At 33.6% G+C, this 288,358-nt stretch overlaps 1 protein-coding gene across 1 annotated transcript; it reads left to right on the top strand.

Moving 5' to 3' along the window:
* The first annotated feature begins 100,108 nt into the window (after positions 1 to 100,108).
* LOC118182621 (patched domain-containing protein 3-like) lies at positions 100,109 to 284,327 on the top strand. The gene is made up of 3 exons (XM_085813276.1): positions 100,109 to 101,451; positions 262,734 to 263,066; positions 281,289 to 284,327. Exons 1-3 carry the CDS (start codon positions 100,449 to 100,451, stop codon positions 283,319 to 283,321), a joined length of 3,369 nt encoding a protein of 1,122 aa, XP_085669402.1. The 5' UTR covers positions 100,109 to 100,448; the 3' UTR covers positions 283,322 to 284,327.
* The last annotated feature ends 4,031 nt before the right edge of the window (positions 284,328 to 288,358 follow it).

Here is a 288,358-nt window from a genome sequence, read left to right as displayed (position 1 = left end):
TAAGTTAAAAACTTCTATAAAATTTTTTTTCTTTTGTTCCAAAATGTTATGCGTAAATACGAAGTTCTATGTTTTGACGAAAGTCAATGTGTCTCGGTTGAGACTTAGTTTTGTTTTACTTATTTAGCTAAGGCAAAAGTATTATTTTCTTTCAGTATAAAATCTAAGAACAAGCAGTTTCTGTTGGTCGAAAGACTAATTCTGTTATGTTAAAGCCAAAATTTGGCCGAAGATAAAAATAACTTCGTATTCTTGTATTAATAAGAATTTTAGTTTCAGTGCCGCCAGCTTGGCGAAGAATGAGTAAAGTAAAAATTTATTTTTCTCTTATTCATTTTATGGTAAATTGTAAAAAATCATATGTATTAGAATTTTGTAAATATACGTAAATACTTGAAAGTTATGTAAAAGTAGAATTTAGTCTAGAAGCATAAAATTTTAGATGCTAAAAGTAAATGCTCAAAAGCAATGAATTCAAATTTAAGTATTAAACTGTAGATAAAATCATGCTTTAGAGCGAAAGCCTGCATGTCTAAAGATGAATGAGGGGGAAATTTGAATTAATGTGTTTTGTAGGGTTCTCCACCTACACTTGAATTTTAAGAATGTTAAAGTAGCTCATCGAGTTATAGAATGTCGAGTAAGGTGTGTCTATTTGGTCGTTGAATTCTAACAAATCATGGTGGTTAGGGGAAGTGTTGTAATTTTAAGACACGAATATTCCCGTTTGACACCACGCATGGTGGAGAGCCAGGGTAAAGTTAAATTAATGTTTGAATACTTGAATGAATGTGAATTAAGCAGTAACTAAGGAAAATAAATCGTTTAAAAACAAAAATGTATTCAGTGTCAAGAAAGTGTAAATTATAATGTATTTAGAAAGATACTGATACTTATTCCTTCCAGATGCTGGAAGGAAAAGAACAAGATTGATTGCTGAAGTCCAGGAAAAGTTGCTGTAAGAAGAGAGATTTAAATAAGTATTTACAGAAATTTAGTACACCTTTTGTGAGATAAGATTTTTTATGTAAACGAGGCTCTTAAAAGTTAGTTTAGAATTGTAGAAACTTTAAAACAGGTCGTTTGTATGACCTGCTTCCAAGTTTTCCAAATTCTGGCAGCGGCAAATGTAGGGTTTATGTTTATTTTAACTAACATTTATTTTAAGTTTAAACTAGCTTTCCTGTCAAGCCTTACTTTCCCCTGGAACTGCCAATGCCAGAGTATGTAAATTTTTAGTAGAACGCGCAAGGATTCAAATTATCAGCGGAAGTATTCTGAGTTAAATAGAAAGGAAACGAGTTCGAAGTGTGTTTTTCTTACTTCACGAGCGCGGAGGTAGTTAGTCAGAAATTGAAGAACCACGCGTTTTGGCCTGTGTGCTTGCCTAGGCAAATTGTTAATCTTTCAATGTAATATTCAGTTTGCTGAAGTATCAGCGGTATTGTAAAACGCGGTTAGGTTAGTTACGTTTAGAGAGCCTCGTAGTTAGTGACTTGTTAGTATCTCTTTTAGTTTCTTATTTTTATTTTACCGCCGGGTCGGCGTAGTTTGTGAGCGTCAAGAGCACGCATTTGTAATTTCTAAAGTTGAATAAAAAGGGACTTAAACCCTTCTCAAGACTCTGTCTAATTCCCAGTTTCAGCAGTCACCACTTTGTTGCGTGCAGGTTGGAGGCGCGCAACTCTACAGTGCAAAAAAGTTTAAGGCATTATCAATTGCTTTTGTAATTTGGCCACTGAAACAGCTCGAGATTTATTAAATGAAAATATATATTTTTTTGCCCCAGACTTTCCCAGGAATTTTCTCCATCGAGATTTTTAATTCTTGAAACTAAGCTAGATTACTTAACACTCATGAAAGCGATGAACTTAGTATTCTTGAAAAATTTAGTACTATTTACGCACGCTATTCTAACACTGCAGCTTGATTTCCTTTATGAATATTACGCAATCTGCAATGAACTTCACTTAAATTTTGGACTTCGGTTCGATCGCGGTCTAATAACAGAAAGAATATTTCTTTTAGCCATGTTTTTTTCATGCTACAAAATGAAGAATAAGCGAAACTATTACAAAGAAAGGCCTTACTAAAAGAATATATATTGCACGTCTTAAGAAATCTCATGATTAAATCTTTTAACAAATTCTAGCAAATCTACCCAAACGATGACCGACAGCTTTTATTATTATCTGATCTCAACTTTCTATTGCTAAAATATTGTTTGCTTACGAAATAGAATTACTTCCGATTCTTTAAAGCAAATTGTGATTGGTGCTTTGCTGATGATCCTGTTACGAAATAGTAACCCTCTGTTTGAGTTGGTGAAAGTTCACCATGGCCACGCGCATTTTGGCTTCAGATAGCTTGAGTTGAGGTCATAATCGTGACCGTTTTCGATTGGAAAGGGCAATTCACAAGGAACTTGATTCTGAGGTATAGAACTCCATATTTTATAAAAACATGCTGAAAAGACATTTTAGGAGAATTCAACGCGTTAGATCTCAAAAGGCGAACAACCAAGTAACTGATTTCTGCTGCATAGCACTATATGCTATTTCACAAATCTATTCCCATCAAGCTATTTCTAGCAAAAAAAGTCACAGTTCTCAACCACCCCCTTATTTACCACTCTGGGCACCTGCAGACTACTTTCTGTTCCCTCAAGTGACGTTTCGCGTCATTATTCAAAGCTTTGTCATTAATTAATTAATTAAGTTTATTCAAAGTTCAAAGCTTTGAAATCAAAGATTTAAACAGTATTATCAGTAGAAACCAAAGATTTAAACAGTATTGTAAGATATAAATTTTACAAAGGCGTCAAGCAATTGTAAGAACGTGCTAAGTCTGTATAGATTTATAAGGACTGTAAACTGAAAGGCTAGCGATAAGAATATTGTACTCGTCAACTTTCGATATTATGCGAGTTTAGTCCTAGAACTCTGTAGATGTACTGTGTACATAAGCTTGGTGGTATGTAATATATGCTCACATATATCTGATGTGACGCCTCTCAGACGGTACAGTGGATAGCGGAACCTACTGCGATACCGAAAGATCCAGGTTAGAAGACCGGAGAAGGCATGGCTGTAATTGTCCGTTCTTTCATATCAGATAACAGTGGCCCACTTATTAGGTGCTTCCACAATAAAGTGGCTCCCTCTTCTGGCGGTAGTATTGGCCAAGCCTAAGTCGTCTAACTGTCCGTCAATGGAAAAAAAAAGTATCTGGCGTAAGTCCTCAGCTATGTATTTTAAAACTACAAAATAGAGTGACCACCATAACATGCACTCTTTACAACATGTAATTATGAAGGTTGCAACAATTATAAAAATAAGTTAAATGTTAGATACTAGTGAATTTACAACTAAATTATAAATAAAATTGCATTTGAATAAACATGCAATTATACTTTTTATGAACATAAAAACCACGTTACTTGTACGTTTATTACTGAATTGTAGACCATATGTATAAAAAATGCAGTTGCATTTGTGATATAATTAAAACTGTCATTCTTAAAGAATAAAATATTTACAGGTGCAGATAAAAAAGCTTATGCATGCAATTAAAATTCCTTCATTATTTAGTGTATGAGTTACAGAACTGATTGATCTAGGCTGTTTATATGAAATAAAAAAAAAAAAAACTAAACTCAGTGGCGCAACAGACCTAGTGGGCCACGGCCTGCATTGCCTCGAAATCTGCTTTCTTGACCGTGAGCCCCGGAGTGCATTAGCACATGCCCTGGGAAAGTGGTCAGCTTGTCGCAGGTCCCCCGATGTTTAGTCTCCAAGCGAACTTTGTACTCATTTTTATCGATGCATTCAAAGGATGAAAGTCAACCTTGCCCAGCCCGGAGATCGAATCCCGGACCTGTGGTGCAGCTGTGCGAAGCGCTAGCCACTTAGCCACCGGGCGGTCGTTTATATGAAATAGTGAGCATTAGTTACATATGAATGTACTATATATGTGCATCACTGTCTTCCGAGTGAGGAAGTATTTTTGATTCAGGAGGGAATGAATAAAGCCTCTTCAGTTTTACCCAATGCATACTTATTACTGAAAGCCTTTTTGAACCTTTATGCTTTTTGCGTATTTTAGATTCGTCTGACACTGGCTTAACTAAAGCTCTAACTGCTCATTTCGCAGACATGGTTTGAGTAACGACTAAGTGATGGACATCAGCAATGATACGGAACTCAATTTAAATAATTCTCTTACTTCATTATTATGTTTCTGTCTAACTCATTCTAACTAATTTCCACTAAAGAATAAGTAAGGCCTTTTGTGTATGTGCTACATCAATAACATTGGACAAGATATTGGGAGAGACTGGCCATTGATTTCAGTACAGTTTAAATTGAATATTTCATGTCTAGAACCCTAAAGACTGAAAATGCTTTCAGAATAAATACCATACGAAATATTAGAAACGCATCAAGTATTGGCTTTAAAATTATTAGTTTTAAATTTAAATGTGAAATTATTTTTATGAGAAATCACAAACTTCAAAGTTAGCAAAGGTCCACTCAGATTTATGTAATTCTGTCTTAATAAAATGTTTCCATTTAATATAGAAAAGGTTTCAACTCCACTTGCTTACCAGAGTCAAACTCTCTGCAGTAACCAAAAACTGTAGTTGTGGGAGTATTATGTTAATCAAACAACTCTTTTATAATCACCGCCATTACTATTGCTTCTCCTTTTCCTATTCCTCACCTGAGCGCAAGTAAGTAGCGAGTATTTAAACAGACGTTTTGGATTTGAAACAAAGATGGTTTCTGACATCGTGTGTGTGCACGCTATGTGGTTACTTTCCTGCCAGCTTTAACAGTTGTAATTATTCGGTATGCGGTTTCTCCCTGCTGAAAGTTTAATTCTGTCGCTTCGGTAGATTTATTGAGCCAGCTTCTGGTAGTATTTAACTGTGTAATCTTTGAATTCAATTCAACGTTTGATTTAAATTGGACTACTCAATATATTTGCATCACCACGATTTGTAGTCATTGTAGCACAAAATCGTATACTTATGTTCTAAATTCTGTTTAAATACAAAGACCATTTTAAACTTTACAAGACTTTGCCATTGTTCTCAGACATAGCGATAATTTGCTTCACGTCTGTTAAGGTTATAGGACTAAAACAGCATTACCAGATCAAGTGTAATCCTATATAATAAAAAGGAATAAATACAAAAGAAAAAATATAATTACAAAGCACCGATGCGTAGCAGTGACCTTAGATGGAAAAAAGGAAGAGAAAGAACGAATTTATTGAAAATGGCACATGAAGAGTAGAACTCAAATTATACTGTGGCATGGATGGAGTGATTAAAAAATGAGCAGCCTGTAGTGGTTTTTTATGTCTCAGAGATTACTTGCAGACAATTATTTGGTCCAAATTTCAAAACCCAGTCAAAGCTCTCATTACAATGTAATTGCGCTGATGTTTATTCGGCGTCCTTGAACAAACCGGCACGGAGTAGGGGAAGCAATAGCTCATGGACCTCTCATCTGTGGTGACTTGTATGACATTTTGTCTAGTCTTTTGACAACTTTGAATAACAGCAGTCCAGGAATCTGAGTTCTGTTACCACTTTTATCTTACTATAGGCCTTTCGAGAAAACTTCCATACAGTGAGACTTTAAGTATCCATATCCCGCATAGACACTTCACTCGCAAACATCTGTAACGTACAGAGGATCTGAAAATAAATACCAGATTGTTAGTAGTCTTAACTGATAATCTTACAAGCAAAGTGTATACAAAGTATTTATATGAAAATTAATTAAATCAAATCCTTGTACACAAACGCCTAGATTCATAGTTTATATCCAGTTATATTATCACTAAAGCATTTCGCATTTCTTTAAATACACTCATGTCCATAAATTAAGGATAATGCAAAATCAAGCAAAGAAAGTGTTAGAAGCAAAACAAATTTGACTTATTTGTAAAGCTTATTTATTAAACAAAAGGTAAAGAGCAAAAAAAGATGCTATATGTTTGATATTATTAAAAAAATAGCGATTTTTTCTCCCTGGAGCGAATTAAGAAAAACATCTATTTACAAAAAACCAATATTACATGGTTGGTATGATTGTTAATACATTGTATGTCTCCCAGACGATGCAATATACAGTCCGTACGACGCCTAGGCATGCTGAGTATCAAATTATCGATCTGATCTTGGGGAATATTACACCACTCAAAAAGCAATGCTCTTCGAAGTTCCGGTAGACATGTAGGAGGAGGATGATGGGCTGCAACTCGTCGGCCAAACATGTCCACACGTGCTCTACTGGATTCAAGTCTGGTGAGAATACTGGCCAGTCCATATGAGTGATATTCTCCGATTGAAGGCATTCGCTTATGATGTTTGCACGGTGAGGACGGGAGTTGTCATCCATAAACACAAATTGTGCGCCCATGGAACCCCGAAACAAACGTACATGTTGTTCCAGAATGACGTCCCGATAGATTTGGCTTGTCATGGTTCTAGTTTGAACATGCAGGTCAGTTCTGGAACCCAGAATAATTCCACCCCAAACGAGCACTCCTGCATCACCGTAACAGTGTCGTTCAATGATGTTTTCTTGGTGGTAACGGGTATCTGGAGCTCTCCATATGAAAGTCCGGCGAGAATCAGACTGCAAGCTAAACCTGGACTCGTCGGAAAACATCACACAAGTCCACAATGCATGCTCTCTACTCCAGGCTAACCGCAGGCGACAGTGAGTTGCAGTAAGTGGAACGCATCTGACAGGTCTACGAGCATATAGACCAATCTGTCCTAAGCGTCTGTACACGGTCTGCCTTCAAATTGTCGTACCAGTGGCTGAAGAGAGCTGGCGAGACAGGTCTGAGGCTGTGCTCCGCCTGTTTCTTTTGGCAGTAACTGCCAAATACCGGTCCTCATTCGGGGTTGTAACTCTGGGGCGACCTGTGCTGTAACGTCTACTCACATTACCATCATATTGGAATCGTTGCCAAAGCCTGGAGATGACACTCTGGGCAATTCCAAGTTCGTCTGATACTTCCAGTTGGGTACGCCCACATTCTAGACGGCTGATAATTCTACCACGTAAAAAATCATCCAAATGCGTCCTTTGTGTCATAACTATTCGGTTATTGCACTGCAATGCTTATAAAGCGCCTGCGAACAATTTTACTTCTTTGCCTGTATTCCTTATATATCATCACTCTCTTACACTCTCGTCATTGTGACGTACCATCGGTGTCATCTGGTTACTTCCTGAAATTTGCATATGATTCTTGAAGATGTGTGTAGTGATTTTACAGGTGATATATTTATTTTAGAGTACGATTTCCGCGTGACTCCGAATTATCCTTAATTTATGGACATGTGTGTAAATAATAAATGGTAATAAATACTATTCATAATAACTTCACTCCAATTTAAGTTATATATTTAGAAAAATTCGGCTTATTTTGGTGTTAATTTCAAATTTAAAAACTGACTCCATTTTAAAAGACAAAAGGTAAGACTTCTGTCCTTTAGGGATAAATTATATAGCTTTTGAGATTAAATAAAAGTTGAATGTTATCAATTATTAAATACGTAATTTAACTTGTAATCAAGTTTAGATGAGATTATTTAAAGTACAAAGGAAAGTGCAATGCCCTTAACATATTACTTTCGACTGCGTGAATTTGATTGTACTTTAAAAGGTATTTTTTCAGTCTTCTTAGCATGACTTCGTGGTGTAATGGTCAGCACTCTTTGCGCGTATACGAGAGGTCCGTGGTTTGAGTCTCAGCGAGGGCATAGCTCGTTTTTCATGTCACCTGCTTCTGAATGACCTAATGTCTCTATAGTGGCTCCCGAACTAAAAAATGATTGTGGATGATGATTCTCCACCACCAGGATTCGGCGATTGGGTCCCCTAATCCCCAGTCGCCCTTTAAAAGGGGGTGTATGTAAGTTATTCCTGCTGCCTTCTTAGCATGCCTTCGTGGTGTAGTGGTCAGCACACTGGGCGAGTATTCGAGAGGTCCGAGGTTCGAGTCCCGGCAATGGCATTGCTCATTTTTCATCTCTCCTGCTTCCAAATAACCTAATGTCTCTACAGCTTTATTGCGTATTTACATAACTGTATTCTATTGTATGTTACTATATTCTTTTGTTTATCAGTATGTATATAACCTTAGTATCATTCAGTGCAAGTACTCAATAATGGAGATGTCTGAACCCGACGTTCTTCCACTCATGCTGAACCTTATGCAATCCAAGTAGATATTCACCATCTTATATGAGAATAATAAGCAAACCACCAAGTCTAAAATGTAGTCAAAGTTTGCTTGAAAAATTATATATTATTATTTGAAAAATTATAAATTCTATATTACTCCATTTAGATAAAATCGTTAGTTCAGCATTCCAAGACAGCAAATGTTCACGAGATCAAAGCTAAAAACTAACTGCATCGAAAATTAGGAGAAGTAAGTGGAGACGTTACAGTAATAAATACCGTAAATTAAATGCTCGGTATGCTAGACAGAACTTCTTAAAAATTAATTTCAAAACCTTTATACACCCCCGGAGTACATATCTGGCTATGTTAACCTTTTCTATCCTGTTTTACAAACATTGTCATAATTTTTGCGTCATGTAATATGAATCCAAATATTAATTAGAAGTGCTGTTATAGAACAATGTACTGATTGTGTTATAACTGTACTTCTAAAATTTTTATTTTTATTTTCTCCAGTTTCAAAAGAAACATCGTATTATTACTTTTTATTTAGGAACAGGAATAGTGGTGAACTGTAAACAGTAAGAATTTCAAGCGGAAACATGAGTACGCAGAATCGATTCAATAGGTATTGCGCATTGTGTGTTAACACAATATCCGTGCCATATGATAGTCAAACAAACGCTTTCATCTCTCCTTCCCAATAGGAGGTACTGTCATCTACGTCCTGTTGTATTTCCTATGAAACGTCGGCGGTAAGTTTAACCTCAAAAGTGACAGTATATGCTTAACACAATAAGGAAGACAGGTGCTGATAGATTGTTATGTAACATTAGGAAGGAAAATGCGTTGTGCAAAAAGAGAAAGTAACAGCCCTATTTTTGCGCTGATAATTTATTTCAGTTGCGCCGGATGCTTGACAGGTAATCATTTGGAAACGGAGAGGCCATTAAACTAAAGACACGAAGCAATTTTCCTTGAAAATTTGATATTTTTATGACGTTGAATCATGACTTTCATTTGTTTAATGGTTCTCAAGGAAATATTTGGAATTCTTTCTTGTATATATGTTGAGAATGAAGCAACGACCGACTCTCGATTAACTAGGTAATACAAAGAACGCCAAGATGATTTAACCCAAAACCATTGTTAATCCAATTGTAGGTAGAAAACACAGAAAAGAACTCTAGCCCATAATATAGTTAACAGTTAGTTAATAGTTAACATAATATAGTTAATAGTTAACACTATTAACAACTAACCTTGTATCGTTAAACAATTTAAGATGGAGAGAAATTTCAGTTGGTTACATAAATCAGATCAGTATTCAAAACAAAAATTTCTAGCGGAATTCGTAAATAACGGAAATAACGGAGCGAAACGCATTAAAAATAACGGAAGAATAACCATAATTATAAATGAAGAAACTGCTTACAAATGACATTAGACAAGAATACTGACAAAGTAACTTGAATAATTTCATTCAATTCAAACTCGTATAAAATAGCTTTTGCAACGTTTTGTATTTTATTGTAGTGCAATATTTATTCATGCCGGGTTACGTACAGTCATGTATAAAAACAAAAAACAACTAAAAATGTTATGACATCATCTGCTATCATTGCTATTATTATCGCGCAATATTCTTCTCTGGCAACCGTAACTGGCATCTATGTTGTTTGGTGTGTGTTTTGGTCTGGAAAAAAAGTCTTTGTATTTCGGTAAACTTTAATTTTGTGAATGTGAAAGTGAGTTTTTTATATCCATCTTTCATTCCGGTTTCTGAAAATGTGCATCTTTTGACTGGATGAGTAAAATTGAGAAAGTTAGAAGTGTTTGAAAATTTCTACGTGTCAAGCTGCTCATTAGCATACGCATGTGAGTACTTTTGCTTAATTTTGATATTTAAAGACCATGTAAGTGGATTTATAATGCATGTTTTTTAATAATATGCTACTCTTGAATTACGTGGTTGGTCTTGTGCTTCAGATTTAAGTACTTTGAAAGTTACAAGCCTTTTTACGTTGAATTTCTGAGTGGCTCAATTGCATACGTTTGTAAAGTTTTTCTGTTTATTTGAAGTTTATACACCATGTAAATATATAGACTGTGCTTTCATTCTATACAATTTTGTGGATATTTATGCAAAATTTTACTCATTTGCAACAAGTCTTTTAAGAGATATAAGCTCTTCAAACTTCGAACACGGCTAATAATGGATGCCTTTATTTACAATTGAAGTTTTGGTGCACCATTCAGTTAGTCTTTCTGCGTGGGATGGCGAATAATGAGCGGGAAGTTCTTGAAAAAGAAGATAAAATTTCAACGGGTTCGGAAGATACTGTATCTTATATCGCTGACAACGTACTGTCCTTTATTAATGAATACTCTAAAGAATTGGATGAGGTTTTAGGTAACCCATCTGATAAGGTGAACAAATCTGTAGGTAATAAAATTAGAGAAATATTTAGAAAACTGCAGAATGCAATGAATAGTGTTCTTATTGAAAATGGTGAACTAAGAGGAAGATTAGCCGAAAGAGAAAATATTACAAGAGGAAAGCATAAAAAGCAAGCTGCTACTTATGCAGAAAAAGTTCAACAAAGATCAAGATCACGATCTAGAACAAAAAGTTTTAAGAAACAAACAAAGAATGTCCTTGTTATAATAGAATTTGTGACTCTAATATATCCTAAAGAAAGGAATCAAAGTTCTGAACAAGTAAAGGAGAAATTAATTAAAAACATTTCTCCAACTGATCTTAAAATAGGTGTGCAGAGAGTACAAAAAATAAAAAATGGTGGATTATTGATTAAGGTCACTAAATACGACGATTTGTCAATAATTGAAAATGCAATAAGAGAAAATAATGCATTGAAAGAAGAATTGGATGTAAAAAGACCTAAGAAAATACATCCACGAATTATGATTTATAATGTTGATCCTGCCTTAAATGGAGAGGAAGTAAAGGATTTACTGAAATCTCAGAATGTCGTTCTAGAGAATGCGATTATAGAACCGAGATTCAATATGAAATCAAATATGGGATGTCATTGGATCGTTTCCTTGGACCCACAATCATTTAATCTGGTTATGAAAGACAAGAAAATTTATTTAAAATGGACAAGGCACCAGATTAGAGAATATAAAAGAGTTACCAGATGCTTCCAATGTTATGGTTTTGGACACACTAAAAAAGCTTGTACAAAAACCTCTATTTGTAATAAATGCAGTTTAGAAGGTCACTCTCAAACTGAATGTACCGCAACAGATTATAAATGTTATAATTGTACAATAGCAAATTCGAGATTTGGACTGGGCCTTAATGCTAAACATGAAAATACATTTAAAGAATGTCCTTGTTATATTAGACAAGTTGATTTATTGACCAAAAAATTGATTATGGCTTGTAAATCTCATACAATTAAAATTTGTCAAATCAATTTACATCATGCAATCAAGGCCACAGAACAACTAAGAGTTGAGGTTACAGAAAGTGATACTGATCTGATCTGCATACAAGAACCTTATGTTTATCAAGGAAAGATATATGGTTTACCAACAAGTGCCAGAGCATATTATAATAAAGGTGAGAACATAAGATCTGGTGTCTTTGTATTCAATGAAAATTTATCCATTTTACAAATTTATGCTTCTAAAGACATAGTTGCTGTTTTGGTGGACGGAAAAAGTCCTTTTCTCTTGATTACATGCTATTTTTCCCCGTCAGAAACTATTGATGATCATTTACGTTGTCTTCTTTGTTTGATAGATTTAAAAATTCTTCATTAGTAATAAATGGTGATGTCAATTGTAAACATCCATTGTGGGGCCAAAACCACATGGATTCAAGGGGAAAAAATTAGCAGAATTTCTGCTTGAAAATAACTTTGTTGTAAACAACAATAGAAACAGTTTTCCTACATACTCTTCAGTATTGGGAAATTCATGGATTGATATTACTGCTTCCAGATTGATTAAAGACATTGACATATGTAATTGGCAAGTTTCTGATCAAATTAGCCTTAGTGATCATAATTATATTCATTTTGAGATTAGAAATGTGATAATTTATGATACACAAAATAACCAAATTAAGTTGAAGAGATTGAACTGGATTGCTCTAAAGGAGCTTATGTTTGAAAATTTTTCTGGCATTGAAATCAATGAAGATATAGAATCTCAATTACATGAAATTAATTCAATCATATGTGACATATGTGAAAATGTTCGGTTTAATTATAACGATACAGGAAAAAAGAAAAACTATTCTCCATGGTGGAATAATGGATTAAATACTGAAAGGAAAAAAGTTCGAGCTTCTAGAAGAAGATTTCAGAATTCTTGTGGCGAATATAGATTAAATCATAAAAAAAATTATTGTAAACATCTTGCAATATATAGAAAGAACATTAGAATTGCAAAGGAAAATTACTGGATTAAAATATGGGATAAATTGTCTCTGCAAAGTCCCTTTGGCACGCATTTTAAAATTGCCACAGATAAGCAGATGAATCCTGTCACTTTTACTGCTATCCGTAAAAGTAATGGTACTTACACAGAAAATATAGAAGATACAATAAAAGAAATTATGAACTTTCACTTTATGGAGGGCCCACCAGCGGCCGAGCGGTAATGTCGCTGAACACTGGTAGTTCGGTCCGAGGTTCGAATCCCGCGAACGGGCTGGCTGCATGGGTGTTTTCGTGGTTTTCCCCATGTGTAACGTGTATACGAGCCAGTTTCCCTTAGAAAGTCCTCCACGAAAGGCATCCCTCCCCTTAGGCAGATAGCTCTAGTGTGCTTTGCCATAATTAAATACACCATCACTTTATGGAAGATAAAGAAGAGGAGGATGAAAGTGAACATCGGGATATCCGAAGGAAAATAAAAATTGATTTGGAGTCTTTTAATGATGTTTTGTTTACTGCCGATGAGCTTTCTGCTGCTCTGGAGAGTATGAAAATGAATAAAGCTCCCGGTCATGATAAGATTCCTTTGGAAATTTATAAAGAACTTTATTATGTAAATAGGAAATTCATTTTGGATCTATTTAATATTTGTTTTCAACGGGGACATTTTCCTGAGACATGGAAGATTGGCAAATTGGTTTTGCTTTTAAAATAAGATAAACCTCCTGAGCAAGCGGCTTCTTACAGGCCGATTTGTTTATTACCCACTTTGGGTAAAGTTCTTGATAAATTGATTAACAATAGGCTTGTTTATTTTCTTGGTAGCAATAATCTACTAAATGCAAATCAATATGGATTTACGCCAGGAAAAGATACTATCTTGGTAATTAATAATATTTTTGACACTATAAGAATTAATAAGATAAAGAATTTACATACTACTTTGATTGCAATCGACATTAGCAATGCCTTTAATAGCTTATGGTGGCCCAGCATCAAATCAAGACTTCTAGATTTAAAATGTCCTCAAAACCTCTTCAATATTATTAATAGTTATCTAAATAATAGGAAAATTATTTACAGAAGAAATAATATAAATATTGAGAAATATTATAATAAAGGTGCTCTTCAGGGTTCTGTTTTAGGCCCTACACTTTGGAACCTGGTGGCTGATAATGCCTTACAATTGAAATTTGAAAAGGATGTATTTTTGCAGGCTTATGCTGACGACTTTGTGTTGGTGATTTCTGGAAGTAATAGATTAATTATAGAAGAAAAAGCAAAGAATGCTCTAGATAAACTTTATAACTGGTGTAAAGTAAATAAGCTGGATATTAGTCAAGATAAAATGGCTATGATAACAATCCCAAAAGGCTCAAAATTAATCAGATTACCTTTATTGACGTGGAATGGAAAAAGAATCCGCAGCTAAAAAACACTTAAATACTTAGGTATAATTTTGGATACAAATTTAAGTTGGTTGCCACATTTAACTAAATTGAAAGAAAAAAATTTTAAGATTATGAATAAAATGAATAGATTATTATGTACGGATTCTTTTAAAAGTAAAAGTATTTTAAAAGAATTATGCAATAGAGGAATTGAACGAATGATCTTGTATGGCTCACCCGTTTGGTGGACTGGAACGGAAAGGGTGAGAAATAAATTGCTACAGATTCAGAGGGTTGCAATGCTACCCATTACGGGATGCTACAGAACAGTCTCTACCACCAGCCTACAGGTCTTAGCTAGGGTTACGCCTATAGACTTAGTAGCTGAAGCTGAAACGCTGATTTATAAAGCTGTTCATATGAAGAAGAGTATAGGTTATTGTGACCTGAAGATTTCTAATAGAGAAATTGATCCAAAATTAGAAAAGTTTTATTTTCATCCGGCACAATTTAAAGAGGTTACCTGGAAGACACTTCTTCCAACTGGTGTTGGTTTGGAATTATTCTCTGATGGCTTCGTGATTGATAAAAATGTTGGAGCAGCATTTGTTGCTTTTGCAAATAATAAATATGTATATAAATCTAAATTAAGATTGAATAATAATTCAACTATTTTTGATGCAGAACTTATCGCCTTTGAAAACGCCATAAGATGGGCTCATGAGGAAGAAAATGAGAAATATATTACAAATTGGGAGATTTCGGTGTTCACAGATTCCCAGAGCATCCTTAGAGCTCTTAATTCTAGAAAATGTTTATCTGCAAAAGTAGATAAAGTCAGAAATTATATTCACAATATTAATTCAAAAATGAAATTACATATAAATTGACATATAATATAAATGAAATTACATATAAATGATAAAAGGACATTCGAATATTCATGGAAATGAAGCAGCAGATTCTGCTGCTAAGGAAGCATGCTATAATACAGATATTGATATCACGGTTCCTTTATCTCTTAATTATATTAAGAGTGTACTACATGACAAGATTCTCCACACATGGCAACAAAGATGGCATTATGACAAAACTGGACGAAAGGTTTATAAAATATTTCCTGTTGTCAAAGAGCAAAGATTAAGTTACAATAGATTGCTAAATCAATTGATAACAGGACATGGCCAATTTCCAGAATATCTAAAAAGGTTTCATGGGAAAGATATTCATTGCCGATGTGGTCAGGATGCATCTAGAGCATCTAATGGACATTACATTTGGGACTGTGCCTTAACGAAGGAAATTAGAGGAGAATATTTTCGAAATATATCTATAAATAATGAAAAATATCTATATAGCAATAAAAAAGCTAAATTAGGACTTATAAAAATTATTACCAATTTGAATAATTATGTATATTTCGATCCTTCTGTTTAATTGCTTAAATTTTTAAGTTGAATTGCATAAATTATAATGTAATTTGTATACATACAATGTATAATTTACTGAAAACTGTAAATGCTTATTGTTCGTTAAGCTAGGCAATATTTGTATTTTATAATTGTTGTTTAGGTTAGCAGTCGTCTTGAGTTCAATTTAGTCATTTTATGTTAAGAAATAGGTGGTTTCTATTCTGAATGAAGGTCGAGATGACCCGTTGGCGGCGCCGACACATCTCCAGAGGAGGATGAGTTTTTGGATAAGTAGTCCTTATTCTGTTGTAGTGTTTATCCAGTTATCTTTCAGTTTGTTTCTTTTAAATTGCCGGTTGTGCCAATTTTGGCGGTACGGCTTATTTTCTTAGATTAGATTAGATTAGATTCTCCTTTTTGGTCTCACCAGCAGCCCAGTGGTCAAAATCGCTAAACACCTGGAAGTTTGATCCCAGGCGAATGAGCTAGCTGCATGATTGGTTTTCGTGATGGCCTCAAAGAGTAATGTACATGTGAACGCTTTTCCCATAGAAAGTCCTTCACAAAAGCTTCCGTCCACTTAAGCAAATAGCCGTCGTATGCTTTGCCATATTCAAATAATAAACCTGATTTTTCCCATTTTGCATTTTTAATCAGTGCCAGATTAACTAATAGACAAATAACAGGTTACGAATTTTGAATTAAATCTACTACGTCTATAGCGCATAAATCACAATAGAATAAATGCTCTCCTTAAAGTTCACTATATTTATTTACCATAGCGACACTTCGGTTTATTTAACAACGTTACATCTCATTGATTTTATAATTCAGAAAGCACAAAAATTATATCATCTGAAGAATTACCATAAGTTCTATTCAAATACTATAATAAATCTAAAATGATGTATAAAATAAATTAAAAAATATAAAAGAAACAGCTTTTCACAGACGATTCAGCGACGCTTACCTAATGCGCGTGCGCTACTTAGTAATTCAGTGCTCACTTCGCGAAAAGGCAAAAATACCTAAAAATTCAAAATATTTTCATTAAAAATTTAGAAAAACATAAAGCACCAAGTACAGTTAAAACAATTAAAATATTTACAATTAAAATTACTGTTTCTACACAAAAACAAGCTAATAACTTAAATGGTAATTTCAGAACGAATTAAGCATAATTTAATTCGCAATAATAAAAGATGATGTTACTTTGCTGTTGCGAAGCTTAGTTTCTCTAGATTGGCAACAAATCCACTACTCTGCTAGTTTCAAATGTAAACAAATACGGCTGCTATGGTAATTAAAAATTAGGCTCAGTCGCACTTAAAAAACTTTTAAATTGTTGATAATTCCACAATTATTGCATGCAGGTTAAGTAATGGCATAAAACTCTTAACCAGGGCAACATAATTCAATAATTTTTAAAGCAAAAAATGCACAATTTACAAACATATAAGAATATAGAAACTGAGCTCACTGAGCCGAGTAACAGAGTGGATATATATATATATATATATACTTTTGGTAAGGCCTATTGCAACCAAAATGGGAGGTGCAGATCTATATATTATAGCAGTTCTATATACAAAATTTCAACATTCTAAGGCTACTCGTTTTAGAGTTATGCGAGATACATACATACATACGTACGTACAGACGCCACGAAAAAAATTCTCTTCAGAATTAAATTTAAATCAGTTTTATTTTTTTGGGGGGGAGGAAGAGTCCTTTATTCTGTCTTTACCCATAGATGTCACGCAAAAACATCGTTAAAGTGTATTCGATAGGGGTCAAAATGGATATTTTCGTTATTAGCGGCATGACTAAAATGCTCTAGTACCTTAATTTCCTCCCTTGGTGTGTAGACAAATCCCTTTAATAGGGAAAAACCCAACAAAGAAAGCTCAAAAACGTAGAGGGAAATTAGTTTTTAATTAATATCTCGGCTAATTAAAGTCGCACGAACATGCGAATGACCAATATAGCGAGCCACTGACGCTACGAATCCAACGGTATGCTCCGCTAAGCTCTGCACCCAGCCGTTCTTGAGAAGATGATGTTACAAACAAACAGACGCGCACATGGAGATATGAAAAATGCGCCGTGCTTTAGGCGTAACTCGAGCCCTGTACTTCTCGACCATGCTTCCAATTACACCATGAAGGCATGCGGAAGAGAGGGAGAAAATACCTTATATATTCCCCCTTTTAAAGGGCGACTGGGGATTAGGGAACCCAATAGCCAAATCTCAGTGGTGACGAATTTTCGCGCACCACCTTTTAGTTTGGTTGCCACATGTATCATCAAGAATTTTTGATGCTGTGGATGTGAAAAATGTGCCAGGACTCAAACCCTGGATCTTTGGAATATGCGTTGAGTATATTTCCAATTACATCACGAAGGCCCACGGAAAGGAGGGAGAAAAAAATCTTATATTAAGACAAGTAAATGTCATCACGATAATTGATTAAATCAATCAAATCTAATTCGATGCTATGTACTATATCACTGTATAATGTGTATTTTGGTAGTTGTATGCGTGATATGTATACTATAGGTATTATATGTTCGCTGCTCTCTCATTTTCAACTATAGCTGCTATTGTAACCATTAATCTTTCTTTTTTTTATTCTATATTTTATTTTTACTTCTAATCAAAAGTTAATAAACTACCAAATATGAGCGATTACTATAAGTCAAGATAAAAAAAGAATGGGAGAGGAAAAAGTTAAAATAACCCAATGTGTTGTTGAAATATTTTACCGAAAGTATGGTAAGAATTGAACGACTTATATAAGTTTGCTACAATGTTTAATTGCAATTATTATCATGAAATGAAAATGAACCATTAAAGAGATCGAATATAACATTTTACGCTAATACTAAAAAAAAGACTCAGAAAACGAATTTTTAATGAAAACTAAACATATGAAGATATCAATTTAGAAGGTCCAGAATTTTCTAAAAAGAAATACATTCTATGTTATTTGTGACAAAATTTGTATCAAAACTGATACGACATATGAAAAATATTAAAAAATTAAGAAAACGTTTTAAGCATATGTTACAGAATTTGAAGATATAAAGAATTGTATCGGATTATGTAAATTATTTGCGAAAGTTTATTCAATAGCATTATTGTTGAGAAGGAAGACGATGAGCTTAATAAAATTCATTTTAAAGGCAAGAAAAAAAATTTACGAAGGCCGAACGATAATGTGCCAGTTCATAAAAAAATTACAATATTGTAATTTTTACTCGCACTTAAAATATTGTTAAAAATTTGTTAAACTATACTTTTAAATACTGCAAAAAGGGGCATTTTGTTCCTTTTTAAAAAAAATTGAAAATTATTTAAGGAATTAAGCAGGACAAGAAAGGCTAAGGTCTTTAATATGATTATTACCATGTTAATGTATGTGTTATTTAGAATTTTAATAATAAGGTATTTTAAGAATAAGGTATTTCGTCCGCCTCCTTAGCATGCTTTCGTGGTGTAGTGGTCAGCTAATGTCAGAAAACGTGCGTCGGTGTGCTTTTTTTCCAACAAAGCTCAATAATGTTATCTTTAAAAAATGACTTGGAAACGCCTTTTCAATGTTTTTCAACTTGTTTACTTAGTTGCCATTTAGGTTTACTTTAAAGGGCTCATATAATAACTGTTTCTATCCCACTCGGCATGACATCTCAACTTGTTTTTCCGGAAATATTCCATGTTTAAGGGCAGAATTTTCTATATGATTAATCGCTAGTTCCAAACCAATGAATATTGATAATGATGGATTCGAAAGCTGAGCAGAAAAGAATAGCAATAGTATTTTGTTGTAAGACTGGAATGAATGCTAGGTTTTTTCAAACAAATTGTGACTGGAGGAAAAAAACTTGGTGCTTTTCTTATGATTCTGAGACGAAACAGCAATCATCTACTTGGGCTCGGGAAAGTTCATCAGGCCACATGAACTTCGGTTCTAGAAATCGTGAATGAAGACTACAATGGCTACCGTCATAATTCTCAAGGAGTCTATTCCTGAGAAATACACAGAGAACTTTATATCTTAGGAAGACTGAACGCACAGACTTCTGAACAGAATTCAGGATGTTAAGCCTGAAAATCTCAGTTGAATTATTAGTTTATGCTGTACTACAAATCTATGCTTGTCACTGCCTTGTTTGGCTCTCAAGCTAGTATTTCAAGCAAAGAAAAACGTCATAATTTTCAACCATGCATTATGCATCAGACTAGGACTACTTGTTGTTCCTTAAAGTGAAGTAGCACTTCAAAGGTAATTAGAGCTTTAAAACACTTCAGAAATCCATAACCAGATATTTAAAGGTATTCTAAGAGATGAGTTCTACAAAGTAATGAAGGCTCTTTAATGAAAGTGCCAAACACTGTGTAGATTTATAAGGATTGTACATCGAAGGTTAAGAAAGAAGAATGTTGTTTTTTGAGCTTTCGATTTTCTGGGAACTTTGTTTTAAAATTTTGCAGACGCACTGTGAAAGAGTTTCATCCATTAAACCTGAGAAAACGCGTCGCTCTGAAAGGCAGCTGGCCATTTTTTCCAGAATGGTCAGCTTTATTCATATAATGCACTAGTTTTTATGTAAAACAATCACTGCCTATTATTCTCACATTTATTATAGTGCTATAAATGGCACATAAATAAAGATGTGTAATGTAAATTTATTGCAAGTTTGTCGCTAAATGAGACTTCTTCGTTGAGCTTAGCACAACTTTATCAAGACCTTTTTTTGTGTGTGGCGGGGGGAAGGAGGAAACACACAGGAAGAAGTATACTGATCACCAAAATTTTACCCATTGTCTGCACTTTTATGGTTTTACCGCACTAACCATACAGTTCGGTCCCTAGCTTTAATGGTGAACGACTCGGGGGCTTCAAAATCTTTCCATCTCTCTTTTTCTACCACAAAAATCACTCGAACTTTCGGCTAGTCAGTGTTTAAAATACCCTCATGCCACTCAGACACTATATATTTGCAAACATCCATACCCTCTCCAAGATTCGAATCCGAATCCAACTATATGGCAGCCAGTATCATTAACCTGTATACCGATTAGTGCGGAGGTGGTGAAAGCAGTAGCAATTTTAGTGGTTGATGTTGAAGTTGGAGTGTCTGAATGAGAAAAAGAATGGGGTTGAATGAGAAAGGAAAGAGAGTGGGGAAGTTGCGGTATTGCTGTGAAGGAAAATTTCGTAAGTTTCTAAGAAGTCAACACTGAGGGGCATAGTTGCATAAGCAATATTTTTGGCTTATGGAAATTAAAATGTTTGGTTTTTGTTCCAAAACTATGACGCTACTGAAGACTTATGTCCTTCCTTCTGTAAAACATACCCTATATCGATTTTTAAATATTTGTGGATTCGTTTTAAAACTATATTCAAAAAGAATTATTGGAGTTCCCCATGATTAAAGGCTTGTATTCGGTGTCTGTGTCTATATTTGAGAACTTGATATTATACACAGATTTTAGAAAAAGGCCTAAAAAACCTTACTGTTTGAAGCATAGCAAGTATAGCGATAAATAGTTGACAAACAGATAATGATGTAAATGTTTTCAAGGACAAATTCAATAATCTTTTTTTTAACCTTCTTTATTTTCCTTGTTTTTTTGATGTAAATAGTAAATTACTGTATATGGTTGTAGGTTAATTTTTCCTCTCCCAGAAACATCTCCTGACTTCTACCTCGTAAGAGGAAGCATGACTTCAAATTAACAAAACATGCTAAGCTCGAATTACTACGAATTGATCTAAACCTTTGCGTAGAAAGAAAAAAAGAATTAAAAAAAAGCAAGCGTTTAACATTTTGTCTTAACCTCCATGTGCTGCGGAGTGTGTCAACTTCGTTTCCCACGTTACTTTCGCTGTGGAAACAGAGGAAAAGTCGTAGCCCTTGGGCGCGTCGAGTTAATTTTTCTGTCCATTGACTGCCTGTGCCATTGATTAAGATAGCTGTACTCATTTGTTAACGAATTAACAATCATGTCCTTAAGCACACATAAATCTGTGCACTGAGCGTGTAGATATCGTATCCCATTTAAATATGCATAAAGGAAAGCTAAACAATTGTGCGTTTTCTACATTGAAGGAAGTTCATTGCTTTTATTTAAAATATACTACTGTGATCAAAATCATATGGAATAATTCATTTAAAATATGAACGGGAGAGAAATCATTTGCAAAGATTTTTCAGAAGTTGTTTAGACTTATAATCACCCTTGGAAATCTTGCATATTTCATTTCCGTTTATCGTTTTAAGAAAAGTTTCCTTTTTATATGAATAAAGAATTTTTGATTTTGCGATTTTTCAAAATAGCAAACATAATAAAGTAAACAATATGCTTTAGATTGTGTTTTCGCAATTCAATTTCTGCCATACAAGCGTCTGAAATGTTGCAAAAAGCTTTTGAGGACAAAAGAGTTTCTGATGATATAAGAACGTTAAAGGAAGCAATGAGGAATGCATCGAAAATGAGCAGGACTCGGGTAAATCATCCGTTTTATGGGCAATACGTCGATCAGATCAGATTTGGTGTTTAGTGACCGTCATTTAAAATTAGGAATATTATCCAACAAGTTATTATACAACGTGGATCCATTTTGAATCACCTGATGGTTTCTTGATGCAACAAAAGAAAATTCGCTCTGAGTCCTATAAAAGTTTCATAAAATGACTTTAAAACATGTCTGAAGGAAAAAAAAAAAAAAAAAAACGCTAGCATAAGTGCCTCCCAGATGCAAGGAGTAGCTTTTAGAGAATAAATTGAAATTTTGTGTTCTGCTGAACTTTTTTAATACATTTTGATCACAACAGTAAAATCCTGTCCTTGCAAAATAAAATCCATAGGTATGATCATTGATAAACGAGAAGAATGGCAAAATATTTAGACGCCGCCATTGGAAAGACTTGCCATTGCACAAAACAGAAGACGTTTAATATGTTTTCTTCGTGCCCTCCTATATAAAAAACTCTTAGCGTGTTGATTTTCGGCAAAGCATAAAATATTTAATTTATCTCTAAAATTTAATCAATATATTTTTGATTAATAAACCGAGTGTTTTAGAAGCAGTGTGTTGCTAATTTAAGAAATAAAAGATCTTTAAATTTATCTTATACTCTTAGCGCATAGCAAAATCTCAGAATTTTCCCGTTCGGTAAAGCATTAAAATCTTTTACTCCTCATCCAATACGTAATCATAACGTTATTGATTGACAACCTAAGCGATTTAAAAGTCACCCAAATCTATACTTAAATATTAGAATCAAATAAAGACAGAAGCGTTTTCTTAAACAGACATGTTCCCTACTATATTGAAGAATCGGAAGAAAACATTATCCAGTAAAAATATTTGGTACTAGCTCATACAAGAAAAAAATACTAGATCCAAAAAAAAAAAAAGTGCCGAATTTTTACTTGATTTTATTTCACTCTCTTTAGACTTTTCAGCTAAGTTACTATTTTCAGCACAAATCAGCACATTCATAAATCAACTAAATTAAAGTATATTCGACAGGTACGAAAACAAATTCAAGGTTCATCTAGCCGTAATCATCTATGAAGCTTATATGCTTAGATATCCAATTTTTGACATTTCAGACATTTTTATTTATCTTACGGCAATACTTAGAGATATTTCGTTTGTTTAATAGCTTAACTATAAGCATTCTTACATCTCATTATTTTCAGCAGATTTTACTGAATTTATTAATTTTTAAGCCGAAGTAAAATCTTTTAGAACTGAAAGTTCTAAGTTTCCTTTGTCAAAACTTTTATAAATGAAACTCAAAGTTTTCCTTTGTCAAAGAAACTTTGTAAGTTTTTTCAAGGAAATTTGAGCCTGATTTATCTTATTTTTATTCATTTTCACTGTTAGAAGTATTCTCTCTGTTGCTAACAGTGAATGAGGAAGTCATAACACATCGTTAACTAATATTGTTAAATTAGATTAAAAAAATTTTTCTTGCGGCAGTTTTCATCTTAAAAACACTATTCGAAATTTAACACACTCTCAACCTTTTTCTCATTTTATTACAGTTCTTAATAGATGCCTTTGTCTGTGAAGATGTTCACAGGAAATAAAAAGCAAGTAACATAATAAGGTATTTCGTCCCTCCTTTCCGCATACCTCCGTGATGTAATTGGAAACATACTGGACGTGCATTCGAGAGGTCCGGCGTTCGAGTCACGGAAGAGAATTGCAGCTTTTTTTTTTTTTTTTTTTTTTTTTTTTTTAACATCTTCTGCTTCAAAATAACCTAATGACTACTACGGTGGCGTCCAAGCAAAAAGGTGTGGACAATAATTCTTCACCACCAGGATTTGGCGATTGACTTCTCTAATCTCCAGTCGCCCTTTAACACTCCATCGGGCGCGTTGATCTGACAGATACAGGCGTGTCAACATCTCTGTTTTTGTCCCCTTAAGCTTCTTCTCACGACCTTGACCTTATCAGTATCTGTCCATCTGGCCACCCCGTCCTTAGTATTTCCTGTTTTTAAGCTTATTTGAAAACTTGTATCTGTCGGATAACCGCGCCCGATAACGTTTGTCTCTTGAAGCTTTATGGAAGTATCGATATTTCTTATAGATTTTTGATTTATTTTTCCCATGATGAGTGCTAAAGGATTTTTAGATTTGAATAATCAAAAAGACCTTGAACTAGTCCATAGTATTCTGTTTAGCGATGGAAATAAGGAATTAAATGCTGAATAATTTGATGAAAGTTATGATGAAGAAGTGGATATTTTAGAAACATTTGAAGTGGATTCTGAAAGTATTGAAAGTTATTATAAGGACTCAGAACTTGATGATGATGATAACACTCCATCGGGCGCAGAACTTGATGATGATGCTATCCATTTTATGTAGGAAAAGACAAAAGCACTAAATGGGCGAAATCGCCCGGAAGAAAAAATGTCAAAGTTAAACAGCAGAATATTACCACAAAATTATTTGGAGTAATCGGAAATGCAAAAAGGTATAAAAACTATATATGACTCATGGAACTGTTTTTTATTGATGAAATATTGGAAATAATCGTGAAATACATTAACAAATACATTTCTACAATTTCTGATCTATTTAGTAGAGAAAGAGATGCAAGACTAACAGATATCATTGAAATAAAAGCATTTATAGGTTTACTTTTATTAGCTGGCGTTTTGCGAAGTAATCAACAAATTTTGAAAGAACTGTGGTCTACTGATGGAATGGATGAGAAACTATATAAAATATTTTCTCTCTCCTTCCAGTGCATGCCTTCGTAGTGTAACGGTAGCACATTCAGTGCGTATTTCGAGAGGTCCAGATTCGTTTACCGGCGAGGACATTGTTCCTTTTTCACGTCTCCATCATTAAAAAAATAAAAAAGCTAATGACTCTAAAGTGGAACCCGAACTAAAAGGTGGTGAACAATAATTCATCACCACCAGGATTTGCCGAATGGGTTCCCCCATCCCTAGTCGCCTTTTAAAAAGGTTAGTATTTGAGGTACTTGTTTCTTTCTTTCTGCATTCTTTCGTGCTGTAATTTGAAAGCATACTCGACGCGTATTCGGGAAGCCCGGCGTTCGAATCCCGTCTAGGATAATGCATATTTTTCATGTTGCAGCATCGATATAACCGAATGACTCTACAACATTATGATGCAAAATTAGTCTGAACTGATCTTTAGAAATTTTTAATATTGGTTCTTTGTATTCTATGTCTTTGAAAGCTTGATTAAGAATTCAATATAAATTCAATGTCGATGTAAAGTATTTCATCTTAAAGTTGGGGGAAAACTAATTACTTGCTAAATTAAGTTAAGCTCCTCGTGAGACTGCCAGGTGAGCTAGAATCCAGTATGTCAAAGCAACTTCAAGAAAGTTTAGACAACCATTTAATTGAATCTTCAAACTTAACAATTCGTACAGCTGGCTGCTTACAACACAATCTCCGCTATTTGTGGGATTTTGAACTGGCATAAAATGTAAAGTTCAATTTAAAGTAATTTAACTCCGGAAACTCATAAAGCAAATCTCTAACAAGCGTTAGCTCAAACTGTTCTAACTGTGCGAACAAACTCGGCCAGCAAAAGGCTAATACTGGTCTCAAGTAATTCTCAGAGCTGGCCGAGGACCTATTACGAAGGTCGGCGTCGCTACCAAAGCTCTCTCTCTCTAACTTTCAAGAACTCTGTTCTTATAAATGCTACATCATCGTGGGAGCTGGCAAAAGTAGAAGTAATAGTACAAATAAAATAATTAAAAAATGGGGTAATTAATGACACTTTTAAAAATATCTTAATTCTTCTTTCTGGAACTTCAAGCTCATCTAAAGTCACTTCAGAAAAGCTGTCTCTTTGTCGCTCTTATATATATACTAGAAATCCAGGCGGTCATACGAAATGACCGCTGTTCTAGATATTATAAATTGAAATTAAAATGATTTGTGCGAAGGTGTCTGCTAATTTAAACTGAATTACCCAGGGCAGGCGGCGACGACGCCCCTTTGCTTACTGCCCCACGGGGTTTCCTCCTTCTACTTGCTTACAGTAGAGTGCAGTGAAGGAAACCACTGGCGGTACATTTCTTTAGAGCCACCGCTAGCTCAATAAATAAAAGTGATTTAAATAATAAATGTTAACTCACATGTCAAAGATCTCTTTGTACACAACATTTCTTGTGTAGATTTTTCCATCAATTTTAAGCTCGCCTTGCAGAGGACCACCCATTATTTTTAATTTTACCTCCGTTCTTTCACGAACTCTTGAACAGGCAACATAAAGTTGACCGTGTCCAAATGCAGGCTCAGGTAAAAAAATGCCAACACGTTTAAGCGTTTGGCCCTGAGACTTATTGATAGTCATAGCAAAGGCAAGTTTTACAGGAAATTTTCTACGTCTCAACTAAAACGGCAATCCTGGGCCGTGGCAACTTCACCCCATTGGCTAGTACAATTACGCAAGCAACCAATAAACCATCGGCGACAAACAGACACTTAAGCCGTATATGGGGTGAAGTAACATCATCTCCTCCAAAACGGCTGGCTGCAGGGCTTGGCGAAGCACACCCGTTGGATTCCGCTGATCCGTGGCACGCCATTTTGACCATTCACTTCGTGGGACTTTAATTAGCCGAGATATTAATTAAAAACTAATTTCCCCTACATTTTCCACTTTCTTTCTTGGGTTTTATTCTTTTTTCTCGAATATCTACGGAACGGCGCCGAGTTGAAATTCGAGACGAGTATCCTCGGATTCCAAAAATTCTCCGAATCTGTCGATACCGTTCTCATCTTCGTACGACTTTAATCGGCCGAGATATTAATTAAAAACTTCGGAAACGTTAATTTCCGCGCTCATTTTTCCGAGTGGCAACAATAAACTATCGGCGACAAACACTTAATACTAGCAAATACTAAATACAAATCAAATACTAAATGTAAATCAAATCAAATACACATTTAGAAACAAAAAGGACCATGGTCTTACATTATATATAATTATTTACACTACGTACTATGGCCATAGTAAAGTGCTAACCTGTCGTAATGAACGACTTTAGTGTTCGATGTCTTACGGATTCGAACCACGACGTCGTTCAGTCTGTTCAGGACTGTGTAAGGGCCATTCCAAGGTGACTGTAATTTAGGACTGACTCCTTTTCGTCGACTCGGGTACCACAACCACATCTTGTCTCCTTCGTTGAGTCGATGTTCAGCAACTCTCGTGTCGTATCGGGTCTTCACCCTTTCCGTCGCCAAGCTGACCTGCTCTTGCATCACTTCATACCAGGTCTGGAGATCTTGGACGTATTCTTCAGGCGATGAAGGTGCATCCGGAGGGTGACCAAACAAGACATCACATGGAAAACGAGGGTCACGACCGAAGAGCATCTGAGATGGGGAATAGTTAGTAGTCTCGCGGACAGCACTGCAGTAAGCCAGTAAAAACAGTGGTAACTTCTTGTCCCAGTCGTATTGGTTTCTGGAAACACTAAACACTAACTCTAACGAGAGGTTATTAAAAATGGTTTGATTAAATCTCTCTACCATGCCGTCCGAATTGAGATGTAAAGGTGTCGTTTGGGTTTTGTCAATGTCGAGTAGCTTGCAGAGTTCTTTGATTACAACCGAGGTAAAGTTCCTTCCCTGATCGAAATGTAACTGAAGAGGCACTCCGAACCTTTAAATCCAGTCTTTACAGCGCCCACCAGCGGCCGAGCGGTAAAGTCGCTGAACACTGGTAGTTCGGTCCGAGGTTCGAATCTCGCAAACGGGCTGGCTGCATGAGTGTTTTCGTGGTTTTCCTCATGTGTAACGTGTATACGAGCCAGTTTCCCTTAGAAAGTCCTCCACGAAGGCCTCCCTCCTCTTAGGCAGATAGCCCTCGAGGCTTTGCCGTAATAACCTAACCTAACCAGTCTTTACACCTCCAGTTTAATCACATCTGCTACTGTGACAGCCTCTTGATTAGGAATAGGATAGGCTTCAGGCCACTTAGTGAAGTAATCAATGACAACGAGGATGTATTTGTTGCCATCAGCAGTTCGTGGCAGAAGTCCCAAGATGTCAGAGGCGATACACTCAAAAGGTGCTCCTACATTGTAACGTTGCAGCTTGCCTCGGCTGCGTTTCTTATGTCCTGTCCGATCTGCACAGGCATCGCAAGATCCGCATCACTCTTGCACGTCATCCTTTGCATTATTCCAGTAAAAGCGCTCACGAACCCTCTGCAAAGTCTTCATTATTCCGAATTCTTTAAGGACTTCCGGGATTTTGGAAGTATTATACGGTATTTCTTCCACCTTCTTGGCATGCCTTCGTGTGGTGGTCTGCACGCTCGTCGCGTATTACAGAGGTCCGAGGTTCGATTCCTGGCGAAGGCGTTGCTAATTTTTCATCTTGCCTGCTTCCAAAAGAATATCTAATGTCTCTACAGTATGATCTGGCTTCGGAACGCTCTTCCATCGTATGATTCAAATTTCCGGTACAAAATGCCGTTTCGAATATGGAGTGAGTCCCAGAGTGCACAATATTGTTTTGTTGTAGGACTTTGACTGTTTTCATGTCTTCTTTAACGGAATTCCAGTGACGCTCTCATTTCTTCTTTAACAGAGTTGACGGCCCCTTCCAGCTTTTCTTGGAAAGCAGCAAATGCAGTCATCAATTGCCTGAAATGTTCTTCCATCGCTGTTGTAATTGCCATTCAAAACTCCGTTCCTGACACCAAAAAGTGTTACGTGCATACGGGTTCGTTATGAATTGAATGCACAAGTCCGATAAAAAGTGAGTAAAATTTATTATTATCACAACAAATAAAACAAGAAGCTTAAATTTGCTCATATTCGTACAATATTGCAATCTCTCACAGGAGTTATATTTTAAACTGTTAGAACGTTCAACAGAACCTAATTCAAAACAGAGAAAGCTTATCCTATTTCACCGCGAATTCGCTACAATCATGAATAGCAATAAATAAACTACTGAATTGAGAGGTTTTCCTCCAGCTTTTGTAAGCTTTTTAAATGATTTTTCTGGCTAGCAAGAGTACAGTTGCGAGAATTTATTTATCAAAATGTTAAATGCGTGTGAGAATCTATTTAACAAAATGTTAAATGTTAAATGTGTGTGTTTCTATTTTCAGTTTTCCGGCGTAGCTTTCTCTTCAAATAAATCTCGTGCTGCATTGCACGGGAATATAAAACAATTTTAATACTAATACTATTAAAAATAGCAAACTAAATAAATACATAAACCGTTAACAATATGTTACGATTTTATAAAACATATCTGGGTCATTGTTATTTTATTTCCTATGATAAAATTAGGAAAAGAATAAGCTATTCAATCAAAACTTTTAATCGAAATTTAGATAAGCAGTTTTATATCGGGTGAATATGAAATTAAGATTTATTATTTTTGGTTGGGTAAAAAAGCAAAAATGCCACTCTTAATTAAGGAAGCCAGTTGAGCTGTTAATTTGACTCATCAAATGTCATCTTGTAGAATACACGATGTGAAGCATAAAATCATATGTCTACACCCTCGTGTTATTCTTAATTTTATTACATCGTTATGTTACGCTATTATGTATCCTGAATTTCTGCCAATTGATCATACTCTGAACAAATAATATTTTCAACATTTTACCACATTTGTGTGAAGCAATTCTTCGAAAACAACCCGCATTATGGCAAGAAAACGAACGAATTTTATACAATTATAAAGAAAATTTTACGGTTAAAATTAGGGCTTTTATGCAAAAATAAGCAATTCGGGCAGTGAGCAGGAAGACAAAATTTTTCGGGCACAAAATTGGAAGTTAATGTTTGGTCCCACTGGGCAAAACGACACTGAAGTTGGTGCACAAATTCACTATTCTACTAAGAGTTTCAAATGTAAACAAATGGCTGCCTCCTTAGGACTAGCGCCACTTAAACCTTTTTAAATTTTGATAATTCTACAACTATTGCACGCAGATTAAAATAAAGGCATACAAACTTTAACCAGAACATAAGGACAATATAATATAATCACTTGTAAAGCAAAATATGCACAATTTACCGACATATAAGAATAAAAATACTGAGCTCACCGAGCCGGGTAACAGTGTGGGTATCTATATGTATATTTATATACGTTCGGCGCAGCCGATTGCAATCAAAAGTGAGGTGCATACTTACATGTTATAGCAGTACCAAATACAAAATTTCTTCACTCTGAGGCTACTCGTGTTTGAGCTATGCCAGATACATACATACATACGTACATACGTACAGAAGTCATGAAAAAAGTCTATTTTAAATCCATTTTAAATCCTTCCTGCAATCCTTTTCCGGAAAATAGGCCTGTTTTCTGTTCGTACATGCAGATGTTACTCAAAACTATCGTTGAAATGGATTTGAGAGCGGTCAAAATGGATATTTTGGGATATAGCCGAAATGTTTCGCGATTACTATATTTCCTTTACTTTGTATTTAAAGAAAGGGAAAACAATATTATCTATGACCTTTACATCTTCACACATTCAATAAATAACAAAATTTGTTGAGGTATATAACCTAGAAAAACATACCCCTTCTATCTCATTATTATAGAACCCATCGAAGTAATTCTCATTTAGAACTAGTTCATGGAACATCTGCGAGTGGGGTGTCGAAAAGAAATAAATAGAGAAAGAAAATAAAAGCAGATTTATGTTCTTAGAACTCTCCCAGATTTAATTTTAGAACATTTTCTTTTACAATAACAGGAAACTTAGAGACAGAGTTTCACTTTTAACTGAGTTGCTCCAAAATGATTGGTTTCGCTGTTTTCTCCGGGGAACATTTAATCCGGCATTAATTTAATCCGGCAGGGAAAGTGTTGCACAATAGGTATTTGAACTTCCCTCTGTTACCAATTTTCGACCTATTGCTTAACACTGTTGACACCAATTCTTCTTCTTTTCTATAAATACATATAGATAAAAACATAACAGATAGGCATTAATTCAACGAGGGTAAGAGAACAAGGGCGGATCCTTTACTTTCATAATAGCACCATTTCGTTACATCATAACACAAACCTTGTTGGTCAATTGATAAAATAAGAGCACCAGCACAACAAGCTGTAAATAGAAAGCTTACTCCCTCTAAATTTAAACAAAGTAATAAAAAAGTGTATCTAATTTTATAAGTTAGCTTAAAATACAATAGCAAAGCTATTATAAGATAGTTCTGTATTTAGAGTCATAATTTACGATTGCATTTAGAGCAACTTCAATAACTTAACACGATATTATTACGATATAACAGGAATAACTTTTATGAATAGGAAATAGGAACATGAATATAATTAGGAATTATGAAAATTACGAAATAGTAATTTACTACTAAGATAAAATGTCACTGCAAATGCAGACTTTAAACTTGTTTTATGTTCTGGGAATAATTAGATAATTAGAGGTTTTACTATTACGTATTACATATTTCATTATATGGAATTCAACAGTATTTATTATCATAAAATAGTGGTCTCAAAACTATGTGCGAGGGAACCCTAGAGTTCGAAGTAACTCCGTTATAAGTATTATAATCCGTAAGTGAAAATCCTTCCAAAATAATTTTTGAATGCGATATGATAGTAAAACTAGCTATCAAAATAATTTATCAAATATTTTTTATTTCCATTATTGCATATTACATAAAATAACATAAAAAAGACCTATTTTTATAAACAGGATTATACAATGCTGGCCACCGTAAATGCAACACACTGAAGGAAGCATGCAAATAACATGAAATTTAAAACATGCATTAGCGGAGGTGAAACATGCAAATGATTAGAATTTCAGCGCAGACGCACATCACGCGCGCCTGTGGCGCCACTTCAAAGCGCTATTTAAGGCTTGGAGCTTTCGAAGATTTCGAGTTCGGCAAATGTGTCTTTCTTGTGGTTTAAAAAAAAAAAAAAAAAAAAAAAAAGATCAATTATGCCTCGTAGTAAACAGCGATCATTGTTTGATCAAGTAATAGGAGTTCGACAGAGGAAGGATAGTGGTCTACCGAGAGTGTAGATTATCTTTCAAGGAAATCAGTAGTCGTGTTGGACGAAATCAAACAACCATAATGAGGATATGTGACTGTTGGATGCAGGAGGGTATGACGGACCGACGTGTTCGATCGCATATACCTCAGTGCACCACTTCACGTGATGAGTAGAACATTGTATGCATGGCAGTGACGGATCGCTCAGTTACATCACGAACCATAGCACAGCACATTCAGTCTGTAACGCACCGTTCAGTGTCTGCGCGTACCATTCGACGCCGTTTCCAACACAGTGATCTGTCCGAAAGACGTCCATTGCTTCGTCTACTCTTGACGCAGAACCACAGACGTCTCCGCCGCCAATGTTGTGATGAAAGAAGAATGTGGACGGCAGAATGGAATGAAATGGTCTTTACTGAAGAGTCATGCTTCTGTCTGCAACACCACGATGTTCGGATTCGAGTCTGGAGACACTGTGGAGCGAGGATGCTGAACAGCTGCGTTATGCACCGCCACACTGATCCTGCACCGGGTATTATGGTATGGCGCGGTATTGGATATCACTCTTGCACTCCTCTTAGTACACATTGCCGGTACATTAAACAGCCAGCGCTTCATCTCCGAGGTGTTGGACCAGTTGTCCTTCCTTACCTTCAGGGCTTGACCACAACCATATTTCAACAGGATAATGCGCGACCACATGTGGCACGCATTGTCTAAGGGTTCTTCGTCAATCGCCAGATTGAATTGCTTCCCTGGCCGGCTCGCTCTCCGGATCTTTCGGCGATAGAAAACATGTGGTCCATGATTGACCCAGATTACATCCCAAGCTGCCAGACCAGATCGACTGTGGCAACGTGTGGAAGCTGCTTGGTCTGCTGTATCCCAAGAACACATCCAAAGTCTCTTTGAATCAAAGCGAGGCGTGTGGCAGCGGTGATCTCCAACAATGGCGGCTACTGATTCTGGAAGGAACCACACTTCACAGAAGTCTATAAATTTAATCATTTGATACTTGGTCAACATGTTATCTACTAAATAAATTTTGTTGTGATATCTCTTGTCGTGTTGCAATTTGGGTGGCCAGCAGTGTATTAGTGGAAGAAATTAATAGAATAAGTATAAAAAAAAGGTGCTGTATGTTAAAATTCCATTAAGTTGTAGAGTCGCTAGGATTTTTGCAGTAGGAAACACAATAAATGAGCAATGACCTTGCTGGAACACAAAACCCGGTCCTCTCGAATACGCGCCGACTGTACCAAAGTTACATCAAGAAGGCATGCTGGAAGGAGGGAGAAAATGCCATATATACTCCACTTTTAAAAGTGTGACTGGGGATTAGGAGACCAATCGCCAAATCCTGGTGGTGAAGAATCATTATCCACCACCTTTTAGTTCGGGTGCCACAATAGAGTCATTATGTTATTTTGAAGCAGGAGTACATGAAAAATGAGCAATGCTCTCGCCTGGACTCGAACCTGGACCTTTCGTCCACACGCCAAGTGTGCTACCGTTACACCACGAAGGCATGCTCGAAGGCGTGAGAAAATACCTTACGAAGTTGAGCCTCATGAAATGTGGTGGTAGCGGAAAGTCCATGTTATCGCTTAGTCCAATGAGATTCTTTTTCGGCACACAGAAATATTCAAATTTTTGAGTCCTTTCTTTTTCGAAAGAAGTCCAAGGGCGGGGGGAGTATAATTTCAAGGATTTTATGAGTAGTTTGATAAGTGTCGCGCATGGAAGGTAGAAAATGTCGCTGAGATAACATTTGAAGGATTGTGAGAAATAGCGTGCGATTGGGCGAGTGGAAGCAGGACAGACACTGATATAGGTCTAAAATGTCCTAATCGCAGCCAAAAAGAATCATGTGAAGAATTTGGAAATGATTAAAAGACACTGACAATGTGCCAGGTCAACGGCCTGCCATAACAGATTTTCAGGACCGTTATTTGGCAACCGTTACTAAAGGAAATAAATAAGTGACGTAAGCTCAGATTGGAAAGTAGTTCGTTGCTACTGCAAGAGCTCAACTGTCCAGTATAATGAGTGCATAAAAGAGAGCTGTATTCAAGAAAACCCATGCTTTGTGCCCCACTAACTACAATATAGTCTAGTTACAATAATGCAGAGATCATCAGGATTGGAATACCGAGTTACTTTTATGGACGAGTCTCCTTTGTGTAGGAAGTAGCATGATTTCAGACAAGTTACAATCTGGAATACGCAAAGCAAATGAAATACGCCTGAAAACATCCATGAAATCCACCAATATAAAGCTGGTGGAATTATGGTTTTGAATAGCTGCATTGACCTACATATTTTTACCAGTGCAAGTTTATCCTTATGCCAATTTGTTAGAGATGCAGTCGGCAATAACGCTCTTCCAATCGATGGTAATGCTCGTCCTCATCGCGCTGCGCTAGCTTTAGCTGCATTGATTATCTTGATGGCGAAGAACTCCAGCGGAGGGAGTCGCCCGCATATTCTCCAAATTTAAATGATGCAGAACATGTGTGAGACGCACCACCACATCTTGCATTATTATAACCTCTACCTGGAGATAACAATTTACTAAAATAATGATTAGATAGTTCACATTAGAGTCCGCTTACTGCAATTATAAAATCGGTGATAATAATTTTAGCAAGCGCATTTGATATGAAAAGAGTTTAGTCGTCAAAATAAAAATAATTTCTAATATACCTTTGACTATAAGAACTTTAGACATCTTAATTCTTTGTAAGAAATTAGTGCATTCCCATCTTCTTGCTCTTGGGGTATAAGATTTATGGGCAGTAAACAGCTATGTGCAGTTAACAATCAAAGATCCTTGGTTCGAATCCAGGTGAGAGCACGTTTAATTTATCGCATTTTCTTTTCCTAAAACTAATGGCCTATATAGTGGTTTTCGAATTCAGATGTGATGGACGGTAGCTCGTCACCATCTCGATTTGGGTGACTGGATTTCGTGCCTTTCCTTAGTTGCGTTTAAGTGGGCGGGGAGAATGTAAGGAATTCCTGCATTCCTCCCATATATGCTGTTGTGGTGTAAGTGTTTAATATGCTCAGAATACAGATTGAAAGTTCTCTCTTTCCTGTCACCACCAGGTCCCGATTGATTTTTTTGAAACATATGAATTACCAGAAACCTAAACGTCACTGCGCCTACCAGCGGCCGAGCAGTAAGATTGCTGGGCACTGGTAGTTCGTTCCGAGTTCAAATCGGGTGAATGGGCTGGTTACATGAGATTTTCCGTAGTTTACCCCGTGTATAACGTGTATACGAGCCAGTTTCCCTTAAAAAGTGATCCAATCCTTTAGACAGATAGGCATCGCCTTACACAGATAGCCCTCGAGTGTTTTGCTGTAATTAAATACACCAACACCTAAAAGTCTCTGCAGTTTTAGTTGCTGAATATCAAGAAGGGAGAAATATACGATGTATCAGAAAAGTTAAGAGAAGAACGGGGAGGACAAAAGAGCTCATGCGAATATATGCATAAATTTATTACTGTGTCTCAAAATTCATTACACTTAATGCTTTCAGTGTAGGTCTTTTTATTTACACATTATAGCTTAGTCTCCATCCATGTTGCTGCTAAAAATCTAATGTTGCTACTTAGTTTCTAGTTCGTATACTGAAAAAGCTGTATATATATATTCCTCACGCATTTCCGCTGAATTACCGCATTCCCTCACACATTTTCGCTGAACTTTTCCCCAATTAAATTTAAAATGAAGTTGGCTCAAAACTCTACCCAGCGTAACCATTTAAATGTAAGCAGCAAGTAACGCAAAGCCGAATAATTACAAACTGATGATCCTATATGGCAGAACTAAAGTAACGGGGTCTTGACAGGCGGAAACACGCTCTGTTTTATAATCCGAAAACCTCAATTTAAATATTGTTTAAATGATTTACATTTTTATTGATCAAACAGAAGGGAGAAGTTATAGTAAAGTCTGAAATTATAAATAACTGATTAATTTAAATAATAAATGCTACTTGCTGTAGTATTACGTTTAAGCTGCAAATTTCATATTGGTACCAGAAATAATATGAATATTAAGACTACTGTTGAGTTTTGAGTACAATAGATGACAATTAGTAAAATGCTTTTAAATGTTTTATGTTAGATGGTACTGATATACTGTGATAACATTTCTTCAAGCTTATTTCTCCTGTAAGTGTCCAATATTTCCGAAAATACAGATAACTAATGATACTGAACATTTCTGATAGTCATATTCTTTAAGCCGACCACTCGAATCTGAAGCTCATTTTAGAGATCATTTTAGAGAAATTTTAGAGATTGATCATTTTAGAGAAATTTCACTATGCACAAAAATAGAATTTTGTATTGATTCATTTAAAAATTGAAACATTTTTATAAACACTGAAATATAAAAAAATGTGAAAAAAAAGAACTTTATATTTAAAAATTCAAAACAATTAAGTACTCGAATAAGGACTAACCTTAAAATAATGCGTTTAAAGACTAAAGTAAGCTATTCAACGCTTGCCGAATGCAAATATGGATCATAATCCTAAAAAATTAACATAAATAAGAATTTTAAAATTAATAAATATCAAGTACATTTAAAAAGTTTTAAAATTTAATGAATTTTTTGCAAAATTTAAATATCTCTTATTATAATTTGTTTTCCTCAAATATAAATAAAAGCTTTTAATGCAATGCAAAGTATACAGCTGTGAAAAGACTACAATGAAGGAAAACAAAATAAAAACGACATAGAACGCAATAAAAAGAAAGCAAAGAATGTCGAGAATTTTGCTCGATTTCATCACTCTTCGTTTCCTCTGAGGGGTAAAGGAGGAGAGGAAAGTTGCTTAAGTCGAGAAATTGATTCTTGGAGGAGATCCTTGCAAAAGATGCTGAGTGGAGCATCAGAAATATTTGACCCATAAAAAAATCGACAGAAACACTTTCGAATGCGCAATAGGCCCTCGAAGGCTTCGGAGAATTGTGCCTTGCTCTTTCGCAAAGTAGATCACGATCAAATGTGCATGCCTCGCTCCTGCAACATTCATAACAGCTTGAAGGAAAGTGAATGGTCCACATTGGGGATCTTTAACCGGGAAGAGAACGCAAGCGGCAGACTACCTGTCATGCGTGTCGAGAGAGAAAGAGAAGAAATTATTTCTCCACACAACAGTTTTCCCTCCCAAGCTCTCTTTTAACAGTCCTACTTAATGAATCATTGTAACCTTCTCCATAAGTTTCCACCTTAGTGAACTTTCACCGAATTGGGTGGAAAGCTCAGCTGCGATTTTCTAGATGTAAATCGGCAAGAAATCTATTGCCTTCAGAGATTTTTGCAAAGCTGATCTTAAGCTTTGTATGCACTGTTTAACGAATCCATATGAGAATGAACTCACACTATCACAGACTGCAAACTGCATATCTAAAACATTTCTTTTTTCTTAAAAAAGGAAAAAAAAATGTGGACGATTTAAGCAAAGGAAATATTATATTCACCGTGTCAAATTGCTGTGAAAAGTTCATTTTTCGCTAGAATGGAAATCTGCTTTACAAACATTATCGATATTTTTATTTTTATTTCTAATATTCCTTCAAAAGGAAAGATATCCACCTATCGGTCCGCAAGTAGCCTCCTACCATAAAGAGCATTTGTTGTGATTGCACTTTAACTCTGCTGCGAGGTTAACAACGTAGAGGCTCACAAAAAGTTAGAGGCCCATTGCTGCCCTCACAACAAGGAGTACAAAGACTCCTTATTGCGAGGCACTTTGTTGTGAATCTCACAGCAAAGTGATCAAAATTCAACATTATTACTGATTGTAAACTTCTGTATTATGATGCATGTATATTTTCATACATTTGACCATCTCAGGAATGCCATCAGGACTTGTTTAAAATATCAACAATATCCCTAAGAATTTACTTTCGTCAGCTTGCAGTTTAGCATGGGTGCCCACAGATATTATACCAACTTATATTACATTTTAAAGCTTGTAGGGTTTATATTTATTTTAACTAACATTTATTTTAAGTTTAAACTATCTTTCCTGTCAAGCCTTACTTTCCCCTGGAACTGCCAATGCCAGAATATGTAAATTTTAGTAGAACGCGCAAGGATTCAAATTATCAGCGGAAGTATTATGATTTAAATAGAAGGGAAACGAGTTCGGTGTGTGATATTCTTACTTCACGAGCGCGGAGGTAGTTAGCGAGAAATTGAAGAACCCCGCGTTTCGGCCTATGTGCTTGGCGGGAAGTAGTGATAATCGTTCAAGTGAGCTTCAAGTCTGCTGAATTAGCAGCGGTATTGTAAAACGCGGTGAGTTAGTTATTTTAGAGAGCCTCGTAGTTAGAGTGTTGTCTTTAGTTTCTTTTCAGGTTATTATTTTTATTTGACCGCCGAGTTGGCGCAGTCTGTGAGCGTCAAGAGCACGCAATTGTAATTTTTACGTTGAATAAAAAGGGACTTAAACCCTTCACAAGACTCTGTATTTTATCCAGTTTTCACAGTCACCGCTTGGTTGCGTGCAAGTTGGAGGCGCGCAACGTTACAAGCTACACTTTTAAATATGAAAACATAAAGATTTTACTCGAAAATATATTCAAAACGGTAATTTTTATTTCTTATAAGTTCATTGTTTTATTTAGATGGTAGACACTGATCTGTTTGCAACATACTTAACAAAGATAAAATGAAATATATACAGCTACTATTTTGAAACAACTTATACTTATTATTCTAAGACATATTCTAAAATACTGGCAGAACAAACATTGTTAGTTCTGTTATGTACAGAATTAACCATCTCCGCTTTATTCAGTTCAGGATTTTATTTGAAAGGATAGAAGATATATGAATTTTTTGAGCTAACATCTGTCATTTTCTCTATCTCCTTTATAGATAGTTGATAGTTGACGGGGGACGTGTGCACCATCCCTTTACCGTAATGGTTAATTGGCATATGCAACACGTCCACCTCTATCTTGAGCCAGATGGGCCACACAGGCGCCTCGCACCATACACCGAAACCCAGCGACCAGGCCATCCAGGTGGCAGTCCAAAAGACCAAAGAAGCACCCAGAATCATGTTCACACCAACCGCCCGGGCCTAGTATTTATTGAGTCAAAGTTCAACAAATACATGGCCAGACAAGGGCTAAAAAAAAAATAAAATAAAATAAATAGATAAATAAAGGGTACATTTGTAGTTTTGACAAAGCATAAGATTACAAAGGTGCAAGTGCCAGTTTTGAATAAATACTATAATCACATAGACATAATTAGAACAAAACACATACAGATAGCGATAACAATAGAAAACCAAAGGAGTAAACACCATTACAAAACTACTACTGCTACATACTACAATACTACAAAACTACTACTAGAATACTTACAAACAGTACTACAAACTGATACAATGCTAAATATTACAAAACTGCTACTGCTGCTATATACTAGGCTGATAATAATGCTGATAGTATGATATCGATGATGTAATGATCTTAATATTGATGGTAAGTTCAATACAATAGTTAGTGTACAAAGCAAGGATACAATACATAAATACATTATGCAACTATATAAATACCAATGCACGGTAAAGAGGGTACATTGTACAACTATATATACATATATACATATACACACACACACATATATATATATATACACATACACACATATATACATACATACACACATACAGATATATACCAATACAAGGTAAAACGATACTAATGATTCTGTACGAGATGCAAGACAAGATAGATAATTCAATATAAGATCAATAAGCCATATTGTTCAATACAATAGTTAATGCAAAGTTAATAAAACACTATTTATATTACTATACCAACTGTATATTTCCTATATTAGTGCAATTTTATACGACGCATATCTATACGATGCTCACAATTTAATATATATTACACAGTACTGTATTGCAGGGAACTTATAATTCAATTTTATACAAGATGATACATATCTATACTATGCTCACAATTTAATGTATATATTATATAATAAAGTATACAGTACAATATGATTTACAACTAATACGTAAGATAATGGATGCTATATCATTCAATTACAAAAGTTAATGCAAAATTAATGATACATTATTTATATTACGATACCAACTACACATTTCCTGTATTGCAGGGGACTTATAGTGCAATTTTATCATGTATACGATGCTCACAACATTGCAATTTCATATAAGATGATACATATCCATACGAAGCTCACAATTTAATATATATATTATACAATACGGTTATACGATATAATATAATGTACTGCAAATACGTAAGATATGTGATACAATAGGTAAATTAACATGCTTACAGGGTTAGTATACAAGACACAACAATAGGTACAATACAATACTAAGAGTAAATAAATAGAGTATGTGACAATATACAGACAAATGCAATGTAGAGAAATACATATTGTCAAGTAATTGGTAATAATTCTATGCAATATGCAATACAAGACATATGATACAGTATAAAATCGATAAGCTACGTCTATGATACTATTTATAATTTAATGGAATATTTAAAGCAAAATGAAACCAAAATACTACTTTAACTTTCATACAGTATTTTAACACAATTGATAGTTCAGTAAAATAATTAATACAATATTTAATTCAGTACGTATCTCAGGGTATAAAAAGAAGTGCAATATATATATTCTTAATAGTATGATGCCTATAAGGCAATGTTCTTAATAACTAAAGCGAATTAAATGCAATACTTTGTATACAATACACAAGAGCAACACTTCAGTACAATACTAAGGATAAAAAGACATATTTTGCAACAGTATAAATATACAAATGCAATGTATAAAAATACCTATGATCAATTCAATATTATTAATTCTGTGCAATATGCGATACAATGCAACAATATAGTTATACCAATATAATGTATAAAAATACTTATGATCAATTCAATATTAATAATTCTGTGCAATATGCAATACACGACATATAATTCAATATAATCAATAAACTAAATCTAAAATCTAAAGTCTAAAATTCTGCATGTAATTCAATAAAATAGTTAATGCCAAGTTGAATCAAGACTACTTATAACGTTATGCTAATAATCCAGTTTCTGTATTGCAAAGAATTTAATTTACAGTTCCATACTAAAGCATACATAGCGATACGATGTTCATAATTTCAATATGTTGCATCACATATTCTTAGGGTAGAGCTTATAACTCAACATAATATTACATAACTACCAACTTAATACAATAATTAATGCAAGAATTAAAATAATAAGTAAATTAAGTTAATAGACTAGTTAGAATATAATGCAATGCAATACTTAGGGTGCAAATATTGTATATTGTAATTATAATGAAATATGATACAATGCTAATAGTTTGATACAATAGTTATTACAATGCTCGATACAATATTTTTAATATATAACCAGATTAGAATACTTAATATGTAGCTTGTAATTCAGTAAGATAGTAATACCATATCTATAGTTTGAGATTGCGAGTATAATACTTATTGTGCAATATCTTATAGTGCATTTAAAATACAATACAATTTTTAATAATATTTGTAACAATACTGGGACTATTAAAAAGAAAGAATATAGTTATAATATGTAAATAGACAAGAATGCAACTGGAGTGTACAAAAATACAATTGTATTATGAAAACACTATGTAAACAGACAAGAATGCAACTGGAGTGTACAAGAATACAGTTGTATTATGGAAACAGGACAAAACCATTAACATTAGACAACCTGACATAGATCAGATCCATAACTATGGAGAATGTCCATAATTTTTGAGAGTTTTCTGATAAGGTACTTCTGCTTAGATTGATGATTTGTTATCTGACGACATTGATCCACATACGTAATATGATTGTACGTTCGTCGACCGGTTTCATCAATATCCCATTCTAGTTGCCATTGGAATTTAACTTTTAAAAGAAGAGCTCGTTTTAAGTGAGATGTTGGCCACTTAAGAATCACTTCTTCAGCCTCGGCATCGGTATTTTCGGCAGCTGATTTGGCTAACTTATCTGCCAAAGTATTACCGTGATCCCCAGCATGGCCCTTAGTCCAAGCTAGCGTGATTTTATTTCCCACTTGATTACGAAGTTCACATTGGATGTCCGAGATAAGCGAAGAAGAATGTCTGGGGTTTTGAATCGCTTGAAGCGACGAAAGACTATCAGTGATAATTATTGCCTCCATAGCACCACTTGTTTTACAGTGTTGAACTGCTTTGAGGATGGCTAGGGCCTCCGCTTGAAATACACTACTATTTCCATGGAGATGACCCAGCCACTGATAAATTGACTGACCATTATGAAAGGCTACAAGGGCACAGCCTGTCTGTTGATCTATTTTAGATCCATCAGTGTAATATTGAATGCTTGGGATAGGTGGCAGTGTTACGTCTTTAAGGAAAATCCGAAGTCCTGTTCCTTGAAGGACTGGATGCACATCCAAATGTTGTGAGGTTTGTTCATAGTGCAATGGTGTGAAAAGTTCATCAAATAGGATAAAAGGTTTTTTCAAAACCTTGACGGATTGTATTGCTGCTTCCTGCAGAATACGTAGATGAAGAGGGATCAGTCCCGCCATGACATTTAATGCACTGGATGAGGTAGTACGAAACGCCCTAGTTATCTATAAGGCAAATTGACGCTGGAGACTTTGCAAGTGGCGCACTTTGCGACCCTGCATGGGTTCAGCCCATATAGCAGCCGCATAGGTGACCATTCTCTCGATAACGGTGAGATAAAGAACCTTTTGTATATAGGGACTAATTCCCCATCCACGACCCTGCATTTGACGCAATTTACATGCAATTATAACAGTTCGTCTCTTTAGTTCCAAAATATGCGGCATCCAGTTCAGTTTCTCGTCAAAGATAACGCCAAGAAATTTGAGCTGCGGTTTGATAGGTATACGTGTACCATGAATGGTGATTCGAGGCCGTCGAACCAAAGATCCTCCTTTTTTAGGGATTAATAAAATTTGCGATTTTGGTTCGGAAATTGTTAATTTAATTTTAGAATATAAGTTATAAAAGAGATCACAGGTTTCAATAGCATTTCTTTGCAACTCTTCTCGAGTTCGTCCTTGAATGATAAAAACTGTATCATCTGCATACGCATATGCCCGGGTATGTGCTGGCCAGTTTGCGGCAATAACAGAATTAAATGTTATATTCCATAAATCAGGGCCAGCACACGAACCCTGCGGACAGCCTCTGTTTTGTTGTCTTGTAATAATGCCATGATTAGTGGAGTAGATAATTTTTCTTTCCGACAAGTAACTTTGAAATGCAAGAAATAAATTCTGAGGACAATCAGCTTGTCGAAGTGCTTCCAGTATTGCAGGCCACCACAGTGAGTCAAAAGCATTCTTAAGATCTATACTGATGAAAGCACTGTGATGACCATTGTTGCGATTACGATGTATATCTTCTGTAATTTTTGATAATACTTGTAGGGTAGACCTACCTGGTCTAAAGCCATATTGGTGATCACTTAAAAAGTGAATTTTGTGAAGATAATGTTTTAAACGGTAGACAATAATTCTTTCATAAACTTTCCCCAGAGCAGATAATAGACATATAGGTCGATAAGATGTGGATAATTGCGGATCTTTGCCTTTTTTGAGAAAAAGAACCACTCTTCCAGCTTTGAAGATACGAGGAAATACACCATTAAGAAATAACTTATTAAAATAATCACAGAAGAAGAAGATGTGGGAATTAATGATTACACGAATTATAGAATAGTCAATCCCGTCGGGGCCCGTTTTTTTGGAATATTTCGAAGAGTGGTTTTAATTTCTGTAATTGTAATCTGTGGATCATCCTCTGTGTTAGGAATAGAAGTTTGCTGCCTAATTGACAAGTGCTCTGGGAAGTCATCTGTAATATCATCCTGAGGAAGAACTGATGCTAGAATATCATTAATAGTATTTTCTATTGGGCTAGACCCAGCAAGTGATGATTCTGAAAGATACGTTGATGCAGGCTGGAAAAGCTTATCTCGAGCGATCTTATAGGGTAAGCCAAATATTTCTCTATTTGATGTGCAGTATTTTCTCCAAGCTTCTATTTTGCTCTGCATAATCATCCGTTTATACAGAGCACGCTCTCTTTGAAAAACTTGAAGAGTATTAGATGTTATTCCATTGCGTCAGATTCGTTCAGATTTTAATCGTCGCCTAAGCGCACGACACTTCCGCTGCTGTATGCGAAGATCAGTGTTCCACCAATGTAAAGTATGGAGCTGCTTGGTAGTTCGCTTTGGAAGTATTTCGTGACAAATATCTTCAAGATTTTGCATTAAGGACTCTGAAAAACGTTCAATATCTTCAGATATGGTTAAAGAGTTGATTTGGTGACGAAGACGATTAAGAGTTCCACGAACTTTTCGACCAAACTGATTAATTTTCCTGCCAGGAAGATTATAACGAGGTAAGATAGGTAAAGAACTATGTTGTGTTACTTCAAAAGTGATATATTTATGGTCAGATAATGAAATCTCATCTCTGACCGTCCAATTACTTGTTAAGTGAGAGGTATTGGTTGATGTAAAGGTCAGGTCCGGCCAACCCACAGCATATAGTCTGTCGAAAGTAGGAATTGTATTCGTGGCATTGAGTAATACAGAATTTTTAGAAGATAAGAAGTCTTCTAACAGACGGCCTTTGGGGTCTGTTGTTCGATAGCCCCAAGCAACAGAGTGAGCGTTAAAATCGCCGCTGATAATCTGATGTTTATTACCAAGAACTCTTGTATAGTGTTCCAGGAAAGAGATTGTAGTGCTGATATCATCTGAGGGACTAGAGTAGATCGAAAATAATGCTATAGTAAAATTTTCTAATTCTAATAAAAGTGCTACTTGATCTTTAGTAATAGTAATAATTGATGGAGAGAATTGAGGGTTACAATTAATTATTGCTGAGCGTGGAGGATCTTCTGAATTTTCTTGATGATATACAGTCCATAATAAAGGAAAACCAACCACTTTGCCATGTTTAGTATATGGCTCTTGAACGAGAAGAAAATCAATTTTGTTGCTTAACGCAAACTCTATTGCCTGGGCAGTTGCAACTTGGAGCTTTCTGAAGATTAATTTGCAAGAATTTGATGTTAGGAACAGAATTACATGAAACATTATACTGGGCATCTCTACTCATAGGTGGTGATGCTTCGGATTCTGTCAATATTACTTTGGTAGCAGTAACAGTGTTGGAGTTTGCTGCGTGGTCAATCGGGACTTGATATCTGCTGCCGTTGTTATAATCGATGCAATTGATGCATGCCGCTGTATCGGCATCGGCCGAACAGTCCTTGGTATCGTGTTGTCCAGCACACAATGCGCAATAGTGGACGCTGCGGCAGTCTTTTTGCAGGTGCCCAAAACGTTGGCACTTGAAACATCTTTTGACATTAAAGTGCTCAGTGATAAGGTGGCCTTGCCAGCCGATATAGATGCGAGGGTTGCACATGAAGGTTTGATATGCCCTTGGGCTGCACTCGGCAACCCACTTGACATGGCGTCGCTGCTTTAGACGAAATATAAGTTTAACTTCGTCACTAGTGAGCTTGTATGGTAAGCTGTAAATCCTCCTGTGTCAGATCTGGGGATAAATTATGAATTGCAATAAGGGTTTTTTTTTGTTGTGGGATTCTTTACGTTAACAAATGTAGCTGCGTGATCAGACGTTAAAGTAGCTGCTAATTTTTTTCCGATCTTCTTCCGACTGGCAGACCACCGCCAATTGACCCCGTTGGATAGGTTTCATCCGTTTAACTTGGACTCCAAGTTTCGGCAAAGGAAATTCCTGGGAAAGTTTATCTCTAAGCTTCCTGCTAGTTGTATTCTCTTTTGGATATATTAGTAAAGTAGGTGTAAGAGCTGGCGGAAGGGATTGCTGTAATGCAGATGCGTAAGAGTGTCCAGGAGCTGGAGAAGGCAAAGCAGAGGGATTTGGAACTAAAGGAACTTGCTGCAGAGATGAAATAATAGGTGGGTTATGAATAACTTCACAGCAGACCACTGTTGATGTAGTCACCTCAGCCTCAACTGTAGCTGGTTTCGGGATGTAATCCGGGCCCTGAAGAGCCAATTGCCGTAACGCATCCAATGAATGGAGCAATTTTTCTCGTGGTTCGAAAGGAAGTGTATACTTTCCTCCTCGATAGAGAGTTGCAATGGCACGAATATGATCGTATAACAAATTAACTTTGTCACTATAATTGTTATCAGTTGCAAGCAATGCAGTAGGATCAAAGTTGTCATTCACTGGGTCATCCGTAAACGAAACTGATTGTTGAGGCATAGCGATGCGTGAATATTACATAAGCTCACACTAGGTAATTAATTTCCCATAAGAAACAGACTGGTATAATATAATTACAAATGACGTTAATATGCTTTATATCAGTAAAACATAATGAATGTTCAATATAAACAGAGAAATAATATATTATTATATAAAATAATATATAATCAATCAAAAATATGTATACGATATGTAAAGGCACACAGAAAAGGCTCAGAAAGATATAACACAGTTAAAATAACAGTAAACAGTCTTAAAAACTATGGAGAATACACTGTAAGGAGTTTGTCGAAATTGCACTCGACGACGTGAAGGAGTTGTGTCGAAATTCACAACGTTTCGACAAAATCAAGTATCATGTTTAAACTAGTATTCCGAGCCCAATGAACAGACCCTTTGGGGTTACTAGCATATTTTATAAAGTTTCAGACAGCAATCAGAAAATTAAGTTTATTTGGGTCCAGATTTTAGCTAGGTTCCAGAAAAGGTTAGTCTTAAAATACTAATATCGAAGATAATGCAGTTATAGCCATATTGAAAATATAATATAATAGTATATGAAGAACTTACCAATTTGCCGAAAACCCGGTAATCCTAAGTGCATTAATTACGAAGATATTGATTTTTGAAAAGAAATCACAGATTTTTTCGACGGACTTCCTAAGCCTAGTACGGCAACCACGTGGTAGCCGGGCGGCACCCTTCCGTTACAAGGACGGCATATGAGGTGAACAAAATTATTGAACACACTTTTTCACAAATTTTTTGAAAACTACGATGCATACATACTAATGCGATGTATCCTTGGATTCAGCACACATTCACGCACAATTTGATTTATCACACGCACTTCGCACTGTGAAACTTCCACTTGAAAAATCGAAAAATAGCAGGAGCGCAACGCAGCGTGGTCTTCACAGGTCGACTGTCCAAACCGGCTCTCCTATCTCCTTTATAGAGTAACATAAACGTTACAGAGACCTTAAAAAGTATTTCTCTCACCTTCTTAGCGTGTCTTTGTGGTGTAATGGTCAGCACACTTGGCGCGTTTTCGAGAGGTCCGTGGTTCGAGTCTCGGCGAGGGCATTGTTCATTTTTCATCTCTCCTGCTTTCAAAAATACCTAATAATAATATAGTGGCGCCTGAACTAAAAAAAACGTAAGTGGTTGATGATTCTCCACCATCAGGGTTTATCAATTGGGTCCCCTAATCAACAGTCGCCCTTTAAAAGGGGGAGTTTATAAGGTATTCCAGCATGCCAACTTAGCGTGTCTTTGTAGTGTAATGACCAATACACTCGGCGCGTATTCAAGAGGTCCGAGGTTCCAGCCCTGGCAAGAGCATTGCCCATTTTTCATGACTCCTGCTTAAAATAACCTAATGTTATAAGGTATTTCTCCCACCTTCTTGGCGAGCCTTCGTGGTGTGGTGCACACTGAGCAGGTATTCCAGAGGTCCCAGTGAAGGCGTTGTTAATTTTTCATCTTGCCTGCTTCCAAAAAAAAAAAAAAAATACCTAATGTCTCTACAGTGGCGCCCGAACTAAAAGGGTGTTGGATGAGGATTCTCCACACCAAGGATTTGGCGATTGGGTCGCCTTAAAAACCCCAGTCGCCCATTAAAAAGGGGAGTATATAAGGTATTTTTCCCGCTTTCCGAGCGTGCCTTCGTGGTGCAGTGGTCTGCACACTGGCTCGGTATTCCAGAGGTCCGTGGTTCGATTCCCGGCGAAGGCGTTGGTAATTTTTTATCCCACCTGCTTCCATATAACCTAATGTCTGTACAACCTAAAGCTACCAAAATTTGAACACGCTTAAGTTTCAGGGTTCCCCAATCCGAACAAGTGTGTCCTAATAATAATTAAAATAGCATAATTAAAAATAGTTGTCATATTAAAGAAATTTTGCAATGAGCTACAATATTCATTACAGATCATTGCATAATTTCTATTGCATCTGAAAACTAGAAACGTTGAATTGGAAATATTAATAAAAAAAGCAATACTTTCAGTTTATTATTAGTCCAAAGGGGGTTTGTCCCTGAGGGACTATTGTTTTCGTTTTTGGCATTTTCATTGCGTTGAAATCTTTAAAAAGCTTGTATCACTTTTCAAACTGTTGCCACCAAACATTAGAGTCCTGCATTATTTTTGAAGAAATTAAACAATGAAAAATCTGCATAAATGTATGTGTATTTCTCACATTGTGATAAAACAACGGTACACAGAGTCATCGAATTTTGATTGACGTAATCCTACTGCGAATGTGGACATTCCCAAATTTGAAATTTGGAAATAGGTTTATTATCGATTTCATATTTTGTAAAACTTTAACGAATTTTTTAATTGACAAACTCAAGGATTTCAAAATCGAGCAATGGCAACATTGCACAGAAAAAACATTTTTATTTACAGCGCTTGAGACTGTGTATCGGAAATTTTAAAGATATGCTCAATTTAAAATTATTTTGCGATATTGCTCTTGAACTGAATTTTATGGTTTAAGTGCAATGAACATGATCCTTACTAATATTATAAATGCGAATGTGAGTTTGATTGTGTATTTGTTTGTTACGCTTTCACACCTTAATTACTTAGCCGACCATCATGAAATTTTCAAGAAATATTTTTGATGTATTAGAAAAGTTTATAGGATATAAAATGTCTTCGTGCGACTTTAATTAGCCGATATTAATTAAAAACTACTTTTTCCCTACATTTTTCACTTACTTTGTTGGGGTTTTTCCCTATTAAAGGGATTTGGCTATACGCCAATTAATTTTTCTTACAAATATATATAGAAGGGCTGTTGTTTGAATTTGAAGACACGTATCTCCTGATTCCGGAAATTCTTCGGAATCCATCTATACCATTCTCATCTTCGTGCGACTTTAATAAGCTGAGATATTAATTAAAAACTCTGAAAATGCTAATTTGAATGAGACTCGATAGCGACATTAGGGATTTTTTTTCTTAGTTCTTCCCGTGTGGGTCCAATAAATTGGTGATAAAAATTATAACTTACGATTTAATTATCCCAATTTCTCGAAATTTAGAAACTTGTGTCGCACTCTGAATAGGAACAATGGTGGTGGAACTGTTTTTGTCGCTTAACTATTTCCAGCTTAATCGCAGATGAAGCAATACTCCGCTTGCTATTGTTAACGCTTTATTAACAGGCGCGGTTCGAAAGCAAAGGAAGGGGGGTAGCTGGTATCCGGTCGACTGTTGGGTTGGCGAACAGGTGGAAGTTCACGGATTTACACGTGGAAAATCATTTAAAAATTTATAACTTGACTTCTAATTAACTTACCGACTTGAAACTATTATCAACACTTGGACTTTTGTGATATATTTAATGTTTTGTTTCGTATTTTTTGAAAGATCTATTCATTCGTGTTATATATTTTTGTTATTGTTGCTTGAAAAATTGCATTTACATTTTATATTTTTAACATTTTTATTGGGTGCGATAACAACTATCGTTTTGTCATTTTAAGACGCTCGAATGTTTTTCATTTTTAAAAATAACCCTTTGGTCAGGCGTAAATACAAAATATCCGCGGCCTATAGGTATTGAAGAAGGGCAGTATTTACTGAAATTTTACGCGAAGTGTATTTTTAAAATTCACGCGGAGTTGAAACTTTTTAAGGTCATCAATTCGAGAGGAGCCGCGGCTAAAGCTAGTATTTGATAAATAAAGGTAACAGACAAAATGTTAAAAAAACGCTCCTTTGGACGTAATTTAAAATCTGAAACCTTTCAACTTTTCTTTATTTTTTAATTCTGTTTTTTGTCCTTTTCATTTCCCACTTTTTAAAAATAATTAAATATTTTTATGAAATTATACTGTATGGAGCCAATAAAATTACACTAAATGGATTCACTGAAAAGTACATTAAATATTTTAGGTAGCTGGCCGCAAAAGCATCTAGTTTTATCAAAAGATTGCATCTCATATAATCTTTTGAATCACGTGCAATTGTAATTAGCCATTTCTATAAACAAATTACGTTTAATTTCTTCGAAATATCTCTTACAATCGTAAAAATATTTGCTAATTCACAGCAGTAATTTTATCTAAAGCTCATATTTAATACCTGGACTGAAGCCTTCGTATATCCAGTTCCAAAGCAAAGCAGTAGCCAATGACTTGGCTAATGCTTTGAAAGTTTCAGTTCGTTTTCTTATTCTATTGGGCTCAAATATGAATAACAGTTTAAATGAGTGATACTTCATTATTTTGAAGCAATGTTAAATAAATGATGATATATTCAGAAATGTATGAGAAGTTTGGAAGTTATGGGCAGTTCAAGATAAACTATATCTTTTTCCGGAGTCAAACACGAAATTTTGGAATATTTAGTTCGATTTAAAAATGCTTCACTTCAAAAGCATGTAGAAAGAAGGTTTTGCATTCATTATATATTTAAAAGGTTGCCACCTCTTGATTTCATGCGCTTTTTTTTTTTTTTTTTTTTTTGTGGTTATTGCTTGAAACAGTTCGCTCTGAGGACTTGTTCCTTCCTATAAACATATTATAAGGAAAGACAAACTTATAACACAGCATGCTACTTGTTGTGTCCTAATTTCAAAATTTAGGACAAACATACTTCTATGCTGAGGCAGTCTCAGCTTCTACTGAGAAAGGTGGAGATATTTATAGAATGTAGTTACACACGACAAATTAGTAATTTGGGGTCAAATGATGATCATTTCTGAAATATTTTCCACTTTTAGCATTTCAGAACAATTAGAAAACTGCAGGGACAGTTTTTACGATAAAGATGGCTTTGTTTTTAATGCTGATCTGTTCAAATGAGGAAAAAGGTTTCACTTTTCTCGGTTCAAAAGCCCTCTATTATTATTTGAATGACTTTTTTAAATTAAATCATGTACATTAAAAATAAATATACCTCTTAAGTCAATTAAATATATTTTTTTAGATTGTAATTGTATTAACTATCTGTTAAATATTGTTTTCTAAGAAGTTAATATTGCCTTTTCTTCGAAAACGTTTTAAAAGTTATCTTGTGATGCTGTATTTGTAACTGGTCGACGAATGTTCAACAGACAATATTATGAGAAAAAATCAACTGCATGCGAAAGATAATATTGTGATCAAATGCGAGAGAAGCACAATTTTGCAGTGGCATTTCATTTTACAGCGTCAGAGGTTGAAAATTCTACAGTGAGGTTTGCAATGATCCAACCTCTTCTTCGAATATTTATTTTTTTGCGAAAGGCCACAAGATTGTGCATGCTTGATGAAAATTTGGGTGATGATATTTAAATATTTTTGTTGTATTTGGTTTCCTTTACGAAAAACGACATCAATTTGGAATCCATATCCGTAGTTAATAATATTGTTCTTTGATATAGTCTTGCGTGAAATTGTGCATATCAAGAACATGTCTCAGACTATAACAAATGATGCATTTTTTCTTATGAAAATTAGAATGGAGATATGGTGCCTCAAACCTCTCCATATCTACAGTTAATAAGATGTTCTTCTCAAAATGTTTCTGCATGGAAAAGGATGTGGTTTCACAGAGATGTCCTTTGACTCAGGATAGTTACCGATGTCTTTCCTTGGGATAATAAAATCCTACTAGAGCAGTGATTCTCAACCTTTTCGAAGCTGCTGCCCCCCACATTTAAGGAGATAAAATTTTTCAATGCCCCCCTCCTTTGTGAAAATCCTGTAATTTAGGTATGTGAAAGGGGGCGTTTCTCAATTATAAACGACAAAATTTCTAAGTAATTTTTTTCAATAGACTTACACACCAAATTTGTTTGATTTAACTCGATAGTTTTGCCTGGAAAATAATTACATTCCTTTTGTTAAAACTGAAATGACTAATGCCAGAAAAATTTGCTAAGCGATGTTTTATATTTAAAAATTTTTAATTAAATAATCAGAATAGAAGAGCAAAAATACACTAAAAGAGTAATATCAATGAAACGATCAACTATGATCAGTGGAATGTCTATGTTTAATGGTTCAGAGCCAGCTTCTGAACGTTCGGCTCAGTATTTTTAAAGAGATGAAGGTTCAAGTCCCCTTTTTCCACGGAGTCGACTTGTCTTTTTGTAATTATATCAGTCACATCACTGATTCCTTGTTTGAGGGGAAGGTAATAAAATTTTTTTTGACGATAGTCCACAATCCTGGGTGGAGGCGACTAATGTTACTTTGAAGCCAAAATTCTGTGAGACGATCAGAATTCTGGAAGCTGGCTTCCAAAATTTCATTAGTTGAAAATGCCACCATTACCTCCTAAGGCTGAACCTCTGCTGTCTCAATATTCATAAAAGAGTTCATGATCCACTGAGAGACTTTCAGGGACAAAATATCCTGAAACCGCTCAGAAGAGTCCTTGTGAAAAGACTAAAGATGTTGACAGCAAATATATATTTCATCGAACGAGATTCACTGCTCTTATGCACATCAGAGAAGATTGGAAATGGGCTGAATTCGTTGCGACTAAAATTCTTTTACCACAAAGTGGTATTTTTTATGATGAAAGAAACAGCAGATTTTGTTGTCATGAAATTGAGCTCTTCGCCTTGAAGCTGCAAATTAATTCCAATGAATTTTGCGAATAAATCGGTCACGTAAGTAATATTAGCCTTAAACTCTAGCAATTTTCCTTTCAGAGCTACGTTTTTCTCTTTGAGAACTCAAGTACAAAATCAAAAAGATTCCAGAACCTATTGAGGCAGGCGCCTTTGGAAAGCTAGTTAACCTCGGCGTGCAGAAGCAACGACTGAAATTTTTCATCGTTGTCCTAACATAGCTGCCCGAATAATCGATCGTTGAGAGCATTACTGCGAAGTTTATTCACAGTAGAAATGTTTTGATGACTAATGCAAACGGTCGCTGATTTTTTTGTTGCAACTAATTGCTATCTATGAATCACTCAGTGAACAGTTAAAATACTTGGTGCCACTTTCTTCAAAAGGGCGATGAACCCATGATGATGACCTCTCATTGCAGGATTTCCATCGGTGGCAACAAATTCAATTATTCATTTTGAATAAATAGAATATTTTACATGAAAATTTCAACATAGACGCAAATTAAAAATATTTCAACAGTTCCGTTAAAATAGGCTTACAAAATGCCCCAAAGAATCAAGTGTCTCCTGTTCGTGGATCTACTTGGTCGGCACACTCCATTCCTTTGAGCGACCAACTGGATTTGAATTCCTGTCCAGTCTAACATACACGTCTTACTTTTCCCTAATCATTTTCCAACTGACAATTTCCAAAAGCTATAAGTAAGCTTCTGGAATTCCCAGTAAAAGTAATTTTTGGAGAAACAGTTTTATCTGCGAAAACAAAATCAACGAATTAGCCAGCAAAAAACGACGTATAGCTGGAATTACGTGACGTATAAATAACATATATTTTACCACTAACATGAACAGGAATAAATTGACATCGAGATGAAAAGACATATAAATGAGAAACGTATAAACGATGTATCATTTTATTAAAATTCAGAAACCATTTTATGCACCTTAATCAACTAATTTCTTGACTAAAAATAAAATCTAAAATCGAATCTTTGTATAAATGTGTAAAACAAAATCACAGAGGGTACGTATGTTTTATAAAATTATTTAAAAAATCTAAAATATCACTTATCTAATTTTTCCGGTAAAATTCAACTTTTGATTAGAGATAATTGTGTAGTTTTATTTTAAGTCCCAATGTGATCTTCAATCCAGTGCTTCGATGTATTATAGCTACTAGCAGCTTGAAGTGGAGTATTTTTTCTATGCCGTTATGGTGTCCGTCTTCTTTGTCATTCATGATCTCACTAGATTGAAAAAAAAATTCAGGATAATAATTTGTATCGCTTTATTATTATTCGCATAGTTCTGGGATCGCGTAATTTACGTACGGTTTTAATTAACATTCATGTAATATATGAAATCTCGGTTTGTAGAGACATTAGATATTTTTTGGAAGCAGGCAAGAGGAAAAATTAGCAACGCCTACGCCGGGAATAGACCGCGGACCTCTGGAATACGCACCCAGCCTGCAGACCACCACACCACGAAGGCATGCCAAGAAGGTGGAGAAATACCTTATAAGTTTATTAAGCGTCTAAGTAACAATAGAAGAATATACGAAGAAATTCCACTTTAAAAGGTTTACAAGAAATGTATTTATTCTAAAGCATTTAAAACTGACGTTCTTTCAAATACTAGTTAAAAAAGAATAGTTTTAAGAAAAAGCCAAAACTTAGGTCATACTCATTTCTATTTGTTATAAATAAATCGGAAAGGAATTATTGCATTCTTTCATGCATGCTCTCGTGGTGTAAGTAGTTAGCCGGTCCTGCTGTACACTGTTATTTTAAAGTAAGCAATTAAAGGTCGTACCGACCCTCCCATCATTTATGATCCAAACGCGTGTCAGCACAACCTCACATTGGGTATTAGAGATTTTAGCAAATTAGAAAATTCGATAATCTGCCTTGGCAGTTGTTACATGACTGCAAGACAAGAGAAAAATGACCTTGAATTGAGTATTCTAAACTAACAGTCTTCTGCAGTTGGCCGATCCGTGGTTGGGAACGCGGTGAGTTTGGTTTGGTTTATTTGATTATTGCGGAGCACACTAGGGCTATCTTCTTAAGAAAAGGGTTGCTTCGCGGAGCACTTTCTGAGGGAAACTGGCTCGTATACGAGTTACACATGGGGAAAACAACGAAAACGCCCATGCAGCCAATGCGTTCCAGGAATCGAACCCAGATAGGAACTTCCAGGGTTCAGCGATTTTACCGTTCGTTCGCTAGTGGGAACCCCGTGAGAGCACAATTTTTTTAATGCTACGTGGTTTCGAAGTATTTATAAAGTATACATAGTGGAACCCGAACTAAAATGTAGTGACAATAACTTGTCATCACCTGGATTTGACAGAATCGGTTTCGTGCCTTTCTCCAGTCGCCCTTTAAATGGTAGAGGAATGCAAAGAATTATCACATTCTCAGTGCTCTTGCAATGTAATTGTTAATGCATTCAGCTTACTGAGAAAGGTCCTTAGTTCGAATACCGAAAAGAGCGTTATTGATTTGCCTCATAGATTACCTTCGGAAACTTATAAATCGTCTCTGGTTGTCAAATTAAAATATTTCTTGCGATAATTCATGAACATTTAGATTTGGTCAATTCTCCAGTCATCTTTTCAAAGGGTTAGAAGGTAAAGAATCATTGCATTATCGGAGGAAGGCTTTCCTGGTTAGTAATGGAAAATTCGTGTTTGTATCTTTATGAAGGCAAATTTGATTTTTTATGTTTCTAGGTTTAAGAAACCTACATATAAAGCCTAGTGACTTATCATTAATTTTCTTATACATTCGTACATGCAGTTTAGCCTGAATAATTTATAAGCATTTTAAAAATTTTAAATCGATATTTATGTTCGTTGATTAGATAAAAATAATTGAAGTTATCCTCTTCGTTTCCTACTGTTTGTACTAAGTTAAACCACAACCCGATCATAGCAAATACATATTCATCCACAGACAGAAGTGGGCAGTTGTCAGTTGAGATTTCATCGTTCACTGCGACACGCTTTATTTTATTAACAGTTGAGACACAAAGGAAAAGGAAGTCTCCAGCAATGGAAAGTGCAAAGAGGAAATTAAAAGATAGGCCAAGACACAATCATGAGAAAGTGGGTCGTAGTATTTATAGCAAAACCCTTTTTTCAAATTAATGTTTGTCGCGTGACCAGAAGGATGCTGGTCAAACCTGTACTACGCCAGCGTGAATATATTCCAACCATCTCTTAGCCTCTGGAAATCAACTATGTATAGAGACTGGGTATAGGATTTAGAGATTCTTTTTTTTTTTTTTTTTCTTTTCGCTTGCAAGCCAGTTTGTCTTAAGTAACAGAACTTCTTCCTGCTTGACCAGCTGGCTTATAGTAATCAGAAAACATGTTCTTTTTTTCTCTCTCTCCCCTGTAATGGGTGTTTTAGGTTAAGAACGAGTGCTTTAGAGGCTTTCAATCTTGTTGAGGTCTGTTTTGATATACTTCCTGAATTTTTCATCCTCGCATTATCAAAAAATACGTAGAAAAGCTTTAAGAAAAAGTTTTAAAATTTAATACTTCAGTTACATTACACGATGTATATGCTTTTTTGTGTTCGTTTTATTTATAATTGAGAGATGTTAAATGTAGTACATCCTTCATATTGTATTCTGAGTTTATATCACAGCTTTCTAGCGTTGGCAATTTTGTTTATCGTTTGGGAATAAGAAGATCTAGGCGGCGTTACGAGTCAAAGGGGCCACTCATCTTTAAAGGAATCATGTGAAAGTATGCCAATCGGTCTTCAATGGGCGCAGAATGTAAAGAATTATTCCATTCCCCTACACAATATGTTCAAGCTTTCACACCTGTTGGTTCAAACAAGGAGGTTTAAAAATTTACGTAAGTTACAATTACATCTAATAACTTTCGCTTTAAATTTCAATACAATATTCAAAACAAATAAAATACTTAAAGCTTCTTATCTATCAGACGAGATCAATTCAATCCATGATATTTGATCTAATTTTATTTACGGCACAAACAATACATGACAAAAAAAGAAAACATTTATAAATGAAGTAACATATAGTTCGCAGTTACAAAATTTATCGTTTAACATTGTTCGCAGTTTTCATGGCAATCAAATTAACTCAAAAGGAAGTCAGATGCACAGCGCCATCTGGCTCTTGTTTCTACAAGGTCCGTTTCCTTATTCCTAATAAATGCAAAATTATAAACTATCAATCTAACATTATAAAATCATGACATCAAGCCCATACTTAACAATGATATCTAGAAGGCGTAGGAAGTACTTTCTTTGAAGGTACACTATTGCGCATGCCATGTCAGAAATGTACGCTTATTTTAACATGGGGCTCCTCGCTATAAATACTTTGAGGAGTCCTCAGTCATCAACATTTTATTTCAGTGTTGTATGATGAATTTCTATCAATAATTAGATGCAGTGCAAGAGCAAGTAATGGCTAAACATTTAATTGCTTATTCAGTTAGTTATACAGATCACATTCAAAAGATTTATAACGTGCCATTGTTGCAAAGGATAGGAGATACACAAGGCAAACTCGAAGGAAAGGCTGAGTAGAGGGGGGAGAGGAATTAGAAAATTTCGAAAAGGGAGGGAAAACAAACAAAAAAAAAAAAAGGGGGGGAGAGAGAGCTAGATATGGAAAACGTAGGTTATACACCCCCAGTCACATATATTTTAGTTTGCTGATTTTCCGAGGTTACTTAGCTTAACTTGAAGTCAATTCCAGGCTACCTACCAATGCAAAAATGATGCATTAAATATCTTTTAAATAAGATTTATAGCTACTGATTGAATGAGAACTGAAATTTTAAGTTCTGATTGCACTCGCATCGTGTTCAGTTACTAATTGAAACTCATCATACGGTCCGGAAACAGACTGGTAATGATTAAAGACTTCTGAAAGTAATGCTAATAATAATAACAAGAAGAAATCTGAAATTTTTCAGATTTTATCGGTCGCCTAAAATGATTTGTTTGTTATTTAGCATCTTTTTTTTTTACTTACGTCATGTACAGTTCAAAGACAAAAATCACAAAATTTTTTAAAAGTTGCATAGCAGCATATATTTAGAATTTCCGATGCAATATTTTTATACATTTTAATATTTTGTTCAATTCTTTCTCAATTCATCATATCAATATTCAGCTTTCTCAGTAAGGCAGCTAACAAATTTATTTTTGTCTTTTTCTTAGTAACTTTTTATGCGTTAATTTTATTTATTACGATATTCAAAATTTGATGGCTCTAGGTACCGCCGTTTTTACACAATTCGAGGAACTTACATGCATGCAGATCTTTTATTGTTTGATTTCCTTAAAAGTAATACACGGCGATAATATTTGGTGACGAGTATTTGAAAAGTGATTGCGCCGTTTGTAATCAACCGACGCAAAATTCTTTTTTTGAGCCTGATAGCCGCTTTTAGGTTAACAGTGAGCTTCACAGAACATTCATAGTTATCTGTTATGTCACTCATAGTGACGTATAATGAAAACATACCTATATTAAAAGTGGCTTACTTAGAAATAACATACGCAATTGCATATATTTAATAGTGCCTGAAAACTTCTGGGCATGTTTTTAAGAATTTGAGATACTGTTTACAGCTTGCATTTTGTATATTTTGTTGAAGTAGAAAACGACGCTACGTGCAACTTGCGCATCAGGCGTAAAGGACAGATTTTAGAGATATTTAGTAGAATAATTGTAAAGATGCGTGACTGCAATGCTTGTATAATCAAGCGAAAGGTATAATATTTATTTTAAAAAGTTTTCGCGACCAAATTTTCCAAAGCATGTTGTTATTGTGCAAGTATTATTGTTTATATTGTTGTTATTGTGCAAGTATTAATGCTTCCTTGACAATTCTTCGGATTTGAAACATTTCCTAATATTCCCTCCGTGCCATCTGATGAGAAACAGCAACTTCATTGAAAAATAATGGTTTGCATGTACACTCTTAAAACGTGTTTTTACAGAGTGTATTTTCCAGCCTAGGTTCCCCAAAATTTTGTAATTTTAATGATCATTATTAGAGATGTATATTTGAATTCAAGTTTTGTTTTGAAATCATGGACGGCATTGAAAAAGTTCTGTTTTTTACCTCAAGTTTCGGTTCTTGCAGTAACGCAGATAGTTCAGATGATTCACCTCTTAACAAAGAATTGGCTTTCTATTTTTTATTTTACGATGGCGCGAAAGCACTACCATTAAACAGAGTTCATAATCTTGTTTTCGTTCTAAGCTAACAATTTGCATTAGATATGATATGAATATGTGGAGGGGGAAGGTAGCCCCACACCATCGCTGAAATTCATGTTATTTTATGGCTATGTACATATTTTGATTCATTAAAAAAATTTATTTTTCTAAATTGGGTGTCTAGCCCTTAATCAGACCTCAAAAATACCATGTAGGACCTCAGGGAAGATCTTGTTTACTAAACTGGGCCATCAACACTTCATATATTCCTGGAAAGACTGTTGGCAGGTAAATCATTATCAAATGTCCTTCCTTCAGAATCTTTTATTATACATAATGAAGTACTATTCATGCATTTCTCATTTATAACATTTTTTTTTAGAATAGCAGTGGCCAGTCACTTGTTGGATTTCGCAAAATTACTTAGTATTCCATTCTAAATTATCTGAAAATGTATGAACAAAAGTGTTGAGAATATGAGTTTTCAGCTTTTAGTATAGAATTAAGGACACTATATGACCTCTTTGTGCGGCATATTAAATTATGCATATTTTTCGGAGCCCTGTATTTAAACATAGTATTTCCACGAACTATTGTAACTTAATTAACTGATTCCTCTAGGCAAGTTGAAAATGACGTCAAGAATTGCAAATTCCGAGGTTGCCAATTATTTTAAAGCAGTTATCGCATTTTGTTATATCTTACATATAATATGCAAGGCGACCTCGGAGTTAACATTCTAAATTTGGTGCTCTCCCCCTAAATTCATCTGTTCTCCCAAATTCGAGATCTTTCGACGTTATGTAACACTACTGACTAACCATTCATAGATTAGCTGTACTTGTACATTAAACTTAGTATAAATGCTCTGGTAAGCTAACTGCGTCACTCTATACATGCCACTGCTCAGGCAGGCAATCTCCGTCCCCCAGCAGCCTGAAAAGTAGCAGCCATTTTATTGCTATTCTTAAAAGAACATTTCTTTGCCATGTAAATAGTGTACTTAGCAATTTCTGAATTTTTCATGTAATTATTTTGAATTATGTGCATATATCTTTTCATTTAGTGCAGTAGTCGGCAAGCCTAGATTCGCTGCTTTAGGCCACTTGACCAGCTAAACAGTGCCTGACCACAGCTCTTTCTACAGTTCCGTCCAGTCTTGGCATTTTTTTGTAGGAAGCAATGGGTTTCAAAGTTTTTCTTACCTTAGCTTATATCTCATCTGGAGAATACTTTTTTACGGACTTCCTCAGACGTCAGGCCCAATTCGGGATTCACTCAGGAATCTGGAAAGAGCAGGGGCAGGAATTCCCTGCTGTATGCCAGTATCAAAGTATCAATGCATCATTCTTTTCCTAGCTTCTACCTTGCTAATAACTCCTCGCTTTGTTTCCCTGTCTAAACGGCCTGCGTCTTAATATTAAAAATCAATGTACATAGAAATTTATCGTATTTCATTATGATTGAATCATAGAAATGTCTCATATTTCATTATAATTGAAACAGAAATGTATCGTATTTCATTATAATTGGATAAACAATCTATAGAGATGATTTTATATGCATGGAAATAAAGACTGCAGATTCTTCAAGTTCATGTTTTATTATCTTCATCTGTAAGCCTTCACCCTCATCTACAACGACTGCTAGCTGATTCCTCTTCTATGACTTTTAAAAATATGACATATATGTTTGGATCTGCTATTGGACACTTTGAGTCTTATCGCATACTTTTTTTCAAGAACTACCATTTTCTGCTTCGCCAGAGCGACTATGAATTCTACAAGAAACACAGTTTTGTCACCTAAAAAATTAAATAAATTTTCGTTTAAAGGTCGTCATATGATTTCAGGAAGTTTTCATTTTATCAGTTTTGTTTCTAATAGGTTTTCCGTTTTTTGCTGAAGTAGGCTAAGATTTTATTTTATTAGTTAAAGCAATGACTGAAGAGTTTTCCGTTTTCTTGGAATTAAAAGTTCAGGTGAGTATAATCGGGGACCGCCCATTTTTAAAGTTTTTTTTAATGACTATTTGGTTTAATATTTGTATTGCGAGCTAAATTTATATTTGATTTTGAATTTCAGATTTGCATATAATATTTTTAGACCATTTTTTTTCGAATAGTCATTTCACATTATGTAAAGTTTTATGGTTTTTTTGTGTAGTTAATTTGAAGCAATGCTATGTTGTATTCTTTTTTCCAGTGTTTCCAAGGCGCGTAATGAAAGTCCTGGTACAATTGAGATTCACTTTTTTCGGTTTTATATGAATTTTAATGTAATGAAAATTTGTTTCTTTTTTTCTGGTTTTGATCTCAAATGAACCAGGAGAACGAAACACGTCTTCGACGCATATTAATCAACTTTTATGAAGCTTTAATTCATTTTCCCCTGATGAGTTCTGAATTGGAGTTTAAGTAAAAGGAGATTAATTTTTATAATTTTATTTCTTGTATATTTTTTCCCTTTTGCATTTTTATTTTTCAAGTTTGTACTACTATGTTCCTTTTATTAATTTTGAATTGTTGAAGTATTGTGTTAAACCTCTTGTACAAGGATGCAGTTATTAATACTGTTGAGGAATTGTCTTGCTTTGACTCCAATTTACTTTTAACTTTAGATGCTCTAAGTTTATTTTAATGTACTATATATCATTTTAGAGAAACTATATATATATATATATATATATATAATGTTGTATGATCTTAAATTCATTTAGTGCGAAAACAAGTTACTACTACTTGCGCAATTGCTGCAAAGTTAGTTAATAATAATTTATTTCCTAAACAATACACACCACATAAGTCTTTTATCAGTTGTTCTTTCTACTTTACTTTAAATTATATATAACGGGTGGCCATAATTAAACTGACAGTGCTCACAGTGTTCTGTAGCGCGATCTATTTGCGAGAATAACGCCACATTTTGTAGGAAGATTAAACAAGACGGGAGACGAAGGATTCCGCGAAAGAAAAAAAAAAAAAAATAGTTCCAAACGTCACCGCTAAGGGAATATTTGGCGCTGTGTAATAGAAAATAGAGTGTTAACAAATGCAAATCAATACGGAAATTACCGTATATACTCGCGTATAAGTCGACTCCCCCCCCCACTTCGACATAAAAAATTCGTAGAAAATAAGAAACCCGCCTATAAGTCGACCCCCCACTTCCGAAATCGATCGAGAAACTTCGAAAAAAATTTTTTTAAGTACTACATTTATTCAAAATCATCTGAGGAAAAAAAGTAAATATACGATAAAAAATACTTTGGTAAATAAACAAAATCAAAATCTTTCAACGTCCGATTCATGGTCAGATTCGCCAAACATTTCATAGAACTCTTCTGTCGTCATTGGCTCGCCATCATACATATTTTCAGTCTCGAACTTTGTATTGTTACAATCACTACTAGAGCCTTCGTCGTCATTTTCCCTTTCAAAAACAGCATCATCTTCCGTGCCGTCTAGTTCGTTGCTAATACAACATTTTTTAAATTTATAATCATTTTAGAGGGTATTTCGTTCCAAGCATCTTTAACCCACTGAGCAATTAATGTAATATCGGGCTTTTTAATGTTGCCTCCCTTTGTAAATGTTGGTCGACCGGAACTAATCCACTCTGCCCAATATTTTCTAACATTTACTTTGAAGGGCTTATTGAGGCAGACATCTAGGGGTTGAATGACGGATATTAATCCTCCCGGAATTACGGCCACAGTCTTTTTTAGGTGTTTTGTCACTTTTGTCATTTCTTCAGAAAAGTGTCCACGAAAAGAATCGTATACTAAAAGCGAAGGTTTTTTGAAAGCTGCTCCCGGTCTTTTATCCCACACATTTTTAAGCCAATCGACTGTTCCGTCAGCATCCATCCATCCCTTTTCATGGGCGCGAACCAGCACACCTGATGGAAACACAACGTTTTTCGGTAAAGTTTTTCTTTTAAAAATGATCAACGGACGATCTTTAAAAATGACTATCTGCATTTCTCTTTTCTTGGCGTGTTGGCGAAACTTTTTTATTGCTCGATATTGATCGGTTGTTCGGGGGCCGAAAATTCTTTGGTTTAATCGAAACGTACTCTAGTTAAAGTATGAAACTCTGTGATTAATTCGTCACATAATTTAAGTCATGAAATTACTTCAAGTAAGTGACTTATTTGATAAGTCATCCAATTTGAGCGCGGGAAGAAAACAACTGCATTATATGAAGAAATTTTTTAACTTCCGATTCTTTTAATTTTTTATGGCCCCACGTATAAGTCGACCCCTCACTTTGAAGTCTTTTTTTTTTGTCCAAAATATCTCGACTTATACGCGGGTATATACGGTACCTTTTATTTTGCATTCAAATGAGGTTCAATGTGGCTGCCGTTGTTGTGGACCACATATTGCATTCTGTGCACAGTATGCACAACAACAGAAAGTAACATGTCTACAGGAATCTCCCGTACAGTCCGTGATATGTTATTCTTCAACGTAGCCAGGTCCTGGACCACTCCTTGACAGACCTTGGACTTAAGGTAACCCCATAGCCAGAAGTCGCATGGGGTAAGATCAGGCGACCGAGGTGACCATGCAGTTGGAAAGTAGCGGCTAATGACTCTTTCTGTTGTGAATTTCTGTCGTAGTATCTGTTGCACCCGTACAGCAACGTGTGGAGGGGCTCCATCTTGTAATGAAAATGATTTTCCCCAGGCATTGTCTTTGCTGAAGTGCCGGAATGACAAAGCTGTTCAACAAGTGGCGATATTTCTCTCCGGTAACAGAACAGGTTTCCGGTCCTGTCGGGGTAATGTTCTCATAGAAGAATGGACCTACGATAAATTCCGCTGTGAACCCACACCAAACAGTTACCTTTGGTGAATGTAAGGGAATTGCTGTGACTGCATGTGGTGATTTGTCATCCTAAATTCGGCAGTTCTGGGTATTCACAGTTCCATTCAGGTAAAAGTGGGCCTCGTCTCCCCATAAGATCATCCATCACGGCCAAGCATCATCCACCTCCATTCTGGCAAGAAAGGTGAGAGCAAAAGTCAATCGCTTATCATGGTCGGGGTACAGTAACTCTTGTACACGGCTGATCTTGTACGGATAGAAGTTGATAATCTTTCGTAAGATTTTCCATACCGTACTGTAAGGCATATCCATATTCCATAAGGCATATCCATAATAAAAGGTAATTTTATTCCGTATTAATTTGCATTTGTTAACACTCTATTTTCTATTACACAGCGCCAAATATTCCCCTAGCGGTGACTTTTGGAACTAATTTTTTTTTCGCGGAATCCTTTGTCCCCCGTCTTGTTTAATCTTCCTACAAAATGTGGCGTCATTCTCGCAAATAAATCGCGCTACAGAACACTGTGAGCACTGTCAGTTTAATTATGGCCACCCGGTATATATACATACACACATCATTCCATTTTATTTTATTTTGCATAAGTATTTTATTATGCAAACGTATATATATATATACGTTTGGTACCGTCGATTGCAATAGAAAAGAGAACTGCACAGCTGGAAGATAAAGCAGTCCCATATACAAAATTTCAATATTCTACGGCTAGTCGTTTTTGAGTTATGCAAGATACATACATACGTACAGACATGACGGAAAAATCTCTTTTGAATCTATTTTACAATACATTTTGTAAAAAAGTGTTCTTTATTCTATCCGTACGTACAGACGTCACAAAAAAAAAAAAAAAATCGTCGAAATGGATTCCGGAATGGTCAACATGGACATTTCCGTTAAAATATGATACCCGAAATTTTTAGGGATTACGATACTTCCTTTTACTATGTACAAAGAAGTAAAAAAAACGGAGAATTTCGGACGATTCTCATCATTTCCATTCCATATTATATCACTGAAAATTATCTAAACATCACTCAGCTAGACCTTGTCTTCAGCAAGTGTATTTTTCTGCATCGTAACACGATTATAAGCGTAAAATTAGTACATCACCTTTACAGTTTAGAATACAAGACGGGGGGGGAGCGGAATGAAAGATCAAAGGATTACCCAAAGTGGGCTGAGGACAATTTATAGGCCAGGCGCTACTTTTGATCTTCCAAGTGGGTGAAAACAACACTTTCTTCTTTCGTTTCCTCATACGAAATCCAGGTGCGAGACTAACATTTCAGGTTGCTCTGCTCTTCCATCCCACTTTTTTCTTTCTCTTTCGTATAAAGAAATAGACTTCCCCATTGTTTCGGTTACCTGCCACCCCCGAGGGGAAACGAAGCTATTCCTAGGCTTGTTTTCTTTGAGAAGATTCTTGATTGCAGTTCTTTGTCATTTTTCGGACTTGTTAAAGAGCAAATAATGAATGCTTTCAAATATAATAGTATTTATCCAATTAAAAAATCAGCGTACTCTAATTAGTTTTCATCCGAAAAGATTAATAGCTTTTAAGTTTAAAATAGTAAATCGCAGTTGAATAAAAGGTCAATTTATAAAAATTCTATACTCTAGATTCGAGGCATTCTCACCATTCGAATGGGAATTCTGTACAAGATCGACACGTCAGCTCAAAATCCGGTTTCAGCCTTATGCGGTGCCAGTTCTACTATGGTGTCGATAATATGTAGATAAATCAAAAATAATAAATTTAATGAAATTCTTCCTCTTTATTAGGTGCGATTGCTAATTATAATCCTTTAATACATATAGATTACATGTCGGTGTCCATCTTATGTCGTCATCTTATCAGCGCTAAGCTGGTTTTTATTCGATGCTTTGTCGATTATTATTATACAATTAAAGATTAAAAGTGAAAGTAAAATTTACGAGTTCTGTACACAAAGAAAGTGCATAAAAACATTTCAAAATGAATTGAAGTCAGTTGATCCTTTCCAAGCAACAGCCGATTCGTAAATAATTTTCTGATAAAATATAGAGCTCAATTTTGCACATATATTGTTTATGGATGTAGTGAGACGAGTTTTTCAAAGTTCGGTTTAGATTTTTTAAAATTTAATCAATGACTAAATTTGGTACTATTCCGTTTTGAGGACCGTAAAAAAATCGCCAAACTATTGTTGATGCCAGTGGTGCCAAAATAATTATGGCAACCCTAACGCAAGAAGAAAAGAAGTATAATTAAATAACTATCTACGATTATTGTTTTAATTTAGGTGAAAGTTTAATTTCATATAATACTTTTTTATTATTATAATTTATATAAAAAAGGCTAAACATAACTGAATGGAAGCATAAGAGTATATAAATATTTCAGATCATTATTATAATTTATTAAAAAAAGGATAAACATAACTGAATGGATTCCTGCATCGCTATTTCGCTACCGAGTTATCGCTAAAGCATAATTTCATCTCGTTGGTTGTTTAAACATAATTTTCTATAATGAATGATGCCTTTATTTGAAAAAATTCTATCGTCATTCAGACTTTTCGTCATGGGCAATTCCCAAATTTTTAAATCCGTAGGATATCAAAAAATTATTTAATAATTAAACTAGTATTTCAATGGCGCCTTAAAATACACAATTTGAAATCAGTGCGTACGCTAGATTTGGCTCGCTGTTAAATGGGTACGTTTGCTAGATTTGGCGCTTTTGAGCATTTTGCAAAATTGGAGCATGTTTTCGCTCCAACTTTTTTACGGTCCTCAAAACGGAATAGTACCTAAATTTTGTTAAATTCATTACAAAATAATTAAATTCAACTTAAATTTTATTACCTTAATTTAACGATTGTATTATTTCAATTAAGATATTTTTCACACGTAATTTACCGAATAAAATTAATCTCTGAATTTTACTGTTTATACCTTGGGAACAGAGCACGATAAATACTTTTTAAATGAAATGTTTAACGTAATTTCTAACTTTTCGGCGAATTCTTCGAAAACCGCTCAAAAGTTTCGACTATTTGACATCTTTTAACGGAAATTTTCAACGTATAAGAACGTATCTGCTATAAAATTTCGAGATCTGACAGATTATAAAACAATCTTTTTGCTCTATTTTAAAAACAGAATGATAAAAAATATTAATTGGATCAATTTATGCATTAAAAAATATGTGCTGCAAACCTTAAGCAGAAGGAGGATTTGCAATTCTTAAAGCAAGAACGATAAAAAAAATAATTACTTGCATGACTTGATAGAATTTTTTTAAAATTAGCTGCTTGCCCGGCCACTTATTTGTCTGACATATGTAGACCGAATATGGCCGAGTATCTGTTTCTAAACTAAATGCATGCCAGATGTAGTAATTTATCTCAGAAAAAGAATTAGTTGCAGAAGTTCAAACATACATTGCTCTGATCAAAGTAAAATCACAGAAAGGGACTTCAAATTCGGCAGCTGGGTAGCACAAAGCTGATTGAAGTTGAAAAAACGTATTACATTAGCAATGCTTTAACGGAAAAGGAGAGATTAGAACATCGTTCAAGGTGGTCTAATATCATATGCATGAATTTTTTAATCGAAAATAATATATCGGGATTTAATGAAAGTTTCTCGCCACCGCACCGAAAGTTTCGCTTTGGCGTGTTTAATCATATTTTATCAAGCGCTTTTTGGCATTTGAAAATAAAGAGACTTGCTTTAGAATTTACTTTAGACTTGCCTTTTTACACTGCTTTTAGTTTTCTGTGTTGTGAAATTTGTCTATAGTTATCATTAAGTACAAGGTGACTAAAATGGAACTATCAAGCTACCAGATTAGAACCATCATTTACTTCAAGTTCTGTTGAAAAAAAAAAAAAAGTGCTACAGAATGCCTCCAAATCATGTGTACAGCTTTATATATTAATGTTATATCATACGACGCTGTGAAGGTTTGGTACCAAAAGTTCAAAAACAGGGACATTGTCATTCAAGAAGCAGAACGCTCTGGACGGCATTCTGATTTGATGAGGCCCACCTGCGAGTGCTTGTGGAAGAAGATCAGTATGGAACCACTCAAGAGCTTGCTAAGTAGTTAGACGTTAGTGCATTTGTCGCGCTATGCGTCGCATGAGTTTGACGTACAAGTTCAATCATTGGTTGCCGCATGAGCTGACCCAAGCAGACAAGGACAGACGTGTTCGGGCCTGCACTAAGCTGCTTGAATGTCAACGCAAGGACAAAGTTCTGGACCGGATCGTCACTTATGATGAAAAGTGGATTTACTTCAAGAGTACAGGTCGAAAAAGGGGTTGGCCTGCGCCCGGTGAGATCGTCGGCAGGGTCGCAAAGCGCAATTTGACTAACAAAAAGATCATGCTTTGTATCTGGTGGATTGTCATGGTATTATTCACAAGGAATATCTGAAAAAACCTAAAACCCACGACAGTGAGGTGTACAGCAAGATGCTAGTCTGTGTTGACGATGTTATTAAAGAAAAAAGTCAAACCGAGTTCAGGCGCAAAAATGTAATGTTCCATCAAGATAATGCAAGACCACATCTGTATCCATTCATCAGCTGGAATCTGTACGGACTAAAATTTGATCTTTTGCACCACCTACCCATATAGTCCAGACTTTGTTTGTCCTTCGGAATTGTTTTTAAACGTCTGCTGCTACATCTTGATGGTGCTATCTTCCATTCTGCACAGGACGTCCAAAATGAGGTTAATCTATTTTTGGACTTGAAGGCTAGAAAAACTACAAAAATGTTGGGAGAAAAATCATAGATTTGGCTGGTGATTACTGATGGTACTAAAGACATTGCTTTCATGTTTTTCTAATTTTATTAAGAACGTTTTTTGGCGGAAAACTTTCGTTACAACCGGATACATAGGCTTAGCATAATATTCTTTTGTTCAAACCGTCACAGTTTTGAGAAAACAATCTGACCGGAGAATAAAACCTACTACGGTAAGTACCTATGATTGAAAAATCTATGTGAACTTTCTTTAAAAATTCTTTGTTATTTTTAATGGCAACGAAAAATCCAGAGCATTTTAGCTTTTACGGTTTAGCTTTAACTTTTACCACTGAAAATTTTGCAGCTTTGCCAAGCTTTTACGGTTGATTCAGCTCTTCTGCTCTTTTCCTTTAGATAATATAATATTCATAAGTAAGAAATAAGTGGATAATAAAATGCTTTTTTTCCTTTGAAATGGTTGAAAAATTATATCCAGTTTCCTTCGCAACTTTTAATTTTCCAAACATCATAATTAGATGACTAAAAAAATTTTTGCAATCACTTATTCATTAAATCGTTGATCTATAGTTATTATATTATTTGGAACAATTTCATTAACTTTTTCATCTGAAACTTAAATTTCAGACCACATCAATTCATTTTCATTTATCCAAATAAAAGATTCAGCTTCACCAAAACGTTTTTTCCATAGCTTAATATAAGAACGACACTTATCGTTATTTTAGGAGAAAACATTAGGCAGCATTAAAAGTACTTAGATCTAGGTGCAAAATATTTAGTTTGGCAATAGTGAATGTAACAAAGGAGATATTTTAATTACCAAATCACCATTTTACACGACGCTGCGCAATTTTTATTTATTGTATTCAGAACTTCTAAATTTCTTCTGTGAACAGGGACAAAATAATTATATAACAGTTAACTTATATATTTCGTTCATATTATAACTCATAATGCACAAAATTTATATCATTTAAAGAATAGAATTATCTAATCGTTGCCACATGTCCTATTCAAATACTATAATAAAGCTAGAATGATGTATAAAAGAAATTAAGCAAACAAAACAAAAAAGAAACAGTTTTACACAGACGATTCAGTATTTCTCTTTTAATTAATTCAGTTCTCACTTCGCGAGAAGGCAAAAATACATAAAAACTCAAAATATCTATATTAAAAATTACGAAGTAAATCTTAAACACTTATTTCCTCGAAAAAATTCCAGAAAGAATTAAGCATGATTTAATTGGCAATAATAAATGAATGCGTTATCTTTGTTGTTGCGAAGCTAAGTTTCTCTAGATTGACAACAAATCCACTAGTCTCCTCTTTCAAATGTAAACATCAATGGCCGCCAAAAAGAAAAGGCTTAGCGACACATAGACAACTTTAAAAATTGTTGATAATTCTAAAAATATTGCGCACAGATTTACTAAAGGCATAAAATCCTTAACCGGAAGATAAAAACAACATAATTCAATCATTTTTAAAGGAAAAAATGTACAATTTACAAACATATAAGAGTAAAGAAACTGAGATCAATGATACGGGTAACAGAGTGGATATATATATAAATATATTTATATACGTTTGGCGCGGCCGATTGCAACAAAAATACGAGGTGCACATCTACATGTTATAGCAGTCCTATATACAAAATTTCAACGTTCTAAGGCTACTCGTTTTTGAGTTATGCGAGATACGTACGTACGTATGTACGTACGTACAAACGTTCGTACAGACGTCACAAAAAATTCTCTTCAGAATTAATTTTAAAGCAGTTTTATAATTTTTTTGAAGGAAAAGAGTATTTTGTTCTGTCCTTACTTACAGATATCATGCAAAAACATCGTTAAATTGTATTCGATAGCGGTCAAAATGGATATTTTCGTTGAAATATGCTGCCTGGAACTTTTCGCGATTACAATACTTCCTTTTTACTTCGTACAAGGAAGTAAATACGTACAAAAAATACGTAAGAATCAGCATAAATTACACATCTAACAAATCACTAAGTCAGCAATGGAATCTACGCACTAGGATGGAACAATATATATTATATATTGAACATTATTAGTAAAATAGTATTAGTAACTGCATATGGTAGAGAAAATGAAGAAAAATAAGTAGCTGGTCTGTATTTCAATAAACTACTCTAATTTTTTTTTTCCTATCCTTTTTTCTTCTGTCTTTTTTCCCCCAGAAAATATTTGGGAGGTGCGTTACCAAATTGCTCGAATTCTCGAAGTACGTGGAGCAAGTTTCAAGCGCACTAAGCTATTTTCAAGTCACACGTAAAGGCCGACTGATGCTTTATATTACAGTCTTGTGCGTCAAAGAAATATTTTTCCTGTTAATGATTGGGTATTATATCACTCGGTCTTGGAAACAATGGAATAGCTCGTATCAATGACTTAAAAGTTTGATTTTGTATAGATTTATGCATTTTTCTCGAACATTCGCCGAATAGAAATGGAAAAAATGCATCCTCTGTTCGTTACATGTAGAAAATAGGCACACGTTGTTGTTTCCTTGAAAACACGTTGCTCTTTTTCTTTTTTAAACATTTTCTGCATTCCACGTATCACATCCTGTACTTTTCCTATTTTGATTTTATGGTGTTTGATGCCAAATTTATGTTTTGTTCTAGAAAATATGGCGAAGACAATATGGTACGGAATAATAGCAAAGTTAGGCTTGAGAGAAAAAGGTATAATGCCCAAGTAAAATTGGTTTGGGAATACAGTTAATGAAATTTTCTGTTTTCACTGGCTGCTAGTTCCACTCAGAAGCAGTTTCCTTCTCATTACTTCTGGTTCTATTTTTCTCCCATTTTTGTAAGTACCCATTTCTGTAAGTCAGCGTTCGGAAGAGCTTAACTTTTTTTGTTTTTGACCTTGATACAGTTATAAAACATGTGTGCATAGAGTACAGGGGTGGAATGAGAAAATTCAAGATTGCTTTTATTTCTCATTTCCGATGTAAAATGTGACAATTTACTGGGTATTGTAAAGAACATAGATCGATGTATCTGAACCTGCAGCCACGAGTTTTATCAAACAGTCATATGAACCGTCTTTATATATGCTGACTTTATCCATACGCATCATCACAACAGCACACTCCAAAAACTTATTATATAACAGCATGTTCATATGAGTCATTTTATGACCTTTTGTTTTTGCAACCGTTAATCATAGATATATATATATATAAGAGGCAGTCAAATGAAGAAGGAATGGGCTATATAACGAGTATAGCGCAGAATTTGGTAACACAGGTAGGTTTGTGTATAGAAGCGCCTCTATTGGGAATCGGGAAGGTACAGCATAAATGCTCAACGGTGTGTCTTTTGTCTGTTGAACAGACTCGAAGTGAGGTCGGGAAAGAGGAACAGCTTGCTGTAGTGCGTTTTTTGATTGCAGAAGAAGTGTGAGGAAGTGAAAATCATGCCCGAATGTCTGCTGTGTATGGCGAATACATTATGTCACGTGGGCATATTTTTGATTGGAATAAACGATAACGAGAAGGTCAGGTGTCGCTGAAAGACGGCAATCGGCCAGGACAGACTAATTGTGTCGTTATCCCCTTCTATTATTGCTGCGGTTGATGCTGCTGTCAAATAAGACCGACGGGTCGACATACTGCAGCACCTGGAACGGTATCATAATGAAAAATATCGTTTCCTGTCCCATACTGTTGCGATTGAAACATGAAATGATAATGGTGTTGATGAAATTTGGTACCATCATTTTGAGCGAGAAAGCAAGCGTCAGAATAAGACGCACGGCCTCACTCCCGACGAGAAGACCCAAAGCCGTGCCCGCCAGCTCTGAGATAGTCATACTGACCTTTTTCTTTGACTGCAAGGGCCCTCATTGATATCCCGGAACTTGGCACCACAATTAACGCACAGCTGTATGTGGAACTTTTGTAAAAATTGAAGCAAGCCGTCAAATCCAAACGCCCAGGAATGTTGACGGATCAATGCAGGGACCATTCTGTTGCAGGATAATGCCCGCCATTATGTTGTCACGGTTGCTAAGATTATGCTTCAAAAGGTTTTCTGGGAAGCACTTACAACATCATCTAAACATTCCAGACCTCTCCGCTTGCAATTTCCATATTTTTGGAGCCCACAAGAAAGACATTCCCGTTCCCAAAAGTAATAGAAGTGATCACCGTAGTCGTATATGTCCACTGCGAGTGACTTCTCCCGGGAAAGAGAACCTGCAGACTTTTTGGCATGATGTAACCAAATACGGGGGCGAAAATTATCACTTCACCGATCATTCCTCGAATTTGGGAAACTTTATCTCCGTCACATTCTGCTTGACAGCTAGAATTATATAGGCAGAGTGTGATGGTCAGAAACTGAGGACTCTTCTTACTTTGGTTTCAAATTCACGCATATCTGTTAAAATCTCATTCTGTTTCTAGCATTTTTTCTATTATTGATGATGATTTCTATTATTTTTCTAGTATTTCTCATTATTGATGCTTTAAGTGTCTTAGCATTTTTAATCGGTGTGCTGAAAAAAGGAATAATCTTCGGTTCTACAATTCCTTGAAATAATAGTTTAAAGGTATATAGAGAGAGTTTAAATTTAGCCAGAATCCGGCTGAGCTATTTCACAAAATTTTAGGGAAATTATAATTCCAGCCAGAACCCTAAATAAAATGAGGTTCATTTATTTATCCTGCATTTTAATTTAACTATAAAAGTTATTATCTTTCATATAAAATTACTAACTTTTATTTATATATTTATATTTTTAGTTTTGATTTAATTATTAATTATTTTATGAATTCTTTGTTTATTTATTTTTGTTCCTGTTTCTTGGGGGTCTTTCATAGGGCTCCAGCACGTCTAATTTTAGAAATTAAGCTCTGCCTTCAAGATATTCTGTTTAAATCTACACGATTTTAAACTCTAAATTATGTTCTTCCTCTTACCAAAACAAAATGTCTGTCAGCAATACTTTTTTCTGTTATTTACCTTTTAAAGAAAAGAAGTTTCTATCCCCCACCCGATAGTTTTGTTTGCACAGTTTTAAACTAACAAACAGTGCTATAATTGCTTTGAATGTAAATTTGTAATAGTAATATCCATAGATTCCATTAGATGAACTTACTCTCCATAACTATGTAATGAAAAGTTTAAAAGTCTTCACTTGGTTTTCATCTCGACAAAGACAGACGTGTGAAGACAACACAAACAGCTAAACAGATTTTGAATTTTATATTTATAACAGCTTTGAATGAAATGATCTTTTAGAAGCATCGTGACATTTACTTTTGATAAAAAAAAGGCTTTGTATGTTGTGATTATGTTAAAATATTTCAGTCAAAAGCATCAAAATTCAGATAAAGGAAAATGCTTATTATCCATAGTTTAAAATCCGATTTGGTTCCTTTGAAAGATGAAGCGTGATAATAAGTGGACTTTGTACAACCGCGCTTAAAATCTACATATTCTAGTACTGTAAAATGTAATTTCAAAATTACAGTTTTATTTTTATCACTAAAATTGCGCACATTTACTTGCTAAAGTATTTTACCATTTATGGTTCCTCACGACAGTCTATGAATTTTTTGTAGTTTGAAATATGGAGAACATTACTATGCCAAGATTTCGAGGAAACAAAGCGAATTCCTGAATAAAGTTTACTTGGATTGCCTGGACACCGCTAGGTTTAATTTTATCACTTGTTCGTGTCTAAGACATCTCGTTATTTATTAATTATTATGTATAAAAGACTTACTATCATTTGAATAAAAAATATTTAGTTTTATGCAGGCTGTTTCAGAAATGTTTCACGAATAAACATCTCTTGGAAATGAGAGTAATAAACACAGGATTCATTGATTAGATTTTATTTGCAGCTACGCAGGTCACTTTGAAATTTTTGAGATACGCGCAGGCGATAAGTGACAGAAAAAAATGAACGCTTAGATTTGAAAATATGAACTATTCTAGCATATCAGACGTTGTTTACTGGCTAACTGCAAGTAGTTTACCGTAGAATAAATTTTAGGCAGAAGGAAAAATGGATTAGACGAGAGCACATTATCGCGTTATGAATTTCTATGATTTTAAAGCGAGTGGGTTAAATCAAGACGAATGTATTCAACGTCTACAGTTAGCAATTGGAAATGAAGGTCCATCTCGTGCTACTCTGTTCAGATTATTTCACGTAAGTCGCAACTCTCTTCAGGATGAAGAACACTCAGGAAGGTATATGAAAGAGCTAGTTTTCCGTTGGGATTGCCATAATTTAACTGAGCACCAAAAAAGAAAGGCGTGACAGAATCAGTAAAGAAACCCTTAAGTTACTTAAAGATGGTGGACACCGCATTATTTCTAAAATAGTAAATGGTAGTGAAACGTACATACCTTTTTTGACGTTCCAACGCGTCAAGCAATTAAGCTGTGGGTCTTTGAAGGCAATCCCACGCCCACAATGGTGAAAAGACAACGTACCGTGAAAAAAGTAATGTATGTCGTTTTCTTCAGACGTACAGGAGTGGTCAAGGCCATCAAGCTGGAATGTCAGAAGATAGTCACAGCTAATTGGTACACCACTATGTATCTTCCAGACATTTCTTCAAGGAGAAACATGTAGCAACTGAAAAAGGCGATAGGGTACAGTCGCTGAAAACGTTTCTGCTAAAATAAAAATCTAAATCAATCGACATTGATTACACGTTATTCAGCATAAATTTAGATTACACGTCTTATACGTCTATGTTAAAATCTGTTCAGTATTCCTATTGATTTGTTTTTCCACTAGAATATGTAACTTCTCACAAGCCATGTCTCCCATTTATGTAAATGTTTCCTTCTTGATCCTTTTAAGTAATTAAACACAAATAATAATAAAAAAAAGTGTGTGTTTATAGCATAATTAATAAAATAAACAAAAATTTCAAAAAAGTTAAAATATGCTCGTAGTAATTGAGACACACATTTAAAACAACAGCTAGCAGCGTAGTATCCTTAATATGTATCCTAATTTGTATATTTTCGCGTGTGCAAGAGATTTTAAAATCCTGATTGAAGAAATCATTTTAAACCCATCATTTCAGTCAAATTTTACACGAATACGTTTAAAAAATGTGATGTTTTAAACAGCTTTCATTCCTCTTTAGTTTTCTATTCTTAATACGCATTGATATTATTGCAGATTCAAAATCAGTCTGTAAATGTAACACATTCTGCAAAGCAAAATCATAAAAAATCCTTTACTGCTACGAGGGCGTTATACCAGTATCTCACATTCCAAAAAGTCACATGAAAACGTTTTTAAAGGTTTTTAAGTTCTATACGCATTTATTCCGTACTTAAAAATCAAATGGATAAAAATAAAAACCAATATGCACAATATAAGTGCATAAAGTCTTAAAAGTTTACGTCTCTACTTTAGCAAATTATCGCATAGGGAAAAAAATGCTTTAATCTATGCAGAATGGCTTCTCATCCGCCATCTTTTACTCTACTTGCAGACTGATTTCTTTAACATTGAACGAAGTTGTCAAATTGATTGCCGACATGCACTTCCGACATGCTATGCTTAACTGCCTTTTCCTGCTTGTCTTGCCTGTCTGCTGCTGTCTTGGTAAACGTTTTGATAGAAGAAAGATCTTTTTTGTTTATTTTTCTTAACTTTATTAATAAAATATAAATATCAAAGCTTTCTATTAATAAAATTAAGCTTAGCAATAATGTTCAAGATTATCTTTATTTTGTCTTTCCTAGATCTAAAAATAGAAATATAAAAAATATTGCAATTTTAAACTTTAAAAGATCTGATGTGAACACCACATAACTTCTTTGTACCTATTAAATTATACACAGTTTTGTTGCATTTCATATAAACTTATTTCCTCGAATTATTCTAACTCAATTAACCGATCCTTCCAAGCATGTTGAAAATAATTTAAAGATTTAAAAATTAAATATCTCGGTCAATTTTTGTCGTACGGGAGTCAAACTTAGTACAGAACCCGGAGATCGAATTAAAAGTTAGATTTAGATATTTGTCCAAAATTATTTTTTTAAAAATTTACAACGCTATATATATATATATTCGTTTAGTCTATCCATTACTATTCGCAAAGTTTCAATTATTTTTCTTAGAATCCTAGAGATGTAAGGAGATTCATTTCTAGGATTTCACCTTCACAAAAGACCTGAAATATCTTCTCAGGTAATCTCTCGAGGACATACGCTCTTTTGCAAAAAAATCAAAGCATCAAGAAGGACTTTTGCGATCGTAACGAAATTTGATATGCAAATGATCAAAGTTTCAAGACAAATGAACAGGAATTGCGAACATAGCGCGCGTTTCTAGTGCGCAATTTGCAAAGTACAAAACCAGTAACAGAGGCGAATTTTTTTTTTTTTTCTGCCATTGTAATTCCGTAAAGAAGCAACTAAAGATGCCATTACGATGATATCGAAGACCTTACGGACAACTAAACGACTTCGAAAGTAGTCGCATTGTAGGGTTGCGCGAAGCTGGGTGGTCATACCGAGCAATAGGCCGCCACCTGCAGCGTACACACACTGCTGTGCAAAGATGTTGGCAGCAATAGTTGCTACAAGGAAATTGCCGACGAAATGCAGGCTCTGGAAGGCCAAAGAGCACAAATGAGAGGCAGGATAGGATGATTGTTCGCCAAGCCTGAACCGCCCCACCGGTCTCATTGTCGACTTTCAACGCACTACAGCCACGTTTATACCTCCCGTGGTACCGCCCACCATCTCACGGCGCCTGTCCTGAGGCAGGGTTATTCTCACGGAGGCCTTTAAGACGTTTGCCTTTGACCCCACAACATCGGCCCAGTCGTCTGGAGTGGTATCGCAGCCGATCATCATGGCTGCCATCAGACTGGCATCGTATAGTAAATCCCGCTTCACTCTTGAAACAGATGATCACCGTGTTCGTGTTTGGAGAGCAGGGCGCCAGCGGTTCCAATAAGCCTTTGTTCTACAAAGGCATACAGCCATAACCCCTGGTGTGCTGGTGTGGGGCGCTATTTCTTATGACGAATCTTTAGTCATCCTCCGTACATCTTTAACAGCTCAACGATATATTGATACCATCCTGCGGACGATTGCATTATCCTTCATGGCACGTCATCCTGGGGACATTTTCCAACAAGATAATGCCAGACCACATACCGCTAGCATATCTCTGGATTGTCTCCTTGCGATTGATGCTCTTCATTGGCGAGCAAGGTCACCATATCTTTCACCACTTGAGCATATCTGGGGCATGGTAGGCCGCCAGATTCGGGCGACAACTGATGAATGCCTGGCAGAATGTGTCACATTAGGAACGTCAGCCACTCCTTGCCTCGACGAATTCAAGCATGTATTGCCGCCAGGGGCGGTTCGGCCAACTACTAATTTGAACACTCAATGGGTGATTGTGAGCCGTGAACAGGTACTATGACCTTAATTTTTTAATTTATTTTATTATCTGTGCATGAGCTATACACATATTAAATTTCGCCAAAAACAACCACTTCCTTCATGGTGCTTCGAGTGTTTTGTAAAAGAGTGTATAAATGATATAAAAGTACATTTTCATAAGATTAGTCCATTTGCTAATATTCGTAGAGTCCCTAATGATCCTATCTCTTGACACACTAAAGTTTCGGGAACCCTAAAACTTTTTACCTTTGGGCATATCTTGAAAGAAAACTTTTTACCTTTGGGCATATCTTGAAAGAGTTTTGAGATCTCAAGTAATCTCTATCTAAAGCGTAAAAATGACTCGAAATTGCATCTGCATATGATTAATCATTTCGCTTGCAACACAAAATCTCCCTGAAAGCTCATACATTTCACATTTGCGGAACCCACGAATTAATTTTCTTGTCTCAGGAATTCTCTGCGCGAAAAATAAATAAAAATGACACAGAAATTGCATTTACGTATGGATTAGTCTTGCAATATTAAGCCTCCGAAAAACCCCTTGACTTCTGTGGAACCCTTCAGATAATTGTTATCTTTCAAGAACCCCTGACCTCATGAAACATAAAAATATTTCCCAAAATGCTGTTACACTGGATTAGTCTATTCATCTCTATTCGGGAAACACCTAAACGATTTCCCTTGAAATGTAAGAGTTCCGAGTAACTCCTGCTCACTGTTTCCGAAATAAAGAAGACGGAAAGGACAAACTAAAACTCTAAACAGCTTTTACCTTAATTTCTTCGCGTACAGTAATGGCTTCCACAGCAAATTTCACCTCTAACCATGTCCGAGTTACTACTGTTTCAATCCTGATGCTGCTTCGTCGGTGCCTATCACGTGGTGTGTGCAGACTCTGGACTCTATCTCACACTGACAAATCCTGCTCATTCCAGCATCTCCTAGCCATGTAGATGGGATTTTCTGTGCTCTTCACTGATGTTTTCTGATACTGGGATTCATTCATGTTTCTTTAGCACGAGGTCCACTGTGGAAACATCTAAGGTTATAGGGATGTACTGCTCTCCGCGGTGGAAACACTGCATAAACACATGCGTATCGAGGTATCTAAACTGCCAAATTACAATTTAAGTAAAAGCTAAACTGTTTTGAACTTTCTATTTAATATATGTAATTATAAAAATCTTTACTTACTAGAAAAATGCTGCAAATATTTATAGATATGATAAACTTAAAACATAAAAATTAAATACATTATAAAGCAGATCACTTAAAATACAATATAAAGAAAATATTAGGAAAAGAATTTTTTGATTTTCTATCGCTAAGCTTGATAAGCAGTTATAGACTTCACGAATCTAAACGATAAACTAAAGATCTTGTAGGAAGCCGTATAAAAACAAGTTTAAAATCTTACATTTTACGCAGAGCCAACATTGAGCGAATCACGTGTAACAGTTATAGAGTTTGACTTGCTTTGGTAACATGAACTACTCGTATATTCAGACGTACAGCGGATTGTCGCTGTGTGTGAATTGTCGAATTAACTGCAAAGCGTTTGGAAAGATTTTAAAATAACCTTTTTATTTAAACACAGATTTTGAACATAAATGCATTTCTTGTGCTTACAGCATCAACTACCACTTGTGGCGATGCAACTAAAATAACAGACGCTCTAACTGATATTTTATATATTTATATTTCTGTTGAGGAAACAGAAAGGAGAAGTTATAGTATAGGTTGAAATTGTAAATAACTGCTTAATTTAAATAATAAATACTACACGGACTCAGAATTTTGAAAATACAGAAAACTTTCTAATGTCAAACCTTTACAATGTGTAGCCGAAATCTATACATTGTACTGTAGAGTTTCTCACTTGGTAATTCTAAGTTACTGTTGAAAGTGAAGAATCTTAAGAACTAGTAAGCGAATAATCGCTTGAGTTCGTGTGACAGGAAACAACAAGATGGAAGGGTAAAATAACCCTTTATTGTTCAAAATAAGATTGGACAGAACTCCGTCTTGGAGTTGTACAATAAAGCCGACACTTGGGCTTGAAGTTAAGAGACTAAAAATTAAACTAAACTAATTTAAACTAAAAAGGTATAACCGAAGCTATCAAAATTCTAACAGAGTTGGCCCCTTAACGTTAATTGACTGCGAAGCTATCAAGGGCCTAAAGTACGGCCAAGCCTCATAATAGCTTACGAGAGAGTAGCCTATAAAGGCGGACGCGTGCAGCCAAAATACCTGGTATCTCTCTTACTAAGACCGAAGAACTTTGCGGTTAAATACCGCTCTTCCTAATTATATATTCAGACGTGATTCTAAAACTACGTTCTGACCAGAAGTAGTAAGTTGAAGTTAAGAATCGATAGGAAAGGAAATTTAACTCAAAATTTAACCGTTAATAAAATTAACATAATCCTTACAGTACATTTCTAATACATTGAAATCTGTACATTGCCTTTATCTAGTAACGGTTTAGCAACCTCATTTTTTAAACAATTAAGCAGTCAGTTTTTCAACTTTTCCATAATAAGTTACATTACTTACACAGAAAGTGAACTGGAATCAACCAGTGAGATTTTCCTATTTGTGAATCAGTAAAATATTTGGTTAATCTTCGAATTATGGTAACTTGGCGATTTTTTGGCGAAAATTTGGCGACCAACCCTGCTACAGCAACCTGCAATTTTTTTTGGACCCCATTTTGTTTTCACGAAGTAAAGGCTGTTTTTTTTTTTTTTTTTTACTCAGCATTTTCCCCCAACAATCTGCTAGCCGAATAACGCTTATGCTAGAACTTTTATGGAACAAAAGTGCTTAATCATGACGAAGATTAGGTGCGAAATTGGGAGAAAGTGCAGAATCGCCCACTGCTTGCCGCGTTTTTAAGAATTGCACATACACGGTATCATCCATGTACACGTCGACCTATTTTCACTTAAAAAAACATCCCAGAATTGCACAAAAATGGCATTGCGCACACTCTTGACTTTATCCATGTACACTGCTAAAGTCCTAGCTAGTAACCTTTATCGCCTTACCAAAATGTCGCCAAACTACCTGTTACCATATTCCAAAAATTAGACAAACATTTTTTTCCCTGTTAATGCGAGTTGAGCCCCTTCTTATTCAAAATTTTTATCTTGTCTGATGTATCTCAGTAGCAAAAATAATTCCTACCTCTGTGCAAATGTTTTCTTTGTAATTACTGTATAAAAGCAATTAGTCTTCACAGCATTAAATTTATAAGGTGTGTAACAGTTTCAGCTATGAGCGTCATTGTTTTAAATATTGATCCGAAAATGTACTTCTTCGTACGCACTTGTTAAAATGAGCTGTGTAATCTTAAGAAATTTGTTTCAACGTTCTACAGTGCAAGAGTTCTTAAAAAAAATTTGAAATCTTTCAATTCAACAATAAAATTCAGTTCAAGAGCAATATCGTAAAATAAGTTTAAAATAAGCATATCTTTAGAATTTTCGATACACAGTCTCGCGCGCTTGAGATAAAAAAATGTTTTGTTTTTCCGTACAGTACTGCCATTGCTCGCTTTGAAATTGTTGAGATTGTTAATAAAAAATTCGTTAAAGTGTTATAAAATATGAAATCGATACTAAAACAAATTCCAAATTTGGGCTTCCAGATGCCCTTATTCGGATGGAAACGTACGTGATTCAAAATTGGATGGCTCTAGGTACCTTTGTTTTATCAGAATACGAGAAACGTACATACATTTATACCGATTCTTCATTATTTAATTTCTTTAAGTACAACACAGGGTAATATTTGGTGGCGACAATTTGAAAAGTGAACCGACATTTATAGTTAACAACGAAAAATGCCAAAACGAAATTAATAGCCTTTCTGGACTGACGCCCTTTGGACTAAAAAAAAAGTAACTTTTTTATGATAGCTATCTCTAAACATGTCGAATTAAGAGTACTCATTATAGTTTTCTATTTTATGCTATACTACTCATTCTCCAAAAACATATTAAGAAAATATTAAAAATATATTTATATTTTGCGCACTATAACTGGAAAATGAAAAGCAATCATAAATTTATTACAATTTTACTAACAAAACCAAATTTTCGTATTACTGGATACGCATAAATTCCTGCTGTTTTGATCTGTAATTATGTTTTTAGATACCACTGATGATGATTTAATTACGGCAATTTATAGTTTGTTGTATTCTGTATCCATATCAATTTTAATGGCCTTTGTTTAAGCTAATCGGTAATCTTTATTTGTTTATTAGTCCAAAGGGGCAATTTGCTCAGAAGGACTATTAATTTCGTTTTCACATTTTGCGTCGATTCACTACAAGCGTTGTTTCACTTTTCAAATTGTTGCCACCTGTTTTATATTTAAAGAAATTAAATGATGAAGAATCTGCATAAATGTATATATATGTTTCTCCCATTGTGCGTGTTCATACAGCAAGAGATGAGGCGAAAAAAATGGCATGTCATCATCATCATTATGAACAATGCCAGACCACATGCGGCAAGCATGTCAAAAGTTGCCATTCTACAATTATAACTGGAGGTTTTTTCTCTTCCGGTATATTCACCAAATGTGGCTCTTACAGATCAGTGTCGAAAGTGTTTGTGGTCAGGAGTTTCAAAATAATAATCAGCTGCAAAATTTTTCGGGCTAAGTTTTTGTATTTAAACCATTGAGGTTTTATACAAATGACATCCAAAAACTTCCAGAACTTTGTGACCAGATTGTGAATAATGTAGGAGGAAATATCAACTGCTTGTTTATAATTTTTTGGTCATTTTTGTGAATGAAAATACGGCTTTAAACCCACACTTTTCGAAAACAGCAGCAACAAAAATAACGCATATTATTCAATTAAATACTTTAAATGCTAATTTTGTCCGTCCAAGTTGTATTTATAGTGTCTCCGAATTCTGACTGAGGAATCTTTGTATGAGCTGCATAGAACTCCAGGATTCTGTCGAATACACTTTGAAAACCCGTGTGGAAATCAAATTCCAGTTGGTAAAATATACGCTGTAATTAATGACGTAAAGACTTACATTTGTTTGATAAAAATTAACATAACTAACCAAATAACACGTTTATTTTTCATAGAATACTTGTAAAAATCATTTTTTTCATGGAATACCTATAAAAACCAAATTTTCGTATATTTTCACTAAAATGTGTTATATTGGAAGCTAAAAGCCTACCTTATTTATTTCTTCAATTCGAACCAGAATTACAGTATTTACTGGCATATTTCTTCCCTCACGTACTGCCTCACCAGTAGCAGAACGGTTAAAAACCGCTCAATATTGGTAGTTCAACCGGTGTTCGAATATAGCTGGACGATTGGTTTCATGGTTTCATTGTAATTTTTCCCATGTTTAGAGTGAATACAAGGCAATTTCTCATAGAAAGCCTTCCACGAAGCCGTCGCTTACCTTCAGTAGATAGGCCTCGTGTACCTTGTTATATTCAAATAACTATCCTAAGTATTTCATTCTCCAGCGTTTTCAACATTAATTTAGAAATTTTTAATTAACAATACCAGAGTAAAATATAGTCAGATAGGAAAATTTTGTTCAAGTTAAAAGGAATATTATCAAAATTAATATGTTTGTCTGATTTCTTGCAAATATACAATGCGTCTACAGAGTTTTAAAATTAAGTAGTACGTACAAAATCGAAACATTCTTACATTTTTAGCCTTTAACTCTTATGAAATCGAAGCCTTCGCTAACCTGTATGCTTAAAATTATTAAATGATACCCTTCTTACATCCTGACAAAGAAGCTTCCATTAGTCTTGTAGGACAAGCTGCCTGCAATAAACTGATACAATGCATTTCTAGAAACTGCACCTGTTGCTGCATATCTTAGGAGGAGGAAAGAAAACAATATTGCATTCTCGGCAGTTTCGGGCGGTTGTGGTCTTTTGAATGAAAGGCTGTCTGAGGCGTTTTGGCCTTCAAAGGGTTCATATAGAATCCTTGTAAGACTATATAGTGCTTCGCATAAATAGGCAGCAGGTTTGATTTCATTGTAGAATTCTTTGTTTGGAACACTGTTTAAGTCTCTGGTTTTGGGTTTTGGAATGTCTTTGTTATCAAAACAATGACCTTTGAGTTGAGACTCCTTTAATGCAAGAGAAAGTAGCCTAAAATGACAAACTTGACAAATAAGGCGGTTGGCTAAACATTTGGCAAACTTCTTTGTTATAAATTGCTTGAAGAAAATGCAGTTAAGTGATCTCGCACTGTCATGCAACAGAAACCAGTTATTCGATAAAGGTTTTTCAGGCCTTATGCAATAAATAGTCTTCAGAAATCTGCCCATTATGTCTTTAATAATAAAATAATCATAATAAAACCTTCTGTTGGGAACTAAAAGTCAATCAAGTTTCCAATAAAAAGTCACCGATATGGTCATTACTCAAAATTTCTGAAACCGAAGTCTCTATGACCCTAAGGAACCTTTTTCTTTTTGCCAAAGCACAAAATTTACTTTTCAGTCTCAATTTATTTAAAAAGTTTTGTTCCTTTCCCTGCATTACAGCAAAACTTTATTGCTATTCTTTGCTCAGATTTTGAATCCCTGAAAGACATATTTACTGGATCAAAGCAAACGACTCAGAAAGTTCTGGATGATAATTTAGAAGCAAGCTGAGATGTGATAGCAATGAATGTTACCAATTATCGTTCAGCAAGCGGTATGAATTTGTTAAAAAATAAGTTCTAAAGCTTTGTAGGAACACTAAAATAATATTAACACATATATTTTATGTAGTTTTCATATGGTAGTATGATTATGTACTTTTCAGTACTCTATCTGAAATGGTACACATCACATATTTTTTCTTTATGATTTTCAAGAGATAAAATTAATAACAGAAGGGAGGCAAGTATGCGATTCAATATGGTAGTTGTGAAATCTGTTCGAAACGCGTTCTAAACTAAGTAAAATTCTTTGTTTTTGAAAGTAACGAAGAAGTGCCCATTGCATGTAACCACTACAGATTGGGAAGTTTTTGATAAATTAAATTTCCACTAGACTGCTTCAAAAAAGGATAGTAACTGATTGCCCAGAAAACAGCAAATCACGGTCGCGGAAAAGTATAAAAAGAACGGTAGTTGTCAAATGAAAAGCGAAAGAATGAATGGAAGAGTGTGTAGAACAATAGAACGCATCGAAATGTCACCGCCTGCTTCGTGAAGGATAATTTAGTTGTTTTATTTCTGTTATTATGTAATTTCTTTTTACCTTTAATACATCTGACGGTCAATGGCTTCTAGTTTTTCGGCATTTTTGTTGAATGTCGCGAAGAATTTTGTTGCAAAATTCGTATATCTAATGTTTAAGTTACAAAAAACGAAATTCCAGCTCAATAGAAGATGTTTCCTTTCGAAAAGCTTTTTATTTTCTAAAGCAGCTGTTCACACATTATCCCTTACATTCATGCATGTATGTATGCGTGTATTATTAATTACCTTGATTTGCAAATTATAAATTTTAAAGATATCAAAATTTACGACAAAAGAGATTTTGATTTCCCTACTATTAAAGTCATCCATTGGCACTCTAATGTCTCCAAAAGAGTAATACTAAATACCTTACATACTCAGCTCCTTAGAATAAAACATATCCGCAACAATGTCGAATACTTACAAGAAGAAGTTAATTATTTAATCAAAATTCTCTTAGATAATAAAACACCTCTATTCAAAATTTCTATAACTCTGAAGATAACTCTGTATTAACTGCTTTTTTTTTTTTAAATCTCTCATCTATAGTGATATGATAATTATTACTTAACCTTCCAGCACGCGCGCTTGGCAATTTTATATGAGCACGCGCGCGTCGTATTTTTTACGACATCTGTTATTATACCGTTTTTGGCACGAAAAAGGACAGAAATGAGTGAATATTGGTAAAAATTTGTTAAAACATAAAATATTAACTCTATTATTGCAAAATACAAAGGATGTCACATTTAAATGTTAGTAAATTATATTTAAACGCTTATATTAGTCAGGTGGAAAAGCAATGATGTATTTTACTATAAAAATTAAAAAGTTATTATTTAATAATTGTATTTTAAAATCCAAGCTACTTTTAATATTCATCTGTCCTGTTGATTTATCATCGAATCGAAGATAACTTGTCAGAAATAAAGAATCTCTTGTAGCTCATCTCAGCTCTTGTTATTTCAATGCCAGTGTCATCACTTGATAAGAATTCTTTTGCATTTATATGGTGTCCTTTCTTTTATTCCTATCACATATAACAATCTCTGTCTCTCGAGTATTTTATCTTTTAGCAAACTTATATATTTATTTGTACATTCCAAAATTTCATCAAGAATATTTATATCAACTATTTAAAAAAATGTTCCTATTTCATCCTTTATATCCTTGGCATGGTGTTTTAGGCCAGGTTAATCCTCACAATATTCATCTTATTTGTCTTTGAGCAGTTTGCATACTTCTGATTTTGCCACTTAGAAGATTTATTCTTACTAACATAGAATATATCATCATCCTTCCATTTTTCTATATCATTATTACTATTATCAACTGAAACATAATGTTCAGATTCACTGCTGATATTATTTATCTCGATATTTTCCTCAGACAGATCGCTATTATTCTGGCATCCAAAGGTTTCCTTGCCTTCTTTTTCTTCATCAGATAATTAATTCCGTCTGATGTCATTTTAATCTTCTGCATTGTTCTGCAATCTGTTCTTAGCCAATCAGATTAACGGAAAATTTCTTACTATAAATATCCTTGTAATCCAACTACTATCGCTCTTTCGCCCTTCTTTGCAGCTCTGGCTTCCACACGCCGCTCTGGTCCCTGTATCGTCTATTGTTTGAAGATGGGCCTAGGTTTAAAATTGTGGGGTGCGTACTGCGCCTATATGTGATGCAAATATTGTGTCTTCATAAATGCTTGATCTAATAATAAAATTATGTTGAATTTGGCCACATCTTGTCTGCAAGTCCATCATTTCCATCCACATGGGTTTGTCAGTCTATGTGAGTAGCTTAGGAATCTTTAAGTCATCTACGCCATCGAATCATTACATATGCATATATATACATGTATAAAGAGTAAAAAACAAATGCTGGTTTTTGAAAAGAACTTGAAAACAAAGAGGAAATGGAACTATGTACTTGCGTAAGTATATGGATTATACAGACGGTCACATATTTTGGACCAAAAACATAGAAAATAAAACGTACCTTCACAGAAATTCGAATCACGGAGCTTCCAGTTCAACCTGTACATCTTAACCATTTACATAACAACAACGGGCAAAAACAATGTGTAATTCGTTATATTTCGTTTTACTTAAAGGGCGTCTGGGACAGTCACAAAAGCCAATCAAACCAAGTCTAGGTGATGACGAATTACCGTCCATCCTATTTTACCTAGGAGCCACAGTTTGGAGTTGGAAAACATGAAAAATTAGCTATGCGTTTTCTGGAATTCGAATTCTCGCACAGGCGTGAATAAAAACTACTGACTCAAACGTAGGGTAAAAATAACCCTTTATTAATTCAACTGCTGGTTTTTGAAAAGAACTTGAAAACAAAGAGGAAATGGAACTATGTACTTGCGTAAGTATATGGATTATACAGACGGTCACATATTTTGGACCAAAAACATAGAAAATAAAACGTACCTTCACAGAAATTCGAATCACGGAGCTTCCAGTTCAACCTGTACATCTTAACCATTTACATAACAACAACGGGCAAAAACAATGTGTAATTCGTTATATTTCGTTTTACTTAAAGGGCGTCTGGGACAGTCACAAAAGCCAATCAAACCAAGTCTAGGTGATGACGAATTACCGTCCATCCTATTTTACCTAGGAGCCACAGTTTGGAGTTGGAAAACATGAAAAATTAGCTATGCGTTTTCTGGAATTCGAATTCTCGCACAGGCGTGAATAAAAACTACTGACTCAAACGTAGGGTAAAAATAACCCTTTATTAATTCAACTACTGAACAGAAAGGCACGGACTTCGTGCGTTACAAGGACACCGCCCACTTGCAGGGGAAACTAAAACGTATAATACAATACAAGTCAAATCTGAAATAAATAGTGCAAGAGCGCACTTAAGTTTACACCTAAGAGATGGACTCACTGGAATCTAACCGGCTTGATACTAATCTGATAAGACCAAGAGGCTTACTAGCGTGACCGCGAAATAACAACAAAACGTGCACTTGGCTAGCGAAACACGCTCTGAATAAACTGAGATATTCACACGTTTAGATAGCACTTCACTTAACTTTAAATTTATATACTGGCGAGAGAATGTGAAGGGAAGTTGAGAAGTCTAGAATAGATATCAAACTTAAAATAAATTTGTTATGAAAAATAAGGAAAACCCTACAACCTATTGCATTTTGATCATTGCTATGCATGATTCCATACGACAAAGCACAATTAAAAAATTAATGGAAACTAAATTTGAATTTTAATTTCGTGCTGGTTTATATTGTTTTTATGTTTCCTGTAACTAATCAGAGTATAAAAAACTTCTTTCATACGTAAATGATTCCAGATCATGATTAAATCTAGCATTTTGTAATATCTTCTTGACATTTTACAATGCAAAATAAAAGAGAGAACCGTTAGATAGGAAACGGTTGAAACGCTTAAAACCGGTTAAACGGTTAAAACCGTATAAGAAAAATAATTAAGTCATAGTTTTCCTTTAGCTGCGTTTCGGTCTTCTTAATACTGTTAAAGCATAAACTATGCATTTCCTGCTCAGGATCGGCTGCTGCATTCGGTGCTGCTATAACCGGCAGGAAAATTTAGAGGCTACAAAAATTTTAGAATTTAGAAAAACACCAGGCCAGCAAGTGGCATATGGGAATTATTCGCCATTCGCTGCCCTTTAAAATAGAATTAGGAACGGAGAAGTTTTTAGAATTTAGAACTGTCAGTGGACAGGGGAACTTAAAAGCTGCAAAATTTCTAGCATTTAATAGGACAAAAGCGGACTTTTGGTCACGAAGATACTGCGCAGGGCCACAAAATGCTTAGCACCAGCCCTTTTCCTGCTGCAATCGCATGCAATATTATTTTACTTACTTCTCAGGGTCTGAGGAGCTACTTCTGCTTTGGGCAAGCTTTCATTCTTAACATACACGTTCTTTGAAACCTCTGTCTTTACCATCAACGTCTTGAGAACCAGGACAGCATTTTAAGTGCCCAAATGCCGCAAAGGGTCCATTCATTTAAAATATCCATGATCGCCCAACCAGGATAGTGGCTAGAGACGCTGACTGTCGAAGGCTCCGGTTCGAATCCCTGAGAGGCATGGATGTTTGTAAATGTATAGTGTGCGTGTGGCATGGGGGCACTCTTAACGGCGAGCCGAAAGTCCTCTCGAGAGGTTGTTGGTAGGGGAAGAGGTTTGGGAAACCCTCCAACCTATCACCCCAGAGTGCTTGCTCTCCATCAAAACTGAGGGCGGAACTAGGAAAAATATTACCGTCACTTGTATGATGTCCAAAGCTCTTGCCAACGACAGATGCAATATTGACCCCTTGACACGATAAATTTCGTGGGCTTATTGTGATGTCAGAGATGTGACTTGGTGTTACTGTCGATCGAGTGATGTGATATGGCGTGGGGGTTAGCTCAACCCTCCTGGCAGACTTTACTTCGCTCTATGTTCTTTTTACGGGCTTCGCTAGAGCAAGAAATAATAACAGCCAACAGCCAGCGAAACAAAAAAAAGTTAGGAAAAACATAACAAAAGAGAAATCATAAAATGCAACCAAAAGGTAATAATATATAGACCTCTGGTTTTTTATATTTTCAGGCACTGATAAAGGAAAGAAGGGAAAAAAGAGAGCTTTAAAAACTAAAGTGAAATAATAGAGAAAAACTCAAAATACTAACAGAAACACGCAAGCACATGCAAACTAACATATTATGCCAATTTTCTCTCTATTTTGAGCTATTCTTGCCATAATTTTCTCTGCAATCTCTTTCACTCTGCACTATTGTAATTCAATAAGCCTTTGTCTGCTCCTTCTTTATCTCTAGTGATAGCACACTCTTTATCAAAATGACGACCATCTCCAATCGCGTTGCATAACGTACATTTATTATTATCTTGAAGCCTAAACGTATAAAAATAGTAGGGAAATCTTCCATGGTCGCTTATGATTGGTTTAACATCTATGATTGAGCTAGGCTTTGTATTTCTTTTATTTCAAAACTATGCAGAAAATCTTTTCTTTTTGTAGAGTCCTGTCATAGCATATCCTAATTCTTGTATAAATTATTGATGTGTCGATCGGGTGGGATATGTCACAAGAACAGCAACAACAATAGATCCATGTCATCTTCGGCATTCGAGCACGGACACAAGATTATTTCAGTGCGCGAGGGTTCTCATAAATATTAAATAATATAATAAAAAATTGAATAGTAATAACATATGATATTGATGGTAAAAGAAAAGTAAGTGTACTAGCATTCAGAAAATAACTGCATCTTCTTTTGACGTGTAGTTTATTTTAAAATTTTTTGATCAGATCAGTGCGAGTCAAGCGTTATTGATCAGATGAATGCTTTTTCCAGAAACAAATTTGATGTACACTAGCTAGAATCAATATCAGTTTTATTAATAGCGAAATAAAATATTGCCTTCATGAGATACTGTGATTACATTGTACAGAGTATTTCTAAATGCATATCGGGGTTTTAACGCTTTGTAATATTTATTATAAGATTTAAAATCATAATTATTAGATGGAAATGAAAGAGCAACTCAAACAGTTCTGTTTGTTGGTCGCATGCACCAGAAATCGCTAGTAGCAGAAATGAGGCTTAGTGAACAGAAAACTTTTTGTGTTCCGCATTTTGTAAAGACTGAATCTGTAGTTAATGTGCAATGTGCGTTCCAGACTAAGTCCAGAAGGGATTCCCCAAATGATAATAACATCCATAGATGGTATCATCAGTTTGAAAATACCGACTGCCTTTGCAAAGGACGGCCAATGGTTAGTTGGACCATGGGGTTTCAACTTGATATGTGCAGAGGACGAAAGGTGCTCACAATGAACACTTTTAAGCTTGTAAGTATAAATAACTGTTTGAGGTGCTCTTTCATTTCATGTATTACCGTATTTGCCGACGTATAAGACGTATCCCCTTTTTTATACACACTTTTAAAGGCTAAAACTTAATTACTGATCATTATAATAAATTTACAGTATTTTAAATATAAAGTAATACAAAGTAATTCTTTCTGCAAATACCCAATCTATCTGGAAAAGAACGCTTTTTTATCTTCTTCGTCAAAACTCAGACACTCATCTCCAGAGCTATGTCGCTTGGAACCTCTTTTAAATTAGTATCTGAGTTCTCATACGACAAAGAAGACTTCATCCAGCTGTTCCACTTTTCCTTCATAAATCCCTTAAACGGTGCAGGTTGAAGCAAACACCTAAAGGTTGAAACTGACTAGTTAGGCCTTCTGGAATGTCAGCTAACTGAGTTTTCAATTCTTTGAGTTTGTTTTTAACATCTTCTGTCCTGTGAGAACGAAATTGATCACATACTAGTAGGGCAGGTTCTTCAACAGTCCGCCACGGCACCTCGACCAAATTTTATATCCATAAGACACAGTATAGACGTATAAGACGCATCCCGTTTTTCAGATCTATTTTCAAAGAAATAAAGGGCGTCTTATACGCCGGCAAATACGGTCATTATAATTTCAAGTTGTACGTAATAAATACTACAAAGCGTTAAAACCCCGATATTCATTTAGAAACACCCTGTATAATATATACCGAATGTTGCCGTATGTAGGGCTTCTGCTGGAAATGCGATTTCATTAAAAAATTGAGAATTGTCCGACTGGACCTCAGGCTGAATTTAAGCCCTGCCTTTGGTAACATTTTCGGGACATATCATATATTGTTTCCGTATATTGACAACACCGTGTATCAATACCATTTATTTAATGTATACCTTAATATCACTCAAGTATTTGTGAGAATGCCACTTGCAGCACTTCCCCTTTCCTTGATATTGCAGTGTTGGAACTTAAAGTGAGATTATTCCTATTTAAAGCATGCTACGTGGGTTGACTTTCCAGACGAGTAGTTTCTTAAATCCTGGAACTGCCTGTTGCAAACAGCAAGTGTAAATCATCCACTTGGACAATAGAAACGAAACGTCGGTACGTAATCAATAAATTCATGGGCTATGCCTGTGTGTTGCATTTAAACTTGCCATCAACGTCTATTTGTCACAATACTTGGCTCATAAATAATGAAATCGTGATGACATAAGAAAGCACCAATAAAGTGTGTTAGTGCCTTCGAGTAGAACTGAAACAAATGTCTATGGAAGTTACATCGGCGCTGAGGGCATTTGCAGTGTAATTATGAATGAGTCATGATTTGCTTTGCGGAATAATTTTTGCTAGTATCATATCGTAATTTTTGGTGGGGAAAATAATAAAAGTGCTTTTGATTTTTTTGCATGGATTTCGTGGATTTTATGGATGCGGATGTACCATTAAGCAGGTCCATGTCCAAAGAGTTAAACAATAGACATTTTTATCATTATTTTATTTTATTTTATTTTTTAACAAATTTAGATCAAGGATAGAGATTTGAACCAAGTTCTTTTATATTTAAGGAATATCAAAATGTTCTAAAATCAGATCAAATTATAAAATAAATAACCTTTCTACTTAATAAATTAATTTTTTAAAATTTGTTCCTGTTATAGACAAAAACATTACATTAATTCAATTAAATATTAACTTCTAGTTAGTAATTAACATTAACCAAAATCTACGTCAATCTCATGTTGATTTTTTTGTCTAGTTTTAAATTATATATAAACTTGTTTGTCTTTCAATTCAGTAATTAATTATTTAGTTTGCATCTTCTCATACACTCATCGCATTTGATATAACATAAAGTTTCTAATCATGTTCAGAATATTTTTGTTACTTCCTTCTCGAAACCTTGTTTTTATGAGTTTTTACAATCATAAGATTAATAAAAATTTCAAATTTCCGTAATATCATAAGCAGCTCATTTGCTTTTGCATTGTTGGCTCCAATGTGACCTCATGGCTAAACAGTGATTTGGCTATGAGAATCGGGGCCTCACTCTTAAATTAAGAAAAAAAATCATGCTATTAAAGAAGCAAAGGCTCAAGTTCATTTAAAAAAATAAAACAAAATAATTAGCAAAATATTATTATTATCTGAAATAATTGAATATATGACTTCAATTTATATGAAATAATTAGCAAAATGTTGATATTATTTAGGTTATTCGTTAAACGAAGAAAAATCGTGTGAAAAATCATTTGAACACTAAATAAAGTTATAACTATCTTTGTATATGTATAATTCTGAAATCATATGGCTAAAAGGAAATCAAAAGCAACTGGTTGGCAAATTTAAATTATTTAGCTTTTCCAGTTTGTATTTTGTTTCCTACTGGAGCTATGGATTATTGAGAAATATTTTGTACTCTGATTATATCATTAACATAAAGTAAATTTATATTAAAAAATGAAAAAAAATCTGAAAGGTTTCAGATTTTAAATTACGTCCAAAGGTATGCTTTTTTTAACGTTTTGTGTGTTACCTTTATTTATTAAATATCATGTCCTTTGCACTTAAATCATAAAATTCAGTTCAGTAGCAATGTCGCAAAATAATTTTAAAATGAATCTTTAGAATTTCCGATACACAGTTCCGCGCGCTGGAGATAAAAAGGTTTATTTATTTATTTATTTCCCGTAGAGTGTTGCCATGGCTCGCTTTGAAATCACTGAGTTTGTTAATCACAAATTCGTTAAGAGTTTTACAAAATATGAAATCGATAATAAAACAAATTCCAAATTTCAAATTTGGGCTTCCACATGCTCATATTCTCAGTAGGATTACATCATTCAAAATTCGATGGCTCTGTGTACCGTTGTTTTATCACAATGCGAGAAACATACATACATTTGTACAGGTTTTTCATTATTTAATTTCTTCAAATATAATGCAGGACTCTAACATTTGGTGGCAACAGTTTGAAAAGTGAAACGGACATTTATAGTGATTAAACGAAAAATTGCAAAACGAAAACAATAGTCCTTCAGGGACAAAGCTCCTTTGACTAACAAAAAAAAAAAAAAAAATTTTTTTAAATGCAAGTAAGCGATTTAAAAGTAATCTCTCTCTAAGAAATGTATGAACGTCGAAGCAAATTCGTTCTTTAACTAAAAATTGTAAGAAATATAACTTTTATTTCTGAACAGTTTTTATACATAGGTTATCTGAAATGTCACTCCCTATTTCCATGTAGAATTTATAAGACCTCCAGACGGTTTAGTGGCTAGGGAAGTCTAGTGCGATACCGACGGGTTCGAATTCCGGAGAAGGCAGAGATGTTTGTAAATGTATAGTGTCTGTGCGGCTTTTGACACTCTAAGTATGCGACGAGCCGAAAGTCATCTCCAGAGGCTGGTGATAGGGGAAGAGGGATGGAAGATCTTTGGATCCGTTCCCCCCGGAGTGCTTTCCATCAAAATGGCGGCGGAACTGAACAAAGTTGTACTGTCACCTGTATGATGCTCAAGGATCATGCCAACGACAGGTGCAGTCTTGGACGCCTTGTCACGATAAATTTCGTGGGCTTGTTCTGATGTCACTGCCAGACACCTGAGATGAGTCACAACAACAACAAAACAACAACATTTAGAAGATTTTCGGAACGGTAAACGAGCAAATTCAGCAATGCCTTCTGGGGATTTGAATCGCAGGTCTTTCTGTACGAGCTGGACGCACCCCAAGAAAGCAAACGGGACGTAACTGTTTTGTATATTCTCTTCCACTCAAAACGCGAATGGGGAGAACAAAAAAACTCAGTCAATAAAAATCAAGTCATGACGCATTAGTACCCTCCATATATTTATTTCGGGTGCCATTGTAGAAAGGGTTGGTTTTTCGGAGACGGGAAACGAGAAAAATCAGCTATGTTTCCTGCAGGATTTGAAACATAGATCTTCTGTTTACTAGATGAGCGTGTTAACCACTTGCAACAAGAAATAATTCACCAAGGAATAATTTCATTCCTTCTTCTCCATTTAGCCCATTTAAAAAAAAAAAAAGACTGCTCTACATTAAGATTGTTTATCGGTAATGACAGGTTACAAAGGGTGACTACGTGTTACTGCGAGAAACATTTTTTTTTTCTTATCGTAGAAGTTCAGCAATACTTCGTGTAACTCAGAATTCACTTTTATGGCTTTCAGAATTCACTTTTATGGCACTTTGGAACAGATATACTCTGCAGTGTATTTTTGCAAAAATTCTAAAGAAATATAGCATAAAATTTTAAAAAATTAAGTAATATAAAATTTTCAGAAAGTAAAAAGTAGTAAGAAAAAATCTGAAATTTTCCATTCCTACCAAAATTTTACCCAACTTAGCATTTAGAAATTTTATTTAGCATTCCTACCAAAGCTTGATTAATATTAATGAAAAACTTTTTCTTATTCTAGAAGTCCAGCACACTTCGTGTAATTCAGAATTTACTCTTCTGGCTTGAACTTTGGAACAGATATACTCTGCAGTGTATTTCTGCAAAAATTCTAATAAAAAATAGTATAGAATTAAAAAAATTACAAAATAATAAAAAAATTACCAGAAAATATATTTTGCCTGAAAAAGAAGGTAATCCAGTTATTCAGATTATACAGGTCCCAAGTTAGTTAAGTAATTCGGAGTTTTACCACAATTTTATGTTTCCTGTCAGTATTTTTCAATTTTATATCATTTAAATATTTTAATTTGAAGCAATTATTTATTATAAGTTAAATGTGTTTTAAATATTATTATTATTGTATTCTTAATCCATTATCGAAGCAGAAATGTAGAATCTTAATTTTATTTTTCTGCGTTTTTGCTTTCCTTCCCCCCTCTTCGATTGATTTTCTTTAGTTATTTATGAATAAATGTTAAATTATATAGATTATTAACTTATCTTTGTTTTAACTTCTGTAATATCATTTTCAATAGTTAAAAAAATCTGAAAGGTTTCAGATTTTAAATTACGTCCAAAGGGGCGTTTTTCTTCGTTTTGTGATTTTGCGTTGGTTCCCTATAAATGCCCGTTTCACTTTTCAAACAGTTGCCACCAAATGTTAGAGTCCTGCATTATATTTGAAGAAATTAAATAATGAAGAATCTGAATAAATATATATACAGTCAAAAATCTTTAATCCGGACGTCCATAATCCGGAATAATCTATAATCCGGGCCTCAAAGCTACAAACTTTCTGCGCATAATACGTTTACGCATGCGCGTTTAATGTATAACAGACGGTATAAGCTAGGCTAAAATTATATAATTATCTTTTTCAGTTAATATTGCAGATTGCGTTGTTCCTTAATCTTCTAATTGGATTCGGCTTATTATTTTTTGCAAATTGTTAGAGCAATTTTATAAAAAGTAAGCTTGAACTTTCGATTATGTCAAAAGGAGTTCCCGGTTCTGGAGCTGCCAAAGCATCTACAAAGCGAAAGCATGTTTCGATGTACCGCTTCCGATAGTGAAGAAAGTGACAGAGAGGTTATTGAAAACGAAAAAATTTCGATTGACAAATTTGTCCGTATTCTCGACACAGCAATTATAGAACTTGAACAGCGGAACTTTGTAACTGAACAAGAAATTATGTCTGTTTATAGAATTAAAGAGAAAGTATTAGCACATAAAACGAAGCAACTTAAACAACTTATATTGAAAGAAATGTTTAATAAAGTAAACAATTAAATATTAAGCTTTTTTTTGTTAATTTTGATACCCTTTAGATCATAATTGCTCTTTATTTCATAAATTACGGTTTCATATTTTTAATTTTATAATTTCTGTATGCCATCTTACCAGATTTAAACTGATGATCTATAATCTGGAAAAACCGATAATTCGGAATCGCCGAAGTCCCGACGAGTCCGGATTAAAGACTTTTGACTGTATATATTTCTCGCACTGTGATAAAAAAACGGTACTTAGAGCCATCCAATTTTGAATGACGTAATCCTACTGCGAATATGGGCATCTGGTAGCCCAAACTTGAAATTTGAAATTTGTTTTATTACGATTTCATATTTTGTAACACTTTAACGAATTTTTAATTAAAAAAACTCAACGATTTCAAAGCGAGCAATGGAAACACTTTGGTATCAACACAATGGCATCAACTGTATGAAAAACAATTATCACAAGCGTGCGAGACTGTGTATCGGAAATTCTAAGGATATGCTCAATGTAAAATTATTTTGCGATATTGCTCTTGAACTGAATTTTATGGTTTAAGTGTGAAGAACATGATATTTAATAAATAAATGTAACACACAAAATGTTAAAAAGACGTCGCTTTGGATGTAATTTAAAATCTGAAACCTTTCAGATTTTCTCTTTTATTATTATTTTTATTATATAGACTAGCGGAAGTACCCGATGCCAGTTAAGTTAGATTGAAAGTAATGCATCTAATAACAAAGAGAACGATACCGCTGTAATCCTTCTCTAATAACGATGCAAAAAAGTACAATTCATAGTCATACATTTTTCAGTCTGATGCGATATGGAACCCACATAAAAAATTTCGATTGAAAAATAAGCTAACCAGCAACAATGGCACGCAGTTTTTAATGATTTTCGTCTTTCTAATCAAATGGTCGTAAAAGCTCAAGTTCTATCCAATATTTCCCCTATATTCAATTTTAGTCGATTAAATGTGGCAAAAAAATTTATCATAATTGATCACAAATCAATAACGCGAACAAACACACAAATACACAATTCTTCTTTATCTGTACAGATTTTGTAAAATTTACAAATTTTTGATTAACATACTCTACGATTTGAAAGTGAGCAGTAGCAACACTTTTCGAAATAAAGCATTTCTACCTCCAACGCGCGAGACTGTTGCCACTCGGAAAAAAAAGTAAAAAAAATTAGCGCTTTCAGAGTTTTTTTTTTTTTTTTTTTTTTTTTTTTTTTTAACCTTTATCTATTAAATATCATATTCTTTGCACTTAAACCATAAAATTCAGTTTAACAGCAATGTTGCAAAATAAATTTTAAATGAGCATATCTTTAGAATTTCCGATACACAGCTCCGCGGGCTGGACATAAAAAGTTTTTTTTTTTCCCCCCCGTAGAGTGTTGCCATTGCTCGCTTTTAAATCGTTGAGTTTGTTAATCAAAAATTCATTAAAGTTTTACAAAATATGAAATCGATAATAAAACAAATTCCAAATTTCAAATTTGGGTTTCAAATGCCCATATTTGCACTATGATTACGTTATTCAAACCTGGATGGGTCTATGTACCGTTGTTTTATCACAAATTCAGTTCAACAGCAATATTACAAAATAATTTTAAAATGAGCACATCTTTAGAATTCCCGATACAGAGCCTCACGCCGCTGGTGATAAAAATTTTTTTTTTTTTTTTTTTTTTTTTTTCCTCGCATAGTGTTTGCCATTGCTAGCTTTGAAATCGTTGAGTTTGTTTATAAATAATTCGTTGAAGTGTTACAAAATAGGAAATCGATATAAAAGAAATTTAAAATTCAAATTGGGGCTTCCACATGCCCATATTCTATGTAAGATTACGTTATGATGGCTCTAGGTACTGTTGTTTTATCACAGTGTTAGAAACATATATACATTCATGCAGATTCTTCTTTATTTAGTTTCTTTAAATATAATACAGGACGATAATATTTGGTGGGAACAATTTGAAAAGGGAAACAAAGCTTACTGTGAATCGGCGAAAAATGCCAAAACGAAATCAATAGTCCTTCTGGGCAAATTGCCCTATGGAATAATAAATTAGTCAATAAAACGGTTTTACATCTGTTTTCTATGTAAGTTTCTCACTTTTTGTAATGTACTGATGTCTTAATTTTGGAGAATATGTGCTATTTTTATTTGCTTCCTACTGTATTATGTATAGTTTTTACCACTAATTATTCAGAAATATATATATTTTTTTTTCTGAATTATCAAAGCAACAAAAATATTTTTCTGCTTCTTCTCCCCCCTTTTTTTTAACAATAAGCTTATTTTTTAATACTAAGTCTGAAGCAGTTCCAAAGACAAAATTATTTATAGTAGAGAAATAGATTTTAGTTTAAAAATAGCTTTCAATTTAATTTCTAAGTTTTTATTTGTGATATTTATTTTGTTTCATAATATTTTTTTTATATTTTCAGTTTTATTTAAAATATATAAAATGAAAGAATAATTTTCCTAAATAGGTAATAATTATAAATAAGAAAAAGTTTTTTTGTCGAGAGTAGGGGAATCCTTAATTGATAAATTCGTAACAAAATTATCCTTAATATTATGTTAAAGAAGTATTAAAAAATATATTTTTTAATTTAATTGCTTAATTCTTATTCTGTCTTTTCTGTTCTCGTTTTGTAAACGAAATCAAAACATAGTTAATTTTATCTTCATAAATTAATCAATTAATCTTCCTGCTCTGTGCAAGTAATGAGTAAATTCGTTTAGGTAGGCGTGTTCGCTCGAAGTTGTTGCTCATTGAGATGTTGTTTCTCATATTTCGAGATTAACGTTATAATTTTTTTTTTCTCTTCCTCGAGTATACAGCAAGCAACTTCAAATCTATTCAATAAATTATAATCCCTTAATATTTCTTGAAACAAAAAACCGTGCAACCGGAACAAACGGGAAAAAACAACAGACGAAATTCACTTGGCCTGCTAATTCATTGGTCGCTGTGCCCGATGACGTCACCGCTCCGACCTGTGGCAGACGATCCGAAGTTTTAGCGATCATTCAGTGTTGCCTGCGGTTGCGGGTTGCGAGCATTATCGTAGCGGGTTCCAGGTAAAAAAAAAATGGAGGTACTCTCAGTGAGATTTACACATCGTAGATTATAACGGTGGATATACTTTTTCTAAGCACTCTTGCCTTGTCAAATGTGAATCGATTTCGGAAGCTATGTGCAAATTTTTCATTCAGTATTCTTTGGATAATACTATATTTAAGTGGCACTGTGAAATATAAGCACCATGGTACAGTGAACACGTGGATATTGTTATATTAAATTTTTTTTAGTGTTAGCTTTTTATATTTATTTAAATAAATTTACCTTTCGGGATAACAGACAATAATCATGCGGTGTGATTGTGTCGACAGATTTGTGTCAACTCTTTTCAGACGGATTGGACGCGAAATTGCCAAAAATCCTGGATATTTTGTCATCATCCCAATACTTGTGGCAGCTTTGTTTGGCTCTGGTTTGCAACGAATTCGGTACGAGGATGATCCAGAGTACCTATTCACACCCACAAATGGACGTTCTAAGACGGAACGAAATATTGTGGAAACTCTTTTCCCTATGAATTCTTCGAAGAACTTCGACCTGGGACGTATAACACGGCCGGGACACTTTGGCCGTGTCATTGTCGTACCGCGAGACGGAGAATCGGTACTTAGGGGTGAGATATTTGACGAAATTGACGAACTCAACATGATTGTTCAGAATCTTACAATCTACTACGAAGAAAGAGTGTGGAGGTATGAAGACATATGCGCCAGGAAACTAGGTGGAAATTGCTTCCGGAATGATGTCTTGGATTTCAAGCGGATGATTAGGGAGATGGAATACAATCCCAACGTCACAATGAAATATCCCTTGATGCAAACTCCAAATCGCGTGTACTTTTTGGGTGGAGCCTTAGGGGGTGTAATCACTGATGAAAATGGAAACATCATTAACTGCAGTGCCGCGAATCTCATGTACTATCTAGACTGGAGTACACCCAGGGCTGAAAACATGGCCAGGCTGTGGGAGGCAACGTTTTTAGAAACAGTGGAATCGCTGAATGAACAGTTCGAAAGCATATCTTTGGCCATGTTTGTGTCCAACACCTTGACGAAGGAATTACAAAAAAATACTCAAAGCGTGGTGCCCTTCCTCAGCTTAACCCTTGTCATCATGTTAGTCTTTTCCATCGTCACCTGTATGATGGCGGATTGGGTGACAAGCAAACCTTGGTTAGGTGTCATTGGATGTATCTCTTCCATTATGGGAGTAGCTGCAGCTTTTGGACTCATTATGTACTTTAATTTGGAATTCATTGGAATTAACCTTGCCGCTCCTTTTTTGATGCTTGGTAAGTCTTGTTATTATATTTTAGCAATATTTCAAAGGTATTTCTTTCGCGCACTTTAAGAAAATATATTTTATATGTGACATGGATATTCTGATTATTCCATCTAACAGCTGAGCCAATTTGGATTTTTTTTTTAAATATTCTATGGGCGTTTTTCCCTTCCTGATATTCCATGTTTTTGCGTTCCATAAATAAATTTCTAATATCTGAAATTAGGTTCTAAAATTGTCAACATCAGTAGCAACCTTTTGAAAACTTTCTTATACTTTATATGAATACTCTTTATATGAATTATAAATATTTAAAATTGTTTTATATGTCTGAGGCTTCTGTTTGTGACAAAAATGATTTTCCATAATGCAAACGTAAATCCATCAGTGAGCACAAGTACCATCAAATAATGACCTCAAAATGAAATGAGCACTAGTCATTGCTTTTAAACCTACAATGTATTAAGATCAGTTGGTTCTTTAGAAAGTACATATTTGCCTCTAAAGTAAGGAGCAAATAGTTGGATTAAAAAATTAGTTTCAGTTTTCGGATTCACTTATTCTCTGGGCCTCGGAGAGTGTACTGATTAACGGCAGCTGACAGCCCACGTTAGTGATTCTGGGTTCGAATCCAAGACAAGGCATGGGTATTTAAAATCCATCCCCAAATTACAAAATACTTCCGAAGTTTTTTAAACATCTCAAAGGAAACATTTTCGAAATATTTGTGGTTTTTTTTACTTTGCACATTTCGTGTCTTGACAAAATTGCCATTTGAAGAACACATTTAATCCAAGACTCGTGCACAAACAATGAACTGAAATAAATGCACAGCCCGGTCTTGAACATTTAAGTAAGTGCACGAGTCTCCACCTGGCGTTAATTCACAATGAAATAATATCATAACAAATTTTGTGTTTACTATTTGGCGTTGTCATTTTTAAACAGATAATTTTAAAGATAAAATTTTAATTCTGTAACTTTAATTTCCAGGAACACGTTCTTAAACCAGTAAGCCTATCGTAACTGCCTACTTCAAATTATTTCAGATGTTAAATTGAAGTTGACTTGCTAAGATCAAAATGCAATTTCTTTTTTATTTTGCAATTTTATTTTATTTTTAAATTAAGGAAAAAATTTTTTTTTTGAAAATTGATTGGTAAATTCTTCAATTTGTTAGATTACAATTTGAAATTTCCAGAATACCTTTTTTTTATTACTAAGCCTTTATTTTGAATTGTTACCTTTTTAATTCAACTGATTGGAGGTCAATTTCAAATAAAAAATATTACGTTTAAATTTTTGTTATTTTTATGGCATTTTATTCAGATTTCACGATATTTCAGGCAGCATTTGAATAGTGTTAGCGTTCTTTCTTTGATCATAAATTTTTGTTACGTTATCTAATTTTAAAAAAAATACTTGGGCGATAAAATAGTTGATGTTTACGGAAACTAATGTGAAATATATATGTTATATCCATTAAATTTTCGCTAAATCTATAAGCTTGAAATTTTAATGGAAATAAATATTTTAGCTCATTATGGTATGGCTCGCCTATATGGCTTTCCCGTCTTCATATCTCTTCAATGATGCAAAAATGTCTGCATAAAAAACAGATGATACAATGTAAACTTAAACTAGAACAAAACGTTTCGTTGATTTTTCTAATTTGTGTGACTGAATTGAACTTGAGTAGCAATACTGACATTTTAGATTTTTATTAGTTAATTTTATTGCTGTTTAACTATAAACTAACGGCACAATTAAATCTGAACACACAACTGCTTCTTTTATCGCAGTTTTATTTAGTCGTAATTATGCGAAATTATTATCTATACGAACAGGCGAAAATTATGCAAAGAGTATTAACAGCATCAGTTTTTAACTATACACTATAATGGCACATAAAATTTATTTCAAACCAGATCCTTTTTGATTCAATTAAATAAATTCTTGAGTTCATTCATTTCCATAATGTAAAGGGAAACCTAATTTTAAAACTAAGCTAAGAAGATTATCCAAGATATCAAAAGTTTAAAAAAAAAAAATTACTTGCTAATTTTAACTGTTAAGATTTCTGCAAATAAGAATATTTTTGCGTAATATGATATACATAAATACATGTACATATATATATATATATATTAAGTTGACAAAAACTGACGATAGTAGGATGTGCTGAGCCGGCGCCAGAGCCGTTGCAACCTAGTAGAATTTAGGGGTGTCAAAACTTTTAGAATTTAGTAAGAAACCGGGTGGGCAAAGTTTAGAAGTTGCAGGTTTGCAGCGAGCGGCAAAATGTCTAGCGAAGATCCTAAAGATGTGCGTTTGTTCATTACAAGAAACTCAGCCAACCATGTAGAAATCTACATATTTGTTTTACTGCATAGAGAAACGTTACGTTTCTATGTCAACTATGTATGAGATTTATTAGATTGAAATTGAGTGTTTTTATTTATAAGAAACAGGAAGATTCGCGATTCAATTACGCAATGTTCAGTTGAGTTCGCACTTTATAGTTATGTGAAGAAATTTAACTGGTAACTGTTTAAAAATATTACCCAAATATTATTCCTTAGCACATCATTATATAGTTTTGAAGATACTTGAAAGGGGAACATGTCAATCTTAAATCTTCGAATTGAAGCATAACTCAACATTACAATGAAATTATTTTTAATAAAAATTGCATCTCTCAAGAGATGAACATGGAATCCTTCTTCAAATGGCAAAAACATTCTGATACAAATTTAGATTAACTTTGCGATGAATTTTTACATCGCCCTCCCACACACATATTGCGTGCTTTGTACTGTAAGTAGTTAGCATGTACATTTGGCATTGGAAAATTAATGGTTCCAATTCCGTTGAGACCCCACTTGATTTCCTTACTCTCCATGCTCCTACAAACCTAAAAATCCTTGCAACTTTAGGAAGATAACTTAAGTCGTCAGTTTCGGAATACTGGTTACCTAATTCTAAAAGTTGAATATCAGGCGATTTTAATGTTTATTCATCTTGAATTACGGTACCAAAGCACACTGTAAATGAAATCTGAGAGAAATAGCCTGAATTTGTTCTTACAATCGGTGGAATTAGCAAGTTTAAAGAAATAAGAGAATGAAAATAAAAATTAACAGGAATATAACTAATAATTAATCATCTTTAAGGACAGATTATGGGCCTTTTAATATAAGAATTACACGGTTCTTCAGTGCATGTATTTTCATTCACAACAACGACTTGACCATCAGTTATAGAAATTAATCAGCTGTAGAAGTAAACAATATGATTGCTCTCCTTGAAGAAGAGGAATTCATAATATTTTTTTAAAGAGTTCATAACTTTGTCGGATAGTCTGGGATGTCTGAAGATGTTATAAAGCAGGATTTTAAAATTCTGACAAAGTCCCATAATCTGTCTATGGGGCCTAATAAAGATGTCTTGAGTACTGAGATGGACATTAAACATACAGAAGGATCTGTTTGAGATGTTAAAGGGATATTGTGAGATGCACCGGAAGATGAGAAATAATTCTAAAGTAAGGTTGAATTTTGCTTTGTTTTAAGTACTAAGCGTTTAAAACTGACTCTGAGGGAAGAAGAAGTAAGAATTATTTCAAAGAAAATAAAAATAAAGTAAGCATAAAAGTGTTGAATTCTTTTCAGAGGCGCATTTGCAATAGTAAAGAATGAGTCGCAGTTTATTCCCGCTGTTTTTGATTGCATGAAAATTGCTAAGACAAAAGAATAAAATATGTCGATTTTTAAAATTTTTCTATGAACATAAATATTTGCAAACACTTTCGTGCTTTCATGTTTTCATAAACGCCTGCTATTTTTGATACGTTTCCGTAAAGTCAGTGTTTTTCTCTTATTGCAGAAAACATTAATTCCTGCTGAAAAGTCCTTGATATCGTATAACGTTTCAAGGTCTGCCTCCATGTCTAGTCATTCACCTCTTTTAAAGCTATTTTGAGGGATCTGGTTAATTTTTTCTCACGTAATGACCGTAAATGGCATACTCAATATTGGTATTATAAATATTTCACGAAACGATATTGCTTCGTAATTGATTTTCAATAGAAAATATGTTTTTACCTATAAATTCATAAAAAGTGCTATCCTTTTTGCCAAAGAATTAGTTAATTTAATTGTCAATACGATAAAGCATAGATCAACATTCAACCTAGATCGAAAGTGGTTGTGTCTTAATGATATACAGTTGGATTTCTATCTATCTTCCCTGCAACGATCATTCTTCATTTATCATTCGTCATTTTTAATCCCTATTATATATTTTAAGCCCTATATAGTGCTCTATAAATAACATTGTTTGTTTAAACATCCAACTTTTATTGAAGTACCGTTTACTATTAGTCATTGGTTAATCACGTTCCCGGTTCGTCTTCCACTGTACGGATTATTAAAAAAATCTGATGTGTACACCACATGACTTCCTTGTACGGAATATTAAATTATACGCATTTTTTTCTTGAATTTCATTTAAATTGATTGGATTGAATTAAATCTACTTCGTCGACAGCGCATAAACCTCAATAGAATAAATGCACTCTTTAAAATTCACTATATTTGTTTACTATAACGACACTCTGAATGCACAAACTTTATATCATTTGAAGAATTATCTTATCGTTGCCACATGTTCTATTCAAATAGTATAATAAAGCTAGAACGATGTCTGAAAGAAATTAAGTAAACAAAACAGAAAAGAAACAGTTTTTCACAGACGATTGAATATTTCTCATTCAATTAATTCAGTTCTCACTTCGCGACAAGGCAAAAAATGCATAAAAACTCAAAATATCTGTATTAAAAATTACGAAGTAAATCTTAAACACTTATTTCCTCGAAAAAATTCCAGAAAGGATTAAGCATGATTTAATTCGCAATAATAAATGAAGGCGTTATTTTTGTTGTTGCGAAGTTAAGTCTCTCTAGATTGACAACAAATCTACAATTCTGCTGTTTCAAATGTAAACAAATATGTCCGCCATGTTATTTAAAACTTAACCGCAATTAAACAGCTTTTAAATTGTTAATAATTGTACAAATATTGCTTCCAGAATTACGAAAGGCATAAAAACCTTAACCGGAAGATAAGAACAACATAATTCAATCATTTTTAAAGCAAAATATGTACAATTTACAAACGTATAAGAGTAAAGAAACTGAGATCACTGTGTCGAGTAACAGAGTGGATATATATATAAATATAGTATTTACATACGTTTGGTGCGGCCGATTGCAACCAAAATACGAGGTGCACATCTACATGTTATAGCAGTCCTATATACAAAATTTCAACGTTTTCGACTTTCGTTTCAGGCTAATCGTTTTCGAGTTATGCGAGATACGTACGTACATACGTTCGTACAGACGCCACGAAAAATTTTCTTCAGAATTAATTTTAAAGCAGTTTTATAATTTTTTTGGAGGAAACGAGGCTTTTATTCTGTCCTTATGTACAGATATCACGCAAAAACATCGTTAAATTGCATTCGATAGCGGTCAAAATAGATATTTTCGTTGAAATATGCTGGCTGAAACTTTTCGCGATTACGATACTTCCTTTTTACTTCGTACAAGGAAGTAAAAAAAAGCATGAAGGGAAATTTGCATTTATTATTTGCTACTTTCTCTTCCCATTAAAATTCTGGGAGCATAGTAATGCTTTGCTCATGCCTTCAGCTGCATTCCACGTTATTAGGGTCATTTTTCGAATGTAGATTCGTTGAAAATTGAAATAAGTTTTATTTTCTCTTTATTTTTATTAGCTTATTACTGTCAGTTTCCAAAAAGTTCATTCTCGTTATACGGGAGGATCTGTTTGGGATGTTCAAAAGACGTTCCAGAAGGGCCTGAGAATGTTGTACATAGATTTTAAATGCTCGTCATATCCGGTAGATTGTCGAGTAGACCCAACAAGGATGTCTTATGTATATGATGTGATATAACGCCAAGCCGTCGGAAGGACGCGTTGAAAAGGTTACCCGAATATTCACAGTTGTCCTCAGAATGTTGTGGTAAGTAAGATAACATCTCGTACTGTGTCGATGGGACCAGTGAGGCGTTTCTGGAGATGTATTAAGGATGGATATTAATCAGTCATGACGTTTCCATTTAATTTAGGGAGAATATTCCAGAATGTTCTGATACTATGGTAAATATGACTTTAAATCTTCACAACAACCCGTACATTGTCGATGGAATTTAGCGAGGATGTCCAAAGGGTGCACTGGGATGTGAAATTAATCATTCCAAAGATTTTGTTTTGGAAGTCAAGAGGATATTCCGATATGTACTAAGGATCTGCGCTGAACTTGTAAGCTGTATTCTCAGGATATCACAGAACGTTTTTGTGCTGTATGGATACGTTTTCTGATAAAAAAATCATTTATATGAAAATTTACCCTTAAAACACCAGTTTTATTATTACTCAGTACCGTATTCATAAATAAATTATATAAGCCTGCGAAATTAAAGGAGAAAGCAAAGTGGTATTTCTAAAGTATACATTTAACTTAAAAACGTTCGATTAAAACGTTCAGGTGAAAATCAGTTTAGAAAAATTTCGAATTCTGCTACGATAGAGAAAGGTAAACAGTTGGGTCACTTCCCATGTATGCCATGGAGGTAGGAAAGGGAGGAGGGGCCATTCCGCGCTAGAAGTGAAGCACTGCTTTGAAGCTTGGGTCACCAGACGGGGTGTTTCTTTGTTTACATTCAGAAGCTCGCTTGACAAGATTCTGATAGTATTTCGACACACGACAGTTCCATAGAAATCGAAAAAGGGACACTCTCGCATGAAAGAAACATTCATAGTGTGATGGATAATAGCAATTTGTATAGTTTACTGACATTTACGCAAAAATCACATCTTGGTTATTTTTCGATAACTAACAACAGCGATTTTGATTATGAATTTGTTTTATAAAATTCTAAGCTGTTGCACTACAAAAATATAGATTTTAAGAAAAATGTTATGCTTAAAGAATGAAAAATACCTTACGGTACATTTAAAATTGTATACGTTTTTCGATACCCTTGATAGAGTATTCGCTACTTTTATTTTATTTTCCAAACGTCAAAATGTTTTAAATAAAACAAACTTTTTTCACATCCATATATTATTGTAACATGTACCTTTTAAATTTTTTTAGAGAAGAGGCTTTACTGCTGCTCATTTTAAACCCATCGTTTTAATTTTATATATCTGAAAAATAATCACTTTGGGCTTACACGTTTTACTTATTTGGGTTAATTAAAAATAAAATTACCATCAAATGCTGCAATCCTCGTCAAAATTATATGTATGGGTATTTATGCATGTGCTTGCAAAAAGCATGTATCTGCCTTTGACAAAATACTTAAATATTCATTAAATTATTTATAAATGTATTTGAAATGAAGAATTTATTCACTTATAAACAACTGTGAAAGTACTGCGAAGAAATCTAATGATTAAATGTATCTAATTTATAATGATTATAAATGTTATCTAAATATATAATAACCTTAATATTGAGTTGTAAACATAAATTGAAATCCTGTTGACAAATACGTTATAAAACTATTTAAGCAAGAATTGTTCGTATTAGAAAGCAATCTGTTAAAAGGTATTGTAAAGCAAATGCTATGAGATGCGCACTTAAGAACGTAATAAAGAGTTTTGGAATATGTATTGTTGAAATGAAGGGTAAAAAAAAATCTGATAAGTATAATTAAAAGAATTATTCCCCTTACATTTTATAATAACTCAGTTACAAGTTTTAAATAATACTTAGGAATAAAATAATTTTTTTTTAAATAATACTTAAAAAAAAATTATTTTATTCCCTTTCAGAAATGTTCAGAGAAAGTCAAATACTATTTAATACCTATTTAATTATTAGGAATTAGCGAAATACTTATTTAAAGTATTTCGCTAATTACTAATAATTCTCTAATTTAAAATGAACCGAATAGAGCATTAATTATAAATTGACTTACATTTTTCGATTTAAAAGATGCCTCAGAAGCCAAAAAATCATGTCATATTTAAGAAAGTATTTTAGGAAGAAGCTCTATAAATAGAAAAGAAATAATGCATAATTTTAATATTAATAATGCAATAAACTTTGATCTTAATTTTTGTACCTTAACCGAATAAAATTGAATTACCTTAATTTTTTTTTCTAATGTAATTAACGAAAACTTATGAAAATATTTCATTGAAATTAAACCATTCTGAGAAAACTGTCCTGTGAAAAATATAGCATTTAATTCCGTTCAGAATGAAGTGTTGTTTAAAAATATGTTGTTTTCACATACTTAGGACTCTGAAGTGTTGTAGAAAAAGAAAATATATACATTTATATGTATATTTGCGACGTAATTACAAAATATTTACACCCGAACGCGTCAAATCCCATAGAACTCAATGGTAAATGACCCAATGTTTTGGTCACCACGTAGGGATCGCCGGTGCTTCAGAGCAGGGTACGGAGAAACTTGTTTAGGGCGACTCCTTCTTACTTCCTACCTCCATGATGTATGCGGAGGGGAGGAATAGGTTCTGTTAATCTCCCCCCCCCCTGAGGCAATCACGGTGGGGCCTCAGAAAGGAGTTCGTTTTCCTGCTTAAATAGCGACGGAACTTCTTTGCTCAGAATTCCGCTAGAGTTGAAATATGTTACGGTTTTATGAGGGTGATTTATGTTAGGTTTCAGATTCATTTCGATGCATCTAATAGTTTGTTTTGGAATTAAACTGATGACTTTTTACAGCCATATAAAGGAATGAAACGAAATATACGTTGCTTTTGGCAACTACAGTAGAATGCGATTACATTACATACAGAAAAAACAATAAAAAATTTCATAGTGAATATTTATTTTACACAATAAGAAAGAGCGTACGTAATATGACAATATGAAGTAAGAAAGAGCGGATTTCACTTAAGTGACTAAGTAAGATTCTGTTTTGCAAAACTTAACATTACTATTGTATAATCATATATCATTAAGTACATGTGTCATGAACGTGATATAAAATCATATGAAAGACATTAAATTTTTACTTCCTTGTACGACGTATTGTAATCGCGAAAAATTTCGGGTATAAAATAAAAAGATATGAAATATATGTGTACGCATGTATGGATCTCTCATAACTCAAAAACTGTTATCCGTACAACTTAAACATATAGCGTACTGCTAGAAAATTTAGTTGTGCATCTCCTTTTATCCTTGCAATCGGCTGCACTAGATATATATAAATATATGTATATATATGTATAATATGAACATATATTTATGGTTCGCACGGCTCGGTAAGCTCAGTCTTTTGATTTTATATATTGATAAACTGAGCATTTTTATATTTTAAAAGTGATTGAATTATGTTCTTATGTTTCGGTAAGGTTTTTATGCATTTAATTCATCTGCATACAATAGTTGTAGAATGATCAACAATTTAAAAGTTGTTTAAGTGGCACTAAACGAACGAGGCTGCCATTTGTTTACATTGGAAATACCTAGTAGAATAGTGAATTAAGTCAGTTCGTGCACCAACTTCAGTGTCCTTTTGCGCAGTGGGGGGCGGACGTTAACCTTCAACTTTCAAAATTTTGCACCGAAAATTTTGTCTTTTATACGCATAATTTAATAAGCCGTATAAGGAAGTCACGTGATGTCCATGTCAAATTTTAAATAACATAGTTCAGTAATTGAACGAGGCCCACCAGCGGCCGAGCGGTAAAGTCGCTGAACACTGGTAGTTCGGTCCGAGGTTCGAATCCCGCGAACGGGCTGGCTGCATGGCCGTTTTCGTGGTTTTCCCCATGTGTAACGTGTATACGAGCCAGTTTTCCTTAGAAAGTCCTCCACGAAGGCATCCCTCCTCTTAGGCAGATAGCCCTCGAGGCTTTGCCATAATCACACACACACACACACACACAGTGATTGAACGAGATTTAGTATGAGCATATTACTATTTATAAGCAGTATAGAACGAGAAAATAACCAAATTAAAAATAACCCTTAAGAGGCTGTTGCAAATTAGAAAATTAAAGCTAGAATTTTACCTTTCATACTCTTCATCTTATGTGAGTGTTTTCTAAAATTAATATGAAACGTATATATATGCGATAAAATTCACAAACGAAGTCAAATTATAATATCATACGCAACTAACTTAAGGTCCTACCCTAAATTCGTCGTTTTGGTGAAAATTTTAGAAAATGTTCTTATTTATTCACTGTATAGGCCATACATTTAAGTTTCCAAAAATTCTTTATTTTTGTTTTTACGAAAACTAGAAGCAAAGTTATAGTATAAAAAATAAACCGGAAGTGAATTTTTGGATGCCGGAAGTTGGCATTTAAATGGTCGTAAAAATGTAAACAATAAGTTTAAACAACTATTTTCTAATTATTAAACAATAAAAAAGCTGTAAAAGCTGTAAAATGAGTGTTTTAATAACTTTTTGAGGACTATTTTACCTAAAGAAACTTTTGTCCAACTGAAAACACTGCTTTTAGGTGCACATATTGCTGTATTATTATTTAATTTAAGATATTTAGGACTTTTACACCTATTTTCAGGTATATAGAAATATAAATTAATCCCATTATGCATGAAAGCTACAGGGAAATAGACAAACAGCGAATTCAGAAGTCGAAACGCCAATCTCTACAAGCAACAAAGTTATCCAGAAAATGCTAAAAGAAAGTCAAAATTAGTTAAGAATGAAGTAAAAGAAGGCCTAAAATACAAATATGGCGAGCTTTAAAGGTTTAAATTTCTGCAAAAGTTTTTGTGCTGTATTAAAATCTTTAAATGCATTTTCTGAGAAATTGTGTTTTTCGTTACTTTTGATTAAAACTACGTTAATTTCTCAAAATGTATTTAGAATACTGAAATGAAATTTTGCCAAAATGTTTTATTCATATTTAGCTGTGTTCTGTAGCAAAATCTGACCTCTTTGTATTTATTTATTGATTTGATTGACAGTGTTTTGAAGAAAAGAGATTTTTTAATTTTGAGTTTTTGTGCCAAGTTTTGAATATTTCAAAATATTCAAAAGTAATTAAAAATTCAAAAGTACAGCAAATCTTTTGCTACAGAACACAGGTAAGTATGTTATTTATATACTGTGCAAAGATTATTGAAGTATATTCATTAGAATCTATTATAGGAGATCTGGCGTAAATGAAAATTTTCACTAAAATTTTACAAAATATTGCCTATATTTAAAAAATTAATGAAACGTTCTATAAAATTCCATTTAACTTCATAGTTTTATATCCCATCTTACTCAAAAACATGTGCGTTTAATTAAAATTTTATGTATTTAAAAAAGGTGCTTCGCATGTAAGCACATACCTTAAGACACATACATAATTTCAGAGTATAAAGTAATTAATAAAGATTTAAATTATTGAATTCAAAAGGAAATATTTAATAATTTAAGATAGTTTATTAATAATAGAAAATGTGCAATCCCAAAAATAAATACAAATACAGAAATAATATATTAACATGCGAATAAAAAATAAAAGGTATGATACAGTGGTACTATTTTAAATTTAAAATATAACAATTTCATTACAAATATTACGTTTTGTCTTGTATTTAAAAATTTTCCATTTTGCTATATATTTTATTTTTGGGGGGAGGGGCACGTTTATATCTTTTATCGTTTTCATTTACTTATTATTGGCATATGTAACATATATGTATGTAAAGATCAACTGAAATTTCCTGTGAGACTTTGCAGATTCTTGAAAAATTATACATATTTGTATCGTTGCGCTATAAAATGTTCGAAGGGGAAAAAATTAGATTTTTTTTTGAAAAGAGAAATATTTTATAATACATTAATATGATATCTAAACTTCTGAAATAAATAAATAAATTATGGTATAGCCAAATACGGTAAATAAAAAAACTGAAATTTAAGAATTAGGAGACATCAGTTGGCAACACTTCCTTTCCATAATTGATTGGTTAATTTAATTCAGTAAAGAATGTGATGGCTATCTATCTTTGTAGGGATACTTTCGTACCTGTTGTTCTAAAGTAATTTTTTTTTCCATGTGGAGATGAAAATAAAGAATGTACCATGCAGTTAATACCTTTGCGTGAATGGAACTCGGGATGACATTTATTTGCTTGCTTTTTTAATTAATTACGGCTGAACATGCGAGGTCTCTTTGTTTAAGTATATGAATGTTTTAGTGGGGAACCTTTAAGGGAAGACAGTTTATTAGTAACAGAAAATATGCAATCCCAAAAATAAATGCATAAGTATTTGCTGAAGTATCTCTGAAATTGGCATTATTCGCAATTTTTACAGTAAATAAAGATTATTTTTCTGAATAAAAAACGTAAAATTTGTTAAATATCACTGCAATTTTCCGTTTTTTCTCTTGATGAAAAGAAACGTCTCATTATCATCACTGCTAACACAATGCACTACCGGTAACACTTATAAAATATATTATCTCAAATTCGTGTTCCAAATGTCACAGAAGTAACATATTAGGCGTTATTGTTTTAGGTTCGTGAAATTATGAGGGAAGTAACTAAATTTTAATGGCATTTCGTAAAAATATTTAACGGATATCGAGTTATTAATTTCTTGTGATTTTATTTCAAATGCTTTTTGAAAAATAAAATATTTTCTATTAACTCATTAAAGAATGACATTGCAGAAAACATTTAATTTTTACGTTTCTAAGATTACTTTTATGCCATTCTTTTATTAAAAAATACATGCTATTATTACCTTCTAACAATACTTCTAGTTGTTAACAAGTATATATAAAAAATTCAACTTTAATCATACATACTCTTTCAAATTATTATTTCTCAAGTGTTAAAATAGCAAAGTATTGCATAATAACGTTTTTATTGACTAATAAGTATAAAAAACTGATTTTACATTGTTACGCTTTCGTCAAGTTAACGCCTATTGTTGTCATTAATGAATTAAATAGAGAAGCATTGCTCCATGCTGATCTTATTGATCAAATAATACTTGATAAAAAAAAAAGTAGTTGTCTATGAGTGGAACAAAATACACCCGTGCATTTCAAATTTTGCTTATTTAAATGACCTGCTTAATCGTCGGAGCTTGAAATTTGCTGCCATATTATCTTCCGCGTGATGTTGTACGTATTCGGCTTTAAAAAGTTTTATTTTTTTTTTTTTTATTCCATGTAGCGCATTTTTAACAAATGATATTAACGGTAAAATAGATGTTGCGTTTATATTTAATTGTGCTTTGTTTTGCAAACTTTTGTACAATGTATTGACTATAATTGGCAATTCATCAAAGTTTCAATTGGTTTACTTTTTATGAATTCTAATATGCTGCTTCTTCTTGATCTATGTTTTTAAAAATGCGAAACTGAATATTGTTTTGCTTTTAAAGAATTAACTGCAATATACACTCAGAAATTTCGATTTTTATTTGCAAAAGTGATTCCATTTTTCTCATAGAGTTTATTTAGGTAGAATTCCTCTATATATTATTGCTGTTAGAAAACCTGTTGTATGCTACAAATGTTGTGAAGCAAAAACATTCTACGCCAGTTTGCCAATGCGTCTCTGAAGGCAGAGAAATAAATTTAAATGTTGGAAACGAAGCAACTATTTTACCTACCAACCTACTGATCAAAACAGAATTAAAAGAATTAAATTATTAGTTTAGTTCAAAGAACTAAATTATGAGGAAAGTCTGTAAGACCTATGCCATACGACTAGAAAACTTTTTAAAATTACAGAACTTATATTCTTTGTGATATGTCTGTAATATATTTAAGAAACTTTCAGAACAACTTGACTGCTGCTCTTATAAAAGTTACTTCAAATAATTTAAAATACAGGCATAGCAGGCTTCTTAGGCAATCACCTTTCACAAATATAATGTTTCTAATTGCAACTACATATTCATAGAAAAAAATATTGTGACATTCTGTATGATAACGTATTTTTATCTAATGACATTTATTGGTTCAAACATTTACCAATACACTCTTTTACTCTAACCATTGTGTTTGTCTTATTTGGTAGCGTTTTTGCATAGCGTTCTCATAAAGCAAGACATGTGTAAATCGAATCTTATTTCTGAGACCCGGCTAAGTTGCACTCAAGTTTAATGTTTCCTAATTTAGAAACCTCAAATTGGACTGAACTGTGCTTTTACTGGAAGGAAAGAATAATAAGAAACTTATGATATAGTTCTTCAGTTGGGTATTTTCAGGTGAGCTTAAAAATAAATTTCGGTTTGGTAATTCTTAATGCGAAATATTTAAGGAAAAATTTATATAAAATTTATATGTCAAAATATCAGTGTATTTAAATTTTGATAGCTACCATTTAAAGAAGGGTGACTAACGCTTCGACTGCATGTTAAAAAGAAATTGCATTCGGTTTCCGTATTTAAGACAATGAAATTTTAAATTTTTAAATTTTCCGAACGTAAAAATTAGGCAAAAAAGGCAATATTAGATTGGCGTAGATTTCAGATGAATTTAAAAAGTTTTGTGTTTTATTTTTCAGAATGAGTTTAAAATTTTTACAAAACGTGAACGGTGGATTGTATAAAAAATTGGGTTTCGTAGCTTCTACGAACTGGTTTCTTAAACTTAAAAAAACTATACATGAATATTTTTCCATGCTTTAATCATTTCTATAACTGGAATTACATGTCTAGCCTCAAAGGAGTGCTGAAATAAAGGCCGGATAAGAACTATTTTGGGTACTGTGTATACAATAAAGTATACAGATTTGATGCACTACGACGACGACGTTTTTCTGCACAATTATTTCCAATATCTGCCGAAGTTCAAGTACCTGGAAAACAAGACATCAATAAAGGTTTGTATAGATAATATAGAAGAAGCGGGGATTCTAAGAAGCTATAAAAGGAAAGAAAATAATGATTTAGTCGTCTGAAAGAAACTAATCACCCTAAAATACTAAAATGCGAGAAAATGTATTGGAATAATAAATAACTCTTTATAAGAGAAAAAGATGCTTGTTGTAGTTGTTGTCTTGTCCATGAATTTCATAGAAGAATAGTTGGCAGTAAAACCAACCAAGTAGAAGTCCAACCTCCTTGAGGTTGAACTCCTACTTGGTTCTACTTGGTTACCTCTATTTGGTACTTCTACCATTCCACCAAACCACTCGAGAGGACTTTCGGCTGCTCGCCATATATTTAGAGTGCCCCATGCCGCAAAGACACTTTACATTTAAAAACATCCATGCTTTATTCGGGATTCGAACCTAGGTCCTTAGATACCGCAGTAGGCTCCTCCTATACCGTCTGAGCGGCAAAAGATAGCTTAATTTTTAATTTAAGAACTTTTATAAGAAAAAACATTTTAAGTTTTTAATTTTTAAGCCATGAAATAAATACTTGCAGGGCTCAATGTAAATGTGGCGCATGACCGCAAAACTGTAATTTTACTCACGAAAAGAATGTGTAAAGTTTCCTCCTTATAGAAGTGGGATAAAAGAAACTGAAAGAAGTACAAATGTTTCAATAAGTATTCAAACCTATAACTAAACGGAGATAAAGTTGAAAAGTATTCTTTACTACTATTAACTGAAAATAATATAATATACAGTTTAGATATATTAAACCTCAATATTCGTAAAGAAGGTATTTCAAGAAAGCAAGGTTTAAATTCCATAGTAAAATTAGTTGAGTTACATATTGCTTATCAGTGTGTTCCTAAGCTTTTTACACTAAGGCCTATGCATCTCAGTAATTAAACGACTAGTACTTACGTGAGACACGTTTGGATTTTTAATCAGCTGTAGAATGATATACGTATCAGAAGCATTTTGAAGTGACCACAAACCTTATTGTTTAATGATGTTTAAGCGTCAAGAGTTAGAGTTTTGACTTTGCTTTACTTAATGAGGAAAAGCTTTTGTGGCAGTAGTTCTTAAATACAGTAGAATATATCGCAGGTATTGCTTGACTGTGCAAACACTGAGAACCCAGTAAGCACATAGCATGTACCTTTTTTCTCGCGAGATCCTTCATTCAACTTAATATGCATAATTTATCATCTATGCTTATTACTTTTGCGAGAAAAATTGCTTCCTACCAAAACAAAGGGTTACCAGTCAATAAGATCTTCCATTTACGTATTTTCTAAGTCGTAACTGCTATATATATTTATTAGGGAAAAAGAACGGTCATTTAGAAGTAGTGAACATCTAAGTACCACAAAATAACTACCAATGGCTATGCGATAATATAGTGGAACGTTAGTTGTTTATCCTAGTTTTAGATTGCCAACTGCTGAACGAGTTGTTTGCTTGGTAATGACTACGAATGACTAAAAGGATAATATCGTGGAGCCATATTAATTCGTCTGCTGAATTAATCATTCAGCTTCTGACTCATTCAGTTGCTGAATAAGTTATTTTCATGGAGTTTTCGCATTTTCCCGGGAGCTCAGTTAAATACGAGTCACAAAGAACTTTCGTGGAAGCAGACCTATCAGACGGATAGTACTTATATACGTAACTGCGCATGTTATCAATTTTTTTCCTTGGCCAATGAAGTTTTAATATATTTGCTGTTTGAGCAGCATCTTTCGTGTAGTTATTCCATTGTTATCTGCAAACGAAACAATCGCTTTTAATGCGCCTAATTTTATTTTATCAATATTAATACTCCGATATATAGTTTAGGTTTAAGTTGTAGTGCAGCGGACATCTATTGGTCAAACATCGGTAATGTTGGTATTGTCCAACTGCACTATCTATCTTTATTTGAACATTATTTTTTTGAAGAATTTTGACATATTTACAATATAATTATCACATATGGTGCTTTTCATATTCGAATACATAATGGATATAATGAACATAAAGGTACAGGAATACAAAACATATATAGTAAATAGAGAACATAAAGGTAAATACATAACATAATGATAAATATATAACATATTAATACATAATAGCATCAAACATATATATAACACGATTATATATATATAAATTCAGAGAGCATTTTTTTTTTTTTTTTTTTTTTTTTTTTTTTTTGCCTGTATCTGCAGAGAGAAAATCGATACATACTGAGTGCGTGCAGAAATCATTTTGTATATGAATTATTTTCATAATATTTTAGACTTTCTTTATTTTTGTTGGATGCAAAGAAATGTTGTATGGTCCTATAGTCTTTTTGTCAATTCTAGTCTATACTTTTATCGATTTTGTCCTCCAGCCTTTTGTCAAGTAGGTCGTTTTCTCAATTCTTAATTTAAATTTTTGGAAGTTCGATGTGTTATTATCTTGTATTGCACAATTCTCTGCTAGCGAGGAATATGACTGGAAATTCTATTTTTCTTCTTAGTTGTTTGATTTTTTAATACGATTTGAAAGCACTGATACATATTAGTCTCAGGAAGTTTCTAGTGACAGATTTTTGTTAATGGACATATAATCTTGGCCCACCAGTTGACGCGATATAGATAGTTTGGCTGAGTTTCTTTTCGCAGAAGTTCAGCGGGTGGCTATTTCTCATTATCATGAATTTCCGTATGTATTATGCAAATATAAAGGTAATTTCCCTCATTAAGTCATTGAGGAAAGCATCTCTGCTCTTCACCATATAATCTACGTCTCCTTTGAAGCAATTAGTAAATGTTAAAAAATCATCACATTTCCTCATGTGCTGCTCTTGTGTATATGGTAAAAACTGGAAGATCAGTAATTCAAATTCCAGGCAAGGGGAAGGATATCGTCATGGAGGACTTTCTGAGGGGAAATGGTTCGTATACACGCACGAAAACCAACCATACAGCGATTCTTTTACCTGGATAACTACCAGCATTTAGGGCTCTTCCTGGTTAAACTACCAACATTTAGGGCTCTTAACCGCTCGGCCACTGGCGTTAACGATAACATAAGAAATTACTGCATTCCGTAATATGAGCTTTTTTGCTGAAATGGTTAGCACATTTTGCTAGCAAGTGGAAAATCTGTTAAATCCTGCCTAGAGTAAAATTGACGTTTCACATTTCTTGCAGTGCTTTCTCGAAAGCGAAGATAAATACTGCGTACGCACTTTGAACGTTAGTATACAGTGTTAAGTATGCCTTTGTTCAGATTCATATACAATGTCAAACTTAAATGCGACGTTTTTATTTGAACTACAAGTTGTCAGAGTAAGCAAACATTCTGCAGAGTAAGGAAAGTCTTCAAAGAGTTTTTCTCTTGATAATAAGTAACTTCTCAATTAAAAATCTACGATAAGCTTTCTAATATTATATATTATTACATTCACAAACTTAATTTTAAATGGTCAATTTGAATTAAATATTAATATGCATTAGCATTCGATTCTTCCGATGCCGTGAATAGGAGTAACAAAGGCAAGAGAAAAAGCCTTGATTTTAATATGGGCTCATTCCCGATGCTAAATGTTTTCCCCGAACTTGCGTACAGGAGGAATCGATTCTATTTAACAGTTTTCCAGTTCTCGTATCCTGAAACCGAGATGAGAATCTTATTGTCCCTGATTCTGCTCTCGTTGTTTGCTGAAAATGCAATAAGTGAAGAAACTAGGGACTGTAAAAAATATTTCAGTGTATATTTAAGGTATTTTATTTCTGTTACTTTACACAGGATTTAATTGATAAAAAGATGAAAACTTGATAATCATAATATTTAATTATGCTTCAAAACTCTGTGTTTATATATTGTTTTTACCTAACCATCCTTCACTAAGCTTTTCTTCCTAAATATCATCAAGTGATCGCTCTGAACATTATCAGTTTAACACAAGTAGATTCAACAAACTTTACTATACACATTTGATTTATAACAAGGATCGAGAATTTGCAAACTAAAGGATTAATTACCTATCGACACTACCTTTAACACTTTAGACGGCCTGTTTTAAAATTTACAATTATCAGTTTTTAGCCCAAAGGGACAATTTGCCGAAAAGGGTTATTAATTTCGTTAGGGCATTTTGCGTTAGTTCACTATAAACGGCGTTTTAGTTTTCAAATATTAGAGCCCTGCATTATATTTAAAGAAATTAAATAATGAAGAACCTGCATGATCGTATGTATCCGTGGAAAAACAACGGCAGAGACGTCAAATTCTGTATAAAGTAGTTCTCCACTCGAATACGGGCATCTAGAAGCCCAAATTTTGAATTTTTCTTATTATCTATTTCATTATTTAACGATTTTTTCTTAACAAACTCAGCAATTTCAGAGCGAGCAATAGCAACACTGTAAGAAAAAAAATATCTCCAGCGCTCAAGACTGTGTATTGGAAATTCTAAAGGTATGCTGTTTTTAAATTATTTTGTGATATTGCTGTTGAATTGAATTGTATGGTTTAAATGCGAAGAACATAATATTTAATAAATAAAGGTAATACACAAAACGTTAAAAAAACTTCCTTTGGGCGAAATATAAAATCTGAAAGCTTTCAGATTTAAAAAATTTTTTTATTGAATTTATTATTTATTTATTATTATTATTATTTGCAGTAATTGTTAATAGAAAATTATTTGTTAGTGTTTAGAAACAGACAGCATAAACATGGAAAGAGTTTAAAACTTATAAAATAAAATATAAAATAAAAATTTGAAAAGCATACTAAGAGGGAGAAAGTAGGAAAATATGCCGCAAGCCGTCAATAAATTTAGAAGAAATTTGTCAGTCATCCAGTACATAAGACTTTATACTGGATAAAATCTTTTGCTCAGCACGCCAGTATCTTTTAAAAATATTTTCAGCTGAAAGTGTACAATTTGCAATAGGTTTAGCATCCATAACTTCAGCGTCACGTGCCACACAATGAGGACGAGAAAGAACTCCGAATCTCTAAATAAATCCGCAAACAATCATGTCCAGTTCTTAAGCGGAAAATCGTAACAGCCTGTATTTTCTGGAAGCTAAGAGTCTTATCGAGTAAATGTCACCAATCCTTTTCTTTAATTTATTTAATATTTATAATTTCTCATTCTTCGTGTTTTAAAACTCTTACAATAGTGAAAATAATATTTCCTTTATAATTTGATTATACCGTATCCCTTTCCTAAAGAGTCTGATTAAAATTATCTAACAGTCTGAGGGCATCCACTGAAGCACAAGGTCTTGCGTCTATTTTTAAGAATTCCAAGATAACATAAAACTTCCTTAAATCGTATTGCGACTACATGTGAGTGTGAAACAATTATTAAAATCAAATCCTTTAAAACCAGGTACATAGATTTAATCTTTAAGTAATCATTGAAGATGGATTCATTTCCCAATCTTGGACAGCAATAGGAATTAATGTAGCCTCCAAACAAAACTATCTCTTCTCAAATTGATTGGAACTAACTCTTGAAAACAAACAAGGCAATCCTTTGCTCTACAGCGCATCAGCTGCAGCTAATTTTTACTTTACTTTGAGCTCTCTTCCGCAAGCTGTAATTTGTACATTTTTCTGGTGGCTAAGAATGTATATAATATGAATAAAAAAGAAGATAAGACAAGGGGCTTAAAGAAACTTTACTGTGAATTAAACTTAGCATAATTGTCACAAGCTAATACGTAATATTTGCTCTGAAGTTTCCGATTCTATTATCATCTGTTCGTAAGAATAATGATAACAACAGACGGTTTTTAATTATTAATAACCACTATCCTACATGCGGAGGACTTTACTGTGAAGTTCCAACAAATAGGCTACATAGACTATTTTCAAAGCTCACGAACTGTTACATACCTTGTATAATGTCTGTTAAAAGCATGCTAATCGATACAGCCAACCAATCAAATACAAAATGAAAATTTATTCTTAAAATCTGTTCTTGCAAGCGAAATTTTTTTCTTAAAATGGGAGAATAACTATTAATATTCCACAAAAATAGAAAACTGAAATCTCTGTTTTAGAGAATACTTGTATATCAGAAGAACTTAAATCATTTTCAGATAACATGGGCAATTAAGTATTTTTGAAGACTTATCTTAGAACTTGCTTGAAAATAACAAGATAATTCTGGTGCTACATAAATGTTTCTGAACTAGAAGGCAATTTGTGAAATTCTTCAGCTTAAAACGTTCCCGATACACAAAAGTAATTCTTATTACTTCTCAAGCACTTAAACATCTGTGCTCATTTCTAGCATGTTTCCAATAATGAAAAACATTCTCTAAAATCTCTTGATTCGACTAAGATCTGACGAACACATAAACGCCATTAGCAGTGCCAAAGATCTCGGAAACAATGAAATCACGTTTTATTTTGCTTTTTGGGTCTTTTGTTTTCAAAGCCACGTTTTACGGAAACATTAAAAAGCGGAAGAAAATTCCAGAAGGTCGCCTGCATAACAAATCGTGTGACTACAGTAGTTTCCATAGGAACCGTCTTAGTGTTTCTGGCTGTTACCGAGGACAAATTTTCGGAAATTTTATCCTAATAGTCTCAAATTACTTGGATGTCCCCAGGTTTCCCATAACATTGTGTGTGCAAATTATTCAAACGTGAGCTAAGATTGTAATGTTTTGCTTTTGGTTACGATACCATGAGGAAGCAGGGTGATTGTCGAGGTTAACCATCTCAGTTTTTTTCTTGAAGGACCCATATTAAAGAATTGTTAGAAAAGCTGTGTTGGTTCTGTATTTATGTACAGTAATATATAAAAAGTGTTATCTCACTTTGTTAAAAGAAGCAATTTAGAGTAAGTAAATTTATCATGCCTTTCTGTTTAAGTGAAGAGAGTTCATCTTACCAGATCATTTCATCGGAAATCGAAAACCCTGATTGAAGTACGGTAGTGCCTCATATAACGAACATAATCTGTTCCGCTATAGGTTCCATTACGCGAATTTTTCGATATTCAGGGTGCTGTGTCCCACAGCTTACTAAGGGAATAATTTTACCCACTTCTAATCCGGATTCAAGAAAATTAAGAATGTCATTCATGGTGGAAATGCTAGGATTTTACTAATTTATTAGTTGTAATAATATACAGGGTGCACCGTAAATAATGCGACAAACTTCTAGAGGAGGTAGGACACATCATAAAGATTAAGAATTGCATAGGAAGGAAGTGTCAGGGGTAAATGGTTGCAGAGATAGAAGATGGGAAAGGAAACAAGAAAGTGATTAATTTTAAACATTTATTGGACATGAATACAAATGCTGTTTCGACAGTTTGAATGTTACAACAGATGCTCGAAATTTGCACCAAGATGCCAAACATACCTGACACCGACGGACCATTGATTGACGAACATGTTCAAACACACCGGCAGTTTCTTTGACTGTAGCAGCTGCGCAGGCGAGACTTGCCACGAGATCCATTTCAGACACAACGGGATCGTGATACACGACACTTGTGATGGCCCCCCACACAAAGAAATCAAGGCTCGATAAATCCGGTCAGGGAACAGTCCACCACGTCCAAACTATCGATGCGGGAATGATCTGTTCAAATGGCTACGAACATCCAGTCCAAAATGAGCAGGCGCCCCATCATGTTGGAATCACATGTTGTGCCTCACATTTGGTTTCAAGCAAGTCGGAAAGAACCTGCTCCAGAAAGATCAATTAATTCGCGGCATTCAAATGGTCCGTTGGTGTCAGGCATGTTTGGCGTCTGATGGTGCAAATTCGAGCATCTGGTTGTAACTTTCAAGCTGTCGCACGCCATTTGTATTCATGTCCAATAAATGTTTCAAATTAATCACTCTTGCTTCTTTTCCCATCTTCTACCTCTGCTACCACTTACCCCTGACATTTCCAAGCATGGGATCCTGTGTAATTCTTAATCCTTATGATGTGCCCTACCTCCCCTAGAAGTTTGTCGCAACACTTACGGTGCACCCTGTATAAATATACTACGAATGTATACAAACTCGTAACATTTTAGTGTAATTTAGCCTTGCGTCCTCCTAATCTTTTACTGGTTTTACTGGTTTCCTAATCTTTTACAGGTAGGTGGCCCGCTCACTTCTACATAACATAACATAACATAACATAATCTTTTACTGGAGTTAAAAGACTCAGTTGTCATTTTCCTGTTGCACATTTGTCTTATCTTTTTGAAAATTCTAAGCTTTAAGAAGTTGTCTAAAGTGGATTAAAAATTGTTTATTTTCTCCTCCCCTCCCTTCGAGTCTTTTGCACGTGATGGAAGATTCAGTTGTCATTTTCCTTCTTGTAAATTTGCCTTTCCTTTTCGAAAATTACAGTTTTCAAGAAGTTGCCTAAAATGGCTGATTTTCCTCTCTTTTGGTGTTTTTTCCTGAGGATTTTGAATAGTTTCTGACCATTCTGGATGGTTCTTCGATTGCCGATGAACATATTAACAACTCTTATCGTATCGGTTAATAGAACGCCAGTGCTTAGCCGTCATGTGAATTTCTTTCTACTGTTAATATAATAAAATCCTCGCTTTACGATTAATACGATACATTATATTAATAAAAATAAAACATATTTTTAAATACGAAGCGTTTCCTTCAAAAGTCCTCGAGAAAAGTAGATAGCCCTCCCATGCTATATACCTGAATTAAAACCGGCAAATACCGAGTGATCTTGATTTTACATATCTGAGAGATAAATGATTCATTCTTTACTTACCATAGAACTTTATTATCTGCTTTTTATTTCCTTGTACGAAGTAAAAAGGAAGTATTGTAATCGCGAAAAGTTTCAGGCAGCATATTTCAACGAAAATATCCATTTTGACCGCTATCGAATGCAATTTAACGATGTTTTTGCGTGATATCTGTACGTAAGGACAGAATAAAATACTGTTTTCCTTCAAAAAAATTATTAAACTATTTTAAAATTAATTCTGAAGAGAATTTTTCGTGGCGTCTGTACGAACGTATGTACGTACGTATCTCGCATAACTCAAAAACGAGTAGCCTCAGAACGTTGAAATTTTGTATATAAGACTACTATAACATGTAGATGTGCACCTCGTATTTTGGTTGCAATCGGCCGCGCCAAACGTATATAAATATATTTATAAATATATTTACTCTGTTACCCGGCTCAGTGATCTCAGTTTCTTTACTCTTATATGTTTGTAAATTGTACATTTTTTGCTTTAAAAATAATTGTATTATGTTGTTTTTATCTTCCGGTTAAGGTTTTTATGCCTTTAGGAAATCTGTATGCAATATTTTAGAATTATCAACAATTTTTAAAGTTGTCTAAGTGCCGCTAAGCCTTTTTTTCATGGCGGCCATTGATGTTTGCATTTGAAAGAGGAGACTAGTGGATTTGTTGCCAATCTAGAGAAACTTAGCTTTGCAACAACAAAGATAACGCATTCATTTATTATTGCCAATTAAATCATGTTTAATTCTTTCTGGAATTTTTTCGAGGAAATAAGCGTTTAAGATTTACTTCGTGATTTTTAATATACATATTTTGAGTTTTTATGTATTTTTGCCTTCTCGCGAAGTGAGAACTGAATTAATTGAATGAGAAATACTCAATCGTCTGTGAAAAACTGTTTCTGTTTTGTTTTGTTTGCTTAATTTCTTTTATGCATCATTCTAGCTTTATTATAGTATTTGAATAGAACATGTGGCAACGATTAGATAATTCTATTCTTTAAATGATATAAATTTTGTGCACTATGAGTTATAATATGAACGAGATATATAAGTTAACTGTTATATAATTATTCGATTATATAACAGTAAACTTAGTTTCCGTTATATAATTATTATATAAGTTAACTGTTATATAATTATTAATACTGTTAAGTGAATCTAGCGCCAGAGTGTCGCTATAGTAAACTAATACTAGAGTGAATTTTAAAGAATGCATTTATTCTATTGTGGTTTATGCGCTGTCGGCGAAGTAGATTTAATTCAATCCAATAAGTTTAAATGAAATGCAAGAAAAAAATGCGTATAATTTAATATTTCGTACAAGGAAGTCATGTGGTGTACACATCAGATTTTTTTGATTTGAAAACGAAAACTTATTAAAAATGCAAGAAACGTAGTGGAATATATTTCTCATCTAGAAACATATCTGGAAGCCTATTTATTATCAACAAGAGATGAAAAATTATCCTAGACATTAACACTTAAATACATTTGTATGATAAAAAAGTTGCTTTGATTTTTTATAGTTGGATGACTTACAGAATTTTCACATAGTGTACATTGTCGATTTTTAGAATCTTGGGGGATTCTCTAATGGCTGAACTGCTAAAGAAATTAAACTTAAAACTTCTTGTCCTAATTTGGTTTTCAGAAAAAACGGTTTATTAAATGATTACAGCAGGAGGGTTATATGCCTAAGAGAAGGAATGCTTTCTGGAAGGACTTTGTAATAAAAAAATGAGCTAGTAATACAATTATGTTATGCCTAACCATAAAACCTCATGCAACAACACGTTTGCTCGCACTGAACTCACCTTGAGTTACCCAAGCACAAGTCTCAGTGGAAAATTTCACTGAGATATCACCGGTAGGAAGTTCCATGGTTAGTATGTGGATTCTCCGGTACTCATGTATGAAGTTGCATGAATAGTATGTGAATTATTCCTAAGCCATGTTTTTAAGCTTATCTTTTATATAAGTTTGGAGTTAGATGTATCCCAGCGCGCTATTCTTAAGTGCTCAATTCGTACTAATTCTGAAGGCATATCAGAAAATGCAAAGTTAATTTTCATGTTAATCAATTCTGGAAAAGGTACCTTCATTTTCTGTTTATTCAAATGCTTTTAACGATTGTTAAAGAATATTAAAATAATATTATCTGTATACTAAATTTCTAAGCAGTGTCTTAACTCAAAACTAGCGTCGAAAGATTTCATTTTAAAATGCAAAGGCTGTTGCTCTCATCAGATAATCATTCTTTCTTCTGAGCAAAATAGTTTTCTCTCCCTTAATCTTTAGAGGTAAAGTGGGCCAAAGGTATAATAAACTTTATAAAAAAGTTTGCCTCACTTTTGAAACTGTTCTTTTAAACCGGGTAATAATATACTGAAAAAGAAAATGATCTACATAGTACGCTTTCCACGTTTCCAACAACCATTGCTTGTGACGTCAGGTCAAATGGGAAAACTGAAGCGTAGCGTCACGCATATAACCGTTATCGAATCAACCGCTTTTTAACTAGAAGAATAAGGTAACTTCTAATTGTGCAATTTGTATACGTTGCGTAAAAAAATACTGTACGTAGCCTGTTCAGAAAGTTCGTGGACTGATGTTGCTTCGTGCCACCTGGCAGCATTGATGACCAAAAGGCGACAGGCCATACCCAGGAAAGTTATTTATTTATTAATTTTTTTTTGAAAAATGCATATAATGCGAATAAATAAAATAATGTGGTTATAGTATTCATTTGCTGCTTTGGCTAGCACATGTAAAGTCAATTTATTTAAGCTCTTCTCTGCTGCTGTTATCAACATCATTATGGGCTTTTGATCAATTTCACCATTTTCATTTATTAAAATACATTCTGTTTTATCATCTCAAAAATAGCTACCGCTTTGACGTTTAAGAAAAGAGTTTTAAATAACCTAGTTAACTCAGCAAGATGAGGTGAATGCATAGTTTGAGTCTTCTAAATTCTGAACTAGTTTCATAACTTCTACACAGAACGCAGAAACGAAAGACATTTGAGCCTGTATTTTACGAGATAGAATTTTATTTACGAAAAAAGTCCTCAAAAAAGCCGATGCTGTAGTTGCCGCCTTTTCATTCATTGAGAATAGCAGTAGTGTACTTTATATATTCATTCAAATAAACGACAACTTCGAAACGAGAACCAATTTTCGATCAGAAAAGTTCACAAACAATATTTCTCATTTAATTGTTAGCACTGGTGAATTTCGCTTCATTCGCTTGCATTTCGAAAATGCGAACATTACGAATCCTTACTCATGAGTTGTCTTGTGCACGGCATCCCCTGTTTGATTCTGTGGTTTTGATTATGGCAAAATGGGTAACGGCTGTCGTCTAAGGAAGGAGAAAACATTCATAAAAGGCATTTGATTTCGGTAGCTATGCATTTTAATATTGCTTTCATCTGCATGAATCTAAGCGGAACGAAATATAAACTAACCTGAAAACATTTTCACTATGACAGGAAATTTATATTATTAATAATTTAGTTATAAATAAATTAAATGACCTATTAGAAGTCAAATATGTAAGATAGCTGAGCTCTGACAGTGTCAGTCCGAGTTCTGTTCCCTCCAATATCCTCCAGCTGCCATCATGGAAATTTACGGATTTTACTGTGCACTAAATACAAGTTCTGTTCCTTCAGAGAATTATTTCTATACTACGTTTTATCCATAATCGACTGTCATAGGTAACTTTGAGGTAATTAATCCAAACTAGGCTAGTTTCGTCGGTGGATGAGATGATAAAGCCAAGGCATACTGACATTTTGCCTCAGGTTCTGTTTCCGAAGAATGAGCAAATGACTGATTGGGATTTAAATGTGGCTTTTACTATTCACATTAAATGCAAAACATTTCTTAAGAAGTCTTCTACAAAAGCACATACAGGCTGATAGGCCAAGATAGGTTTCCCTGGTTTATTTATCAACCAAACTGTAGAAATACTGTAGAAAACTGTTTCCTGATTGGAATGATCCAGCTTCTTACATTCTTTTCAATTCCATTCCTTTGTTCACTCAAACTAAGTACGCGAAAGTTATTTGTTTTCGAAATGCACCTATAAAATGCATCGTTTTACGATGGAAATTGCTTTTAATTTCCCGGTTCTTTACATACTTTTGTTACCTTAAAAACTGTTGATTTGGAATTGCAAGGATTATTGCGCTGATTATAATCTAGGTGGTTAATGCACTGAAAGCAGTATCGATAAAATTAAGAGTACACAAAACAGTAAAGCGGTTAAGACTCCTGGAATTCTTGTTTCATAAACAAAATACCAGCTGCTGCCGTGAAATAAAGCATTTCAAGCTTTGCTTTTCATTCATTCTCAGGGAAAGCATATGTACACAGCATTTGTTGAGACTATTTCTTCAATGACAAGGTCTGAAAAGGTCATTGGGCGGTGATAGTTATGGAATTATTTCCGAGATCATTTCTTGTCGCCGGATCAAGCAAGATCCATAGGATTCATGCGGTTTTTTCTCGGCACTATATCCTGAATTAGTTTTCTCCAGGATGCCCTAAACCAAGACATCCCATTTCAGACAGTTAGACCATAAGTTATTTGTTTTAACATATAACTTGACAGATAATTGGGAACCACATCATTTTCATGTACTATAAATAAAAATTATTATTATGAAGTGTTTTTGCAGTATTTAATTTCGACGAGTTGAGTAATAAAGCTTTAACATCAGAATAAAACCATAAAATTATTTCCTCTGAATTTTTAATATTCTAAACGAGAACTGCTAGATTAATAGATATTTCATATATAAAGTCACAAAGTAGTTATACGACAGCAGACTGCTTTTAAACCTAGTTTCAGATTTCGCTGCTTTTGCGTAGATTATAATTATTTTGAATTCCGAATTCGAGAAGTGTTTGTTCAACATCTATAGAACCGTATCACAGAGAGTTCTGTAGCTGCAATTCAGCTGTTAAACAAAATGATTTATCAGTTGATTTTACATGTTATTTTTGCTGTATAATAATAAAAACGCATTTCTTCGAATACAATTTTAAACGGCGTTTGAGAAACAACATTGCGAATTTTTGCGTGATTTCGTTTATATATGTTTGTTGCGTGTTGCATACTTAGCGGATTATGGTAATATCACTATGCATCTGCTTTTTAGTGTTGGGTTTGAATCAAAATCCATCTAGTTACCATTTTTGGGAGATTCAAACAGTATATTTGGAACGTTTATAGTTCTTCTCACGTTTCAAGTAAATGCAGAGCATTTCCCTTGGAACATTTTAAATAAGAGATTCCTTTCATAAACAAATTGTTCCATTGGCCACTTTCCTAATCATCCATAATTTGTGGAGGCCCTTGATATATTACCCCTGGATTTTTCAAAATTAGCACATTTCCGTTTTCTCTAGATATCCTCCATATGTTCTAAGGTAAAAGAAATAAGTTCTTCCGCCGTGATACAACATAAGGGTCTTGCATCCGAATTTCGACTTTTCCATGAAAAGGGGAGTATAAATTACCAAACCCTAGCTATTTCTTAGCCCTTAGTTAACTGCCCAATTACTTTTAGGGTGATGTCTGAAGTATTCTATTATGAATTTAATATCTGTAAGAAGTGTTTTTGTTTTCAAAACGAGAACAAAATTGTGTCCAACCGGTTGCCTGTTTAAACCAATTAACATTGTTCACTTCTTAACATATTTCAACTTTACCATATATGTAACTGCTTCAATAAGAGCAACTTAAAAATTGAATCCTTAGTAGCATTTTCGTATGTTTCAGAAACAGCATTTGTTGTTCGATTTGCGGTTTCTATACGTATAAAGTACAAAGACTACTGCGCTGCTTAAACTGACGCAAGATCATGAATACGAGGTATCTAGGATTATGCATTTTAGATAAGCGGACGACACATAAAGATCGTTTGTTTGATCAATATAGAATTTGCGCATACAGAATTGTACAGGTATAGTTGCCAGTCCTGAAAGAAAAAAACAGAAGTGCCCACAGCCAAAGTGACATGCTGTATTAGTTGTTCATGGCAACAACTGCAATTTGATTTCTTCTTTTTCCTATACACTTCATCAGCATAAATTTTCTCTTCACCAACACCATCAATGTAAATATGAAATAATCCTAAACGCAACAAAAACTAGTGCAAGAATTCATTGATGATGTAGTTTGAATTTAAAAGAATGAAAACATTTATAATCTTACGTACTTACGAGCTATGTGCAGTTACTACACATGATTATATGGACGAATATGAAAAATTATAGGGGTAAATAATAAATTACAGCTTCGCTGCTTCAGATAATTTTAAAAATTATTGGACTGTCAGATTGTAACTTTCAAATGCCATACTGCAGGTCAGTTTATTGATTTTTATGTAACTTAACATTATAAGTCTAATTATAGTTAAGTGCTCATTCTTTGAAAGCTGTTTACTTATGAAAGAAGGCTCCGGTACTGGAAGCATGCCAAGACCGTTTGATTCGCACTGTAAGGCAGAAAAGAACTGGTAAAATCTCCTCTTGTTAATAGAAAGACTGACGCATCTTTCCGAAGCAAAGGAAAATCTCCATGCCTATCACCTTAGCAAATAGACAAATTTTTCGCCTATGGTGCAAGCCGTGCGTGTGAGAACAGTAATTGAGATCCATTTTATTAAAGTGCATTGATACATACATGATATTTTTACATAGCAGCAAACTGTATGAATATATAAAAGCGATTTATAAATTTTTGTTAGTTTTAAAGCCAAATAATTAAAATCGAACTGTTTTTCTCTGCGTCATATCTCAAAATCCCCAAATTTCTTTGAATTGTTATAGTCGAAATATTAATAACAACAGGTACTACTTTTTCGACGTTACGTATCTTAAAGCTTTAGATGTTCAAAATGAGGTACATTGGTAGCGATACAGTTTTCAACGCTGTAGAACATATCGACAATCAGTACAACTTTGAAATTTACGGGTACAGTACGAAATCAGAAATTTACAGGTACAGTACAACTCCAATTATCCGAACTCCGACTATCCGAATCGCTTACAGAATTTAAGAAAAAATTAAGACGGAAACGTAGTGCTGGACAGTCAGCAATTTCAGACATTAAAAAAAGCAAAACTACGCTTTTAAACTTTATGTCACTGCTTGAAAACGAAGATGGAAGTTCTTCAAGAAAATCAATGAAGGCAGCAAAAATAAAAATTTAGAAGATATCGTTTTCAAGTGGTTTTGGCAGCAACGTTCTATGGGAAACCCAATTTCAGTTCCGATTCTCTGTGAAAAAGCTAAGATCTTAGCTCAGAAGCTTGGCTTGGCCATCCTTTAAAGCAGCGGTGCCCAACCTTTTGCTCGCCAGCCCAATTAGGTACTATGAACAAAAAATATTTTAAAAATAACTATTCATTTATATTTCTTAATTGTTAAAATATGATAAGCATATATAGTCATAAGAGGTACCTTGCAAGACGTTATAAAATAATTAATTGCTAACTGATAAACTTGATAACGAACTTGAATCTTATTGCTTCATTCCGATGTTAGATGGCTCAGCAGGGAAAGAGTATTTCAACGATTTGTAGAACTTCTTTCTCCAATAAAGCAATTTTTGGAATCCGGTAACGAAGAATAATTGGTTATCCGATGTGTATTTTCTCACGGATATAACAGCTAAATTGAACAAACTGAAAGAAGATCTCCAAGGAAAAGAAAAACCCCGTTTTCAATTGACTGAGACTGTAACTGCTTTTTAGATAAAGTTAAATTTGTGGATAACTCAGATGAAAGTAAACAATTTCACCCACTTTCAGAATTTATCAAGCCATATTCATAACCACAAGGCAATTGACACAGAGAAAACCTAAATGCACTGAAAAATAATTTTGAACTCCGCTTCTGTGACTTCCATAAAGTTCAACCAATATTATTATTTATCTCCAACCCATTTGCCGATATTAATATTTCAGATGTATCACATAAGATTGGAAATATGTTTAATAAAAATGTTGATGTTGTGGAAATGTGCTCGCGATAGGCCAAAATGTGCTCGCGGGAGGCGGCCAAAGGTTGGGCACCACTGCTTTAAAGCATGTAACGGCTGACTAAGAAATTTTATGTGCAGTTATTTAAAATTTATTATGAATTATTTTATGTCCGTTAAAGTGCTTACTTTGACCGAGATGTTCAGCGAGCAACAACTTTCAGCACTTGTAAATACTGTACAGTATGCTATCTAACATGTACGTAAAAGTTTTGCCTTTTCTTTTTACTCAATTAAACCTCTTTTCTATGAAAATAGCTTTTTTTCCCATTTTCAACATACAGTACGTACAGTAATTAACAAAAATGTACGTAAACCCTTTGTTTGGGAAAAATCTAATTATTCGAATTTTTGATTATCCGAATGGGGTCCGGTCCCATTTGATTTGGATAATTGGAGTTCTACTGTAGTCGCATGTGGTTCCTATTCGTAATTTTGGGACATACACATTGCAAATCTGCAACACCGTCCCCACACTCCATTCGTTGCTGTTGGTTTGTTGCTACCATGATCCTTTTTCCTGATCATACGCAATTCTTTGTGCGTAAGCTTGTCATGTAATCTCTTAACTTTCAGACGGGATTTTGTCGGAGCATCTAATTTATGAAGCTTCGTAGTGCATATTTTCGGTTTTCTGAAAACATTTTAAAACTGACTTATATTGCTTGAAAGAAATCGTGCTCACTTCTTCTATTTAATATACATTCATGTCTGCCTTCTAGTATGCCGTAACGAAAGTGAAAATAACAAAATGCCTCATACATATTTCAACATAAATATTGCATCTTCAAACATTAAATATCTAATCAGGTGCATCTTAATAGTTTATGAGTTATTAACATTCCGAAAAAGGTAAACAGAACTCTGGAACACTTCGCATTGTATTATAATACAAGGAGAAAAAAATTGAGAAATAATATTCTTAGCTTATGACGTGGGCTGCTTGTATTGATATTTCCCTAATTTTCCTTCTGATGCGTAACCTAAATATAAGCAAGTTTTCCCTTAAAGTCTTCCCCATAAGTACCTTCTTAACAATAAAATCTTTGCACCATTCGCAGTTTATTCAAATTTGATGTCACCAAACAGTAGTACTTTTTATTGTTCAAACCTCCATAAAGCAGATGAACAGACTTTTCAGATAGTGAAACAAAACAAGCCTAAGGAGATTTGCAATAATTGCATATTTAACCAGACAATACCTTTTGAAACATGTTGACTAATATTTATTTCTTTGACATTTTCGAACATCTTGTTCCTTATTACACAGGAATCAGGAAGGTTTTTCTCAGTGAGGTGGAAAATATTATTGTTTTATTCATTTCTTGAAATACAGAAACATCTTTATTTTTTATCTCGCTAACGTGAGCTATTTTCTTTCGTACAAAAATGCGTAATTTTAAAAAATTCTGCAAACCCGGTTTTCTAGCTTTCCAATCATCAGCGGACTACCATATGTGCGCCATAAAATTAGAGAAAAAAGTAACGTTAGTTTCACGTAGATTTTGAATAACTAAATTTTAACTCTTCATTTTTGAAGTAGTAAAAAGTGAGAAAATTGCTCTGCAAAATGAATTATTTTCAAGAAAATATCACCTTTAATTTTTTGTAGAAGAAAATGTCATATGAAAGATTTGATTTAACTATTTAATGTCTTAGATGCATATAAGAAAAAAAAAAGAAAAAGAAAATTATAATCTTGAAAATCTAGCTTACGACATGCTACTTTGAAGAAAAGTTCACCATTGAAAGATTAAAAATATCTTAATATATAAGTAATTTAAAAACACGGAAAAAGTAAACATATTTCACTCTTTTTTTACTTCTTGTACAAAGTAAAAGAAGGATTATAATCAAGAAAAAGTTCGGTTATCAGATTTTTAACGGAAATATCTGTTCCTGAACTCATTTTGACTATTTTTTGCGTGACGTCTGTTTGTACGGACAGAATAAAGGACTTTTCATTTCAAAATGAATTATAAAAATAAAAGGAAATAAGGCTTAGTTAAAGTGGAATTGAAAAGAATAGTTAGTGAATCTGTTAACTATTCTTTTTAAATTATATGAACGTTTTCCAACTGTAATTAAACAGTTCAAGAATAAGTTAATTGTAATTAAATAGTTAAAGAATATATCTGTTAAGTATTGTTTAACTATTCAGTTTAAAGCATGTGGTTAACTCTTCAGTTTAAAGCATATAAAAACATATAGTTGGAGCCAATCGGGACATTTGGCTCCGTTATGAAAAAAATTCCGAGAACGAGTGGGATTTTATATAGATTTCATAGGAAAAATTTAAATCTACTATTGACGGAGTAGTTAAAAGCTTAGAACTTCAGTAGTTAAAGTTATTAATTTCTGATTTAATGCATTTCAGTATGTGCTTCTACACTGTAATTTTTTATTTATAGTGGTAACATTCCTTAAAAATTATGACAGCTCAACATTATAATTTTTTAATTACTAACCCAAAGTGGCAACTTGACCAAAAGGGCTATTAATTTCGTTTTGGCATTTTGCGTTGATTCACTATCAACGGCGAATAACTTGTTAAATTGTTGTGACCAAATATTACAGCCAGCCTTCTATTATAAAAAATTTTTAAAAAAATCTGAAATGTTTCAGATTTTAAATTACGTCCAAAGGGGCGTTTTTTAACATTTTGTGTGTTACCTTTCTTTATTAAATATCATGTTCCTCGCACTTAAACCATAAGATCCAGTGCAACAGAAATATCGCAAAATAGTTTTAAAACGAGCATATCTTTAGAATTTCCGATACAGAGACTCACGCGCTGGAGATAAAAATGTTTTTTCTGCACAACGTTGCCATTGCTCGCTTTGAAATCCTTGAGTTTGTTAATCAAAAATTCGTCAAAGTTTTAAAAAATAGGAAATCGATCATAAAACAAATTTCAAATTTCAAATTTGGTCTTCCACATGCTCATATTCGTTGGAGGATTACGTTATTCAAAATTCGATGACTCTATGTACCGTTATTTTATGACAATGTGAGAAATATACATACATTTACGCAGATTTTCATTATTTAATTTCTTCAAATATAATGCAGGACTCTAACATTTTATGGCAACAGTTTGAAAAGTGAACCGACATTTATCCGTCCGACGCAAAATGCCAAAACGAAACTAATAGTCCTTCGGGATTCAAATCCCTTTGGACTAATAATGAAGAATCTGCATATAAATATGCATGTTTCTCGCATTGTGATAAAACAACAGTACCTAGAGCCATCGAATTTTGACTAATGTACGTCTCCACCCGAATATGGCATCTGGAAAACAAATTTTGGAATTTGAAATTTGTTTTATTATCTATTTCATATTTTGTTAAGCATTTATGAATTTTTGATTAAGAAATTCAACAATTTCAAAGCGAGCAATGGCAACACTGTACGGGGGGGGGAACTTTTTATCTCCAGCGCGCGAGACTATGTATCGGAGATTCTAAAGATATGCTCTTTTAAACATTTTGTGATATTGCTGTTGAATTGAATGCGAAGTCGTTTTAAGTGCGAAGAACATGATTTGTAATAAATAAATGTAAACACAAAACGTTAAAAAATCGTTTGTGTAATGTAAAATCTGAAATCTTTGGGCGTAATGTAAAATCTGAAAAGTTTCAGATTAAAAAAAATAATTCATCTTATTTTCTTGCATTACATTATTTGCTTAGTGTAAATGCAAGAAAATGGATATTTTGCCATTTTTATTTATCCTCCGAACACATGCATAATAATATTTTCTCACGTGAAATACCACTTTAAAATTAAAGCAAAAATAACATTTTTAGAATTTGCTTCTTGTTTTATACATTTATGCTGGCAGTATCACTACAAGTTTACAAATATGTTGCTAAGATTGCAAGAAAAAATATGAATTTGTTCTGGGCATGAAATCAGTAGCAACCAAATAGAGAAATACTTTATTTCCCTGTAATGATGATGAAATGTGTAAAGCATCGTCAACTCATTAGCATCTCAGTGTCAAGATAAATATATTCAAATCAGTAGTAATTGCATTTAACCACTGAACGAATTCATTTGTTATTCCATTTACTGTGATACGCTTCGTTTCATTCGAAACGATTGTTAAAAATAATTTAATAATTTTCTGTTCAATAAAGCAATAAAGTTTCTGATAATAATTGCAATAAAAATGAATGAGAGTCTGAGAACAAAATGCCTTTTATTCTGTCTTGAAAAAGATGAACTAATGGCTTTGAAATGTCTCTATTTTTTATTATCGTTATCATAACAACTAGAGCAAACTGTTATGACAGATTTTTTTCTTAGCATATAGACATTTGCTTTTGCATATTAAACTGCATAGCCAATGAGAATTCTCAAATGACGATGAGCGTTTTTCTGTTTAATTTTTTTATTAAAAGAAAATACATAATATGGGTTAAAATTTTGTATGAAGTTGGATAAGGAAAATATAGACCTCAATACCAAGTAAAAATTGAGACAAATATTTACGTTAGACGTCAATAAAATAATCTCTCAGATGTTTTGAATTTAAAAAAACAATTTTATATTGCGCCCGAAAAGGCATTTTTTTTCAACGTTTTGTGTATTATCTTTATTTATTAAATATCATGTTCTTCACATTTAACTATAAAATCAGTTCAGCAGCAATACCACAAAATATTAAAAAAGAGCATATCTTTATAATTTCCAATACACAATCTCGCGCTGCAAATAAAAAAAAAAAAGAATGTTTTTTTTTTTTTTCGTACAATGTTACTAGAGCTCGTTACTCTGGAACACTTCGCATTGTATTATTTGATTAACAAATCGTTCAGTTTGTTAATCAAAAATTCGTTAAAGTTTTACAAAATATGAAATAGATAATAAAGCAAATTCGAAATTCAAATTTTGGCCTTCCAGATACCCATAGTCGAGTGGAGGACTACGTTATTCAAAATTTGCTGCCTCTAGGTATCATTGTTTTTTCACAGTGCAAGAAACATACATTCATTCATGCAGATTCTTCATTAATTGATTACTAACTGTAACACATAATCGTACAAAGTACGACTGTAACAATGTGTTATGCATCCGTAACACTAGACTTGTAGTAAGCACGGAAAACATAATTTTAACTGTAGTCTGATTAATCAATCGAAAGAACAGTTTTACATAATCTGTTACTAAAGCCTGAAATGCTATTTCTTTTATTTCGTGTATTATCTATTTTAACCTACATATCCCTCTGTATTTTTATACCTTATGGAAAAACCCTTATGATATTAAGAAATTTCTGGAGCATTATAGCGCTAAGTGAAACGTATGAGACGATTAACAAATTGTTAATGTTAATTATAATTAAATTTGGTCTGTTGTTAATTTTTTGGTATTTAATTAACAAATTGTTAATTATAATTAGTCCAAAGGGGCAATTTACTCAGAAGGACTACTAATTTTGTTTTGGCATTTATTTTTGATTAACAAACTCAAGGATTTCAAAGCGAGCAATGGCAACACTGTAAGGAAAAAAAAAAAAAACATTTTTATCTCCGGTACACGAGACTGTGTATCGGTAATTCTAAAGATATGCTCATTTAAAAATTATTTTGCGATATAGCTGTTGAATTAAATTTTATGGTTTAAGTGCAAAGAATTTAATAAATAAAACTAGCACACAAAATGTTTAAAAAAAAAAAAAAAAAAGGTAGGCCCTTTTGGACGAATAGGAGTTTAGATTTCCTGATTGGAAATCTAAACTCCTATTCGTCGGAGTAGGTTTTGAAACGGAGTGGTTTTGAAAGATAGAATAGACAATGGAATTTGCTGATCAGACAAGTTTGTTGATGGAGAACGCTTCATTTCTGTATCATTTAGTCAACACGTTTTATTTGATTATTGTTTATCCTTTTGTTAGATATCAAACTGAAATGTCCCTATACATCACATATAAAGATTTAAAAGAAATTTAAATTCTCAGTTGTGTTAAGATGTTTATGGAATAAATTATAATTTATCCAACATCAGTAATTAAAATAAAGGTATGATCGCTGTAGTTCTTAGATGAAGTATTATGCAGGTGGAATTCTTATGATTTTGAAAAGAAATATTCCAAATATAGAGAGTAATTTAAACAAACTGAAAACAAGATGAAAAAGTTAAATTTGTGCAATAATAATAGCATTGTGGTAACATTACAATTCTATAGCTAAAACATACGCATTATTCTTAAACTGAACTTTCGACTGTATTGTTACGAAATGCCCAGCTGCGGTAAGATAGCTTCCCCGCAAAGAGGGTTTAGGATCGCCAGAAAATGGAAAGGAAAGGCATGGTTTCCAGATTTGGTGCCAAATCGCCCATTTGGTGACATTTTGTGACAAAATTGGCAATGTGTCATAGACGGAGTGAGAACATTCTAGAACAGATTCATACCTTTTTCCCGAGGATATTCTCAAAGGCAGGTTCTTAAAAGTTATAAATACCCTGCCTACACGCGGAGTAGTAGTTTATCTTGAGTACCTTGAGTGTGTTGAATTGAGTAGTATTGCTTTGAGTTTAGAGAGCGATCCACTGAGTCGGGAGCTGTATTTTAATGCTTTGCCGTGACACTGTCTTCACTGCTGTAGCCTGATAGCCCGAAGTCTATGCTACTGATTGTTTCAGCATGTTTATCGTAGCTTTTCGACTGGTGTAACACGTCTTTAGAACTATTCTGTCCAATACTGGCGAATAAATTGTGTTTTGACTTCATCAAGTGTTGTCATCAACCACTTCAAATCCACGAACCCGTAAAACGCAACAATATGTTTTTCTCATTTATATTGTTATGAATTTTGCATAATGTGACATGAAGGGCTTCAAGAAAATCGTAACTTTGGAGGAAAAATAAGATTACAGGGACAAGTCTATTTAATATCGAGGTAAATAGCTATCTCACTAAATTGGCGATGGTCTTGGAAACTAACTTTTGTCGCCACATTTGACGAGAAATTGCCCAAAATTGCGATTCTTAGTGACCACTAGGCAATATTTTTGGTCCGGTTCCTGTATAATTGTATTTGATACTGTAATTGTTCCCTATATATAGCTGTAATTCCTATGTGCAACTTTAACCGTACATACAACCCAGTAATTTCTACAAAAGGAAATTATTGGAAATTTCTTTGCGGAGTAGGGAAAACTATACGAGACCGGACAGAACATATGTTTTGAGTTTTTTTGTTCGGAGTCGACTTTAGAGTATCAGGACTTGTATTCCTCTTTACTTGCTTTGGAAACATGAACTGTCCTGAATCGGAACAGCGAGCTTACTCAAGCTATGTTCAATAAATTGTGAAGTAGACAATACACACAGGAAGGGTATACGAAACCCTTTATTTTTCTATCTTTACAGAGATTTCAGGAACTTCGGAATACAGAGACCAACCACTTGTGGTCTGAACCTAAGAATATAAAACTACTAACTAAAACTCTATCTAAAACTAACTTTGGATTAATATACAAGTGCCTAACTTTAAGATTGGCCGTTATTTAACAAAATCCGTATGTAGTACAGAGAGCTGCTAAAACTACGATACGTTTGAATTTATCAGGAGGACTAAACCTCTGGCCTTGAAGGCAACCAGCAACCGAGTAAAAACTACTATGGCAAGCGGCCTGCTTCTAATAACTCCTTCCTCTCTCTTGTTTGGCAAAAAGCCACAACTTAAGTACTTGGCGTTAGCAAGACAAATTTGCATAAATAAGTTAAAGCTTTTAATTCTGGCCGGAAGTAGAAAATAAGAAGTGATAGTAAAGATTTAAAACAAAATAAACGTTAGTAAAACTTAGGATCCTTACAAGAGTATTAAGAGATCTCCATGCGACATGTGCTTTACACTGCTCCATTGTGTTTAACGTTCTTAGTAGTTTGAAGTAGTAACTACTGGTTATTCTTTGTCATACTAAGAAGAGCTGTGCGAGTACTTTTGTAAAAATTATAGAAATGTAAAGTGTTTCTTTTGGGAAAGTAACTTTTATCAAGCTATCATCGGTTTTGTGTGCGTTCAATCCATTACGCACGCAACAATATATCTTATTTGAGGGGTGCCTTGAAAGATGTACAAACGGTTCTTTATTGCAGTGGTCTTAAACTGACGGCACCCGAAGCAAATTTAAACAGCTCATGAATAAATTTCCTATAAATTAACTAATATTATTATGAAAGAATGTAAAGAAACGTTTAAGATTTTAATGATTTGGAATTCAATTTTACATTAATTTTATTACCATTAAAATCGAAATTAAGGAACGGCCCAGAAATCTATAAATGGAGTTAACATACAAAAAAATGTTATAAAAATGTTATTCATAATTTCAAGATACAAATTTGATAAAATTTTATTCGTACTTGTCAAAAAATATGTACCCACAGTTACAAATTTTTGCCACAAGAAGAATCGCTTTGTGTGTACATTTATATGTGAACAGTTTTCTCCGCTTTTGAAAATTAGTAAGTATTAAAAAAGAACCAGATTGGATGGATGAACATATACAATTCCGGATGAAGATAGTTTCTATATTTTTTTCGAAGATTACAAACTATATCGAAACCAAAAAGGCATTGAATTGTACTGGAAGCTGTAGTAATAAATAAAGATATTTATAATTATATACATGATGCTACGATTATTTACTTATGTACTTTTTACTTCCTTGTACGAAGTAAAAAGGAAGTATTGTAATCGCGAAAAGCTTCAGGCAGCATATTTCAACGAAACTATCCAATTTGACCGCTTTCGAATGCAATTTAACGATGTTTTTGCGTTATATCTGTACGTAAGAACAGAATAAAAGACTCTTTTCCTCCAAAAAATAAATAAATAAATAAATAAACAACTGCTTTAAAATGAATTTTGAAAAGAATTTTTCGTGGCGTCTATACGAACGTATGTACGTACGTGCGTACGTACGTATCTCGCATAACTCTAAAACGAGTAGCCTCAAAACGTTGAAATTTTGTATATTAGACTACTATAACATGTAGATGTGCACCTCGTATTTTGGTTTCAATCGGCCGCGCCAAACGTATATAAATATATTTATAAATATATCCACTTTGTTACCCGGCTCAGTGATCTCAGTTTCTTAACTCTTATATGTTTGTAAATTGTACATTTTTTGCTTTAAAAATAATTGAATTATGTTGTTTTTATCATCCGGTAAAGAGTTTTATGCATTTAGTAAATCTGTATGCAATATTTTAGAATTATCAACAATTTTAAAATTGTTTAAGTGCCGCTAGGCCTAATTTGATGGCGGTCATTGCTCTTGTTTACATTTAAAACAGCTGAGTAGCGGATTTGTTGCCAATCTAGAGAAACTTAGCTTCGCAACAACAAAGATAACGCCTTCATATATTATTTAAATCATGCTTAATCCTTTCTGGAATTTTTTCGAGGAAATAAGCGTTTAAGATTTACTCCGTAATTTTTAATACAGATATTTTGAGTTTTTATGTATTTTTGCCTTGTCGCGAAGTGAAAACTGAATTAATTGAATTAGAAATACTCAATCGTCTGTGAAAAACTGTTTCTTTTTTGTTTTGTTTGCTTAATTTCTTTTATACATAGTTTTAGCTTTGTTATAGTATTTGAATAGAACATGTGGAAACGATTAGATAATTCTTTAAATGATATAAATTTTGTGCATTCTGAGTTATAATATGAACGAAATATAATAATGTTAAGTAAACCTAGCGTCAGAGTATCGCTATGGTAAACAAAGTGAATTTTAAAGAATGCATTTATTTTATTGTGGTTTATGCGCTGTCGGCGAAGTAGGTCTAATTCAATCTAATAAGTTTAAATGAAATGCAAGAAAAAATGCGTATAATTTAATATTCCGTACAAGGAAGTCATGTGGTGTACACATCAGATCTTTTTGTATGTGTCGAAGAAACTTTAAAATCGAATTTATGCATGGTATAAATGAAATATTTTATTATTAGCACGGATAAGGATAATTCGGGGCAGAGATGAAACGTCGTTATATATATATATATATATAATAAAAAGAACTTTGCAATATTGTTGGTGTAGAATGTAATCTTTATCGTAAATGTACTTTAATCCGTAATGTAGAGCAAGAAATTTAAGAACTTTTTGATGATGTAGAATGTTGAAAGGCCGATCCAGAATGAATAGGAAACTGGGCTAATCTTAATAGATAAATCTAACTGACTAAACTAATCTTAATAGTAACCAGATTAAATCTTCATTTTCTTTCAGCAAACATGTTGCGGCCACAAACAACTTGGCACATTATTTGTGCCTATTTAAAAAAGTTTACGATTTTGCTCTGTAGCTTTGCAGTAAGAAGGAAGCAGCAGACAGAAGTCCAGCTAGGCCGACGAGTAGCTCAAAGTTCAGGATGAGATCTTAATTCAGACTGAGTTAGTTTTGGTTTTTAAAAAGCTTTTTGATCAGATAATAAACACTGCTGTAAAATTATTATTGGCTGTTTGGGTTTTTAGTATCATTTAACATCATCAGAGTTATGTAAGAGTCATATGGCATGCATTAGTCTCAAAAGAGAGATTACTATTTTTAGAATACAGAGGGGAAATTAATTTATGCTGTTAATTTAACTTATACTTTACCCTTTAGATATTCTTTATTTTTCTTACATATATAGATAAATAAATATTTAATAAGTACAATATTTAAAATTTGTAATTTGTATTTAAAAAAATTTATTTTGTTAAAAAAAACATTTTCATTTTGTTAAAAACAAATTTCGGCTCGTCATCCACTTTGGATTGAACCGCATGCGGGTTGAAACCAATTCGGCTCGCATGCAGTTTGAGTTTGAAACCACTGCTTTGTATATCTATGCTCCAGACGAATACATTTATCTTCGGAATGCGATAAAGGAAACAAAATCGTTTGGAAACAAAACAAAACTATCATATACTTAAAAAATTGTCTTTTTCGCTGAATTTTGAAACTGACATAAAAGAAATTTCTGAAATAAGACCGCATCCAGACTTTTGCCAAGCTGTTAAATAATTAAATAAACGATAGCATTTAACCCAGGTCGGAATTTCTACTGTAGTTCGTGGAATGTTGCGTGTGAAGGTCACAAAAAAAGAGGGGGAAAAAATGCGTTTCTTTTCGTGCAACAACGGACACCGAGAGATTCAGAAATTTCGCATAAAAACTCGCTGCGTCAAGAGATTTCAAGTGCTCTTTACTGACGAGCCAAGTTTACTTTCAAGCTGCTATTTCCGAAACATATTTTGCTAGGTCACCACTCAACCTATGCCAACTGGGCAGGTCATGGAGTATTTTACTTCTTCCCAAACTGGTTCCTTAACCTAATGCTGCTGCGAGTAGCAGTTGTCTTTGCCGAACACCCCTCCCACACCACGCACTTGTCTTTTTTCTCGTTTCTTTTCAGTTAGAAAGAGCGCGTTTTTTCTTATAATAGGAATTTAGTTTAGTAAAGAAATATTTTGTTCATTTTTTATTTGTTGAATTATGTTTCCATTTTAGTTGAGTTGACAACTACTAACTAAATAAAAGGCTCTGTATTAAAAAAAAATGTATATATATATTTAAAAAAATTAAAATCTGAAGGGTTTCAGATTTTAAATTACGTCCAAAGGGGCGTTTTTTTTTAACGTTTTGTGTGTTACCTTTATTTATTAAATATCATGTTCTATGTACTCAAACTATAAAATTCAGTTCAACAACAATATCACAAAATAATTTTAAAGTCAGCATATCTTTAGAATTTCCAATACACAGTCTCGCGCGCTGGAGATAACAATGCTTTTTTTTTTTTTTTCCATGCCATTGCTCTCTTTGAAATCGTTTAGTTTGTTAATCAAAAATTCGTTGAAGTGTTGCAAAATATGAAATCGATAATACAACAAATTTGAAATTCAAATTAGGGCTTCCACATGCCCATATTCTATGGAAGATTATTTTATTCAAATTTTGATGGCTCTAGGTACCGTTGTTTTATCACAATGCGAGAAATATACTTACGTTTATGCAGATTCTTCATTATTTAATTTCTTTAAATATAATACAAGGCTCTAATATTTGGTGGCAACAATCTGAAAAGTGATTCGCCGAATGCCAAAACGGGGGGGAAAAAAGAAAAGAAAAGAAAGAAAGAAAAGAAAAAGAAAAGAAAAAAAGAAGCAGTACGAAATTGTACGTTAAATTGTAGTTCTTTTACAATCTAAAAATTTTTTACCATTAATTGTTGTTTTGATATAATTTCTGGCGTTGTCTGTGGATATCAACTAAAAATAGCGTCCTGTTATCCCAAATTTTTTAAATTTATATATAGTAAAGGTATCTTTTATAACTTTCAGTGGATCGCTCAAACGAAACTAAAAAAAAATCGAAATTTCAGCATAAGAAGATGACACATATGTTTTAGCTGTATAATTTTAATCCTACTATTTCACTTCTATTTATACTACCGTTTTATACATATTTAATTTTACTATTCGAATTTTGTTTGTTTAAAATATAATGTATATTTAAAAATAAATTAAATATTTCCTTTTTAAAACTACAAGACTTCAAGCTGTATCTTATTTAATATGAAAATGAGAACAAACATGCCTTTATTTGAATCGTTTAGCTTTGATAAATATTACTTCTCTCTTTCCCGAATGATTTTCAACACAGATGCAGATTTTAATTGTTCTGAAAGAAACAATTTTCTTCGATGTCTATTTGACTTTGATTCTCAAAACAAAGTACTAACGCAGAGGACAAACTAAAGTCAAGTTCAATTATGATTAACGCTTGACAAATCACCACCACCGAGATATAAATCCTTATCCAGTCTGAGTTCTTTTATCCTTATTCTCATATATGTTCAACTTCTAAATGGTGTGGAAAGAAAGAAATGACTTTCAGAAAAAGTGGTGTCAACTGCGAAGAGAAACGTCGGTGAACAAGTCAGGAAGAAAATGCCATGTAACTGAAATTAAGCATCATATAAATGAAATATTTTACCATTAGCACGAAAAGGGATAATTCGGGACAGAGGTGAAACGACACGTCAAAAAAAAAAAAAAAAAAAAAAAAAAAAAAAAGAATAAATGGTGCTTCCCTGTCTTAAATACATAAGAAAATTGTACAGGTAACTCTGCAGAGGAAGTTGAATAACCTTCAGTAATACAACGTTGTTTCTTACTCTGTAGGTCACAAAGAATACAAAATAGTTTCTCATAAATTAATACATTTTGGCAATTCGGCGTTGCTGTTCCATAACTGATATGCTTTCGGTATGAGATGCATATAGTATTTATTGTTTTCTGTCACTTCCTCGAAGACGAAACGGACAGCAGCCTTTTTCTTACAGATTTCCTTTTCAAATGGTTCTGATTGCTTTCAGGAAACTAATTCTGATGACCAGCTGCTGAAGTTTTCTTGGTAACTATTATAGTACTACGTGACCATGAACATGCGTTGTTCTTAATTTGGATTATTCAGTGAGAGCCTTTAGAGCCTTACCTCACATTTCCTTTTGTGCATCTATATAATCTCTTGCCCTAAGTATAGGCACTTCAAGGGGATTTTCTACATCTTTTATTTTGTTTCATAACTATGGTAACGGCTACTGTGGCAGATGGTCGATGCTCTAGTTTGCTAAAGCCCTGTTATCCTTTCGTGCGGTTATAGTGGCACAGGTTACAATCGTAAATGACAGAAGGGTCAATTATGACCTTAAATTACCTATTAAAAAGTATAGCTTAATTGTATTCAAAATAGTTTTGAAAGAAATATATAACTTGCTTCAAGGCTTCTTAACTCTTTCAGCTCACCATTGGCCGGTGGTTAAAACCGCTTACCAGTTATCATTGATATGTCTGCGTTGTTTTGGAATTACATGGGTATTTTCGTAGGTTTCTCGTACACGACTTTTAAACTAGCCAGTTTTCCTAAAAATGTCCTCCATGAAAGCATCCCTTTCTCTAAGCACCCCAGTTGTTTTGTCGTATTCAAATAAATAAACAAGTCATCTTACTTTGTACATTTTTGCCTGTCTGTTATCTGTGATAAACTAACAGATTACACACGCAATTTGTGCATTTTCCAAATTAATATCGCATCATCAACATAAGTAATTTTCGCAGCAACCTTTACATTTTTCAAACAAAACACACTGTTGTGGGTTTTTGTGCGAATAGGAAAGAATGGAACTTTATTATGCTTAGCGCATTTGCTTTTAGCACAGCATTACAATTCAGCTGAAAAATCGTGTCTTTTATTTTAGCGTCTTCATGAAACATCCTTTTTCTTGAAGTTAAAAAGTAATTCATGACTATGGAAAAAAATCTTTTGTATCACTTCCTACTTTTGCAAAACCACTGGCATCTTTATTTACATTCTTACAGTTTATCACGTCTGAACACCAAACTTCTTTGCAAGTATATTATTTAATATATACACTGCTCTCCAAAAGTTAAGGAACAGCATGCTTTTCAAAGCTCACCATTATAAAAATATTAGTAAAGTTTAAATTCACAATTCATATGCATGACAGTAACGAAAGTTAAAAAAATATATGCTAAAACAATGGCTACCACTTTAATTTTATAGAAATTAATACTTATATAGAAGTTTGAGAAAAATGCAAAAATTGTAATTTTTGTTCACGAGTATTGATCTTCAGTTGTTATTACAGTTTTTGGCACAATATCATGGAGAGTCTATCAATGTCCAGAGAAGTCGTTTGCCTGATTCGTTGAGGTGCTGGACGATCGGGTGGATGGAAATGGGAATAATGTCACTAGCTGATGCTGATAGACGTCTCAATGTCTGTCATAGTATGGTCCACCGCTTATGAAATAAGTTTGAATCCGACGATTCTGTATCTAGAAGTCATGTTCCATGCAGACCTAGTGTTACAACACCTGAGGGAGGCCTTTATTTAGCTCTTTCGCCCCGAACGCATTACTGTGCTCCTCCTTCGGGCCGAATTTCTCAGCTCATGGCACATAATTTAGCGGCAGCAGGAACAATAATCTCAGCTACTATAGTGCGTAAACGCCTACACATACAGGTCTGTATGCAAGACAACCAGTTGTTGTGTCCCATTGACCCGAGGACACAGAGGTACCCGTTTATGCTGGACAAAAGAACGCGTCTCCTGGACCAGTCAACGATCAGCGTCTCTTCTCTTCACAGACGAGTCCAGGTTCACATTTGAGAGTGGTTCAGGTCGTCAGCTGATCTGGAGGGAACAACTCACCAGATACAACCAATCCCACATTGTGGAAAGACTCAGTTACAGAGGTTGTGGAATAATGGTTTGGGCTGGGATCTGTCTCCGTGGTCACACTGATCTGCATATGTTCCATAGAGGAATTTTCATGGTGTGAGATATCGAGACGAGATCCTTGATCAGTATGTCAGCCCATATGCCGCTGCTATTGATCCTGGATTTCTTCTGATGGACGACAATGCCCAGCTCGGGTTGCTGAAGAATATCTTGAGGGTCACGGTATGGAGCGGATGGAATGGTCAGCTCAAATCACAGACCTGAATCTGATAGAGTCCTCCTCCATGCTTGTTAGATAAGCTTGGTGTGACGTCGTGGATGCTTCAGTGGGAACGGAACCAACACTGGTAGTGGTGATTCATCACTTTTTAATCACACAACATATCACACATACAACATTAATACATTTAAAAAACTTTAGTAGATATCCGAGCTGGTGACACGATCAGAGACGTTAACGAAGATGGTACTCGTCATCACTCGACGAACAAAGTCTCCACACCTCAGCTCGCTGGCGGAGCTTCCCAGCACTCTCTCTCTGACAGGCGTCTCAACAGCAGTCTCATCTCTTTACGCATGCGTAATTCTCAGTTAAGTCGTTGCCATTCACAGTTCTTTAAATAAGGTGTTAAAAGGAATTACAGTACTCGTAGTGTGAGGAGTTTGCTAACGACGTTCTCTCTAGTCAAGAGCATCATAGTTCAGGAGCGTTCTTTACAGACTAACTCCTTCCGCCTCCAGATTTTGTTCTCCTCGGACACAGAGGAAACAAAACTTTTTTTAAGTTTCTACAGGATAAAATACAAGTTCAGGCAGGCGTTCACTACAAACAAACACCTTCCGCCTCCAGTTTTTGTTTCTCCGGACACAGGAGAAGTAAACCTTCACAGTTTATGGTTTCAATAGAGATTGTTCAACATTTTACCAGTTAATTTTAAACCACACTGTTACAAAGGCTCTCCACTCTCATAACCAGGCCATCATAAAAAAACACATATAAAAATACACATACAATATATAAAAAACCAAAACAAAAAAATTTTTGTCTTTAAGAATAAAGCTAACAATTTACTATATAGTATTAATTTAATAAAATACAATATACATAATCAAATAACAAGACAACTTAAAAGAAATGATAACTAGTCTATTTAACTGGCATGCACAGAGTTTCTACTTAAGCAGTCTACTTTTAAGTTGTCACTTCCCTTTTTATGATGTATGGTAAAATTATAAGATTGCAAGGCTAAGGTCCAGCGTAACAATCGACCATTTCTACCTGCATTATTTTTTAGCCATACTAGGGGATTATGGTCCGTTTGAATGGAAAATTTAGTCTGCCCATCTATATACCCTTTCAATTTTTTTATTCCATACAGAATTGCAGCACACTCTTTTTCAGTGGTGGAATACTTCCGCTCACTATCAGTAAATTTTTTACTGAGATACAATATGGGATGTTCTTTTCCTTTATCATCCTTCTGGGCTAAAACAACACCATATCCTTGATCTGATGCGTCTGTCTGTAGTATGAATGGTTTAGAAAAATCGGGTGCATGTAGCACAGGCCTACTAGATAGCTTTTCTTTTAAGGATTTGAATGATTCATTACATTCATCATTCCAAACAATTTTACCCTTTTTGTTATTCCCTTTTAACAAATCTGTCAAAGGTGCGGCTATAGCAGAAAACATGGGTATATATTGTCTGTAGTATCCAGCTAACCCTAAGAAAGCTCTAATCTCAGTTTTAGTTGTGGGAACAGGAAAATTTTGAACCGCTTCGATTTTTAGTTCTGCTGGAGAACGTTTTCCTCGACCTACTATGTGACCGAGATATTGGACTTCTTCTTGTGCAAACTTGCACTTAGAGGGTTTGATAGTTAAATTGGCTTTTCTTATTCTTTCTAAAATTTCATGTAAATGTTGTAAATGTTCCTCCCACGTTTCAGAAAAAATAGCAATATCATCTTAATAAGGGGTCGCATATTTCTCACATCCGCACAATATTTCGCTCATCATTTTACTAAAATAATAAGGAGCATTTTTAAGCCCAAATGGCATTCGCAATGGCCTATATACGCCAAAATTTGTAGCAAATGCAGCGATTTTCTGCGCCCTAGGGGTCAGCGGAATTTGCCAATAACCTTTAGTTAAGTCTATCAAGGTGATAAATTTGGCTGCTGCAACAGTTTCAACACGTTGCTCTATATTGGGGATTGGGTAGAACTCAGTACGCGTTATTTCGTTTAACTTTCTGTAATCAATACACGGCCTAGGATCCCTACCTGGTGCTTCAACAAGGATCATGGGTGAAGTATACTCAGAGGGTCCTGGTTCAATAATCTTGTATTTTAACATTTTTTCAATCTCGACTTTAAGAATTTCGTTCTGTCGATTTGTCATTCTATAAGGCTTATGCTGTACGCGTTTGTCACTGATTAGTTCGATATCATGTTCGACTAAATTTGTTTTCCCTGGAATATTCGAAAATATAGCAGAAAACTTTACCAACAACTTTCCCAACTGCAGGATTTGTTCATCACTAAGTCTTTCTTTAAGATTATCTTTTGCTATTATTTCATTAAAATCAAACACATTGGGGTCGGTTAACATATAAGGAAAATCCTCCTCTAATTCCGAGGGTTCAACTATCTCCTCGTTGTCAAGGAGCACCATATTCAAAAGTTCAGGTCTCTTATGATAAGGTTTTAACATATTGATGTGATACACTTTATTCCCTTCCTGATTCCCTTCAAAACTAACCACATGGTTTGTTTCTGATAATCTTTTCTCTATTTTCCCCGGCCCTTTCCATTGAGGAGCGAGTTTATGGGGTTGGTTCACTGCTAATACTAATACAGAATCTCCTTGCTGGAATTCCCTTTTCACGGCATTTTTGTCATACCATTTCTTCCTTTTGTCTCTCACCTCTTCCATTTTCTCTGTAGCTAATTCTCTACTTTTCTTTAACCTATTGATTAATTCGAAAACATATTCTATTACGGTATCTTCTTTTTCCTGAGGATCTAACCATTTCTCATACAATAATGCGACAGGTGTTCTGAGGTTGGTCCCGTACACTAATTCAGCTGGACTAAATCCTGTACTATCATGCGTTACTGTTCGCAGGGCAAAGAGAGCGGCAGGTAATTAATTGTACTTCCCAATTTGGGGCAGCTTCAATACATAATACCTTTAAGACCCTTTTTATTGACCCATGGAACCGTTCTACAGGATTGCTCTGGGGGTGGTAAACCGAACTTCTGGAAATTTTTATACCAAACCTCTTCAAAAATTCAACAGTTAAGCGACTCATGAAAGATTTCCCTTTATCAGTTTGAACCTCCCTTGGAAAGCCCATCCGACTAAATACCTGCAAGAGTGCACTTATAACAGATTTCGACGTTATATCCGGTACCGGGACGGCGTCAGGATATTTAGATGCTAAGCACATAACTGTAATAAGATATTTATTACCTTCAGTAGATGTAGGCATAGGCCCGCAATCATCTACATTAACCTTACTAAAGACTTCCGATATCACAGGTACTATTACCAACGGTGCCTTCTTTTTGTCACTTGCTTTTCCTACACGTTGACAGGAGTCGCATGTTTTAACGAATTCCTCAATGTCTTTATAACAGTTTGGCCAGAAAAAATGTCTTAGTAACCGGTCTTTTGTTTTCAGAACTCCTAAGTGACCTGAAGTTCCTTCATGACAAATTGCTTTAATTTGCTCTCTGAGGTTTTCTGGAACAACAATTAAATGTTCTTCTCCTCCTAACTTATTTACCTTCTTTTTTACTAAAACTCCATTTTTTATCCCATAACTTGTTTCACTTCCGCTTTTTACTAGTTCTAATAAAGGCGCAAGTTCTTTACTTTTTTGTTGTTCATCAATAAAAGTACTTGAGTCAATTTGAATTGCAGGACTTGTGGGGACACAAAGGTCGACAGGAGGTAATATCTCTCTGTTTTCAGACCTCTCATGAGCATCGTCCTCCTCTTCCAATTCTAACTCATTCTGCTCAGAATTTTGATTCGTCTCACTTAAATTTTCCGCTTCCTTTAATTGTCGTGCTTGAGATCGAGTAACGACCGCATTAACATTACCGACATACGACGAATAATTTTTCTCAGTTCCTCTGAGAAGAGCCGCTGTCTGGTTGCCTAATATATATCGCCCTTGGTCTAAGTGGTCTCCTATAACAGCTGCTTTGATGGTTACTGTACCCAAATCGCATTCAATATCTACTTCAGCAACAGGTAAACAAGTCATATGATCATCCAACAAATGTCGAACCCACACGTGTTCTCCCTTCATTCGATCTATGTCTACATATTTCTGACAAATAATATCTACCGTTGCTCCTGTATCTCTTAGAATAGGTACTTCAAAACCATTTACTCTTCCATTTAACGTATAGGGATCTAACAGATTCTTTTCTGATCTCCCGCTTATCCGATACAAATCTGCCTTTTGGGTTTTAAAATTAGGGCACTGAGGACGTAAATGGTCAAAAGATCCACATTCATAGCACTGGAGTCTTTTTCTCCTATCAAAATTCGAGTCTGACTTTTTCCCAACATTGCGTGCATCATCATCTTTTTTTAAATTGTGTACCTTGAGGGTTTTTTCTATTTTTGAAAACGTTACCAGTGGACTGAAAAACACCCATTTGTCTACCTGATATTATCGTTTTCATTTCACCCAATTTCGTTTTCCCAACCATCGTCTTTTTCGCATCTTCAAATTCCTCTATTTTACCCACCAACAGTTTTGGTGAAGTGATCGTAGCCCATTCATCTATAAAATGTTCCTTAAACTCATTAGGCGTGCGCCTTTTAATCTGATCTACCAACATTAAATCCTTGAGTTGCTCAAATGTTTCGATTTTTAATCCCTTAAGCCACCCATCTAAAAATGTCTTAATTTCGTGATAAAAATCGTACCACGTAGAATCCGGATTTTTCTGAGTCTTAACAAGGAGTTGCCGAAACTTTTCCGCACTTAATTTAAATCTTTTAAGTAGTAATTCTTTAATATGTTGGTAATCTCTAGCCTGTTCTTCAGGTTCCCTAGCAATTATATTATTTACCTCAACCGGAAGGACACCAATGAGATATGACACCCATTGATCCGTGGGCAATTTTAGAACTTTAGCTTGCCTTTCAAAAAGTTCTAAGAATAAACTGATATCATCAGTTTTTAAATTAAACTTGGGCATTAGTTTCTGAAAATTCTGATTAAATACCGTTTCACCTCCAGGTTTAGCAGATTCAGTGTTCTGTTTTGCTTTAAGGCATTCTAGTTCTAACTGTTGCTTTTCAATTTCTTTATTTTGTTGTAGTATCTGAAATTCCCTCTCCCTAGCTTCCTGTTCTAACTGTAATTCTTTCGCTCTTGTTTGCTTCTCTAAGTTTTCCTTTTCTATCCTATCAGTCATAATACTTTCTAACAAATTTTTAACAAATTCTTCTTCATAATTTTTACTATTCGTTATTAATTGTTTTAAATCTATCACTTTCATATCTTCTAAAGCTATTTCCCCAAGTTCTGAAGCGACAAGGAATAGATCCCTTTTCTTAGCTTTCCCCAAAAATGCCATTTTCGCAAAAGTAATTGTTCAAAAGAAATAACTCAAATAGTTATTCACAAGTAATACACATAAAAATATATCAGAGATATAAAAAACACTTTCTTCTTTCTTACAAAATTAAGCAAATAAAAATAAAAGGTTAATAAAAGCATTAATCATTTTGGATTTATTTCCATTCAAACATAAAACGAATAAACAACCGTACTGAATACTTCGTATAAAAAAATAATAACAAATTCTTTTCATTTGGTACAGCCAGACAGAAAAAAAACCAGAGTGGCGCCAATAAATGTAGACACCTTTAATTAACTATCGTTTCAGATACTTCCGTTAGCAACCACATGGCCAACGCAAATACTACGTAAATTCGATAGGCGCCGGTTTAAATCAGAACACTATTAGAACTTTTCTTTACTGCTCAAAGCTTTAAAATGTAAAATGAAATGATAGAATTTAATATTCTACTTATCAGAAAATACACATCATATTAAAATACAGCACTGGTGTGCTTTCATGAGAAAACAAAAGTAACAAGTTTTTAATATATTCAACAACTTATTTCTTTCATAAGAATTTAACATAAATTTTCTTCTAATGACTTAGAAATGAAAATTGCAATATTGCACTGATGTGCTTTCACATATACACAAAATAAACAGTTCAGATTCTATCACACCAATTTATAGCGAAACGTTAAACATAAATACACTGATGTGCTGTTTATTTATGGGAATGGATTTTCGCCATTATCATACAAAGAAAAAATATCTCGTTAGATATATAAATGCAACACTTTTGATTGTTTTAAAAAAACTCTTATGCACTGACGTGCTATAAAATGCACTGATGTGCTACGTGTTAATGGGAAAATGTTTTCCCGAATATACCACAAAAGGAAAATATCTTGTTAGATATACTATAAACCAAACACATTGAGTGTTTAAAACTCTTATGCACTGATGTGCTACTTCTGCTTTGGGAATTGATTTCCCGAATAAGTAATAAATAACTACATTATACACTTCAGGCCTGGAAATGAATATTGTGGAGAACACATACCTGGTCTCTTGTCACACAAATCTCGGTTGGAACCTCCAATTTTTTTATTTTCTTTCGTCTGTGACGTCGTGGATGCTTCAGTGGGAACGGAATCAACACTGGTAGTGGTGATTCATCACTTTTTAATCACACAACATATCACACATACAACATTAATACATTTAAAAAACTTTAGTAGATAGTACCCGTCATCACTCGACGAACAAAGTCTCCACACCTCAGCTCGCTGGCGGAGCTTCCCAGCACTCTCTCTCTGACAGGCGTCTCAACAGCAGTCTCATCTCTTTACGCATGCGTAATTCTCAGTTAAGTCGTTGCCATTCACAGTTCTTTAAATAAGGTGTTAAAAGGAATTACAGTACTCGTAGTGTGAGGAGTTTGCTAACGACGTTCTCTCTAGTCAAGAGCATCATAGGTCTTTCTAGTAGAGTTCAGGAGCGTTCTTTACATTGGATAACAAGCATGGAGGATGTTAAGGATTACTCCATATCCATACTTGTTAAGGATTACTCCATATCCAGTCATTGCTTCCCATTTCACTGACCGACAACTTAATTGACAGCAAGGAACGTCGCTGCCGCCAATGTATTACAGTTAGGGATGGACATATTCCTTATTAGAACCTATTTTTGTAATTGCAATGCTAACACCCCGTTTTTCCTCAAAAAACTGTGAGATACTGTTGCTACAAAACTGGATTTCTCTGCAAAGAGTGCAATCTTTTGTTGTAATTCATGTTTGTGTTAAACTTAAGAAACATTCTGTATCGTATTCATTAAAGAACTGTTTAGTGAACATGTCCTGTAAATTTCTTGTTTCTATGTTGCTTCATTTTCAAATTAGACACAAAAAGCATGCAGTTCCTTAACTTTTGGAGGACAGAGTGTATGATATCTGATACGCATTTAGCACTTTATTGTTCGCAAATAAATTCTTTTTTAATGACTATCGAAATTTAGCTTTCGCTAAATTCCCCAAAATGGCGAACGTAACTGAACGAAGAACATACATTAAATTTTGTTTTTGCGTTAACAAAAACGTTTGAAGTTTTTTAAAAAGCACTTAAGGACAAACCTTTGTTAAAAATAAGAGTTTTTTTAGATAAAATGTTTAAGTAAGACAGAGAAGTTGAAGATGACTTTTTCTCTAACAGACTACCCATTTAAACTAATAAACAAAGTGTCGATCAAGCTAAAGATATATTGCTTAGCGTTCGCCGTTTAACAATTATAAATATTACTAAATAAGGTCCTATATAATCTGGTTTCTGTTAAGCAATTTTGAAAGATCATTTAAGCGTACGACGCGTAATTTTGAGGTTGTTAAATAACGTTAAATGTTTTCTGAAAGTAACAGTTTGTTAAGTGGTCCAGAAGATACTTTCTGAAAGTGAATTCTTCTTAAAAACCCCATTTATCACCAGTATCTATTAAACATGGATCTGCACTTTTGATATACATACAACCAGCAATTAAGTGAATGGCGAAAGATTAGACGAAACGATAACTATTATATCAAAGCCAGTCAAAAATGAAAGATAATCCTGACTTTTCTTCGAACGCTGTGAAGCTATGCATCATGAATTTCTACCAAGTGGAGGAATTATTAAGAGAAAATGCTATTTAAATGTTTTACGGCGTTTGCGTGAAAGAGCTCGTAGAAAACGACCTGAATTGTGGCGAAGTAACTCATGCATTTTGCACCACTATCATGCATCTGTTCGCAGTGTACTCGTTGCTGAGTATTTTATGAAAAAATGAAGAAATGAATATCCTCGTTTCCTTGTTAAACCAACCATTTCATGATCACCATTTTTTAGCTGTTGATGCAATAAAAGAGTATTCACTACTAGGTCTTGAAAGGGGCTTAAGGAAAACCACTTTAAAACATGGTTCGAGGGTTTGAGTGAATATTAATGTAAATGCACGGGATTCTCGCAAAATAAATTTTGAAGGCTGTGTTTTAAAGATAGATCAATAAAGCTGAAATCCAGGTTTTTATGGGATCATTCATGATACTCTTTGATTATAGCAATAAATCGAGGAAAATAAATTCTTTTATTTCTTAATACTGAGATTCAACATTTTCATATTATTTTACTTTTCATCTTTAGACTAGACAAGTTTTTATGCACCGTATCCTTATTTCATGCGCTAAAGAGGGTCACGGAACAATAGGTTTCCTCCAACTCCAAAGGAGAGTTTATTTTTTGCTTTATTTCGGCCAGGTGAGCACAAAGTACGTGTATTTTAATCCTTTACTAAAAGTCTCATAACGCAATTACGAGTATTAACTAATAGTTAAGCAAGTTCTGTGAATATTTTATAGCATGTGCAATCGGGTACAACAGAGCTGTTAAAATCTGTTTAGTAATGTAGGGTTATTTGAGTAAGCTTAAAAATACTACTATCTGATAAGCTCAAATTGTTGTTTGACACCACAAGTTTTAAAAAATTTAAAAATATTTTTAATACTATGAAAAATTATAAGGCAAAAGCAATTGTAGTGTGGTATCGTTACATAGATTTCAGTTTAAAACCTGAAGCTATTTTAAGCTAAGCTATTACGACAGAACAGTTTAAGAATTAGTTCTTTAGAAAATAAAAATAACCAGCATAAAATGTTATCTTTAAATTGAGCTGTTTAAAACCATACAACCAACTGGTAGAAGAACAATTGTTAGGACATTATTTTATTCTGAAGTAATACTGCGTGAAGACTTTTGAACTTATTTAAGGAAACAAGGGCTTAATTATTCAGGAAGTAGTTGTATATTTATTTCATTCGATCACTAGCATACGAGATTTGTAATACATATTTTTGTTAAGAAGCAGTACTTTCTGCTTTGCTAGGACACGAAAACAGCGAATTCAAAACAATAAAATCTTTTTTGAGCGAGGATATTATTAACAGACTTTCTTCACTAATTAAATTTTATTGAAAATTTTTTAGTTTAAGAAAGTTTGTATTTATTATCTATCTGTATGATAAAATATTTTGTAGACTGTTTTTGTTCCGAGTCTGTATCATTATTGTTACTATTATTAAATCTAACAATTTCTTGATTACTATGTTACTGAACTAATAAAAAAGACAGCTGCCGTCTGAGTTTCTATGACATTCGAACAGTTTTACCTTTAAAATTTCATAAAATTCAAAGGAATTTTAAAAATTTTAAATATGAAAGTCGTACAATTAAAAATAAATTTCAATCTAATTTTAGTATGCATATTTCACTTTAATACTTAAAAAATCTTAAGCTAAGTAGTTACGTTAATCCTACTAATTTAAGAATGAGCTTCCTAGAAATTAAAGATATGGAACACAAAATCGTACAAAATCGTAAAATTGAGCTAGTCACATTGCCAAAGACAAATATTAGAATAAAAAATTGTTATGATATTGTTTTTTAGCCCGAAGGGCTATTAGTCTCGAGACATGATTTTGCACTGTTTCACTTTTCATTCGAGTCTGTTGCCATTTGGGTAAACGTAAGAAACTATTCTTTTACATTTAATCTCGCTGTTATTAATTAACAAGCTAAACTATTTTAAAGCTATAGATGCTGTTCTTAAGAATATTATTTATGGCTTTTTAATTTGATTGATTTAAATAAAATTGCATTGAATTCATGATATATGAAATTAAAAATATTAAATATTTTTATATAATCACATTACATATTTTTCCACTTTTTTAACCTACAGAAGGTATTTAACATTTGCATATTCGTCTAATATCCTATGAAATGTTTCTCTTCTACCCTGGGTATCTTTATCGATAATCTCTGCTGATAAACCATGTAGAGACATTAGGTATTTTTTGGAAGCAGACAAGATGAAAAATATGCAACGCCTTTGTAGGGAATCGAACCACGGACCTCTGGAATACGCGCCCAGCATGCAGACCACCACACTACGAAGGCATGCCAAGAAGGCGAGAGAAATACCTTATATACCCCCTTTTAAAGGGCGACTGGGGTTTTTAAGGGACCCAATCGCCAAATCCTGGGTGGGGAGAATCATCCACCACCCTTCTAGTTCGAGCGCCACTGTAGAGACATTAGGTTAATTGGATAAGAAAGGGAAAATATTTCAATAGCATCAACAAATCTAAATTCAATTTGATCTGCACATATATACCCGCGATATTTAAATATCAGAAACAATGTTCGCCTCGGGCCAAATCAAAGGAGCTTTCGAAGAATCTTAAGTTTTTAGGTATATGCACCTCAGAATATAAAAGACGAAGGTAAAATGTGGTCCGCATTGTTAAAGCTTATTGTAGAAATGAATTTCCAAGAATCAGTCCCTAACTCATTATTTCGCAATAAACCTCTAATGACAATGTGTGTTTCAGTTGCTTCTTGAGAGAGAAGCTTTTCAAAGTTGATTAAAAGCTATCTTTGATCAATAATGAGCCAAATAAGACTTAACGATTTGGCAAACCTTTCCAATGAAAATGCAATAGATAAAAACGCTAATTTTAATGAAGCAGTAAGAAAAAAATCAAAAATAAAAGCACTTAACAATTTTACCTCTTTTATTGACAGAAATCTTAAAAGCACTTTTTAAGTCATCAAAAATGCAAAACTGGCAGATTAATAATCATTATAAACGCACTTACAAAAAATCACGTCGACCATTTTCGCCTATTAAAGAAAAGACGCCAAACTACGCGATTTTTCGCGAAAAATGGAAAAGTCTTCTTCAAACACGCTGAGTTTGGTGTAACCTCCTTGATTACACGTGTTAGTTATTATTCTTGAGTAAAGACTCCTTTTTTTTTTTCCCCTTTATCACGTATTTTCGAAAAAAAAGAAAAAAAAAAAAAAAAGGCACCTGCTCACTACAGAAGAGCATGCTGTTGGATATTTCCAAAGTTAATAACTAATAATTAAAACCTAGCGAAAATAATTGCTTTTGTAGTATATCTCCTTATTAAAAAATTATAATATAGTAAATTTGGAAGAAAAACAAGAATAGAAAGTTTTCTTCTTGTATTTAGTAATTTTTTTTGGGGGGGGGGGGGGTCGGCGCGATTGGCGCCGTCTCCTGTGGTCGACGGGGTTTTCCGTAGGTACCTTATTATTTCATTATTTGTCTGCTTGATTAAATTTTTTCTTTAGTTTTGAGATTTCTTATTTCCTAAATCATTTTAACTATTTAATTTTAATTAACTAAATGCTAATTACATATTTGTATTGCTATTTTGTACTGTTAACATTTCAACAAGGGATCCTTAGGGAGATTTTCGCTAAGGGCCTCGTTAGCTGTAGGTCTACCACTGCTTCCTTTGCTGAGGAGAAAAAAAATCACGAACAATTGGGTTAGGTCTGACTAGACATTGAAGGATGGCAATTAGTTACACTAACCACCTGTTTTCTTATCTCCCACGTTTTCCTGTTGTTGGTTAAGCAAAACGTAGTACCCGTGCAACATACTAGATGGCACCAAAACATATAAACTTTGTAGAGTCACTGAAGTTCAAGCTCAAAGTAACGAGCATCAACCCATGAAGAAGTTCGACGTTTCGGGTTTTGCATCCCGTAAAAGAACTCTACAAGATCAGAGTGAGAATGTATACACTTAAAAAGAATCTATTTTCAACATCGTCAATAAAAAAAGCTATGCTTTGCTATTTATGGTTACCTACATTCTAAGGCATGGGCACTTTTTGTATGGGAGGAGGAACAAACAGTATTATTGGCCTGAATTCAAATATTTGCGCACTGAGTGTTCTTAATAACACGTGATAAATTACATAGAAGTGAAACTTAAAATATAAGACGATATTTTCCTCTTGAAAATGCTGTTCTGAAAGCTATATCTATGTTATATAAGATAACATCTTAAAAATATATTATCACTTGTTTATTACTTTTACGTTATAAAAAAAACACATTACTCCAAATTATCTGACTTGTAAAAGTGATGCTATGTTGAATGCAATTATTTTTGTTCTCATAGTAAACACCAACAAAAATATAGCTTAGTCTTAAATGTGAAGCTTTCTTATAATCGGGACAATATGGTACTTTGATTTCAGTGTGCTATTCAAATTTACAGAACATGCGTGACACATGCGTAAATAAATTTCGGTCAATATAGAAGACGTATGCTAATTTAATCATAAGAATAACAACGACGAATATGCTTCGGAAGAATAGTTTGTGATTTTTTAAATTGAAATGTATGCCATTTTTGCATTGGATATGAATATTTAAGAGATGTTTGCTGTGTATTAATTTTTGGCAACATTAAAAGACCTTGGTTAAAATTTTCTATTCATTGACATTCAAGTAACCGAGAAATGCACAAAATGGTCTCTTGATAAGTATAAAGTCGAACGAAAAAATCTGGCCTTGTCATTTTAACTTCAACACGCATGCATGTGTTCATTTAAGACATTTATGGCTGTCTGTCTTTACCACTGCATTTATGCATATGTGCTCTTTTAAATAATCTGAAACAAAATAGTCTCGTTTCATTATTTAATGAGACACGATCGTGTAAATATGGCTACTGATAAAGTCCATTTATGACGCTGTATTTTGTATGAATTCAAACAAAGAATAAATGCTATAAAAAGTGTCAAATTTAGTGAAAGTTTTTGGCGGACATGTACTTTCAGATAGAACATCCAGGAGATGATTCGAAAAATTTTAATCAGGTGATTTGGACCTTAATGTTAAGCCCAGCTCTGAGCGGCCATCTTTAATCCAGGACGATATTATTGTCAAGACCACGATAGAGCAAGATCATTTTTAATAACATCGGAGATAGCGTGAAAACTTACGTCAGCTCTACAAATCATTTCGGAACATAAGCGTAAACTAAGATTGACTTATCGTAGTTTACGAGTAGGTACCTCATGGACTAAGTGAGAAAAATTTATATGATAGTCATATGCTCATCACTGCTTGTTTGGAACAAAAAAGAATCTCTTTTGGACCGGATGATAACTAGGGATGAATTGTGAATTACCTACGAAAATATTATTAGGAAAAGAGCATACTGTGAACTCGAACAAGCTGCCACCTCCAACTCTAATCCGAGCTTAAGCCTGAAATAAGAATGCTGTATACATGATGGGCCGTTCAAGAACCAATAGATATGCATATATGTATTGAAATATTTATTACATAAATTTTTAATTTGTGCGTGTGCGTCACACATAGAGTATGCATAGCAAAAGTTGTTATCAGATTTAAAAAAATGAACAAAATATACGTAGAAGATGTAGTTGTCTGTATTTTAGAAACCAATTTTAGAAACTAAACGTCTTTCTTAGAGCATTCTTACTCAAGATTTGGTAAACTTCCTTTAACCACAGAATTTGCTTTGAAATTTTTATCAGCATTCAAAATAAATCCCTTCAAAGAAAACCCGCTGCCTGCACCCACATAATTCCATTTCTACATGAAAGTTCTTTCCCTCGCTAAGATAAGTATTCATAAGTGGTACAAAACTGTTGTCCCAGTTTCCTTTGTTCCTGCTCTACCAACTGTGGTTTGCCGGCCTGCTATTCTAAATATGAGTTCCGAAAGTGAGAGAGGAGTTTCTGTATATTGATAAGCAATCCAGAAAAGAATCGGTTCCGCAAACTGATTCCCTAGCGGTAAAGACTGTCAGTTCTTGGATAGTGAGGGGTGGCTGAGGAGTGTTTTCTTTTGCATCCGGAAGCAAAGTTTTTTTAAACGCCTGAGTGGCTTGAGAATTGTCAGTGAACATTCAAGTGATTTTAGTTCAGTGTTAGAATAGGTAACTGTGCCCCAAAGCTAGTGAGAACTTTTGTTGTTGTTTTCCAGAGATAAAGAAATATAGGACGAGAAAAGTTTTTCGGGTGGGGAGTTTCGGTTAAAAGTTACTTTGCTAACATTTTAAACCGCAGTTTTGTTAGTTTGGAATGTAATCCATGGCCTCGATGAATATTTTTTAAAATTTTTTTATTCTAGAACAGAGTTTCTGACTTATTAAAATTATTATTAAACCAGTTCTTAAATTCTATTCTTTATCAGATGCTTTTATAGGCATTGAATAAACAGAGAGACTGAATAAAAGGAGCTATCCATTTTTTTTTTTTTTTTTTTTTTTTACATTATGAAGTTGTAACAGTTTGCTAGGTCTGACGAACTATTTCAACAGAAACTTCATTCCCAGAGGTGAGGCAAATGTATAAACATATTAAATTTCAACCAAGTCACTGAAAAACGTTACTGGTATTTCGTTGTTGATCGCCAGATACATTCTGTGGCATAAATTTCAGATTATGCATTGATATAACGTACACTCTGCCAAAAGCGAGAAACCTCAAGAAGAATTAAGTTTAGCGATGAAGAAACTATGTAATTTGCAAGTGTATTCTCACCAGTCCACCTTGCAGTGAATCATTATTGATTTATCATGCCTTACAACTCTTGAGCGCAGGTTCATTGCCAATGTGTGAGAAAGTTCATCCTGTTAGAAAACTTGGCCTTCTGGAAGCTGGGCAATATTAGTCCAATCACAATTCCAGTTAAAGTAACTTGTTCTACATTCTTGCACTCACGAGCGCAGTTTCATTGCCAAAATGCGAAGAAGTTCATCTTATTAAGACATTTATTTGCCTTCAGGAAAATTACGGGTAATATTATTCCAATTACAGTGGCCTCTGTGGAAACAAATCAGTCCAAAATTCAAATACACTAATGAATTTTAGAGCGGTTCTTAGACCTAGTTGTAAAATCTCAGCACTTATCGCTAGGCAAACTGAAACACAGGAAGGGTAACACTCCTGGTACGTACGAAAACAGCCACCCATTAAGGTGTAACTTAAAAAAAGTAGAATTTTAATTTAAAACTTAGTAATCCAAAGGGTACACAGGAATATTAAACGTGCAGTTTGGCTCTAGCCTACACTGGCGTGACATCACTATATACAAGATCAAAGGAACGCCGTAGACAGGAATGCTATTGTAGAATATCAACTAGTAACGTGGTCTTCAGCAGGAGGAACAGGCTTTGACTAAACCAATCTGAAACCCTCACTTAAATACGCACGAGTTATAATTCGCATTTTGGCAGGAAAACGGAAAGGGAGAAGTGATAATAAAGTTTCGGAACATAAAAAAATTAGCTGGTTAAAATAAATAAACACTTTGCATAATACATTATATACTTCTTTTCCTTTATTATAAGTCAACCATTTTTTTATTTGGTAATTGTGTGTTAAACACAATGAGTATTACTCTGTATTGTAAGTAGCGTAGTACTGTATCAATATTACTCTGTATTATAAGTATTGTAGTACTAATCTGAAGTACTGAATCTTCTCCCATTTGATTAAAAAATGATGATGAGTTTATGCTATGTTTACTATATATTGACATGCAGTAACATTTGTTACCAAGATTATGTTTCATGCAATGTTCATAGACTATGCTTCATATATTTGAATGTTACGTTGTACTTCTCAGAGTTAACACAATCTAATCTGAGAAATATAGTGATATCTTAATTTTTTCTTTAAACAACTGAAAAACAGTTCAAAGAAATGGTTCTTGTGAGAAATTATTCCGTTAAGAACGGTAAAGTTGCTGACCACTGGTAGTTCCGTCTGCAGTCCAAAACCAACGAACGGGCTGGCTGTTTGGGCATTTTCATGGTTTCTTAAAAGTGTAGCGTGCATACGAGCCAGTTTGTCTGAGAAAGTCCTCCACGAAGGCATCCCTCCCTTTAGGCAGATAGCCCTCGAGACTTTGCCGTATTTGCATAAACCAAACCAGCCGTCATTAAGCAAATCAGTCTAAATGAAATTTATCAAAAAAGTCAAAAACTCTTTAAAACTGACCATGAAGAATTTATTAATGCTTACTCAGACATCTTACATAACCCAAAATCTCATACGAAATATGTTGCAAAAATAAGTAGATTGCTAATTATCCTCTAATGTTACTTAATTATTCTACTCTTAACGAACAATCTAGGTTTAATCTTTAACTCGCATGGCCCATTTCATTTTAATCTTTCTAAATACTGGTAATTAGAAATATAACTCATATAAGAATGGAAAAATTTTTAAAAATCTTCTAAAATTTTTTTGAAAGCATTTTCTTGCGTCTGAAAATAATTCGATGTATATGATTTTCAGATGGAAAGGATTTAAAAACTCTTTTTATTTAAACTGAAAACAAACTTACAGTCGCCAACCAAAATCTCAGTTATGAATTCGGTAACAAGCTGATTTAAAACACGTTTCGTATAGTTATAATCTCAAAGAAAAATAGCAATGTAAAGGCGAATTTGTAGTAACATACCAAGTGTGTGTGTGTGTGATTATGGCAAAGCCTCGAGGTCTATCTGCCTAAGGGAAGGGATGCCTTCGTGGAGGACTTTCTAAGGGAAACTGGCTCGTATACACGTTACACCTGGGGAAAACCGCGAAAACGCCCATACAGCCAGATCGTTCGCGGGATTCGAACCTCGGACCGAGCTACCAGTGTTCAGGACTTTACCGCTCGCCCGCTGGTGGGCTCCAGTAACATACCAAGAGAACTTGCTATGTCCATATCTTTGGTTTTATTTTAAGTATTTAGAACTGTACGTAGCTTAATATTGTTTAAACATCAGCTAATATCCAAAATCAGAAGTAAATATTTTTTGTACAGTTTTTGGTGCTAAGAAAATAATTACTGATAACAGTTTTGTAAAGAAAGACTCTTTACAAAACTGTTATCAGTAATTATTTTCTTAGCACCAGAATGATTCAACGCTTCATAAAGAAATCTACAAATTTTAAAATGTTGCTTCATTGTTAATTCTTTACATTACTTATTTTATAAATGTTTAGGAATTTCTTTAAGCCATATTTATTGAACAGAAACTGCGAGATGATACAGTTATATTGTTATTCAACGCATACGTTTTTCCACAAGGTGCCCTATTTATGTTTTCTATATATCATTACATATAATGCTTTGTTTGTTTTGCTCACGCGTTGATATTTGATCACGCGATTTGAGCAGAATAAATTTCTTTAAATTTTCATCAGTTAAATGCAATGTATTTTTTGTAAAGTATGTTCTTAAATATATCAGATTTCTCCCGCTTTACAAAAGTTGAAAGCTTATATGAAAGATTTTGCGAGTTAAAATGGCGTTAAACTAGAGAAACTCCAAAATTTAAATAATATAGAAATATCCTTAACTCAGATAAAATTTCCCCTTGTAAAAAGGGAACAAAGTCCATAACTATCTTGCAAATTGTTGAGGAAATTTAATTTTTAATGCACTTTGTAAACATGCTTGTTGCAAGAAGAATTCGTATGTACCAAGAGCATTATGAGGAATTTTTATTGATATCTTTACTATCATCAAATCGTCATTATTATTATTAATAATATTGTTACGAAACGTACAGGCTTGGTAAGATGGCTTTCCCGCAAAGCAGTTTTAGGGTTTCCATTAAATGGCAGGAAAGACAGGGTTGCCACATTTGGCGAGGAATCGCTTATTTGGCTACCTTTGGCGACAAAATTGGCGATATGCCATGGACAGATAGAGAACCTTCTGGAACGAATTCTTACCGATTTAGCCCAGAATGCTCTCGAACACAAGCCGAAAGTTATATAAACCCTGCTGGTCCGCAATCAGTTAGAGAGTGTGCGCCTTGTCTGGAGAGCTGATAGTCAGTTAGTATCGAGTTGGTGTCTCGCCTAGCGAGTCAATCCCTGCGGAGGCGATCGAGTTCACAGCCGGTCAGCGAGTGCCTAGTGATTCGTCGAGCGCACGAAAGTGTCTCGTAGTGTATCGCGGTTAGTGCATCGTCGAGAGAGCGTGTTGAGCTCCGAGAACGACTGAACCGAAGAGTCGGGAGCTGTGCTCTGTGTATCGTCGAGTGCATTGCGAGTTGTAGCGTGGAGAGTCTAGAGAGTACGGGGAGTTCCGAGAACGACCAAGCAGAGTCGGCAGCTGTATTCTAGTGCTCTGCAGTGAAGCTGTCTCCACCGTGATAGCCTGATAACCTGAAGGCTGTGTCGCTGATTGTTCCAGCGAGTGTATAGTAGATCTTCGACGACTGTAAACGTGTTTTGGAGCTGTCCTGACAGTACTGGCTAATAAAGTATGTTTCGATACTTCATCAAGTTGTGTCATCATTATTCGCTCCAAATCTACGAATCCCGTAGCAACTGGTGTCCGAAAAGAAAAGCGCAACAATATTATTATTAAAAAAATTAATTATTTGTTATTTTCTTAACATTATATCTCTTACGGCAAACCCTCACGATGAATAAAAATCTAACAAGTACCTTTATTACGTAAAGTTGACAAAAAGTTTCAAACAATTTCTTCAGGTATTCGTTCATATACAAAGATGGGATGATATGTACGTTTTTGACGTTTAGTCTGTCACCTGAGATGAAAATAAAGCTATTTTTTGAGGGGTGGAATTGCTTATCATAGCACAGTAATTTAAAATATAGAACTGTTGTGTGAGAAAACTTTCCAAGGAGGAGATCAGTGATTTTTTTAAAGGGTAAAAGCATTCTATGTAAATTACAGAATATGGTATTGCATCAAGACAAAATAAAAATGCGTTTTTTATTCGATTCTGTGGAGGAGACAAGTGCAGCATATGCTCTCACCTCAGCGGATGTCCATCTGGATATAGATTCTCTAATCTAACATTTTAAGTTAGGGAGGACTTTACAAGTTTGGTCATGCACACGAGGATTATTTGCCCAAGTTGCTTCTTGATTAAGAGCAATCCAGGCGGGTTACCCTTGTTTCAAGGTCCTTGTATTGCTTTTCAGTTACGACCAGCACCTTCAGCGTGATAAAAATATCAGCTGCTTAAGGTTTCTCAGCAAGAGCTAAATATATTCAAAGTTTGTTAAGATAAATCTTCGTGGCAGTGGATGGTATCCACTGCCACCAAGACTTATTATAATTACAAAATATTTAATCCTAATACCCAAACTGAGAAAATGAGTACCTCAGAGTTTCTCAGTAAGAGCAGAGCAATCGCATACCTTGATAGATTTTTATGCCTGCTTGTGCAGCTGACATTTTTATGCTAAGTTCCCTTCCAGGCAAATCCGACCCCAGTATTTTCAGTTCCCTGGGCGATCACCACAGTTATTTTTCCCCTTATAAATTATACACCTCAATAATCCAAAATGAAATTGCTATGGATTTTGAGAAAAATAAATGTTTCATACTTAGGCGATTGCTTTATGTCACCTATCCTCGGAGCTGCCTTGCTTTCAGATATATCTATTACATTATGCACAAAATATCCCTCATGGGTACTTTATGCACCCAAAACTTCGTGAGCATAGATGCGTTGGTATCAGGGCCGGATTTACGTATACGCTACATAAGCTATGGCTTAGGGGCCACCACTTTCTTAGGCCCCCCCCTCAAAAAATTAAAATATAATTAAAAAAATTAAAATAGTATTAAAATATATTACTACAGACTTATAAAGAGCCCCGTATCGCAAATAGCTTAGGGCCTTATCATGTCCAAATCTGGCTCTGGTTGGTACTTTTAAAAATTTCCTTTAAAAGCTACAGCCGAGCTCTTTTCCTCGGAAGACGCTTATACACTGGTGTGCAAAAATTAAGGACGAGACGGTTTTTTCAATATAACTTTGTACAAAAGCCTTTCCAAATCAACACATTTAATACCGTAAGATCCCCAATACGTAAGGACATGAGTAATGTAAGCAACACTTACTAAAAGAGAAATCAGAGGGATAAAAAGAAGCTTTATTGAAAAAGTAGCATGCGACTGAAGGCCTAAACATTCCTGTGATGAGTGTCCAGCAAGAAACATCTGGTCTTTAATAGGGGATATGATCTCCCCTGACTGCTAGGCAGGTTTCACAGTGTCTGCCCATGCTGAGAATGAGGGTGTCAATGAGGCATTGCTGCCCATTCGTCTTGCAGCGCCAATTGAAGCTCCGGAATCATTACTGGTGGATGCTAGAAAGCATCTGCCTAGAAAATCCCATACATGCTCGATGGGATTGAGATCCGGAGATCGTGCCGGCCAATCCATACGTTCAGTATCCTCACTCTCTAAGAGCTGTTCAGCAGCTACTGTGCGATGACATGGTGCATTGTCGTCCATGAAAAGGAACTGCGGACCCATAGCGCCTCTAAAAAGACGCGCATATAGAAGAAGAATCTTGTTACAATAACGGGTCCCGTTGACTGAACCTGCGTCGAAGATATGAAGGTCTGTACGACTACCAAGCATGATGCCTCCCCAAACGAGAACACCGCCACCTCCATACCTGTCCCTTTCAATGATGTTCGAGGGATGATTGCGGCTTCCCCGCTCTCTCCAGATGAGTATGCGATGAGAATCGCTACTCAGACTGAATCTGCTCTCATCTGTAAAGAGTACTCGTCCTCATTCATTGTCTCTCCAATTCCGGTGTTCCTGGCACCACAGAGAACGCCTTCTCTGATGGGCAGGCGTTAGAGGTACACACCGTACAGGGCGTCGTGCAAACAGACCACCACCGTGCAGTCTTCTGGCCACGGTAAAACGCGATATCGGTCGTCCAGTCGCCTGTGTCGTATGTATTCTCCCGCTGTCTGCCGCCTGTTTCTTCTGGCCTGTAAGGCAATATACCGGTCATCTTCGGGTGTGGTTCCTCGTGGACGACCACTACTAAACCCCCGGATAGCAGTTCCTGTAGTTTGAAATTGTCTCCAAAGTCGTGAAACGATGCTGTGAGCAATTCCGAACTCTGCAACCACACTTGTCACACTGCGGCCTTCCTCCAACTTCCCAATGATTCGACCTCGGGTAAAAGCATCCAGATGTCGTCTAACAGATTGATTGTTCGCCATTTCTCGCTGAGGCAGCAACTCGGTGTGATTTTAACTGCTATACGGCGTGCAATCTCTTTGCCAGAAATACTGATCTTACACCGACAACATGCTTTATACTACTCAGACACTCCCCCATTACGTCTACCTGCATATCTGCGCATGTGCTACCGTACATCACCTTACTTAATCTTCTGATTTGTCTTTCTGTCCGCTCTGCCTCTTCGTTCAGCTGATATGCTAATTTTTCGACTTCGTCCTTAATTTTTGCACACCAGTGTATACCATTGGGGTAGCATACTGAAGCTTGAGAACTACTGACTTATTAATAAATGTTTCACTTCTGCGTGTTAACCAGTATGATGTACCTTAACTGCTTGCTTAATTTGATGCGGGATGGGATCTATAAACAAAGACTCCTTTCTAGTTTAATATCATTAGCTGTGACGTCACGCGTCCGCGCTGTTCGTCGAAGTTGCGTCATTATTATCGAAGAGTAGGATCGTCTTAGTAGGAAGTGAGACCGGGTGACCTTGAATACCAGACGTAACGGGTCAATGATCGCAAGCACGCTGGGATGTTTTTCTTTCCGGAATACCTTTCACCCATTTTTTGACTTCCGCACTGATCGTTTCTCCCACCCTTGTGGCAATCTGACAGTGCAAGGTCGCTCCTGGAAGTTCGTATGGGTATGGACCGACGTCAGAGAATGCAGTCCTGATGCGCAGTAGCTGTCAATTATTTATGTTGTTAATTGATCGTATTTGCGACACAATGCAGAAATGGTAATGCCCTTAAATACATGCTTTGCATTCGATTATAAATGACTAGGGCAGACTCCAGTAACTACTTACTAACCAAATTCGGTTGCTTTTAAATTTTGAAAAACTTTTATTTACTTTAATTATCTATTTATTGGATTAGATTGAGTTACATCGATTATAGACACTCGAGGGCTACCTGCCTAAGAGAAAAGACGCATGCGCGAAGAAATTTTAAGGTAAAACTACCTCGTATTCGGGTTACATATGGTGAAAATATTTGTTTGATTTGGTTTATGCGATTACGAAATCATTTAGTCATTATCATTTAGTCAAATGCAAGATATTATCATCATGAGGAAGGAATTCTATATACATCAGCGAAATTTTTCGTGGACCCAACGTTCCGTAGAAAACAACCTGTAAATGAAACCGGTATTTCTGAAAACAGGAATAAACTTTGGCATAAATAATTATAAAATTTCTTTCTTAAAAGACCACTTCCAAACCTGATTAAATCTGTTTTATATTCGCGACCACTAAAAATGTCTTAATTTCGATATCAGCTTAGGGTATTAGGTAAGTCAGGGGTTTTCAACCGGTGGTACGCGTACCACTGGTGGTATGCAAGAGAAAAATAGGTGGTACGCAAAGAAAAAACAGTTTTAATTATTAAATTCAAAAATCTCGTGAAGAAAAAGAAAAATTGACAGAAATTTCCTACGATCGAACTCGAACCAAGGATTTCAAAATTAATACTCTTTTTAACTTTTGTCTGAACAGAAAAATAACTTTAAAGGCACTTGAAATAAAGCTATTAAATTTTTATTCCCTTTTAGCACAACCTATATTTGTATGAACAAGGACTTTCTTCCATGTTATAGTTAAAAACAAAATTAAAAGTGGATCCTAATTTGCGATTAAAACGAAGTGAAATGAGACCAGACACAAAAAAAAAAATTGTCTCTCTTAAACAGGCTCAAATTTCGCACTAAATTTTAGAATTAAAGTATTATAACTTAAATTTTGATGATAATAATAATGGCAACCCATTTTTAATCTAAAATATTTTTATGTATGCATATTGAATACAAATAGCCAATAGGTTGTGCGAATGGCAAAATAAATTAATTTCTAATATTTCTATTGTGAAATTGAAAAATAACCATTGTAAAATGTAGCGGTGATACTTAAGTTTTTCAGTTTTTATTTAGATGGTACGCGTTAGTCGAAAGGTTGAGAACCGCTGGCTTAGACTGGTTGCCAAGTGATAAAAGATATCTATCTCCGGCAGAATTATCCCTGCTACAAAAAGGGTTTTTTTATACATCTCTGAAACAGGAATTTTATCCTTATCTCAGCGCAATGTAAAACTTACTGGCTTGTTTTGTGATACAATATATTTTAAATAATTTATTACATTTATAAACTGTTTTCCCTTTATTATCTGTGCTGACTAATAAAATAAATTAATTAAAAGGTTTACCCATAAACAATAAATGCTTATGATTTCATCATTTATTGTTTATTATTTAAGTATTTAAAATGTTTATGATACGAGTCTTTGTGTTCATATTCGGCGCTCATTGATATTCAGAAGTTTAAACATGCATAGTACTGAAAAAAATATAAAGGGTAGCTATGATGTAAACAATATATTTTAAAAAATTTATTACCTTCATAAACTGCTTAAATTCATTTTCCATTTCTTATCTGTGTTGACTAATAAAACAAATTGATTAAAAGTTTTAACCATAAATAATAAATGATTTTATATAAAAATTAGTAGGTAAACAGTTAGCAATGAGGAAATACTAAACAATAGTTTGGGATCCCTGGAACTATGATTTTTTTAAAAAAATTCTTAAATTTCTTTCGCATTGTGAACTAAGAAGATAATGTTTCAACGTGCCGTTATTAAATATTTTTTAATACAATTTCACATATTATTTTCACACGAAACATATAGATTTAAAAAGAATACAAAAAGTAAGATAAGTGACTGTCTGAGATTAACATGCGATGATTTATAGGTGCTTTATTTTTTTACCACGATATTTTCGACGACGATTTTTTAAACTGCAAAATTTTTGAACCGCTTTATTTTCGACGAAGATATTTTGTACGACGATGTTTTTAGAATTGGATGTTTTCTCTTTGCTTTCTTTTCTCCCACGATGTTTTGTACCACGACGTTTTCGCCTTGCGTTGTTTTCTCAGAAACGTTTTCGTCCGCGATGTTTTCTGCTGTAACCGAAAAAACAAGAAGTACACAAAGATTAGGAACATTCGAAAGACTAGAAATATAATTTAATGAGTACAACGAATTTACATTTTATTTTATGCAAATACATTCACTGCTTTCTATACCAATTCGCAATAGAAACCACCTATTTTAATGCTTCGAAGAAAATATTTTTGAGGTGTTTATTGTTTTCGGTTCTCAGATTTGGTGACCTGGCAGAAAATAATTGCCACTTAAAGGAAAAGGGGAAGACACTTATTACAAGACCCTTGCGATGCTATAAAATAAATTCACTGCTAAGACGTGAATAATTCTTTTCTTTATGAAACAAGTGTACAAATCTCTAGTTAGTTTAAATTGAAATAATATCATAGCAATTTATTTTAAACTCATTCGGCACTGCTGTTTAGAATAGCTCGTTTTAAGCACAGTAAAACCTCGGATCACGAACGCCTCACATCATGAATAAATCAGTTGAGAAACAAATTATCTCGACAAGTACGTCTCGGATGACGAACGGTGCCTCGAGTTACGAATGCTGATGTCGGAAATAAATGATTTCAGAACTAACCCTCAGAGACTTCTAGAAATCATTTCCCATCGTTATTCTTATCAACAAAACCAAACAGCCAGTGCTTTACAGTTCTATGAATTGGGTTTGGAGAAAATTATGCTCAGATTATGTTGCAGGCAGAGATCTTTGAGAGCTTTGATTGTTTTATGTGTTTGTTAATATAATATCTCAAGGGCTTGGAAGTTAACAGCAAAGATGTGTAAGTGTTAGAAGAGGACCATAAAAATAAGCTCACAAAGAAAGAATTGGAACAACTTCAGAAGCAGCAAAAAATTTTGGTTTCGGAGGAAGTGTTTTCTGAGGAAGAGGAAAGAAGAGTCGATGAATCTAGTTCTTTGATCCGCAAAATTTGTGCAAAATGGTGTAAGCGGCAAAGTTTTAGGTAATAATTTCACTCTGATAATGCAAAACCGTAAATATTTTCATTGACAAAGCCATGTTTCACTTTCAGAATATTATAAATTTAGGCCACATCATATTCGATTAGACAAATTTTGAATGAAAAACAGGCTCACTGTGTTAAAAGGAAAAGAAAAGAAGCCTCAGAAAGACTACCTACTAATTCTGGAAGGAAACTCTTAATCCAAGCAATAGTACCTTTTCTTCATTACTTTTCATTTATGCCGACTACTCACCTTTCTACGAATACGGTGAAATTAAATTTTTGTCTGTTTTATGTGTATATATTATATTTATTTGTTTGTATCTGTATGTCTGTATATATCATATTTAACATTTTTGGCTTTGATTTAATGACTTCCATTGGTTTTGCGTTATGGATTTCTGCACAAGGTATTACTCTAAATTTAAATAGGCTATCATATGTGGTCCAAGAATGGATTAATCTGTTTTACATTAATTACTATGGAGAAAATTGTAGGGGATGACGAACGGCCTTCAGGAATGAATTAAATTCGTGAACCGAGATTTTGCTGTACGCGATATTAAGCTCCATACTGTGAATTTCTGGAAGATTTATTCTTAAACATTCTTATGGTAATTTAGATTAAAATTATTTCAGATATTTGACCTAGAATTAGAAATTCTTTATTTTTTTTTTATTATTTTATTTATTTATTTATTTTTTTTTTTATTTTGGAAATTTTATTGGTAAACTCTTCGAGGATTGAACTTCCCTCTTTTAACCCTGTTTATGAAATGTGTTCACCTTATTATCTCGATTAATTAACATGATTTTAGGGATTTTACCACTGACGTAATAAATAGAATTCATCAGCTATTTCCCCAAGCTTTCATTCAGCTATTTCCCCAATCCATCCCTATCCCTGACAGTTGAATTTGATGACTGACTAAACTGAAATTTTATTTCATAAATAATAAGAATTCACACCCATAATAGGAAAGCCCCGCCCTTTTTATTTCACATACTGCGGTATATTTAGATAAACGTTCATTCACTCTATTCACCTTTTTATAAGCACACATTCCCAGCAGGGTAGAATTTTACGGAAAGGTTCCCCTCTCTCATACACGCGGGGACAAAAAACGGAAACTGTCACGATATTACCACAGGAAACTTCGATGTAAATTCTTAAGGCAGGCATGGCAAACTGAGTACAGACCGCAAGGGAAGAAATAGTCATTTTCGTATACTTAATGATGTATTTTAAAAATCAGTAAATACATAAAACATCTTACCTGATTTCGTAATTCTGTAAAATATAAAAGAAATATAAGGAAATCCTGGTAGAGGTTGATGGATACCTGTTTGTTTCTTTCTTGACAACTTGCATTTTTTCCTGCAAACAGTTTTCGGATGTCTTCAGACATGTTTCTCGCACTAGCGGTTTGCAGAGCGTTCATCAGATGAATACCTATTAAGGTGGATCTCGGTGGAGTATATATTTCTGTACTACCGAATATGAAAATCACTCTGCCAACTTGCGCAACTTGGGAACCGCGCAAGCAAGTATTTGTAAAATTCGGAAAGACCCATTTCACTGAATTTTCATTTTAGAGTCGAGTCGTATCGAATTTCTGATAATTCTATCTGTAAATGAGCTGGTATTTTCTCATTGTCAATTAAGAAACTATTTTTGTCGAGGGACTGTCTCAAATGTCCTTTTTTAGCATCCGAAGCTTCATATACGCCTCGGTATTGGATGGAATTCCAATTTTTATTAATAGTTTATAATTATATACTTTCTATAATTTTCTCAGATCAGGGTTAACGCTACAACCGGCTGTAACCTGTGCGATTGCACTTGGCATCGGAATTTAGAGACAGCACAATTTTTAGAATTCAGACAGGCGTTGAGCGACATAATTTACAAGCCACAGATATTTCTCCAAACGGCAAAATGCCTAGCGTTGACTCAGTCTCGGAACAAACCGATGACTGTAGAAAAATGCGTTAAGGGCAACGAGTTCGAGATGCCTGTCTTAAAAAATAATAAACAATTATGATGTTGATAAATACAGCACATTGATTGGTATAGTGGTTAGCGACGTTGACTGCAGAACTAAAAAGCACGGGTTAAAATTCCGTGATAATTCGCGAGGAATAAATGTTTGTAAGTGTCTAATACCGTCCGACATGGGGGATGTCAAAATACTGGCGATAGGAATGTCTTCGCGAGTAGTTTTGATGGTAGGGTAAGAGACCTTCGAATTCTCCCCTGGGTTGCATTCCATCAAATCTGGTGCATAACTGCACAGGTAGTGAAGCGAGACTATAACTGTACAACCCTGTGGTGAAATTTTGGTATCCCACCTACTTGGATCTCTACCTGTAGACAAATACAGCCGTCCATGTTGTGAAGTGGTTAATGATGCTGGCTGGCGTACGAATGGTCTCGGATTTGAATCCCGGAGAAGGCATGGATATGTGTAAGTGCATATTGTCTGTGCAGGAAGAGCCCTGTCAAAATATGGCGAGTCGGAAGCCGTTTGAAGTAATAAGTGGTAGGGAAAGAGGAGTGGTACATTCTCAGACTGAGCTCCGAAGTATTCTCAATCAAAACTGGGACGGTGCTTAACAGTTAGAGAAGCCCGGTGATACCTAATATGCCTTCAGGAATGCACAGGTGACGGCCTCAATGCAACCTCTACATATTAAAAATACAAGAGGCATTCGCCAATTGCTGAAATAATCAGCTTTAGATTAATAATGGTTTTGTGGAGAACATTTATACGCTTCAAAGGAGAATGAAATGAACCCATCTTTTACAAAGATCAAAAACTTTTCAGAAACAGAAACTGTCAATCACCCATAAACATTTTCTCTCTAAATGCAGAAGCCGGTTGTATATTTAATGATGAATGCTGTTGTCATCCATGACAAAACTATTACTTGATGAAATAAACTGTTTCTATTACGTAGCTGCTTAATACATGCGCTGTCAGAAGCCTTGAATTTAAATCAATGATAAGCGTTTGAAAATACCGAATGGGATTAACTCGCTTTCGAATATCTCCGTGAATTCTTCAAGGAAAACATGGAACATTTTATTTTCTGATGACAGTTAATTGGAATATTTACTTTGCAGAGACAATTTAAGGAAATAAATTTTATCTTTATAGAAATCTTCTGACCTACAATTTTCAGAAGTTTTTCATTAAATTCTGAATCGTACATTAAAAACCGTTGTAATTGAAAATACGTCTAGGATTATTATTTAGGGAAATAAGTATCTATGGCCGCCTTTTTTAAATACTCAGTCCTCAAATGTAATATACATTTTTATTTTGCATTTAAACATTAATAATTATGAACACAATTTAACAAACCTGATTTTGAATGTTAATGTTTTATCAAATGGTTAAGAAATTTACAGAGATATCGATTGTTTCAAAGGTATCTAATGAGAGGACTTTTAAATATATTTGGCAGAGGTAGTTTTATTTCATCTGTAATTATAGTGCTGTGAAATAACTAGTTTTATCTTAATTACAACAGCGCATTTGATGGGGAAATCCTCATTATTCTATTTAAAAGTCGTTTTGTTTGCAGTCAAAATTCTATATTCAAGTGTTTTTAACTCTGACGGTTATCTAAAGATGATATCTGATTATCATTTTATCAGTAATAACACAGATAATTTGCTAATTACTAATATTATCTGTTATTAGGCATGTGGTTTCTCTGAAAAATTAAGATGGAATAACCCAGATGGTTAATCTTCCAAACTATGTTAATAGTTCATCCCCGTTTCCTATCTATTCAACAGTTAATCTCTGAATAATCTAAATGATTTCAGCGTATTAAAAAAATAAAAATCATGTCATGTTGATAATGTTCATTTAATCAGCTGAGCGAGCGTTATTTCATCAATTTAAAGAAACCAATCCGAAACACTACTTAGGTTTGCAGCGGCTTTAGAATGTAACACATTTTAAGGCTTAAGATGAAAGTTTTGTAAATAATACTTAGGTTCAGTAAGCTTTAAAATTATTTCAATGCTTTATTCAAGGATTGATCTCAGTGCTATGATAACATATGCTTGAATACATATATTAATTTCGTATTATTATCTGTTATTAAATTTTATGGGTAATACATCTGTCGTTTTCAGTGCCAGTATTTTAAATAAACTTAAATTAAATATTTAAAGTTAGTTTATTTAATAGGAAGAAACATTTGTGAATTATCTATCTAAGTAGAGATGTCTACGTGAAGAATTTCTGAGGAAAACGGGCCTGAGTTCATACTATGCATGAGGAAAACCACCTAAGCCGCAAGCAGAGAAACGTATGACTTACCTAGGTAAATCCAAATAATTTTGGCCTGATACACTTTTAAAGAAAAGAAAAATATATAATAGTTTATTTTTCAGCATGATATTTTTGTACCTCAATACACTTTCCACATCGTTTAATGGGCAACCTTTTGCCTGTGAAAAAGTAAACCTAAAGACGTGTTCTCAAAATGTTCCACAATTGCTCTTCCTTCCCCCATCATTAAATCTGTTTCCACGAAAGTCCAATTTCACGTTGAAAAACAGATAATAATCGCTTGGAGCTGAATTTGGGCCGTAAGGGGGATGGTCAGTTTTCTTAAACCTTCATTGCTGTTTTTGAATTACGCCGACATAATGCTGTGTTTGAATTGCTGAAGCAAGTCGGAGTATCTATTTTGCTCAGATAACGTTCACAGATATTCACGCAGAATGCGAAAAACATCTTTTTTCTAGATAGACCCAGTTTTGCTGCTATGTTCTATATGTATTTTAATCTTCACTCAGTCAATATTTCCTCTTGATACGAGCAATATTTTCTAATGTTAATGCCTCCAATAGTTGACCTTCATGAGAATCATTTTCAGATTTGATTTACCCATTATTTCATTGTAGAATAAATCACTATGCACATGATCCAAAAGTTGTATTATTTCTTCAGGATTAAGACATTCTTTAGTCAAAAATTTAATCAAGGAACGATACTCAATTTTAATCATTTTTGGACAAACTAGTACATTATCTAATCCAGTAAGCATTCAAATCAGAACGCATAGAATCGGAAAATTTTGTATCTTCCTCCATATATCTGAAAATTTAAACATTGCGGAACATTTCCTGAGACATATCTTGAATAGCAGCGGCGTAGCTAGGATTTTCGGCGCCCGGGGACAACTAAAGATTTTGCGCCCCTTTGCCTGTACCAAGAACGGAAAACATTTCATTCTAAAATTTCGTAACATCAATTTGGCGCTCCCTGAATGCTGCGCCCGAGGACAGATGTCCCCCCCCTGGCCCCACCCTAGCTACGCCACTGTTGAATAGGGACAATAATTCCTTTTGATCTTCTATCTTATATTTGCTAGATATTTCTTAGAAAATACTTTTATCGTTTCATAGGAAGAGAGATATGTAAAAAATTTAGATACAAATTATTTTTAAAGAGATTTAATTCAGTGCACGAACTGCTAACTAACTAATATAAGTAATAATTATTATTCTGATCAATGGATGTTTGGACAAATGTGTACCTTTTTTAATAGTATAGGTCAGTGCTTGTCACATGAAGCGTTATTCACATGTCTTCATCCTAAGTCCTCATGTACAATAAAATTGAAGCCTTGTTCTCTGTAGATTGACGAATCAGAATTGCTGGATGTATACAACAAATTATTAACTAATGAGATGAAATAAAACTGAAGAAATAAAGTTGGTACTAAATTATACATGAAGTATATTAGAAAAATATTAAAATATCAAAGCAAGAAAGACTTGATATGCTGAAAATATCAACACTTAAAATCCGAAAGTGCTGTATATATTGTAAATAATCAATAAAGCATATATTCTGATGTCATACCTATCAGCTTATATCTGAAGTTTGTAGAGAATTTTTGGAACGAGAAACAGGAGTAATAAAACGTGGCTTCATCGAAATTCAAACTATGGATCTTTAATTTACCATTCCAATGTCTGTTACATTAGATAAGCTTCGCAGAGTCATTTTACCTAGCTCGGCTTGCCTCGTAACCACGGTAACGACAGCTGAGGCAGATGGTCGAGTTCCCTACTCGTTTTTTCTCACTTAATTTCCGTTTAGCTTGTTCAGCTTCGTAAAAAGCGCACAAACGAAGGCTGATTTGAACTATAGTCTCAAATGAGGCACAGAAAATAAGTGTTATGCGGTGATTAGAACAAACTTTAATATCCAATATAAGGCAGGATGAAAGGACCTTTAAATGCCTATTTTAAAGTACAGACTGCAGTTGGAAGTGCTAATCGCTTACACTTCAACAGTGCGGACGACGGTGCTTAAAAATCGTTTACAAGTTGCCGGAGTGATTGGCAATCTTCATATTCACTACCCTGTTAAAAACTGCTTTAAAGTTAGGAATAGACTAAGATTTTATTTTTTTTATGTAACGTATCATTACGCAAAAATCTAAAATCTCCGGTACTTTTTTTTTCGGCATGTTATTTTCGAATGTTTGTAATTTAAGATCATCGCTTTAATTCATTGAACATCTAGGTAGGGAAGCGTATGGAAGATAAGTTTTGATAATAATGGCATATATTTTACAATTCCTAGTAATATCTAACGGCAAAAAAAACTTTGAAAGTCCTACAAGTAGCTTTTTCAATACAGGTTGCTACAGGTGAGGTTCAAATTAATCATTTTTATGCTTATGAATATCTAAGCTGTGATTTGTTTGTGTTGATTCATTGCTCTATTAATGACATTTTTATCCTAATCGTGGGACTGCTGGTTGACACAAATAAAGAAAAAAATAATTATTAAAGGTGTCACTCTACTTGTTAATAGATGAACTGAATGCATTAAAAGTGACATTAAGTGTAATTGAGAAAGTAGATTTTCTTAACGGCTTAGAAGTAGAGTGTAATTAAATACGAAATTACGACTTCTGTTACTGCCTATTAGAAACACGCGTTGTATTAGACCATTTAATTTTAGTTTCATTTACTTTCTGTCCACGACTTCTTAACCTGATTCCCACCAAATTCAGACAACGTACTTAACATTTATACTTAATTTATACATACTTGGCATTTCGATTCTATTTAACATTTCACGGGTTTATGCATTCAAATTGAAGCAAAAAATATTATATCAGTTCCATTTTTGTAATATACATATGACACGTCACGAGTTTTGGCAGAAGTATTGCCGTCGACGCGGCGTTAGATGTTTACCTGATCTTTCAAACCTGATAATGAGAGCCAACCAATATAAAGTACACTGGTAGTTTGATATGGAATCACATTCCGGGAAATGAGGTTGCTGCATAGACGTTTTCATGTTTTTTCTGTGACACATGAATATGAGTAAATTTCCTTAAAAAATCCTCCACGAAGGATCTTAATCCCCTTTAGGAAAATAATTCCGGAAATTATCTTTTTGAAGATAAATATTTTACCACATTCTATCAAATATATACTATTTATGACCTACTACGAAACACTTGCAGCTTGTTTCGGGCTCAACGACTGAACATCCCAAGTGAATACCAATCCAAGTGTTTGTCTTGTATGTAACATGAATAGTGTTTTTCGTATGTGAATATTGTTTCCTGTTTTTCTCATGTTTGATGTCAATACATGCTAGTCTCGCTAATTAAGAAAGCTTCACGAAAACATTCCATCTGTTAGATAATCCTTGACTGCTTTGGTGTAATTCTAGAACCGGATTTAAGTTTTTACAGTACATTGTTTACCCTTAATGAACCATTTGAGAAACAACATGCTCCAATAGTTTAGAATCTTTAGATTATTGTTGCAAAAGCTGCTGCTTGAAGCACAGTTTTCGTACAGTGACTTTTCCAAGCATTTATACTATTAAAATAATTGATAAAAAGTCTGATGTGTACACCACATGACTTCCTTGAACGGAATATTAAATTATATGCATTTTTTCTTGCGTTTCATTTAAACTTATTGGATTGAATTAAATCTACTTCGTCGATAGCGCATAAATCACAATACAATAAATGCACTTTTTAAAATTCACCATATTTGTTTACCATAGCGACACTCTGGCGCTAGGTTCACTTAACAGCGTTATATTTCGTTCATATTACAACTCATAATGCACAAAATTTATATCATTTGAAGAATTATCTAATCTTTGCCCCATGTTCTATTCAAATACTAAAATAAATCTAGAACGATGTATAAAATAAATTAAGCAAACAAAACAAACAAGAAACAGTTTTTCACAGACGATTCAGTATTTCTCATTCAATTAATTCAGTTCTCATTTCGCGACAAGGCCAAAAATACATAAAAACTCAAAATATCTATATTAAAAATTACGAAGTAAATCTTAAACACTTATTTTCTCGAAAGGATTAAGCATGATTTAATTTGCAATAATCTTTGTTGTTGCGAAGCTTAGTCTCTCTACATTGGCAACAAATCTACTATTCTGTTGTCTCGAAGCTTAGCCTTTCTAGATTGGAAACAAATGTATTATTCTGCTGTTTCAATTATAAACAAATATGTCTGCCATGTTATTTAAAAATTAGGCTTAACCACACTTAAACAGCTTTTAAATTGGTGGTAATTCTACAAATATTGCTTGCAGATTTCTTCTATGTTCTTAAAGGCATAAAAACCTTAACCGGAAGATAAGACAATATAATTCAATCATTTTTAAAGCAAAAAATGTACAATTTACAAACATATAAGAGTAAAGAAACTGAGATCACTGAGCCGGGTAACAGAGTGTGTATATATATATATATATACGTTTGGTGCGGCCGATTGCAACCAAAATACGAGGTGCACATCTACATGTTATAGTTAGACATATATACAAAATTTCAACATTCTGAGGCTACTCGTTTTTAGTTTTACGTACGTACATATAGACACCACGAAACATTCTCTTCAGAATTCATTTTAAAGCAGTTTTATAATTTTTTTGGAGGAAAAGATTCTTCTTTTTTGAAAGAAATAATTCGAGAAAATAAGATTTTTTATTCTGTCTTTACGAACAGATGTGACACAAAAACAGCGTTAAATTGCACTCTTTAGCAGTCAAAATGGATATTTTCGTTGAAATATTCTGCCTGAAACTTTTCGCGATTACAATACTTCGTTTTTACTACGTTCAAGGAAGTAAAAAACAGTCCAACTTTATGTAATAATGACCTAATATACAGAATTTTATAATTTTATGCGTATTGTTTCTTATGTTTGAAACAATATCTGCTATTAATTAAAATCTATATCTGTATAGAGAAGGATGTCCGTTTGTTTGTGGGTGTGTAATTCATACAATACAAATTTCCAGTTTTATTCCGATCTTGATGACATTTTGCACACTGGACCTTAGTAGTACTGGCAGATGTGCACCTCGTAAAACAATAGAAAGGTCACTGCTACGTAAGATTTCGAAAATATGGGGTACACAATCATATGATAACGTGACGCTGACGACACCCATCTTAGGTTCACGACGCCGCTGTTGCGTTCTCGCTATCAGCAGAAATCATGCATGTTAAGCAAGGAATTAATAAATTTTTATTAATTCCTTCACAGCAAATATTAATATATAAGCAAATATTAATATTCCTTCACAATTTCAATTTTGAGTTCACGTCACCCATCTTAGGTTCACTTCGCTGTTGCTGGGTTTGTACTATTAGTTCTTATTAAATCCATTAGATGGCGCTGTGTTCGTTTGCTCTTTAGAGCAGTGTAGAACGTGTGAAGCAGAATTTAAGTGTGCGCAAAAAATTTGAAAAAGGTATTTCGAAAAAACTTAGCCTCTTTCCCTCTAAATGAAGCCTCTTTGGCTAAACTCTGGACAACACCGGGTTCTTCACATTGGTAATCTTATTAAATAATGAAGAATTTGTATGTGTGTTCCTCGCAATGTGGAAAAATGACGGCATCTTGAAAGACCACATTTTGAACACATACATTCCTCCATCCTAATATGTGCACTGCGAAATTCTGAATTCGAATTTATTTTTTATTCGATTTTTTTTAAAGAAACAAAATATCAAAATTTGCTTTTTTTTATCTTATTTTCAATTTTCATTGCGGGATCGCTTCATTAAATTAGAATACTTCGAGAAAATAAGTTTAAATGAAGAGCAACAAAATATGTGTATAAATTAATAGGCTATATAAATGTCATGTCATGTGGAGGAAAGTCATATTGTGTCCACATCAGATTTTTTTCATATGTAGTTCTTTATGAATAATTTTATGCATACTTAGGGATTCAGTGTTAAAATCCTTTTGTATTATTTGATAGATACGGCCACTATCACTGATTAACATTTTTTTGTGTAGCCGATGTTTTTCTAGAATTACAGCTGACAAAGGTCTTCCTGTGTTTTTTTTTTTTTTTCATACAGTAGAGAATTTCTACCTCAACAAAAGTTTTTAAACCACACAGTAGCACGCGATGGAGCTTCAATGCCATATGCTAATTGTAGACGTGAATGGCATCCATCTTTTAGCCCCAGTTTAAAATTGTAGTAAATGTCGGCTCGATTACGCTCTCGCGTCAGCTCCATTTTCCTTTCTTTCAAAATTTATTCTACGATTGTTGCCACAAATTATCGTCTGTAGACATAAAGGATTCTCAACTTTAAGCGTCTAATAAATAATTTCCTTTTACTGCATATTGTCTGCTGTAGTCTAAAAAATTTCAGAATTACCTAAGTATTATTAACTACTAGCTTGATTATTGGATTTTTTTATAATAACTATTTTAGGCCTCTGGTGCGCAGACAGCTCAGTCAATCAAAGGCTAAGAATACTTCTTTGAATCCGGGTAAAGACAATGATTGAGCTACATAAGACTGTTATTTTCCTCCATGTGTAACTTAAACAGAGTCAGTTTTTACTTGGAAAACAAACATTCCTTTGTTCAGATAACTCTCCTGCGGTTGCTGCCAACGGAGTAACAAACAATTAACAACTTTTTAAAAAATAATTTTAGAGCCTCTATAGGAAATAAGACATTTAATTTATACAGTTTCAGACTGGCCACTCATAACTTCTTATGGTAAAGTACTAAAAAATGTATTAGTCTTAGAAAGGTTGTTTTCATGTAAGACCTTGTAAGGGAGATTGTTATTGCCTTAACGGGAAAATATCCAAAAATCTTATGCACCGCTGTAAAATAAGGGAAAAACTTTTATGTATTAGTTTACTTTTCTTAAAGATCATACATAAGAGTAAAGAGGAAAACGGAGTTTCAGCCAATAATGCAGTCCCTATTTGGTTGCGGTTATCTAGCATTTCATAAATATTTACAAAGAGAATTTAAGCGAAATTTCCAGTTCTTAACTCCCGTTTGAAATGCGTGGATTTAATCCATCTAAAGAAGGAAAAATAATACTTTTTTTTTTGCTGTAACCATATCATTATCAAGAATATTTGGAATATCTGCTAAAGGATACCGAGATCTAATTTTAAGCCGATGATCATAGCTTTCAGTCATAAATTATTCATAGCTGAAATTATCCACGTTTAAATAGTGAATATACAAAAGAATAATCAGTTGTTTGTAACTGCCTTTTTGATGCTTTTCAAATTACTTTTTTCATGTAACACATACGAATAAATATGTGACATAGTCGCTAAGGATCAAAGTTATAAAATTATTAACCGTTTTCTTTAAATTTCTAGACCAAAAATAAGACTGCAAAGTGTTTTCTTATGTGTAACATAAATGTGAAACAATGTTTTGTAAAGGGTATCTTAAAAGAAATCGAATACAGGTCTCTTCATGTGTTTTCCCTAATATGATTATACCAACCTAAACTTCATTACTTACCCTGTTTTATGATAATGCATTATAATTTTGTGGTATTCAAAAAGAACAAAAGAACAATATATAAGTGGGTAATTTGTGTTTCCTATTTTTTTCTGTATGAATGACCCTTCGTTTTAGTAAGAGATTTCGTGTTTACGACAGGAATATTGATATTAACATATTTTGACTGACAACCGCCATTGAAATGAGACTTGAAATTCTGATGAGGATAACCCATTGATTAGATACACTGCGAATATATATATATATATATACTGCGAATATATATATGTTGTATGATTTAAATTCACTTAGTGCGAAATCGAGTTATTCTACTACTTGCGCAATTGCTGCAAAGTAAGTTAATAATAATTTATTTACTAAAGAATATTCTCCCAAATATATATATATATATATATACAGTTCTGTATCCTCCGTTCTACTGGGTCGATTGATGAAATTCAAATTGCGTTTTTCATGTCTCAAACCGCGACTTAGGATATGTATTAGATTTGTATATAGCATTGTTCAAATATAGCTATTTTGACACAAAATCAGACTTTTTCTGAAATGACATGCCAATTTTTTTCCATATTTCGATTCTACTACTCAAATTATGGCAAACTCCCAAGTTTTGTAAAAATCGCACAGGTAGTTTTTAAAAAATTAGCTCTCAAAATTTTAGCTCCTCCATGTTAATTCAATTTGGTATGTATTTATTAATATCTCCTTTTTTATGAAACTTAGTTCATTCCTTCTCACACAGTTCGAAATTTAGGTTCATTCCAAATAAAATTCACCCATTTTTTATGATTAATTTTTAAAATTTGTATTTTAAAATAATTTTTATAAATTTTTGAAAAACATTTTTAATTATAACCTATAAAATTTTTACTGTCGTCTTAAAGTAGATGTATTTCTAAGCATACCTGCAAAGCATTAGAGCTTTTTATTCAAAATTTCCGAAGATATACGTGATTTTATATACTGGAGCATTTTGAAATTTGGCATATTTGTTGAAAGCGATAATAACGAAAATTGGTTTACGCACTTTGTTAAAATTATTTGAAAGTAGGAACAGTGTGACGTTTTCCGTCGGTCCACAATGGAAAAAGATAGGAAACACATGGCTTTTTTTCCGCTCCTGCACAATGAAAGAGAAGGAAAAATAGGTTGCCATATATTAAGAAGTTCGCCAAACAAATTATTGTTGGGTCAAATTGAAAAAAAATGCACCAAGTTAAATTTTTGAATTTCCCCATAAATTTCACACCAAATTTTATAAAATTTATTATTTAGGCATAATTTTCGAAATATGGAAAAAAATTGGTATGTTATTTCAGATGTGTCAAAATACCTACATTAGAACAAATCGATATATAAATCTAATACATATCTTAAGTCGCACTTTAAAGACATGGAAAACGCAATTTGAATTTTGTCAACCGACACAGTAGGACAGAAAATATAGAACTGCCCCCTTTTTTTTGGCACAGTGTACATAATTATTTTTTATATGATTGATTTACTTAAAAGGACAGTTCAGTTGTCTTGTACTGTAAGATGTTTTGCTCGCTAGATAGCAAAAGGTTTCCTCAAAAACCGGAGGAAAATTTCTGAAACCTATGCTAGCTAACCTTTCAGAAGCTAACATTCGTTGGAATTTTTAAACATTGTACGAATGTGCATTTGTAAGCGTAGAAATTCACGTGATACAAGAGACGCAGTCTAAAGGTCATGTAAATATCCCACTTTAGAATAATGCGATTATTACATTTCTATGCTGAATGCAATATTTGGAGAGAAAAACCATGAGACCATCACACAGTTATTACAATGTCTTAAAAATATTGACTATGTTAAAATTGACGAGCTGTAATGAAACTGAAATGCGTACGTGCTATTCTATTTCATTTTTTATGAATGTACTATTCTTTTTAGTTTTTTTTTAAATGCACGAGTTTAATATATACGATTACAATTTTTAACCTTCTTTTAAGTTTATTACAAGTTTTCAATAGTTTTATAACAGTCCTGTTACGTATTAACATTTCCTAATTTCAGTTTGCAATAGTTTTACAATTCCTTTACTAGGAGATAATCGTAAATATAAAATTAATAATTATATATGTGTTTGATGCTGATACTGTTTTGAAGTAATCGCGTTTATTACTGAATTAATTGGAGGCAGGAGAGATGAAAAATTAGCAACGCCTTCGCCGGGAATCGAACCACAGACCTCTGGAATACACGCCCAGCGTGCTGACCACCACACTACAAAGGCGGGAGAAATACCTTATATACTCCCCTTTTAAAGGGCGACTAGGGTTTTTAGGGGATCCAATCGCCAAATTCTGGGTGTGGGGAACCATCATCCATTACTCTTTTAGTTCGGGCGCCACTGTAGAGATATTAGGTTAATTGCAAGCAAGAAAGATGAAAAATTAGCAACGCATTCGCCGGGAATCGATCCATGGACCTCTGGAATACGCAACCAGCGTGCCGACCACTGAAATCTATATATAAATATATATAACAGTAAGCCGGTAGCAAATCTTAGTTAATCTCAGGTATTAGAGTTTTTTGGATCAAGACCCCCCCCCCCCAAAATCGAGTATGCCCTTTCCAAAATGGAATCTATGGATCTTCCAATTGCTAGTTAGACATGCTACCAGTTACACTATTAGAGGACGCACGGGGAAATGCGATAATTCTTATATTCTTCCTCGCTTATTAGGTAATTGTGGAGGGACGTGACACGTAGGAGACCGAATAGCAGGTAGTGAAGAATTAGCATTCATTACATTTTAGTTCAGGCGCTATTTATATGGACGTTACTGCCCCCCCCCCGAGTAGAAAAATTTAAACACTGTATCCTTCGTATTATTTGCTCATTCCCTAAATAATTCGGCTTTTTTAGTTACATGAACTAAAAGTCGGAGGGAGCTGACTTTCGCGTCAGCTTGCTATAAAAGCAGGTAGTAATTTTACTTCGTTATTATTCTTAGTGCAAGTTCTGAAGAACGCAGTCTGATTTTTACAGCTCCCCCTCCCCAAAGCTATAATGGAAGTGACAAAGTAGCATAATCGGCCTATTTTACTTTATGAATTTGGAAAGAAAGTATATTTTAGATTAAAAAATAACTTTGCTTATCTTTTCGAAAAATAAACACTATTTATGAGATGACCCAATAATAAGATTCCATATTGTTTTATATTCCAGGTGTTTGACTGTGACTTTTCGCGAACTTTATGAGCAGCTAGCGAGATACATATTTCCCAACCTATACCTCCAAGGGATCAGACACTGTTAGTTGTATAAAGCTACGTGATTACAAGTTAATTCTTACGGCTTGATCAAAATTCTTGGCTCGCCAGCTTGACTGGTACAGATTATGAGACACTGAATCCAGGCATTTAGTTCCGCACTAGCAAATACATACCAAGTGTTTCAAAATTCGAGGCCACGGATTTAATCCTAATAATCCCCTAATGATAACAACTTCCGGGTGTAATCCACTAGGATAATCGGAATAAATCCCAAAAATCGAATACGGAAGACCAAGAATTTTATTTATTCAGTGGTGGTCACATGATGCATCTTTTCACGCATTATAGCAGTCGTTGTAATCTCTTGAATTTACGTTTTAATCCATGGTATGAAAGATAATAAATTTCCCGTCTGATACATATGTTTGTAGATAGCTACTAAGCTCTGTCGCATTCATAAAATCAAAGAGCATTCATTAATCGTAATGTATATGAACCTAGAATAATTTGTATATGTACCTGATTACTCTCTCTTGATTTAGGAATGCAATAAAAAGTGTGTGTTAGGTCCTTATATCTGTATCTTTGTTTTTATTATTGGCTCAAAAGGGCTATTAGTCTCGAAATGGAATTTTCCGTTGAAACTCTATAAATGCGTCGTTTCGCTTTTGATTCGAGACTTCTTTTGATTCATTCGGAAAAATGTAAAATATTTATCTTTCAAATTGAATCTGTCTATTGTGGATGAAAAAACTAAGCAAGTTGAAAACAATAAAAGCAGATTTTAAGAATATTCACTTCCTACTTTTGATTCGGATTAATTTATGTAATAAAAATGCATTTAATTGAGGAATCTAGTTAAAAATAGTCAATATTTTCTTAGAGGGACGTTAATAGCCCAAAGAGGCGTTATATCCAAAGGACTATTATTCTCAAAACGGCAATTTTCTGCATTGCTTCACCTTTCAAAATGTTGCCACCAAATATTATCGGCACGTATTATATTTAAAGAAACTAGATAATGAAGAATCTGCATGAATGCATGAATGTTTCTAGTATTGTGAAAAAAACAACGGTACCTAGAGCCATCAAATTCTGAATAACGTACTCCTCAAGCGAACATGGGCACTTGGGAGCCTGAATTTTGAATTTGTTTTATTATCTATTTCAAATTTTGTAAAACTTTAAGGAATTTTTGATTAACAAACTCGAAAATTTTAACATGAGCAATGGCAAGACTGTACGGGAATAGGTATTTTTATCTCCAGCGTGCAAGACTGTGTATCGGAAATTCTAAAGATATGCTGTTTTACTGTTTTTAAATATTTTGTGATATTGCTAATGAATAGAATTTTATGTGGTTTAAGTGTGAACAACATGATATTTAATAAATAAAGGTAACAAAAAACAAATTTAAAGTCAGTGTAAAAACGTAAACAGTGTAAATATCACACTGGCAAGGAATCCTGTAAATACCCTTGCCAGTGTGGTTTAATTTACATTGGTCAAACTAAGAGAGCCTTTAAATTTCGGGTTAAGGAACATGAGACATATGTTAGGAAAAAGGAAACACAGAAGTTCTCTGTTGTCCAGCATTGTTGGTCCGACAATCAGACTTTAAATTTTTCTGCAGCCAAAAATTATCCAAAAAACACCTTCCATTGGCGAATTAGATTTTCTAGAGTTGTTTCCCCTTCAAAAAAATCTTTCTATTCTAGTTAATGACCCTAATTCCAATCCGTCTTTTCGCAAATATAACGCGGATTTTTGTAGTTTGACGTCTAGATTAATATAAGTTTGAACATTTTATTCCTTAAAAATTTTGCTGTTGTTGAAGCAGTATTTAATGATTAATGAAACAGTCTTTATGGGTTTGGTTGCAAATGCTTGGAGAAACCATTGAATGAATATCCGAGATTTATGATTTCTTTCATAAAAAAGAAACTGTAAGGCGAGTGAATTAATGATTGAAGAAATTGTAACTAAATTGGCTTAGTAGAATGTTATGATGGTTTCTATTAAATTCCAGTCAGAAGATTTTATATAGGATAGAAGCTAAATCTCTGTTTTGTATTCTTAAAGTGGTCAAACGTATGTATGCATTTCATAATAATTTATTAAAATATAATAGCCTAAAAGTATTCTCTTCTATAGAGAGAACACATGAAAAACATGTAGATAATGACCAGAACATTTGTAACTTACCATTAACTTTGAGTTAATAACATGCCGAATAACGGTTGTCGGAGAAGTTCAGAGGACTCGTACACCTTAAAACCCATACGATGTTCGAATAGGTGACTGTTGCAAGAATTGGGATAACTTATTTATTTTAAAAGCAATTACTTCCAACTTTTTACAACTGACTACATAATATAGCTGCTTTCTGAAATAGTAATCAGAAAGTTTATGTTGCCACAAATATTTTTATGATTTAATCCGCTTTGTGACAACATTTTTTTGTCATGTTTCCAACTCGCGCGCACAGTTTAAAACATTCCGTTTGATAATTTAATTCCATATTTAATATATAGCTTTTATAACATTTGGAAACTACTGTGAACCTAAAATTCTAAAAATTTCATGTTAAATTTTTATTTTATTTTGGGTTGAGTTTATAAAATGTATTTTATTAACAAAATTTGTAATGTTTTCGTCCATAAAATTTTTCAATATTAAAATAATCATCAGACTGTTCAGTTAGAAAATAGTACCCATATAAGGAATTCCATCAAATTTCAAATATGTACCATTAGCCATTTTTAAAATATCATGCGCGCAAGGTGGAAACATGGCGAAATATTTTGTCACAGAAAGGATTAAATTACAAAAATATTTGTGGCAACACAAACTTTCTGGTTACTAGTTTCCAAAGCAGCTATATTATGTAGTAAGCTGTTGTTGTAAGTTGGAAGTAATTGCTTTTAAAATAAATAAAATATCCAAATTCTTGCAACAGTCACATATTCGAAGATCATCAGGGGTTTAAGGTGTATGAGTCCCCTTAAAGCAACATAAATTAGCGTGATATTCATAAATTTCCAGGACCAGTTTCAAAGATTTAACTATAGAATCATTGAAACTAGTCCTACAAGTTTATGAATATTACGTTGATTCTTAACTCCTTCAAGAACTGTCATTAACAGCGTAATTTTACGCTATGGAAGACCATATATTTTGCGTAACTAGCCGTTTAGGTTTGGTTATTTGAATATGGAAAAGCTTTCCTTGCATTCTTTTCAGTGCAAAATTACCTACCAGTGGTCTCAGAGCACTATTAGTTCAGTCGAATTACGGCGAACTGGCTGGCTGCATGAGCATTTCAGTGGGTTTCCCCATGTAAAACACATTATAGAGGCCAATTTCCCTTAGAAAATCCTTCACAAAGGCATCACTCTCTTTAGGCAGAGAACCCTAATGTGATTTGCTGCAATTAAATAAACCAAACCAACAGAAAATAGAGCTCATTGAATATCCATAAGGGCCGTATTTACTGTTAGAAATCTTGCCGAATATTTCCCCGAACTTTTCTTAATGCGCTGTGATGTTGCTTCTATCATCAACATTCCAAAACTTTAATATGTACAAGTTACCGACTCCTCGCTAAGAGTTAACAACTATGAAAATCGCCGCAGTCATTTCATTTTAATTCTGAGGATGCATCGTTCGAAATAGTTTCCATAAGTTTGTTCTGTTTCTTGCGTATAGGTATGTATATTTTTATGTACGACATAGATATATTTAAGCTTTTTTCCCGCAGATACATATTTCGCTGTTTACGTATATATAAGCTATCTTCGTAGGCAATTTCACTGCTTTAACGAAATCTAATTTTGAGCAATTGAACGCGTTATTCTGTCTGCATCGCATTATTCATAAGATGACGCATTATTTATTGTGACGCTTAAAGAATTACTATTTTCTTGTTATTTGCATTAGACCGGTGGCGCAGTGGCTAGCGCGTTGCGCAGCAGCAGCAGAGGTTCAGGGTTCGATCCCAGTTCTGGGCAAGGTCGATTCAGCCTTTCATCCCTTCAATGGGTCGATAAAATGAATACCACGTTCGCTTGGGGACTAAACACCAGGAGTCTCTCGACAAACTGACCACTTGTCCAGGGCATATACTCCGTGGCCCACGGTCAAGAAAGTAGATATAGGGGCACTGCAGGCCTTGGCCCACTAGGGTTGTTACGCCACTGAGTTTAGTTTTAGTTTTTGTTATTTGCAATGGTGTGAGACCGTCAACTGTTCACAGAATTTCAGTTACAAAGAAGGTATTACTAAAAGACTACGAGTTCAGATTGTATGCAACGCATTTGCTCACAGACCTCATTTTCATATAAACATCTCGTTTATGTAGTTGTCATCTCGTCTCTTCATAATTGCATACAGAATACGAATCAAAATTATTTCATGTATTTCCTTCAGACACGTGCATTCTTCTTTAGTCCTCAAATCCTAATTCTTGTACTGTATTAGGGAATCTTGTTTCAAGAGTTTCTGAAGACTAGTTTCTGAGTCTTTCTCAATTCACCAACCTCTAAGTTTTGTTTTCTTTCTTCTTATTTTACTCTTCTCTTGTAACAACGATATATTATACTCGTATGTCTTCAGAATATGATCTCGAAGCACTGACTGATGATGATTAAGAATTTTTAATCACTTATTGTATATATACTTCATAAAATTATGAATGAAATTTCACTACGCAATACGGAAATAGACGATAAAGGTTAAAGACTTTACAAAGCATTGGCAGACCTGAAAAACTGTGTACAGATTCCTAACAGAGCACGCACAGTGGTATGCATTAAAAGAACAAGCTCCTTTCTGGCGCTGAGTATCATATTTGTTGTCATATTTTAGAAATTAGACGGATGGCTTAAAATTTTGATACAGAAAAATTAACCTAGATGCAACGTGAATCAACGTACGTAAAGAATCTACTGAGATGGCATTGTTATGATTTTTGTACAGATTGGCGTGATGCGAATGCAATCAAGTGAATATTTAAATACTTATTTCGAAAGTATTTAGGAAACCGATTTTTTAAGCACACTTACTGCCCCTTTAAATTCTTAAATTCGAGCCAGTAACGACTTCTGGATCTCGTCAGCGCACACTAGTGAAAAATAATGTTCCGTTGGGAAATTATAATGCACTAGAATGTGCTTTTAGTTGCGACTTGTATAGCAACTGTGTATCAAGATATCCGAGGTCGCATTTTTATATGTGGTTTTAATGCAGTATCTGCATAATATCTGAAATCGCTGTGTACTGAGTAGTGTTATAACCAGGGTGGGGTGTAAAGCAGAATTAATTTCTTGAGCAGAAAACTGAAGCAGACAGCATCTATATGTAACATTACGATGACGGAAAGACATCGTTCAAACAGTTGCGTTTTGTTGCCATGCCCTATTCAGCCATCCTTCATAATTTCCGAGTGGTCGATCGCTCTATCAATCATGCGACAAAACAGATTTGATGTACTCATCCATCCATCCATCCAGGCAGTGGGGCAAAGTGGGAAAATTCGCCCTTGTAAGTGGGAATAACGTCCTGCATGAAGAACCTAACAATGCTGTTCATAACTGGAAATCCCTTGTAATAAAAAAAAAATGGACAAAAGAAAAATTTCTAATCTTTTAATTACCGGATATAAAACCTTACTTTGTTCCACATATTCTGATGCGGCATACAGATATTTTTCGTTTTGTTGCGTTCTTAAGACACTAACGTTCTTTTACAAACCGAACAATTATAACAATGTCCAGGTAGGTACTTGGCTCCAACTCGGCAAAGGCATATTCTTGCTTTGTGAGTATTATGTCAAATTTCACAGTATTTCAAAGTTTTTTTTATTAATTCTGTGCTATAATTAAGCTAGTTTATAGTCGTCTGAAGAAATTAAGATTTCAGAGCCAAAATAATTCACACGGAGCCTGGCAATAGATATCAGCAAGGAATGCTGAGCGAAATCATCTAAATGTGACCCAGTATGCCGAAAATTATTGGGAATCTCTTTATGTAGTTGTTTCCAATTTAATTCGGACGACATGTGTTGGATTTGAGCAATATCTCCTGGCATGATTGCACATTTTCGAAAAGCAATAACTTTCACATTCGTTTACTTATGCGCATTTCTTTTTATTTAATATCTACCTTTAAGCATTTGTTCCGAGACAATAAGTATGACCGAAATGAGCAAAAGGAAAAAAGTACCTTGCTTTCAATAATCTTTCTCAGTTTTTTAGTATGACCGCTTTTATTCTCGACTTCTGACAACAACATGCAAATGAGCCCATAAAAAAGAAAGACATATTATGATTACGTAACGAGTCTTACATTCGATAGCTTAATTCCAAACGAAGAAATTAAAGAATGTCCTCAGATTGACCTTTCTTCCGTTTTACGTAATTATCGGTCATTAGATATCTTATTGGAAAAAGGCCGAAAGCAGCAACATTTAGGTATGTCTATGAATGAAACTTGTTAATTAAAAAGAGTAAGGTATGGAGCACTCTGTGATATTTCTGTAAAGAGTTTTTTTCATAAACTCTTTACAGAAAGCACGAATATGACCTCTAGTTCTCAATTCTTTATAAACACCACTGGCATAAGTAACTAAATATTTGCTAATCAGGTGTTCCCATTTTTTAAACCATATTTTTTGTCGTTGATTTATTCTTTAGAAATACATGCGCATTTTACAATGGACGTCGTTATGTTCTAAGCCAAATAATGAATTATTATAAAATAATCCTTTCTTCAAATGATGACTATTTTTGATGGATTATATGAAATAGAAATGTATTTGTACTAAAAATTATACCAAACTGAAAAATATTTCTCTTCTCAAAACAGAGCTATTAGATATTGAAATGAATGATAAATCATTCTGAATACCTTCCCGTTAAATATAACAACAGACTTTGTTGCCAAGAACGAAAACTCGCCGTCTTATTTAGCCAATTTCGTACTTAGTTACCCTACGGCCTTAAATATAAACAAAACAAGATTGCCACTCGTAAAGAAACAACAACATAAAGGGGGTTATTGTGATGCTTCGTATTATTTTAATAAATCAGTTCTGCAAATTTAAATTCAGGAAACAATAGTATAACATCAATAATTAAAATGATTTAATTTGTTACAGTTTAAAATACAAAAGTAACATTACATGATATATAAATGCAAAAAAAAAAAAAATTCTTACATTCACACTTCACTATTATTTACACTATTATTATTATTACTTATTATTATTGTAGATTTCGTTTTACTTCTGTGTCTGAGAAAACACTTTTTAAAATGGCTGAAACTTTCTCAAGTGTAGCCGCAAATGCATACACTAGTCCAATTTACATTTTAACTTGAACATTTAATGAAGTTATCAATGATTTTTACCCACTTTGAAAATGGACGAAAGAAACATGATTATTTACAGAAAATTTGTCACTGTAAAGAAAAATTTCTTCCATCTTTAAGACATCGTACAACTTCTCCTTGGCACGTCTAATACATTTTTTTCTTCTTTCATGGCCGCCTCATCTGCGTTTCTCCCCCCCCCCACTAAACAGTTCCGTCGATCGGGGTGCAGCACCATCTCTCGTTTATGAATATTATATCCCAAATTATTATTGTTATTATTACTCATTATTATTATCATTATTCGCAATATTATTATAACTACCGCAGTATTATTTACACCATTATTTAAATTAATATTGCAGATATTTACAACAGTTATGGCTTGGATATAATGTAAATTAAAAATTAAGAGACACTTAATTAAAACTCAAAATAATGGAAATTAAATTATTAACAATACACTATATGTACTAAAATGCGTTGATATGCAAATAAAAATTTAAAATATCTTCTTGAAGGTATGGTAACTGCAATGCGTGAAAGCGAGCTATTGGCAAGAAAAGCTTCGTTACGTATTACAATATTTGGCGAGTTCTCTTGTTTAGCAATAAAAGCGACTTTTGGTGATGTCGTTGATGGTAAAACACCTCATTTTGGTTATATGTCTAATGAATTTTCATTACTCCATAAGAGAATGTATATATATCGTATGTATATATAGGCCCACCAGCGGCCGAGCGGTAAAGACGCTGAACACTGGTAGTTCGGTCCGAGGTTCGAATCCCGCGAACGGGCTGGCTGCATGGGCTTTTTCTTGGTTTTCCCCGTGTGTAACATGTATACGAGCCAATTTTCCTTAGAAAGTCCTCCACGAAGGCATCCCTCCCTTTAGGCAGATAGCCCTCGTGTGCTTTGCCATAATTAAATAATCCAATCCAAATCCGTATGTATATATACTATCTATCAATAGTTAAAGGACTCATGTTGACAATATAATCAACACAGTTATGAAACTGAAAAACCTAAAATTAATTTATGCTTTTTTATTCAAAACATATTCAAAAATATGATTTTTGTAAAAAAATGTAGTAAAAGCCATTACCATTTTCCTTTATGAATATAAGTTGGGCTATTTTATTCTAATGCAGTGGATAGAATTGGATGGAAATGGCAGGATAGGATTGAATTACAGCATAAATGTCTTTCGAAAAAATCAATAATAATTAATTCATTTAATGTAATTACGTAAATATATTGTAACAGCTATATTTTAATTATGGTTTCCTTTCGTGACGCTTGGAATCTGTTTCTGTACAATTTTCACATTTTTAATTGGTTTTCGTTTCTCTAGAATTAAATAGTTCCGAGAGCAATAAATCGCCTTACATTTTAGTATAGAATATTTTCTTAAGATTTAAATATGGAAAAATTTCTTAAAATTTTAATATGGAATATTTCTTGAGAAAGTAAAAAGGAAAAATGGACTAAGGTAAGAGGTTAAAGAAAACTAATTTTAGCTGATACAGAATTTGACATACCTAAAGAAAATATTTTAGTTCAACGGAATTTGAAACTGCTGAAAAGCTTGTAACTGATGCATTTCTTTTACCTAATAAAGGACTTGAGCTTTTTTCATTCTGTCAAAAAGTACCTTTCTAAGAAAGAAGGATATCTCGTAGAACGGCCCAATCAGAGATTACTTGGATTGTTTACACTGAGGCAAGTTACATGAATTCTGTTGGTTTTGATTTTTCACCGTAGCCAAACAAAAACAATTATTTGAATTTTTCTGATAACATTGTGTGTAAATTCATATTTAGATACATATTAAAATGTCCATAATTAGATTTTTTTGTTTGCAATTAATACATAAGTCTTAAATGGCATTTATCGTTGGTCCTTCCAGAGCAAGCAGTTCTTATCAAAGCATAATACTTTAAACAGAGACTACGGTGACATTTTATAACTTTTAGGTTGCTTTTTTACCTAATACCTGTAAAATTTAATGTTAATTTAATATTCCGTACAAGAAAGTCACGTGGTGTACACATCAGATTTTTTTTTAAACTTTTAGGTTGCATAATAGACCACGTTTAATTTTTCATTCATAAATGTGCCGTAGAAATCGGTGTTTCCTGAAATAGTTGCTTTATCTTAAATGCTATTATTATATTTTTATGTTCATTTCTTTTTTAATTATATTAATTATATTTTTATAATTTATTGTACTGTGATTTTTTAGACTCGCATAATTTATAATTTTTACTTTATTTTCAGGTAAGTGTTTTCCTGATACTTGTGTTCCTTTTTTGCAGTTTCAAAGGTAAGTTGTTTTGATGAAAACATAATTCGCAATTAATAGTTATATGAAAATTATCGTCTTTGTCTCATAACGAGTCCAGTATATTTTAGTTCATTTAATGTTTAATTTTATTTATTATTTATTTTTAATTTAAATCCAACATTTTAAATTTTAATTAAATTTTATATTAAAAATTGAAATTAATTAAATTTTAAATAATTTAGTCGCAAAATGGTTTTATAGTTTTTCCAAAGTTCTAGAGAAACAGAACTCCAATTTTGGCAACATTTGCTTGCGTTTGTCTATAATAATTGTTCGCTGTCTTTAAGAAAGCCATAGATTTCAGACTGTTATCAAGCAATTAGATATTTTACGCATCATTAATAATTCCATGTGATGTAGCAAGGAAACTCTCTATAAAACTCGTCCAAGAATTTAAAACGATTACAAAGTTTCATTAAAAAAGTTGTAGGGTTTATATTTATTTTAACTAACATTTATTTGAAGCTATCTTTCCTGTCAAGCCTTTACTTTCCCCTGGAATTGCCAATGCCAGAGTATGTAAATCGTAGTAGAACGCGCAGAATATTAAAATTTTAGCAGAAGTAAATCGAGTTTAAATAGAAGGGAAACGAGATTGTAAGTGTGCTTCTTGAATCACGAGCGTGAAGGTTGCTAGGTAGAAATTTTAAGAACCGCGCTTTTCGGCCTGTGTGCCTATTTCGGCAGTTCGTTGAATCTTTCAAATTCTTAATCAGAAAAAGTTTGCTGAATCTCAGCTGTATCTTAGAACGCGGTTAAGTTAGTTACGATTATAGAGCCTCGTAGGTAGTGACTTCGTTAGTTATTCATCCTGTCATTTATTTTTAGTTGCATTTTTGTCTATTTTATTCAACTGCCGGGTCGGCGTAGTTTGTGAGCGTCAAGTGAACGCAACTGTGATTTCTAAAGTGAAATAAAAAGGGATTTAAACCCTTCTTACGAGTTTGTGTAATTTCCAGTTCATAGCAGTCACTACTACTGTTGCTGACAAGTTGGGGCCTCCCAACATCATAAAGTAACTAAATAATAATAATAATATTAGTAATACTAAAACATAAAAATCTTACATTAGTCTAGCAATGAAATGGCCAATCTGCAGTGTACATTATGAAAGTAAAGGAATGTTTTATGAATGTAGCTGGCCTTCTAACAACGCGGGTTTTTATATATAAGATTATACTGCTACAGACACAGACAAATGCATGATTTATTCTATAGAACGAAACATGTATTTTATCAACCTTCTTTTTTAAAAGGAAAATACGGTATTGTAAGATTTCCTCTTTTCTTACGGTTTTAATAACACTTTTCTGTCAAATTCAAAGCCCGGTGGCGCTGCACCACAGGTCTGGTATTCGATCCAGGCTGGGCAAGGTTGTATCAGCCTTTCATCCCTTGAGTGGGTTGATAAAATGAGTACCAAGTTCGCTTGGAGACTAAACACCGGGAGTCCTGCGACAAGCTGACCACTCGTTTAGAGCATATGTGTCGTGATTATTTATTCATCTCGAATAATAAATCTTGAGTTGTGATTTGAGTACTTTCCTCTTCATTTTTGTCTTAATACGATCATTTCGTTACCGGCAAGCTTCAGACCAACACTGATAACTGAGCTTTCAATAGAATTATAAGTCGTAAATTTTGGATAGCACTCAGAAAGGGGTCAGATTTAAACATTTTTCATAAATTTCGAAACACACTGGTCAGCCTTCATTGGCTAGTTTTAAAAACTCTTTTTCTTTAGAATAATACTTAATTTTTTTTTTTTAATTTTAAACATTATTTATTTAAAAGTTTTAATACTTTTAAATATTTAAATGCGTTGAGTTTTCTAATGCAGTATAATTTTTAAAAATCTGTTTGGGAAATGCAAATTATACGAAGACTATTCGCATAAAGAACGAATGAGCACTTGGAGGACCTTCTAATGGAAAAACCTGGCTTAAATTTTTGCTGCACTTTGGGAAATACTCATGCAGCCAACTCTTCCCGAACTCACGCTTAAAAGTATAAGCATTTCACATGTAAAGTGTAGGCATTTCACATGTAAAGTATAGGCTTTCACTAAGTATAGGCTTGCTAATAACTATAGGCTATTAAAGCATTGGCTTTCCGTGTAAAGAGCAGGCATTTCTTCTTTAAAGTGTAGGCTTCCATTTTACCGTGTCCTTTCATTTCCGCTTTTTGACCATTTTGTTTGTACATATCTTCAGAGAACTCTGATAACATTCGCTCAATCAGTAATATCTAAGCAGTGTGTATATGATAACTTAGCGGTGTGTATAAGATAACCTAATACAAGTAGTGAGTAACAAATTTGTTTCTTAATGAATGAATATTTTGCCCATATGAAGGTGTTTCGTAAATCTGAATCAGTCAGAGCATTATCCGTAAGATTATTTTCTTACACCATCATCAGAAAATGTCTCAAAAATACTGGTTATGCATAATTATCATGCATAGTTATGCATAATTAATACTGGTTATGCATAATTCTTATGAAATGATTATGTTTAATTAAACTTTGTAGAGACATAAGGTTATTTTGAAGCAAGAAAGATGAAAAATGAGCAATGCCCTTGCCGGAAATCGAACCACGGACCTCTCGAATACGCGCCAAGCGTGCTGACTACTACACTACGAAGGCATGCTGAGAAGGCGGGAGAAGTACCTTATAATTTAATTATGCATAATAATGCATTTTTGTAGTTTTCCTCATGCGTAACATAGCCAGTTTCCATCAGAAAGTCCTCTACCGTGATATCCGTTTTTTAGGTAGAATTTTTCCGTGTTCTATTAAAAAAGAGTTCCAATCTCTTTCCTAAGATGACCATTTTTGAAATTATCAGTATTTTTGAGAATATAAATAATCATCGTTATGAAACATCACTTTTAAAAAATATCCATCTCCATAAAAACCGCAATCATCTCGAACCGTACGTCTTGATGGTGAACTAAAAATATAATTCTCTCTAGAGAAACCGAATTAACATTTCAGCTGTCTTTTGATAGTTTGAGAACCTACTGTTGTCCAAGTGGATAAAACTGCGATACATTGGTAATTCTATCTGTTTAAATTCTGATAAAAAGGATGCTTTGAATGAACCATAAACCAGTTTTCTTAATAAAAACAAATCCCTGACGAAGGCGTCACTTGCTTCAGCCAGATTAATTCTCCTGTGTTTTGACGTTTTAAAAACCGCAAACAAAATGTACTCTAAGTATTAAATCCATGATGTCGTTTCTAGAAGGACCTGATTGCTGTTATTGATGAACCTAACATAATCATTTACCGTATTTTACACAAAATGAGGTTCTTTGTCTCAGCATCTTTTTTCCTCGTTGGCTATATTTTTGTTCTAAAAGTTGGTAAGCTCATATAATCGGGAGTTTTGATAAATGAAACCGCAGGAAAAGAGAAAGGATTTATTATTATTTTCATGTACTACTACTAATAATAATTATAAATCCTTCCTATTATTATACTGTATAAAAAGAGAATTACACTGCTTAAATGCTTGATAAATTATATACATAATCATCGCTTAAACAAATCGCCTAACTACTGTTAATTATAATAACCAAGAATGAATTAATATAATAATTATTAATACATATAATTGGTATAAATAAATAATATGAATTAATATAATAAACAAGAATGAATTAATTATAATAACCAAGACTACTTCAATATAAAATAAATATTCCTCTATATTTTTTTTCGTAAACTTTACCCCAAAATGTAAGCCGCGGTCGGAAAATTGAGTAAGAAATGACTAATATCGAAAGTAAATGCTGTAAAAATTCTTCCTTTGAGCAAACCTGAGGCGAAATTAAGAGAATACAAAAATTTCTGGAACGTCCAAGCATCTTTATTTATCGGTTTGTAATGTAGTGGTAAAGGAATCTGAAATATGGAAAATTTGAATTTGGTTTAGAAAGAAATATGTTACAAATCCGGGGTTGTTGAACATACCGGTTTAGGCTGTCAAGTTTATAAAATAAAAGTTTTTGGGCAATGAGGTTCCCTATGGTGAGCCTCCAACAAGGCGCATAGCAACTTTCTTCCGCTTTAACACAGCAAGGGGACTCTTTTATACCCTTGAGTGATTCTACGTAATATTTCAGTTACCGTTCTTAAAATTAAATTTTTCGATGTATAAAGAGCCCCATTTATTTGAACTAATTGGCATGAAGCCATTTCGGATAGTACATTATTTTTTGCCTTCGTATAATCCTGCTTTTTTAAAAATTAAAATTAGAAATAAATACTTATAACATTATTAAGTATATTGTATCTGTAGCTATGGCATCATTATAATGCTTCCTCATCCGTGGATAGTGTATTCCAAGACTAGTCGAGGATATTAGAGAGAAGGTTTTGTGCAACTTACATAAATATTGTTAAGCTAATTAACAAATTATGCCATGTAAAGCGATAGTTACCAACTTTAAATAGTCACAATGAAATATACTACACTTTGTAATATATTACATAATATTGAAGAATAAAGATAGCAAAATCAGCTTATTTTTTGTTCACTCAGTAGCATGGTTAAATCTCCGAAACTTTATTGATGATGATATGAGGGATTTATCCATAAATAATACGATGCAGATTTTAACACTAATGACATATTTATTCTACTGCAACTAAAATAATATAGGCGATAGATGCATTACTGTTAATACAAGTACATGCAGAAGCTTAATAATAACTAAAGAGCAAGAGGATGATGGGATATATTAATATCACGTGATTTACATAGTTGACGTGTTTGACGCCCGTGTGTCTTGACATTTTTTAAGGTTCCTAGAAGTGAGTTAGAAAAAACATTTTATTTATTTATTCCCAAATGCCTGATTAATTTACAACAAATATGCCACTAAATAAACTTATTCAAAATATAATTATAATGGAATATACTTTCTTTGTCTTGTGTCTGAAAAAAAATAAGAAGTTTTAATTCTTCAATCTAACCGCAAAAAACGAATGGATTGGATTTATTAGATTATGGCAAGCTATTTGCTGAAGAATAGAGATGCCTGTGTGGAGGACTCTCTAAGACCAAATGCCTCGTATTCACGTGGGATAAATCCAGTAAACTACCCATGGTTTTTTTACCGGTTTTTGAGCCCGGGACTAATTTACCATTGCTCAGCACTCTAATCCGCTGGCCTAGACGGAGCAAAAGACGAACGAGAAACGAAGAAATGCAGTTTCTGTACTGGAAAAATTTAAGGGACATCACAACAATAACTGCTTTCCTATCATTTTTCGTATAAGAAAAATGAAACAATTGGAAATGAAAAAAAGAAAATTGTTTGGCACCAATGTGCGAAAGAATTTTTCTCATGGCAGAAAACAATTTTCTCATGTTCTGAGCTGCATTGAAAAAACAAAGTTCATTTGAGCTGTTGTTTTTTACATATTATGATCCTTTCTTTCTCGACGCACATTAGAAAACTTATAAATCAATTATTTCTCTAATTTTGGAAACCTTAAAAGTATTTACATGTTTATATCACAGTACATTTACATTTTTGTATAATTCTAACATTTAGTTTGTCTCTCAAGCCCTACCTGTGGCCAAGTGTATAAAACAGTTAAGGATGGTACTTCAACTAATATGAAAGTTCCCGAGAATGAGCTATTTGTTTTCCCGCAGTTGCTTCCCCCCCCATGTGCATCGTAAATAGGAGCCGAATTTTCCTTAGGATCTCCTCTAAGAAACCATTCCTCTACTTAAGAAACTAGCTCTGTTTGCTTTGTTATATTCATAGTTCTGTGTCAGTTTTTTAACAGAAGCAGTGATTTGCAATATATCCACCAATTGTCTTAGTGGATGACATTGCTGAATACTAGTAGTTCAACTCTGGCTCGAATTCAGCGAACGGGTTAGTTGTAAGGGAATTTGTATAGTTTTTCTCACTTGCAGAGTAAATACAAAATAGTTTTCCTTTGAAAGGCTTCTACAAAAACATCATTTTAAAGTGTGCTTTCCCGTAGTAAAAAAAGCAAACAAACCCTCTTATCATCCAGCAAACTTTTGTCAGCATTAAATTTAAGAATATTTCCGTTGTCAGTTATAAGGGAAAGTAAAGTGCACTTATATTTAGAGGCTTCGTCTAAAAAAGAGATTTAAATAACAGCACTTCTAACAATATTTTAGAATGCTTTCTTTGTTACGCTTCATTTAGTCGCTATTGAATCTGGCGCGATTTTGCTTAGAATTAAACGTTTAGTAAATATTTGTATACAACATATATACGTAACCTTTAAATCTGATTTACGAATCATAAATGTTATTTTGCCTGCTTTTCGGATTAACCAGCCATTCTTTTATCAATAGGCGCAATCTTGCTCTCCTTGCCACGATGAATTTTGTGAGCTTGTTCTGATGTCACTGTCAGACAAGTGAGATAAGTCATAACACAACAACAACACGGATGGCGTTAAAAGTGTATATCTTTTAATTTCATTTTGATAAATTCAAAGAAAACGTGGTTCATAATTTAAAAAGTAGGATGTCTATCTCATTGGAACATTCTGAACTTTGAATACAGTTATTCTAGTTTCGATTTCCAGGAGAAAGAGGCGTGGGCGTTATTACAGTTTTCCTCATTTGTAATGTGGATACAAGCCAGTTTTCCTTAGTCCTCCACCAAGGCATCCCTACACTTAGGCAGATAGCCCTAGCACGTTTTGCCATAACCAAATAAACCGGAACCAAAGCAACACTTTCAGTATCCTTCAGAAGAGATTTCAGAAAAGTTTTCACTTTTCAAGAAGTCTATGCACTTCCGCTTATCGAGATGAAATTATTAAAACCGTTCGGTTTTCCTCCTCATCAGATTAAATAAAGTTCAGAAAAACTAAACTTTGATGACGATGGCTTTGTAGAGACCTACCTTTCATGAAGTAGACGAAAGATCTTTTTCCTCCTGGTAACGAAAGTTCCTCTTGTTAACGCAACTAAACAAATGAAAGTGAGTTTCATAACTTCTGAGCGAAACAACGTTTGCAAGGACATATTAAAGTCTAGAAACAAAGTCTAAATGTGTCATAACAACATGCCTTTAGGATTTTCCAATCGCGTTTTTTTTTATTTCCTGTACAACATTTATTCTGCATGAATAAAATTTAAGATAAGTGAGTAATAGTCTTTTAAACCAAAGCGTGTTTACGCTCTATGGGATATTTAAGACGATTGTCTCGCAGCTTGAACATTTTCTGGTGTCCATTTCGCTCTAAGTTTTTCAGTTGACTTTTTATTCCTTAAGCTATGCCTGCAAAACTTCCAGCGCAATACAGTATTCTTTCTTCCCAGGACAGCAGTATTTCAACAAATGAGAAGCAAAGTTAAAAAGCTTTGTACGTAAAGTTAAGAGAATCGTTATTTCAGATACTTCAACAAGGGACCCCTAATACGTAACCTTCTCAGCCCAACAGTTCATAAGGGGATCAGATAGTTGAACACTGGTAATTCGATCTGGATTCGAATCCTGGCAAATGGAATGGTTATGTGATATTTTCGTAATTTTCTCATTGTGTAATAAAAATTGTGCCTGTTTTTTTAAATATATTACATGAAGTCATATTCCTTCCTTAGAAAAAATGCTCTCGTGTCCTTTGCCGGTTGAAGCAAACACATGAAATACGCACATATTGTTCGAGCTACTATGTAGCAATTGAAAACAGTAAGGTACACCCTATCAGGAGACGATAAAAAATTGCAGCAATAACGCCAGAAATCGTTCTTCATGGGATGCAGAACTTTAGAAATCCCTTGTAAATCTATATCGTGAATGAAGGCCATCATCTGGGCTATAATATCTTTAAAATTAGTTCATAACAAACTATACTCCTTATATTTTTAAATTATATAATAAATTTATGATACAGTTATCATGCCTTTTTTTTTTTGCCATTCTTTATCCTTTTTTTTTTTTTTTTTTTTTTTGCCATATTCTCAGTAACATTTGAATTTAAGATAAATTCTGTTATACGAATATATTATTACATATGTTTTTCAATTTAAAACGTTCGCCTTTTGCTTTTATTTTTTAACTTTGGATTATCGAATAAATTATAAAGGCCTAAATTTTTTTACTATATTTATATTTTTTGTGAGATACATTTTATCTTGTTGACTGCAGTCACAAAATAACGAGAGTGATTGCTATAACAGGAATTCTAATTAATGTTGAAAGTATCCATCCTAAAATGACTGATGTTACGTGAACAGGAAGTTAACCAGTCGCTGAAGAATGACAGGATGTCAATCAGAGATAAGTGACAAACAATTACTTTGGCATTGCAAATTTAGAAAGGCTGAAAGTACATTAATGCTAAATCTAAGATCAGGGGTTTTAGGTAAATATTTTCTTCTTATTTTGCGTCGAAATCAAAACTTAATGAAAATAAATTACTTGGTTTTTATATGTTTATTTTTATCGTATATTTGAACTATCAAATTTTCGAAATGTGATAGAAAATGAATTATACTCCCAAAATATTTTTAAGGCATTCTATTGCCACTCGAATATCTTAGTTTTATTAACTTTTCTTTTTCTGAGTTTTTTCTGAATTCTGTAGAATTTCAGTTATATATTGAAATGAATGTAGATAAATATTGCGTGGAGTAAATAATTTGGTGTCAAACTGAGACTATATACTTTTGTGTTATATATTCACTTTTCGTTACCTTCGCGGAACCATCTTTCTTCTGTTATTGAGCTGTCCCATAAATGCTTCGATAACCTCCTCTCAGTTCTGGCAGTTTAGCTTTCGAACATGAACCTTGACTTTCAAGAAAAGCCTGAAATCGGCCTTGGTTTGCCATTGGCTTTTATCCAAAAAGACCAATGGCCATCTTAAATACCCAAACAATTTGTAAAACATGTGTATATATGTTGTATTAAGTTATTAAGCTATTATCACCTGTCTTTCTGAATTGTCTATATACAATGTATTTGGGGCATTGTTTCATTTGTACTTACTTTATTATTTCTTAGTCACCATTCCGCTGACTTTCTGTGCAAAGAATTTGCATGTTCTTTCTCTACACTTGCGTGTTTCACAAGTTAATCGAGAAAAAAATTGCGAAATGTTTAATTGGGTTCGATTTGGGGTAGGGCTTGAAGCCCAGGCACTCAGATGTCTAAAGCCGTTTCAAGGTCAGTAGGTAAGGAATTAGAAGAATAAAGCAGAATTAGAATTGGAATGATTCCCGACACTTTCTCCAGTGAACAGGATTGCCTGATTCAAGAACTGTAAAATGGATGTTTCATCTGAGTGCATCAACACTAGCGTTAAGTTTAGTTTAAAAGAGTTGAATAAATAAGCTTTCAGACAAGACAATTTAAGACAGAAAAATGTCTTAATCGTTACAAATCTTAATCTTACGAATGTCTTAATAATTTCTGTGAGATTACTAGAATTCTTCTAGAAGTCTAGTAATTACTAGATTCTTGAGTTCCCCTTGTAAATGCAAGTTAATTCGTCTTAATAATCTTCACAAAGAACATCTGCAAAGAGGCTAAGATTTTAAATTTCGAAACTAAATAAGTTTGGTATTGAATGAAACACAAATAATTATAAGAGATGTCAAAATATCCAATATCAAACTTCCTCCCATTTCTGTTAGTAAGCTATTCAAAATTACATTTTCGGAAGTAAATTTGTTTGAAAGAATGGAAAAATTAATTTTGATTATTAAATTCCTGCAGTGTCATGACTCATGCCAGCCAGCGATCGAGTTCTTAGAACTTCAAAAGACTGCTAGCTCCCCTCGAGTTCATAACGATTGTCGAAATTTTCATCATTTTCTTCGATTAATTTTCTTCCCTAGTCATACCAGTGGTCAAGTGGTTAGGAGCGAGATTACTAGTAGTTCAAACTAGCTGAACAGTTGGACCAAGTAGATGCTTTTCATAGTTGTTTTCGATATGTAATGTAAATATAAGCTAGTTTTACCTAAAAAAGAGTCCCTTCCCATAGGCAAATATCCCTTGTGTGCTTTGATGTGTTCAAAGTTTCACCTGAGAAGGAATCTCTTCCCTTAGATACCCCGTTTGTGCTTTGATGTGTTCAAATAATTATAACTCTTCACTTATAATCTCTTTTAAGCTGCTGCAACGTTTTATTTTACGGAATTACGGCATTAGGTTTTTGAAGGGTGTTATTGTTATAAATATCATGAACTGTTTTTATCAATTTAATATGCAGGATCGTCAAAAAGGAGTAACGGAATTTTAGGAGATCTCTGTGAAGAGTGTACTAATATGAAAGGAGTAGAAAGAGATTTTATTTAATTTAGCCGTTCAAACAAGTCTCAAACAAAATTAATAAGTATGTGCTGTTAACAACACGACATACATAGAGGTATTCAGTTCGGTCTAGACTCTAGCAAGATAGTTTCGTGTTATGCTTGCAGTTCTTTGTTTGATTCTTTTCTTGAGATAGCGAAGACTATTTAATTATTTTACTGCTAATTCCACTTTTGATTAATCTTTAGAAGGAAAACAAAATCTCGTGAGGTAAGATTTAAAAGTTCTTGTGGACCATAGTACAGGTTCCCGTCCATTGTTCTGAAAATAGACAATTCAACTCGTCTCGCACGTGTTTGGCAAAGTTAGGTGATAATCTAACTTGTCGAAAGTGATTTACAACCCAGCATCTACCATTTTATTTGCTCGGCTAGAGGGAGCAGAAAGATCTGTAGAATTTCCAAGTATACAGGTCTGTAGAATTACCAAGTATGAGGTATTTCCAAGCAAATATTAGTTTCAACAATAAAAAAAGCAAAAATATACACGTGCGTAATATTTTTGAGATGATGAATTAGACAAAAAACATTTTTAATTCATTTCACATAATTTCTCAAGACATATAATAGATCTCATGAATTTTCACCATTATTTTTCAGAGATCCTGCATGTACGATTTAAAAGAATAAAATACAAATAAAGAATTATTTTTTATACAAATTTCATTGTTATTTAACGCAAACAAAGTATATTTTTAAATCAGTGTGATCAAAATGCAACTGTATCAGAATTATACGTATTTTACTCCAGCTATGGTAAAGAACATGCAGCAGTATCTCGTAATGTCCGGCTCCAATCCGTCCGATTTCACTATGATACAGTTTAAGAATTTCAATACAAACTGATTTTTAATTCCGAAAAACTAAAAAATTAATAAACAAAATTCTTTTTAATAGATAAAAATGATCAGTTTTTTCCTTTTATACTGTCAAATCTTAATTTATGCTTTTGTGCTGCTTCAAATTTTATGGCTTGATACATATTTCAATTTTCTTTTCGGTTCTCCATTATATATGTATGGAACCTGTGCTATGGCCATTCGTTCTTGAGCCCTGATTACTATCACTGGAGAAAAAAATGCGCCTATTTTAATGGAATTTTCGAAGAGCTACAAGACAGAACGTTATCGAAAATATAGGGAAAGCACGGCATGGATTAATGGCAAGCGATATAAGACCAGTAAGGAAAATATCGCACCATATTGTGTAAAGGATTTCATTGGTTTTGCAACTCAGTTTGCTGAAGTCACTTATAGCATAGGGAAAACTGGACAACAAGTTGGTTTCATTCAGTTAGATACCATTAACACAACTTAGTTTATTAAATCGAAAGACAATGAAACACTTATTAACATAAACGAACAACGAGCTTATGAAAAACGGGAGAACAACTTAAATAACAACGGCTGTGTTAAAGAACCTGCGCAAGTATTGAAAGCTAAAAAACTATGAAACATTACTGTAATTTTTGAAATCCTGTTAGCACATATTATGGAAACTGATCCCAATATTGAATGTAGCTTCAAAATTCGCTAAACAATAAATATTGCAATTCGTGGCTACAAAGACTTGTGCGACAAGAAAAGGCCAAAGAAGGAAAATATACATATAGTATATTAATGTTGCAATTTTTAGAGAATAGAAAATGAATTATGCTAAAAGTACGTTTACAAAATTATTTCAAATAAAGACATTTGAATTCTTTAATCATGTTTTAGTTATCTAAAAATAGAGACGGACCTTTTTTTTTTCTCATTTAGAATTTATTATCATTTTTTGTATGTACTTAGTTATTAGATCAATCCAGACTCAACAGTCTGGGATGTTATCAGAGCCGATTGCCTGGACTAAGTGAGGTATTGCCATACTCGCAACTAGATGTCCCATGCTGTGGAATCAGTCGCGGCTAATTTTTTGTCCTTGGAAACGGAGGTAAACTCAGTTCTACTCGAGTAGTAATGGAAATGAACCAGATATTACTCAGAATCAGGAAAATGATTAATTTAAATAACCTTTTTGTAAATATTCCATTTGCGAACATTGACAACAATTAACTCAACTGAAACCACAAATCTTTGAATGAGAAGGAAAATGAGTCCCTTCCCCCATGTGCTTAAATTCTTTTTAAATGGCTTCAGAAAAGTGGTTTTGAAAACCCTCACGCAACTTTCTGTCTCGCGTTTAAGAATTTGTGAATTTCAAAACCGTGTCCCACGTAGTTTCCATTACAAATAGGAGCAAGGCGTTGATTTTTGAGTCGCAAGAACATAGGCTGTTGCATGCGGTTTTTCAAAACGTCTCTTTAACGGAAGAGAACTTCGACCATTGTCCTATATTCCTACGATCTCGTGACACATGATGAAAAGTAGATTCCGTGTCACAGCGAAAGTGTCGCAAGCTGTTATAACGATGTTTCCACCCAGCTTTTATAGCCGAAACGCACAGGTTTTGCTTCGCATGCTTTCAAATGGAGTTGACATGAAACTTTCTACTAGTATGTAGGACGAAGTTGTTTAATAAGTTTTCGAACATAGATCTTGAAGATAAATATTTTTGATAGGTTAGCAGTATTTCACGGGAAATGAAAGTCGTTGTGGAAATGTAAAGACCAAAAAAATTTCGCGTAAAACTCAGAATATAAACTCAAGCATAATCGTATAGCCCTCCTAACATTCCTCATAAGGAATATTTTAAAAACTTATTTACTTATTTTGCCATTTTAACGTAATAACTCATTTATTACAATTTCTACTTAAGAAGGGGAATTTAAATAGATACTTTTGAATCAATTCTCTTTTGAATTTGAAAGAACAGTAGTTAAAAAGAATTAAATTTTTTAAAAAAGTTTATTTGTAATTATTTATTAATGTGCAAATGATTTCACGACTGAAATGCACTGATATATAAATATGTGTAAGTCTTAGGTATCTCTGGGAACTGTATTTAAAAGTTTATTAAGCTACCTTAAGATTCACACATATTTATTATTTCCTAAAGTTCATAAAAACTATACCTAAGGTTCACACATAGTCTTTAGATGTATGTGTGAACTAGATGAGGGTTTTACAAATGTGAGCATGGAGAGATGTAGAAGGAGAATTATTTTCCACGTTTCGAATTTTCGTCTAACTGGTTAGTAATGAGGAAAAAATTTTAAAAAATTAATTAAATTCTAACCAAATTCACAAGTTAAGAAATGAAACTGTATATTTTCTATATGCGAGTTTCAATGGACTATCCATGTATCATGATCACAGAATACGATAAATTACAATTGCACACTATGGTAATTTTTAAATAAATTACATTAATTAATAAAACACGTAAGATTAAAAACTCAACTACAAAAAGAAGATCTGAAAGGTTTCAGATCTTAACAAAGGGGCGTTTTTTTAACATTTTGTCTGTTACCTTTATTTATTAAAATCATGTTCTTCGCAATTAAACCATAAAATTCAGTTCAAAAGCAGTATCGCAAAATTATTTTAAATTGAGCATATCTTTAGAATTTACGATACAGAGTCTCACGCGCTGAAGATAGAAATGTTTTTTCTGTACAACGTTGCCACTGCTCGCTTTGAAATCCTTGACTTTGTTAATCAAAAATTCATTTTACAAAATATGAATTCGAAAATAAAACAAATTGCAAATTTCAAATTTGGGCTTTCAGATGCCCATATTCGCAATAGGATTAAGTCATTCAAAACTGAATGGTTCTATGTACCGTTGTTTTAACTCAATGCGAGAAGTATTTATGCAGATTCTTCATTATTTAATTTCTTCAAATATAATACAGGGCGATAATATTAGGTGGCAACAGTTTGAAAAGTGAAACGTAAATTCAGAGTGATTTGACTCAAAATCGCAAAACGAAAACGATAGTCCGTCAGGGACAAAGTCCCTTTGGACTAATAAATAAATAAATAACAACACAAGTTTTTCTTTGTTTTGTCGCGTCTGTTTTTAACCACTGTTAAATATATTACTTTTAATTTATATAAGTACCTTTTTCTACATCTATTAGACAAGGTGTTACTTAAGTTCTGAGAATATTGCATTGCACGTATTGAAACATGTTTACTATTGAATAAGCTTTTTCATATTAACTCCAGTTATTTCTCTACTAAGATGTATTTATAAGTGATATTTCCTTTATTTAAGCGCTACCTTTTTATTTACAAAGAAAAACATTTTTTACTATTTATTTCAAACAAATGAAGTGAGTGATGAGTTCCCATGAGTGTACGAGCAGGTAAAAATAAATCGTTTAACATTGGTAGCTAGTTTCTTCATGAAATTATATGTTTATATGTGTTGGGGATGTGAAAATATTTGTGAATTTTATCATATATAGCAAGAATATGACTTGATTTTCTTATAAAGTGTTCCATGTAGCTATATCTTCTAAGGAGATAATCTTCGCGTGCTTTGTTATAATCAATGAACCAATCAACCATCAAATAAATAAATCCAAACCATGTGAAATTTTCAGCTCATTATATTTCATTAAATAAAAATAAAACAATAGCACCGTTTTTTTTTTCAAATTCATTATCATAAAACGTTCTTACTGATAAGGTGATGCTTTATTTTCCCGACTGATAAGCTTTGAATAAATTGCATTTAAAATTTAAAATTGGGCTAAAAAGCAACCATAGTATGGCCCAGGATCGGAGGTGATCAGATTTAGGCTCCTCTTCTTTATGATTAGAGGGTAGGACATTTTGGAAAGCAGGTAGGAATAAAACTACGAGTATATTAACAGCGAAATCAAGGAGCGGAGCAAAGAAAATTCGGATGTAGCCCCATCTGTCGAGGAAAACGTCAGTGAAATGTGAAATAAATAATAATAGAATTTTAAAAGCGTTGGAAGAAACTGGACAGTTATTATCTAGATTCTTTTCGATTTCAGATCACCAAATGTCCATACTTAAAACAGATTTTAGTCTAGCACATTTTAAAAGGGTAAATCAGAGACAATTAATTCCCTTAATATCGGGAATATTGTATATGAAATTTCCTTAAGCAGTGATTGGAAAACGATTATTTAATATCTGTTGAATGCATGGACTTAAAAACTAAAGTGTGTCATATAGACTAACTAAAGCGTGTCATTTAGACCCGCCAGCGGCCGAGTGGTAAAGCAGCTGAACACTGGTAGTTAAGTTCGAGTTCGAATCCCGCAAACGGGCTGTCAGCATGGGAGTTTCAGAGGCTTTCCCCATGTGTAACGTGTATACGAGCCAGTTTCCCTTAGAAAGTCCTCCACAAAGGCATCCCTTCCCTTAAGCAGATAGCCCTCGAGGTTTTGCCGTAACATACATAAACCAAAGTATTCCGATTTAAATGTAATAAATAATGATACATTTCTGACTGACTTAGATCAGACTTCCGAAAGTCCTTGTTAATTCTGCACATATAACTTAGAAATATCTCTGTAGAACTGTAATTAATAAACCAGTGCTGTAAAAAAGGAGCTGTTCAGAAGCTTTAAGGGAATATATACAGAAAAGGCATGAACCATGACTTTTTTGTATCAAAGAAATACAGAATCTGGGATTCAAACCCGGCCCGAGGCTGTGGAAGTCGACTCTCCTACAATTATAGAAACAGGGCGGCTATCAGAAAAGAAAATCTATTATAGAACTTAAATGTTAGTTCAACACATCACATAATTATGACGAGGTGAAGTTTTACAAAATGTAAATACAGGGGCTTGACACCTGAAATGAAAGAAAGACGCGCCCATACTTGTCAAAAGCTTGCAGCTATGGTGAAATATTTCTGGAACATCATCACGGAAAACCCATGAAAAGGATTTCGTTTCTCGCGGTATCTGTGCTTTGTCTGTGTCTGTGCGGGGTATCTGTATCTGCGCTTTGTAAAACCCGCATTGAATTATATAGGATTGTGGTGAATTGGCAGATAATAATTATATCAGGCTTTGGAATACATATTCTATAAAAATAAATTTCTGGTTTGACACTGACTACAGCGTTATTTCTTTCAAGCATTTTCAATCTCTTGAACACCAGAAGTAATTTTAATAAAACTTACTGTTGCTATATTTTCATGAGCGAAACCTAATAACGGAGATCAATTATGCTAATTATAAAGCATTTCTCCCGCTTTCTTAGCTTTCCTTAGTGGTGTAGTGGTAAGTACGCTGTGCGTGTATTCAAGAAGTCCGTGGTTCGAGTCCCGGCGAAGGCATTGCTCATTTGACCTGTCTTGCTTCCGAAATGACCTAATGTCTCTACATAATAATATTCTTTTGCTAGAATTTTTTTAGTCATTGTGTCAAGACTGCTTTGTTCATTAAAAATTCTATTGTCTTCATCATTCATGTCTTTCTCTATGCTTCTATGTTCTCTTCAAATGCTTTCAAATTCTTGAGCATCATAAAATTTTAACGAAGTTCGACGTTTCTTGTTGACTGAAACTATTTACTTTTCGATTAATGTTTCTTTAGTATGGAATAGTATTAAACTTTACCAACATTTCAAACTTTAACTATGACATTCATTGCACAAAAGTCTTGAGCTTTTTCCAAAGCATCATAAACTTTTCATCTTCTTCAAGTACCAGTACATTTATTTTATAATGACTCAGAATTAATCCGGAAAACTGATAACCTGCTTGTACTCTATCACTTTTCAATGCGCATATTATGCTCATGTTAAATAAGATAATGTTTTCTTCAAGAACATAAAAAATAGAATATTCTGGTCTATTTCACCAATTTTATCTGTTAGAAAATTTTTTACCATTTCCTTGTTAGTAAATTCTTATTATTTTTATCATATCCAGTTTCTGTAAATTGTAAGTATTTAATAGCTTACATCAATCTTCTAGCACAAAGAAAGCATACATGTTGTTTCATTTATGACGTATTATACGAGTTAGTTTTATTAGCGAAGGTAAGAGTTTGATCTACTAGTTAATTAGCATTGGTAAACAAACTGCCTTTTTATAAGAGCAAATATTATTAATATCTTTACTAATTACATTCCAGAAAAACAAAATGAGTAACCCCCAAAAATAGTCACGTGATTTTTAAATCTTGAATTTAAAGTAAAACCAAATACACGTGTATAACCGTTTTCCAGTCAAATTTTCATCAATAGGGTGTTGCCAATGAATTATTCACTATGCAATTAGTTTTATTTGGTATTGTTAGAATTAATAAAAATTTTCTTTAAATTTATTTGGAAAGAATAACAACGAGTAATATTTTTCACTCCTCGTTCGTTTATTTCTTTTTATTTAATTCATAGTTACAAACGTAAGAGTTCGTTTCCAGAAATTTCAAACTGTTAAAAATGGGCTTTCCAGTTCTTGGATTATGAATATCATAACTGAATTAAAATTTCTTTAAGCCAATGGCAACAACGAAACGAGTGCAACTTGTAAACTTATCACCTTCTTATGACCTTTTCACCGTAACGTAGGTTTTGACCTTGACATCGTCATTTTGCTTTGCAGTTCAAATTCTCTACATCTTAGGCGTCAGTATAGAAATTAGCCAGTTGCTACTTGTTTGCTAGAAAAAGTATTATAATATTTGTAGTTGCTTGGTTTCGGGTCACAAATCAATTTTTCAAATCTAAGTCTTTTTCATGAAATATTAAAAATCAACTTCTTTGGGGTATCTTTAGTAGCTTATTAGTGCGCAGAGAGATAAGACCACTAAACACTGATAGTTCGTACCGGCCTGAAGTTCCAGCAAACGAAACGTTTTTTCCAATATCGTTTTTTCTCCATTATGACGTGAATAAGAGCCATTCCTCTTAAGAAAAGCTTCTACGAAGGCAAATGATTCCTTAAACAAATAGTCTTCAGATATAATCGAATAAACAAATGAGAAATTACCAACAATATTTTAAAGAGTTTTTGCTACCAATCGAGAGAAATTGCTAAATATTGTAACTAATCAGAAGAAAAAATCATTAGATGTTGTTTTAGAGATTTCCAATGATAAATGTACAATGATAAATATATGGTTCGGTTTATTTGATTTTGGTAAAGCACTTGAAGTCTATCTGCCTAAACGGAGCGATACCTTCGTGGAGGCCTTTACAGCGGGAAGTGGTTTGTATAGACGTTATACAAGAGCAAATCGCGAAAACGCCCATGCAGCCAGCCCGTTTGAGCCTCGGACCGAACTACCAGTGTTCAGCGACTTTACCGCTTGGCTGCTGGTGGGCTGATAAATGTATGATTTCGCATTTTGGTAAATAAAATTTGGAACCGATGAACATTCACTTGAATATGCATTTCAATTTAAAATATGTAAGTGTTATGACGCTTGAAGTAATATATTTATGTGAACTAAGGCCAAGAATTAAGACTACTGCTTATTAGCTACTTATCCTGGATTCATTTCTCGGTAAACGGAACGACTGCATCGGCATTTAAATTTTTTACAACATATGGCATGAGTACAACCGAGTTCTCCTGATAGTTTCCTCACAAAGGTTTGGCGCAATGTTTTCGGCGGACACCTGACATTCTTTCCAGCAAGAAGAGAACCCTAGTTAAATATGTTATAATTAAATGAGTGAATCTAATTCAAATAATACCTTTTTAAATGATGGAATACATTTAAATTTCGAACACTTGAATATATTAGATGCAGCATACGTACAACTAAAGATGAAGTTTGTTAAATTTTAATTTAATATGCGCGGTACACGTTGATCTTTAAAACATAAATACGTATAAGCAGTATATATGGAATATCATGAAGATACGTTCTATTCTTTTACGTTATTTTTACTCGAATTTAAAGATCGTACTTACCATATATACTGCTGTATACTTGTAGTTCGACAATTGTTCAAGTCCCGTCAAATGGAGTGATTATTTAGATGTTTTCGTGTTTTTCTCCATGCATATTATAAGTCCGAATCAATTTCTTTTAAACGTTCTTCACAAAGACATCCCTCTTCTTAGACAGGCTGTTGGGCGCATTTTCGCATTCAGTTCATTTACTTAAACCGAGAAACAGTGGATAAGTCTTACCATTACTTAGCAAAAGAAATAAAAGAAACAGTAATCGCCATAGTAACCTTTAACAGTTTTCTAAAGAGAAACTACAAATGGAAAACCTTTTTATTTTTAAATGCTTATACACAAACCCCTATTGAAATCTTATAAATTTTATATAAGTTTTTTTACTATTATTATCATTACTGATAATGCTCTTGAATTTATAACTCTTATTGCAAGTATCTCAGATTTCAGACCTGTCTACTCTTTTAAGACATTCTTACCTTTTTATAGTTAATTCCTTACCTAAATTGAAGAAATATGTTTACGTCACCGCTAAAAAGGCGTTTAACTTTCTGAAATATAGATGCGTTATGATAAGCTACATTGCTTTTGTCTCATTTTAGACTTTCCAAGTTGAGGATTTTAAAAAATTATGCCATTTCAGACTCTCTTAATAGGATAAGGTAAGAACGATTCCCTTTTCAACTTTTTCGTTAAAGCTCAACGTAAAACACGAAAGCGGTAAAATGCACGTGGCTGTAAAATATGCATAAAGTGATATCACAATGACAAGTTTAGCTTAAACACTGTTTAGATAAGCCATTAATTACACTGGTGATTATAACTAGTACATGAAAAGGGATAATTTTAAAGTTTGATTACAGTTCAATATTTTGTTATCTTGAAATAGGATAATGTCGATTTCTTAAGAATAATCGCGGCTAAAATGTTTTGTGAATACTCCACCCTGAAACCTGAAATACTCAAAGAAAAATTAAAATGCTGAAAGCGAAAATTGGGAACTTTTAAGGATTTTGCTAGCATTAAATATGTATCAAAAATACAGTGTTCTAAAGAATTGGGAAAATATTCAGTAATGCTACTATCACGGTTTTAAATAAAATATAATCATCATTTTTATAGATTTTTTAAAAATATGACTTTTACTTGTATTATAGAGACCATATATAGACAGAATATTAAGCCATATATACAGGAAAATTAATTTTTTACAATTAACTTCCGAACGGAGCTAAGGTTATGTCTTCTTTTCCGGCTGAAATAATTATTCTTTATGCAACAAAAAGCCTCATTTTTTTTTCTCCTTGTTTCGCTCATAATTTATTCCGAAAAAATTTTAAATGCAAGAAATTTAACTTACAACGTCCCTCTCCTCAAGTGTCTTCTCACCAACTACTATAATGAAAGCTTAAAGGCAGAACGGCTGAAATGGTACAATTTTCGATGTTCTTATTTAGAACACCTGCTGATGAAGGGGGCAAGACTGAAATGGCACGATTTTTTAGCCTTCTTCAGAAAGTATGAATCGGGAAAGACCGAAATAGCACGGTTAAATAAATCAACTAACTCCTTCAACTTTCTCCCGCCATGGTTTATGAGAGAGAGAATGTAAATGATATTTGTACATTTATATTTAGTTATGGATTTGAGCTTTTTTTTTAACTCATCCCGCTATTTGAAGTTCAATCAGATTTCTGCTTTATCACAAACAAATTCATCTGGCTAAAGACAATATTCTTTTAGTCATGTAAAGTTGCGACAAAATAAAAATACATGGATGGGAAACTGACTCTTTCATTCTTTAAGAAGATTTCTTACGGATTTGAATACTAAACTTTTCTTTTATGTTTTAGCTTCAATAACCAACAATATTTGACCTCAGCTGAATAGTATAATGTTGGGAAAAAAATTTAATGAATGCTCTGTATTGATTTGTTGATATGCTTTGTATTGATTTCCAGTCAGTTCTTAATGGATTTCTACCACCTATAATCTCACTGATTTGCTGGGCATAGTATGGACCACCTGTATTGATTATTGAGTTACCTGTAGCTACAGAATGGATAGCTGTCTTAGCTTTCAAAACCTCAGATACGATTAAAAACAATATATACAGTATGATTTTAACTTGCTATATAGTATGGTATAATATTATCAGCCACATCTATTTTTCAGTTGGGAAATAATCCAGTGGCCAAATAGCATATAAATCTTGAGAAACAATTCTTGAAAGGCGTAAGTACTTTTGTTTGCTTTATCGTAATGTATGTTTTTTATTTTTAACTAAACAAGGTAGTGATTTTGTAAGATTAAGCCTAGTAAACGATTAAAATACATCTTTTTGGACCTTTGAGTACTTCTCACAGCTGCCGTCCAACCGGGATAGTGGTTAGCGACGCTGACTGCCGTACCGAAGGCCCTGGTTCGAATCTAGGAGCCAGCATGGTTGTTTGTAAATGTATAGTATTTGTGCGACATGGATGTATTTTAAATATGCGGCGACCCGAAAGTCCTCTCGAGAGGTTGTTGGTAGTGTATAAGCGGTGGGAGATCCTCCCGTGGTGCCCGGAGTGTCTTAGCTTCCCCTGGAGTGTCTTAGCTCCCCCTGGAGTGTCTTAGCATCCCCGGGAGGAGGGGTGTCGAATCTATCCTCGCGGGGTGCACTCCTTTAAAACTGAGAACGGAGAGAAAAGTCGTACTGCCACCTGTATGTTGCTCAAGGCTATTGTCAACAACAGGCGTAGTCTTGCACTCCTTGTCATGATGAATTTCGTGGGCTTGTTCTGATGTTACTATCATACAAAAGTTCGATATTTAAGTTAATTTTTCACTATCAGTAAAATTTATTCTTCGATTCTTAAACATCTCATATATACTTTTAATTATTGTGCTAATTTAGCATTGTTTAATATGTAACCATGGACCTTATAAGAAATAGACCAACCCAAATGGGTTTTCTCCCGTGCCTTGGCGTATTGCCGGCTGTCACCTTGCCCATATCCGGAGGAGTATGCAGCGTGTATAATTTTCAAGAAAAAGGTGGTGATAGCACCTCATTTCACAAATTAGAATTTTTAGATATTTTTATTTTTGAAATTGAGATTGATTTTTAAAAATTTAGCATGTTTATCAAGCATAATTGATGTTCTAAATAATTATAAAGCTGTTGCATGCTCTCAGGTCTGGATATTTTTGTAGCTTTTCCTATGCTGTAAGGAAATTTGTATCTCCTTCTTTTAAAAGCAATATCTTAAATCTGAACTAATAGAAAAATTCAAGCAAAAAATTTTCTCTTACAATTTTTATGCTTTTATTGGCATAAATAAGTAAAAAATACTAAAATTGAAAAAAGGGATTTTTGAAAGTTTTTGCTTAAAATTCTTATTTGTACTGCTTTTTTTAAAATTATATCTGAATATTAAAGCATAATATTCTTCAAAGAAGTTTTATTTCAATAATATTTCATAATACATTATAGTGATTAACACTTTTAACACTTTAATAATTTTTATGCATTTATTATAAAGTTAAAAATTGTATTTGACTGTAATAATTAATTGTGCTAGTATTTTATAGTGATTATTTTTTTTTTAATTTATGTCTATTTCTGCATAAGTTTTCTTATTTATTGTTAATTTATTTTATCAGCCCAAAGAGGCGGCAGCTCAGAAAAGCTATTAGTTTCGAAACGTCATTTTGCTTTGTTTCACTATAAATGCCCGTTTCACTTTGCAAACTGTTGCCACCAAATATTATCGCCCTGTATTATATTTAAAGAAATTAAATAATGAAGAATCTGCATGAATGCATGTATGTTTCTCTCGCACTGTCAAAAAAACAGCAGAATTTAGAACCATAAAATTTTGAATAACGTTATCCTCCACCCGAACATGGGCACCTGCAAGGCCTAATTTCGAATTTGTTTTAATCCATTTCATATTTTGTAACTTTAACGAAGTTTTGATTAACAAACTCAACGAGTTCAAAGCAAGCAATGGCAACCCTGTACAGAAAATAACATTTTTATCTCCAACGCGGAAATTCTAAAGATATGTCATTTTCAAATATTTTGTGATATTGTTCTTGAATTGAATTTTATGTGGTTTACTTGCGAAGAACATGATATTTAATAAATAAAGGTAACACGCAAAACGTTACAAAAACGCTCCTTTGGGCGTAATATAAAATTATATTGCTGAGTGCTTCCAGAGCTTATCTTTTTTTTTCCTCATTACACTCAAAAACGTTTATGCTCCGAATTTTATGAATTGCTAAAATAAATAATCATCTTGTAATGTTAATAATTAATGATCATATAATCAAATAAATGATCGTCTTGTTATGTTATAATAATTTTAAAAACTACTGCCTGAAAATGCTCATAAAATCAAAGAAAATTATCAGATCTTGTTTAATTTTACCTTATTTGTTTCAAAGCATCATATGCTATCAGTATTATTTAATTTTACTTTATCTGTACACAAAAATAAGTTCATAAGTTTTGCGTTTAGAATTTTTACCGTTTTACTAAAGTAAAGAAATTTATACAAGAATTACGCTTGAAAAAAATGCACAAAATGCAATGCAATAAAAATTATTGTTATCCTTGAATTATACTTTTTATGGAAACATATAGTGGTAAGGGTTAGTTTAGCAAATATATTTTATTTTGTTATTAAAAACAATTTAAAAAAAGCGAATTTTTAAGACAAGCAAAGGTATAAATTATTTGTGACCTCTATAATTTGCAGTTCATGCCACCATTCTTGAGATAAAAATTCTGTAACATTTTATTAACCAAGCCTCTTGCTTAAAATACTTACTTAGGCGAATGTTTATAGCCCTAAACTAGTGCATAGTGTTTAATTTAGAAGTAAAATATTCTTTAAGGTTTTGTTTAATTCATTTTAGAGAAATTTCAGCGCGTTTTCAATTTGGCCAATGTACACCAAACAGCACGATACATATCAAACAATGCTAAAGTAACACAATAAAATTAATAGCACATATGAGATCTTTAAGAATCGAAAAATGAATTTTACTGATAGGTGAAAAAATGACTTATATATTGAACTTGTGGAGTAGTCGAGAAATTTTGTAATTCATAGTTTAAATAATTTTTGGGTACGTGTCAGTTAAACGTCACTGTCGGCTTAGTAACCTGTTGACTAAATATCTTGACAGGTAAGTGTCCCGTAGCTCTAAATGTCCTGACAGGTAACTCTCTGTGTCGGCCAAATGTCCTGTCGGCTAACTGTCCGTGTCTGCTAAATGTCCTGTCGGCTAAGTGTCCTTGTCGGCTAAATGTCCTGTCGGCTAACTGTCCGTGTCGGCTAAATATCCTGTCGGCTAACTGTCCGTTTCGGCTAAATGTCCTGTCGGCTAAGTGTCCTTGTCGGCTAAATGTCTTGTCGGCTAACTGTCCGTGTCTGCTAAATGACCTGTCGGCTAAGTGTCCGTGTCGGCCAAATGTCCTGTCGGCTAAGTGTCCGTGTCGGCTAAATGTACTGTCGGCTAACTGGTGTCGGTTAAGTGTCCCGTCGGCTAAGTGGTTTTCGTCTAAGTGTCACGGACCCCCGTAAATCCCATGGAAAGAGCAAGTGTTTTTTTTTCAGCCGAGGAAACTCATAACGAATTGCCTTTGCTCCGTCTTTAACTAGTATTTAAGGTACGAAACGGAAAAATTAATCTCATATTCGAAAGATAATGAGATATATAAAACTATTAAAATAAAATTTGAGTTCGGGTGGTTATTTGACTAGTGATGTCATACATGCTAAACAGCAGAAAACAATTCTTCCAAATTTTTAGGTTTTAAATTATCATTTTGCAATCCACTAATATACCTTAATAAACAGTTGAGATTCTGACCTGCAAAATTAAAAATTTTTAGCAACCATGAATTACTAAAATCTATATTTTGTGGTTACGGAACTAATACAAATTTTGCGTGAAGATGTCTGTTATCCCGTGAGAATGCTTAGCTTCACAGCTAGGTCACGTACGTCGATCGGTCACGTAAGCATTATGCGAGAACCATCGAATAAACCTTTTGCGTGATTACTCTTTCAGACCATAGCGTGCAGATTTCATTTTTATGAGGATGGAAATGTATACGCTTTATTGTCATTAACTGTCACAGATTTCTCAGTGCTATGAAGTTAACTAAATATTCAGAAAAGGACTAATGGAGACCTTTAAATTTTAATATAATTAATAATAATATATTTTATATAACTAATTTATAATCTTGTATTTTTACAATTTGCATATGTAAAAATGCAAGATTTCATTGGTGTAAAACTATACCATAATACAGCTGTTTCATAATACAGCTGTTATTACTTCACAGTACCAATTTTGCTGGAATACATGTAGTTGTCCTTCATTATTTTACATACCTATAGTTGGTCTTTTATAGGTATTATTTTACATAGGTATTAATCATAGGTATGTAAAATCATAGGTATTAATCATAGGTATGTAAAATCATAGGTATTATTTTACATACCTATGATTAGTCTTTTCTCTCTGTATTCTTTGAATACAAGCACTGTCCACCTAAAAATTCTTAGGATTAAGTTCATTCAAAATAGGAAGCTAAAGAAAACATTATTCTTAGAATTTAGTCTTCAACATATAATCGCCCACTAGCGCCTGAACGGTACAGTTGCTGAATACTAGTAGTTTGACCTGCATTCCATTCCAAACGAGCGGGCTGTCTGCATGGGCATTTCCATGATCCTCCCCTTGTGTAACGTGGCTAATGGCCCAATTTCTATTTGAAAGTCCTTCCACGAAGGCATCCCTTCCCTTGGGAAGATAGTTCTCGTGTGCTGTACCATAATGAAATAAACCAAATCAATCTACGTACAATCATTTTCAGTCTTTACAACACATGGTACACTAGTATAGGTGCTTGATTCCTTTGTCGAACTCATATTTTGCAAATATATTTTAATCTCTGATTACCATTTCTTGAATTTCTTCAGTGCTATTAATATAATTCTATTTGATGCGAGATTTCACTTTAAAAAAGGGAAAGTAAATGGATCAAATCTGGTGGATAAAGGGAGTGTTTGAGAACTGTGATAATTTGCTTTGCTCAAAGCTGTTTGACGAGACTAGAACTGCGTGACGGTGCATTGTTCTGCAGTAGAAACTAAACATTCGACTGACCTTTCTCAGGTTTAACTCACTGAATTCTCTTTGGAAAGCTTTATTGTTAGCTCTTTAAAAATTACGGAATTCGTGGTAATTTTTAAAGACCACAAAAGAGATAATTCACAAGAAATTTAAGAAAAATTTTCTTGTGAATTATCTCTTTGTGATCAAAACGGATCAGTAACACGACGTTTACATGAGATTTCTGAAACTATAAGCGCAGTGGACCCTCCTTCCAGGCCTAAGATTGGCGTTCTGTATCAGAATCGTAAACAAAACACTAAATATCATTTCCGATTACATTTTCCTCTTAAACATTTTGTTGTTGTGTTTTCTTTAAAGCCAAACTGTATTTGTTTTTTTTTACTTAGCGATCGAATCCACGATAACAGATGTTCATTGCATCAAAAGAAACGATTAACTGAATAAAAACTTTTCTCCTTAAATAGATGATATTTTATTAAATCCTCTTTACTTTCAATGAAACTGTAACTTATTTGCAGCACTTGGACAAAAGATTACGCCGTGCTTTATATTTGCATTGATCCTATCATACAACTTAGATAAATTATTTAATATGAATTATTTTATTGATATATCGGTTTAATTTGTGTCGCATAAATAAATAAAATAAGTTGTTTTAATTTGAAGAGATTTTGTAAGTTTTTGTAGAATGATGGACTTGTGATAAAGCAACGCAGTTTATTAAATGATATTTAAAAAAGAAAAAAAAAAGACATTAGAGTTTGCAAACACAAAGATAATAGTGAACGGAAAATGCAATTTTGTTGTTATTACTTGGACGAATTTCTACAAGCGAATTAGTTCATTTATGTACTTCCTTTCAGTCTGTTGTTTCAGTCTCCCGAAGAAATAATAGGAAATCAGTTCTCGTGCAAATGTACAAAATGAAAGATTTGTTGGTTAATTGTTTATGGTAAAGCGCACGAGGGTTACCTGCTTTCTAAAACCCATGCCCATATGAAGAATTTTCTAAGAATGGTCCCTGATTTGCGTAACATGCAGGGATGACCTACGACACTTCCAGAGCAAAATGGAAACACTGATATTGTAATAATTCTATTAGTTATAAGTAGATTTTAATCTGTATAAACTATTTCTAGGACTTTGGAAAGGAATTCAAGGATAGTATCTTTGTAGGAAAAGGTTAATTGAATTGTATCTTACATAATTCATTTGAAGTAATTATAAATCTTTTCGAAATTATCAAAAATTAATTAAAATTTGCTTTAAATTCCTAGCAGCTGTGATCGACGAACTGCTGCCTAAGAATCAATGACTTTTTTCTCCTCATGAAGCTATTAAGCACCAGTTTCATACAGTTAGCAAACAGTTAGGTTAATCCAGTTTCAAACAGTCGTGATTATCTAAGTTGTAATATACTGTTATCATTAACAAAATGAGGTCGTAAGGATTAATAAAGAAATAAGACATCGGCAAAGTGATGTCTAAGTTAACCAAGCTGCAAATGTCTAATTGTGCGTGACATTTTTTTACCATATATAGAGCTCTGATAGAACAGCTCAGTGTCAAATTATGTTTAAGAGAAAGGAGGCATTCATTCTCAGAATAATGCAGTAAAAAGGATAGAAGATACAGAAAAGCATTTACTTGAGAATTAAGGTAAACTTTAAAAGATAGTGCACCTTTGCTGCATGAAATATTGTGCTTACTTGCACATATTCGATTTTGCTGCAAACGATATACCGAACATCTACTACTCTTTTAAAATCACATAGGAAAAAAATATGTATTGGCATAAGAATATAGTGAATGGATCATTTATAAAACTGGTCAGAAAAATCTATTATTTTATTTAGCGAAGTTTCTATTGCTCCAAACAGTGTGCACATATGACGTTAAAAATATGAAGCAGTCGGACGGGCCAATGGTTTGGATTTTTACGAGTATTACGCGGGGAATATTTTGCTAATCTTTAATTGGAAAACGGCATATTCTTATGCCGTTTATTAACAACATATGCTTATACCATTATAAATGCTCTAGAGCATTTATAATGGTGCGTAGTGATATGATATGAAAACTGTTGCGCTTTCTCCCAGACTGGAAGGATTTAAGTAAGATACCGACAACACTTTGCCAGGGTAAGCTAGACTGAAGGTAAAGCAATTTAGAAATATTTGCTCAAGTGTTTAAGAGAAGAAATATTTTCGTGGAGAATGTTTTAAGGGAAGTTGGTTCTTATACACATTACACATAATAAAAGCCATGAAAACTCCCATACAGCCAGCCCATTCGTGGAGATTTAAATAAGTATCAAATGATGAGTATTCATTGCTCTTGTTGTTCGGTAGTTGTAGGACAAGAAAATTTTATAGTATAATGACTGCGTCAGCATTATCGACAACAGATTAGGCTTCATTGTAAGGCGTGCTAAAATTGTTCTGTCACCAAAACGGATAGAATTCTGAAATGCAGCGGTGGCAGTTGGACTCATTGCTGGTTCCTTCTGCTGCCTTTCAGCATTTTGCTGAAATGAAACTAAGATAAGTGTATATTATTATATAAAATAAATTCTGGGCTCATGAGAGGATTACTGGATAAATAAGGGAAAGAACTGCAAGAAAACAAGACGACTACAGTAACGAATTTGAGTAAAATCATTTTGTGCCTGAAAGAAAACAACTTGTTTCACTCCATTTAGAAATCCGTAACCAACAAAGCACATCTTGTGTTCTGAAGGTGATGGTTGGATGAACTGCATGCAGTATTCCAGTATGAGTTATGATAACTGTGCATATTCTCTAAGGACTTCATTATTCAGACAACGCAAACAACTATCGCATTATTTTGTTTACCATTTCATAATTTCAGAATGTATAACCCTTAAATTTATTATATTTCTACCCTGTTAATCGTATCGTCCGGATGCATTGAACTAAGTCGAGACGTATGTTCGCGTGTCTTGTTTATCTGTCACATTTGTTCGGGTCATATCATTTGGTAAAATATCATTACTGTGAAACGAGAAATGGATGTTTACTCGAGAAAAGAAACGTGTTTTAAAAATATTCCATAATCTTTTACATGTGTTTAAATTTCTAAGCTTTAGGATTACTCGCGTGTTTATGTTTCAGATATTAAAACCGCTGAAGTTTTAAGAATGGTCCACAGCAAATCATATAAAACAAGAAACATTTATATATAGACTTCTTAGTTGGATAAAAACTTGAGTGCTTCAGAGGAAAGAAATGTTTTAAAAACATACAGATTAGCAGAAAGAAGTGTATTTTGATAAATAGAAGATTTCCATTGTTGGTCATTTTTAAAATCACGAGAATGTTCGCAAATAGAACACCGATCACGTCCAACCGGATATTCAGTATACCTGAATAAATGGATTTCCTTACTTCTATATTCAAAACGCATATTTTTTCTACCTGGAACAGCATTTTTTTTCTTCTGAAGAAGCAATGCTTATGTCATTTCGCCCTTAAAATTTACAGTGTTTTATTTAAAATTTATACAAATCTGAAGTTTATTTATTTATTGCCTAAATTAATATATATACCGTAATACCAATGAGAAAATATAATCATTCGTTCTTTTATTTATTATACTTTATTTCAACAAGGTATGTGCAGTTAAAAAATGAATAACATATTTTGATTTTCATTAAAGGAAAGGAGAAGTACAATTTTTCTTTTAGATATGTCTAAATTAAACAATGAAACTGTTAAGCATATCGAAGAATTATTTTTCTTATCTTCATTTCGGTAAGCAGATCTTGTGTCTTGGGAAAATAAAAAATATTGTTCGAAAGCGATGCACTAGAAGAAATGCACTACTGGGTCTTGAACAATGAAATCTTTTCTTTATTATGTAAGTTATTTTCTCCCGCCTTTCTATATGCCTTCGTGCGTTAATGGAAGCACACTCGACGCGTATTCGTGAGGTATAGGGTTCGAGTCACGATGAGAGCGATGTATGTGTTTCACGTCTCCTGCTTCAAAAACTCCTAATGACTCTGCTATTAAATAAGTGCACATGTCTTCACATAGCGTTGACTTACAGTAAAATAATACCATGATTTTTTTTCGTACTTTAAATCCAGAAATTCATGTTCGACATCTCATGAATTCTTCAAGAATTAATTCTTAGACATATATATTGTAACTAGTTAGTTTAAAATTCTTTTAGGTGGGTTAATAGAATCCGCATGTGCAGTTTTGAATCTGCATTTAAAATATATAAAAATTCTAAGTTTTCAAAAAATTTCATAACTGCATTTTTTTTTAATTTACGTTTATCGTGTGTTTTGAGTTTTAAATAGTTTCCGTAAATTTTTGAAATTTTAACGATAAACATTTTGAGGTGTTAATTTGTAATTTAAAATTTTTAGAATCTAGTTCTTTTTTATTTGCCTTATTTTAAAACACATTTTTCACTCAATAAAAGTGCAGCAATTAATTTAAATGCAGAGATTAAATTTTAACACATTGTTTTACCTCTGTTTCTTCCGTATTAAATTAAAGGTAAAAAATATTTTATACTTGTGTCTAGCGAAGCATATAATTTACAATTATTCAACTAAAATTTGAAAATACCTTATTTTTTTACCATAAAATAAAAATAATAAAAGCGATAATATCATTAAAATTTTGCACCTATAGTTCCATTAATTTATAAATATTGATGAAACGAGTAAATAAAGTTGGATCACTAATAAATGCACTTTAACAACTACAAAACTTTATTTACTTGACCCCAAAAGAAAAGTGATTTAGAAAATATATAACTTTATCCGAACTCTATAATTAGGAGCATACATAGAGTAACAATTTTATGACGACGTTCATTACCATGAATTTTTAATGCATCAATTATTAGGTTACTCTTATGTTTTTTAAAGTGCTTTTATTTAAAATTTTCTCAAAAATCCTGTTAAAAATTCCTAATTCAAAATCGAAATACTCAAACTGCCAAAGGGATGATGCCTTCGTGGATATCTTTTTCAGGGAAATTGGATCGTAATCTCAATATACATAAAAATGTCTTTGGGATTTGAATTAGGGTGAATTTACAAAACTTTCAGCCGTCTTAATCAGCCGCTGGCTGACTTGCTTGAACTTGCATAAAATTGCTTTCTGTTGCCTGTCAGCGCCGACAAAGACTTTCGATGCCGAATGAAATTTTGAAAAAAATTACGTGCCATTTAAATCTGTATATGTCTAATGCAATGTATAAAAATATCATCCAATCAAATGGTAACCATGATATCAAATAACGATATTTGAATACATTTCCACAATTTGATTGGCTTACAAATACAAATTTCAGTTATAAAAAAGTCTGTAATACAATTTTTCTTTACTTACGTACTGGTTATTTAGGTTACTGCTTCGTTATTAGAGGATACATGCTTCCCTTCATGAAATGTTAGTGTAAATCTTTGATCGCAGAATTGTTACTGTTAAGACCATGGAATTTTGCAAATTTTTAGTGATTATTCCTCCTTTGCCCCTCTTCTCTCTTGCAATAAAATTACAGCCCCATACATAGTGGGTCTGCAATATGTTAGCAATAAATTCATTAATAATCAAAAGCTGAAGAAAACAATATTCTTATTTCTTAGTCTTCTATATATATACTTTATAAATCCTTACAACACTTGGTACGTTCATAGAGATGCTTGATTCCATAGTAGAATTCATCTTTCGGTATACTATTTAAGTCTCTAGGGACGGACTTTTTTTGAATGAATGAAATGCTATTAAAATAACGACTTTCGACAAGAATATTACTTTAGGGAAGAGAAAGTAGTCTGCAATTACGCATGGAAGTGGTCGGGGCACCAGAAATTCCTCATTGGTAGAGAGGTATAGCCCCGTCGTACTAACTGTACAATTTCTTCCGAATTTTGAGGGATAACACCCTGGGGAAAGGCGAGGGTCTTTCACTCCTTTTTCCCTACCATAAGCATCTTGAAATGACTTTCACTCGCCGTATATTTTGAGTGCTGCTTTGCCGCACAGACACTACGCTTACAAACACCGTGCTTTCTTTGAGATCCGAACCCGGGCCCAACGATATGGTAGTAGCGTAACTAACCATTATGCCTGCTAAGCCACTTATCTGCTGGTCCCAAAGCTGAGAATAAGGGTATTTTTCTTTGTTACAAAATGTTTGATAAAAATGAAATTATATGCTGGCTCATTATCGTGGAGGAAAAAAATTCGATTGAGTATTTTCGGACTTAGAGCTTTGGATTAAATTCTGAAATTTGTCCATTTCGTCAATATAAAATAAGAAGCTGATCATTTGTCTCTCATGAAAATATTCCTTATTAATCACTTCTTTACAGTCAAAAAAGGTCATCAGTATACAATTAAAAAAGGTTACCACGGACTTTACTCGAAATTTCTGAAACCGGTATTTCTGTGGCCTTCAGGCAGATAATCCTCGTGTGTTTTGCATGTTCAAATAACCTAACCTAACCTTCTTTGGCTGTTATGAATTCTCTGCAGCTCAAAGACATGACGGTCGTTTTGTAGGAAGATTACAAGTAAATCATCAGATTACATATCCAGTACCTTTCTTTCCACCGACAGCGAGGCAGCCGGTCCACTGGGGCAGTTAGCATATCGGCCAGATAGCCCCACTGACGGAAATAACTTGATCAACATAAGACACTTTGGTACATATTGTGCTCAAGACAAGTGCTGGGGGCAGCGCAAACAAATGCTGGACGAGACGATAGTGCAGTGATGGAAGAAGGGTGGGTGCACTGCGGGTGAGAAGAACAATTTCAGTTACATTGTATATCCAGTACTAAACTGTTTGATTGCAAAAATTAAATTTAATGCGTGCCATTTTCATCCTAATCACTTCCTCAGCTTTGCTCGGCTTTCGAATATAAGACAGCAGAAGGTCAACTGGATCAAAGTAAACGATTAACTACTTAAATGATTCTTTTCGTAAGCGAACGATATTTTAATGGAAGCACTTTGAGTATGTCATTGTAACAAATGCTACTGTTTGGTAGAATATGTTAAGATAAATTAGGGTTAAAACTCTATGCATGCAGACTGTACATTATGCCTTTGGTTCTAAACTGCAGTAATTTGTTACAAAATCTTTTGAAAAAGAGGAAGTATTTTCATTTAATTCTTACGGGAGGAGACCGCCCGAAGCGGGAATCCTTTTACTTTGAAGACTACTTTCTAAGACTATTAAGTAGCACTTATCTCGCACGTGCAGGTAATCATGTCAGATTGTTTCGTCCTGGATACTGAAACTAGGACGAAATTATCAGTATTTAACGATTTTACCACTATTAGTTGGCCTTATGTTCTATTTATCCTTTAATTACAGAATATCTTTTATTTTATTGCAATGATATTCACTCAAGATAAGTTAAAAAGCCCACAGACAAAAAGATAACAAAATCTTTATTTTATCTTTTATTTTCTTTTATTTAATATCTTTTATTTTATTGCAATGATTATTCACTCAAGATAAGTTAAAAAGCCCACAGGCAAAAAGATAACAAAATCTGATTTTGTTATGTTAAGCTTCTACACTTAACTGGGGACTTTTTCTTATATTTCTCAAAGTAATTCTACATGTAAATGTTTAAACTGATTAGCTGCTGCTTTATATAATTGCTTTACGATTATGTGCAATATTATTTTTATATATTTATATCACTACGTTCGCTTTAACTATATTTCTTTCTTCTCTTTCTGTTCCCAGAAATACGATAACACTGTTAATAAAATTTAGAAATTTAGAAATATTTGTAAGTGTTTATCTATTATTTCTCCATAAGGTACTTTGCTTACAATCGTCACAATACTTCTCTCCTTTCACAAAGGGGAAAGGGGTTGCTGAGCTAGACTGATTATTTTGATTATGAAAAATCTACTAGGGCTATCTGTCTGAGGAGAGGTATGACTTCAATAAGAATTTTCTCGGATTCACTGAAAGTGTGTCTAATTACAAGGCAACTTTTTGGGAGGAAACAAATTGTTCTGCTGTTAAAGCAGTATTTCTCACGCACCGATTTCATTATTATTTATAAATATCAGTATTATTCCTGCCGATTTGTTCGATGTGATGGTTCATTGAATCATCTTCAAGAATCTTTGAATATAAATGTAATCCACATCCACTAGTTTATAACCTTGAACTTTTTATCCGACTCCCGTCATTGCAACAGTCAGTTACCTGGATGACCCGCCATGCCCTTGACCAAACAATCTTCCTTTCCAAGTTTAATCGAACGCATCTAAGTTTACTTGGTAGAACAAGTTTGTAAATAATAAGAGTCGAATAAGAGTACCTGCAGTAGGTCAAGGAATTTATTTATTTCGTAAAATGTAAAGTAGATATTATTTGGTATGATCAAATGAAACATCAGTCTGACGGAGTTCAAAAAGACAAACATTATTGTAAAGTAATAGATTTAGTTGCAACACCGTAAAATATATGTCAGGCTAAACAAAATATGTCCTATTTCTCTAAATTTATTGCTCTCTGAAATAGTAAATATTTTCTGATTTAGAAGACATAAATGGATGCACTTACGTATGTCTCAATTAAATATTTAGTACTGTCGTTCGCCGCTTCATAATCTAACCATATTCTACGCACAGTTTATTTCTCCCACTTTCCTAGCGCGCTTTCGTGGTGTAGGGGTCAGCACACTGAGCCAGTCTTTCGGAGGTTCGTGGTTCGATTCCCGGCGAAGGCATTTGCTATTTTTCATCTTTACAGCTTCCATAAAAATCCTAATGTCTCTACAAGTTATGCATGTAACTCATCCGTGATAAATGGATAAAATTCTTGATTGTAAATTGGAGCTGTTAACAGCAAAGTAGCTAGAACTCTGGAGCAGGAGTAGTTACTTTGCGAGTTCAATTCAGAGTAGCAAAATGTGTGGGGGGGGGATGCATGTATAGTATTGTGGTTATATAGATACATAACGCAACCAACGCGCTAGCTTTCGTTATAAAATCCTTTACGAAGATGGGTATTTCTAGGCAGATAAACATAAAGTGCTTTGCCAGAATTTAGCAATTAATCAAATGTTTTACGAAGAGTGTTTATTTCATAGTTTCAACCACGGTATGGAGATTTCGAATCCACCTGCAATCAACTTGATAAGACATTAGATACTGTTAGCTTGGTCTCTGGTTCGATACCTAGCGCCAGAGCTGGTCCACCAAGTGGTTGGGTGAATGCAGCAACTGTATATTTGTAGTTCGTTTCACTTTCGATTGGCCAGTGAATGGACGACTGCGTAGAGGTTTTGTTATTTTGCCCCTGTGTAATATCTTTACAAACCAGTAACCATCAAAACGTGCTTCACAATGACATCTCTGTCTATAGGCTGAAGATCAAAAAGTGCTCTATATTACATATGCGAACTACCGGAAGTTTAATTACATTAGAGACCTTTCTTCGTACGAAATCCACATTTTAACGTTTCTGAAGATCATTAGCTAATATCAGCATAGATACTTTTAAGAGAGAACGCACCTCAGCAGTATCAGTCGGCATCAGATCCTACTACTCGGATGTATAATATATTCAATTTACCATAATATCTCCGAAAATGTCCATGATTCCTCTTATGAAATTACCACATTTTCTCATACGTGCTTTCGTATGAGTAGTCAACAAATATTTACTATTAAGTTTTAATGTATTTTGCAATAATTTATGTATTTATTTATTAATTTAAGGCTTTTTGAAGGGTAATTTAATGTTTGTTTACTGCACACCATACCCACAAAATTTCTTACCCGGCGTTTATTATCGTAACCGTTGGTAATAGATATATACTTCTAAATACAAAAATGTTTTTAAATGACACAAATATTCATTGGCAAATGGAAGGTCTCTGACGGTGAAGATACAGTTGATTTTTCATGTTTTCTTATCTTAATATATACAAATTTGTGCAGTGGCGCCCGAACTAAAATGTGGAAAACGATAACTCTTCATTACCTGCATCTGGTTTATTTAGTTTCGTGCTCTTTATAATCGCTTTTTAAATTGATAAGAATGTGAGAAATTATCGCATTCCCCGTGCGTATTGTGACGGAATAAGTGATTAGCAATTCCAGGTTTGTTACTTTAGAATAGAAGCTCCGAGATAATTTTTTCTCTTCTTGCTTGCCTCATAATTATAATAACGTCTGTTGCGGGAGATGCTGGAGCCCTCTAATGCGTTAAAATCCTCTACTGTTCTAAGTACAGACATGACGTCGCATGTTGCGCTTGTAAGTGAAGGGAAGGCCATTACGATCTTGAAGTGCCTATTTTAAACTAATAGAGTATAGCAAGTGAAAGGTTAGTAGTTCAAAATCAGAGAAAAGAACAAATGATACTTTATATTTCCTGGCTTATATATTCATAATAATTTGCTCAAATAGAAACTCGGTTTTGATCATTATTTGAAATACATCTTCTAGTAAGCACTTTTATTGGAATTTTTGTTGAATCTTTCTTTGCAAGACTCGTTGATTTCATCTCTTCACTGTATCCGAACTTCTTTATTCACCTAACTTTCGATGCAAAAATGATATTCATTTAGTATTACTTTGAACAGCACGGTTAAAAAATTACTTAATTTATAAATAATTTATAAATAAAAATTTTGTTATTATTTTAATATATTTTAATTACATAATAAAAGTCGACTTATGTAAAAAGGAATGTAAGTTGAAAGATAGTGGCAACTGATGTAAATTTTAATTAAAAAGTGATGAAAAAGAAACTGAATAGAAACCCAACATAATGGAATATACATGACCCATATTCTTCTGAATATTTTCTCTCAGAATTGCATCTCTCTTTTTTTTTTTTGAATGCAAAGTATTTAGATCATCCACAGCAGCATGTGCGTGGCTTACCGACATCCGCAAATGACCGAATCTCACTTTATAGGCAAATATCTTTGTCTACGTGAATCCAAAGGTGTGTTCTGGCTTCTGGCGTTTTAGTGCCAAGGTTACCAGACACATATTTAACGTCAAATTCAGAGAGGACATTCGCTTGAAAAGACAGCATTTAGCAACTTCGGTTGAACTACCACGCGTATGATATGCGGGAACATTATCCAGCATTTGTCGTTTAGACAAACGCTTCTGTGGGGAAAACACTTGTCCATTTCTTTTTAATTCCGTTGTTGACAGAAAAGGATGCTGTTGATGTTTCACTTACAATGCCTGGTTGCTGCTAGCGTTGCGCCCTAGTGAGTCCATTGTCTAAGCTGTGAATCCGAAACTGAATCTGTTGTCAGTTCTTTTGAAATGAGATTTATTTCAATTTGAGGATCCAAATGATATGCATGGTTTACTTAAAAGGTATTTCTATCGGACGTTTTCGATTTCAGCTTTGATTATATTCAATTGAATTAATCACACTGTTAGGATACCAACAAAAAACATTAAAAAGTATCTAATTTTTATTAATAAAGTTGAATAATTGTTTTTAATAAAGCGTGAAGTTACTTGTAAATTTTAAGAAAAAAAGTAAATTGATGTTAAATGTAAAGTTTTACGAAAAATGTCAATTTTGCACACGTATATATTTTTTGTGTGCACGAGATCGTATAAAAAGATGCTGGTTTATTAATTTTTGCAAGTTTATTTTCTAAAGAGACGTAACAACAATTAAAAAATATTATCAAAATGTTTCGCAAAATTTCTTGCTAGATACATCTAGGTGACAATGCAGCTCCATCTCTGCTGTCATCGAAGAGAACGAGATGGTTGCATGGGCGTTTTGTGGTTTTCTCCACGTATAACGTGTATACGAATCAGCTTCTCTTAGAAAATCCTCCACTTAGTCAGATAGCCTTCGTGTGCTTTTCCATAATCAAGTAAACCAACTAAAACAAAACCTTTGCTGTCATCGATTTTTGATCTCTTCTGATATAGGATAACATGCGCCAAATAATTTTCTATTAAAAGATTACTGTTACTTATTTTACTTTATTTGCTTAACTTGCGTTATTTCCATATGGCAAAATGCACGATGGTTATCTTCCTAGGAGCAGAGATGCCTTCGTGAAGAACTGTCTGAGGAAAATTAGCTCGAATTAGCGAAAACATGGAGAAAACCACGAAACACATCCATGCAGCTAGCACAGCGGATTCGAATTCGCGTCGAACACCCAATATTTATATTGATTCTTAATTTCTAAAAGTCGAAGCGCCGCAGCCCTATGGAAGACCGTCAGGAAAGAGAAACAACAGTAAATAAATAAATAAAATTATTAATAATTCAAAAATTAAATAGTTAATAAGTATGAACTTAATTATTTAATTGAATTATTAACTATTATTTAATTGATAATTATTATTTAATTAATTCATAATTAATTTATGATTATTTATTAAAATAATTGAAAATTAATGTAATTAAATAATTATAATAAAATGAAAAGAGTTAAATTAAGATTTAATAAGCGATTTTTAATATAATTTTATTGCTAAAAATAAAATTTTCGGGATCAAATTTCTACTGAAATAATTTTTCAGTTACATAAAAGAAGTGTCAGAGCCTTCTTAATTTAGGGCCCCTGTGCACTCCGGCTAAAATAATAATTTATCCCCAAAACTAAAAAGTACCAGAACCGGGCTCTGATGGGTTCCGGCGCAATTTAATCTCTGCTTAGTTATCTGAAATTATCTGGAGACGCCCGAATAAAGATAAAAAATCCTCTTTGAACAGATGTTAACCAGTATAGTTATCTATAGACCATCTTTAAATTAAGTTAGTTATCCTTACCTCTTATAACAGTGTTTTTTCTAAGTAAAATCGTCAATAAAAAGTTTTTAAATGTGCCCTTCTATTTTATTCTTTGTTTATTGAAATAACGTAATAGACGTATTTCTTATGTTCAGAAAAATGTTTACCATCATATTGTTCTATAATAGGATGCCATTTTCTTGATGATTGCTTATCTTTGCAATACCTAAGTAAATTGCTGCTTGAACAGTATTACGAATAATAATGAGAGATTTTGACAAAGCCCATCTTTGGTTTTAGGATTTTAGTCACTAGAGATTACAGAACAATTTTCAACTCCATTCCAGTTTCAGTCGAATATCTCCTAACGGTTTTACCCAAAAGAAGGCCTTAGGATTTTCTATTCGGCAGATTTTAAAAGCCTTTATCACAAAAGCACATTAGTCTTCGCGTATTCTGTTGCATTCGATTAAACAAGCAAACATTGTGAAGATACTATGTTCTCACAAAAGTCATGCTTTCTTCGGACTTCTGTGAGTCTATCAACTTTATGTTGTTCTTCGTAAAATCTATTCTAAAACTTAAAAGAGGTTGATAGAGCCGATAGCTAAAACTCAACCGTTTAACAATAATCTACTGCCTTTATATTGCTGTTTACGAAGCCGATGGCCAAAGGTCAAAACGGGGGCAAAGCCAATGGTGAAATCCTCAAGCCCAAAGGTTTGGCCAACAGCTTTGCTAAGCTGTAATTCGCAATGGTTCATCAGGTCGTTAGCTTAACAAAACTATAACAGAACTTTCAAGGTCATTACCGGATCATCACTAATCATCAAAAGAGCTGGTATTATATAATTCCATAAAAAGCACAAAATAAAGAGTATAAATAGCTTACAAATAAAAATAATGAATTATATGTTTCACAGAGACTTCTCGATTCAAAAAATCTGCGGACACTTTTATTGCAATAAATCACTTATATACTTTTGATGATATTTGATTTTTTAGCCCAGCCGTGACCGAGAGTGGCAACCAAATAAATAAGCTATAGTTCGACTCATTCGAATCTCGAAAAATGGGCTAGCTATGTGGTGTCTTCCCCCCTCAACATAACGTGAGGCAATCGATCCAGTTTAACGTGAGGCAATCGATACAATACCATCCTGTTTTCTTAGCAAACTGCCCACAAAGGCATCCCTCCCCAAAAGATGATAATCCTCACGTGCTTTGCCATATTCTACTAAATCAAATAATCTATTTTTCACAATAATATCCAAACCAACAAAGTCTTCCTCAGCATTTGCTTTATTTGCAGTGCAATAGAAATCAATACTTCGGTTCATCATATTGATGACAGTGCTGATGATGAAGACTTAGTTTGGATTTGGCAAAAATTTAAGAAGCAAAGTCTACATATGTAAGCTACATTATATTTAAAGACCGGGCATCAACTTCACTGAACTTGACTTTTAGCATTTGAAACTGTGGCACAGTGGTCATCAACTAAAAGAAAAATATTGAAGGTCATAATGTCAAATGTAAGATTTCTAATTTAGGAACTCTACGCCCATTATGGGCGAATTTTATAAAAGCAGATCACGTTCGTGTAACTCCTACTTTCATTAACATAATTTAATTACTAGGTGAAGTTCTGATATATGTTTGGAAGGTATAAATGAATCTAATACTGTATTTAAGAATACGGTTTTTAAATTTGCTAATGGCAACAGCTAAGAATTTAATAGAAGTAAAAAACATAGCTGCATTTTAGTGCAGGGAGAATACTTAAGTTGCCAAGAGCGTGACACTTACTTCACATTTTCTGATAGCGAAAACATATTATCTCCACGCATTTCCTCCTTTTCTTGCAATAATTTCACGTAGGATAATATTTCAAAAGTTTTAAACATTTATATTCTAGTTGGCTATAGCTTAAGCGAAAGCATGAACATCAAAATTAATTTTTGTTCCAGATAAATTACACTTATAAATGTTTAAAAAGAAACTCATAAAAATGCAGGATTTGGGGGAAGTTCACGATGTAATATCGTAATTAGTTATGTTAAAATTAAATGCAGGAAAGCATTTAGTAATATTTTAATTTTAAATTACGCTGAAGACCACACCTCCGGTGACTTGATTATTATCTTTTTATTTTAATTCGAAAGCGTTTGAGGAATATTAATAAATAATAAAAGCCCTCTCTGATTAATAAAGCAAACGGAAATTCTGCTAGGGGCGTCCCGGCATATAGGTGCTGGACTGAACTATCCTGCATAAGAATGTGGTCATCTTTATGCGAAAGAACTCTTACGGAAATTCTCTTCCTGTTCAAAAATATAACTGACTTTCACTGAACCTTCATAGCCATAGCCGAAATTTTTAAAGTTTGGCTTTTATAATTGGGCATCATTATAAAAGCTTATGAGCCAAAATTGGGCACCTGCTACAAATGCATCTGTTTGTCGATTGGCCTTCACATAAGTAGAATTGTCACGTGCTAAAAGATACTAAACACCGTCCAGAAGACAAGAATTTTAGAGTTGTTACACGAAACGTGACGATTTTTAAGTTGATTGTTTTATACAGAATAAATAAACTAACCATCATAATCGATACAGAGCTGTTTTCAGAGATTACGCTTTGATTTCAAATGTATATTTAATTTCAATTTAACTCGAATTTGGAAAAAATATTAAAATATTGAGCAGTTCTTCTGAGCGCCCACCAGAGGCGGGTGATTGAAGCTGCTGAACGCTGGTAGTTCGGTCCAGGATTTGAGTCTCGGCGAACGGGCTTATTGCTCGTGTTTAACCGCCTATACAGTAAGCCCGTGTATAACGACTATATGCAGTAAATCCCATGTATAACGTCGATACGAGCCAGTTGCTCTTAGGAAGTCCTCCAAGGAGCATCCCTCCCTTTTCCTGTGGTGGCTAATGGCGGAGAACATAATAATAATTTCTTCCTAGCAAACACATGTTCCCCCTTCGCAACATATCAGTAGCTGCAGGTGAGGAGAGTTTTTCAGTCTTTTCGTTAAGCCTCGCTTTTGCTTTTCCAATCAGATCACACTTGTCTTATTAATGCGATTATACTAATATTTATACGACTTAATGCTGAAGATTATGCGACTTAATGCTGAAGATTATAACTAAATATATATTTAAATAGAGTAGTCAGAAATAAATTTAATAAACATATAGTTAAAAATTCAGAGTTATGTATTAATATTTTATGAAAAAATAATAAAAATTCTTCTTTTTGAATATTGTAGATTGGGATTTTTTGCGAATATCTATCTTTCAAATAATGTTTAATATTGAAAAATAATTATATTATTTAATATTGCAAGTACTTTCATGCATTAAAATAATTTATTATAATGTAGTTTTCTCTATGCTTTTAATTTCCTTGTTAATGTTTCCGCAATATTTAGTTTTATTATTATGAATTTAATTTTATTCTCCTCATTAAACTAAAACAAAAGAGTTCAGCCGACAATCCGTTCAAATAAAATAGAAATTTCTTACCTAATTCTTGATATAACGACCTTTCAGACACAGTAATTATATTTTAGAAATTATTCTTTATTGGCATTATATAATGAGGGACAACTTAACGATGCACAACACATCTTAGCTATATTCTACGCATTAACAAAAATGTAAAAAGTCAGCGCCATCTATCGGCCAGAGTTTTCAACATATACCATTTAATTCATAATAAATGCTTCAGAAACAATATTTTAGTTTACATTGCTGTGCTGAAACTTAAAATTAACCTCCAGGCTTTCTTATCTTATCTAATAATTTTATCTTATCTCGGTCATTTGCGCTTTTGCAGCTGAGGATGATGATTCAGTAAAACTATCGAAATTAATCCTGTGAAAATTTGAAAATATAACGCTGATTTTTATTTTTTGACTTCTAAATTAAAACCAGTTCTATGTTTGACCGATGATTGATCGACCAGCCGCCCGATGTTTCAATCTCCGCCGAATGGCTATATGTATTTTTTTAGTAAATTTCCCGATTTGATCGTGATTTGAAGCCAGTTTTCCCCCAAAAAGTCCTCTACGCAGGTATTTTTCCTAAGATAAATATTCCTTGCATGTTTTGCACTGATCATTTAACTAATAAAATGAAGTTCTTAGAGACACGTGCCTCATTAATCTCTTTTTTTTTTTTTTTTTTTTTTTTTCAAATTGGTACATGAATTAATTCTAATGAGCTTTCGTTTCTCATAACTAAGTGCTGTATGTTTAATAGAAAATCTAAGCCGCTGCTAGGAATTTTTTAGGAAAATGCATTTAAATGCAGTTCAGGTACTGTGAGGCTGTTCTTGTGTCATGTACTTTTTTTATAGATAAGGGGAGAATTTAGAGTGCCCAGAAAAAATGGAACGCACACTTTCTCGGGGCACTGTGAAAGCAAACTGTTTTCTTCTAAAATGTTAAATAAAATAGAACAGATAACTTTCTCAGGGCATTAAAACTATCTTGGTTTTTAATTACCACCTAAGGGCAAAATGCATATGTATCGTGTAATTCTTAATCCAGTGATGAGCATTAAAAGATAAAGCAAATCTTCCAAAATTGTTTAATCTGAGATGTCGATAGAAAAATGAAACATCAAAAATGTAATATCGCTAAAATGTTTAAGAAAATAGTTTGCACTGATGCATGGCAACTATATTCCTCATACCTAAATTCAGATTCCATTCTAAATAAATTCTAGTACACAAATGTGGTGACGAAGTAACCATTTGTAGTAGTTGTAATCTAAAATAACCATCAGGGACAAAACAATATAAATTAACAAACATATTCTAGCCATGAACGCAGATTTAAATTTGTTTATTTAAGATAAAAGAAAGTATTTAATAATGTGAGTTTCCTTCATCCATATCCAGTTTAACAATTACAAAAATGTCCAACCGTAAATATAAAGAAAACATTAAAAATATATGAACATATAGATGAGAAGTAAACATACATGACAAAACGGGAAAATATTGAGTATAAAATATAACTCAAAGCTAAATATTTACTAGGAAATTACAAATGTGCAAATTGGGAAGCAGATGTACATATTACGCAATAATAAATAAAAAATTTACAAATTTCTGTTATTTTAAATCTAAGGAGAAGCAATGCGAAAATGAAAACAAACATGAATTATTCGCTAAATATAATTCTACTCACGACGTTCCGGATGAGATACATATGTAGTTTCACTGTCCGCTTCCTATGGTTGTTTCATTTTTATACTTTTTTTAATAAAAAAAACTGTCAATATTTTAGTTTATTGCTGTGTAATTTTGGTATTTATTTCAACGTCCAAATCTTTGTAATTTCACGGTAAATATAAAGATTTCATTTTGTAGTGCATTTTGGAATTAACATTTTCCGAATTTCTTATATATTTCATACTTTCTTTTCTCATTGTTTACAGATTTGTTAGTTCTGGTTATTCATTAGAAAAAATACGCAATTTATGTTTATATAATAAAGTAGTCTGATAAAATTAGTTATGTATTACATTTTCATTTTCGTTTTGTATATATTTGTAAGATAAAAATATGATATCAAACTTCTTATTTTAATGGACTGTAACCTATTTTATTTTTTATTTAATTTTGGACTTCCTCTCTCTATGTTAAAAATAGCGCTTTAAGTTTGAATTACGTCATTCAAATTAATCATACGTTACTGCAGATACCTCTTGACCAACCAAATAATTGTAAACCAAAACTTTTTAACTCGAACTGAAACATTTGACACCCTCCCTTCTTTCTTTGAGTTGCTGCGACACTTTCGCTTATGCTTTCCTCCTGGCAAGACGCTCCTGCAAACATTTAGGCGCTGCTATGTATGAAAATTATTGTAATTGCTTATTATCAAATTGCTTATTATTGCTTATATTGTTCTCGAAGAACGATTTTAATGTGCCTAAAAATAAAGATGGTGATCCGGCGAATTTAATTTTGTCAACACCTTCCTCGCTAGGTATATATTCCGCCACCACTAAGTTCTAAATCATTCATATTATGTAATTTTAAATGTAAGATATAACAAAATACGGTGGCTGCTTTAAGAATAACTGGCGACCTCAAAATTAACTATTCTAGATTTTATGTTCTCCCCCTAAATCCATCTGTTCTCCCAAATTCGAGATCTTTCCATATTACATAACAACTTAAAATTAACCAATCACAGATTAGCTGTACATATTCATTATACTCTGTATACATACCGCTCGCAAAATAACTACGTTATTCTTTCTTCCTTTCCCTAGCTTCTACCGTGCTAACATCTTCCCGCTGCTTTGCTTCTCAGACTAAGATACCTACGTCTTACTTTTAAAATTCGTGTACATAAAATTTATCGTATTTAACTATGATTGATTAAATGTCTGCCAAACTAATTGGATATGTGCGAAAATAAAGACTGGTGATTTATAAAAACCCAGTTTCGTCATCTTCGTCTGTACGCATTCAGCTGTCAGCCATGATGGATATCGAAAGCTGTTAAAAGTTCCAGTGTTTTCTTCTACACATTAAAATTATGACATATGTGTGTGTGTGTGCGTTTGTGTATAGATATAAGAAATTAATTCAGAATCGTCACGTCAGGCAAAGGTGAGTAGATTTACACATATCGCCGGATTCAGTTCAAATCTTAAGCAAGACATGAACTTAGGTGACTGTAATGTTCTGCTGGTAGAACTAATAAAATTCTCTACATTAAAAAGCTTTCTGAAGGTGTTGTTGGTAGTGAAAGCGATAAAAAAACTCTCTGATTCCATTCCCTGAGTTGCTGTCGTGGACAGAATTTAGCCCGTAGCCATCATGTACATTGAATAAATTAAATCTTTTTTTTTTTTTTTTTCTTATGGAAGAAAGGGAGAAATAAACTATAATACCAGACATACATGCATCATTGATACACATGCGGCATATTTTATGTAACTTTAATATACTGTTTAACAGTGCAACAGTTTGAGTCTGTATGCTTATTAACAGTACAGCAAATTCTTTCCTGGGGACTACCTTCATACAACAACCACCTCTGAAAATCATTATTATTCCTGAAATATAAATATAAGCATCATTATTGAACATCCTATCTCTGCAATGACCACCTCCACAGGAAACCAAAATCACGTCGTTTGTTTAGAGAGGGATTTTTACATTCTGATATTTCTCAATAGCAAGAAGAATTTTAATAAATATCGATTTTATGAGTAACATCTTCCATGAATAGTTTCACTGTTATTTATAAATATCAACATTGTAAGTATTTGTAGTTCTCAAACGTTTTCATGTAAAAATAAAGGTAGGAGAAGAAATCATAGTTTGGATTTCTACAAAATTGATGTACCTGATGAATTTTCTTATATTCTAATAAAAACGTTGAATCCATATTAAATAAATGGAAAATCTGAAAAAAATATTATATTTATTGTCACTCTTGAAGGCAAGGTTAGGATAGCACACGAACCATATTAAAGTTTACTTCTGAGAGTTTTAGGTTAGGTTAGATTATTTGAATATGACAAAGCACACAAGGCTATTTGCCTAAGATGATGATGCTTTCGTGAAGGTCTTTCTACGAGAAACTACTTTCTCGGAAAAACTTTTTTTCTATGGGAAAACCGAGAAATTCAACCATGAAACCAGTTCGAGCCAGTAAGACAGCTTGGTTCGAACTGTCAACGTATCTAGTGATATTAAATAAGCAATGACTAGTTTATATAGTTTCCATTTACTTTATGCGCAACTAAAAGTAAAATCCCACAAATAATATTTTGCAATAAGACACTTTTTTAAATTTTTTTATTGAGGTCATTTGATATCTATTCAAGAAAAATTCGAGCAGCACGTATACCTAAGTTTAATTTAACTTTAATTCATCATTTATTTAGTACCGCCCCAATTCTATTCTGTTTTGGTTCTTATGTACCGTATTCGCTGAAAATGGGACCCCTTTACAATAATGCCGGCACCTTTATTCAAGCCGGCCATTATTTGAAAAGAGAGAAATTTCCGTAAGCATGCCATAGAGCGATGTGCCATAGAGCTTATGCGCCATAGATGCGCCATAGATGCTGCCATAGAGCAGATGATGCGCTCGCATCTGTACGAAGATCAATTTCTACGTTGCAGAAATAAAGCATCATAGAGGTGCCAGATATTTTATGTTGGATTTCACCCGTGTTCAAGTCAGTGAACGCTAGTAATTAGACTGGGCTCGAATCTTGGTGAATGTACTGGCTACAAAGCGTTTTCGTGATTTTCTTAAGTGTAACACGAATGCGAGCCAAGTTTTCTTAGAAATTCTTCCATGAAAGCCATTCTCCCTTACCCCGGGCATGTTTCTTAATTGGTTAGATACCGAGATACGAAACAAGGTATCGAGTAAGAATTTGCTACGAGTGCTTTCTTATGGACCCACTAGTAGCCGAGTAGGCAAGACCTCTGACCACTGGTAATTCGATTTGGGTTTCTATCCTAGTAAATGGCTTGGTTGTATTCATGTTTTAATTATTTTACCCCTATACAACATTAATACGAGCCAGTTTCTTTTACAAAGTCCTTTACAAAGGCATCCTTTCCATTCAACAGATTGATCTTAAATTATGTGGCATATTTTATCGAACAGACAAACGACTACCTCCTGAAGCTATGAAAGCTTCCAAAAGCTATGAAGACTTTTCTTCTTCCTCACCGAGAAAAAGATAACCCTAGAGTGCTTTACTGTATTCAAATAATGTAATCTTTCTCACCGAGTGCCTCCGAGGTGTGACTGAAAAGCACGTCCGGACAGCAATCGGAAAGTCCGGATGCAAAATTATCAGTATTTCTAACAATATAAATCACTTGTGAAATAAACATCACCTGTGAATAAATATCATCTGTGAACAAATAAAGTATCATCACCTGTGAAAGAAAAACCAAAGGATTAAAATCATTTGGAACCATAGACCATCTTCTTAAAGTTGATTCTTTATATACATGTGTAACATATATATACATGTGTTCTTTATATACTATGTGTGTAAGATAAAAAATATATAAATCAAAATTATAACTTAAACTAACTATAAAACATTAACTCTCTCTCTCTGTTTTAAAATCGTAATAACTTCTCTGGATTGCGTCATTTCTAGTTCATTCTATATCCTGCGCAGCTCTAATGACATAATAATTGGGAACCAAAGCTTCTCTCTTCCCATGCTTCCATATTGCATAACTACGCACTTTAGCTTCGCTCTCTGCTCTGCTAGGATGTAATTTCGCTGGCCTGCTTTCTATCTCAACATTATCAAAAATGTAAATTTTCTTGAACAGGGTGCCAAGTGATTGTGGCCACAAGCGTCAACTGGAAAATAAAAATAGAATTAAAACTGCCTCGACAAGCCAATTTTTTAGATATTACAAAGTCAACATATTAGCATACTACACAATCAGATATATATATATATATATATATATATATATATATTTGTTTAAATATGTGTATATGTTTAAACAAAACGCTGTTTTGAAAGCAAATATCTGAAAAACTATGTGGCTTAATTTAATAACCAGTGGAAACCATGTGTATTTCGACAGATCTCAACGTTACAAGTTCTTTCTAGAAATTCAAATTCAAACATTAAGAAATTCAAATCTAAAAATATAAGAACTAAAATTCAGAAGGACTAAAGATTGTAGCTACGTTTCTTGAAATCCAGTATCTAAATTTTGTTTGTTAAAATGTTTAAAAAAAAAAAAAAAAAAAAAAAAAATTAAAAAGAAAGATGAAAATAAAACATTTTTTTTCCTTTTTTGAGCATTTTATTCCTTTTGATCGAGGTATTAAAATCTCTGTAACAGCAATCAAAGAATGAGCCTCACAAATCCGTAATTTTGATAGAAAATATTGTAGAATGGCTACATCCATACATAAGTTTTAAACTTCAAGAGATCTGAGATTTTCCAGAAAATTTCTAGTTAGGAAACTAGTATTGAAAAAAATCAATGAAGAATCATTAAATAGACTAGCAATAAAAGTTGTTTGCCATCAGGGACTGCAGTTTGTATACGACGCTGGTTGCTATGAGATAGCTTAACAATAACAACTGCGGTTAACTATCCGTAAGTTTTCTTGTTATTTCCCCCCTCTGTTTTAATTTTGCAACTGTTGATATATTCTAAGAATATAAAGTGAGCTTTCGTTCATTTACCTCATTTTTTTTTCTACATGCCGCAGTAATGGCTACATAAAATTTCTCATTTGTGATTGCGCAGAGCGAGTGAGATTTTCAACCTTTCAGCTGCGATTTTCAGAACAAGGAAGTCGATTTGCCTTTAGCTATCTATTCGAAAAGATGAACTTTATCGTTTCAAATGACGCATAACGAAAAATGCGAACAAAAGATGAGGAATTCCTGTCAGAGTTTGCTTCAATGGGCTTTACAAAATGTTCGAAGTGGCCTGTTAAGAACATTGGTGGGGATGGGTCAAGCATGCCATTCACAGATCATTTGTTTTTATTGTGAAAAAGCTCTTTCGAGAACTTCGAGAGAGAGGAAAGTAAGAATGTTCCAATAGTTTTGTTTCTTGGACTTACTTTGATTGGGTAACCATGTTTGCTACAGAAGATGCTTCATTAATTCTAAAAGGCCACTAATATTTGAAAAGAGGAAATAATACGTTAACGCTTTGAGAAGAACAAAAAAAAATTTATTTATTTATTTATTTATGTTTGAATAACCCGCATGTATTGTCTTGCTTCTTTTGGTACTTCTCTTCTTCCCCTTTTCTCCGTTTTCTCATCTGAGATTTTCTCCACGTCCGGATTTCTTTATATCAAGTGCCCTTGGGCTTTAATTCTCATTGCTCTTAGCAATAGCTCGATCAATTATAGAGTCTAAGTCTAACCCAACGACATTTTCTACCGTGGATTGCCGAGGGGATTGCTGGTTATACAAACCACAAAATTTCCAAGGCGATGGATTGTCAAGGTGGTCCCTTAGCTTAGCCACCAAGATCACCGGATCTCTTACGTTTTGACTTTCCTGTAGGACCATATGAAAAGCCTAATCTACGAGTGCCCCATTGAAACCAATATGGATCTAGTCGCCAGAATCGATCGCCGTTGTTGCTGGCGATATTCGGGAAATGCCTGGTGTCTTCGCAAATGGGCGTCAGTCCCCTATGCCGCGGGTTTGAAGCCTGCATTACAGCTGGCGGAAAATCTTTTGAGCAATTTCTATGAGTAAGTTCTGTTAATAAAATGTTTTCTGAAGTATCTCTTCTCATTCTTATATTCATATCTCTTCTCTTTAAATATGAGAGTGGAAATGTAACCTGTAACTTCTCACCGCTTGCTTTCCCACCATACATTCTATGACGAATATTGCTCGTATAGCTGCCTTCTATCAGCCCCTAAAATTTTGTCCTCTTGTTCAGATTCACCCTGTATACAAATAAAATCATTTATTTGGTCTAATGGGAATCTAAATATTGTAATCTTCAATGGTTAGTATAATCAATGACCATCCGCAAACCATGTCATTTTATTTGAAATTCTAAGAAACAGTTTCCTTCTTCAAACTAATTTCAGTTTTGCATGTGTTGCATTTCAATATATTTCTTGAATGTTCCTCCTCAGGGATTACTTCTGCATCAAGTTAACGTTCGAAAACTTCGAAACCAATTTCTCGTTATAAGGAATAATCCAGGGAGCGAAACTCTATAAAACAAACAGAGCATTTATTAAACATAACATAACGTAAAGTAAAGCAAAAAGAAGAAACAAAAGTGGGTGGCCAGCATCTCTGCGTGACTCAAAGTAAAGCCAGTATTAGGATTTCAGATATACAGCGGTACAGCAGCAGCTGGGTGGCTATTTGTAATACCAATGAGTTGTTCTCGAAGTTTGGAATGCGCTGCGGAGAGAGATAAAATTATAAAGCAATAAATAAAATGAAATAAAAATTTAAGATATATTAACATTATTTATGAGAGAAATTACGATATAATTAAACTTTGTAACAGACACAGACTTTTCACATTCCATGAACTCAGCATCACTTTTAGGGAGTTTCCTATATATCTTAAGAGTAAAACTAATAAATAAATTTATATGTAATATTCATTATATATAAGTATATTAAAATTCTTAAACTTATTTATTAGTTATAAGAGTTAAACTAATAAATAAGTTTAAATGCAATATTCATTATTGATAAACCTATTAAAATTAGTAAAAATGAATTACATTTTAGTTTTTATACCATTTATTATTGTTCAATGTACTTAGTTACATTAAAAAAAATTTCCGTCCTGATATAATTTTAAAACATCGAGAGAAAATGTTAATAAAAAGAGATAGAGGAAATTTTTATTTTTCAGTATGATCTTGATAATTTTTATAGAAAGATATAGAGGAAATTTTTATTTTTCAATATGATCTCCTTGATAATTTTAATAGAAAGACATAGAGGAAATTTTTATTTTTCAGTATGATCTCCTTGATAATTTCAATAGAAAGAGATAGAAGAAATTTTTATTTTTTAGTATGATCTCATTGATAATTTTAATAGAAAGACATAGAGGAATTTTTTATTTTTCAGTATGATCTCCTTTTACCTCGATACATTCTTCCCATCATTTAATGATCAACAGTCTGCCCCTAATAAAGTAATTTGAAGGTTTGTTCTCAAAATATTCCATAACTTCTCTTTTCATAACATCATCATCTTTCCACGAAGGTCAAATTTCAGTTTGGAGACCAGATAATAATTAGCTGGAGCTAAATCTGGGCTGTAACGGGTAACGGTCGTTTCTTTAAATCTATATTGCTGGTTTTGAATTGTACTGACACATTTCTGTTTGTGAGTTGCTAAAAACGTCATCTTTCAGAGAGTTTTTTTCAAGTTAAGCTGCTTGTATAGAATGCTCAAAACAGTTTTATTTTATTTTTCTCCAATCTTGATTATATATCCTTGACTTTTGATTGCTTATCATGCAGTGTTTTGTTTTAATATTTTTTTATGTCAGTGCCTTCAATGATCTTCCTACACGAGAATTATCTTCTAAGGGTTCTCGGCCCATGCAAAATATTTTTGCCCTTCTTTCTCTGCAGAATCAAAAGAAAATGAATCACCGTATACATGATCCAAACGTTGTTTTATTTCTTCGGAATTAAGACCTTCTTTATTTAAAAAATTATTCTTAGAATGATATGCAGTTTTAAACATTTCAGAACAAACTCACTTCATTCAGTAAACAGTCATAAAAGAACGCATAAGATAGTGTGGCGAATCTTCCAAATTGATTCATTTAGTATTGCCATTACATGTCTACAAGAGGAATTTATTGCCAAGCAGATTTTATATGTGAGGTTGGAAACGTTTTGCTGTATGACGCAATTCAAACTACTGCTAACAGCAAACTCAGTTTTTTACTCACCATCAAGAGTCATGAAAAGGTACGAAACATGAAACTACCTTAGTTTGCAGTAAAGATTACATATTAGGCAAGTTATTAATGTTTAATTAAGGAATGTATTGGGATTAGGAATTGCAGGAAATCGGTTCTGTTGTCGCAAGAAAGTAATTATATCCTTTTAAGTATCCAAATAAAAAATTTTCTTATATATTTGAAAGAGTTGCTCAAATTCTGACTTATTATTTCTTTATGAAATAAAAAATCAGCTGACTAAACATTTTATCTTCTTACAAGCCAAAAACTTATCTCATTGAAAATATTTTTCATTTCTGCATAACTGTTATTATATAAATATAGTTCTGAGATTTCTTCAATTATTCAATGTTAACTGAGTGATACTTCTAGTTCATAATTTTTCATTTCAGTGCTTACGCTCGTAACTTCATCAATTAGTTCTGAAATTAGTTAATTAAATTTAAATGAGGAACTCTCTCCACGCAGTAGATTTGGTTGAATGAACCAACGAGTATTGACCCACAGCTATTATTGTACTGAAAAGGTAGCCAAGGCAACATATGCTACGTTTTGGCACAAACACAAGTAAAGGCTAATCTGTTTAGCTATTATGTATTTTATTCATTGACTTTTATACTTCCGTGTTTGAATATGAGGTTTATGTATCTAATATACTCTGTTGAAATACTTAACCATTCTCAGCCTGAATTTATTGAAGTATGGTGACGTTCGTAATATTTCTTATATTAACATATGATACAGATGGTTATATATATATATATATACAGATAACAAATATTCTTATATATACTTTCATTTTCTTATATATTTCTTATATTGCTCAAGCGACTAATTAGAAATATTTTTATATACGAAGCTTTAGAATAGTAGAACAAATTCATTGTTACATATCGTGGAAGGATGTCTTAAATTCATACCTTTAATAATATGAAATTTATACAAAAAATACAATGAATAATATACACAGTTTAAGACACAAATATAAATTCTTTAGCATTTGAATAATATATTTAAAAATTATATCTTTTTTTTAATATTGAAAAATACTTATTTAGGCACGTATATGGTACGTAAACTAAATAGGAGTAGAAAAATTTCAAATTCTATGGAACGGATCTTCCTGAAAGACAAAAACAAAAAAGCTTACTTCTAAAAATAAGCAAGATACTCAATGTTGCGGCCTGATTAAACCAGAATGGTGGCATAAAATGTATACTGCCATTTTCCTGACAAATTCCTTTTCCAGTTTGATCGAATTTCCTTTTTTTTTTTTTAAATTTAATGCTTCAACTTTTTGTTTTGCAAATACACTAAATTTGGATTTTTTGTATTTTGTGATCTTCCGAATAAGATAATAAAAACTTAGTACAGGCACTTCAAAAAATTAATAAATAATTTAGAGGGTTTTATACTGTAAAATAATCTATAATATATATTTCAGAACGATGAGATAAAACAAAAATTAATGCTTCAGAAGTGATACTACTTAGAGGAAAAAAAAACATGGAGATATCACTTACACTTAACGCTTGCATATATTCTGGCACAGCATTTAACATCGAATCCGATTTTATTACTTTATGAATCATTATGATAACATTTACTTCAAACTTATGTCACTAATTTTCTGTATTTTTAAAGATTAATTTAAAAAGTAACTGTTTGTTAATTATTTTTTTTCTCTGTGCTGAAACCGGGCACCACGAAACACGGGTCCTAGATATTTGCTTATTTTTCTATTGGCTAATATAGCACTGCTGCAGTTAAAACTTTTATGCAGAATGTTTCAAAACTGTTTTCACTTTCCGAACGTTAATAAGAGAGAAACTGATAAAGTTGATCTGACTGAAGATCTTGTGAGCAAGACTAATAACCACAGTTTGGTAATTAAGAGTTAAAAATGTTATTTTCTTCAAGCATATTTGTCCATAGAAATCTAAATTACAAATTTATATGTATTTTATCGTACAAGAATCAACAGATAATAGCGCAGTAGTAAATAATTGTTGCTTACAGTTAATACTGATTCTATACTTTGAGTTTTTGAGCAAAGTTTATTCACATTGGTAGTGGGCATACTAATGACAATTCCTGTGATTGGCCAAACTCATAATTTTTCGTTCATTGAACCGTCATTCAGTTTATTCTTACACCCGGAAGCTCGGTTAAAACCATTTATACATTGGATGAAAGAGATCAATCATAACTTCAACAAAATTGTTCAGCCATGTATCTTTTCAATGTGGTATCCATTATCGATTAGAGTAAATACTGTTTGGCATCAAATGATGGATTTTTCTTCAAAGTAAAGTGTAAGTTTTATTGATTCTAGATATAACAACATTGTGCACAATGGCAACATTTCAGATTCGTATGTGTACTTACCAAAGACTGCTTGAATGTTAAACTGTTTGTTATGTGAACAGATTGTAATTTAAAGCCTTGCAAAGTTATTCTTCTTCTTTCTAAACAGTCTTTCTGTGATAAAGAATGGAATTTGTATCATTTTCTACTTGTGATATTTATAAAATGTTCAAAAATTTCCTTTAAATCAACTGATGTAATTTTTTTTTATTAAAGTACAGTTAAAGCAAACTTGTTTCATTCATCTTATTATATTTTAAGTTAGATTATATAACTAACAAAAAAGTAATGCTGAAAAATACTGAAATGTAAAATTTGTAAGTACGCAATATGGCACGAAATGTAAAGTAGTTTATTTTAAATTCATTTTACATTTTTAGATTTCAGACTAGGTACATTGAAATTGTTTTCTAAAATTCAGCTCATAGAAAGTTTTGGTATTTTGATGATTACATTATATTAATTATCGAGAACAAATATTTCTGAAATAGACTGCAATGACTAAAGGTTCAGAAAAATATACTGAAAGATTGATTATTACATTATTTATTTGCAATAAAAACAGTGATAAAGGATATTTTAAACTAATACATAACGTTACTAAGTATCGTGATTATTTTGAATAACAGGTTTTTTTCTAATCGAAAATGAAAAGCTAAGAGAATTGATGAAGTTATTAACTATTGATGAGATTAGGCAAATTGTAAAACTCCAAGCATTCTTGAAATAGTGTTTCACTGCAGAAAACTATTATGCTTATAATTATTTAAAATGAATTAATATACTTCACACATACTAAATTTAAAATTATATTTAAACCAGGATCTCGAAAGGTTTGATATGTTAATTTTCTCATTAACATGCACAGAAAAAATAGCCTATTTTTATTCTAAATTACTGCCTATTCAAAAAATCATCAGACATGTCTTTGATTCTATTAGAAACTCTATTGTTTGAGGAGAAACTGTAGCATTTTAGAATTTGTTTTTCTCCAAACATGCATTGAGCAGCATCAAAGTTTCTGCAAATTGCATTGTTTTACACAATAGCTTATTTTGTAGGTCACTATAGGACCGTTGTTTGGAATTGTCGTACTACTTGTCGCCCTGTTTCATGCCAGAGTAATCGCTTCATTTGGGCCATCAGTTGGTTATTCGGAAACACTTGATGCAGACGCCAAATTAGAACTATTATCCATGGATGTTTTACTTCTGTGAGAAAATTTACTTTTAATTGTTTATCTAATTTAATTTAAACAAACCTTAAATTTAAAAATTCTTAAAAAAAAAAAATTAACTTGTGGGAAACAAAATTTTACATTCAAACAAATTTGAACGTAGTCCGTCAAGAAAGAAAACTGTGTAACTCATTTGATGATTCACTCAGTGTCAAAAATATTCCATGTGTGTTGTAAACTATGGATTATATTATTATCTGAGCAATAAAGAGAATGTAATGACCGCTTCATAATGTTATCCCATCATAAAAGTTCCAGGACCTTTAGGCAAATTAACCAATATTTAAAAAGGGCGTTTACGTGGTTTTTCCCCAACTGTGTAACGTCTGCACGAGCCAATTTTACTTTAAAAAGTCCACCATGAAGGCATCTCTCCCTTTAGACAGATAACCTTTGAGTGTTTTGCTATAATTAAATAAACCAAACCAAACCAATCGCCGAGAATTAGCAAACCATGCAGTGAATAAAAAGAAACGCAGTTGCTAGAATTTTCGATATGATAGCTGTTGACTAAAATGTGCACGAAAAAATATAAATTAGGTTAAAAACTACCCCTTCCCACATTTAATAGTCTAATATTACGTCCCTTACGCATCGCAACCACTTCCGTTCCCATTTTTTCACTGCGTATCGTGTGAAACGCTGGCAGCCAGTCATATTTGTAGTATTAAGATTATTAAGTCATAAAGTTATGTAGTTTTCTTTCTTTAAAAGTATCGCATTCGAATAGTTTGAATGCAGAGTTTAGTTTAAAAGCAGTTTTTATTCTTTTAAACGTGCCAATGCAAACCGTTCTTTATGCAAAATTGCATAAGTAATAAAAAAGTAGATTTTTGCACGGACTTGAAATTACCGCTGCGGCAATTTTAACTAATTTAAAAAAATTGTAATATGACTTATAAAATTTTTTCACTTTACATTCTAAGATTTATTTTCCTTAGTTAAAGATACTAATCACTTGCAGAAATGGTTCCCAAACTCTACCCATTTCCTTAAGCTTTTCCTTTTCACAATGATGAATGGTATAACGAACTTGGATAACCACCCGATATTTCATCAAAAATAAGCAAACTCAATTTAAGATTACAGAACGGTTCTATAACTGATTTAAGATTGTGTGATAATGTTGATTTATGTTCGAAAAGTTAGATTTTGGGAATCATGCCCTGAACAAAATTAATATTTAAGACACTTTGCAACGTTTTATCAAAAAATGAGTTTCAGTTTACAAACAAATGCTTGATAATCCTCTTAAAAGGATCTTTAAAATATTATTTTACTAAACGAAGGGAGAGGGAATACTAAACCTCAGATCGTTTCAAAGAAAATTCCTCTTTTAATTTTACAGTATTAAAATAACACATTTGTAACTTATACTTGGGGAATAATGGAGGGCGACTGATGGAGTTATACGTTCTAAGAGGAATGTTAGGGACGCCGTATAATTACAAAATATTATGTAGGGGTACGACAAGAAAAAAGGCTGGTGATTTGGGGTTATGGAATTTAACATAACCTTTGTAACTGACTGCATTTTCTTATCCACGATGGCTATAAATCGGTTTATCTTTTCTTTAGCGAGCTTCATAAAATCTGTGGTTTCAGGCATATTCATGGCATCTTGCATTCGGTTTTTAATTTGCCATAACCACATAAACCAAACCAACCTTCATAATAGTGCGCTGGTGAAACGATACTTGCATCATTATGAAAATCAATCTTTTATTCCTGAAAAGAAGCCGATATTAATGTGCCGGCACGTTTATACTGGGTTTGGTTTGGTTTCTTCCTTTAAGGTAAAGCAGTCGAAGGTTATCTGCCTGCGGGAAGAATGCCTTCGTGAAGAACTTTCTGAGAGAAACTGGCTAGTATATACGTTACACATAAGAAAAACCACGAAAACACCCATGCAGCCAACCTGTTCACTGAGATTCGAATCCCGGACCGAACTACCAACGTTCAGCGACTTTACCGCTCGGCCGCTGGTGGGCTCCTTTATATTGAAACACGGCTATTAAAGTATGGTTTTAGTTTGCGATTCTTATTACCAAAGAAACTGAAACATCTACTGACACAGCGGTGCTTGGATATAAATCCTATAACACTGAATATACCTAGAATCTCCTGATTAGTTCGTATAGCCCTAGGACTTACTTAAGATATCCTGAAGATTCTGATTCTCAAACTTCCTAGAGACTTCATAATTTAATATTCTGATGATACTAAAATGACTGAAAGTCTCTGTATTATAGGTTATGAAAAGATGTTCTGAAGATGCTGATTCTCTTATATGTTAAGAGCTTCGCGATTTAACATCCTGAAGACACAAATACCCGATTTTCCGAAATTTGTTTTAATTCTGAGGATGGATAATTCTTTAGCGATTTGAATTTTTTGAATTTGCTCGAGGATATCCTGGAGACATGCTGGAATATGACATTTAACACTCAGGAGAATGTGATTGAGATATCATGGGACTTTTCCGAGATGTCCTAAGGATTAAGTCATAACATCCCGCAGATTGCTGATAAGACCTAGAGAGGTAGATTTAGAATTATTAAAAAAATATTCCTAACAGGCAATAGTCCTAATAGGCAAATAGTCCTAACAGGCAATGTGCATCATTTAAATTTTCTACATAATGTTATGAAAACACTCGTTTTCTGTTTGCGCTGAAATAGCAGCAATTAATGTCGAGCATGCTGGGCATCCTACATCAACTATTGTCTTTTGTTTGAATCAGAAACTTAATGTAAACGCTAAGAGGTTATAAATTATTCATGAAGCAAAATTTAGGTTACAGTTTTCTATGTAAACAATGGAAATATTCTCGGAGAAGTGACATGTAATGAAAAAGTACTTCCTCCTTTGTTTATTTTCAGATTATACTTGTTTATTCAGTTAAAGATAGTTTATATGCATATTCTAAAGAAGGGAAATATTTTGCACGATTTGAATAGTTTTATGCACTTGAGATGTATGAAAATGCACCAAGCGAATTTGTTGTCTATTTTGTAACTCATAAATAATCGTTACTGTCAAGTACATGTAGTTTGGAAATTTCAGTACAATTTTGATCAAATCTTTTTGTGTTTGAATTATGTAACTTTTCCGCTTTTAAAGAATTTGATGAATAAATAATTCAGATATGATATTTAATGCTATTTTCAACGCCTTCATCTGATATTTTGAAAATTTAGTCACCGAGTAGGACGAGGAATATTTTGATATTTTCAAAATGATGAAAATATTTCTTATATAAAATTCATGGATATAATTCAGAGCCTAGTACTTATTTTTGTATTCTTATTCAAAAATTTAAATAATTGGTTTAATTAATAAAACATACTATGGAATAATTGCTATCTATCTTAAGTTTAGAATACAAATAGCTTCTTATTCAATAATATGTAGAGTGCATATATGTGTTAATTCGGAGTAGATAATTTGAAGATTAGAAGATAGCTGTTAACGCTACTTTAATACGTAGATTCGCAAGATAGCATAACGAAGACAGACTTCACCAAAAAAACACATTAATTTTTTCATAAACATTGTTTTTTCATAAACATTTCATAAAAATTTCATAAACATTTTCAAAACATCATTTTCATAAACATTTCATAAAAATTTCATAAACATTTTCAAAACATCATTTTCATAAACATTTCATTTATGAAACATTGTTTCATAAACACTCAGAATCATGTGAAAACATAAACGTTTTCACATAATTCTGAGTGCGATACGCACGCTCCACACTTTTATAACACGGATCACATCATTACACAATGGTGGAAGCATAGAAATGTGTAACACACTATCAGATATTTCTCCCGTCTTCTTAGCATGCCTTAGTAGTGCAATGGTCTGCACGCTGGCGCGTATTCCAGAGGTACGTGGTTCGATTCCCGGTGAAGTCGTTGCTCATTTTTCATCTCTCCTGCTTCGAAATTACCTAATGTCTCTACAACACATTTGCATAGCCAGAAACGAGCACACTTATCGTCTGGGTTTGGAAATGATTACTTGTTCAAAATACACAGTTTCATATCGGAAGTGAACATGGCAAGACGCTTCAAGCTGACAGCATGTTGTATTAGAAATTTAACTATTTACCGTTTTATAGATAGTTAAAGAAAAAATATCCAAAGAAATAAGTATTTGATATAAAGCATTCAACTGCCCGTGGTGTATGGAAACGACAGAAACTGCCTAGAACTGCCTGCTCACAATGCATTAAAGTCTGGACTGAATTTCAAGCCAAGACCAAGGTACTGGAGATTCATCTCACGAAAAATCAAACAAAATCCAAACATTTGTAATGTAAAAAATGTAATGGATTTAGAAGAAAGATTTGCAATAAAAGTTAATCGTGAAACTGTCAGGAGAATCAATAGAGCAAGCGGCAAGAACTGGCGATCCGCAACAAAGGAATTCTTTGTGAACGAAAAAAAGGGGGGAAATGCACCTGGCTTTCTCAGTAAGCACAGATTTATCATATTGAAACAATATATTTGGAGACGAGTCAAAATTTAATATATTTAGGCCCGATGTATGAACTGCTGTGTAGGAAATGACGAATTAAAAAGTGAAACAAAAAAAAAAAAAAAAAAAAAAAAAAAAAAAACCTATTGCCAACTGTTAAACAAGAATGTAGAGGAATAATGATTTTGATTTTGAATAATGTTTGGTTGCCTCTGGAATTAATTTTCATAGAAAATAATTTGGATCAATGTAAACAGGTAAATATTCATAATGAAAACCTGAAGGCTTCTGCAAGAATACATAGAATGCAAAATACATTGAAGTTCTATCTGGAAATACTAAATCTTCGCTTTTAATTATTATACAATTATCCCTAAATCCCTTCATATTCTCCAGACTTAAATTTTGTCGAACATATTTGGAGTGAGTTGGAGAAAAGAATAAGGAAAGATAAGAGCTCTAGTAAAAGTAGTTATTACGGAAGAATGGAGAAAAATAAACATTCTTACTCGAAAAAAGTAGTTAAACCCATACCAGAGCAACTGAAAAGTGAGATTTTAGCTAAAGGATATTTAATGAAGTAGTAAATGCCCCATTACTTTCTTGTTTTAATTAAATATAAACTGGGTTCTCAGTTTCAGAACTTTTGAATATACTATTTTATTAATAACTTTTGTCAAAACAAGCATTTTTTTTTTAAAAAAAGGTTATCAATAATATACGTGAGAGAAAAATATGTATATTTGTAAAGAGCGACTTACAAAATAGCAGGAACTTTGTAAGTTAAAAATGATCTTGTAAAATGGAACAGAAAGTCTCCAAAATTAGCGATGCTTTTTGCTGAAATATTTTCTTGTAATAATCTCTGTTTTTAAATAATGAAGGATCTGTATATATGTATGTATATTTCTCTCGATCTAGAAAAATGGCGGCACCCACAGCCACCAGATCTTGAGCACACACGTAGTCCTTCAGCCCGACACCTGCACCTCAAAAGCATGACTTTTGAGTTTTGAATTTATTTTTTTATTTATTTTATGTTTACTGCGAACTTGATGAAATTTTGATTAGCAAACTCAGCGATTTAAAATCAATGTGTTGATACTCGACAAAGCGTAAGATATTTGTCTTTTAAATTTCAAAAAGAGACTCGGCAATTTGAAAGAAATATGTTGTCACTGCCGAAATAAAACATCTTTAGCCTTCATGCGCCAGTGCGTTGCCATTCAGGAAAACGTAAGATATTTAATTTTATTTCAAATTTAACCTGTCTCTTATTGATTAACATATTAAGCTATTTAAAAATAATAAACGCAATTATTCGTCTTTATTAGGAAAAATACAAAATCAAATATGAATTAGCCTAATTCAGACTTACTGGGAGATGAAGTTAGCAAAGATGTTAGATGATCGCTTTATGTCAACTTCAAGTAATCCCATAATCAAAGCTCACAGGTGTTTAGGTCTAGAGACCTATACGATTATTCATTCTGAAACTGATGTCTTACTATAGCTAAAAGACATAATATAAGACAGCTAAAAGTCATAATATTCCTCAAAACGTCATTTTTAGTTTCGTGCACTTCAGTAATACTTTTGTCAGCATGCGTCTTCAATTTATTGAAATGTAACTTTTTAAACGTTTACTGAGTTCTGATTATCTTGTATATTTGCTTATTTAATTTACACTCATGTCCATAAATTAAGGATAATTCGGAGTCACGCAGAAATCGAACTCTAAAATAAATATATCACCTGTAAAATCACTACACACATCTTCAAGAATCATATGCAAATTTCAGGAAGTAACCAGATGACATCGATGGTACGTCTGACGAGAGTGTAAGAGAGTGATCTATAAGGAATACCGGCAAAGAAGTAAAATTGTTCGCAGGCGCTTTATAAGCATTGCAGTGCAATAACCGAATAGTTATGATACAAAGGACGCATTTGGATGATTTTTTACGTGGTAGAATTATCGGCCGTTCTGAATGTGGGCGTACCCAACTGGAAGTATCAGACGAACACGGAATTGCCCAGAGTGTCATCTCCAGGCTTTGGCAACGATTCCAAGATGATGGTAATGTGAGTAGACGTTACAGCACAGGTCGCCCCAGAATTACAACGCCGAATGAGGACCGATATTTGGCAGTTACTGCCAAATGAAACATGCGGAGCACAGCCTCAGACCTGTCTCGTCAGCTCTCTTCAGCCACTGGTACGACAATTTGAAGGCAGACCGTGTACAGACGCTTAGGGCAGATTGGTCTATATGCTCGTAGACCTGTCAGATGCGTTCCACTTACTGCAACTCACTGTCGCCTGCGGTTAGCCTGGAGTAGAGAGCATGCATTGTGGACACCGCAACAGTGGGCTTGTGTGATGTTTTCCGACGAGTCCAGGTTTAGCTTGCAGTCTGATTCTCGCCGGACTTTCATATGGAGAGCTCCTGGTACCCATTACCACCAAGAAAACATCATTAAACGACACCGTTACGGTTATGCAGGAGTGCTCGTTTGGGGTGGAACTATTCTGGGTTCCAGAAGTGACTTGCATGTTCAAATCGGAACCATGACAAGCCAAATCTATCGGGACGTCATTCTGAAACAATATGTACGTTTGTTTCGGGGCGCCATGGGCGCACAATTTGGGTTTATGGATGACAACATCCATCCTCACCGTGCAAACATCGTAAGCGAATGCCTTCAATCGGAGGATATCACCCGTATGGACTGGCCAGCATTCTTACCGGACTTGAATCTAGTAGAGCACGTGTGGGACATGCTTGGCCGACGAGTTGCAGCCCGTCAACCTCCTCCTACATGTCTACCGGAACTTCGGAAAGCATTGCTTTTTGAATGGTGTAATATCCTCCAAGATCAGATCGATAATTTGATACTCAGCATGCCTAGGCTTTGTACGACTGTATTGCATCGTCTGGGAGACATACAATGTATTAACAATCATACCAACCATGTAATATTGGTTTTTTGTAAATAGGTGTTTTTCGTAATTTGCTCCAGGGAGAAAAAATCGCTAATTTTTTTAATAATATCAAACATATAGCATCTTTTTTTGCTCTTTACCTTTTGTTTAATAAATAAGCTTTACAAATAAGTCAAATTTGTTTTGCCTATAACTCTTCCTTTGCCTGATTTTGCATTATCCTTAATTTATGGACATGAGTGTACTTACTATCTTTTATGAAGGACATGAGTAACTGCTTTGAGTTGAGAAACAAACGTCCAGAATAGACATCAAAATACCACAATTATTTGGAAAATAATTTAAATTTATATAGTCTCATGAAATACATTGAATAAAAAATATTCAGAATATCGTGCTTCTCACAAAATTTGAAAATCTGATTTCCTTTCATAATGATTTATGGAAATGAAATTGTGTTATTTGTGTCTATCTAATCCATTAATTTTTTTATTCTTTCTTTACAGGTATTGGAATGGATGATTCCTTTGTCCTTTTAGCAGCATGGCGTCGAACGGACACAAAACTGAGCGTCGTGGATCGTCTGGGTGACACGTACGCTGAAGCAGCTGTTTCTGTCACAATCACCTCTCTCACGAATTTCATAAGTTTCTGGATTGGTGCCATCACACCATTTCCATCTGTAAGAATCTTTTGCATCTACACAGCAACAGCAGTACTCTTCACTTACATCTACCAGGTGACATTCTTCGGTGGTTGCATGGCTATCTCAGGGAATGCCGAAAAGAGACGACTTCATGCAATGTTCTGTGTCCCTACTATGCCCAAATCTCTTGCAGGTTAGTTACTTCGTGTAAGAATCATGAATTATTTTGTTTACATAGTTGGGAACAAGTCTAGATAGAAATATTTATTGCATAGACGCATATTTCAAAGACACACATGATTCCGTCCGTGGATGTTAAGCTTTATTTATAAATAGGAAAGAAATAAATGTTATGTGGTAAAGGTAGTCACATTGTTCATTGTTTCAATGGACTTTAGTGTATTATTTATACCAAGTAGCCAAATTTCCAGCATTTAAAAAAAAAATTATCGCCAGTTTATAAATATCTATGCTAGTTTCGCAAGAGCCAAATTAGAAAGTACGCTACTTTTAAAATCTTCATTTCTGTAAATTAGTTTATCCTCTTTCTGTACTTTTCTGGATAAAATCTATTAAATATTTTCTGGATTTCTGTATAAACTTGATTTTCTACGGAAAAATGGATTGCAAGAATTATGCATGTAAACGGAAAAATGGTGTCCATTTAGTTTTGACACAGTTAAAAAAAATCATATAAAATAAAAAAAAAAAAGAAAAATAAGTAATCTTTAGGTTTGCACCTAAAAATTATCTTAGAAACGGACTTGTTTTGGAGGAGAGGGGCAAAAGTTACATTATAGTTCAAAATTTTATTGATACAAAGCACTGCTAGTATAACACTATGAGAATAGAACGAGAAAAACTAAGATTCTATGGCATTTATTTGTTTGCATTGGTGATCATACTACTAATTATATAATTTTCCAACGAGTGCTCTCAAGTGCACATTTTGTTTTAGAAAATTTTAATTAACCTATTTTTAATATTAAAAGTGCAGTGCCGTCTAGCGATATACATTTGAAGTAAAATTAAGCCTGAAGAAAAGTTCTGCCACTGCGCAATTTGCTTACTTTATATAACTTTTATTTGACGTGTTCAAACATATGGCATGCCCTGAATATATATTTATATCTGATTACAACAAAATATGATGATTTGTCTAGTTTAGCGCTTTTGCTTTCGACTGTTACTCGTATATAGATGAGTAAGATTGCCCATACACATCGCAATTTTTCTTGCACAAGCTGATATTTATGGTTCAGTTTCACTGAAATGGTGAAATCTGGGTTCTGTGTTAAATGAACCCTTCTACTAAACGTCAGTAAAGGTAATTATAAATTTTAGTGTTAAAATGTTGAAGGATATTTAAGTTAAGTTTCGAAAGTTTCAATTGACGTAAAATGAGCGGATTACGGTTTCGAATTTTGAATTTTTTTCAGGACTCGAGTGCTCCATTTTTACAATTTACAAAAATTAAATGGGAGTTAAAGAAAGTGCTATGCTTCTATCGGAAAACTACTTGAACAACAAAGTGTTTTTAAACTGCCAAATTTTCATTTAAATCTACCTGGCGTCTGCGTATATTCATACTACATACAAGCATAACGAAAACACTGGAAACCGGAATAAATATTATTTTAAGATGAGAATGACTATTAGAGAATTCATTCAGTAGTATTCTTTAAAAGCGTAACACAAAACTAAAGGCAGATGTACCTAAAATTGCATGGGTTATAAATAAAGTTCTGCTTCATGGAGTAAAAACGACTCCTTTACCTCTTGAATACTATCGTTAACCTCGCTTTGTTTAGTTAAGTAGGTTTTGGGACCTTAACAGAATGACCTGTCTTGTCAACTCGGTCACATGACTCGCACTGAATTTTTTTTATGCCAGAACTGTTTTTTATTTTGCTCGTGCTTTCCATGCTTAAAAGAAATTTATTTAAAAAAATTAACCATCACAAAAGTCGAATAAAAATATTTTCGCTTTCCGTTCGATCTTTTGTTATCCATTTTAATACAATTTTCTCGAAACTACGTCAAGATCATCTCGAAACTACGTCAACATCTATCATAGTTCGGATGGATTGGACTGGTTTATAGAAGAATGTATATAAGAAGTTTCCAGATGACAAGCTGGTGTTAAAGCTTTTCTAAACAGAAGATATATGTCTATTAGGTTAGTTATTTCAACTGTACAATCAAATAACCCAAAAAGTCAGAAATCTAATTTTTGGAGCTTCAAAATAGCACTCAAAAGATGTACTGTACTCACTTTTCCCCCGCATATGAATTCTCCTCATTCCCTCGCCCGAGAAATTTAATTGCATGAGTGAATCGAAAAATACATATATTCTTAACATTTAGCAAATTTAGTAAGTTTTAAACATATTTACCCTAAAATTCCATTTTAAACGTTTAGCTGCCAAGATCAGAAATCTTTGAATTTTCAATCCACTGATCGATCTGTTGCCGTTTGATAACTGAAAGTATCGATATACACTAATGCCAATGCAAAGTCTCCTCTCCTGCACCAATGGCCAAAGGAATAAGACTGCTAAACACTGGAAGTTTGACCTTGGTTCAAATCCCAGCGAATGGTTCGGCTGCATGGCCTTTTTCTACTCCCTCGCCTATTATAAGGTGAATATTATCCAATTTTCTCCGAATGTCCTCCACCAGGGCATCCCTTCTCTTAGGCAGAGCGTGTTCTAGCGTATTTTGTCGTAATTAAAATAATTAATCTTCTACTCACGTGACCAGAAGACAAAATTTCACCCTTTTTTTTTTCTTTGTTTGTTTGCTTTAGCTAAGACAGTCCCTTCCCAGGGGGTCGATGTAGAGAACTCTGCGAAGCAACTGGCTAGGATATGTACCTAGGTAGTCTCGGCTACAGAGGTATAAAATTTATGAACCTAGTGGTTCGGGAGGCCCCGGAAAGGTCACTCATTGGCAGGCTCGGTGGTCTGGCGAGTCCTAGAGCGGTGTGACTGTAGTATTTCGAGGCAAGGGTAGCGTCCTCGAGTTGGCTGGATAATGTCCCATTGCGACGGGCAGCCCGATAGGCAGATGGCAAATTGATGGCCAGTGTCGCTTTAAGCGATGCGTCCTTCTCTCCAAGGTGCGAGGGTGGAGGTTGAACTTCTGTGCCTGGTTCTAAGGGGGGGGGAAGAACTCATTATGCGGTTCAGTCTCGCGGTGTGAGGAAGCCCTATATGTCTTAGCTAATACAGCCTGAATTTTTGTAGATTTTGGCAAAGGCATACTATGGATGTCCCACTTAAAAGGAAGGATGCCTTCGTTGAACTCTGTCTAAGAAATTATCTCAAATTCACATTACACATGCGGCCATGCAAAACACAACCTGATCATACATCCTGGACAATAAGGTACTGGTTATGTCAGTTAGGTAACTGTTAAAATTGGTTAACGAATATGTACTAATATGCGTTCTGCATTCACCTACTGAGTAGTGAATTCTGCATCCTAGAAAAGTTTTAAAAGTTTAGTTAAATTACATTTGATTAGCTAGTTCTACCAAAATGCAAACCAAAGACTTATTTAATAGATTTATTTTAGATCCTTGTATAACTTCGTAAGTTGTCTCTTTTAATGCTGTAAGTGGTCATTTTAAGTCGTTCAATAAGAATTATGTTGCTTATAAAGTGTTTTCATCTCTTCATAAGTTTTCCCGCTTAAGAAGATCCTTGTAAAACTTATTGAGAAGGTCCTGTTGCATGTGATTACAGAAAAAGCATGCTAAAGGTCTTTGCGTGCAAGTCGGAACGCCATCGTGAAGGATTTTAAAGGAAAGTATCTTGGCCTTACTTTACATATGAGAAAAATTACCATTCAACAGCCGAAAAGAGAACCCATGACGGACTTTCTGTAGCTTTGGCCGCTAGACATTGTCAGTTAACATTCAATTGTCAGTTAACACTCAATAAGTTTAACATTCGTATTTGATGTCTTCCTACCAATTCACCAAACTTCTTCCATGCGTAAAAATATCTAATTTTTATTTAAAGCTTTGAAAAGAGGGTCGGATGTGCGGCAGATCGTTAAATGATTTCGCAACACTTGTTAATCACTTACAGTGGAACAGATCACGACACGAAAGAAAGAAAACGTAATCGGAGCCTTTAATTCATTTAAATTCTTTTTTGTTTTCTTTGCAGGGTAAATAGCAAATAGAAAGTGTTTTCTGCTTCTTGCAAGTGGTCTACTTCGGAAGGACCTACTTTTTTGGGTCATGAGGTCAATCGGAGAAAGTACTACCGTTCCATTTCGAACGCTGTTTCTGTTTACCCTCAAGGGGTTCCCTACCCGTGATTTGACGGTAGTTATTCCCCTTTCTTCCTCAAATGGTGGTGGGGTTGGGAAAGTAAATTGGGTGATATCGACTTCTGGTTCATTCGCGTTGTTTAATTTGCTTCATATAATGGTACTTTATAGCAGCCTTAATTTATTCAAAGTGTCGATTATGTCTCCACTTTGTTGGACCTTATTAATTTCAATTGCAGTGTTTGCCGGTTATGACCGCTAGTTCCCATTTTTTCCGCATTGCTATTTGATATAACCTAAACTTTGTTTCATGCTGTCCTTAACGAATACTTTTTTTAAATTCATTTTTTATCTCCTTAACTTTGAAGCTTTAGTTTCTACTAAATTCCGTTTCTTCAATCACTGCCATTATATGTAAGAGTTTGCGTTCTTAATCATCGCCACAAGGTATTTTCTGCTTTAGAAAGATAATTTTTGCAGAAGACCTATCGCATTAATATTTCTTTGCTCTTGTTGAAAAAATTCTCAAATAGATCGTCGTTTGTGCAATGACTACTTTAATTTTGAAATAACATGTAGCCTCCTGTTTTGAGTATATATGAAGAATTTTGTAATGCAGAAATATTGTAATCTAAATTATCAAGTGCATTGGTCATATTTCAAACCTTCTCTATATTCTCAGTAAACGACAAACTTCGACATCAAAGCAGAAGTAGATGTTAGTGTTCTGCTTGCTTCAAAGATTGTGAGGTGCTAGCAGTTGATTCGCTGCATCTCTATCTCACACATGGTAATCACTTCATCATTCCCTTGGGACTCAAAATGTTGCACCAAAAGCACGATCTCAGTTAGTTTCCCAATATCATTAGCACGTTTTCAATTTCGCACCTGGAAACCACTTCATTCTTCTTTTGAGACTCAAGCTATTACACCAAACTCATTATCTCTACTTTAGTTTACCGAAATCGTCAGCGCATTTCCTAATCCCACATTAGTCCATTTCATCAAAATTTTAGAACTCAATCTAATATACAAAATGATTACGACCCGTAATCATTTTAGATTAAGTCCATTCCCAATTCGACATCCAGAACCCATTTCATTATTCCTCTGTGATTCAATCTATTATACCCAAATCATTAATCTATTACATCAAAATCCCTACCTTCATTTTAGTTTTACATTATCAGCAGCGCTTCCAATTCCACATCTAGAAAATACTTCCCCACTCATTTGAAACTCAACCTACTACACAAAAATCACTACCATCTCTTTAGCTTTTCAATATCATCAGCATTTTCCCAATCCCATATCTTGAAACCACATCAAATTTTCCAATATTATGAATGCCTTTCCAATACAAGAAGGCGAAAATGCAGTTCACGTATATTATTACTACTATACTCAGTGTATTTATGATATCATTCCTTCTTTCATTATATACTAGTTTAGAGATCTAACGAAGATGAGTCAAATGAGGCCATATGCTCAAACAGAGAATGTGTGTGTATGTGTGTGTGTGTTGAGAATACGGCAAAGCACACTAGGGCTATCTGCCAAAGGGGAGGTATGCCTTCGTGGAGGACTTTCTAAGGGAAACTGGCTCGTATACACGTTACATATGGGGAAAACCACGAAAACGCCCATGCAGCCAGCCCGTTCGCGGGATTCGAACCTCACACCGAACTACCAGTGTTCAGCGATTTTACCGCTCGGCCGCTGGTGGGCCAAACAGAAAATGAGAACATGCGAAATATTAAAACAAAATAAATATTAATGTGAAGGTGGTCGAGAACGTATTTAGGAGCTCAGGCATTTGGCTTAAGCGTTAAAATTTGTTGTCACGACTGTATACTAGTATTACTTTAGATGTTTATGGTATTTGGAAGATTATTGTTTGCACTTTGAGACTCTCAAATATTTTTCCGTATAACATTTAAGTGTAATTACTTCTTTCTTTTTAACTTTTTGACTTGTGAAAAGTTTTGTTAAAACGTTTTTCTTTCGGGTAGTCAGGAAACCTGAATATTTATTTTATTTTGCTAATGCCTTACCTGGATTTGAATTTGAGATACAGGCAGGGTAATGACCATCATTAACTACTATCCCAGCTACGGCGGCATATGTGGAACCGCGAAGGCCAGATTATTTTGTTAAACTAAAAGTGCTCGAGAGTCTTATGCTCAGAAGAATAGAGAATACAACTAAATCTAAGGAAATATTAAATATAAAATATGTAAATTCCGTCTGAATGGTTGTTGTTGATACAGTGATATGTTAAGACACAATAACACGCCGAATAAATACTAATTCAGAAGTCAAACAACAAAAATCAGCGTTATATTTACAAACTTTTCACAGGACTAGTTTCGATGGTTTTACCGAACCACCATCTTCAGCTGCAAAACCGCAAATCATTTGCGGTTTAGTCCCGTGAAAATTTTGTAAATATAACGCTGATTTTTGTTGTTTGACTTCTGAAACAGTGATATGTTGTTTTATAACTTTAGAATTTATTTTAGCTATAAAACAAAACAGATTCGTAGGCACATGACTTTTAAAATACTACTTAGTAAGATTTTACTACTAACAGGATCTGTGCATTATAATTTCTATATTGTGTGGTCACAGTTAGGCATCATGAATAAGTATGACATCATGTTACAATGGTATATTGATTCACTTGGTCTGATGTAATTTCGGGATTCGAATTTTACTAGTTGTGTTGGGTTAAGTTAAGCATTATGGCAGAGCATTTGAGGGCCAACTGACTCCCTTAGGGATAATGCTATCACAGCAAGTTTTCTTAAAAAAACTGATTCATATTCATTGTGCGCGTGAGAAAAATGAGAACTTCCGAGTACCCAGCTCATTCAGTCACTGGAAAGTAAACCCAGAAGGATATGAGAGCTATTTTTATGTAAGACTCTTTCTGCGATAAAAATAAAACAAATGAAAATTTTTACAATTTACATTCAGTTTTCTATTTTTATGCATAAATTTCTTGTTAAACATTTATCATAACGAATTTTTTGTTATCTTCTCATAGATCTTTTACGTCAGTGATGACAGCTAGTTAGTTAGTGTGTGGTTTCTATTTTCTCAGTGTTTTTTTTTTTTTTCCTTTATGCAATTTGGTCAAATTTCTGCGTGACTTTGGGTCTCAACTATTTCCTTAGTGCTTACAAACGGTCAACCAAAAGACGATTCGTCTATGGGCATTTTTCCGAGCTTCTTTGAATAATCTCAGTTTTTCTCTTTATTATCACTCATTGCATTATCACCGTACAACTTTATATATCTGGCGATGAAAATATGCAGCTTTCTATTTCTTGCTGTTAGGACCAGATGACTGACCGTTTTTAATAGTCTGTAGGGTGCTCGATTTTCTTAACTTTTTTAATCTCACACTACGAAGCATGCGGAGTGACGTCGTGAATGCAAATTGTTTCCGATTATGGAGAAAGACTGCAGAGATCCTGCATATATAAGTTAGGATACAGAAAGGGGTATCTACCCCACCTGAATTCATTCTCGTGTACACGCGAAATTTTAAACAGACCTTACTTAAAAAATAGCCCTCGTACCAGTATGCTTAGCTATGCCTATGGTCTCATTTGAGATATATTTTACTTCTGCTAAGAAAGATGCATAACATTAGACATTTGTCAAAACTATAAAATTTTGAAATTTAAAGAAGTTAAAGATTTCTTGTAATTTAAAAGCTAGGGCTAAGTAAGAAAAACAGGTGAAAATATGAAGTTAAACATGGTAAAATGAAAACAACCCCAAATATTTCAGTTCTGACTTCCCACAAGAATTCCGACCATCAGCACAAGTACATACGCACTATTCGTACCATTGTTTCCATGCTTATGGAATGCTTTGATAGAAAATCACGAATCTGAGTTTTCTTACATCTTGTGAAACCTTGATTTGATATTAAACAGTACAGTAGCAAATTTTTAACTAATTTGCCATCCCGTAACAATGAAACTAAAACCAGCAAAGAGAAGTTCACTGTAAGTGTATGAAGCAGCATACAATAAATTTTATTTAATTCTGTTAATATCTGACTGCGCAGAATTTATCAGTGAAGGTTTGTGTATATACATATGTAACATGAATATTGTCTGATAATGTTCACTATTATCTGCGGTAAGTTTACAGATACGGAGGTTCTGATATATATTCTACAGTGCTTTTGTACACTTTTTATAATACAGAAAGTAGTATCTACCCATTTGAAGATCTTCAAATAATTCTGAGTCTACTAAATAAGTATTTAGACAATACAGTAAATGTAATCAATCAGTAAATGTAAGAAATACAATCAGTAAATGTAAGAATAGAACCTATTAACCTTGAAATGAGGAAGGGAAACGAGCTTCGAATTAGAAATTACTAAATCGGATGCAGCACCTAGCCGGAAAACGTTCAGCATGCATATTCAAAAAGTTAATTCTTCTTTCAAGAAAACAGGAAGACTTTTCGCAATAAGCAGTTATTTTCTTTCTCGTAAATAGTAGCCATAAATGTGTGCCATGAATCGAACTCTCATCACGCTCGTGCAATTTATTTCCAACAGACGGAAACATTTCTTTTCATCTGTGGATGATGTTTGACTGATTGGAAAACATCAGCTTTCATATTTGTGTTCATTGTCTTTAGAGAATAGTACTCTCAGGAAGACAGTTTACACTTTCGAGTGGTTCTCTGTCGCTCGCTATTATTGTTATTTTGATAACTATTTCTGACAGAAATTTCAAGAGAAGGAAAATAGCATTTTAAACTTTAAAATTCCGTTGTTTGTTCTCAGTTTAGCTGACAAACTCATCATTTAGACTCTTTTTATATATTTTAAGCTTCGAAATATTTTGTTAAGAATGAATGCAAGTGTTTAGTGATTCTCAATGTGCCGTTTGCTGTCACCATTACGCCCACCGGCCTTTGCTTGCACCCCAGTGTGTGCTTGTTTTTTTCCAAATTGATTTGCATTTTTTTTTTTTTTTCATTTTGCACTATGCATAACTTATTGAAGTGAAAGCAGGAGAACTGGCGCAAACGATTTTTTTATACCAAGGTACCTAATGGGTAAATTAATGACATCTTTTATTAAAACCCTCTAGTTGCCCAAGCCGTATGGATACATTCAGCAATATCAGTTCTAATATCTTTATTGCAAGCGCATATACATGTAATATTGAAATTTTCTCGACAGATTAGCATATTGCTAGGAAAAGAGTCTGGATACAAGTAACAAGAAAATTTTTAAATTTTTTATTTCTTTCAAGAAAATAAGTGTAGACGTTTTTGACAACTCGCTGTTTCGATGTCAGATCCTTAAGAAGTGGAAGGATCAGTTATAATGATTGTGCAAATGTTATAAAATTATCCATTACCTATTATTATAAATCATGTTAATCTGATGTTTCATAAATTGCATCAGTTAGAAGTACTGTTAAAAATTATGTAAATGTTTAAATTAATAAAAATTACAGATATTGTTTTTAAATCGCTAAGTTGGTTAAACTATTCATAACTTGAAAGATACGAGTATATTAAAAGTCCTATGACAAAGTTATTGAGAATTGGCTCAAGAATCGGAAATACGTAACAGGCCATGTGGATGATATATGTCTTGGTAAAATAAAGTATTCGAAAAATCGAAAGATTTAAGTATCTCTAACTATAAAAAAGGAATCGTTTTTCAGTTCAACTTTTGCATGGGTGTTGTTCAATGTGATGAATTTGTGAAATCCAAATATTGGTTTCAAATTAAAGATGAAAATATTAATGATTGTTTACGAGGATGGTTGTCATCCTACATCTCAAAGTAGGACGTTCTAACTGCTGAAATGCAGTGAATGGAGTGGCAACGATAAAAATATTTCTATTGGAAACAAACTTATCATTTTTTAAGCCATTGTGAATTTCACCCTTCCTTATTAAAAGGTAACGTCAATTCTTACTTGATACAGCTAGTTAGTGTTATGTGGATTTGGATGTCCTGTGAACAGCCCAGTCTGAGATGCAGACAAACTTACTTCTACACTATACAACAAACATTTATTAACATATTACAAGTTATGCATTTAGAAACATTCATTATACATTATTCGCAATCTACAACAAAAAGAATGAGCGTATATAATCTGCTGTGTTACAGATATTGCCGTCTAGTGTCCAAACTGCAATGCTCCTTACGTTATCAGAAAGATAACAACAGTTAGTTTGATTTATTGCACAGGATAATGCGTATAATAGCTATCACTGAGATGACAATTCTTCAGGAAGGGGCATACTCCTATGCGTATTCCCATGTACGAATGTGTACATACACATGTGTATGCATACCTAAATCCGTGGAGAGCTAGGAGCCAGAGTAATTGTGGATTGCGGCGGTGGAAGCCTATCTCACAATTATGGAGATTTAAGTTTAGGCTATTCAAATAAGGCAAAGCACACGAGGACAATCTGCCTAACGGGAAGTCTGCATTAATAGAAGACATTCTAAGGCAAACTGACTCATATTAATGTTAAAAACGGGGAAAACTACAAAACACAACCATGCAGTCAGCCTGTTCGCATGAAGTTGAACTCCCAATATTCAGCGGCCTTACCCACTCGTTCCTTGGCGGGGCATTAAAACCATGAAGTTAGGTATGTACTTCTTATTCCCTGATTAGAATAGTTTTAGTGGGTATTATAACTAGGGAGCAGGCATTTGGAGGATACAGTTTGATTCCAACAGGACGTAACAAAGCTTCGGTGCTATTCCACAGGACATAATGAGACACGTCATGGAAGTCTTCCCAATTCCCGAACTAAAAATCCAAGCAAAAGGAAGACATTTAGAGGACATTAGTTTCAAGGGTCACTAATGTTTCATTGATCCCATATTATACATTGAGGTAAATGTCTATATGCATATTGTTACTTCGCATTCAGGTGAAGTTACTGCAAGCAATAAGCATCTTTCTGTTGCTAAATAAAGTTGGCAGATGCAATGCATGACATCCTATATTGTAATCTAGGATTATTCAGCCTTTTCTATGTGAAAAGTTACTTAAAAGCTTTGCACGCAACTCGCGGGCCAAATTTTGCCACGTATTCTGTAAAATAATATAGTTAAAGTAAAATATTAGAAAAGCATAAAGTAAAATTCGAAATGAAAAATTTAATTTTACCTTACCCTTAACATTAGGAATGAACAGTAAAACTAGTCATCAGAAACTTATATAGTAATAGTAATATGACATAAAATTATATTTTATCATTATTTTCTATTAATATACCCTACTCTGAATTTAATGGGAAATCTAACATTGTTTTTGCTTAGGAAAAGACTTAAAAGCCCATATACATATTTAGAGCGATGCTCAGAATTCCGGTAAGCTGTTCGTGTGACAGAAAGAACCTTAATTTTAGTATATAGCTTTTATCCTTGAAAACATTTCTTTGCAACAATATGTGCTAAGTAATGAAATAAATCTAAAAATGTTTATGAAATGTTTGGATAAAAATCTGAGGACTTTTTTTTTTATAAAAGGCTGACAGTATATCTTATACGAAAGCTTTCTTCATATCAATATCACTTTGAAAATCCATTGAATCTGCATCATTCAGAAGCAAGATCACATCATTTCCAATGGATCTGTCAATAACCACATTTTATGATTCTGAAACCCGAATGTCATTTTAGTGTTTTTATTTACTCTCGAGATTTTAATTAGTTCTAAGTACTTTTTATATTTCACCATTTCAAGTCCTAAAATTGATTAAATGGACAATTTTATTCACAATTAATTATTTCTAAAAAATTTTAAGCTCTGCACGAAAAGCTTGGGCATGTTCATAAGTTTTTCTTATGAATTTATCCTACTTCTGTAAAGGCAATACCTTTTCACCATTTTTTACCTTTGCTTTATTTCCTAAACCAATCTAACAAACTTTTTTTATGATTTCAATATTACAAATATCTTATAAAAATGCCAGATCGCCCAACAACTTATCGTAGGTCATAAAGCTTATTTTCTCTCTTTTAGTTACAGGAAAATCTTTATTTTCTTGTAACTAAAAGAGAGAAAATAAGCTTTTTCAAGTACTACTTAGATTCTATCTAGTGTCGAAATTTTGCTGAGCTAGAGAACCTGAGTGTTGTAAATTATATTATATAAGAACGACCCAGCTTCTCCTGCAGAGCACTGAAATTCATCAAAACATGTTTTACCTGAAAAGAATATATATATATTCTGAATGGTGTGCCCTTTTCTAGATGAAAGTTCAGTAACTCTTTAACAGTTTCAAATTTTGCAAAGATTTCTCGCATACAGATTGCCATTTGTGCTTTTTCTATTTCACAGATTTTTTATTTCAGCACTTTCAACAAATGTAAGTTTACTCAAGAAACGTTGCCCCCTACATTCCAAGCATTTTTGTTTTCATTTGCTTATTTATTAGATCTGTCATATTCGCTGTGATAAAATACCGATGAAAGATGAATTCACCGACAGGATTCGCATTCCAATAAGTCTCTAAATCACTGTTCGGGTTCAAAGAAAAGCAGTTTAAAAGAGCGAAATACAGACTCAAACCCCAAGCTTGAAAAATCAACCATGCCTTCTCTGGGTTTCGAACCATGTATCTGCCCAGGCTAGCTAAACGTGTTACACCATGCAAAGGAGAATGCAATAATTCGTAACACTTACCTCACGCAAACAGCGAGTAGTAGAGGAGTGAAATCCAGTCGAATGAATTCATGTGATTACTAGCCATCGTCTACCATATTTTAGGTTGGACGTTAGTGTAGAGATTATTCAGCTTTTTGAGAAAAACATGGAGAATAAACTGTGCTCTCACTGGGATTCGAACTACGAGGCTTTCAGTACTAACTCGATGTGCTAATCACTTAAACAATAAGAAGGAGGAAATGCGAAAATTTCTTAAAAATATACCTTGTGATTTAAAGAAAAGGAAACTCCAGAAGTTCAAGTGAGCTGAACCTCTTTTTTCATAAATCCACCACTCAGCGATGACAGTAGTATAAACAAAATAAAAACAGACCAGGATTTTTAAATAATTAATTTAAATATATGATTTAAATACTCAATATAAATGTGAAACTTATACCTAACACATTGTTGACCGCGAATTTCTATACAGACCCACGCCTATAGTTGGCTATTTTTCATATAAATCAAGTATAAATAAAGCTCAACTTTTTTTTAACAAAATATAGGTATTTGAAACTTCTACATGCCTCATCAATTGTTACTGTGATATACAGATTGATTGAAATGTTGGTAGGAAATTATCCAAAATAGGTTTAACTTCTGGATTTCTGTCAACAGGAAGTGAACTGAAGAAAAGCTGTTATTTTTTTAAAATCTTTTCGTAATATTCTTTGAAAGGACCAGAGATCAATTGGTCAAGGGGTCAAATGACCAGCATTCTTTCTAGTGTGACTTCTGTATTTATCCCATCAAAACTGTTGCTCGAAGGAACGTTTTTATTGTCCCTATAGGTTATATCATTCCATTTTAAAAATCTTGGTATACTTTTTATACGTTTTTTTAATTTTGTGGACAACTGTATATGAGAAAAGTAGAAACAGGAAAAATCATTACCGAAAATTGTGTTAATTTACTAACATTTTGTGTGTTATTACATTTGATAGTTACGCCAGACGCACGCGTAAAATCTACTAATTTTCGTAAGATATTATTTTCTATCCATTTTTCTGTGAAAGCAACTGTTTCACAATTTTCTAATTCACTCACATTTGAATCATATGAACTATCATCTTCTGAATCACTAACGTGTGTTTCTCTTGAGCAATTACCGTAAAATCTACATGAATTTCTTCAAACCTTTATTCGGTCATTTGCGAAACCACGCTGAGTCATTTTTGAAAATTTTACCGTAAGAAAATTATATTCATAACATGTACAAGATTAGAACAAATAAACCTTACGAGGCGAAATATGTATATGAAATCACAAGTAGAAAATTATTAGAAGAAAATAAAAGTATAGTAACTGTGAAATCCTTTGAATCTTCCCTTCAGGTTCTTCGATTGTACTATAAATCTGAATCATTAATTAGGGGCAAAGTTAAAAGCTAAATGTTTCTGAGGAATAAAGCCCAAATTTATTGCATTTAAGAACAATTTTTACAGCTGAAAAAATAATATAACGAAATTTTTACGGCTGCTTGGTAAATTTGCTACATTTTATCATGGCAGTTTTCTAGTTATTTTTTATGAGTGATTTTTTTCTATTTCTGTATATAAAACTGAACAGGCTTTATATTTTTTACCTAAAGAAGAAGTACAAACAACAGCAGCAGTAAATAAATGATTCTGTTAATATTTCATGCCTTTGTCTCTGAAAGCAATTTGCCTAATGCGGTTTTCAATGTTTTCGGCATTTCTGAGAAGTATAACTAAAATATTAAAATAGTGCATTATACGTAATGATCCTTTTTATTATTTTTTGCTATGAAGATCTAAAAGTTGATTCATCTAATTAATTTTAACCGCTGCGACACTATGACTTATATATTAAGTTGGGCGTGAATAAAAATGTTTCTGTGCGCTTTCAATAACTTCGTAATCCAGACTATTTACATAAGTAAAACGTAGGAATTATGTATAATGCAACATATCCTAGAAAAGTTTTCATGTAGAAATGATCACTCTAGTTGACAGAACGATTTGAATATGAATTTTTATTTCATTAATAAATATTTTTAAAGTATATGTTAATAAATATTTTTAAAGTATATGTTAATAAATATTTTTAAAGTATATTATTTATATCGTTGCGCTTCTAACTTTTTTAAATGCTTATTTAAAAAATTTGCACAAGATTTATGTAAAAACTGAAATAAAATTGTATATAGTGATATAGTGATTACGTATATTGATACAAAGATACATAAAATAAAAGGAAGGAAAATGAAATTAAATTTCATGAATTGTGCTCCTAATCTTTCTACAAATAATGCGATTAAAGTAAATAATTTGAAAAAAAAAATTTTTTTAATCTTTCGGGGTTAGGTAAGTCTAGAAAGAAAAGGACGGGGGGGGGGATGACTTAAAAAATAAAAACTGCAATTAATGGGAAAAGGGAAAGAACACGATTCTTTACAGAGATTATGTAAAACTTCAGCTCCATTTTTTCACGTGACCGACCGTTTTTTTGAAGTAAAAATTATTTAAATACTTATTAGAGGAGTTAAAGCTACAAGAAATGAGCGCAATATTTAAACTTTGACAAGACTAGTTTCGAAGGAACTGAAACCTTCTTCTTCTGCAGAAATGTAAATGACGAAAGAGAAGCTAGTGATGAGATAAGATAAGGAGATAAGAATGAGAGGAAGGAAGTACAGCTACTCGCGCCCTCTATTGATGAAAAAGGAAAACAACTATGAAATAAGTTCCTTAAAAGCTGAGGGCAAAGACGGATTTGAAATGAGATCGTTAACTAGAATTGAAAATATTTTTATGAATGTTATACGCCTTTAGAAAATTTACGGAATTTACTTACCAACGGAAGAGGATTTTCTGAAGAATTTCGTCTACAAAAAAAATAGAAAATGTGATTTTTTTTTTACCAGTAATATTGGGAAACAGAGGATTTATGTGTTTCGTTTTTCTTAACATGTGCTTCATATTCCTTAACGCAAAATTTCAAGGCTCTCTTGGTTTGACCAATGTAAATTACATCACACTGCATACAAATATAACAAGGAATTCTGTATTTATCGCAGAATTTCCTATCCGAAGTGGGGTCCTTAAATATGGGAATGCGAATTTTATTGACAGAAGAGAAAATGATTCGAAAGTTGAATTTCTGTAAAATAGGTACAATTTTATAGCTACTCTATGGGGGAAAAAAGGAATGACAACAGAATTCTTATAATCTCCTAAAACGAGAGGGCGCTTTTCGATGTGCTGAGATGAGAATTTTTTAAACGCTTGGTCGATATCAACAGCTTTTAACTAATTTAGTTCTTGATCAAAAACAGATTTGGAGGAGCAAACTTGAACTGCACAGAAAAAGAAGTAATAAAATGAAGCTAATTCTGCTTAGTCGAATGACATGGTTTGAAGTATGGCGGAAAGCAAACAGATGAAGGTTCACTGTAAAAAGTAGTACTGAAGTTGGATATGTTGCGTGTGACTAAGATGTCGTGGAACAGAAGAGAACTGGATGTCTTAAGCTCAAAAGTGAAATGAATAACTGGATCAGTGGAATTAATTATTGAAACAACTTCATTTAAATCATCTTTATTGCTGTCAGACAGGGTAAAGAATCGTCAACGTATCGGAACCATGCAAGGAAGTTTAAAATTTCAAATAATTTTGATTCATAATAATGCATATAATTATCAGAAATGATAAACTAAGAGGGCTTCTCGTGACTAATCCCTCAGTTTAGTTATAATACTTATTATGGAAAAAAAAATGTGTTGTTTCAGACAGAGTTGTGTAAGGGAAATTATCTCATCAATTTTAATACAAAAGGAATGAAATTCTCGATATCTCATTTCTAAATATTTAAGCGCATCTTCCACTGGAATATTGGCGAATAATGATTTTACATCAAAAGAAACCATGATAAAATTTCGAGTGAAAATACTACTAATAATAGTAATATAGTAATTATTATTACTTATATATTATTATTTTCATATTAATTTTAAATTTTGTTTTTGCCTTCAAATAGTCATGAAGGACGAAACGTGTATTGTTTTCAAATTGTTCACGTTTAATGTTTTAAATAATTGCCCCTGATAAATATATTTCAAGCATTAAACTATGAATAATTAATTTGCATATTTTCATAAAGTTTTAAAAATTATTAAAAAAAATTACGAATTTTTAAAGCAATCTTTAGCTAGTTCAAAATGCTTAATACTTTGCTCAAAATGTTTAACACAGTTGGTAACTGTTTTCTTAATTTAAATTTGCAGTTGAAAACTTTCTTAAACTTTCCAGGATAGCATAATCTTTATGGTAAAACCTTTATTTCGTGAACTTTAAATTTTCAATCATCATAAGCAGCTTAAGCGCTTTTTTTTAGTCATTTATAGTCCATTTTGTTTCATTTTAAAATGTTGCTTAAATATTACATAAAATAGTAGCTTTAAGCGCATTTTTTCTAAAGTAGGACTATTTTACAGTAGTTGATTATTACTGTATTTACATTTAAAAAGTTTCTTACGCTTTCCAGGAGAGTATAATAGTCATGGAAAAAATTTTCATTCAGTAAACTTATATATATATGCGTGTGTGTGTGTAGTAGTAGTAGTAATAATTTAGGAATGCGTGGGAGAAAACACAAACACTTTTAATCATAACCGATGTTTGTAGATGGAGTTGGCGTACGGAAAGAGTGGTTACGTAGTAGAAGTATGAAACCTGCAAGCAAACGTAGCGTAGAATCACATAATTTTATTACAGGGGATATAGCAAATCTTGAAATCAAAAATAATCTGATTCACAAGGGTACAAAATGCACCTAACATTTTTGGAAACTTAACGCATCTTTAGACAATGGATGAGAGAAAGAAGCGAGCCGCGCATATTAGTTGGAAGCAAGGAAAGCAGAAAAGTGTGTCGCATTCAGAAGACAGTTTGGCAGAGAACTCAAATATGCTTTGGTTACAATTTAAATCTTATTCAGTTGCTTGCTAAAATGCATATTGCAGCGTTATGTTCGATCATTGAAGCAATGCATTAAAAGTAGTTACTATTTTTAGAACAGAAAGTGGAAATGCCCATATTAAAACGAAGAATAAAAGCGGCTATTACCCATTAAAATTAGAAGTTTGCTTTACATATTTTTATCTTTATCATTATACGAGTAAAATAGCTTTATATACATACATATAAATCTATTTTACTCGACAATCAGCCTATAAAACAATGGTCTGTAAATGAAAACTCGAAACTTTAATTAATTATACTTCATGTCCGTAATTGATTTACGCTACTTTAATTTTTCTATATTTTCAGCATGTAAGGTTAATAATATTTATTATTATAAAATATATTTGTATTATTTTTTGCAAATATATACAATGTAGTTATTTAAATATTCTCATATTCTCTTAATTTCAGTGGACAAGGGATGTTGCTACCGCACTTTCTGTACTGGAGGTAAAAATGAAGACGATCCGGACAACCCATTGGATAATAAGGAGCATAGCTTAATGGTATTTTTCAGAGATCACATGGGAGTGTTTCTGGGCAGAAAATGGGTCAAAGTTATGGTCCTCGTCTGCTTCATGTGTTACCTTGCTGTCGGAATTTGGGGATGTCTGCAAGTACGTGAAGGATTGGAACGCCACAAGTTATCTCGAAGTGATTCATATTCCGTTACTTTTTATGAAAGGGAAGATATGTACTTCCGAAAATATGCTTACAGGATACAGGTAGTAGTCAACGCAACTCTGGATTACTCCGATCCAAAAGTTCAACAACAGATAGAAAATATGCTTCAGAAATTTGAAGCCAGTCCTTATGTGTCTGGACCGGATCTGACTGAATCCTGGTTAAGAGCTTTCAACAGATTCGTGACTGATAGTCGAACTGCATTTTTATTACAATCATTCAACAAGACAGATCCAACAGATTTCTTGAAAATTCTTGATGTCTTTTTCACTTATCCTTTATCGCATATGTTCATACAAGATGTTCTGTTTAATGAAGACAAGACAGCAATAATAGGCACTCGCTACGTTATCCAAGCCTATAATATAGTAGATGCAAATAAGGAGAAAGATATGGTACTTGAGCTCCGTAAAATTGCAGACAGTCAGCCATTTCCCGTAACCGTCTTTCAGCAGTATTTTATATATTTCGATCAGTTTATTTTAGTCAGAGATACTTCCATACAGTCCATCTGCGTTGCTGTTGCTGTAATGATAGGGATCTCTCTCGTTTTTATTCCAAGCTTCCATTGTGCTGTGTTTGTTGCATTTTCTATTATCTCAATAGAAGTTGGTGTAATCGGATACATGACTTTGTGGGGTGTTAATTTAGATTCTATATCTATGATAAATCTTATAATGTGTATCGGATTCTCCGTAGATTATTCTGCACATATATCTTACGCTTATTTTTCTGCTGACAAGCAAACTCCAGATGATGGCATCAGAGCTGCTCTTCATTCACTGGGTGTTCCAATTTTTCAAGGAAGCGTATCTACTATATTAGGTGTCATTGCATTAATATTTGCTCCGTCTTATATCTTCTTGACGTTCTTCAAAACAGTGTTTCTCGTAATTCTGTTCGGTGCTTTGCATGGTATTTTATTGCTCCCAGTTTTGTTATCCTTGTCCGATTCATGTTTCAATTCGAAGTTGTGCTCGTTCTGTCGTCGCTTTAAATCAAGCTGCACTTGTTCTCCCATGCAATCTCCAGAGAAACCACCTCTTGCAATACTCGAAGTACCAGAAATTGCTTCTTATGGTATTTCCCAATCTCCACGCCTTGTAAGCACGACGGGAAGTGTTCCGTTTGTGCCTCCTCTGATAAAATCTGGTGAGCCCGACGAGAACAGTAGTAAAGGTTCCAAAAATGGAGACATGTGGAATGCTGAGAATGGAGACAAAGATCTTGGCCTTGGAACCAGTGGTGAGAGCAGTGATGGTAGTTGGAAATGCCCCCACGAAGATCGGGAAAGATCATCTTTGCCACCCACTCATCAGATAGCAGCTGCATTAGCGTATCCCAGTGAATATATTCACAGACCAGAGGAACACGATAATTTTGGATATGTGCCAGACGAAGATGTGCATCCACCTCATATACACGGTTATCGATCTCCAGAGAGGCAACAGGCCAGATCGAGGAGCTCATCATGTTCCTATCCTCGAGATCGCATGAGAAGCTATATCGATGATTTGGCCATGAGAAGAGAAATGCCATGCCGGGCACATGACCATCCCATAACAGTAGGGCCAACAAGAGGCAATGGTTATTTTTTCCAAGGCCCTCCTAGACGCCCTGTTAGTGGAGGCCATATTTCTAGGATAAGTGGAGAATGGGCCAGTTGCCTTCCAGGTTCACGAGATAGGCCACGGCGATCACGAGAGAGGACGACCAGACGAGAGAATGAGCCGGAACGAGTTTTTACTGTCAGATTATGACAATCGGAGGAAATAGATCGATTTTCCACTATGACAAGCCACCGCTGAGCATCTCAGAGGAATCGTATTTCTGCTTTGACAAACCAAATCTTTATTCGGTGCCAACACTTTGACAGGGGCAGGTGCTCATTATTGAGACAATGGTCACTGTGCAAAATCATTACAAGTGTACTTGAACGGTTCGGATGTATCTAAAGACAGTTTGTCTTCAATCAGATACTGCAAACATATTTTAATTTGCAGAGTGCGGACCGTCATGTTTCAGCCCAAATATAGTCTACCTCGATCACTGAGGACTGCTCAAATACTTGAATTTGGAAGGAACTATGAAAAACATAGAATGGTTGATACAAATATAAAAGTCCACTAAACTTTCAGTGACAATCTAAAAATATTTGTAGAAGTGTTACCATACTCTAAACTACCATATAATAATATATATAAAAAAACACTACTGCATTATTGGATTAAATTTATTTATATGGCTCTCATTCTGAATATGAATGCAACTTTAGTGTTAGACTATTCATAAAAAGGATAATTCAAGCACTGATGAAATGTGAATTAGAATACAACTGTAATAAATGTTCATTATTATTGTTCAGATATAAATTTTTTTATCCACATTCTTTACTGCATGCTAATGAATAGCTCGTATAATGAAATAGCTTCAAATGAAAATTTTGTGCAAAAGATGAAAAGCTATATCTAGTACACATTTTTTACATGTGGTTACACATTTCAATTCGTGTAGAGGAATTTAAAGTGTGCATTCACTTGTATATAGAACATCCTTACACACTGGACTTCAACTCATTCTATATAATTTCATGTTTCAAAAAATCATTATAAAAACATTTTATTTTAAAAATTGAATAAATTATACAATTGTGGGATCGAATGGTTCTTGATGTGTGGAAGAGCATAGGTGAGGGAGGGTGAAAATTTGTTTATATATCACTTTGTGTATAGTTTTAAATTAGTAATAAAACAACATTTTATCCTTTCTGTGTTAATGACTTTTATTTTGTATGTTGTGCCTACATACACTTAGAAATAATATTGGTCAACAAAGATTTCTGTACAGAAGAATTTATTCATCGAATTCTGTACTTGTTAAAAGAATTATATTATTATTCTATATTAGGCATCAGTCTGGCCTGATATTTTTCAGCTCTGACTTAACGTCATCTGCAACCTTTGTGGCTTAAATCATTTACCTTTTAACCTTGATTTTTCAAAAAAATATGGGTAAGGTGTCAAAGGTGTAAATTGACGGAATTTCTCGGAAAAGGTCACGAAGTTGTGACTTTGTCAGAGGTAGTAAACCTTAACTTTTAGACACTTATTTACCTAAAATGGGTATTTTTGGTAAGCCGCAGTTAGGTGGACCTATTCCTTGACATTTTGCGGCAGCAACACAATTTTGAAGACGATAAATTATTTATAAAATCCTCAGAAGCAAGATTAAAAACAGTCCTGGTTTACGTAACAGAAATAACTATTTGTCAGTGTCAGTTGCTTATGCTGCATACATGAAAAGGCCAAACGAAAGAATAACACTTTTGCTGAGCTTTATATGTTACGTAAAATTGCCTTGGCGTGGCTACAGAGACCTAAGGATTATAATTATGCTACTTCTTGCAACAGTGCGAGAGCAGATACAAAGAAACACGTTGGTCGAGTGGTAAAAGCAGCTGAAGACTGGTAGTTCGGTCCGAAACGTTCCAGCAGACGGGCTTGCTTCATGGTTGTTTTCGTGGTTTTCCCTATGTGTAACATGGATAGGAGCCAATTTTTCTTAAAAAGTCCTCCAAGCGCATCGCTTCCTTTCCGTGTAGTGCCAAAAAGCGAAGCACGTAATAAATAAAAGAAACACGTTATATTAAAACATTCCGGCTCCAAAGTAAGACACACACAGACACTGAGAGAGTCAGATGTAAACATCATGCATTAAAAGTACAGTTTCGATATACTGATGAACTTTTTTGTCTTTAATCGTCAAGGCTATAAACAGAAAAGGAGATTTTCCGTTTTCATAAAAAATATTCTCCAAATCAGTGAAACCAAAATAAAGAAGGGCACCTTTTGTTGGCCATCAAACACTTAATAAAACTGAATCTGATGGGGTCCTTCTAAAATGTGATGATTAACATTTTAAGTTTACCATAATGAGCTTTTATGAGATTGTAAAGCATTAAGGGAAGATTAAAATTTAAATATCGTTTAAAGTTTATAGACTCCAAGCTTAGATTTTTCAGAGACTTTAGAGAAGTGAAGCAGAACATGGAGAATTTCTTTAATATAGGTGCATATACGATGGAAACTCGTTATAAATATTGGTCTGTTGTTGAATTCTAAAATGAAATGTATCAGAGGTAGAGTTGTACAGTCATTAGGTTTATTTCGGAAGCAGGCAAGATGAAAAATGAGCAATCGCCTTCGCCGGGAATCGAACCACCGGCCTCTGGAATACCGGCCCAGCGTGCAAAATCACTACACTACGAAGGCACGCTAGAAAGGCGGGAGAAATACCTTATAGAGTAACGTCAGAAAAGAAATCACCTTTTATTCTAAGGGAAGATTGTTATTAATTGTTATGGGTTATACATGTAAAGTAGTAGCATTTTTCACAAAGTACTCAAAACCTGTACCCAATAGGAAAGCTTTGTGATCGAATTTGAAATCAGAGTTAAAGCAAAAAATGTTATGACTTATAATATTTAAAGTCTCTGTAACCCCCTCCTTACCCCCCCCCCAAAAAAAAGAAAACTCGCCTGTTAAAGGTTCCTTCGAAAAGACCTAAATATTAAATTTGTTAATTTAATTATTAATTTTATTAATACATTAATTATTATTAATTATTTAATTATTATTAGTTATAAATTATTATTAGTTTGCTAAAAAATTTGCAAGCCGTTTTACTGGAGATCTATTAACATTTCGAAGAAAATGCAAGATATAAAATACAAGATTTTCATTTTGGTATTCATTTGTGTCAAGCATCGTTCATTTAATAATCCTTCTTTGGTTATCTGAAAAATATTCTAATTTTTGTTGCCTAATTTGTTGAATTTAATTGCCAAATCTACTGAATGATTAAGAAGGAATCGTAATTTTTTTAAAACTTCTCGAATTACAGAAAATATGAGCTTACACTCATTGGACCACATTCGAGAATCAAGTTTGAGTAATTAAATACATATTTGCTGACTCAGATTATTTGGTCTACTCAGAATCCTATTTTCAAGAGAAACACATGATCAGCTAAAAATATATTTTACCTTGAAATGCTGAAAAAATCTTTTTAAATTAAAAAATTTCCTTTAACTGCACTAAAATTAAAAAAATAATTTGTTATTAACAATCATATATTTCTTGATAACATGAAATTAAAACAAAAATGGCGATGTGCTAACAAAGTTAAGTCAAAAATGTATCAAAGAGAAATTTAAGCGAAATTAATGGAATCATATTTATATAAGTTATTTCAATGCTTTCACTTTTCTCATTACGTGAAATTCTCTTAATATCTTGATACAATTCAGGTATTATTTTTATTTAAAAATGATCAAGAATATTATGATAGCTACAACTTGGTTGAGGGCTTCAAGCACTTTTACAAGTGCAGTGTTTTACAGTGTTTTACAAATTCCGAAAGGAAGGTTTTCCTTTCGGAATTTGTAAAACAATAGCCATATTTTCTCGCATTTTCTTTTTTAAAGCAATATATTTTTCTACTAACATGCACCTGCTAATAATGATGAATCTTTAAATCAAAAGATTTCATCCTTTATTGTTAGCAACCAATGATTTTAGTTAATGATTAGATCGGATTTCGAAGCCAAATAGAAATGTAAATGAACCGAATTTAATCTTTCTCCAGTTAAATAGAATTAGTTCTTCTACATTCAGTGGCAGTGATTTTCTTCCTTTATTGCTTTTCTGCATCGAACCGATTAAAAAGTATAAAATTATATATATATATATATATATATTATATAGTAAAAAGTAGAAAAATGTATTAAAAATCGAGTACAAAAATAGCGCTAATAGCTGCTGATTTTTTAAAATTGATTTTAATAAGAAATGAGGTATGAAACCTAGCAAAGGCCGTAAAAACATTTGTGCGTCCTATTAAATTTCCAGAAACACTATGTAAAATAGTAACATATCAAATTAAAAAAATTGCGATTATTCCTATCTAATCTACATAAAAATGAAAAACGGGCATACAGAAAAACAAAGTCTTTCCTGTTCAAAGCTTCAACCAGAACTTATCAAGGGAAAAGTTCTGGTTGAAGCTTTGAACAGGAAAGACTTTGTTTTTCTGTATGCCCGTTTTTCATTTTTATGTAGATTAGATAGGAATAATCGCAATTTTTTTAATTTGATATGTTACTATTTTACATAGTGTTTCTGGAAATTTAATAGGACGCACAAATGTTTTTACGGCCTTTGCTAGGTTTCATACCTCATTTCTTATTAAAATCAATTTTAAAAAATCAGCAGCTATTAGCGCTATTTTTGTACTCGATTTTTAATACATTTTTCTACTTTTTACTATATAATATATATATATATATATATATAATTTTATACTTTTTAATCGGTTCGATGCAGAAAAGCAATAAAGGAAGAAAATCACTGCCACTGAATGTAGAAGAACTAATTCTATTTAACTGGAGAAAGATTAAATTCGGTTCATTTACATTTCTATTTGGCTTCGAAATCCGATCTAATCATTAACTAAAATCATTGGTTGCTAACAATAAAGGATGAAATCTTTTGATTTAAAGATTCATCATTATTAGCAGGTGCATGTTAGTAGAAAAATATATTGCTTTAAAAAAGAAAATGCGAGAAAATATGGCTATTGTTTTACAAATTCCGAAAGGAAAACCTTCATTTGGGAGACTATTTTTTCGATTGTTGGGCTGTATTAAGAATGAAGTCTTACTTTGACCTCTGAATAAGAATTTGAAAGGAAAATCCAGATATAAATAAAAAAAAATTTTTGAATGCATCGAATTTTGA

Source organism: Stegodyphus dumicola, chromosome 3, assembly GCF_044657685.1.
Source record: "Stegodyphus dumicola isolate Sdum_Otavi_A_Nest chromosome 3, ASM4465768v1".
NCBI classification, from domain to species: domain Eukaryota; kingdom Metazoa; phylum Arthropoda; class Arachnida; order Araneae; family Eresidae; genus Stegodyphus; species Stegodyphus dumicola.
The sequence above is the reverse complement of the archived record's forward strand: the minus strand, read 5'-3'. Positions and strand labels throughout refer to the sequence as shown.

What these genes read in the sequence shown, in the direction of transcription:
- LOC118182621 (XM_085813276.1), top strand. Translation starts at nt 100,449, where the DNA reads ATGCGGTGTGATTGTGTCGACAGATTTGTGTCAACTCTTTTCAGACGG. An exon ending in CGCTCCTTTTTTGATGCTTG is followed by an intron (nt 101,452 to 262,733) that starts GTAAGTCTTGTT and finishes CTTTCTTTACAG; the next exon opens with GTATTGGAATGGATGATTCC. An exon ending in TATGCCCAAATCTCTTGCAG is followed by an intron (nt 263,067 to 281,288) that starts GTTAGTTACTTC and finishes TCTTAATTTCAG; the next exon opens with TGGACAAGGGATGTTGCTAC.